At 45.5% G+C, this 288,358-nt stretch overlaps 2 protein-coding genes across 8 annotated transcripts in view; both read right to left on the bottom strand.

The window, feature by feature from the left end:
• The window catches only part of MTM1 (myotubularin 1), a 102,825-nt gene extending 65,766 nt beyond the window's left edge, over positions 1 to 37,059 (bottom strand). For both annotated transcript variants that reach the window (XM_003271839.4, XM_030807027.1), the window contains exons 1-4: positions 36,998 to 37,059; positions 14,011 to 14,083; positions 10,110 to 10,182; positions 7,991 to 8,085 (exon numbers count right to left, since the gene is read on the bottom strand). In XM_003271839.4, coding sequence (XP_003271887.2) covers positions 7,991 to 8,085; positions 10,110 to 10,182; positions 14,011 to 14,073 — 231 coding nt within the window. In that variant the 5' untranslated portion in view covers positions 14,074 to 14,083; positions 36,998 to 37,059. The remainder of the gene's footprint in view (positions 1 to 7,990; positions 8,086 to 10,109; positions 10,183 to 14,010; positions 14,084 to 36,997) is intronic.
• Positions 37,060 to 90,428: 53,369 nt separating this feature from the next.
• Positions 90,429 to 232,727, bottom strand: MAMLD1 (mastermind like domain containing 1). 6 transcript variants are annotated; one of them, XM_030807056.1, is made up of 9 exons: positions 232,597 to 232,727; positions 231,256 to 231,325; positions 156,573 to 156,731; positions 139,259 to 139,333; positions 130,631 to 132,373; positions 128,321 to 128,443; positions 101,190 to 101,433; positions 94,627 to 94,711; positions 92,159 to 92,659 (listed from the first exon to the last, which is right to left on the bottom strand). In XM_030807056.1, exons 3-8 carry the CDS (start codon positions 156,666 to 156,668, stop codon positions 94,671 to 94,673), a joined length of 2,322 nt encoding a protein of 773 aa, XP_030662916.1. In that variant the 5' UTR covers positions 156,669 to 156,731; positions 231,256 to 231,325; positions 232,597 to 232,727; the 3' UTR covers positions 92,159 to 92,659; positions 94,627 to 94,670. The 6 variants fall into 6 exon arrangements, with proteins under 6 accessions (XP_030662910.1, XP_030662912.1, XP_030662911.1 ...); XM_030807050.1 differs by lacking the exons at positions 101,190 to 101,433; positions 128,321 to 128,443 and having other exon boundaries at positions 90,429 to 92,659; XM_030807052.1 differs by lacking the exons at positions 101,190 to 101,433; positions 128,321 to 128,443; positions 156,573 to 156,731 and having other exon boundaries at positions 90,429 to 92,659.
• Positions 232,728 to 288,358: the final 55,631 nt, after the last annotated feature.

The following is a 288,358-nucleotide window of genomic DNA, read 5'->3' as shown; positions in this document are numbered from 1 at the left end:
GAGACTCCTTCTCAAAAAAAAAAAAAAAAAAGAATAGGATTCACTTTGGAAAATAAGATGTCTGATTCCTTCCTCTCAGATGGGAGGGAAGGAGGAAAAGATGGGTGAAGGTAGACCTCCTTAGGTGGTGACAAGGGGACTTTTCAACAGAACAAGCGATGAGGTCAGCTAAAGAGCATGAAAGGTTTGTCACTGTAGTGGTGGAAGGTGTAGTGAGAAGTCAATCTGAGACAGAAGGAATTGCCAAAGCAGCAATGAGACCCTTTCTAAAAGCCTGAACTTGTAGTGGAACTAATTAATTAAACCTGTTATGTGACTTTCAACATCAGGGCTTAGTAGCTTACAGACCCTAAAGTTTGGGGATTAGCATGGGGACAACGGACAAAGGAACCAAGGGTATGGGCAGGAATTAGGTTTTTTTTTTTTTTTTTTTTTTTTTAACGTGAAGAAAGCATTCATTTTGCAGCAGCAACATAAGAAGATGATTTAAGACTGGAAGTTTAAAATAATACCTATAGCATGGATCCTATGCTCCCACTGATGTTCTGATTTATGGACAGACTAGGGTGTTTTATTATAGTCTATTTAGCATTATTTCACCTGCTATAAAATGAAAAGAGGTGCCAAATCCACTAGAGAGAAGGACCTGAAAAGGACAGTCTTGAAAAGTTTCCAATGCTTTTTTTTTTTTTTTTTTTTTTCTTCAAGGAAAAAATACTACAGGAATCCTTTTTGGTTGTGCTTGTAATTAAGTGCACTGGCCTTCCCTCTGAAAAAGAATATAGGTCGGGCTTTGAAATGCTCACACTGAAAGGTAAACTCTGCCTCCCTTCCTGGTAGTATCCAAGGCTTACAGATCCAATGACAGCCACCAATAGAGATGAGGAAACCTGAGTACTGCCGCACTTGTTCCGTGCCCAGCTCTTAGATGGCACAACACCCAGCACCCATCTGAAAGCCATTTCACAACCAGGTATTTGAGACAGAGTTTGACAGACATGTAAACTGCCCACTCGTCTTGATTCTCCAAATATTACCTTTGCACTGGCAACTCATCAGAAAAAAAAGTAGGCCACATTATATAGTTCTTCACAGAAGCACCTTTACCAACTAAAAGTTAACACTGTATGCTCCATCTTTATAGAGAATCAACAAAAGAGCCATCAAATTGAAAAGGATTCAAGAATCTTTGGGTAATACACTGCCTGAAGAATTGAATCACTGTGTCACTATCTTTTAGAGAAAAGCCAAACAACAAATTTGTCCTTGACTTTAATCCAGGAAGAATGTGCTGTTTCTGACTTGTCTTCAGAAAATGAAAACTCTATATCCAACATGTTTCTCACCCTGCCAGCAGTCCTGAACCTAGAGCCAAATTATACTGCCCAAGGGTTATGATCTGCTCAACTGGAAGCCTTAAAAGCCCCCATTCCTTCAGCTTCCTCCACATTTCCTATATTCCATTCTATTTTAAAAAGGGATGTGTGAAATGACCAGGAGTGAGAAATACCAACTTTTGGATGGTGATTACCTCTGCTGTGAAGAGGGAGGAAAGGATGGGATTCCTTCAGCTGGGTGGTGGACCCACAAACATTTATGTTATTTTTATTAGCTTTCTATAGTGAATACTTCGGAATGATTTTTAAGAGGAATGGGGGGCAAATGGCAGAGATGGGGTGGGGATGAATGTATGTTCTAGAGGGACAAAATGGCTGCACGAGAAGTCCACAGGTGAGGAGGCAGAGGGCTTGTTTAGGAAGACCAAGCTGCTTATGGGAGCCAAAGCACGGGGTGTATACACAAGGGAGGGGGGAAAGAGCAATGCTGGGAAGATAAGATGGCAGCAGAGTGGTGAGGACTGTGAATACCTGGCTAGGGAATGTGCAATAAGGTAGGAAAGGAGAGTTTCTGAGTAAGGGAATGAGAAGATTGCAGGTATGTCTTAGGGAACAGACAGAATAGAAGGGAGAGCCGCTGAAGTCAGGGAGGCCTAGCTGAAGGAGATTGCCAGGGCCTAGGAGACAGACACCGGGGATGACGGTAGGGCAACATGACTAGAAAGGATGAGGCAGATGTGATGAAGTCTACAGAGAAGCGGTGATGGGTAGACAGAGGAGACTCCAGGGTGATGAGAAGAAAATGGCACCATTAAGAGAAACAAGAACACCAAAAGAAGGAACTGGGGGGAGGGAGGAAATTGAGTTGAACAATTTCAGCTTGACCATGAGTCTGAGATGCCAGGTGAAAATTCAAGGGATCTCCAGCAGGCAGTAAGGAATGAGAAACCGGGGCTCAAAAGAGAGGTAGCACTAGGGGAAAAAACATGGCCAGGGTAGCATCTGCTTTGCCTGTCAGCTGTTGTCATGCTCAGATGAAAGAGTCAATGGAAACTATACAATTTCATGTGCATGGAAGTGACTAAAGCCAAGGGGGTAGCTTAAAGCCACGGGGAGAAGAATAAATGCAGAGCAGCTTGCTGAGGCCTGGAAGCTGCAGAATCTTTACAGAAAGAGCAAGGTGGAAGAGGACTGCGAGAAAGACCCAAGGACTCACATCTCCATGGAATCTGTTATCACTGGGGCTCCTGTGAGCCTCCTCCTGGCCACACACTCCATGGCCTCTTTTCATTCTTTATCTTACTGAAACTTGCAACATTTCACACCATGGTCCGCTCCCTTCCTTCTTGAGATTCTTCTCTCCTACTGACTTCACTGACTTCCATCACAGCCCCTTATCCAAAGATTTTCTCCTGCTTTCACTGCTGCCACTTGGTTGTCTCCACAGGCTCTTCTCGCTCTCTGCACCATGGAAAAGTGTCCATGTCCCCTGGGGTCCTCTCCTTAGCCCATATCTTTTTATGTTACCTACTCTTCCCAGCTCATGAATGTCTGTGGTCTTTAGTGCTACCAATATGCTAATGACTTCAGCAGCTTCAGAGTCAGGTTTCCAACTGCTTCTGAGCCATTTCCACGTGGTAGTTGTAGAGTTGTAAGTCCATGCCTTCAGACTAACCATTGGGCTTACCTACAACATATTCCTTCTCCTATAATATAATGTCTATTCCGATGAATGGGAGCAGCTCCTATCTTTCAAGTGAAAGTTTGTTCAACTCTATCCTCCAAATGGCCACCCAAGCCCTCCAAATCTCTCATGGCTGTCCCCTCTTTTCTGTCTCCACTATGACTGTATTAAGGCCCTTATCACTTACCTGGAAAACTAAAATAACTTCCTAGTTGGGCTTCCTGACTTCAGTCTCTCCCGCCTCTAACCCATCACACACGCTGCAGCCAGAGTTCTCTTCCTGAAATCACATTGGATATGTCATTGTCTGTGTAACTTGCATACTGCCTAACTGTGACTTATGAGACTCTTAAGGCTGCTGGCTCTTCTTCCAGCCTCATCCTCTTCTGTTCCCCACTCCTCCGTCAACCCCCAGTGTTCCAGCTCCAACTGATCATTCAACCATCTTCATAACAAATGGTGCTTTTCCATATTGTTATACATGCGATACAGAAAAGTACCATATAGATATGGAAACTCTCCACCTGATATGCTCCTTTTTCCTTCCTGTCCAGAAAATTGTTACCATTCTTCAAGAGTTGGTTTAAGTATCATCTCCTCTATAAAGCATTCTATGACTTGCTACACTGGCATAATCGTCTTCTCCCTTGTACGTCTTCTTCCTTCTCACAGCACTATGCATACCACTGTAGGCTTTGTCATATTATACCACAATTACTCAAATCTATATCCTATGAGGCTGTGCAGGCCTCAAGGTATAGCATTGTGCACCTTGCACAGTATTAAATTCACCATGGTGCTCAGTGAATGTTTCTGGAATGAAGACATGAATGCCTGAATGAACGAGGGTTAAGGTATCTTTCTCATGCACTAGAGCACCTAAACACAAAGTGCTCCTGGAAGGAATCCTGAAAGCAGTCTTACTGACGGCAGTCTACCAGATTACAGGGTATCACCTACCTACAGTAGGCCCTACTATAGTCACAACATTAACCCAAAGCCAAATTCCTTAGTACCCTCGAGGCCAAAAGGTAGCTATGGGATTTCTCAAATCCAGAAGCAATGTTAGTATTCAAGATGCCACAATGTAGCAGGAGCCATACTGTGGTCAAATCACAGTGACTAGACCTTTGCCCTCTGAGCAGCACTAACAACTTAGGAGCCCATTTCCTCCCAAGTTCACGCAATACACTTTTACTGTGTATTACTGTCTACCAGGACACTGTACTAGCTAGGCATGAAGGACCAAACGGACTCAGCATTTGATAAGACCACAGACATAGCGGCAAATAAATATGACAGAATCCATTCATTCAACACACACTGACTTAGCATCTTCAATGTGCCAGACTCCTTCCCAAGAACTGACAGAACATCAGTGAATAGACAGACAAGCATCCTTGTCCTTAGACAACAAACAAGATGAATCAGTGAAATATATAACATAGGAGATAGTGACAAGCACTCAAGAGAAAAATTAAACACAGAAAAGAGGTATTAAAAGTTTAGCTAAAGGGCCAGGGAAGGTTTCATAGCCATGTGTTAACACAGAGGCATGAAGAAAAGGCTGCAGGGACACAAAGAAGGAACCATTCCTTCAAGAGAAGCTGGGGAAGACTCCAGAGAGGGTGTGGCTCTTGAGGTGGGTTCTGAAGGATGAACAGCAGCTTCTGAAAGGGGGGGAGAAAGGGCATCCAGGTTCCGTGAGAATGGCACATGCATGATGGGAGAAGGAAAGGCTCTGCATAGTTTGAGAACAGTGCACTTGGGAAGAAGTGATGTAAGTCAAGGTTGGAGAAGTCAGAAGGACTTTTATGCCATACCAAGAGAATGGGTTTCACTCTGTGGGCAACAGGGAACCGATGATAGTTTTGGAACTGAGAAGCAAGCTGGTCGGCCTCACTCTAAGGATGAACACGCTGGAGACGGGGCGCAGGCCAGAATGCGGGGGCAGACCAGGCAAGGAGGGCTAGGTAGAAGCGGGCCACTGTGGCAATCTCAGGACATGGACACTGTTCCTCTACTTCCCTGGGCAACAGGAGGCAGGGAATCTGCCCTTGACTCCTTACAAAATAGCAGAGCTGACTCCAGAATCAGACCACACACACCTGGACTCATCACTCCCACTGCAGTGTTTACATACCTGAAACAAACAGGTGTCCACTTCAAAATGCCAGTGAGATGACAGCTTTTGTCAAACATGCAACAAAATTTTTTTCAGTTTGCAGCAGAATCCACAATTAATGTTCTTGTTTAGGACTTTTAACTGAAGAAACACTATGATGACTATGTTTTTAGACTCCTGTATAACCATTTAAATGGCATTCTTTATATGATGTTTTCTGCTGTCAGCTGCTTGCTTTTATACTTGGACTAAATGTTGTGGCCAATTGCTTAAAATGTTTATGTAAAACTTAGTGGAAGAAGAAATAAGTTAGTAGTCAGTGTCAGACAGGCATTTTATTCACCCACTCAGCACTAACTCCATCCTCTAGGGCATCATATACAAACAAAAATAAAACTTGTTGAGAATTCTCCCAATTGTAAAAGTAATACATGTTCATTCTGGGTTTTTGAAAAATATTGACAAGTGAAAGGAAGAAGACAAGACATGCATAATCCCTTTCTTCAGATAGCCCAGATACTGAAACCTTTGGTGTATTTCTTTCCAGCCTCTTTTCTACAGATAATTTTTGTTTTTCGTAGTTGAGGTCACACTACATACACAACCTTGTCATATCATCAGTTTGAATAACTTCCCCAGTTCATCATCAGTGACAGCATAAGGTGGAACTGGGTACACAGAGTGAGTCAAAAAGCCAAGAGTACAAGCAGCAAAAGGGACTATAATGTTTAACTGCAACTTTTGATAATTCTCACATATATTAGCATAAAATCTTTCAATCTATCCTAATTTGACCCTTGGGAGCTATACAGAATAAATCGAATCCCTGCTCCACAGAATGGCACTTCAAATATTCAAAGATGGGTCCATCATGTCCCTTTTTAGTCATCTTTTCTTCAGACAAGATCAGCATTTATTTTGATCACTGCTCAAACTGCAGTCCCTTCACTAACCTAGTTATCTGTGTCTGAACTCTCTTCAGTTTGTTAATGTCCCTCTTAAAACTTGGAATCTGGCTTTGAACACAACACTTCAGATGGGGCTACTGTTACATTTTGTCTGGCAATTATGTTATACTTCTGTTAACTCAGCCTAGGGGAATATTAACTTTTTAATCAGTCATATCCAATTACTGGGTCAAATAAGCTTGGATCCGTTAAGACAGACCTCCTATCCTTTACTGATAACAACTGATAACAACTGATAATTGTTATCTGTATCAATTTTATATTATTAGTTTTGCTCCAATATCCTACCCAGTTAAGATCATTTCAAACCCTGATCCCATCACCTAGCACACATTGGCTAGTATGGGGTTTTTCATATATTGGAAATGCATGTCTTCTATGTGCTCCTCTGCATTGCATCAGAAATGCTGGAAAGGAAGGGTCCCACACAGCAAGATGTTAGTGACCACCCTTCCTAGCATTAAGCCTGAAATCCATAGGCTGTAACTCCACCTAAGTGTACTGCCACCATTCGGCCCAGGTGTCTTTACCAGGGTCTGTCATACGGCCTTGGTTCCATCAAGACAGTGTATCAATAACACTCCCAATGGTTGGTTTCTTTTCTAAGTACTTAAAAATCATCTGTTTAAAATGATTATTTGTAGAATTTTTGCCAATTGTTGCCAAGGGTGAACATCCAGCTCGCTGTTGTTAATTTTCAGAATCTTCTTTCCCATTCTGGAAAGCTAGAACATTCACTCATCTCCACTCTTACTTAAAAGTTTGAATAGAGTCACATAAATAAAATGCCCTGTGGCCTGATCCATGTACATGTCCCTACAAGCACTGTGCTAGAGGAGATTCCAGAAGCTGGGGCAGCTATAAAAGTGGGCTCCCACAGCTAAGGCAATGGGGATAATAAACAGCATTTTTTCTGAATTCAGACATAATAATGAACACCATAAAAGATTAAAAGATACAAACTAATCTAGATTAGAACTGTCCTAAAAAATGGTGGGGTAAAAGCAATAAAACAAAAGCTACATTTCCCTGACAGCCTCAAGGTCACCTGTGTAGAAGCTGCTGATGGGCTACTCTCTGTGAACCCTGGACCTCTTCCCCATTCACATCCTATCAAAATATACCTCCCCTTCAGGCTGACCTGGGCAATGACAACCCACCACATCCACTGGAAGTCCTTCGGTGACAGCCACAGCAGCTACTCACTCTCTCTTCCCTTTCTGGGGCATCTCTTTTCCATGTTATTGTCCTAGTGATGGAACGTTCCTCAAAATGCTGTGACAAACCTTTCATGGTCAGGGATTGAAAAGGTAGAGTGGCAGTAAGCCATACCACAGTCATCCTAGTTCTACACTGCTACCTGGTGCTTTATGATTGAACACTCGGAAAAGTTCTAGAATGGTGGGCTTTACCCAGAAATTCACATCAGTATCTTCTTCCGTGATATTTTAGAAAATATAACTGTGCTGGAACCACAGGCCTGGATATTCTGATGCAGTCTATCTAGGACATCTGTATTTTTTTATTTTTAACTTTTATGGATACTGTGTTGTTAAGCTCCACAAGTGGGTTTCATATGTGCTTCTGGCAAAGAACCACTGCTCTACACCTAACTTCTCCAAACTAGCAAATGGTTACAATTACTAACTCCTCCCCCACCATTATGAGGGGTAAGACTTTTTTTAATTGACCCTGTTCCTTACATATACAAGTGTTAGTGTTAAATGAGTTTTGCATAAGCAAAAAACTAAGAGTTGAGAAGCAAATATACTCCATGTTAATTTGACCCACAGTCAATCTTGCAAAGTAGAAGAGAAACAATTTAGCATTATCTTTAACAGTTAGGGTCATCTTTATGGTCTTATATTCTACTTACCGTTTCCAAACTTCTTAAATAAAGACGATAATTTGTGATGTAAACTCTTCCCTTAATGGGGCCATTGAAAGGACATATGTAAATAACTTCTTTGTCTATTAAGATAAAAAAAGTACCCTAAAATAATGGAAATAGATACCAAGATACACAACAAATGGCACTAATTTAATATAAACTATTCAGCTAAGAATAACTACAATTTTAAAAATTACTGAAAAGGCTGAAAGCAAGCACTGGCAATGTTTCTACATTACCGTGCTGGGTTGAGTTGGGGTAGTGGGAGAACCAGTGGGGCCACACCACCTCCAGGCACTAACAGTGCTTCCCTGAGCTTTCCCACAATGCTGTCACTACCTGGGGCAAGATGACAATAGAAGTGAATGAGAATACTGCTGCTGCTACCCTAAGGCGGTTGTAAAGGTAACTATTTGAGCTACTTCAGCCAGAGGACGGCAACTCACCTGGGACAGTCTCACGGACTAACCACTAGACTGAGAGATGAGGCTACCAATCTCTAACCACAGAAACATAATCATGTTTTTAATAAATAAATGTCAGCAGTAGAAATCTTTCCAGCTTATTCTGTCTTTTTTTCTTTTTTTTTTGAGATAAGGTCTTGCTCTATTGCCCAAGCTGGAGTTCAGTGGTGCAATCATGGCCCACTGCAGCCTCAACCTCTCAGGCTCAAGCAATCCTTCCACTTCAGCCTCCTGAGTAGCTGGGACTATGGGTATGCGCCACTGCACCCAGCTCATTTTTTAATTTTTAGTAAAGATGAGGTTTTGCTGTGTTGCCCAGGCTGGTCTCCAATTCCTGGCCTCAAGTGATCCTCCTGCTTCGGCCTCTCAAAGTGCTAGGATTACAGGTGTGAGCCACCGCACCAAACCTCCTTCTCTTTTTAATAGTCTAGAATAGAGTTTGGCTAGGTTCATTTCAAACACTGAAGTGACATAAAACAGGTGGCCAAAAGAATAGTACATCTTTGCTGGAATAAACATAAGGAGAAGCTAAATCAGAATAATTAATAGAAATATGCCTCTCTTATCTTTCGGGGATGTCCTTGAATGTGTTAATGACTCATAATGATTTTGAAATCCCTTTCTCCTCAAGTTCTAAATAAAAAATACTCAGGAAAGCTACTTCATGCTAGTTCCGTTAGTTACCACCTGGGTTAAGTTTCAGGCACTGATACCTACCACCAAAACTTCATACATGAAGACGATCAAAAGTAAAATATCTTCTTTGCTCTTATCCAGAAATTGGGATGAACACATCCCACTGGTCTCCATTTCAAGACTAGAATGTGTGCAAGTTTGTGGACTCACAAGAGAATTTCTCATGGTGTATGGCTAATTCCCAAAGGTACCTCGCTTAGGCCCGCCATCTAATTAGCACCAGGTTTTAGCCATTTAAGCTAAACAACCCAGATCTTAATTAATCAAAAGGTTCCCTGGAACAATGGTAATCACATCTGCTTCAAATACATTGAAGTCTGAAAGGAGGGTGTTAATCCACATATAAAATTTGCCCACAACATTAGCATTTGGCTTAGAAGCTGTCAGATGCTTCTATATTCTTAAGCCATAGTGATCTAGCCCTTCCAAAGTTGATCCCTTCCTTTTAGTATATGTTTATCATGAAAAATAACATCAAAATATTACCTAAATACTAACTTCCATTTTCTGACAAATGGAAGATATTTTAAAGCAATATGTTCTCCTGTATTTCAAAGAGGAGAATGCTTAAGCCTTCAAGCCTTTAAGTTTATCATTTTAAGGCATGCACCATTGACTGGAAATCATTTTGCTCTTAAAACCTTAAACCATGAGAGCTTATGGCTCCAATGAGAGACTTTCAAGAGATAATCCACATTTTTTTCCCCTAAATCATTCTCAGTCTTTGGTACAGACACAAGAAATCACTACTCTTGTGAGCATGAAGCTCTTGAAAGAACTCTTTAATCAAGAAAGGGATGCAGAGAGTTCTGTGCTAACGCTTCTAAACAAAGGCAGCCTATTTGTCTAAGCCTGACTGCTAAAGAGTAAGCAGGACTGAAGCCACCTGATCCTGCCAGACTTCTCCTCAAGTTATGCAAATCTTAATGTCAGCAGGTCCTTACCAGTGATTAGTGTTTCTCCTGGAAGTCGAGGAACAGCCTCAGTGAGATCCCGATTCACTCCATCTCGAGACGTCTAGAAACAAAACAGACGCATCAGAAGTAATGACGTTACATTTACACACTGTTTTTAAGCAACTAGGAATACAAGCCACTAGAAATATGTTTTTTAAAGAAAAAGCATTAGAGATTTAGCATTTGGGAAAACTGGCACAAAAATTCAAACAAAAAATACAATCTAGCACCAACATTAATTAGATATGTCAACTTCTAGTATTAAATAATGCTGGCATGCTTCTCAATAATATTAATTTTTAAACTATATTTCCAAGCACTTTAAAGTTAACAGCTTTCGGGAAAGTGATAAAAAGTAAATATTAAGTGTGTTCTATAGATACACATACACTGTAGCAGCTTTTTTTTCACATTCAGCCATCTTTTGGGAAGAGTAGGAAGGAAAACTTCAATTCCATAGAGGCTTAACTGAATAATACTACAGCCATTAGCCAGAATCCTATTACAATGCCCGAAAATCATTGTGATTACCTATTGCGTTTCCTATTTCACTAAGACCCTTCCTCTCTTTTTACTTCCTCACATTTACTAAGATCCCTGTCCTAGATAAGAGGAATGAGTGGTCCGTCAGAGAACTTTTGAGCTGGCAAAAGTCTTAGGAGCCATTTGTACAAATTCTTCACATCACTTTACTATTTCTCTAGGCTTCCTGGCTTTAGAGGTATTCCCAAGCATGTGCCTCATTCAATCACTTCCACAGCTCTGCTAGGCGGGCACAGTATTATTAACCACTGCAACCTGCAGGTGAGTTCTCAGAGCCTAATTTGCCATAGATACCCATTGTCTTTCAGGTTATTCAGCTGCTCTAGTGGATTAATACAAAGATGTGTTGCAGGTGCTAGTCTGATGACATTTGAGGCACATCACTAACATCTGTTTGGGCAAAAAGTTTTTTTTAGCAATATTTTATTTTTTTTCTATTTGTTGTCCAAAATCACACTGCAATCATTTCATAAGTGAAGTTACTCATGCTTCCGTCAGAGCAGTTTTGTGAGTATTAAGTGAAAAAATATATATACAAGCACACTTTTATTTTTTGAGACAGTCTTGCTCTGTTGCCAGGCAACAGTGGTGCAATCTTGGCTTACTGCAACGTCTGCCTCCCGGCTCCCAGGTTCAAGAGATTCTCATGCCTCGGTCTCCCGAGTACCTGGGACTACAGGTGTGTGCCACCACGCCCAGCTAATTTTTGCATTTTGAGTAGAGACGGGATTTCACCATGTTGGCCAGGCTGGTCTTGAACTCCTGGCCTCAAGTGATCTGCCTGCCTTGGCCTTCCAAAGTGCTGGGATTACAGGTGTGAGCCACTGTGCACACTTCTGTGAATTATCAGAGGCTATGCAAATGGGGAGAATTATTATGAAACAAGAGAAATGTGAATTGTATATTTAGGTGAGATAGAAGCTGTCAAAGAGGGATGTTATGCTGAATTTTTAATGTTTTTTTTTTTTTTATTCAGAGGCAGAATGAAAATTCCTAGCCAATTTAAAAAATTTTCTAGTACTTGCAAGCTAAGCATTTTAACCAGTTGGGCAAAACAAACTGTTCTCAGCCGGGAATGCCTTCCTCAGTGAGAAGCAAAACCACACACCTTATATAAATTGTAAGAGAGGAAAGAAATTATCATCCTTTAACACTACCTCTCACTAACTAAAAACAGGCATAACGAGCAAATGCAATACTCAGTATACCTTTTAAATACCACAGTTCTAGGTCAACCACAAAATAAGGGAAGTGAATGTCTGATTAAAACAGGATAACATGGGATTAACATAGGCTATACATTATATCAGAGCAGCATTACACAAAGGATTTATAGTTACATTCTTGAAATTACTCCTGTGTCTAGAACTGATTCTTGTACCATAAAAATACTTAAATACAATAAAAACATATAATCTTGGAGATGAGGATGGTCCTTGTAGGCACCCAAAACAGAAAATATAGATTGATATATGTGATTACATAAAAACTTTAAACTTCAGTATTTCAAAATCAAAATCAAAATACCATAAATACAATTAAAAGGCCAACAATAAACCAGGAAGAAGACTTGCAACATATTATAGAGCTGATTAGCAAAATATAAGGAACAAGCCAGGTGTGGTGGTCCATGCCTGTAATTCCAGCACTTTGGGAGGCTAAGGCAGGTGGACAGCTTGAGGCCAGGAGTTCAAGACCAGCATAGCCAACATGGTGAAACCCCAACTCTACTAAAAATACAAAAATTAGCCGGGCGTGATGGTGCACACCTGTAATCCCAGCTACTCGGGAGGCTGAGGCACGAGAATCACTTGAACCCAGGAGGCAGAGGTTGCAGTGAGCCAGGATTGCGCCACTGCACTCCAGCCTGAGGGACAGAGTTAGACTTTGTCTCAAAAAAAAATTATACAAACATACGCACACACACGGAACACATAATCAATAAGAACTCCCCTCAAAACCCCCAAAAGCCAAATAAAGGACATGAACAATCACTTCACAAAAGAAATACAAACTAATAACAAACACACTTTTATTTACTTATTTATTTTGAGACAGGATCTCACTCTGTAGCCCAGGCTGGAGTGCAGTGGTGAGATCTCGGTTCACTGCAACCTCTGCCTCCCAGGCTGAAACAATCTCCCACCTCAGCCTCCTGAGTAGCTGGAACTATGGGCGCATGCTACCACACCTGGCTAATTTTTTGTCTTTTTGGTAGAGACAGGGTTTCACTATGTTGCCTAGGCCAGTCTCGAACTCCTGAGCTCAAGTGATCCTCCCACCTTGGCCTCCTAAAGTGCTAGAATTACAAGCATGAGCCACCTCACCTGACCATAAACACACTTTTTTAAAAAAGGTTAACCTTATTAGTAATCAAGAAATACAAAAGAAAAGACCACCTTTTGCTCCCTTCTGATCGCTCAGGCATCTCTATCCACCTGGTGGGAGTATAAATTAGTCTTTCTGGTGGATAATCTTAGGGCCTTAAAGGGCCATGAAAAAAGCTTATTTTAAATTAATCCCTTCCTTTGAATGCACATTCCAAAATCTCCCTCTAATTACACAATCTCCCCCTGGATACCCTGAACCATTTTCTGTTAAAGTTGTATTTGTTTTGGTTATGCAACAATTTTATCATAATTAGAAAATAATGCCAATATTTAGGAAGGCGTAGCAGCCTGCTCAGCAGGACTTAGCCTTCCAGTATGTCCTTCAGCAACCTTTCCGGGTGGAGGATTGCCTAGTACCTTAAACATAAGCTCTAGCAGTAATTTCACGAGACAGAGGTTTTCAAAAATGAAGTTATGTGAAAGGATTTACAAATGTAAAACTCACTTAACACATATAAGGTATTCTATCTAAAAGCTTTTCTGGGCTGGGCATGGTAGCTCACGTCTGTAAATCCTAGCACTTTGGGAGGTCGAGGCGGGCAGATCACTTGAGGTCAGGAGTTCAAGACCAGCCTGGCCAACATGGTGAAACCCCGTCTCTACTAAAAATACAAAAATTAGCCGGGTGTGGTAGCACGCGCCTGTAATCCCAGCTACTCGGGAGGCTGAGGCAGGAGAATCACTTGAATCTGGGAGGCGGAGGTTGCAGTGAGCTAAGATCGCGTCACTGCACTTCAACCTGGGCTACAGAGAGAGACTCTGTCTCAAAAAAAAAAAAAAAAAAAAAAGCTTTTCTGGAACAAGGTGAGACAATAAAGAAATCACATGTATAAATGTATTTATATGTGAATGAATAATAAAATTCATAATTCAAAGGCCAGCCCAAAATGACCTAATATTCAAATATCAAAATAAATGCAAGGAAAGAGACAGATAAATCTGAAAATTCAACTTACCCTCTTAATAGACTCATTCTCCAAGGAGTGTGAATTATATTTAGAAGTTGATGCAGAAGCCATCCTGGAAACTCTACCAAGAAAGACAACATTCAATATCAACTGAATTTGTATGCAATTTCAAACATATGTGACATCTAAGACTTAAATATGGCAACTGAGAGCAAACGGTACTACTTTACAGGTTCTATTTCCATACTAGGCCCCAGTGGTAATGAGACATACAAACAATGAACCAGAGCACAGGCAGTATGTGAGAGCTCCAATAAAGGTGCAGGGGACTAGGGGAGAACAGAGAAGGGGAGCTAAATGCACAAGGGGGAGCTCAGCAGAAGATGCCACACACATTCCAGGAATTTTTATTCCTAGTGCTCTAATTGCCCTCTAAAAAAACTTAATGTTTATTAATTGTGCAACTGGCCTCAAATTTCCATACTCAATTTTTAAAGATAATTTAGAGGCAGCCAAGCAGAATGAAAAAAGAATGGACAATTTAACTCACACTATTTTCTCTTTTAAGAATTTTGTTTTCTCCAAATGATGGCAGTTTAGAGTGGCATGGATTTGACTGAAATCAAATTAGTAAGATTTGATTTAATCAGTATTTTCTAGGGAAAGTATATACTTCATTTACATTTAAATAATGCATATTCATCACAATTCAGGCATAAATGAAAGCATTATATTCAGAACATACACGAATACCATTTTAATGCAAGGATTTATTTAGACTTAAGAAGATTACAGCAACAACAGAAAACTAAGTAATGCTTTGGTTATTTTATCAAAGTTTAGGACACAGATAGATACACATAAAGTCAGTGGGAGGTAAACCACATCCAATTCAACAAGGTGACTGTGGATATTTATAAATATCTTTTCGCCAGGCTGTATTAAGAGCAACCAGACACAGTAACAAAATCCAGCAATGGAGAACATTAACCCATTTATGCCGGAGGTTGCAAATTATTTTTGTGAAAAATCAGACCTTGGTGATGACCTTGAGCAGTAGGATGTAAATAACTCCCACAAGCTTAGCATTCCAATAGTGGAACACTAGGCATAAATGGGTTAACATACCTTGGCACAAAACCTAGTGGGATTTAATAGCTTCACAGTGCTGGCCACTGTCCTTAAGAAATAGTCAAGAGAGGTGACGAAGTCACAGAAAAAGATAGCCACTAGGATGTGGAGGTGGGGAGATGGCCAGATAGGGGCCATCTTACAAGGTTAGGACTGTCAGGATTCCCCCATGAGAGTTCAACACTACAAGGCCAAGGCTTGTGTCTGTCTGGTTCGCGGCTGTATCCTGGCACACACTGGAACTCACAACTATCTGGTGAATGATTATGCGGCAAATATACAATACGGTGAAATGTCATGATGGGGCAAACATGTATACTAGTTCACCAAATCCCAGAACACTGGAACTAGGCAACTACCACTGACGCTTGAAAATTAACAATTAGAGCAAAATACGTCTTTATAGAAAGAGATACTCAACTTAGAAGAGCTGAAACTACCTGCAGGTAGCACAATGCAAAATTAAAAGTGACTTTTTAAAAAGATTAATGAATAACACTAAAATGAATTAAATTCAGACAAAATAGTAAAATATGCTTTGAAAAACCTTTCTAACCTTAAGTTCATGTCCAAGCAAAATAACCCATTATTCTCAGAGATAGCAGAATGGATGAGATGAACTATGGAGCAAGTCAGATGTATCTGCTCTGAAATTTTTCTATTGACAAAACAAGACTATGTATTAGGGGCAGATTTTCTTCAGTAACAGATATAAAATTACCTTTTAGTATAGATACTTTAATATTTAAAATGCTTCACTAATGTAAGTCAACATTTTAAAACAAAAAGTTAAATTCTTACTATCAAGTCAGTAGAAAAAAATCTAAAATCCTGGTTGTACAGTCAACTCAGTCAACGTCACCACCCTGTTTATTCGTGGGCCATAAAAGAATGATGAGTCTTCCTGCTGTTTCTGATTTTCATGAAAAAAATTTCAATTTAAAATATAAAGGAAGAAAGCCCTCATTTTCCCTTCATTTAGCTGTTTTACTACAACTCACATACCATACAGTTCACCCTTTTCAAGTATACAATTTAAAGGTTTTCAGTATATCCAAAGTTGTGCCACTCATCACCACAATCAATTTTAGAACACTTTTATCATCCCAAAGAGAAACCCCACCCCATACCCATTAGCAGTCACCCAGCACTCCCAATCCTCCAGCAACCACGAATTTGCTATCTCTATAAATTTGCCCACTTTGGGAATTTCATATAAATGAAACCGAACAATATGCAGTCTTTATGTCTAAAGCTCTAATTTTTAGAGTAACACCAGACACTACTACTACTGTTAATAGCTGGATCAAGTACACATCCGAGAAATCCAAAGGTCCAGATAACATGTGCCAGTTCCACAATGAGGCTTACTTTAAAATCTCATCAGTGAGCCTCTCTTTGTTGAATGGTTTTGATTGATCCCTGAAGTTTACAGAAGCTGGAACAGCATCATGCTGGTGTGCACAAATGTTGCAGCTGACTACATTCAAATTCCAACTCTGCAACTCACCATTTGACCTTGAGTAGGTTCTTTAACTTCTCTGGGCTTTGGTTGCTATTACCCCCATTTTACATCAACATTATTAGGTGAAACAAATGAATTAATACATTCATGAAGGGCTTGGAACCACACAGTGTATCTGTTAACAAATTACTAGCATTTTTAAAATTTTTAATTTTTGTGAGCACAAAAGGATAACCAGTGAATGTCAATGTCTTAGCCAATTCTACAAATTAGTCCTGACCTTGGAAATACTAGGAGAAAAGTTAACTAATACAGGGATAGCTCACGGCTAGCAGCCACTCAGTTATAAAGTGCTTTTTGCTTAAAAAACAAAACAAAACAAAAAAAAAAACATGACAATAATGGCTCTAATAGGAAAATGGGAAGCAGTGTAATACTTTGGAAAATGTACTAGACAGGTGTGTACAAGCCCTGGGCTGTCTCTAACTTACCAAGCAAAGAAAGCTCATCCATATCTTCGTGTATAAAATGACTATGTTAGCGTAAAGGCAGTTGGATGATAATTAGAAGCTACAGTGACGTCTACAAAAACCAGCTACTCTTTTGGTTACAGAGTATTTCATCCCAAAGCCCTAACAATCAAGTTTTTTATCCTTTTTATTTAAAAAACAAACAAAAAAATGTTGATTTTTGGCTACCTTGGCTTTAAAGCAAAAATTAAAAGTTGATTCCGTATATACATGTTAACTACAGCATTCTAACCAGAGGTAGACTTCTATCATTTCTGATTCCCCAAAATAACCTTTGAGATGATTTAAGCCCAACCCTCTCCTGTTACAGAGGAGATGAGGGGGGCCTAGAGGGTGTGTGACAAGGTCCTGGAGTGACTTACTGGCAGGGCCAACTCCAGCCTAGGTCTCCTTGCACTGCAGAGTCCCTTCTACCTACAGAAAAGTGCTTGTAAGTGGTCTCTGGAAGGAAACCAGGTTGCACATGACTGGTCCCAATCTCAGTAGAACAGCTTGAGACTAAGAAACATAGTTAACAGAACTCAACTCACCCAGCCAACCAACCTTTGGGGCCTCTAAGCCCCAAGAATTTTATCTGTTTTATTTATTTACAGTACCTGTAACAGTGCCTGGCACCCAAAAGATACTTAACAGGTATTTGTTAAATGAGTGAATGAACTGGGCAATTAAGGATTGGCCAAGGAACATAACAGTTGTTGGCAGTGTATATTTCACTTAAGCCAGAGGTTCATACAAACTTATGTTTGAAATGGTACGAACAAGGCCTTGGCTAATCAGGATGGTCCAGGCAGGGTGGTTCTGGGCAGCAGATTTAAGTGTATATACTGTTATGCAGTTAACTGCAGGGTTAACTTGTACCCCTTTGAAATGATTTGCACTGAAAATACTTTGAGTAATGCTATCTTCCCTTATAGACTTTTCCATGAAGCAGACGTTTCAGATTAAGGTACAGCCGTCCCAGTACAGGGGGCTGGGATTGGTCACTTGAATCTGTGGAGGCAGATATAAAACCTCTTTCACTGCACCCTTTTTCCAGACTTAGGAACTGTTTTTCCTTTTCTGTTGAATATGAAAAACAATACACAAACCTGAAGCACACATAACTAAAAACATTAAAAAATGCATGCCATTTTAACGCTTATGTTAAAAATCTAAAAGCAGCAGAACTAGAAAATAATTTTGATCTCTGCCTCATAGGGCCTTTGTAAGCAAAATGTAAACACCACGGAGAGCTCTATTTCCCATCCTCACCTAAGTTGAGATCAATGGCTCTGAGTTGTTTTTCTGAACTTTTGTGTATACAAACAAAACAGCGACAAAGGTATGCAGCCTTTGTCTTTTGATGAGCCTTAATGTGGTCTAGGACTCTGTGTTGGCATTTACGTCAAGTTCAATCATGCTCTTTCTCTGGAAAGATGCTGCTTATGGAAACATACTGAGACTTAAAACTTGACTTCTAAAGTTTGTCAGAGAACAAGCAGCCTCTCCGTTCAGAATTCCAGGTCTTTCTAAGGTAGTTGCCTTACTTAGAAGTCTGTTTTGAAAAAGATGCCAAATCTCTTTGGCAGTGGTGCTCAATACTAAAACTCCCTTTTTATAAAACAAATTTCTGTAAAGTCCCCTTTGCTAGGCTGAAATGAAAACCATGGATATCATCAATCTAAACATGATAAAAAATCAATATACTGTACTAACTCCAATATAAAGGAGAAATAAAAGGACAGTGATTTATAATAAAATAATGTATTTTTCAATGAATTACACCATAACCAAAACATACCCCCATTTCCAATTTGGCCTCTAGGGGGAGTGTCACCCCCCCCAATGAGAACCATTCACAGAGTTCTGTACCTGGAGTGCCAGTAAATGCAGGATTTACTATAAACTTATTCTGATTTTTTGCATTAAAGTAGCTTGGAGTGTAGGCCACCTAGGAGGCAAAAAAATGAAACATACCTTGAGACGTCCTCAACCAAATCACTGTGAACAAAGATAAATGTTCATATTCCAGCCATTTTGAGACCAGGTACACCATCGATTTAACACATATATTTGCTTACTGGGGGGAAGAAGTGCTCAACTCACATGAAAATAAACTATGGTCTGCAAAAGCAGAAGTTTGGTTCATTTTTATACATTTTCCTTTGAACAAGGGACTGACAAACTTTCCGTGTAAAGGGCCAGATACCCAGACATTTCTGTTGCAACTACTCAGTACTGCGTTGTAGCACTGAAGCAGCAATATGTAAATAAATGATGGGCTATATGCCAATAAAATTTTATTTACAAAAACAGGCTGTCACGCCCTGCATTAAGCTATTAAAATAATTCCCATGTGAACTGTCTTCAGCCAAAGTACATAATAATCATATTCTCTTGAACTAAAAAACAAGCTATTAACCCCACCATTGAGAGCTTGTCAAAATGCCACTATGCCCACCTACAAAACAGTGTGATACAGTTGAAAAAAAGGAAGGGATTCTGTATTCAGACCAATTTGTGTTTCAGATCCCAATTCTGTCACTTAATTACTGCAGTTTCCAGTCTGTGAAATGGGCGTGATACCAGCCCTCATGGTGCTGTCATGAGGAACAGGTAAAATTAGAGCACAGCAGATGGCACAACAAAGATGCTCAAATACCAGTTCCCTTCCTCCTACCAGAGATGCTTTATGCTTTTTTTTTTTTTTTGAGACAGAGTCTCACTCTGTCGCCCAGGCTGGAGTGCAGTGGCACCACCTCAGCTCACTGTAACCTCTGCCTCCTGGGTTTGAGTGATTCTCCTGCCTCAGCCTCCCGAGTAGCTGGGATTACAGATGTGCGCCACCATGCCCAGATAATTTTTGTATTTTTAGTAGCGACAGGATTTCATCATGTTGGCCAGGCTGGTCTCGAACCCCTGACCTCAAGTGATCCGCCCACATCGGCCTCCTCCCGTGGTGCTAGGATTACAGGCATGAGCCACCACACCCAGCCCAATGAACTCTTAAGTCACTCCCCAAACTGGTGTTAATATGTTAGGCTGGTTGTCCACAAAATATACCATATCCTTGATTGCCTAACCATTCTGCACACAGGTTTTCTAAGATGATCAATCTAATCTTGCCAAGACTCTAATCAGCCTTACAGTAGTTTACCTTCAAATATGCCTCCTTCCATTAAAAAAAGAAAACACTTGACTCCTAGCCCAGGGAAACTTTCTGTGAAATCCTTAACATACAGATCTTATCTCATTACTTTCTATTCAGGCTCAGGTATCTAAAAATAGGCTAGAAATCTAACTATATTTACTCCAAAAAAGGATCCCCCAAGTAAGTGGCTTACTGTCCACATAGACACATGTAACAGATACATTAGAGCTTCTCGATTTGTCTTGGTCACTTCAAATCTTAGGGCTACAGTATATTTGGTTTGATGATTCCTCTTTGAAAATTATAAGATGCTATATAGTATTTCATTTAAAATCTCACTTTCTGTATAATTTTGATATTTACAATTCATTTTAAACATGATGATATACCTACCCCTATTTCTTTAAATGTTGCAAAGACCTTTGGCTTAAAATAATATAATTCAGACCCAGTGGAGAATGCATTTTGAATCATTTTTTCCAGTGGCTAGTGATGGATTTGGGCTGATCTCTTCACCCTATTTCCTGGTCCCCTCACGACAAATGGCACACCTTCAAGACAGCTGATTGGCTTTAGTGGCATGAGCTGTGGCCATGGAACAGGGTAACTTTAGAAATTCTTCGTAAATTGAAAGTGATATGGTAAGTAAACTATTAGAAAAGTCAACTACTATCAGGTTATCTGTTTTTAATGTACAAAGGCTACACAGCAATACTGCACACATTTAAACAGATCATTAAACTCACCAATGGATTTTTTAACAAATACCTGCCAGTAAACAAAGTTTTAAAATAGGAACAAGATCAAGTTCCCGTGCATCTGCCAATTTCAAAACTCATGAACCCAGCTGATGTGCTCAATGAAAAAAACTGTATTTTACTGAACTATTTTCCCCTGTGAGAACTATTCACAAAAAGTACATTTTAAATTTATAAGTAAACAGTAACTTATTTAGCAAAAGTTAAAACAGTAATTGTTGAAGAATAAAAACGTATAAATAGTTATAACTATGATAGTAACAAAGGTGCCAGATCAAAACATTTCCTTACTTTCCAAGAACCTTCTCAGGTCTGGGCTAAAGGACCCCAAAGAAAAGCCCAGGCATCGGGCATTACTGATGAAGATTCTTCCGAGCAGAATCAGTAGTGGAGGAGGGGGGGAAAACGGAACTCTAGAGTGGATGTGCACGGTATCTAGAAAACTGAAGAGAGGAGAAAAGGTTGGAGAAAACCTGCCATTTGAAACAATTCCTCTAGGTACTCTCATTTGAAGGCAGAAGCAGGGGCTTCGTTGGCATCTGCTTTGTTGTCATTTACCTGCTTCAAAACATAGAAAGCTTTTCCTGACCTCCCCCCCCATATACACACGCACACACTCTCTCTCTTTTTCTCCCCACTTCTCTGTACACCATACATATTTCTAATATGGTCAGCCCTCCACATCCAAGAGTTCCACATCTAGGGATTCAACCAACTGCGGATCAAAAATATCTGGGAAGAAACACAAAAATAACAGTACGACAAAAAATAATACAAATACAAATAATACAAATAGAAAAATACTTCAAATACTAATTTTTATTTGTATTTACATAGCATTTCCATTGTATTAGGTATTATAAGTAATCTATAGAGGACTGCAAGTACACAGGAGGATATGCAAGGTTATATGCAAATACTATGCCATTTTATATCAAGGACTTGGGCATCCAAGGATTTTGGTATCCTCGGGGGTCCTGGAACCAGTTTCCCGCAAATACCAAGGGACGACCGTATTTCATTTCTCACCCTGTACTTATGCCTTGACATTGTGTGTCCCGTCTCTTAGATTTCTAGAACTTCCTAAGGCCAAGGACCATGCTTTCCATGCTGGAACCAGCACAAAGCACAGTTTGAGTACTCAGTATTCAGTGAAGAAACAAATGTAGTGTCACCCTCATAAACTTTCATGACTTTGGAGAAGTTAGTCATCAGCCATTAAAGGTACTCCAACCTACCTCCCTAGGGCTGATTTTTAGGTTTATAATTCCCTTGCATATCTTTAAAATTTTCCACATATGTATACATCCCTAAATAATATGATTTTCCATGTTTCTGAAGTTTTATGTAAATGGAATCATTATATATTCTTCTGTCACTTGCTTTTCTCACATAGTGTTATTGAGAGAGTCATAAATGTTGATGCATATAGTTGTGTTCCACTCATTTTCACAGCTGCATAGCAGTCCACTGCTTTGCACTTGGTCTTTCCATTCTCCTCCCAGTGATCATTTGAGCTGTTTCCAGGTTTCACTTATAAACAGTGCCGTTGTCTCCCATTCCCAGCATGCATGTAAGAACTGTATTTTTGTGCCAGATTTTCATATATATATATATATATATATATATATATTTGCTGCCAGATCAGGTATGGGAAATATATATTTACATATATAAATTATAAATTATATAAATTATATTTAAATATATATTTGTATTTATATATTTAAATCAAAGTATCTGGAGAGGATAGATAATAGATGAAAACATAGGCAAATCCACCGTTTGAAATGAAATCCCAAGCTTGTCAACACTCTAATTCAAGCAGATGGGCAGTGTATTGGTGTCCTGGGGCTGCTGTAAACAAGTCCCACAAACTGGATGGCCTAAAAGAACAGAAATAAATTCTCTCACAGTTCTGGAGGCCAAAGTCCAAAATCAAGGTGTCGGCTAGGCCATGTGCCGTGCCGTCTGGAGTCTCTAGGGGAGAATGCTTCCTTGCCTCTCCCTAGCTTCTGGTGGTGGCTGCAATCCTTGGCATTCCTTGGCTTGCAGCTTCACCACTCCAATCTCTGCTTGTTGTCACATGGCTTTCTCCCTGTGTGTCTGTGTTTTCACATGGTGCTTTCCTCTTGCATAAGGACCCCAGTCACGCTGGATGAGGAGTCCACCCTACTCCAGTGCTGCATGACCTCATCTTAACTAACTACAACTGCAATAACAAACAAGACCACAGTCTGAGGAAATAGGGACTAGGGCTTCAGTATATCTTTTTAGGGGACACAATTCAACCCATAATAGGCAGGAGGTTGGCTACAGAAATTAACAATCTACAAAATGGTCATGTCAACATATGGTTACATTCAGAACAATTTTATTTGTCAATCTACCCATAAGCATTCAATGAACACCTATTAAATTAACCAGTACTGAAATAATAATACGGTTTTTTAGAAGAAATAATGAAATGACAAGCCAATCATTCTGAGATACTCCTAACTCAGCATACATCATTATTTAATTTTGTTTCCAAAGAGTTCACAATCAGTAACTATATAGTGGGCAACTACTCTGGACCACAATGGAGATTTCCCCCTCCCCTCTACAAAAAAAATTGAGATATGTCTTCAAGGAGCTAAAAACTGAGTTGGGAAGATGACAAACAAATGTTTAGATAACAATAAAGACAATGAATATGTATAAAAAAGGTTAAATAGTAATAAAGACAATAACAGAGGTGATACAATTAAAGCAAAACAGAGTATCTGCTTATGCTAATGATCACTGCTTTCATTTACTGATCATCTACTACCTGTCAGACATGGTTCTAATCACAGATTAAGTCATTTAATCCCCACCAAAACCTTAAAAGGCAACTAGGTATTACTATCATCATATGACAACTGACAAACACAAGGAACAGGAAGGTTAAACAATTTGTCCGCTAATAACTGTCAAAGGTGGAACTGAAATCCAGGCAATCTGACCGGCCCTCTCATCCACTAACAGATAGATACCTGTTATTCTCATTCTGTCACAGATGATCATATTAAAATGAGGACATCATGCCTCCTGCTTGCACAGCTGGATAAAAAAATCTTTTCAGAATGTCATCCATGTGATAAAATCTGATGGTCACAAAGAAGAACCCTAGACTTCACTTCTTTAAAGATGAGTCAATAGGCTTTTTCCCCTGAAATCCATGTCTGTGAGTCACTGAAACAGTACAACCCTTGATTGTCTACTGAAATATTTATTTGTATCCACTTAGCCTTTATTAAAACTATCTTTTAAAAGGAGAAAGTTTTTATTACTAGTGCACAAAATACCCCATGAGGTGCAACTATGATGTAATGAGGCATTTGTTAAAAAGCCTGTCAGATCATATATAGCTGAGTTATTCTTCAAAGTAGTCCCCTTTGATGGTGTACACAAATTCCAGCAATGTGGCCACTGTTCAAAGTATTCTTTGAATTATTCTTTTGAAACTGCCTTTGGAATTTAAAGCTACATAAGGTACCATCTCATGAACTTTAACCATATCTCAATTTTTAAACCAAAACCAATGCTCCACACAGCACCGGTGCCCATTCTATATATTAATAGAGGTGATACAAAATGATTTCGGCCTAGAGCCTTTGAGGATATTTTTTTAAAGGTGCCATGGTCTCTGAAGTCAATCCAAAGAAGAGTTCCAAAATACATTGAATAATTTGGATTTGGAACTTCCTGACTTTCCTCTACATGGGGCTTTTGGAACGCTGCCTACATTTCTTTTGATTGTTGAAAATGTTGGGCTTTATACATCTTAATTAGTCCTAATTTGCAAGAGCAGGTTGACCTTAAAGGTTAGCAGAGATAAGCAGTAGGAGTGGTAGCTTGCCCAACAGGCAGTTTGCCATAGTAGAGAAGGAGTATGCAAAGGGAATCCCCAAAGATGGCTTAATTAGGATCCAGGGAGAATCAGAAGGAGAAAGACTTGCCATGACCTAGAGAGTATGGACAATAGTTATCTTCATACTTGGAGCAGTTACTTCTTCCAGCCACAAATACAAACAACCACCTATCCTTGTTACAGAAGAAGGTGAAAGGACTGAACGTACATATTTTTATAACTTGGCACTATTGGCAGAGAAGGTTTCACAGATGGGGAAGAAATAACCTTAAAAAAAAGGCAGAAATAAAAAAGACAAGAAGATGAAGAAGAACCAAAACCAGTGTTAAAAGAATGGCAAGGAAAGAGAGGATGAAGAAATTCCAGTTCTAAAATAATGATACATGTGAATCTCGCAGAGAAGTTCTATGTCTTTTGAAGGAGCAGTATAACGTTGCTCCACAAAGAATTCCCAAGCTCCAGATGGAAATTCTGTTATCGACACTAGGAGGAAAAGCTGGGTAGTGGTGGTTAAGAATGGGTATAAATGTGGTGATATGTATAGTCAGTAAGACTATTCACGAGGTGTGCTATCTCCCTGAAGATTGCATCTAAGACGTGGCTTCTATTAACGTAATTCAACATCTATCCATGATTTTTAAAAACACCCTCAGGAAATCAGGAATTGTCAAGGGCACCTATGAAAAACCTTCAGCTGACATCACACTTAGTGAGAAAGCGTTTCTTCTTTCACCAATAACAGTGGGAACAAGGCAAGGACGGTCACTCTTATCACTTGTATTTAACATCTTTTAGAGCTTCTAGCAAGTTCAAAACATATAACATATTGGAAAGAAGTAAAACTGTATTTACAGACAACATAATCATGTATGCAAAAAAATCCTAAGAATACACAAAAAAACTACTAGAATAAGTAAATTTAGTAAGGCTGCATAAAACACAAAGCCAATATAAAAATTAATTATATTTGTATTGTTAGCAATGAACATATGAACACTGAAATATAAAAATACTGGCCCAGTGCTGTGGTTCATGCCTGTAATCTCAGTACTTTGGGAGGCTGAGGCAGGAGGACTACTTGAGCCCAGGAATTTGAGACCAGCCTGGGCAATACAGCAAGACCCTATCTCTACAAAACATCAAAAAAAAAATTAGCTGGGCATGGGGGCATGCACCTGTAGTCTTCAGCTACTCGAGAGGCTGAGGAGGGAGGATCACTTTAGCCCAGGAGGTTGAGGCTACAGTGAGCCACCATCATGCCACTGCACTCCAGCTTAGGTAACAGAACAAGACCCTGTCTCAAAAAACTTTATTTTCAAAAAGTCATTTGCAATACCAAAAAAAAAAATGAAATATTTAGGGAAACACTGAACAAAATACGTACAAGAATCACACACTGAAAACTACAAAACACTGCTGAGAGAAATTAAAGACCTAAATACAAGGAGAAATACTGCATGCTTGGGCGGGCGTGGTGGCTCATGCCTGTAATCTCAGCACTTTGGGAGGCCGAGGTGGGCAGATCACCTGAGGTCAGGAGTTCAAGACCAGCCTGACCAACATGGAGAAACTCCGTCTCTACTAAAAATACAAAATTAGCTGGGTGTGGTGGCGGGTGCCTGTAATCCCAGCTACTCAGGAGGCTGAGGCGGGAGAATCACTTGAACCCAGGAGGCGGAGGTTGCAGTGAGCTGAGATCACACCGTTGCACTCCAGCCTGGGCAATAAAAGCGAAACTCCGTCTCAGAACAAAAATATATATATAGATAGATAGATAGACAGACAGACAGATATATAGATACATATCACATGCTCAAGGATCAAAGACTCCTAATTGTCATGATGTCAATATTGATCTACAAAGTCAATGAAATCCCTATCAAAATCCCAACAGGCTTGGACAAGATGATTCCAAAATTTGTACGGAAAGGCAAGCGACCAAGAATACTCAAAACAATCTTGAAAAGAAAAAAAAAAAGTTTCAGTATTTCCACTACCTGATCCCCAGACTTATTATAATGCCTCAGTAATCAAGACACTGTAGTACTGGTATAAGGATAGACATACAGATCAATGGAACAGAACAGAGACTATAATTAGGCCCTTCTTTTTGAGGTCCTAGCAATGGTCAATCGATTTTCAACAAAATTACCAAAATGTGTGGGCCTTTTCCCACAAATGCTGCTGGAACAGTTTGATGTCCATATGGAAAAATAAATGAATCTTTACCCTTACTTCACAAAATATACAAAATTAACTTGAAATGGAACATAGACATACTAGTTTTATATTGCTGAATAACAAACTTAGCAGCCATGAACAGCACACATTTATCATCTCACAGTTTCTGTGGGTCAGGTGTCCAGGCACAGCTTAGCTGGGTCCTGCTCAGGGTCTCACAAAGTTGCAATCAAGGTAATGGCCAGGCTGCATTCTCATCTGGAGGCTCAACTGGGGAAAATCTGCTTCCAAGCTCATTCAGAGTGTTGGCAGAACTCATTTCTTTTAGGCTGCATGGGTGAGGGCCCTGGCTTTTTCTAAGCAGCTTTTAGTTCCTAGAGACCACCTGCAGTTCCTTTCTATGTGGCCTTCCTCAGTGTGGCTGCTCACAGCAACAAGTCAGCAAAGAGAATCTCACCTCAGGGAGGACCCAGACCTTTTAAGGGTTTTGTGCTGATTAATTCAGGCCTACCCAGGATAACTTCTCTTTTGATTAATTCAAAATCTACTGGTTGTGGCCTTAATTATATCTGTAGAATCCCTATGCTTTTTCCATATTCTAGTCTATATTCTAGAAGCAAGTCACAGGTCCTGCTCACACTCAAGGGAAGGGGGATCACACAGGTATAAACACCAGGGGTTGGAAAGATCTGTCTGCCAAAACAGATCTAAACATAAGAGCAGGACTAAAAAAGTTCTGGAAGGAACACAGGGGAAAATTTGTGTGAACTTAGGTTAAGTAAAGATATCTTAAAACACAAAAGCTCAAACCATAAGAGGGGAAAAAGTAAATAGGACTTCATCAAAATTAAAAATCCTTGCTCTTGCACAGGCACAGTTAAGAAAATGAAAGGCAAACCACAGTTTGAGAGAACATGCTTGCAAATCACATATCTGATGAAGTACTTGTGTCCAGAATATAAAAAGAACCCTCACAACTTCAGACAGACAATCCAATTTAATAAGAAATGGGCACAAGATTTCAGCAAATACTTCACCAAAGAAGATAAACTTAATGGCCAACAAGCACATAAAGACATGCTCACTATTACTAGTCACTAGGAATTTGTAAGTTAAAAATACAACGAGACACCATTATATACCCAGTCAAATGGCTAACATTTTAAAGGCAGACAAAGCCAGCAGGAATGCAAAATGGCACAATGGCATGGCCACTTTGGAAAACAGTTTGACAGTTCCTTGTAAAGTTAAACATACACTAAACATATGGCCCAGCAATGCCACACCTAAGTATTTACACAAAGCAAATAAAAACATGAGTCCACACAAATACTTGTATGTGAATGTTCATGGCAGCTTTTTTTCAAAATGGCCAAAAACTGAATCAACTCAAATGATCAACTACTGAATGAATAAATTACATTATAACCATACTATGGAATACTACTCAGCAACAGAAAGTCAGGAACTGCTGATACATGCAACAACACAAAAATGAATATAAAAAGCAGTATGCTAAGTGAAAGAATCCAGCCACAAAAATACCACATAAGCCTATCCTTGACAAATTTCAAAGAACTACGAGTGTTCACATCATATTCTTTCACCATAATGCAGTTAAGTTGTAAATCAGTTTTGAAAATACATAGAAAATACATTTCTAAGTAAAAATGTACTTCTAAACAGCTCACAGGTGAATGAAATCATAATAGAAAATAGAACATATCACAACTCAATAATCATGAAAATACTATGTTTTGAAACATCCAAACAGCAGAATAAATCTAAAGAAAGGAGGAGAAAATGAAGAATGATTCCTGGTATATTCTTTAAGTGAAAAGGGCAAGAGGCTGAATAGTGTATGAAATATGTTTCTGTGCAAGAAAAGGGGAAAATACATGTACGTGCTTGCTCAAATTTGCAAAAGATATTTAGAAGAACAAACCAATAAAACTGATAATCTACGGGGGGAAAGGAAACAGAATACCTGGTCAGAGATAGGGGTGAAAGCAAGACTTTTCTGAATATACCTTGACATAAATTTGACTTTAAAATCATATAAAGTTTTTACTCGTTAAAAATTAATCAAAAAAGCGGGGGGAAAGCCCTAAAATGGAAACAAATGAACATAATTATATTATCAAGTTGGTGCCATAACCACAACTGACAAACCTCTGGTTAGACTAATGAAGAAAAACAGAGGGCACAAACAATAGTAGGATGCAGGAATGAAAAGACAAACACAGCTATAGATTTGGCAGACATTTGCTAGTAGTTTAAAATCTTCCAGGCCCAGGCAGCTGTATATCCAAGTTCTAGCAACATTCAGGGAACCAGTAACTCCAATCTTGTACAAACTTCCAGAGAACAGAAAAAGGGGATACCTCAACTCACTTTATAAGGCTAGCATGATACTCAACTAGACCAAGACAGCACAGGAAAACTAATACCAAATCTTATGTATATAAGATGTAAAAATCCTAAAGAAAGTATTAGGAATCAAACCCAGCAGTAAGAAAGAACTTGGCCCTGTTGAGTTTATCCCAGCAATACAAACTTAGTTAATGCTACAAAGTTATATTAGAAAATCCCTTAAAATAGCCTACCACATGAACAAGCTCAAGGAGGGAAAACACAGCTTCTCCCTCACGCCTGTAATCCTAAGCACTTTGGGAGGCTGAGGCGGGAGAACTGCTTGAGGCCAGGAGTTTGAGACCAGCCTGGGTAACACAGTAAGAAGCCCTCTCTACAAAAACACAAACCAAAAACCTATCTCCATAAAGGAAGAAAAGGGGTTTGATAAAACTCAACATCCACTTATGACCGAAAAAAATGTACACCAGAAGTGCCCCCACACAAAACCTAAAGTAAACATTAATACTTTATGGTGAAACACTGAAAGCAAGAGCCTTCTCAAGTAAAGCTCTTGGGCCCCACCCCAGACGTACTGAATCAGAAACTCCAGGCATGACGCCAGGAATTTGTAGTTTTGCAAAAACCCCTCAGGTGATTATGATGTGGCTGCTGCTCTGAGTGGGAGCCACGGAGCAACACTGTTGGCATCACCTGGGAGCTTGATGGAAATGAGAAGAAAAAGCTCTCCGAGCCCATCCCGGAACCACTGAGTCAGAATCTGTTTCAACTCGAAGTCCAGGTGATTCATAAGGCAATGAAGTTGAGAAGCGCTCCTGGTAGTGCTGCACGCTGAGACCACTTTTTACAAATGCAAATGTCAGAGTCTCAGCCCAGATCAATTAAGTTCGAATATCTGTGGGCGATGCCCAGGGCAGCAAGTATGCAAAACTCCCCAAGTGATTCTAAGGAGCAGCAGGAAAGGCAATCCCCTGGTCCGTGGTATTCCCTCTAAGGGGAAACTTCTGTTTAGGGACTCTGCACCCTCTCTGAACAAGCCAGAGAAGAAAGAGGCATTCCTGGAGTTCTTTGAAGTTCCCCCCAAGAAAGAAGACTGCATTTCATACATATACCAATGGTGCCTTTTTAATATGGCTTACAAAACTAAAAACTGAAACCGAGAAAAAACCCTGTAGTCATGAGAGCTGCAGGAAGTTGCAGCGGAGGCTGCAAACCCAGAAGTCAGACTTGTCTGGGTTCAAATCCTGATATTGCTGCTTCCTAAACGCTTCAGCTTAGACCTAACCTCTCTGAAACTCAGTGGGGATCTTACAGTTTTTACCCCAAAGCGATGCTGTGAGGATTCATATGAGACCTGATGTAAAAGCACTGAGCTAAGGACTTGGCAAAGATTACACCTAATGTTAATGTAAGTTATGACTGAGGCGGCTATTTAAGCATTGACAGTGAATCTGATGAAATCCTCAGCAAATCAAGACCAAATGTATCTCTCCAGAGCTGTAGCTCCTGAACACTTGAAATGTGGCTAATCCAAACTGAGATGGGCTATAATGTAAAATATACACCTGATTGACAATTTAGTACCAAAAAGGAAAAACGTGTCATTATGTCAATGACACATTGAAATATTTCGCATATGCTGTGTTAAATATATTAAAATTGATTTCACCTGCTTCTTTACTTGTTCATTGTGGCTACTAGAAAATTTTAAATTACACATTCTCTATTGGCTAGCGCTATCTTAAAGGACTGGGAAGCCAGGATATGAGCTGGTACTATTAGACTATTTCCGAACTTTAATTTACTGCAAAATCACCTGGGGGCCTCATTAAAATTCACATTCAGCTTAAGGAGTCGGTGGCAGGTCTCAGTGGGTGAGGATGGGGCTTGAAATTCTGCCTGTCTCACCAGCTCCCAGGGAGCAAGGGCAATCTCCATCAATAAGAAAAACCTGTTTCATGCCATAGGCGTAATGGGAATCTCTGGGGAGATTATTAGAGTTGATACGGTGAAGGAAGGACATGTCCAGCAGAGAGTTAGACTCAGCTTCAACTTTGAAAGAATCAGTTCTCTCTCCAAGCAAGGGATTCAAAGAGGTAGGGGCCAGCACCAACAGTCAGTCCTCCCTTTGTGAGGGCAGTAGGGACCTGTGCTTTCTCTCCCAGATCCAGAACCACTGACATGGGCAAGGAATACCTCAGAACCAGGAAACTCAAAATGGAATACTGGCTGGGGTTTCTCATATCCTCCTAGTCACATAACCCGTGTTAACCGCAGCGCCCTCCTGGGGTCTCACTGAAACCAAGTGCAAACTTTCCTTCTTACTGTTATCCACAAACAGTACTGACACGCAGGTATATTTCATGTCATGGCCAAGTGTCACTGCTGTGCAGGCAGGTACATTTCTTATTTCAGTAAAACAGCTTGGGCCAATTCCAGGCCTGCTGGATTCCAGCATAGTACCTATTCTCCTAAATCCCCACCTAAGTCATCTCAGGGCCATAAAGCAATTTAAAAGTCATACAAGGGAATTTAAAGCACCACCACCTGATGCTAAGAATCTACCTTATAACCCACCTCTGCCTCTACATCTCCCAAGAAGGGGAAAGGATAACTGATGTAGCAATCCATTACATTCCAAGCAAAAGGCTCTGGGAAATAAACAATGCTTCCTTTTCACAAAAAAGTTCAAGGACATGCTATCGAAATATAACAATTATCACATGCCAAAGAAAGGGCATCGCTGTGTGCTGTCAGGGTTTGGAGGCAAGGGGATAAGAGCTGAATGAGTTACAAACAACTTTTATTTTTACTTTCAATTATTCCCCCTTCAACTTCCCACCCCAAACATACTAGCAAGGAAAGCAAAAACTAATCTGTACTCAAACTGCTCATGCCAAGAGTTCAAAAATCAAGAAGCTGAGAAGAAAAGGGTGGCAAGACAATGACTGATTCAAAGAACTTTCTCATTTGCTATTTGACCACGGCAAGAAAGGTTAAGCATGAGCTCCATTTCATCTGACAGACAGGGAGCAAGATCTCTAGACATGCAACAGAATTGTTTACAATGATCATGTGTGAACAATTCTAAGCTGGCCCCCTTTGTCTAGTTCAAGTTAAATAATGTTTACTAAATGTCTACTGTGTGTATAGGACCATCTTAGCTTTCAGACAATCAGAAAAAGTATCTCCAACCTCAGCCCTTTTTATTACAAGCACAGAAAATGAAAAACATACTGAAATATGTAGGAGTTACCTATTAAGACAAACAGTCAAGGAACAGCAATGCTAAACTAATACAAGTACATGAAATTCATTGCAAAGTGCAACTTACAGAGACATTTCAAGATACTGAGAAACAACTTTAACGAGAAAAGGCCACTCAGGCGCCCGCCCTGCCACTTAGGTGCCCGCCCTGTTCCAGCAAGGAGGATGGTACAGACCTGGGGAGCTATCAACGATCTCTTCCCCAGAGCCTGGATCGCTTTTTATTCTAACCCCAGAAGCACAAGCATCCAGTCTAGTATGGACTCAGGAGCCGCGGTCAGGTCTCGGTTGGAAAAGAGAAAGTCTTCCGTTCTGAGACACTTGGGAGAGAGGCAAGCAACATTCCCTGAGGCTGAGCTTGCCTTGCTGTCACCCTGTGATTGTTGCTTATACACTACTACCATTTTAGGAATACATAAAACGAAAACTTGTTATGGTATACCAGTGACATCAGGCCCCTATGAAAGAGGCAATATAAATACCTGCATATTTTAATGATGACAGAAGAGGGAGATTGAGGCAGAGAGGCCACACCTACAGCCACAGGGAAGATAGTCCAAGAACAGGAAGGACAACTGCCCTCTTAGATCAGTTCTCCAAATAGCAACTGCTTATACAACACATTCATGCAATAATAATAATGCTGCACAGTTTACAAAGGGCTCTGATGCACATTTGATTCTCTGAAGAACTCTGGAAACTTGGCAGGGCAGCTTTTATTAGCTCTATCTTACACATGGAAGAGCCACTAGCAGCAAGGTTAAATGACTTGTCCAGTGACACAGAGTTAAGGAAGAGAACTGGGACCTGAACTCAGCTTCTGGAATCCAAATGCAGGAAGCTTTCTACCACCTCACACAAACAAAAGGCTCATTTACCATAGTTCCTCTGGTAGAAATAGAAAGCACTAGTAGTACACGATGCCAATTATCTAAAGAGATGCCTCCACATTCTTAAAAAGAAAAAGATGAGACTGTCGTGGTACTCACAGTGGAAAAATACACTGCAAAGATTTCCAATGAAAAACCTTCCCCCAACTACAGGATGACAACTGGACCTAACTCAGTAACTCCTACTGGGTCTCCTGATACACTCTCACTTTCACGGCAGATGAACTAGAAGGGCTCTCTTGCTCTATTATTGTTTGTAGCAACAAAATGTGGCCTCAAGAAATTTCCAAGTCCAAATGGTAAAGGGAATATAGCACTGCAAGAACTGAGGACACTGCTGCCAGCGTTGCCTGGAACCAAAAGCTCATGCCAACAAGGAAATGTAGAGAAATGTCGAGAAAAGCAAGCTACTGGATTCCAAAAGTTTATTAAGACATAGCTAGGATAATGTTTTTTCTTAAAAACAAAAGAGTTCCATATCATTCAAGTCAATAACAGCTTTTCTTTAGTGTCTACTAGATGCAAGACACTTTTCCAAGCACTTAACATAAGATTATTCACTCAGTCCCTCCAGCAACCCTTTGAGAAAGGTACTATTATTATTTTCATTTGACAGATAAGGAAACTAAAGCACAGAGGTAAGTACCTTGCCTGAAGTCACACAGATAATATTAGGTCCAGGATTCAAATTGGGGCAGGCTGCCCAATCCAGAGTCAAAATCTTGTAGGCAAATGACGGTCCCTATCCCCCCCATCTGCCAAAAAGGAAATAAAGAACTAGAAAACTAGAAAATAATGAAAGCAGAACTTCAAAGAGGTCGAAAACAGGAAAGGAAAATTACTAAAGAATGAAAACAATCTATTATTCTGTAACAAAATCGAATAAACTTTAGAAATGAGAAACTCCAGCCTTTGAAATCCTCTGGTTACCCCTTTCAAATGTCACCTATTAATCGTTGAAGAGTCTCCACTTTTCTCTTTATTTTGGAGCCCTCAATAAGAGCAAGAACCATGTGTTTTCAGTGGTTTCTAAGTAACTACATTTTGTTAATCTGCCTCTCATTTTGGAACAAAAAATATTAAAGCATTTTTTGTAACTTTAATTATTTTTCAGACCTGTAAAAGTTTAAAATTTTGCTTTGAAGCCATTGAACATACAGCATATGAGAGAACTTAGAAGGTATTAAACAGATGAACTTTTACAGTCAACTCTCATTAATGCCATTTTATTAGTGAGCACTCTTGTTCCTAAGAATTTGAGTGCTTCTTTTCTCTTGAGCTATTTCAAAATGAACTAGTTTCTTTACAAACCACACAACACAAGGACTGATGATCATTTCAGATAAGAGGTTCACAGTACAAACCATTGCACAGGAAGAGAAACCCTTGTGCAAGGTAGCCTGAGAGTCCAGCAGACACTGGCATGAAATCAACAACCAATACTGACCTCAGCAGAGTTTTCTGTAGCTACAGTGAGCTATCTAACTATGAAAACAGCAAAAGATTTGAAAAATACCTCTCTAGGTATTTGAAATCACTTACTGTCTGCATGTAAGAGGGGGGTAAACGTGAGTAAAAATGAGGCTGGGATGAGCTTACCATCTAAAAGACACTCATTGGAGAAATGATGACTCCAAAAAATCTCTTTGATTCAGAGATTTACTTTTGGATTTATTTCCTTTAATGGAGCAGCAGCTGGCAATCTAAAACTAGAAATTCAAAGTAGTGCCCAAGTCATTCTCAATCATGCCAGCCTGTTTTACTGTCATTGTAAGGTTTCAGAGCTCTATTTTTTCTCATAGCACTCATCTCTGCCAGAAAATATATCATTGTTTTTTTTTTTTATTGTGTGCCTCCCCACATATAAACTCTATAAGGCAGGGACCTCAGCAGTGGGGCTCTTTGCTGTCTTCCCAGTGCCCACCGTTGGCATTCTTGTGTTTGATGAATGAATGAAACCATCGGCAACTTAATAAATGTAGTTAGAACTTTAAGTTAAAGAGACCAATCATTTACTAACTACACTAGAATCTACAAGCCCCCGTGAATGTTATCCACCCTCAAGCACCCTGGGAGGCTACTATACACTGGTGCTGCAGGCAGCACCACTGGTTCAAATCTCCCCCATGGTGTGGAATCTCTGAAAAGTAGATTTGATTTTGTGAAGCAGCCAAAAGCCATTCAGAATCAAATCTGGTGAATACATGATCGTGCCCAACATATGTGTTAGATGAAGGCAAATGTGTCTGCAAAGTAACAGGCCTGATTGTCTTATTTGGTTGGTAAACCGATTTTGAAGGAAATTCAAAATGGTCTGCAGTCTAGCAAAATTGCTGGCTCAGTCTCAAGACTCTAAGGTGGTTATTTCACAAGGAATAATACTGAGCTGTGGTAAGAAGAATCCAGACTAGACAGACACCAAGATACCCCCAGAGAGCTGGCTTGTGATATTAGCTTTGCCATTAAGTTGCCCTGAAGCCCAGGACATATTAGTTACCCTCTCTGGGCCTCAGTTCCCCCACCCAGGAAACAAACGAACAATGTAAACTTCAGGGTGCCAGTCAATTCTAAAATGCTATAATTTTATTCTTGTGAAGATCTGGTGTATCTGTTTCAAAACCAGTCGCAACCCACTTCGCCTCAAACGATGCGTGCGTCTATAAAGCTCTAATATAATTTTTGCAGCAGATTCACTTCTTACTTGCTTAGGCAAATACTAAAATTAGTTTTCACTTCCTGAGCGCAGCAAAAGGCAGTTAAGGGAGGCAACCCGGCCACGGGCGCTTGCTCGTGCCTGTGCATACTTCCGACTGCGTATCAGGGAACTAACCGTTCCCTCTAAGATCTTCCCTCAACTGTTGCAAAAGCAGATAAACCTCTCGTGTATGACACAGAAACACTGGCCGAGAGCGGCCATCGAGGCTTCGCGGCCAGGGCCGGGCTGCGGCCGCTCCGCAGGGCCCACCGGGGATGCGGCGGACGCCCGCTCCGTGCGGAGGGCCAAGGCGAGGATCAGCCGCGGAGCGTCGCCGGGGAGGCAGGGCGGACGCCCGGCCCACTCACCGCCCCGGGACGGGGAAGCAAAGTCCAGGCAGTGGCTGAGACGTCCGCCCCCAGCTCCACGGCCAGCCAACTCCTACCCCCGTCCCGACCTTCGCCCGCCGCCGGCCGGCCACCTTGGGCGGCGAAAACGGGAGGAAGCCGGAGGTACCTGCCCGCTGCTCCCTGGCCTCAGCCCTGCCCCGCGGGGACAGCGACGGCGCTTGGGCGAAACCCCCACCCAACCCTGACGGTGCGGCAAGGCCCCGCGCGACCCGCTGGCCCAAGGAGTCCCAACTTCCTCCTCCCGATCCCCTCACCACGGGTCCCCGCAGTGCCCGGCTCCGAGCCAGGCCAGCCGTGAGCGCGCACCCACCTCGGGCTCCGGGCGCCACCGCCGTTGCCAGGCTGCTCGGCTCCCGGGCCCTGCTCCGCCCCCTCTGGGGTCCGCCCCCCCCGGCCTGCCCGCCCCCGGCCACCGCCCGCTGCCCTCCTCCCCGTGCCGGTTGGCAGGACTGCATCACGTGACGGGGCAGGGGGCAGGAAGAGTGCGCCAGGTCGACCCGGGGAGCAGCTCCGAAAGGCGGGGCTCTTCGCCCGAGAGGCTGCTGGGAAGCCCATTTTGAAGGGTCCGGCCCATGGAGGCAGCTGGGAATTGTAGTTCGCAATATGGTGCTGGGGATGGGCGGGGCCAAGATGCCAGGGGCCATCCCTGTAAGGGAAGTTGGACTGGGCGCCGGGCGGAGGCAGCTGGGAAGCGTAGTCCCGGGACCCTTGTGTGGGTCTCCCCGTTTTTCTTCAGTAAAGAGGAAATCCAGAGGGAAAACTTCTCTACATAAGACTTTAGCGGATGCCACTAAATTGAGCTATTATTGGGTACACAGGGTTGGCTGCCTAAAGTTGAGATAGTATAAGGGAAAAAGAAATTTCACTGACTCTGGAGCAGGATCTGCAATTCACAAACTCAGCTAACAGCTGGGGTGTCCCTCAGCTGTGCCAGCACCTTTCCAAGAACGCAATTGAGACTTAGTGAACGGAAACATTTCAGTCCAAAATTCCTTCTACTTGTTGAGGTTTGGGTCAGACAACTATTGATACAGTAAAAAGAAAGGGACAGGAAAAAGAGAAGGAAGGCAAACTTCAAGAAGAGAATTCATTGTGTAATCAAATAAAACAAACAATCTGGGCCGGGCGCGGTGGCTCACGCCTGTAATCCCAGCACTTTGGGAGGCCGAGGCAGGCGGATCACCTGAGGTCAGGAGTTCGAGACCAGCCTGGACAACATGGTGAAACCTCGTCTCTACTAAAAATACAAAAATTATCCAGGCGTGGTGGCAGGTGTCTGTAATCCCAGCTGCTCGGGAAGCTGAGGCAAGAGAATCGCTTGAACCCGGAAGGGAGAGGTTGCAGTGAGCTGAGATGGCACCACTGCACTCCAGCCTGTGTGACAAAGCGAGACTCCGTCTCAAAAAAATTAAAAAAAAAAAAAAGAAAAGACAACCTGGCACATAGGAAAATGAGCATAATATTCTTTGTACTGCATAATACTTATACATGAGCAGTTCGAGTAAATGGGATGACTTTATCATGACCTGTTTTTTTCTCTTGTATGTGTTAGTTCTCCAGCGTCTAAAAACAGTATTTTACCTGATACCAGTGTATATGTGTACGTGTGTTTCTACATAGTCACACACATATACACATATATTCATATATCATTATTTATATATACATATATATATTCTTTATTGAAGAGTCTAGACTTCTTAGATGAGTAACAAAGCCATCCAGAATCCAACCCAACCCGCTCTTTAGCCACTTCTCCCAGTGTGCCTCTTTTTGCTCTTCACCCCAAGCTCTGGCCTAGTCCCAGGGAACTTGATGCACCAGGTTTTTTCTTTCCTCCAGCCCTTTCCACTTGGTCCTCTCTCCTGGATTTGCCAAACTCCTGGAAATACAGCAGAACAGCAGCTGCTCCTGGGCCCCCGCACAATTAGAAGTCTCCCCCACCCAGCCCTTCTTGTTGTACTGATGTCATCATTTGCTTACACGTCTGCTCTGCCAACTCCCCTCCCCAGACTATGAACTCCTTTGAATCTCATTCACTTTTGTGCTGGATTTCAAAGCACGCTCAGTAAATTTGCATGCTAGAGAGGCTCCCTGGTGGGCTGCTGAATAACTCTGGATTCCTAGTATCTGTGAATCTTAGGCCAGAGGGATAGAGGAAAATGGGGATGGGTGGAGGGAGGGCAGCAGCTGCCTGGGATACCTTGCATATAATAGGCCTGGTTAAGTGTCCCAAGATGAGGCCAAAGCTTTTTGCTGGAGCTGGGAGGAGCTGGGGGTTGGGAGGTGGGGAAGGTTCAGAGCAGGGATGGTCTCAAACTAAGGAGGTAATTCCTGAAGATTTTTCCAGGGTCCAGCCCCAGCCCAGCCCCACCTCTAGAAAGATGCAATTCAACCAGAAAGGGCCAGTAGAGAAGACTAGCCTTTGGCCTGTGAAATGGAGAGAGTAACCCCTGCCATGCCTGTCTCACGGTGTAGGTGCAGAGATCGAATGAGGCAACAGATGAGGAAGCACTTTGAAAACTGTAAAGGTTGTACACTACGGGCTGGGCACGGTGGCTCAGGCCTGTAATCCCAGCACTTTGGGAGGCCAAGGCGGGCGGATCACTTGAGGTCAGGAGTTCGAAACCAGCCTGGCCAACATGGTGAAACACCGTCTCTACTAAAAATACAAAAAAAATTAGCCAGGCGTGGTGGTGGGCGCCTGTAATCCCAGCTACTCGGGAGGCTGAGGCAGGAGAATTACTTGAACCCGGGTGGTGAAGGTTGCAGTGAGCTGAGATTGCACCACTACACTCCAGCCCAGGTGACAGAGCGAGATTCCATCTCAAAAAAAAAAAAAACAAACAAGGTTGTACACTATGGAGGGGTTACCACCTTGCCCTTGGTGACATCGCTGTATTCTTGACCGAGCCTGCCTTCTTCCAGGCTGGGGCTGCACTCACATTTCAGTGTGTGTGTGTGTGTGTGTGTGTAGGAATCTTCAGGCTTCCCTGCATTTTGCACACACACACACACCCCACATGCAGGAGGCCTGTGAGAAGGTGGCTGGCCTCCCTCTCAGGGCTCCAGGACAATAGAGAGGAGGGGGCAATAGATGTGACCTGAGGCTGCTTCTTCCACAACCCTTCTGAGTAGTACATCCTACACCTATTCCCACCCCTCTCCCCCAAAGTCCTCCTGCTTTTGCTAAGGCACAGGCTGGAGGGCTGCAGGCACCTCCTACCCTCAGAGGCTTCATCCTGTTCTCTGCGGTTGGGGGAGGTGGGCTAGGCAGCACCAGGAGGAGCCTGCACTCTGGATCTGGCTGGCTTCGTCCCTTACCTCCACCTCTGGCCTCTCACCTCCTAGATAAGAAGCAGGCCTGAGCGAGGAAATGGCCTGTTTCCTGCTACTTCTCCTTTGGCCTCTATGCTTTGATCTCCCCAGTTCCCACTCCTGCCTCAACTTAATCCTACCAGGTTCAATGTATTGGGCCTGAGGCAGGGGAAGGTGGAGGAAAGGGAAGGGCATTCTTACTGAGGAAAGAGAAGGCTGAAGAAAAAGAAAATCAGGAATGAAAAACTTTAAATGTAGCTGTGGGGTACCACGCTCTAGCAGAAAGGACTTGGAACTAGGAAACCTGATTCAGGTCCCAGAAATTCTATAGGCAAGCTGTTGGCCTTGGGAAAGTCACTTCACCTCTCTGATCATTAACTGCTTCCTCTGAAAAAAAGGGGTTGAATGCCACCTCCCAGGGTCGTTGTGTCCCCTTGAGGATAGATGTAAATGTGGTGTATAGAGTGTCAAGGCAGCAGAATTCCCAAGTTGCCACGATGATCATTGGGGAGAGAGATGGGAGAGGATAGGGGGTAAGCCCCTGCGCACTGACACAAAAGTCCCAGGGTTTAAATCCTAGCTCTTCCATTTGTTAGGTGTGTGACTTTGGGCAAGTACATCTCTCCAAACCTCTACTTCCTCATCTGTGAAATGGGTTTTATTCATTAACTCTTTCATAAGTTTGTTGTGAAGCACATGAATGCCTAGGTCTAACTTCTGATTCTAGGAGAACTGCAAAGCAGCTCTGCCTACCTCCTCCTCCCCAACCCCAGTCTGTATTTAAAAAGCAGCCTCAGCAGGATAGTGCAGCCACTTTGGAAAATGGTTTGGCAGTGAATTATAAAGGTAAATGTACATATGGCCGAGCAATACCATTCCTAGGTATTTATCCAAGATATGTGGAAACATACGTTCACAAAAAGACTTGTATTCAAATATTCACAGCAGCCTTTCAAAAATAATAGTCAAAAGCTGGGCGCGGTGGTTCACGCCTGTAATCCCAGCACTTTGGGAGGCCGAGGTGGGTGGATCACGAGGTCAAGAGATCGAGACCATCCTGGCCAACATGGTGAAACCCCATCTCAACTAAAAATACAAAAAATAGCCGGGCTTGGTGGCGTGCACCTGTAATCCCAGCTACTCAGGAAGCTGAGGCAGGAGAATCGCTTGAACCCGGGAGGCGGAGGTTGCAGTGAGCCGAGATAGTGCCACTGCACTCCAGCCTGGCGACAGAGCGAGACTCCTCTCAAAAATAATAATAATAATAATAATAATAATAAATAGTAAAAAAAGTAAGCATCTCAAATCCCCACTGACTAAACCCATAGCTAAGCCAATGGTGATATATGCACCCAATGGAATATTACTCAGCAATAAAAAGGAAGAACTATTGATATATGCTACAACTTGAATGAATCTCAAAAATATCATGCTAAATGAAATAAACTGTATACAAAATATTATATACTGCATGATTCCATTTATATTACATTTTGGAAAAGGCAAAACAATAATGATAGAAAGCAGATTTATGGTTGACTGGGGCCAGAGGTCAGCCTAGAGATGGGTGGGGGATTGACTCCAAAGAGGCAAGAGGAAAGTTTTGGGGGTGATTGATAGAAATGTTCTATGTCTTGATTGTTGACATGATCATGAAACCGTATACAATTGCCCCAAATCATTATACTATAAACATGAGATGGGCGAATTTCATTGCAGATAAGTTATACTTCGGTAAAGCTGAGTTTGGTTTTTTTGTTTGTTTGTTTTGAGACAGAGTTTTACTCTGCCATCCAGGTTGGAGTGCAGTGGCACAATCTTGGCTCACTGCAACCTCTGCCTTCCAGGTTCAAGTGAGTCTCCTGCCTCAGCTTCCCGAGTAGCTGGGATTACAGGCGTGCACCACCACGCCCAGCTAATTTTTGTATTTTTAGTAGAGATGGGGTTTCACCATGTTGGCCAGGCTGGTCTTGAACTCCTGACCTCAGGTGATCCACCTGCCTCAGCCTCCCAAAGTGCTGGGATTACAGGTGTGAGCCATCGTGCCCGGCCCAATAAAGCTGAGATTTAATCCCAGCACTTTGGGAGGCCGAGGCGGGCAGATCTCAAGGTCAGGAGTTCAGGACCAGCCTGACCAACATGGTGAAACCCTGTCTCTACTAAAAATACAAAAATTAGCCAGGTATGGTGGCACGCGCCTGTAGTCCCAGCTACTCAGGAGGCTGAGTCAGGAGAATCACTTGAACCCGGAAGGCAGAGGTTGCAGTGAGCCAAGATCAATCCACTGCACTCCAGCCTGGGTGACAAAGCAAGACTCTGTCTCAAAAAAAAAAAAAAAAAAAAAAAGCTGCGATTTAAGCATGGGAAGAAGACAAGAAGACATAGCCTCACTTAAGATTCCTAAGGCTGCCCAGAATTGTCTGTCTCTTTTTGGTTGGTTGGTGGGTTGGTTGTTTTCTGAGAGGACTGGGGCCTTGAAGGGGAGACAGTGGTGATGCTTACCCTGAAAATAACAAGGCTGTGCTACCCAGTCTGTTCACCATCACAATCAAGATATAGAACATTTCTTTTTTTTTTTTTTTTTTTTGAGACGGAGTCTCGCTCTGTCGCCCAGGCTGGAGTGCAGTGGCGCAATCTCGGCTCACTGCAAGCTCTGCCTCCCGGGTTCACGCCATTCTCCTGCCTCAGCCTCTCCGAGTAGCTGGGACTACAGGTGCCCGCCACCACGCCCGGCTAATTTTTTTGTATTTTCAGTAGAGACGGGGTTTCACCGTGGTCTCGATCTCCTGACCTCGTGATCCGCCCGCCTCGGCCTCCCAAAGTGCTGGGATTACAAGCGTGAGCCACCGCGCCCGGCCAAGATATAGAACATTTCTATCATTCCCGAAGCAGGATAAGACAGAGCCCAGCCCCATGGGGGCAGGACAGAGAGAGCTTACCTGGATGCAGGAGGCCTGGGATCTACGTCCCAGACAGAGAGAGCATTACCCTTGTGGGCCCCAGGGATCAGAAGCTTCCCCCAGCTTCTCTCTGGGAGCTGCCAGTGATCTGCAGGCACATGTGCAGTGGGGCTCCAGGAGACCGTGAGAGCCAACCTGTACTCTCTGCTCCTGGGCAGACGAGACCGCTATTGCTTCTCACTGGTATTTTGCTTCCACTTTCTCACAGAACTCAATGTTAAGTTGGAGCCTCCTTGAGGAGGCCCCGCTGGTCAGCAGGTTCTATTTTGCCAGGTGCTAGATGGAAGTTTGAGACAAGTAATGGGACATGAAAACGCATACAGAGAGAAACCCAGGTTCTTTGTCTCAGGGCTTCTTGGACACAGGGGCCAGCACAAAGGGCTTATGGTCATGACATCACAATGTTTCCAAGTGCCAGTCCTGTTTGCTTCCGTCATCGTTAGGCACATATAGGGTATTCACCGAGGACTTTGAGGTCTAGTCCACAGGTAACACCATGACAAAATTGCCCCAGGCCCCAGCCAGATCACAAATAAAATTAAACCCAACTCACAAGATCCTCTCCTTCTACCCCCAATTACAAAGACTTAAATAAGATAAAAATAAAAATAAAAGAAACCTCAGTTGTTACACTAAATAACTTTTAAGAAAGTAAGCCCTAGGAGGAAATGTTTCACAATACAGTCAAGTGTGTTTTACTCAAAACAGGCTTTTTTTTTTTTTTTTTGAGACGGAGTCTCGCTCTGTCGCCCAGGCTGGAGTGCAGTGGCGCTCTCTCGGCTCACTGCAAGCTCCGCCTCCTGGGTTCATGCCATTCTCCTGCCTCAGCCTCTCCGAGTAGCTGGGACTACAGGCGCCCGCCACTACGCCCGGCTAATTTTTTTGTATTTTTAGTAGAGATGGGGTTTCACCGTGGTCTCGATCTCCTGACCTCGTGATCCGCCCGCCTCAGCCTCCCAAAGTGCTGGGATTACAAGCGTGAGCCACCGCGCCCGGCCAAAACAGGCTTTTTAAAAAGAGCTTTATCTTTTATTGGAAGGGCCTGATTCATGTGGAGGTATGTAGTATGCTACTTCTCAAACACAGATTTGGAGACCCAAGATTAAAACCAAGAGAGAATATATGAGAAGGGAAAAAATAAAAGATAAAAAAAACCTGAGGCCGGGTACGGTGGCTCATGCCTGTAATCGCAACACTTTAGGAGGCCATGGCAGGTGGATCAGTTGAGGTCCCACTTGAGGTTTGAGAGCAGTCTGGCCAACATGGTGAAACGTCATCTCCACTAAAAATACAAAAATTAGCCAGGTGTGGTGGCAGGTGCCTAATCCCAGCTACTTGGGAGGCTGAGGCAGGAGAATCGCTTCAGGAGGTAGAGGCTGCCGTGAGCCGAGATCGCACCACCGCACTCCAGCCTGGGTGACAGAGTGAGACTGCCTTAAAAAACAAAAACAAAACTGAATGTCAGCAAATATTTGCTGAACCTGAACGAAATTGTGTTATTTAAGATTAATTAAAATGAATAAAATAGGAATAAACTTAACCAAGGAGGCAAAAGACTTTTACAATGAAAACTGCAAAATATTGCTAAAATAAATTAGACACAAATAAATGGAAAGACAGCTGTGTTCAGGGATTAGAAGACTCAATATTGTTAACATTCCAAAGTGATCCACAAATTCAATGTAATCACTATCAAAATCTCAACGGCAGAGATATTTTATTTTTAGACTAGAAAAATACATCATAAAATTCATATGAAAATCAAGGGGCCCCAAATAGCCAAAACAATCTTGAAAAAGAGGAATGAAGTTGGAGATCTCACATTTCCTGATTTCAAAACATTACAAACCCATAGTAATCAAAATAGTGTGATACTGGCATAAAGACAGACATTTATACCAATGGGATAGAATAAAGAGACCAGACAGAAACCTTAAAATGATTTTTAGACAAAGGTGCCAAGACCATTCAATGGGGAGAGGACATCTTTTCAACAAATGGTGTTGGGAAAACCAGATATCCACTGCAAAAGAATGAAGTTATACCCTTACCATACACCATATACAAAAATTAACTGGCAATGGATGAAGGATCCAAATGTAAGAGCTAAAACTATAAAACTTTCAGCAGAAAACACAGGGGAAAGCTTCTTGACAGGATTTGGCAATGATTTTTTAGCCATGACACCAAAAGCACAGCAACAAATGTAAAGTAGATAAATGAAGTACATCAAAATTTAAAACTTCTGTGCATCAAAAGAAAGAAAAGAGAGAAAATGCAACCTAAAGAATGTAAGAAAATATTTGCAAATCACATATCTGATGAAGGATTAATATCCAGAATAGATAAAGAACCCTGGCCGGGTGTGGTGGCTCACGCCTGTAATCCCAGCACTTTGGGAGGCTGAGGAGGGCGGATCACCTGAGGTCAGGAGTCCAAGACCAGCCTGACCAATGTGATGAAACCCCATCTGTACTAAAATAACAACAAAAACAAAATTAGCTGGGCATGGTGGCGCACGCCTGTAATCCCAGCTACTTGGGAGGCTGAGGCCGGAGAATTGCTTGAACCCGGGAGGTGGAGGTTGCAGTGCACCAAGATTGCGCCACTGCACTCCAGCCTGGGCGACAGAGCGAGACTCCGTCTCAAAATTAAAAAAAAAAAAAAAGGCAAATACTGTAAGATATGAGGTCCCTAGAGTAGTCAAATTCATAGAGGCAGACAGTAGAATGATGGGGGCCAGGGGCTGGGGGAAGGGACAAAAAAGGAGTTATTGTTTAGTGGGTATAGCATTTCAGTTTTGCAGGATGAAAAGAGTTCTGGAGATTGGTTTCACAACAATGTGAATGTACCTAACACTATTGAACTGTACGCTCAAAAATGATTAAGATGGTAATTTTATCATGTTATCGTAATTTTTTCATAAAATTTTATGTCATGTTTATTTTACCACCATTGAAAAAAGTTAATTAAGCCCTCCCCCTAAGCTTGAGCTTAGGGGACCAAAAACTCAGACTCATCGGTAACATTCTCTGTGGCTCATCTCAGACGTGATTGTACCTTTCAAGGTCAGCTTCCACCCAGGACAGGAGGTCTCATGTCCTGCTTCAGAAACAAAGCCTCCCACAGGGAGCCAGAAGTAACTAAGAGCCCAAGTCCCAGGCGACTAAAAGGATGAGGAAGCCAGAAGATGTGTCCTTTCCAAAATAAATACTACCCCTCTTTGTTTCACTGCCAAAAACCCCTAAGAGTTGTGAAGGCGGTGGGAGGGGGATCTTTTCCCAGAATATCTTCCCAGACCCCTCCTCTCCACTCAGGAGAACAAACGCCAGAGAGAAGGCAGGCGGGGCTGTGTAGGAGAGCAGGACGCAATGGAATCGCCTTAGAAACTGCCTTCTAAGGATCCCACTCGACAGGAGGTGGGGAGGTGAGGTGCAGTTCTTTGACAGAATGCTTCAGACAGAGTCTAACAAAGGCACGCCCTTTCCAGTTAGAGCCTCCAGGGATCACCTTAAAAAGGTCATTGAGCAATGGGTGGGGGAAGTGCCCTCCCCCACTCCCCAGGAAGCCTGTTAACCCTGTTAATCTTCAGGTGAGGGCCTCCAGGGGTAGCTATTTGTGAACAGAATGGAGTCTCAGCCACCTCCCCAATCCCCTACCCCTACCCCTGTCAGGCCCCTAGGAAGTAAAAATGTAGCATTTCCAGCAGTATTTCTAGTGACAGCTGGAGACCACCCACCTGCCCTTCCTCACAGCATGAGGGCTCACGGGAACAAAGCCGAAGCGCTAAGGAGTGAGAGCATTGGCAACTTCCCAGACTGCTAAGAGCCTGGGCTCTCAGCGCTGCACATGGAAACCTACCTGTTTAGGCTAAGCGTCCCTCAAACCCCCAAGCCCTCATCCCCCAACACCTGCCCCCCAACATAGAACATTGTGCATGTTCTCGTTTAATAGCTTTATTGACATATGATTTACTCACTATAAAATTCACCCAGATAAAGTGTACAATTAAATGGTTTTTAGTATATTCAGAGCTCTACAACCATCACTGCTATCTATGTCCAGAATATTGCATCATCCCCAAGGAAAACCAAGAACCATTAGCAGTCGTTCACCATTTCTCTTTCTCCACTATCCCTTGGCAATCACTTTCTCTATGAATTTGCATACTCTGAAAACTTCATATAAGTGAAATCATAGAATATGTGGCCTTTTATGTCTGGCTTCTTTCACTTAGCATCATGTTTTTGAGGTTCGTCCATTTTGTAACATGAATAACTGCTTCATTCCTTTTTATGGCTGAATAATATTTCTTTTTTATGTTTACCAGTTTATTATAAAGGATATTACAAAGGCTACAGATGAAAAGATACATAGGGTGAGGTATGGGGGAAGGGACATGGAGCTTCTATGCCCTCCCTGGGAATGCCACCCTTCAGGAACCTCCACATGTTCAGCTATCTGGAAGCCCCCCGAACCCGGTCCTTTGGTTTTTATGGAAGGTTCATGATGTCAGCATTCCTTCCCCCAGGACCCTCTCTGGAGAGGATCTTAAAACACACAATTGGAAAGGCTAGGGAAGATTAGAGTCTTGCCTTGGAGCAGGTGAGAGGGGGGCAGGAGAAGGTCCCAGAGATTCTGTTTCCTGAGGCCTGCTCCTGAGGCCTAACAAACCCAACATTTTAATCAATGACCATTACAAGGGCTATGGGAGTCATGAGCCAGGAATCCTGGATGAAAATCAATAGATATCATAACACTACAAGCCATACCCTGGTTTTTGACCACGGATCCCTTACAAAAAACGAATATGCAGAATTATTAATAAGTAGTCGAGTCCATTATTGTATGAATGTCTCCCGGGGTAAGGACACTCAGGTTAGTAGAATTTCTTTCAGTCTTGTCAGGTTCCAAAACTGGTCTTAGCAAACATACAGCTTTACACTTTCAGGCACCTGGAATAATTGAGCTAAGAGACGATGTTGTCTCTTGCTCTGATATTCCTTTGAGTTGTTAGTGCAATACTGGATTTCCCACAATTTATAACCTGCTTACTCATTTATTTACCCTCGGCTATTATTCCTTCTTTTCTCCATTTGTCATTTATTTTTACCCAAACTTTTCCACCTTTGGAAGGGACACTAAGTTTGGCCACTGTGCTGGTCCAGATTGCTGGTAGCAATACTAGTCTAGTAGGTGGTTCCTCCTCCATCCATTTCCATACACACAGGATAGGGTTACATAGGTTCCAAACTAGCAAGTATGGTGGAATAATATTTCATTGGAATATTTCCTACCATCTTTTGTTTATCCATTCATCTGTTGATGGACATTTGGGTAGTTTCCACCTTTTGGCTCTTATGAATAATGCAGCTATGAACATTTCTGTATAACTTTTTGTGTAGACATAGGTTTTCATTTCTCTTGGGTACATCATAAGTAGTGGAATTACTAAGTCATAGCGTAGCTTCATGTTTAACATTTGGAGGAACTGCCAGACTGTTTTCCACAGAGGCTGAATAATTTTACATTTCCACCAGCAACGTATGAAGGTTCCACTGTCTACGTGTCCTCACCAACACTTGTTATTGTCCATCATTTGTATTATAGTGTGACATGGTACCTCATTATGGTTTTGATTTGCATCCCAATAAGTAATAACGTTGAACATATTTTTATTTGCTTACTGGTCATTTATTTGTATATAATCTTTGAAGAAATGTCTACTCAACTATTTTGCCTGTTTTTTTTTTTTAAACTGGGTAATTCGCTTTTCTGTTATTAAGTTGTAAGAATTCTTTTTTTTTTTTTTTTTTTTGAGACGGAGTTTTGCTCTCGTTGCCCAGGCTAGAGTGTAGTGGTGCAATCTCGGCTCACTGCAACCTCCGCCTTCCAGTTTCAAGAGATTCTCCTGCCTCAGCCTCCCAAGTAGCTGGGATTACAGGCGCCTGCCACCACGCCCAGCTAATTTTTTCGTATTTTTAGTAGAGACGGGGTTTCACCATGTTGGTCAGGCTGGTCTCGAACTCCTGACCTCGTGATCCACCTGCCTCGCCCTCCCAAAGTGCTGGGATTACAGGCGTGAGCCACCACGCCTGGCAAGAATTCTTTATCTATTTTGGATACAACTCCATTATCGACTATACACAATTTGCAAAAATTTTCTCCCATTCTGTGCACTCTATTTTCACTTTCTAGATAGGGTCTGTTGAAACATAAAAGTTTCTCATTTTGAGGAAGTCCAATTTATCTGTTTTCTTTCTTTCTTTTATTTTTGAGACGGAGTCTCGCTCTGTCGCCCAGGCTGGAGTGCAGTGGCGTGATCTCGGCTCACTGCAAGCTCTGCCTCCTGGGTTCACACCATTCTCCTGCCTCAGCCTCCCAAGTAGCTGGGACTACAGGCACCCACCACCACGCCCAGCTAATTTTTTTGTATTTTTAGTAGAGATGGGGGTTTGACTTGTTAGCCAGGATGGTCTCGATCTCCTGACCTCTTGATCCGCCTGCCTCGACCTCCCAAAGTGCTGGGATTACAGGCGTGAGCCACTGCACCCAGCCAATTTATCTGTTTCCTTATTTCATCGCTTGTGCTTTTGGTGCCATATCTTAAGAAACCATCATTAAATCCAAGGTCATGAAGATTTGCCACTATGTTTTCTTCTGGGAGTTTTGTAGTTTTAGTTAGCTCTTACCTATAGGTCTATAATCCACTTTGAATTAATGTTTTAATATGATGTGAGGTAGGGGTCCAACTTCATAATTCTGTACGTGGATACCCAATTGTTTCAGCACTAGTTTTTGAAAAAACTATTTTTTCTCCCATTGAATTGTCTTGGCACCTTTGTCAAAGTCTGACCGTAAATGTGAGGGTTTATTTCCAGACCCTCAATTCTATTCCATTGATCTGTCTATCCTAATGCCAGTACCACACTTCCCTCTCTCTCTCTTTTCTCTCCAGGTTCATTGGGAAGGCCACCTTGGGTGACTCCTAATACATCTAGTGCTTTCAAGGTCTTCAAGCACTCTAAATTCCTCTTCTTATCTGGCCCACAAAACAGCCTTAGAAGACAAATACATAGGTGACCATCCCTCTTTTACAGATGAGGAAACTGAGTCTCAGGTAGGCTGTGAGTATCTCAAGGTAATTGTGCTGGTAGGTGGTGGAATTGAGACCAGAATCCCAGCTTTCACCTGTAAAACTGAGCTCCTTCCTAGACAGCACACATTGCTCTTTAAAAGGTACGACTACATACATACACAATGGGATACCATTCAGCCTTAAAAAGGAAGGAAATTCTGTCATTTGCAACAACATGCATGAACCTGCAGAACATCATGTTAAGTGAAATAAGCCAGGCACAGACAGCCATATACTGCATGATCTCACTCGTATGTAGAATCTAAAAAAGTTGAACTCATAGAAGCAGAGAGTAGAATGGTGGTTACCAGGGACTGGGTGTAGAGGGCTGGGGAGATGTTGGTCAAAAAAAGTCACAAACCAAAAGTTTTTAAAAAGGTATGACTTTGAAGACATGCTATCTGACTTTTTAAATAAAAGTAGCTCCCAGGGCTTTTTTCCCGTACCCTAGCTAGTTCATAAAGGCATTGTGAGACTTAATGTAGCTCACATAAGCACAAATCTTTCATAGACTGTCAAGGATTAAATACACGTGAGGAGTTATCAGTTGTGCATTTCTATAACAACTCTTGCTTGAAATCATCTGGATCAGACGTGGAAGTGGCCCCTTTCCTATACCTCCACCCATACTGCAGCTATCACTGGACAGCAAACGACAGTGACTATATTGCTTTGCCATCCAGGTGGAAGAGTCACTATGAGACCCACTATTTTCCCAGTTGTGTTTATTGTTCAGGAAGCCCCAATATCACATGATATCCCTTCAGGGATGGAGGTAAATATAGTATCTTTTTTTCACTCATAGTATTGTTCGGCTAGTGTGTTACATGCTTAAATTAAATTAAACTAAATATTACCTCGATAAACTGGGTTTGAGTACCTCTGATGTTCTAGGCACAGGATTAAGCACTAGAGGGGACACAGAGAGGATTAAGACACAGCCAAGATAGGCAGGCAATGACAGCTTTACAGGGAAGATGTTTCTTCATTCAAATTTGGCAAGTTTTTATTGTGTGCCAGGACACAAACATGGTCCCCACTACCACTAGTTAGGAGCAATTAATGGATTACCATAATGGATACCAACTGCCACAAATAGCTAATCACAGCCTGGGCCACAGACCATGAAGGGTGTTATGAGAGCAGTGACCAGGGGACATCCCTGAAGAAGGTACATTGGAGTTCACATGGCATATAGTGATACGTGCTATAGGCTGGAGATGTGCAAATTGCCATGGTAGTTCAGGGGATGAACTGATGAAATGTTGGGTGAGGTAGGGTATGTTTCATAGCAACAGTGATGTTTGGAATGGGCTTTGATCAATGACCAGGTAGAACACGAAAGGAGGATCACTCTGAGCTGGAGTTAGCACAGACACAAGCTAGGGTGACCACAGAACACATGGTCCAAACCAGGAGACCTTTGAAAGGTGGCACTATTCACTATGATGCAGAAACAACAGGCATAAGCTGGGGCTGTCCTTGTAAACATGGACACGTGATCTCCCTAGCAAAAGCACACAGTGGTGAATGTGATGACACCCAAGCTGTTAGAATGCAGAATTGGGAGTGGGAGGGACTGGGATGGAAGGTGAGTACGTGAGTTTGCTAGAGCTGCCATAACAAGAACCACAAACTGAGTGGCTTAAGCCACAGAAATTAGTCCTCTTCTGGAGACTAGAAGTTGGAAATCATGATGTTGGCAAGGCCACGCTCCCTTTGAAGGCACTAGGCTAAGATGTGTACCCGGCCTCTCTCCTAGTTTCTGGTAGTTCCCTGGCTTGTGGCAGTATAACTCCTATCCTAACATGGTGGTCTCCTTATGTGGGTGTCTATCTCTGGGTTCAAATTTCCTCTTTTTATGAGGAAACCAGTCATATTGGATTAGGGTTCACCCCAGTGACTTCATCTGAACTTGATCATCTGAAAAGACCCTATTTCCAAATAAGGTCACATTCACAAACACTGGGGTTAGGACTTCAACATCTTTTGGGGGAACAAAATTCAACCCTTAATAGCGAGGCAGAAGACGATTATAGCTGTGAAAGAATGCCACGCTAGCGTAGTCTGTCCTGAAAATCATGGGGAACTGTGACCAGTTGGTGAGCTGGAGTACAGTTTAGTCTGTTTCAAAACAGTAACCCTGGCAGCCCAGTCCTTCAATTTGGTCCAATTGGAGATAGACAATGCTTTTTTGGCTTTTAAAATTCTCCCCTCAGTTATAAAAATACCTTCTTTAGTATTGCACTTCCTTTTGGGAATCAGAGAAGGTAAAATATGAATCCTGAAAACAATGGGATCCTTTTAATCGAAAGGTTATTTTCTCACTCTCAAATCATTTCTACTACCCCAGCTTGCAAGATAACAATTGCTTTCTCTATTAGAATACACAGTGTAGGATGACTTTCAGTACATGCTTGTGGGGTGGAATACAAAGTTGTTTAATCTTATGGGTTAACTTTAGGTATAGTTGTCAGTGCTTTGCTGTTGTGTGTGATGTATCATCAGCACACAAAAATCTCATTTGCCTCTGATTCCTGACCTCCAACAGGGGTTTCCACATGGCTTCATGGAACTCTAGGGTCCAATGGCGCTTCCAGAAGTGCCCTAGAACTGCCTGGAGGGTGGAGAGGGCAGACCAGAGAAGCTGAGCTTGGGCTGCTTTTACACTTGTCAGATTTGTCTGAAAACTGCCTTGCACTCTTTTTGTAAAAAGTTGGGAAAACCTGGGACTTTGTGCCCACAGCCAGCTTCTCTAGGCCTAAGGGCAAACCCATTTGGTCATTAAATGGAGTCCACGGTATTCCTTCATCCAGAAACTACTTATTGAGCACCTACTGCATATCTGACACTGTTCAAGAGAGATGACAGTGTATAGGCGTGTGTTTCAGTGGTTACCTCTTTGGAGGGGAATTTGGTGACAGTGGAAGCCATTATGGAGCACATTTTTCTCAACCAATGATATCCTAATAGGATCTAAGAAAGGCCATTTCTGAAATGCCTGCATAGGCACAGAATTTAGTTAGGAGCGTGTAGTGGGTTGAATAATGCCCACCCCCACCTCCCCCTGACCCAAATTGACGTCCACCGAGAACCTCAGGATGTGGCCTTATTTGGAAATAGGGTCTTTGCAGATGAAATGAGTTAAGGATCTCAAGGTGAAATCATCCTGGATTTAGGGTGGGCCCTGCATCCAAAGACGTGTGTGTGTGTGTGTGTGTGTGTGTGTGTTTTGTTTTTGAGACAGAATCTCTCTCTGTTGCCCAGGCCAGAGTGCAGTGGCACGATCTCAGCAGACTGCAACCTCTGCCTCGCGGGTTCAAGCAATTCTCCTGTCTCAGCCTTCCAAGTAGCTGGGACTACAAGCGCTTGCCACCATGCCCGGCTAATTTTTTTGCATTTTTAGTAGAGACGGAGTTTCACCGTGTTAGCCAGGATGGTCTCGATCTCCTGACCTCGTGATCCACCCACCTCAGCTTCCCAAAGTGCTGGGATTACAGGTGTGAGCCACTGTGCCCAGCCTGGTGTGTTCTTATAAGAAGCGGAGAGGACACAGAGACACAAAGAGAGCAGAGAGCCAGGTGAAGATGGAGGCAGAGGTTGAAGTGATGTGGCCACAGATCAAGGAACACCTGGGGCTACCAGAAGCTGGAAGCAGCAAGGAAGGATCTTCCCCTAGGGCCCTCGGAGAGCACGGCCCTGCCATCACCATGATTTCAGACTTCCAAGCCTCTAGACTTACGAGACAAAACATTTCTGATGTTTTAAGCCATGGAGTTTGTGGTACAATACTTTGTTCTGGCAGGAGAGGGAGAGACCACATCCATTTCCACACGCTTCCTCACAGTCTTGCTGGAGCTGGGACACTTGCTGCTTTCCTGCTTCCTCATCCTCGTCCTCTTTCTCACCAGCTCAGCAAGGGCTGGCTGTGAGCTCCAGAACGCTACTGGGAGAAGTCTAGACAAGGGAGGGCCAAGTCTGGACCACTTCTGCTCCCCTCACCTCTTTTCTCAAGGTCAACATGTCCCACGCACAGTGATTGCTGTAGCAGCCCTGGCCCTTCTGCATGGCCCAGCCTAACCAGCACAGGCTGGCCAGCACAACCCCTGTGGACAAACATTAACCAAAGAAAACCCTGCTACCCTCCCCGACATGCCATCCATCCTGTACCCTCTATCTATGGCCTCCCACAGGCTGATAGGAAGTGGGGCACAGTTAAGCCCATGCCGGCTGGGTCTTGGTTGTTTCAACTCTGGGAGCTGTTATCGGGAAACTCCTTTTGAGAAATCTGCCTCAGTGAAGGGTGAAGAGTGGCAATTGTGTGAACAAAACACCCCAAGCTTGACTCCCACACCTGGCTGTCTCAGGGCCATCTACTTACTCCCATCCTACCAAGAGTGCCTGTTTCTCGAGCATGGAACTTATCTTATTTTCCCATATCATGATGAATCCTCACAACTGCCCTTCGAGGGAAGGATGATTATTATGCCCACTTCGGAGAGGAGGATACAGAAGTTCACAGATGTTTAGAGATCTTCCCAAAGTCACATGTCTCTTAGGTGACCCAGAGATTTCAACCCAAGGTTGCTGGACTCCAGCTCCTCTGCGTTTGCTCCTTGCCCTGCTGCACCCCTTGTTTGCAGATGTGCTTTGCAGAGGGTGGGCTTCAGTCATAGCCACATTACCCCTAACCATATTCAGCAGCTGTCTCTTTTTTTTCATTCGTTGCCAGGACATGCTCATGGGCTGCCTGCTAAGCCCTCTTCTTCCTATAGTCAGTTTATGGAGCTAAAAAGAAGGCACTGGCTCAACCACCCTTGGGGGTGCCTGTTTCAGGAGAGATCTCTACCTTTTAAATAATTTCCCCAAATACCTCTAACTTATAAAAAAGCAAACAAAAGCATTGCTAGTTTGAAGTTTACTTCCTATTTACAGTGGTTAGCATATTTATTTTAGGCCAAATTAAGCTCTGATTTTACATATAACCTGCATCCACCATATATCATCCAATGATGAGCCCCGATGACCCCTTCTCTCCATTTTTGGTGATTTTGGGAGTTTAGATAGCTGTTGCGCCTGGCATACCCTCAAGTTGAGTATGGGAAAACGCAGGCAACTGTCTTCCAGACTTGGCTTCCCAGTTTGCACTACAATCCCACAAGGGCAGCTTGTAGGGAAAGCCTGCTAGGTTTCCCCAGGTATCCTCAGACAGAAAGGAATGTGTAATGAGGCACAAACCCTAAGAGTGCTACCCAGAGGGAACTTGGCCTCCTCTGACAGCAGTTCCTGGGGCTACACGTGCTCCCAGAGAGCCCTCAAGTTGCTCTCAGGACTGTACCAGTTCAGGCTCCCCCCTCCACTTGACCTCAAACCAGGCTTGAACTCCGCCCTTCCTGGCTCTCTCCCTTTGCACTCAAGGACTTCACTGCTCATCCCCGTGGGGAAGCAGACAGGCGGGCACCACCTTCCCAAGCCGGGGGAGAATGACAAACTCCACAACCTCCCTGAGCCCTCAGGGAATTGTCCTGAGAGGTGGGTAGGTCCTAAGCCCCTTTTAGAAGTCAACTTCAAGAAGCTTCTGGGCCTCCTGCGTTTATTCCTTGGGTAGGACACATCCTACTTCCTCTCTTCCTCCCCTCCTCTGCTGTAGGCTCCCCTCCTCTATCATGCAGGCCCACCCCTGCAGCAAGGTCAGCGAGCAATAGCCTGGACCCCAGTTCAAGGCTCCAGGGCTCCAGGACACGTTTTCATTCGAGGGGAGCACCAGACTGGGCCCCTGCTCTTCCTAGACAAGTTCACCTCGGCCCATTCCCACACCTCACCTTCAAAAGTTGCCAGAATTGGGAAATAAAAATACAGGTCACTCACTTACATTTGAATGTCATGTAAACAATGAATTTTGTTGTATATGTATGTCCCATGTAATATTTGAAATATACTTATATTAAAAATGATGTGTGTGTGTGGTGAGTGTGTGTGTCTGAAATTCAAATGTAATTGGCAATCCTCCTGCCACCCACCCAGCCTAATGAGTCACAACCACACTGGTGTTTTCACAGGACAGCAAGTCAAGCCGCCAGCCTAGGCTGGAGACAAATGATACCAACCGTGGTGTCAGAAAACAAGGTTGAGCTTTCCTACACTTCTCAGTTAAGTGGCTCCGCTCTTGCTCTCTGCAGAACGCCCAGCCATGCTCAGACTGCATTGTCCTCTGTGCCCAGAGTAATACCTTAGGCACAGCCCTTACTAGCTTCCAGTATAATTATAGGGTTTCACATCTACTGGGCTTTGAGCTTCTTGAGGGCTAGGACTGGTGCTGATGGATCTCCTCTCTCCCCTCCTTACAGTGCCCAGCAGAATTCAGGACCCAGGGTGGGGAGAGCTCAGAAATGACTTGGTGAAAGAACACTTGCATGAATGAATGAATGAATGCCCCTGATTGCATCTAAGCGGCGGTCTTGTGAAAGGCCACACCTGGGATGTCTGGCTTTATCCTCTAGAATGGTGGGTCTCTAAGTGCAGGGATCTTACCTGTTTTGTTCCCTGCTCCGTCTCTAGCACCTAACACCTTGCTGATACCCAGTAGGTGCTCAGTAAACACATATCGCATGAATCAGCAGCTGTGTTCACAGTTGACTGGGCCGATCGATCTCTCAACCTGTTTCCTAGCTTGGATCTCTTTCCCCACGTCCATTAACAGTTCAGAGATGGCTGCTCCTCCTCTTCCACAGAGGCATTGGGCTGAGTGGACAGTGACTAAGGTCAGGGAGGACAGCAGGTCTCACTGTCTGTCGAAGGAGACTTCAAGGCTGGCTGAGGGAAAAGAAAAAGAAGGCTCACTTAGAAGGGAAGCGTGCAGTGAGCAAGGCCAGGTCGTGCAAGGCAGGAAAGGGGCAATTGGAAGGGCGGACACGGGTGCTGGGGAAGTGGCCGAAGCCCGGGCCGGCTTTTCTGAGTCCGAGTCGTAAAGCGGAGAAGACTCGCACCAGAGCAGGCGGCTGGACGGCGGCGATTTGCAAGAACCCGGCACAGAAGCGGCTCTGTAGCCGGCTGGGACTGGCGGCCGAGCACGTGACCGGCCGGACCAATGGAGAGGCAGCGAGGTCCGCGGTCAGGGGCACGGAGTGGCGCGGAGACCCGTGCGCGGTCGGAACAGGCCGAGAGCTTAGAGGACCTCTGCCAACCCTCGGGTGCGGAGGAAGGGGCGTGGGGGCTGCCGAGCGAAGCACCCGGGCCCTGCCCCGCTACTGGAGCCTGCCTGGCACAAACTCCAGCCTGGGAGGGCCAGAGCTTTCCGTTGGTCGCTGCGTGGGTGGGACGCGGGAGGGTGGTGACTGCCAGGAACTCGGCTGGGGCTCCCCATCGAGCCAAGTCCGGAGGGAACAGGACACTCCCTCAGAAGCTGGCCTGCCCAGGGGAATTCTGGGATGGGAACCTGCTACCCTCAGGTTGCCACCGGCCAAGGCCCTGCATGTGCTCTCTTTTGCTGACCAGCCATAAGCTCCAAAGCCCACCCTCGCGTTGTGCTGGGGAAGAGGCAGCTTCTGAGCACCGCGTCTGCCCTGTCCCGCATCCCTAGAGCCCGAAAGAGTGGCGGGAGGGGTAGGGATGGTTAGTGAGGGGGCCCCAATACCGTTCACTATCACTACAGGGTCATTTCATCAACCTCACACTCACCCCATGCCCAGCATAGGACCTGGCAGCTAGCAGGTGCTTAGGAAGTGCTTGTGGCTGAAGAAACAAATGGATGAATGAATGAAATCTGGCAGCTGTGGCAGGGGGTGAAGACTTGCTTCTTGGGTGACACTTCCTAACTGTGATGTCTCCATCTGAGGAGCTGTGACAATTCTGCAGGGCAGGGCTATGCGAGAGAAAGCTGTTGTCTTCCGCTGCCAAGCCTAGCTGGGGCTCAAGCCAAATAACGACAGTGCCCACTTTGGGAGGATGTCATAAGTTTGAACAATGTAGTAAAACAAACCTCCTTTTTGTCCCAAAGTCCACTCCTTCACACCTCGCTGCCTTAGAGGGCCTCCAGCTCCGCAGAGCCAGCTGCGCATGCCTCCGCCTTTAAGAAGCCTCCCGCCCCCTTCCACCAAAGACAAGGGACCCCTCCTTCCCCAGGGTTATCCCCAGCACATTCACTGTGTTTTGGTTCCACCCTCTGAGCACTTCCTGTCTCCTTGAGTCTGAGAAACCTCAGTTGAAATCTGCCTCCCTTTTCCTAGCTTGTTTCTGAGCCTCTTTATCTGCATTTATAAAACAGAATGATCATAATAGCACTAGGATTATTATGAGGCCTGAACACAAGGACTCCTATAAAGTGTCTGGTACAGAAGCGGTCCTTGGCAAATAGCAGTTTTTGAGCTCCTGGAGGATAGGGGCAGTGCCTTCTTTGCTTACCACCATCTCTCTCTCTCTTTTTTTCTCTCTCTCTTTTTCTCTCTCTCTCTCTTTCTCTCGCCAAGCAGACAGCCTGGTGTGCAGTAGGTGCTCCAGAAAAATGTGTTGGGTGCAGACCGCTTGAAGCCGGGACATTGAGACCAGCCTGGCCAACATGGCAAAACACCATCTCTACCAAAAATACAAAAAGTAGCAGGGCACAGTGGCTCCCGCCTGTAGTCCCAGCTACTCAGGATGCTGAGGCAGGAGAATCACTTGAACCTGGGAGGCAGAAGTTGCAGTGATCCGAGATCATGCCCCTGCGCTCCAGCCTGCGCGACAGAGCAAGACCGTCACAAAATAAATAAATAAATAAATAAAAATAAAAAAAAGTGTTGAGTGAGCTCTTGCTGCACGGTCTTGCTTGGCCAGGAGTGGTTCCCAAACTGGGCACAGCTGAGCTTGCAGGCTGCTGCTGGGGCTGGGGGAGGGAAGCAGAGGCTGAGAGTCTGGGGTAGTGGTTCAAAAAGTACCCACCCCCGAGACCAGATGCTTTTAATTGGGTGTGCAGAGGGATCAACTCCCTCCGTAGCCCAGCACAGGTAGGATTCAGTGTACTTGGCTGCCTCCCAATTTCTGTGCCATCCACAAGATGGCTGCCTCTGCAGGCGTGGGCAGAGCCGGGGCTGGAGCTCAGGCAGGGTTTATGCCCCCTGCAATTTGCCTAGTAACCCAGATTTGTGGCCAGGGGCTGGTCTAACTCCTGCAGGGTTTGGCTGGAGCTAGGGTTTCCCAGTTTTAGTCAATACAGGAGGCCCAGTTAAATTTGAATGTCAGATAAACAACAAATCTTTTGTAGTAGAAGTATGTTCCATGCGATCTTTGGAACATACTTATACTATGAAATTATTCGTCGTTTGTCTGAAAAACAAATGTAACAGGGCTCCCTGCATTTTCTCTGGCAAGCGTAGCTGGAACTTGTCCAGCTGCTGTGGATTGTAAGGGAATCAACCTTGGAGGGTGGAGTGGGAGGGAACTGCTCCCACCACAAGTACTTTGAATTGATATCAGAACAATGGCATGGGCTGTTTTGTTTTTCTTTGCTTAGAAAAAGAGCATTCCATGTCACTCAAAAGCAAACAGAACGGTGAATTTCAGCTCTCTGCCTTGCTCCATTGATGTTGACCCAGAACATGCCTTGATTCTGAAAGGGATATTGACTATTAGACAAGTGGCTCTTTCATTTTCTCGGCAACTCTCCTTCTAGTGGTTGGTGCCCACTACCCTATGTCCCATTTGGAATACACTTGGGATAGGATGCAGGGTGGCCATTTGCCTCTCCAGAGGGTGCTGTTCTGCTGGGCTATTCAGATGCTCCAAGTACAAAGTGGCCTTAGCTGTGAACGAGGGAACAGATATATATAAATAAAGAAGAAGGGTTCTATTTCTCGATTTCATTTTTCCATGCTATACAACCTGTAATTCTCACAACGATTCTGACAAGTCATATTATTATTCCCATTTTACAGATGGGAAAACTGAGGCCCAGACAAGGAAAAGCTTTGTGCAAGGTCGTACAGCAAGTGAGCAGAGAGGCCATGGTTCAAAGTCCATTCTCTCTATTCTCTGAACTTAGTGCCTAGAAGTTGGCCTCAAATCCAGTTTGAAAGCACATAGGGAATAATCCATACACTAATTAACGTAACCTTCAATCACATCTCCTGATGCCAGAGAGATGTTTCTAAAGCGCAGATCTGAACATGTCCTGCCCCTGCTTAAAACTTTCCTGGGCCTCCCCATTGCCTTCTGGATGAAATTCAAGCTCCCTAGCTTGCATTTCAGAACATTTGCAGATCCCACGTCTCTTCCACTGCCTCTAGCCTCATCTTCCACCACTTGCCTAACACTTGCCCACCCTCCACACCTGTCTTCCATCACCTCACCAGCCAGGGCCTGTATTCTGGAGTGGAGAAGGGAGTGGGCCTCGGTGAGCCAGGCCCTGGAGTCCAGAGGGGCCAGGGAGACATGAGCCTGCTGCGAGACGCTATCAGTCACTCTGAGACATGGCCCAAGTCCCAGGACAACAGACCAAGTTCCTGAAGCCACAGCAGCTGTGCTCCAGGTCTGCCCTGAGCTGCTCTCGATGGGCTGGGTGGAAGCCTCCTGGTTTGGGCTTTACAGCATCTCAAAGTCGCCACCTAGGCCCTGTAAGATATCTGACAATCCAGTCCCGTGGAGCCTCTCTTGGCCCATTGTCTCAGCTTGCAATGCACCTATGCCTGCTTTCAAAATTTTAAACAATTAGAAAAGTTATTAGCTCATGAGACAGGAAGTCCAAAGATAGGGCTGGCCCAACTCTATCTCCAAGCACCCAGATTCTTTCTGCCTCTCTTCGTTGCCATCCATGGCGTTCATCTGAAGGCTGATTCCCCTTGTGTCCCTAACATGGCTGTCTATAGCGATTCTGGCTGTACAAGCTCCTTGTTGGAATTCACTGGGTGAGAGAGTCAGTAAAGGTCTTGATGGGTCTGCCTAGTTCACCTGCTCACCCATGGATCAGTGACTGTCCTGGAAGGAAATAGCACATGCTGTTTGGCTTAAAGCTAGGTTCCCAAGTTTCATCCGGAGCTGTGTGTCACCAGGCTCCATCCCGGCCCGCACCTCCAGGCTGAGTCAGGTAGTTCCTTCTCAAGGCTCCCTCAACCTCCGTGCTTCACTCTGTCACAGCATTGTGTGGCCACTGTGTGGTCATCGAGGTTTTTACTGTCAGTTCTGAGAGGACAGGGGTTGTCTTGGGTCTTCTGTAGCCCCGGCGATTGTCCCAGAAGGGCTACTTTGTGGCATTTGTTAAATGAAGGGGAGTGGAGGAGTGGTTGGTTGGCGCAACGTCTGAATGGTGTGGGCCTGGGGATGAGAATGACATGGGGTGTGGATGAGGAAGGCCATCAATACGCGTGGGTTCCCATGTGCAGGGGCCCATGGAAGTGGGTGTGCCTGTGTGTGAGCATCGAAGTAGCACAAAGCCTGAGCTGTCTCCCCACAGGGGAAAGCCCTGGCCAGTAGCCACAGGCAGCCTAGGCTGACCAGAGGCAGGCCTTTGTGGCTCCTTTAAGTAGCTGGGCCCGCTCGGGTCTGACCCATCCTCCCTCCTTCACACTGGCCTTTCTTAGCCACTGACTTCACTCCTCCTTTGCCTGCCTGTCCTTGTCTCACCTTCTGGGTTTGACACACACCGGTGCCCTCTGTCTGGTTATTAATAATGCTTGTGGGTCATCCTAATAGAGCCTGTTTCCAGAGCACTTTCCCAGCACCAGGCCTGGGATAGGGCTGCACCAGGCACTGGATCTCCTCTCAACCACACAGTGACATAGGAATCACCCCAGGTCCCAGAGGGGCACTGGTTGGGGGTTCAAACAGAGAGGTCTTGCCTAGGGGTTATGACTCCCTTGTTGTGTCAGGAGAGGCAGGATCTTAGTTATGGCCCAAGTCAGGGTGCAGTGCAGTGCAAAAGCAGCAGATCTTTCTTTCAGGGGAAATTTTACTGAAGTCCCTGTAGAAAAATGGATCAGAATGAACTTGCTCTGGTTAGGTGTTGGGGACAGGGGCCCTGCCTCCTCACTTCCCCGTCTGCTCAGGGGACTCTGAGGCTCAGCCTAAGTTTGAATGCCAGCTCTGCTACTTAGTAGCTTGGGGCCCGGACAAGTTACCTTAGCTTTCTAAGCCTCAGTTATCTCATCCGTAGTGGGGGCTGGGGAGGAGTGAGAGTCCTCACCTCAAAGGATTCTATTGAGCATTTCGTGGGATGCTGAGCGGTAGATGGGCCCATGCATATGAAGTGCTTGGCAGTTACCTGGCACCAGTTATCATTCACTAGGCTGCCCAGGTACAACTTCCTACCTCCCAAGGACCCCTCCAGAATGCAAGCCCACTCTTTCTATAAGTCTTCCTGTCATCTCCCAACCTGCCCTTTATCACCCAGATTTCCTCCCCATCCATCCATCCATCCATCCATCCGTCCATCCATCCATCCATCCACATACTCATTCATTTATTTGTGTGACAAATATCTGTTGGGCACCTACTATGTGCCAGGTGCTAAGCTAGCTGGGTACTGGAGACAAAGGCCAAGGTCTCTGCCCTCAGTGCAGCTATGACCTCTCAGTGTCAGGAGAGCTGACCTAGGGAAACATATCTCCCCATCACACCCACAAACCTCACCTCCAGTAGTACAGGATAAATCCATTCACATGTCCCCAGTGGCCCATTAAACAGAGGACTGGAACCCAGCTCCCATGGCCCCTACATTTCTGCAGGGGAGGGCCTGGGGGGTTTCCTGGTGCGGCTTGGAGAAGGCAAAGGATGTGATACCAGCATCCAGCCCCCAGCCTTTGCCAAACTTTTCCCAGGGTTCCACTGGAATCCTCAGCCATTCAGTCATGAAATGGGCACATATGTCAGACAGTCCGGAGCCCAGGAGACCCTCTTGGGGCCACTGTGGGTAAACTCTTTGGGGCTTGACTGAGCCAGCTGGAGAACACTTCCCTCTCCCATAAACCTAAAATTCCTCTGAAATCACAATCATTGTGGGAGAGGGGAAGAGAACATTTGCTTTACAGGATCCCATGTATACACAAGCTACTTTCTAGGGACACAGCCTGTGGCCTCAAGTGATTTTCTGGGCACTCGGTAATTTGCCACCCTTCTCTGCCATGGGCATGTGCAGGTGCATGGAGGTGAGGAGAATGCCCCACCAATGAGACAACCATGGATCACTCAGCCTGGGTCAATGGGGCCCTGCCTTGACAAGCGGGGCTGATGTGCTCTTGGGTGCTAACCCTAGTATACTAGGCCTGCCAGCCTTGTGGCGGTGCTTGGGGATCCTTAGCTAAAAAGGCTAGTGGCTTCTTGGATTGTTGAAAGGTCAGCCCATGGTAGGAGTGTGTGCTGCCACAGGCTTAGGTTGGAATGCTCTTCCTTCCCCCAGACTCATGGGGGTCTTCCAGGCTTATCACAGATACCACTTCCTCCAGGAGTGACACCTCTGTGCCCTCTCCTCTGGTTAGGCTTGTCTTCCTTCCTTGTGGTCATAGCCCCCTGAGTTTTCCTGGGCCACAGCACTTACCATCCTGTACTATAACATCTTTTCCTCCCACGACCCTGTGACCACTTCTTGTTGCCACTTACAAGTACCTGGCATACAGTAGATGCTCTCGAGAATGAGCAAGTGAGTGATCCTCTATCAAGAGATAAGGCCAGGAGAGATAAGTCATGCCAATCCCACCGAGTGCCTCTGGTCCCCAGGCACGGCTCTGGCATCCCAAGTGGTGGTAGGCAGGTAGGCAGGGCTCATTGCCAGGCATTGGAAACATGTGGCGGGGCTGGACCACTGCCTGGCAGAGGTTTGCAAGACCCCGGGCCCTCACGGGGGTAGGGAGCACACGCAGGGCCTGGTAAGGGTGGCGTAGGGCCTGCTGGATGAACAGGTGCCAGATGTAGGGCTGGGGGAGGGGGCAGTGAGCAGTGATGCTCTTGGCTTGAGTCCTAAGGGCAGTATACTGGAGACACTTCCTGCTCCCTTCGAATAGGGAAGTGACAGGACTTGTCAGTGTTCAATGGCAGCATGGTAGAATGCCAGGGGTCTCCAGCTGGGAGCCTTACAGCCTATGACCCATTCCCCTGGAGGGTCAATTTTGCTCTAAAATGTGGCAGGGCAGGGAGGGTTACTTTAACTGGTAAGTAACATAAATATTACTTTCTTATATTTAAACAAACATGGATGTATTATGTTTTGGAATGCAAACTTCACTGAATCTTGGAGCTATAGCATAAGGTGTCAAAATGGCAACTTTGGGCTGTGCCCCCAGGCTGCCCCCAGGTCCTGCATTTCATTTTCTTCAGTCGTTAGGGAGACCCAGCATGTTGGGGGTGGAAAAAGTTGTCCTTTATCATCAGATGGACTTAGATTCCCATCCCACTTCCTCCTGCAGCTTGACTTCACCACTGATGAGATCGCTGGGCCCTTGAATGGGTGATTCTAATTCTTAGGGATTGTGTGAGTCCATTCTTGCATTGCTATAAAGAAATATCTGAGGCTGGGTAATTTATAAAGAAAAGAGGTTTAATTGGCTAGAGGTTCTGCAGGCTTACAGGAAGCACAGTGCCAGCATCTGCCTCTGGTGAAGACCTCAGGAAGCCTACAATCATGGCAGAAGGCAAAAAGGGAGCAGGCACATCATATGATGATAGCAGGAGCAACAGGGAGAGCAGGGAGGTGCCATATACACTTAAACAACCAGATCTCCCCTGAACTCATTCATCACCAAGGGGAAGGCGCTAGCCATTCTTGAGGAATCCGCCTCCATGATCCAAACACCTTCCACTAGGTCCCACCTTCAATACTGGGGATTGATTACATTTCAACATGAGATTTGGAGGAGAAAAATATCGAAACTATATCAGGGATGATGACGCCTGTCTTAGAGATAGGCATGAGGACTAATGAAGGAAAGTAGGCCCTGTACAGTCCCCTGCCTGGGGTTACGAACCTGAAAACCTCGGCAAATGGAGAGACAGGGGAGTTGTTGTGACCCCACCCCGGACATGGGTGTGGAGTGGAAGTGCCTGCTGTTCTGGACCTGCCACCTCGAGTGCCTTGCCCTGGCTTCTTCCTTTGTAGGCTAGTGGGGGTGTGGGCATTCCCAAGCCTTGTGGATCCCTAAGTGGAATCATTAGCCTTTCCCACCACTCAGGAAAGGGAGACCAACTCCTACACTCTGTCTGCTCTGCCAGGCACTGGGCTGAGCACTTTACCACCATAATTTCCTTTCATTTTCCTTCCCAGAGAAGTCTGGGGGCCTCTGGGGTATTGGGGAGGAGAAAAGGCAAGGAGTTGAGAACCTAGGAAAGCTCTAGCTTGGCCACTGAGTGCCCTTGGAGAACCACCTTCCTCCTCTCCTCCATGGCCAGCTCAGCTTCTAGATCAGCCTTCCCTGGTCTGGCCTCTCCATGACCTCAAGAGATAGAGTGGCTCAGCCTCTCTATCCACTCTGTGCAGTTGGCCAAGCTATGGAGGGAGGGTGTCTTAGTTTGCTCCAGTTGCCTAACAAAGTACCACAAACAGAGGGACTCAAACAACAGAAATGGGCTGTTTCACACACAGTTCTGGAGGCTGGAAGTCTGAGATTAAGGTGTCAGCAGGGTGGGTTCCTTCTGAGTGTTGTGAGGCAGAATCTGTTCCAGGTCCCTCATTTAGTTTCTGGGAGTTTGCCAACAATCTTTGGCATTGTTCCTTGGCTTATAGAATCATCACCCTAATCTCTGCCTTCATCTTCACATGGTGTTCTCCCTGTGTCTCCGTCTCTGTGTCCAAATGTCCCCTTCTTTTTTTTCTTTTTTTGAGATGGAGTCTCACTCTGTCACCCAGGCTGGAGTGTAGTGGCATGATCTTGGCTCACTACAACCTCTGCCTCCTGGGTTCAAGCGATTCTCCTGCCTCAGCCTCCTGAGTAGCTGGGACTACAGATGCCCACCACCACACCAGGCTAATTTTTGTATTTTTAGTAGAGATGGGGTTTCACCATGTTGGCCAGGCTGGTCTCGAACTTCTGACCTCAGGTGATCTGCCCGCCTCGGCCTCCCAAAGTGCTGGGATTACAGGTGTGAGCCACCGTGCCTGGCCCAAATGTTCCCTTCATGTTACGACCCTAGTCAGATTGGAGTAGGACCTCCCCACTCTAGTATGACCTTATTCTAACAGAACTCATTCCATCTGCAACAACCCCATCTCCAAATGAGGTCACACTCTGAGGTACTGACAATGAGGACTTCAGCATATGAACTTTGTGGGGACATAATTCAACCCATAACAGAGGTGGAATGGAAATTCAAGTTCATCTGATGCCAAAGGCCACTTTTTATTCCAACATGCTGGTGCTTCTCAAATTTTGCCAGAGCCTGCCTAATAACAGAAGAGAACGAGATACAGTCTCCTACTTGCATGCAGTAGAGGTGATGGGGACAGGGATTTTGAGTGACTGTCTCCAGTACTACTCCCCCAGGACATGTTTGCTCAAGGCCACCTACGGCTGTTTCACATGCCTTGGTCCCCTGTTTCCTGTAAGCTTCCTGCCCCTATCCTGTGGCCAAGTCCAAGGTAGCTTCGAACTTCCAGATTTGTCCTAGAGTCCTGATCTTGCTATTCCGGGCTTTCTCGCAGCAGGAATCCTTGGAGCCCCCATGCAGAAAGGACCTTCATTTGTCCACTACCAAGAGCCCCAGAGTGCCTTTAGTAGCACACAGGTTCCCTTCTTATGGGCATCCTTACTGCACTTCATTGTCCCACCCATTTGTGGTTTTCCCTAGACTGAAGAAGATCTCATTCTGGGTTTGTTGGCAGCCTCCAGATTTCGTCTCGAAGAGTGATTGCTTTGGGACCATGTGGAGCCTCATTTGCAGTGGCCACATCAGTCAGAGCCTGGGGTTTCTTTTATTGCCATTTCTGCATGCTACCCACGTGCTTATTTTAGACTCCTCTCTGGAAAGTCTGCTCGCATTTAATTCCTTTCAGCCACACTTTCACACTGTTCTAACCTATTTATATTTAACAGTTTGAGCACTGAAGTGCCTTGATTAGAATAATCAGTTCTGTATCAGAAACAGCCTCCCCAGGAATGCAGAATCCAGCCAAGTGCCCAGATGCCAAGGAAACAGCCCTCTCTTTCCAGCGACACCCTCCTAGACCTCAGGAGAGCTGTGTGTGGTGGGTTCTCCAATCCCCAGGTCCTGCCATCATGAAAAATGAAATCAATCTTGATTGGATTATTCTCAAAGGAATTATGGAAAGGGGGATGCCCCTCCTTTACGACAGCTTCAAGATTTAAGTTTGGCAGCACTTGTAGTGATCTGTAGGCATTAGGTGCATTTCAGGACCAAGAGAGACTGTGTGCTAATAAAATGCTAATACCTAACACTCATTGAGAACTGACCACGTGGCAGGCACTGGGCCAGCTGCTTTCCCTATAGTAGAGTATTTCACTTGTTCCTTGCAGCCACCCCTCTGGGGCAGATCTTATTATTACGCCCAGTTTACCAATGAGTAGATTGGGGCTCAGTGGAAGTAAATCGCTTTGAGATCATGTAGTTGGTAAGTGGCAGCAGAAGGATTTGAATCCATAGAGTCTGGTTCCAGAACTCCAAAACAGAAGCATTCACTTGAACTAAGTGTTGCCACTAAGAACTTGAGAGTTTAATCCAACCTCTTCATCTCTAAGTGGGGAAACTGATGCATGGGGGCGTGGAGGAGGAAGGAACCTGCCCAAGTTCATAAAGCAAGCTGGTCATACAGGCCAGCACAATTTCACAAGTTACCATGGCCAGGGCTTAGGGGTGGGAGCAGTGAAGGGTCTTTGTGGCTAGTATGGTCAGGGACTCTACCTCTTTGGTGGACGTCCATCCTGCCAACTGGCTTCTCAGGCCTGTGGCAGTGAGGGAGGCCCTTGCTACTGCCCCTTCAAAGATACCTGCAGTGACATCAGTCAGATATGGTGGTGACAGAGTGGGGCGGGGGGGACAGCAAGAACGTGGCCTGTGGCAGAAGTCAGCTTCTGGCCAGCCTTGGCTAACTGTACCTTCTCCTCACCACCAGCAGGGGACCATCTGTCTCCTTCCTGCCATGGGCAAATCATCATCTTTCTCAAGTCCTCTCGGGTCTCATTTCCAACTGAAGCCTGATTTCCTTATGGTCACAGCAGGAGTTCTCAAGCTCCTGGGGCTCTAACTCAACGACAAGACACTGGGCCTTCTCTTCATACCCTGAGAAGCCTGGCCTGGGACAAGGGAAAGATGAGGGAGCCTCCTGAAATTTTCATACCAGGAGCCATCAGAGAGGGTACATGTGGTGAGCCTCTGCTCTTGCAGAACACAGGCTTTGAAAAAGACTTCACAGAGGATTCATGCTGCCCCTGCCCCTAGGAAGCCCCTCTTCAGCTCCTCTGCCAAGAGGCCATCTCTCCTTAATCTCCGTTTTATTGTGGTAAAGTATACATAACCAAAATCTACCATCATAACCATTTTAAGGTGTATAATTCAGTGACATTTAGGACATTCACAACATTGTGCAACCATCACCATGATCTAGTCCCAGAACATTTTTATTACCAAAAAAGAAGACCCTATACCCATTAGCAGTCACTTCCTATATCTTAGCTCCTAATCCCCTGGCAACTCTCTCTGTGGCTTTGTCTGTTCTGGGTATTTCTTATAAATGGAATCAAATAAATGTGGCCTTTTGTGACTGGCTTCCTTCACTTAGCAAAATGTTTTCATGATTCATCCACGTTGTAGCACATACTAGTACTTCATTCCCTTTTATGGCTAAATACTATTTGCCTGTGTGGATATAGCACATTTTGTTCATTCATTCATCTGTTGAACATTTGGGTTGTTTCTACCTTTTGGCTGTTGTGAATAATGCTGCTATGAACATTCATATACAATTTTTTGTTGATATACTTGTTTGTGATTCTATTGGGTATATACCTAAGAGTGGAATTATTAGGTCATAAGTTAATTCTGTTAAACTTATTGAGGAATCACCAAACTGTTTTCCTACAATGGCTGCACCATTTTGCATTCCTGCCAGGAATGTACAAGCATTCTAGTTCATGTACATCCTTGCCAACACTTGCTTTTCTTTTTCTTTTCTTTTTCTTTTCTTTTTTTTTTTTTAAATAAGTCATCCAAATGGGTGTGAAATGGTATCTCATTGTGGTTTTGAATTGCATTTCCCTAATGACTAATAGCATTGTACATCTTTTCATGTGCTTGTTGGCCATTTGTATATCCTCTTTGGAGCAACGTTTAATCAAATCCTTTGTCCAATTGCTAAGTGGGCTGGTTGTTTTTTGTTGTGGTGCTCTCTCTTCTCTTTTGAACCTTGTCTGGGAGCAGAAGCAGGGATTGCCATTTTCAGGAATCTCTTATCGTTAGGAAGTCCTCCTGGGAAAATATTCTCCACTGGTCCTACTTCTGCATGTTAGAGCCACACAAAGTCTGTACTTTCTGGGCCATGAAAGCCCCTCAGAGAGTTAAAGGAGAGGCCGTTTGCTTTCATAATCATCTCTACTTTAAGCATTTGTAAGTCTTTTAAATCATTTCTTGAATGTTTTGGTTTCTTTGTAAGGGAGGAACCCCAGAAAATTAATCATGTGCTTACTCAGGAATGGAGGTTGTGCCCAATTTTTACACCTGTGCATTGGTTCACCCCTAATATTATGTTTGTGAATCTACTATACGCCAGGAGCTGTTGTACATGCTGGGGAAGTATCAGGGATCAAGACCGACATAAGGCATCAGCCTTATGGGGTTTAGATGCTAGTGGGGAGACAACCATGAGCTGGGGGAAAATGTCCCAAATGAAGATGAACACGGTGTCATGTGGTGGAGAATACGTAGACTGGGGAGTCAGGAAAGGCCTCGATGAGGTGCCATGCAAACTGTCTTAATGCCAAGAGTTCAACAACGTGAGAATACAGAAAAGCATTCCAGGCAGAGAGACCAACAGGCTCAAAGATCCTGTGTGGAATCATCTCCAATCTAGTACTCAAATAGCTCATATTACATTTGTGTCATAAAGTCCAATGGACATTTGCAGTCCTCATCTTACTTAACCTCTGGAGAGCATTTGAATCCAATGTCCCCTTCCCTTTGTTTCCATAATATAGCACTCTCCTTATTTCCTCCTTTCCTCTCCAGCCACGTTTCTCCCTCTCCTCTGCTGGTTTCTTCTCTAGTGGGCCATTAGATGTTGGAAGTTCAAGGCTCCTTCCTAGACCCCATTTTCTTCTTACTTCCTCTCTAGGTAATCTCAACATCACTGGGATTTAAATACCACCTATATGCTGATGACTCCCATATTCCTATCTCCAGTCTGAACCATGCTTCTAGGAACAAGGCTGATGAATCAAACTGCTTCTCTGGTAACTCATCTGTGATTTTTCACAGGCACCTCAAACGCAATATGGCCAAAACCAAACTCATGATCTTCTCCCTCAAACCTGGTTCTATCTGGGTGAACAGGCACAAACACCTAGCCACTTTTACGAATGGAGCCATTATACATTTTCTTCTTCATCCACTTACACAACTCTTGACTACATTGTTCATTTCACTCATCGATTTCTGTCAAATCTATCCACTTCTCTTCATCTTCACCCTTCAAATCCAAGACACCAGTGTCTTTATCTAGGACTATACCAGAGCTCTTTAACTGAACTCTTCTTCAACTTTGGCCCCCTCCCTCTGTTTTTTTCATACTATAGAGATAATGCTGTTTTTCATAAGCAAATCTGATTATATAATCCCTTCTTGCTTAAAATCCTTCAGAGGCTTCCAGTTGCTCTTATGATAAAACCCGAACAACTTCCTACCATGGTCTGCAAGGCCATGCATGATCTAATCCTGGCTCACCTTGCACCATATTTAACCTCACTTTATCTGCTCCAGCCACACTTCTCCTCTTTCACTCACCTACACTTTCCACAGTCCTTCCCACCACAGGGCCTTTGCACATGCTGTTCCAGAAAGAGTTATGAAACACTTGTCCCTCTCATCTCCTAGATTATTCCTCCTTATCCTTTAGATTATATCTCAGATGGCCATCTCCCCAGGAAAATCTTCTCGGACCTCCCCCTGCCTACTGGCCAGGTATCTCTGTTGTATGCCGTCAGAATATCCTCATTTCAACTTTGCAGCACTGTTCAAACTTGTACTGTCAAACTCATTCTGGGAAGTGTTTCGTTTAATGCCTATCTCCCCAGCAGACTATCACCTCCATGAGGGCTGAGGCCGTGTTTGCTTGCCTACAATGTTACTCCAACACCTACTACATTTTGGTACTGACCTGGCTCAAAATAGGCACTCACTATTGTGTGTGGTTTTGTACAAAGTCCTGGAATTTTACATGTACACATAATCACACAGACCCAAGTACAGACACAGATGTATATGTGCACACACACTACCTAATACATATACATATATATATACATATACATATAGAAACGGAGTCTCGCCCTGCTGCCCAGGCTGGAGTGCAATGGTGCGATCTCAGCTCACTGCAACCTCCGCCTCCTGGGTTCATGCCATTCTCCTGCCTCAGCCTCCCGAGTAGCTGGGATTACAGGTACTGCCACCACACCCAGCTAATTTTGTGTGTGCGTGTGTGTGTGTGTGTGTCTATTTTTAGTAGAGACGGAGTTTCACCATGTTTGCCAGGCTGGTCTCGATCTCCTGACCTCAGGTGATCTGCCCTCCTCAGCCTCCCAAAGTGCTGGGATTACAGGCGTGAACCACCACGCCTGGCCCCCTAATACCTATATTTTAAACATCTGAGTCAATTGCCATCAAACTGAAAGAAAAGAAAGGTAAAGAAGAGCATCTTAGACAACTCAGCCTAAAGAAACGGGCTATACTCTACCCTTGAGAAGATTCTACCTGTTTTTCCTCATTTCTCTTGTTACTTTTTTTTTTTTTTTTTTTTTTTTTTGAGACGGAGTCTCGCTCTGTCGCCCAGGCTGGAGTGCAGTGGCGCGATCTCGGCTCACTGCAAGCTCCGCCTCCCGGGTTCACGCCATTCTCCTGCCTCAGCCTCTCCGAGTAGCTGGGACTACAGGCGCCCGCCACCGCGCCCGCCTAATTTTTTTGTATTTTTAGTAGAGACGGGGTTTCACCGTGGTCTCGATCTCCTGACCTGGTGATCCGCCCGCCTCGGCCTCCCAAAGTGCTGGGATTACAAGCGTGAGCCACCGCGCCCGGCCTTCTCTTGTTACTTTTGACCTGGGTCAGCTGTCTGGATTGCTCCCCTCTCTGTTAGAACTGTTAACTCTGGATGATGAGGCCAGGAAAGAGGGCCAGGAAGGTCTGATTATCCTGCTCTCCATGCAAAGCCTGATTCACAGAGCATTTCAGACAAGTCCTACCCCCGGGGCCCCATCCTAGCATCACAGACTTCATTTTTGAGTGGCTTAACGGTAGATTTATGAGGGATATTGGGTTTCTATTTTCCAAGGGGTTTGAGGATGGCCTTGCTGTCACTGCTATTAGCTTATTCTTTTTTTTTTTTTTTTTTTTTTTTTTTGAGACAGAGTCTTGCTCTGTCGCCCAGGCTGGAGTGCAGTGGCGCGATCTCGGCTCACTGCAAGCTCTGCCTCCCGGGTTCACGCCATTCTCCTGCCTCAGCCTCCCGAGTAGCTGGGACTACAGGCGCCCGCCAACACACCCGGCTAATTTTTTTGTATTTTTTTAGTAGAGACGGGGTTTCACTGTGTTAGCCAGGATGGTCTCGATCTCCTGACCTTGTGATCCGCCCGCCTCGGCCTCCCAAAGTGCTGGGATTACAGGCTTGAGCCACCGCGCCCGGCCTATTAGCTTATTCTTGAGGACTTGAGATCAGGAAGATAACAGTGCCCCAATATCACCAGCTTCTCTCTAGGCCTCTGCATTGCTCCCATAGAGAGAGGTCTGGCCAGCAATTTCTTGTCTTACAGAAATCTCTGAACCCCATCTCCCTGTTTCTGCCAAGGTATTGGTGGGATCACCTTCCCTTTTCTTTCCTCTTCTGTTTTGAGACCTCCAGGGGCCTGTTCTCTGCTCTTGGAGCAGAGTAGGCACTCACACTTTTTTGATTCCATAATCTCATTTTTCTGATGAGTGAATGAATAAACAAATGAACAAATGTTTGCTGAAACCTACAGCATGTATCTTCACCTCCTCTATCATTATTGCCTTATGGGCTCGAGAGCCAGATAGATCCAGTTTTGAGTTCAGGCTCTGCTCCTTCTCAGCTGTGTGACCTTGCCAAGTCGCCTAATATCTCTGTGCTCCAGTGTCTCCTCTGTAAAATGAGATCGTTGAGGGATTAAATGAGATAATACTGGCCAGATGAGGAGCCCAGACCTGGGCATGTAGTGTAAGAAGTGGTTCCTTCTCCACAGTTGGATACTGGACGTTCACAGCAGCCTGGTGTCACTGCTTGGCAATGTAGGATCATGGTTAAGAGCACTGGTTTCAAACATTTCCTTGTTGGATTGGTCCTTTCTAGTTGGAAAGCCTTGATCGAGTCACTTAAGTTGCCCAGGATCACATAGCCAGAAAGGGACTGAACTGTGATTGAAACCCAGTCTCTAGCCTTTCTACTGGACCACAGGGCCTCTGTTCACCAGAGAAGATGTAAAATATCAAGAAGTAGCCAAAACACTTCTGCCTTGAATATGTTGTTTTGAAAAATGTGACTTTGGGGCCCTGCAGTTGGCTGCATGCTTGTTTCTGGTTATTCCAGAGAGATTACGGAATGCTCCCTGGGCTGCCCCTGCTGGGTTCCCAGGCTCTACTTCTCTCCTCTCCCCAAGACTTGAGTGGCTTGTTCCTGGCACCTATGAGCCTCACTCTTGGGACCTGGAGCCCAGCCTAGCCCAGCTCAGCTTTGTGCATCGGGAGTTTTGAAGACAGGCAGCCTTTGTCAGACTCTGTGGGATTCTCCCCTTGCTTTCCCAGAACTAAGAAAGGCCAAGCCTGGGACTCCTCCATGATCAAAAAACTGCTCTGAGGATCTTCAAGAGGCTGGCAGAGGGGCAAGGCATTCTAAGTTCCCCCTCCCCCTTGCCAGGCACTTATTAAAAATGCGTGGCCCAGTGCCTGGTGTGCACACAGAAAACAGCAAGCACTAGGACTGGCATCAAGAGAAAATTCAGGGGAAAACATACTTTAGTCCAAAGACAAATCACTCAGAATTTCCAGGTGATAGTTTACATGCTTAAAAATGTTGGCAATGATTAAAATGAAAAATACAACATCAAGTGTTTGAGGCCTTTGTCCTCATCATAGCTTCATCCCAGCAGAACACGAATCTCTTTGGTGGTTTGGAGTATGTGGCCACCATATCTCCCAGGCATTCAGGAATGGGACCTGGAAGAATCGCAGAGGGGTCCAGTCCACTTTGTGGGCAAATCAGACATCTGCTTCTTAAAGAAGCATTTTTGGAGACTTTCCGGAGTGTTTCTGATGTTCTAGTGCTGCCTATCATTTGGGTTTGCAGCAGACCCTTTTGATTGACAGAATTCTGCTCTACTGTCATTTACGAGCACACTCCCCCCACTGCACTGTGATTGTGTGGGTGCGTGCCAGGCACCATCAGAATTGCCTGTTAGGGTTAGAACAGGAGTCAAAGAGCCACCAACACTGGTCATGCATACCAGCTTAGTTTCTGTCCAACTGGGATGTCCTTGAGCAAGGGCATTTAACAGTAAGGAGCCAGTAGGCCTGCTGGGGCTTGGTAAAGTCCCTGCTGCACTTTATCGTGTGTTCCACCTGTGGAGCCTCCTACGGGAATGCAGACAACTGGGGCTGTCCCACTGATAGGTCAAAGTTACTGAGGGCCTTCTGTGTAGCCCCCTTCCAATTGAGCCGGTGGCCCCACGCTAATGATCCCAGAAACGCTGTCCCTACAGTAGGCCTGGCAGGCTGTGGTGGGATCTGCACTGGCCTCTGAAGGTCCAGGCCTAGTGATGCTGCTCATTCATCTCAGGGTGGAGCAAGGCAGAGACTGACCTGGCCAAGGGCTGGCAGCAGCTCAGCGTGTTTGGTGGACCACTTGGCAGTGCTTCTGCCGACTCCCCATCTAGCACATCCTGGCAGAGAAGTTGCCCTCCCTTGGGGGGGCAGTCTCTGCCTGCCATGGATCATGTAAAGGTCCTCTTGCTGAGGCCCTGAATCTTCATTGTGCAGTTTCTTTATTGTTAAATGAGGGAGTGGTGGTCACCATTGTAGCTGTATCTCTTCTGCCTCTTGAGCAACACCCAGAGGTAGACATCCTGAGTGGCAGTGCCTATGCCTTGGGGAGCAGAGGATCTGGGTGTCGTTTTTGGCTATTCCACAGCTAAACTGCCCAGCGGTTAAGAGTTGGGGGATGGGGCCGGGCGCGGTGGCTCACGCTTGTAATCCCAGCACTTTAGGAGGCCGAGGCGGGCGGATCACGAGGTCAGGAGATCGAGACCACGGTGAAACCCCGTCTCTACTAAAAATACAAAAAATTAGCCGGGCGTGGTGGCGGGCACCTGTAGTCCCAGCCACTCGGAGAGGCTGAGGCAGGAGAATGGCATGAACCCGGGAGGCAGAGCTTGCAGTGAGCCGAGATTGCGCCACTGCACTCCAGCCTGGGCAACAGAGCGAGACTCTGTCTCAAAAAAAAAAAAAAGAGTTGGGGGATGGGAGCCTACTCCACCTTTATCAGTGATATGACCTTGGGCAAGCCAATCTGCATCCCTGAGTGCCAACTTCCTCCTGTGTAAAAAAGACACCATAGTTCTGCCCCTTGAATGTTAGCAAGAGAAGTAAAGAAGACCATATACTCATGAGGCTCTGAGTTTGGTAGCTGTGATATATCAAGCATCTAAGTGGGATTGTACATTTCCACCCATGAAACTCTTCACCTGTGCAAAGAAAAAATTTGCTTCAGTATGTCCCATGATGGCTGTCTTCTTGTTCAGGAGTCTCTACTCTGCTGGAGGAATCAAGCTGACTGACAATTCCATGGTATCCTTTGAAAAGTCTCACCATGGAATACTACGCAGTCATAAAAAAGAATGAGATTGTGTCCTCTGCAGGGACATGGATGGAGCTGGAGGCCATTATCCTCAGCAAACTAACACAGGAACAGAAAACCAAATATCTCATGTTCTCACTTATAAATGGGAGCTAAACGATGAGAAAACATGGACACATAGAGGGGAACCACAGACACCGGGATCTTTCAGAGGGTGGTGGGTAGGAGGAGAGAGAAGATCAGGAAAAATAACTAATGGGTACTAGGCTTAATACCTGGGTGATGAAATTATCTGTACAACAAACCCCCACAACACAAGTTTACCTATGTTACAAACTTGCACATGTACCCCTGAACTTAAAATAAGAGTTAAAAAAATGAAAATAAACAAAATATTTTTAAAAAAGTCATACCTGGATGCCATTGTGCCCCTTCCCTGCACTGCTTCCCCAGGGGGCTTCTCTCTGCACACCTAGTTCTGCAGTCCCTCCCCAGCCATTGCTGGGTGATATGGTTTGGCTCTGCGTCCCCATCCAAATCTCACGTTGAATTGTAATACCCAATGTTGGAGGTGGGGCCTGGTGGCAGGTGATTGGATCATGGGGGTGGAGTTCTCATGAATGTTTTGACACCTCCCCACACCTTGGTACTGTATAGTGAGTGAGTTCTCACAAGACCTGGTTGTTTAAAAGTGTATGGCACCTCCCTACCTCTCTCTTGCTCCTGCTCGAGTCATGTAAGATGTGCCTGCTTCCCCTTCACCTTCCGTCATGATTGTAAGTTTCCTGAGGTCTCCTCAGAAGCAGGAGCTGCTTCTGCTTCCTGCACAGCCTGCAGAACTATGAGCCAATTAGACCCGTTTTGTTTATAAATTACCCAGTCTCAGGTATTTCTTTGCAGCAGTGTGAGAATGGACCAATACACTGGGCCTTAACATCCTCACAGCCCTGGACATGGCACCAAGCCAAAAGCAGGGCTCTTCCCAGGTTTTCAGATGGAGGAAACCACTTTCCTGATGTGCACCTCATCCACATATAGCTCTCAGGGGACTTTTCCCTTTTGCTACTATTCCTTTGGCCTGAAGTGGCATGGGAGGGACGGGGAGAAAGGGAGTGCTTTCCACCTCGTTTTCATCATATTCTGAGTTTCTGCTACCCTCACATATAAATAAGTAGGCTTGGTTCTTGATGTGACAATGGGAAATGTACCAGTCAGGATTCTACCAGAGAAAAGCACACAGACACACAGAGACATATATATACACACATGCACACATATACACACATGTGTATGTGTATGCATATATGTGTGTGTATGTATGTGTTAAATATGTATAAAAACAAGAAATAGCTTATCTGGTTTTGCGTGATGTGGCTTATGTGATTGTGGCTTATGTGATTGCTAGCTAGGCAACTTCAATATTTGCAGGCAGGCAGGCTGGAAACTCAGCCTCAAGACCGAAGCATTAAATCCTATCTCATCAGTCAGAGTTCCCCAGAAGAAAAGAATAAAATCAATTGGAGATTAGATAGATAGATATTAATATAGAGATAGATGGGTAGATAGACAGATTCTAAGAAACCGGTTTATGTGACTGTGGGGCTGGCAAGTCTGAAATCTGGAGGGCAGGCTAGCAGGCCCAAGACTCAGGCAGGAGCTGACACTGCAGTCTTGGGATAGAATTGCCTCTTCTCTGGGAAACCTCAGTCTTTGCTGTTTAGGCCTCCCAGTTGATTGTGTGAGGCCCACCCACATCATCGAGGTTAAGTCTCTACTTTACTGCAAGTCCACAGCTACAAAATGCCTCCCCAGCAACACCTAGACAGGTGTTTGATGGAATCACCAGGGACTAGAGCCTGGCCCAGGTGACACATAAACCTGACCATTGCAGGAGCCAGTGCAATTTAGAAGAAAAATCTTTTATCTTTTATCTGTAGATAAAGCCTAGCTTTCAAGACTCTTTTCTGGTTGTGGACACAAATCCTATTTTAGGTATCAAAAGCTGATTCTATCTTTGTTGTTATGTTCTTCCTGTAACTGTTATTAGTCTTCTAGTTATTTCTGGAAGATTTCAGGGGATATTGCCTCTGGAATGTTGTGGACAGAATATCACCCACAAGGAAATGCAAATGAGAAAAACACATTAATAAATTTTTAGAGGAACGTTTTGCCCAAGGAAGGACATGTTGTTTTTACAATTACATATTATTCCAGTGAAGAAGAAAAAGAAGAGGCAACTAATGAAAGCAGTGAACTCATATTTGAAAACAGCATGCTGAAAACAGCATGAGGGTGGTGGGGCTTGTCCCTGGGCATGGTGGGGACAGACTATTGGAAAGGTGCCAGGAAGGCCATATCTGGAAGGCGAAAGCTGAGAAAGAGACAAGGGGAGTGGAAGATGAAGAGCAAGGGCCATGCTGTCAGCCCTGCTTGGCACTTGGTGACCCCAGAAGGAATGGACCTGTTGCTTAAGGAGGCAGGTTTCATATGACTGACAGCCAGAGTTGGGAGGAACTACTCAATTCCTATTTTGCTTCTTATCCAAGAGACGGTCTCATGCTGCAAAGGGTCCCGCTTGCATCACCAGGTGGACATGGTCACTGGGAAACAAAGTGGTGAGGCAGAGAGGGGTTGGCATTGGCCTCCAGCTTCTCCTGGGGAGTTCTGCTTCCAGGGTCAGACAAATCTCGGTGTGGTCCTAGAAAGCTGGAGAAGGAAGTAAGAGGAAAAGAGATCAATGTGGTCATCTATGCACAGAAAACTTGGTTTTGATGCTAGCCAATGTGGAGAAGGTTTTCTAAACCAGGTGCTCGGGTGAGTGAACCTCCCTTGACCCACGTTGCCCTCCCTTCCCTTGTGGGCCTCTGCCCCTCAAACCAGGGGCTCCCTCTGAGCTAAGATTCCCCTCTGATACCTTGTTCCTTGCAGCCCAGCCAGTGCCAGGCCATGCCCAGAGCTGGGGAACCAGGTGCCTGGGCTCTGCATTCACATCCTCCCATGGGTGAACTTGCACGCCATGCCCAACAGATAATGGTGAGTATTACAGGGGAGGAGAACAGCTAGTGTTATTGAACACTGTTCTTCAGGCTTTACACGTACTTATTCCTCTATTTAAAATATAATTCGATGGGAAAGGACATTGATTTTATTTTTTTGATGATCAGCTTATTTAAGGCAACATAACATTTTCAATTTTTTAGAAACAGTTTTGTTGAGACAGAAGTCACATAACATACAATTCACCCATTTGAAGTGTACAATTCAATGGTCTTTAGTATATTCACAGAGTTGTGCAACCACCGCCACAATCTTAGAACATTTTCGTAATCTTTAAAAGAAACCCTGTACACTTTAGCTGTCACTCCCTGTACCTCCAAGCCCCACAGCCCCTGGTAACCACTTATCTACTTTCTGTCTCTATGGATTTGCCTATTCTGGGCTTTCAAATGAATTAAACTGAAAATGTGTGGACTTTCATGTCTGGATTCTTTCACTTAACATAATGTTTTCAAGGTTCATCAAAGTTGTAGCATGTGTCAGATTTTCCTTCCTTTTAACGGCTGAATAATATTCCATTATATGCATAGACCACATTTTGTTCATTTAGCCACCTGTCAATGGACATTTGGGTGGTTTCCACCTTTTGGCTCTTATGAACGTTCTGCTGTGAACATTCCTGTACATGTTTCTGTGCAGACATTTATTTTCATTTCTCTTGGCTATATACTCAGGAACCTCCTGTGGTAATTCTATGCTTAATCCTTTGAAGAATGTATGTATTCTTTTACTCATCACAACAGCCCTATGAGATAATACTATTTTTATTTCCATTTGGCAGATGGAGAAACCGAGGCACAGAGAGGCTAAGTGGTTTGCTGACCTGCCAAAGGTCCCACAGCTAACAAGTGGTAGCTCCATAATGTGAACGCGGGGGACTCTGGTGCCAGAGCTTCAGTGCTTAACAGCTGCCCTGTGCTGTCCCTTGACTCACAGACTGCATCCAAGTCCCATGAGGCCCTGGGGCAGCTGGGTCTCTGCTGAGTCTTCCCATTGCTGTCTGCAGGCCAGAGTGGCCAGTGTGCCAAGTCTATTCCCTTTGTCCCCAAAGGAGTTTTGCAGCCACAGCCACTCAGAAGGAGGCAGGGCTCTGGGCAGGCAGCATGCAGGGCAGGCCAGCGCTCTGCATGACATTTTGAAAGGGCCACACATTTCCTCATTTGTTGCTGACCATGGGCCACGTTATTGAGTGTGGTGCTGCATTTCCACAGAAGGCTCTGTGCCACGTGCCTCACATCTTCAGTGGCCAGAAGATTTCAACTTACAGAAAACCAGCAGATGCTTCAGCAGTCATGGCAAGGCTCCCAGATCTTCTAATGGGAAAGCCTCCACCTGTGACCCTGCAGAGGAAGAGAGGTGGAGAGAGCAGAAAAATCCACTTCAGAAGGAAAGAAACGGAACTGGCCTGTGCTTGTGGAGGTGGCCTGTGGGCTGGAGCTGAAGCCAGGCATATGGGGTCAGGGTAGGTAAAAGCCTCCTGCAGTCTGGGATTCGGAAAGCCTTGTGTCTACATCAATAGCCTCATGAAGGCCCAGCCTGGGCTCCTTTCAGATGTAGGCCAGGTCGGGTAACTCTGGGACAAATGAAACCTTCTGGGTGCAGGTCTGGGGTGGGAAAGGGCACGGTGCCACAATTTCAGGAACGCACGACAGTAAATCGGGACCCCACTTCCCCCACCCAGGGACAACCTCTGGTAACAGCCTTGGGTACCCTCTTCCTGATGGGCAGACTGTGTTACCACAGATGGCAAGAACTCTTATAAAGATATCATTCTGTCTGTGTGTGTGTGTGTTTGTGTCTTGCCACATTATCTTCACCTCCAATTTCTTCTAGCAAGGAGCCTAGCCTGGCTTCTTCAGGCACCCTTGCCTCAGGGAAAGTTTACAGAACAAGCAATAGTGCCACTTTCCTTCTTATCACTGGAAAAGCACATTGAAGCCATGATGATGAGTGCTGGGGTGGGCAAGGCAGGAACCCTGGGCAGGGAGAAGCAACAAGGAAGAGGGGGCTTGCGCTTGGTGGGTCTCAGGTATGTGTACGGGGCTCCCGCCACTTTCTTTTTTTTAGCAAAACTGAACTTTAATGACACGTTGCTTTAAACACATCCATTTGGTACTGAAAATGGAAAGATGACTGGTGTGGAGCAGAAGATTTACCTTATTGCAATTGTGTGTCACCTAACGATACGATGTAAAATCACTAACATCCATTTCCACATCCCTTTGCCCCAACGATCTTCTGCTTCATACTCATAATACTGGGTCTCATCTCATTATTGAGTTTATGATCTGAAGATACACATGTGATGTGCCAAAGAATGGTCAATCCATGAAATGGAAAAAAGCACATTAAAATCCAAGAGGCATCCGAGCTCTGTAGATAACTTTAAATTGTAGATAACATGGAAGGGAGAAAGACAGATCTGAGGAGAGAAAAAGCTTCAATTTCAGAAACCTAGAAGCTTTCCCCATAGTGATCCTAAGATTGCTAGTGGAAAGTTTTGGTACTGGCACTGATATTGACTCAAATCTGCTGCCAGTAAGATTCCTTGACATAATTCTGCATCTTGTTGCTCCTTGCTGATTCTTCATCATTTTCAGTTCCTGGGAAGCTATTTTTGCAATGCGATATGGACACCCCTACCTGTATCCAGTCTCATCTCCATCTTATGAGCAAGACAAACCTTTAACTCCAAATCTCAGGCCCCCTCAGAGTTTCTCTTTTGGGGAGAAACAGCAAGTCCCATTTCTGCTGCCTTTTTCGTTGGGTCTTTTCTAAGTCCTGCTGTTGAAATAGCTCTTCTAGTACAGGGAAACCGTAGTTAGTTAGTAGTAGGCTGATGGTCAGTTTACTGAAGCCCTTAACTGGCATTCCTGAGGAGGAAGGATGAGAGGGTGGTTTCCTCACTCTAAGGTTCAAAGAACAATTCATAAAATGATGATATTCAAAATTAAATATCAATTTATTCTGATAATATAAATGCTGAGTAAGGATTCAAAGTAACAATGTTTCATCTAATGGCCTCTTTTGTTGGGTTTTATCTTCCCTGTCCTGCTCTGGGGACAGAGTTTCTGTTGATGGGTCAAGTTACTGAGGCCCTCTCTCAGCATTTCTGAGGAGGACGAATGAGGAGGTGTGGCGTTTTCCTGAAAGTTTTCTTTTGAGGGTATCTGGGAATGTTCAGGAGCCAAGATTGGGTTAAGCTTCCGTGGTACATCAGTGGAGACCCAGTCACAGCCTGAGACTCCTTTTGGATCTTTAGATGTGAACAGGAAGGTTGATGTGGTTTGGCTTTGTGTCCCCACCCAAATCGCATGTCGAATTGTAATTCCTGATATTGTAGGAGGGACCTGGTGGGAAGTGACTGGAATATGGGGGCAGATTTCTCCCTTGCTGTTCTCAAGATAGTGAGTTCTCACGAGATCTGGTTGTTTGAAAGTGTGTAGCACTGGGCCGGGCGTGGTGGCTCATGCCTATAATCCCAGCACTTTGGGAGGCCGAGGCAGGCGGATCACCTGAGGTCAGGGGTTTGAAACCAGCCTGGCCAACGTGGCAAAACCCCGTCTCTACTAAAAATACAAAATTAGCCGGGCATGGTGGCGCACGCCTATAATCCTAGCTACTCGGTAGGCTGAGGCAGGAGAATCACTTGAACCCGGGAGGCAGAGGTTGCAGTGAGCCGAGATCGGGGGCCATTGCACTCCAGCCTGAGCAGCAAGAGCGAGACTCCGTCTCAAAAAAAAAAAAAAAAAGAAAGAAAGTGTATAGCATTTCCCCCTTTGCTCTCTCTCTCCTACTCCACCATCATAAGACGTGCTTGCTTCCCCTTCACCTTCCACCATGATCGTAAGTTTTCTGAGGCCTCCCAGCCATGCTTCCTGTACAGCCTGTGGAATACTGTGAGTCAATTAAACCTTTTTTCTTCATAAATTACCCAGTCTCAGGTAGTTCTTTATAGCAATGTGAGAACAGACTCATACACAGGTGATGCTTGAGGCTCTCAAATTGGTACAGGTTGGCCTGGAAAGAATTCCAGCCTAGTTTGGGGAGTGGAAACCAGACTTCCAACACGTGGTAAGTCCTGCATGCTTTTTAACAGCTGCATAATACTCCATTGAATGGCATTAACCAGTCCCTGTTTCGGACATGGGAATTTTCTAATTTTTGGCTAGGTCAAACAATGCTGTAATCCACAACTTTGTGCATGCATCTTTGAAAGCCCATGCAAGTCTTCTCTATAACATATTTTTATCATGTCAAAAGCCAAACCAGTTTACCTCAATCCTGGAGCTTAAACTTATACTGCAATTATACAGGCAGTAGGAAAAAATAGATTCTCTTCGAGGTTAGGACCCAGGGCAGGTGTATTATCAAAAGCTCCACAGGTGACTCTGAGGCACAACCACCAAAGTTGTAGCTGTCCCAAGAATTACCAGACTGCCCCTACAACAGTTACATGTGTTTGCCCTCCAGATCAACAGCGAAGGGGAGGGAGGGCCTGTGTTCTCATGCTTCATCTACATTGACTATTATCAGTTGTTCCTTTGGGGACTAATCTGATAGAAATGACATGGCGGGGCATCATTGGTCTTACTGGCATTCTTCTCATTATGAGGGAGGTTTAAGGTCCTCTATGTGTTTGTTGGCAATTTGCATTTCTTCTGTTAAGTGACGGTTCATGTCATTTGTTCATTTCCTTCTTATTGGGTGATTTATCTTTTTCTTATTGTTCTGAAAGAGCTCTGCCTCCGTTTCTTATGTAGTACATACAAATGAGTAAATGTTTCTTGAGGTAATTTAACTAAGAAGATAAAAATGGAAACAATTTTAAACAGAACAATTTTGAAAATATGAAAAATACAGGGTTAATTCAGGTGAGCAAAACAGCTGAACAACGGGTTGAGTCAGTTTCTGCAAAATGTTGTCAGAATAGGTGAAATATTCTGTTTGGTTGTTTTATTTCATTTATTTATCTACCTATCCCTCTATCCATTCACAAGTAGCTGTTGAATTCTCCCCATGGTTTCATGCTAAGTTATACTGGCTTCAGAAAAGTGGTTGTAGGAAAATTAAATGCCATCCCTCTTTCTTCTCCCAAATACAAACTGTCTCTGGCTGTTTTCTTCCACCTCAAATTGCTGGATTTGTACTTGAAAAGTACCTCTGTATTTAAAAATTATCTTCCCCCAATATTTTATTACGAAAATCTCCAAATATTTAGAGATGGGGTTTCACCATGTTGGCCGGGATGGTCTCGAACTCCTCACCTCAGGTGATCTGCCCGCTTTGGCCTCACAAAGTACTGGGATTACAGGCGTGAGCCACCGTGCCCGGCCTATGGTTCCATTCTTTGTGTACATGTGTACTCAGTGTTTAGCTTCCACTTGTAAGTGAAAACATGCAGTATTTGGTTTTCCGAAATTCTTGTCTTCATCTTTTTGTAGACGATCCACTACTTTTATTTTTAAATATTAGGAACAATGGCCTCTGTGTGTCATGCATTGCAATGTTTTTTCTCTGATTTTGCTGTTCATCTTGTAACTTGTATGGTGTTTTTCTGTGTGCAAGCTTTTTACTTTATGTGGGCAATTTTATTCTTTTCTTTTATGGTTTCTGAGTTTCATGTCGTGATTGGAGAAGCTTGATCTACCCTGATACTATAAAAATATCCACCTTGGCTTTTTTTTGTTTTTTAGATGGATTTTCACTCTTGTTGCCCAGGCTGGTGGAGTGCAATGGCGTGATCTCGGCTCACCGCAACCTCTGCCTCCCAGGTTCAAGTGATTCTCCTGCCTCAGCCTCCTGAGTAGTGGGGATTACAGTCATGCGCCACCACGCTCAGCTAATTTTGTATTTTTAGTAGAGACAGGATTTCACCATGTTGGTCAGGCTGGTCTTGAAGTCCCCACCTCAGGTGATCTGTCTACCTCGGCCTCCCAAAGTGCTGGGATTACAGGCATGACTCACCGCACCTGGCCCACGTTGTTTTCTGATAGTGTTTTCACGTGTTATTTTTTTCTATCTTACTCTTTGAATCATCTAAATGTATCTTAATGTCAGGAGTGAGGTAGAGGACCTAGTTGTTTGGTTTAAATGACTAGCCAGTTTTCCCAACACCAGGTGTTGAACATCCCTCTCTGATGTGAGATGCTGCCTTTCTCACAGTCTCAATCCTCGTGTGCACTTCTATTTGTTTTCCTTCCACTTTATTCACATCTTTTTCAGTATCCACAACCATATTGTTTTAAATAGCTTCATGATATGTTTTAATATTTGGTAGCGCTAGAACCCTTTCTTGGTTCTTTTTCTTTTCTTTTCTTTTCTTCTTCTCCTCCTCCTCCTCCTTTTCCTCCTCCTTCTCCTCCTCCTTCTTTCTCCTCCTTCTCCTTCTTCTTTCTTTTTAGAAATTTCCTGGCTATTCTTGTTTTGTAGTCTTCCAGATAAATAACTTTGAATCACTTTGTCATGTTCCAGAAAATAATACTGCCAGAATTTTTATTGTGATCACGAAGTTTTACAGATTCATCTGGGGGAAAAAACCCATCTTCCCAGAATACGGAAGGGGTGAGGGAAAGACAAACATCAAGGACAAGTCCCAGGTTCTGGACTTGGAGACCAAGAGGATTTGGGGCATCCGGGAGCAGGGCAGGGAAGTGTGATGGCTGCCTTTCACTGAGTAGGAGGCTGCCCAGACTTGGGGGGAACTACGGAAAGTTTGGTTCAGACTTTCTGAGTTGGAGATGTCTATGCGCAGTCCACAGGGAGAAGCCCTGGAGGTAGAGGCCCTCTTTACTGCCTCCCTCATTCATTCTGAGGTCCATTCTCCACATGGACACTGAAGTGACCCAAGGCTTCCCTTGTTGGATCAGGATAGTCTCCAGGGCCCTGGGTGGTCTGGGCGTGCCCACCTCCCCATCCCCTCTCCTGCCTGCCCTTCTCTTGCTCACTGGACCCCACCCACCAGCCTCCTTCTATTCCTCCTGCCATTTGCACTTGCTGTTCCGTCTCTGCTTGGAACATCCTAGCTCTTTGCATGGCTTGCTCCTTCCCATCTTTTAATCTAAGCTCAAATATCACTCCTTCAGATACGTCTTTCCCAAACATCCTAGCTAAAGAGAACTGCTCCCCACTTCCCACAAGCCCTACCAAACTGGGACTCTCCTTCCTGCTTTCTTTCTCTCTGCCCCTTCTGTGTTTTTTTCCATAGACCTTAACACAACTTGTTACTGTTTTATTTGTTGGTGTGTTTACATCATTTGTCCCCCTGTGATGGTTAGTTTTATGTGTCAACTTGGCCAGGCTATAGTGGCTGTTCGTCAATCAAACACTGATCTGTGTGTAGCTGTGAAGGGATTTTGTAGCTGTGATTAATCAGTTGACTTTAAGTAAGGAAGATTATCCTGGAGAATGTGGGGGAAGGGGCAGACCTCAGCCAATCAGTTGAAAGGCCTTAAGAACAAAGCTGAGATTTCCCCGAGGAAGAAGAAATTCTGCCTGTGGACTGCAGCATCAGCTCCTGCTTGAGAGGTTCCAGGCTGCCCTTCCTGACAGCCTGTCCTATGGATTTTGGACTTGCCTTGCCAGGTTTTTCCTCTTCATTGACCCCCCAAAACCATATATATCTCCTGCTGGTTTGTTTCTCTGGTATAATCCTGAGGGATGAACACTCCTCCCTCCCAGTTCACTCCGGGAGAGGTTGGGGATCACGTCTGTCTATTTCCCCATGCCTGGCACATGCATGTTTATTGAATCACTGAACAACCACGCATTAGGAAGCCAGTCATATGTGCTTCTTCAGAACCTCATGTCCGTTGCCAGACCCCCCTGGCTTTTGTGGCTGGAGGACAAGTGGGAGATAGTAGCTTACCCACAGACCTTGGCCCTGGGGTCCCCAGGGGCCTGAGCCTGCTGTAAGAGGGGAGGGAGCCCCTGAGGTCTCACACACCTCCCTGGGGATCTGGCACTTTCCCCTGGGGTTGGCCTCAGAGCTGGGTGGGGGGCAGATTATGGAGTGGGTTGTAGAGGGAGCACATTCCCCCCTAGCAATCATGGTTTTTCTGCGCGTCTCATAGGGAGGCCTTCAGGCCTCCATCTTCAGCTCTTCAGGAGCCACAGGCAGCTGAGTGCCTTCTGCACCACAGTCTTCTCAGGGACAAGCTTGCAGTAAGAAAGAGGGGCCCGTGAGGGACCCCAGAGAAGGCTGTTGTCAAAGCAGGATGAGAGTGAACTCTTCCATGGGGGACAACCAGCAGTCTCCAAGCTCTTTTGTCCTGTCTTCAAGGGGTCTGGAGAGCTTCAGCCCAACGTGAGACCCAGTCCAGCAGCATTTCCCTGCGAAGTGAAAGTTAGGACCCCGACTAGATACACCACGCTGACCTCAGCCGGAATGTCAAGATGCTCAGGCGCTGAGATGCTGGGATGCTAAGGTGCTAAGGTGCTGGGGTGCTGGGGTGCTAGGATGCTGAGGTTTTGTGATACTGGGTCACTGAGATGCTGGGATATTGGGGTGCTGAAGTGCTGGGGTACTGGGGTGTTGCCATGCTGAAATGCTGGGGTGTTGGGATGCTGAGGTGCTGGGTTGCTGGGATGCTGGGATAGTCCTTGGATGCTGTGGTGCTGAGAAGCTGGGCTGCTGGGCTGCTGGGGTGTTGGGATGCTGGGATCTTGGGATGCTGGAGTGCTGGGGTGCTGGAATACTGTGGTACTGGCGTGCTGGAGTGTTGAGATGCTAGGGCACTGGGATGCTAAGGCGCTGAGACGCTGCAGTGCTGGGGTGTTGGGATGCCGAGGTGTTGGGATGCTGAAGTGCTGGGGTGTTGGGATGCTGGGATGCTGGAACACTATGGTGCTGGGGTGCTGGAGTGTTCAGATTAGTGGTGGGATGCTTAAGTGCTGGGGTACTGGGTGTTGGGATGCCTAGGTGCTGGGGTACTGAGATGCTGGAGTACTAGTGTGCTAGGATGCTGAAGTGCTGGGGTCCTGAGATGCTGCAGTGCTAGGGTGTTGAGATGCTGGGCTGCTGGGGTGTTGGGGTGCTGGGATGCTGGAGTGCTGAGATGTTGGGACAATGGGGTGCTGGAATACTGTGGTGCTGGGGTGCTGGGGTATTGAGATGCTAGGGTACTGGGATTCTGAAGTGCTGAGATCCTGGGGTGCTGGGGTATTGAGATGCTAGGGTACTGGGATGCTGAAGTGCTGAGATCCTGGAGTGCTGGGCTGCTGGGCCACAGGCTCTTGAACCCATTCGTCTGCCCAGGGGAAGAAACCAGAAGATAAAGAGCTAATGAAGGAGCCTTGGTTGAGAGGGAGGAAGTAATGGAAGGAGCAACATCTTGTAGAGGAGCAGGAGAGAATGGACCTCAGGTTGGGAGAGAGGGCCAGGCTACAGGCTAGAGAGGCAGAAGGATTCCAGCAGAGTGTGGGCTCCAGGAGCCAAGGGGAAACAGGTTTCTGGGAGGAGAGAGTCCAGTACTGCCGAAGTGGCAAGTCCGCTGAGGACCAGGAAGCTTCATTTGGCTTTATGACCAGGAGGAATTTGGAACTCTGACTAGAGTACTTAGGGGGAAGGAGGCAAGACTGGAGCCAGATTGCTCTGGGTTGAGGGGTGAGTGGGAGGTGAAGCAGGGCACTGTCACTCCTTTGAAGGGTGGCAGAGAGCTGGAATTGGTGCTGGATGGGCTGTGGGGTGACAGGGTCATGTGGAAAGCCCCTGGGGGGCACCTGGAAAAGGAGAGGCTGACAGTACAGTGAGAGGACAGCTAAGGGAAAGCAGACTGGCAGAACACGCACTGCCAGGAGGAACGAGGCTAGGGTCAGGACTGCCAGGGGCAGTGAGGCCAGCCTGGGGTCGGGTGGCAGGACGCGTCCAGGAAGCTGGTCTGCACTGCAGCCCACACTGGCTCAGCCTTGAGGTTCCCTGTGTGGTTGGGGTAGGAAGTTGAACCCTCTGGGAATGGAAGATGGAACCAGCTCTGCGAGCCAAGCTCAGCTTTTATCTGTGGGTCTCTGAGGGCTGGCAGAGCTGAGTGGGGACAACTGTGATCCATGAGGCTGTCAGGTTGAGGTGGCCCCTCCGGGAGGGCTTCCTTTTCCCAGCGGGTAGGTTCTAAGCAGCAGTGGCTGGGCGGGTGGGTCCAACACAGAGCCAGAGAAGGGTGAGTGGGCCTCCTGGCACCCCACCCCTGCTGCCCCTGAGCTCAGTGACAGAGGGGGACAGCACAGCTGAGCCCAAGTGCTTTGGTGTGGCCCTGAGGGAAAGCTGCAGCCTGCCTGGGGCCTGGCATGGATGGGACACTTGAGGCACAGGGACAATAGTGGGAGCTGCAGTGAGGCTGGCTCCTGGCGAGGCTTCCTGAGGAGTGCTGCCTGAGACGGGCAGGGAGAACAGAGACAAAGTTGGTGACAGGGAATGAAGGCTAAATGAAGGACTTTACCCAGACCTATGAGGATATCTCTCTCAGCAGGAAGCAGGAGGGGACTGTGTGAGGACTGGCCAAGAGCTGGAGGGTTGGGACAATGACTCTTTCTACAACCCCTCTGTCCCATCTCTGGCCCCTGGGCTGGGGAGGTCTGCTTCCACCACCATTGGTCGATCGTTGTCCCTTGTCACAGCCATTGAGAATTTTGGCAGGGAGCATGTTCTTAGAGCATTCTTAGGCTCTGTGGGACAAAACGGCTCTGCCTCAGAGCACATGCCTTTCTCAGCTCCTGAAAGCCACTGATCAAATTGGAACATTTTGTACCTTAGGGATGAGGATATCAACTCTCCCAGCCACCTAGAGGGATAAATGTGATGATGCATTCAATTGTGACTACCTCTGATCCCAACTGTTGCTTCAGCTGCTCTCCTATAGCAGATGGTGGGAGGCGTGCATCCCAATAGCTACCTCCCCACTTTTGGGGAGATGTGGTTCCATCCATGAAACCCGGGTACCCGCCTACCAGGTCCTGGCCTATCAGGTGGCAGGGTCTGGTCAAAGAAGGACATGTGTGGTCTTCAGCAAGGGAGACAGGACGGTGGTGCAGAGAGTCTAGACCCTCAGGGCAAGTCTCCCCCACCCCTGCTCCCGGGGCAGTTGTCTTTGTGGCCTCCCATCGCCCTGTTTCATCCTCTATAAAATGAAGGGCTGAGCCCCAAATAACAGGCTTCTTTGCCGTGATGCAAAACTACTGAATCTTTCTTTCTGACACACAAGGCATCGAGCAGCCTCTGAAAGAACCAAAGCCACCAGCAGGCTTCCTGACGTGGGTTTGGAGGTACTGAATACTCCCTTGAAAAATAAAAACATAGAGGCACTTTTCTCCTGGCTGTTTATTACAGAACGAAGAAAAAACACACTGGCTCGAAACAGACGCCAGATTTCAAATGTAGAGGCGAAATACGAGGTGGCAATTAAAATGTGATTACACAAAGTCTGGACACTGAGAAAAGTTTACAGGACAGTGGGTGTGGGTTTTCTATAACAGACACTTAAATATACATGACGATAATTGCAGATAGAAACCATCAAAGACAAACCCCAAATCAACTATTAATGTTTACAGATGTGCCCCCCCAAACCACAGAGCCTTACATCAAAACAAATACTGAAAGGCTTTAAACCAGGCACAGCTCGCCTTCACCCCACGAGGGTGCACACAAACTGGGCTTTTTCTCTCGGTCTGAATGGTAAAGGGAGGAGGATACTCTAGCTCCTCAAGGTGGATTGCTGAGACAGTGCTCGGCTCACACGCTCTCTCTGCGCCTCTCCCAGATCTGGAGAACTCTCTCAGCCTCCTGGTAGAGTGTCTCTGTGGGGCACTTAACGATAAAACGGCTTCTGCTGTAAATGCTCATTAGGAAAGAGCTAGCGGAGACTGAAAGGTTTGCGAAAGAGATCAAGAATCACACAAGGCAATAGGATTTTTAGTGAACATAGAAATAAATGGCCAAGTGGTTTTCTATTTGGCATTTGTCAACTTGCACAACAACTCTTGGTCACATCCACATTGCTCATTGCATTAAAACCATAAGCGACTCAGCCACCTAGCTTAACAAGGTATCACTGGAGCAAACAACACAGTCTGCGTATTTGTAACATTGTATAATAAACACGAAACAATGCATAGTAAACACAAGTCTACTGAAACAAAAGCCGCCGCTTTATTTACAAAGTCACAAAATGAAGTATAAATACTTCTGTCATTAATGTTTAGGAAAACCATTTACAAAATTTTCAAATATGTACACGTAGCTTGAAAAATCACCAGCTTTCCATTTTGTCACAGGTAGAGAGAGGGATAAGCATGGGCTGACGACACCACTCAAATTGTAACGGGAGACAACTGCGGGTATGGATTGACACCACTTCCTAGAGTGATGTCACCATGGGGGTTTCTGTGGGCATCCCGCTCAGATTTAAAGTGCCCCAGCATCCTGGGTGACTTGTCCAGCATTCTGGGCTGTGGCATTTTGAGCAGCAGCATGCTGTTCCAAAATGTCATCGATCAGCCTCAAGTTGCACACCCAGTCTTCATCTGGGCTCACACAGGAGCCTTTCAAGAGAGCTTCAGTGAAATCTACCTCATTGCAGCCAGGTGACGAAATCAGATCATTTAGTGGGGGTTGGGGCTGGCGCAAAAAGTCGGCAGGTGGCAGCTCAGGGGGAATACCCGTTCTGTCGAACGGACCTGGGAACTGGCTGGCGGCAACGGCAGAAGCAGCAGCAGCGGTGGCAGCAGCAGCCACATAGCTTGGTGGCTCGATGGCCTGTATGGGGCTCAGGGGACTAAAGCTGGCCATACCCTGCTGGAGGAACTTGGTGGTGTTCGCTACAGGCACCGGGCCCCGCACCGGGCTCTGCCTGAGGCTCTGGCTGCCCAGCAGGCTGAAGCTGGGGTTGTTGGCCAGAGCGGCACTCACCTTCTGGCCAGGCCTGCCTTCAGAGGCCATCTGATTGGGAGGCGCAAGTGCCCGCTGCGATGGGAACGCTGGGGCCACCAGGGGCACTCTCACAGGCGCCTTGGCAAAGACGGAGTTGCTATGAAAATGCTGCTGAACGCTATTATCCACTTGGCTGAGGGGTGCTTTCCCCGAAACTGCTGTGGTCACAGCTGCTGCCGCCGTGACCCATGCAGCATTGTTGAACGCAGTGGGCATTCTTGGCACACTAGGCTGTCTGAGCTGGTGGGGACTCAAGGACTGGGTGCCCAGGGAGCTGGGACAGAACCCAGGCAGGGGCACTTCTGGTGGGGTGGCCTTGGGACTCTGTGTATGCTGGCAGACAGGGCCAAGACTGCCCAGGGGAGTCTGGCCTGAGTGTGAGAGGATGGGGAACTGGGGGCTGGAGGTGAAAATTCCTTGCCGCTTCCCCAGAGTTGGTGAGATCACTCCCATGCCCTCGCAGCTCTGGTGCCTGGTAAGTGGGATCATTCCTGGACTCTGATTGTTCTGAAGGAGCCCAGTTCTGGGTGGCATCAAGTGCTTGCTAGATGGGGGGCTTGCCTTGATCCGGCTACACTTGGAGGTGACTTGTTCTTGGACGGCTACGTACAGAAAGAGAGAAGTGGGGATGAGTTCCAAAGGCATCCTCGACTCGGGCTGTGGCCACCGGAGGGGAGCTCCCGGCCCAGCACGGACTTCTCATCTCCCGCCCTTGGCTCTCTACTGAGCTCCCCCCTGCTCCCCAATTCCTCACAATTCCCCTCATTTCTCTGCCCTCAGCCTGGACTGCAGTTCTTCTGGGAAGCTGCCCCAACTCCCTAGGTCTGTGCTCACCAAGAGCAGATCACACTGGACTGAAATGCCAGCTGATTTGTCTCTTCAAGAAAACTGGAAGCTCCCGGAGGCCAGGGTCCATGTCCGCCTTTACACTCAGTGCTCTGTATGCAGGGCCTGGCACTGCCCACCCTTTGACAGGTGGTGCATATTTTGTAGAAGGAAGGAAGGGGCCAGGTGGGGTGGGGTGGGCTGGGCTGGTGGCGGGAGCTAGCTCAGCCTCTTAGATTCTCTACCTGATGGATGTGACCTGGGACAGCAAGTGAGTGTGGTGAGGGAGTGCAGACGGTGCTTTCTTCCCCTCTGTTCTCCTCATAGCCTAGATGGCCTCTGAGCCCAGATGTGGGGCTCAGACAACATTTGTTCAACTGAACTGTAATGGGTTTCCTTTCTGAAGGCTGAAATCTGGGAGCTGGGATTCCGGACTCCCTGAGTTCTGAAGAGCCTGGGGACGGAGAGACACGGAGCAGAAGATGGAAGGTAGAGTCCCAGGTGCCTAAGATGGGGAATGCATCTCCCCTCATTGTCATGAGAGTCCACTCTAGCTGATATCTACTGTGGCCAATATCTACAGGTACTTTTTTGGAGTGGACACTAAGTCATGTAGCAGTCATATGGTTAACCCAAGGTCAAGTACGGGAGACGGTGCAGTCAGGGCACAAGCCCAGTGTGTCTGACCCACCCAAGAGTCCATGTTCGTGTCTACAAAAATGATTTTTTCTCTTGTAATGGTGCCTAGGTTCTTTTATTATCATGGCATGTGTATGTTTTTCAACTAGGTTACAATGTAGCCTTATAAGGTTAACCTCCTGGAGGCCACCAGCCTTCCTGAAACTTGTCTGTGCTGTCCCTGCAACTGGAGTGTGCCTGATGTGGCACTCCAGCCTGGACAAGTGGGACACAGACTCCGCTGGTATTAGGCCCAAAGAGGTCTTCCATAAGACCAGAAGAGCAATGGTGTAGGGGTGTCATGGGCTACAATAAAGATGCTGACCTCCTGTCTGAGGGCAAGCAGCCTCATCTGACCCTCAGACAAATGCTGAGTGTTCCCAAGACTACCCTTGGCCTGGTCCAATCTCATCCCACTGGTGCATAAGGGTTGCTGAACTCATGACTTCTTGGCTAGCCTGCAAGCTCCATGGAGTGGGAACTACATCAGGCTTTTTGCTAACTGCTGTATCCTAGGTCAATAAATGGTGATCACATTTATAGCTGCCACGGTAGGGTGGGGACACCTGCTATCTATCTGTGGAGGCTCTGGGAGCCCCTGACACAAACTTTCTGAAGCAGAGCCTCCCCAACCCCTTTTCCATTCCCTATACCTGACAGATGGCCCAGGAACCCATTAGAAATGGAAGGTCACTGCAGCAGTGTGTGAATGTGTGTGTGGGAGAAGGGCAGGATCAGAGTCCTGGGGGTGTGGCAGCCCCCAAGTGATTCTAATCCAGATCCTAGGCGGTGTTTCCCTGTCCCATTGAAATAGCTGCTTTAAGGGGCCTGACTCAGGGAAATCAGTCTCTTGAATTAAATGGTGATTTTGGAGTCATTTAGACCAGGCCTTCGATTGGGATCCTGCTCTTAGAGTTGGATGAATTATTTAACTGATTTTCAGATCTCCTCTCTCTCAATGCTTTCAGAAACACAGTAACTGCTTACTCTGAAATGAATTCTCACCCCACTTCCACATATGCACCCCTTGCCCACCCCTTTGGGAACACTGGCCTTAACTGCTTACCTTGAAATGGACTCATCTGTTGGGAGATATATGCATTCTGCCGTTCAGGGGTCATTGCCATAAGACCTGATCTCTGTTCCTCTTGCTAAACAGAAGATGAAAAAGACAAATTAGATTACAGCTACCAATAAATAATTAGCCTTAGGATCGCTGCGTGGGGACCTAGGACTTGGCGTTGGTGCAGCAGAAAGCATGAATGAACACACCAACATACACTCGCATGCATGCCCCACCCTCTCGAGCAAAATTCCACAGGTATAAATCAAGTAAGATTCTGCACCTGGGTTAAAAACACCAACTGCAACAGCATAGAATGGGGCAGGAGAGACAGAACTTAATAGCAAGAGCACACAGAAAAAAGATTTAGGCATTTTGGATGTCCATCTGCTCAGGATGGGTCAGCAGTGAGATGCGGTCACCAAAAGAACAAATGTAACATTAGGCTGCATTAATAGAAGCAGAGTATGTAGAAGGAGGGAGGTGACAGTCCTATGCTAACTCTGCCTTGGCCAGACTATACCCACAGGAGTCTGGGCATGCCAATCTCAGGGAGACCCAGACAGACTGGCTGCATTCAGAGGATGGTAAGTAATGAGAGTGGGGATTGGACTTCAAGCTACCCAGACAAAGAATGGCTGAGCAAGCCGAGGATGCTGTGGCTGGGGCAGAGCAGACTGTGGGCTATGTAGTGGTGGATACCTAGCCTCCGCAGGGCTCTCATAGGGAAAGGACATCGGGAAGAGGACTGAGGCTTGTTCCTGGTGGTCCTGGCATGAACGGCCAGATGATCACATGGTCAGGTGGACACAGTCTCCAACACTGGGAGTAGCCAAACACTTACTGCCAACCTCCCGCCCTTCTCCTGACTAGTTGCAGCATAGGCAATTGGGAGGAGCTTCCTGTCTCCATCTGAAAGCTGGCTGGGTGGGCAGGGGGAGGAGCGAGCCAAGTTTCAAGGCCGCAGTTTCAGCACTCAGTCTGGGAGCGGCTCAAGGAGCAAAGGGGAAGAACATAGCCAGGAGGGAATAACATGAAGGCCCCCAGACCCAGAAAAGGCATGACTTGCTTTGAGACCCTCGGCCAGTTGGTGTCAGGTCGTGACTCGAATCCAGGTCTGACTCCCAGTCCAGTGCTTGAAGCCTCACCCCACACAGTGAGGGGAGCCCGGCCATCTCTGCTCAACTGCTGCCATCTCTCTCCGCTTCTCAACCACCAAGGCAGCTCTGTCTGGGAGCACACGCTCCAAGTCCACTTTCTGCTCTGTGTCCCCCCAGATGCCAGAGGACTTGACTCTACAACACGGGCTGCCCGTGCAGTGCCTGTTTTTCCAGCAAAGGGCTTCTGGGAACCCTTCTCTGCACTCAGTGGGGCTGGCGGGAGTGGGGCGGGGTAGAGACCCAGTGCTTGGGACTGTGCCCGGCTCTCAGGCCTGGCAGCAGTTCCTGGCCTTGGTTCCTGCCAAGGCAGAGAGGACAAACACATGGCACCGGGAAGACTACACCAGAAGCGATTCCACCAGACTGGGGTTTGCTTTTCTCTCCCGCCCCTAGCTCGCTTCCTGTCCTGGTCCCTGCCTCCCCCTCCACTGGAGCTGCCGTGTGGGCAGTGAGGGGCTGTGTCTCAGCTGCCCTATGGAGCTGCCCTCTCCCTGCCGAAGCATTGGCAAGGTGGCAAGGGGTGGCGGTGGGGGTGGGGGTGGGATCTGCCTTCTCAAGCTCTCATTATACTGAGCACGTCTCACCCATTATTTTATGTCATCTAGCAACACCCCATGTGGACACTGAGGAGCACGGGGGTCACAGGACCACTGCCCAAGGCCGCACCATCCGGATCTGCCTGAGATGGTCAGGGTTGGCGGCCATTTCTGAAGGCAGCCCTTTCGCTTTGGCTCTTCTTGTACCAGTCTCAGGACATCAGGGCAGAAGATCTACAGTCCCCAGCTTACTGATGTGACAGCAGAGGCTCAGAGAGGTTAAATGACTTGCCCAAGGTGACATGGCTAAGAAGTACAGTATCTCCTAATTGCAGACCAGGTGCTTCCGCTGCTTCTGGGGACAGATTCCTGCATGGCTGGCTAGGTCTAAACGGACCTTAACTCCATCCCCACCGGTTGCTGCATTGGTTTCATCAAATAACATAGTTGTACAGAGGTAGGGGTTCAGGGGCAGGGGCAGATGGAGGCTGGAGAGTGTGACTAAGGAAACAGCAGGGGAAGTGTGGTAAAAAGTCCAAAGGGAGGGACGGAAAGAGAAAGCCAAGCCCAGGGGCGTGCCGGACAAAAGGAAAGGCCGCGCCGGGGCAGGGCAGGCTTCAGTGGGTGCTGGGGCTTCTTCATCCCGGGAAGCACACATTCCAGAGGACCCCGGAGTCTAATGGAAAAGCTGGCCAGCCTATCACTATGGAAACTGCCAAGGCCACACAACGCTGCTGACACCCAGCCTGGGTGCCGGTGGCCAGCTCTGCAGGACCTTCAAGTCTGGGGTGCCACCAGCAAGCAACAGCCCTCCACGGGCTCTTCACCTTACGGCAGTGTCCAGAGGCACCGCCAGCCCTCTGCTCCTGTGCTGGTCCTGCTGTCCCTGGCAAAAGGAGCCAGAGCATTCTCTCCAGGCCTCCCGAGGAGGCTGCTTCCTTTGTTTTGCAGATGGAGGCTCCCATCCTTTGTTCTGAATCAATGTGCTCCAAAGATAAGCCCCAAGAAAACAGTTGTTGCCTTTTGACACTGACAATTAGAATCGTTGGAAAATGGAGAAAACAGGAAATGACAAATGGTTTCAGTGACCAGGAGGAAACGGTGCCTGAAAGTTGCTGCTTAGTGACTGGGACACTCGCTTTCTGCTCTCTTATGAAGCACAGCCTAGGCCGTGTGGCCTTTTATAAACAAAGCTATGAAGGGGTCGTCAAATTTTCTAGGGCTGCAACTGTGGCACTAGGTCCTATTGTGCCAGGTGACACTGACAAGCAGCACTGAGTTCTGTGCAAGCCCAGGTGTGCTTCTCATGGTGACCCCCAGAGAACTAAGGCCCAGCTCTTCCTCTGTCACACCCCCTCCCAGCCCCCACTCTCAGACAAGGGACCACATTCACAGTCTCAGCCAAGATGGCAACCTTGGAAGTGCTGGGGATGCCTTTCTAGAAGCTTCAGGCTGATGCCAGGAAGCTGTAAGGCCCCCACCTGTCTCTGGGGGTTGTGTGCTGGGCAGGAGAGAGGGGAAAAAGCCCAAACTCCACCACTGCCTGCTGGCACAACTGAGCCCATGCCAGGCACTGCACCGGCTTCACTCACCAGCCACCACATGCTAATGTCTCCTGTTTACCCAGGTGCCATCACCTGAGTGCTGCTTGCTCACCACTGCATGGGAAAAATGATCTCACTACCAATTCAACCACTTAAGCGGGCAAAAGGACTCCAACGGGGGAAAGGCAGAGGACAAACCATCAGGGGGACTGAGACAGATGCCCACAAAACGTTCCTGGATTTTAGCCGGATTCGGGCTGCAGTTCCTTGCCCCATGAGCCCTTGGAGGAGAGCATCCTGACTTGGACAAGAATTCAAATGACATAGCTTCTGGGGGATGGCAGTGAATGGATCCAAAGCCGTGTTTTATAAAGAATGTGGAGGAAGGGGGGAAGGAAGGGGGGAAGGGGAGAGGGAGAGGGAGAGAGAAGAAAGGAGAGGAAGAGAAGGAAGAGGAGGAGGAGGAAGGGGAGGGGAGAGGAGGAAGGGGAGGGGAGAGGAGGAGGGAGAAGGGGAAGGGAGGACAGAAGAGGGGAGGGAGCGGGGAGATTATCTACCCCTCCATGCTAGGGAACTCCTGCCTCCTTTCCCAGCAGACACTGCTCCATGAGTGCCCCCACAGAGAGCCAGCCTGCCACACAGCAGAAGGTGCTCAGCTATCTGTCCTAAAGGTTGAGCACTAGTGTACTCCACAAGGAAACAAACCTTCTTTTGTACTTTTCGGAAGCCAGAATTAGAAACAACTCATTCACCCTTCTGACTTTTCCTTTGGAATGACAGGAAGATAGTATACTGCATGGGACCACCACACATTCAAGATCTGAGTTGTGGGGACCCCCACCCCCACATGGGTGGGGCCCCTGAGACCCGTGGGCTCTGACTGGCCATGGCCCATAGATAGTGACAGCGTAGACACTATTGTCTGAAGCCTAGTTGGAGGATGGATGGATGCTTTCAGGAAAAAATTCCCTTCGGTCGCCCTTCAGAAACGACAGCGGTTTCCTACAATGAATGGCAGGCAAGCTTTGATTGTTTCCTAAGTTCCTCCCAACTCTCAGAGCCTGTGACTCAGCTTCTCCAGAATGCCTGCAGGGAGGCAGGACCATTGGGAGTAATGAGCACGAATTGGGCCACTTCTCCCAGTGGACTGTTAATGCCAAGATCTGGGGTGGAACCCACTGAACACCTGCCCTTTTGCGTTTCCTTGGCTCTGTGCCTTTCCTTGCCCAGAATGCAGCCAGAGGGATACGGGCCACAGTAACTCTGGGGCCCCTGAACCTACCTTCCCAAGGCCCTGACGGGAAGGTATTGCTTACATGACAGTCCAGTCAGTCGCTCTGTCCCTCAGTTGACAAACATTGATCATGGGTCTACTATGGGCCAGGCTCTGTTCCGGGCATGGGGATAACACCGTGTGTCTCTACTCTTGTGGACACAAGTAAATCAATCAAAGCAGATAATGCTCTAATGACCACCCAGTAGGGTGAAGGGATGGAGTGTGGGCAGGTGCTGGCAGGAACCTAAGGTCAAGTCATGGGACCCCACCGGGGAACTGGAACCTGCCACACCATTTTCTATGTTAGGGGTCTTTCCTTGCCCTTCTGGGGACCTCACCCATGGTAATGGTGCTGCCCTCAGGTTTGAACTGGTCTGAAGCTGTCACTGGGGGCTTCACAAAATGAATGCCATTGAAAGCAAACGGCAGAGATCTGTATATGAAATTCTTTTTACCCTTTGTTTTCTGTCTTCCCACATGATCTATGACTGCTGCAAACTCTATTCTGACTCCTCCTCAGTCTTGGCGGATCTGGGAAGAACTTGGTTTAGATGCTGGGAATGATCCCGGGCAAAGGAAACAAATATATTTCCAGCTTGCCTTTCTTCTTCCCCTGTGGTGCCTGCATCCTCTCCCTCGTACTGACTCACAGGCTGGACTGACAAAGTGGCTGTGTTGAGGGGGAGGATTTAGTGAATGCCAGGCCTGACCCCCAAAAGCCCTCAGGTGGGGCCAATTACCAAGGTTCTTAGAGAAGATTTGGGGCCACAAATCTGCTCTGCCACTTCACTGCTGGGTGAAAGCTCTTGGCTTGAGAAGAGAGAGAATAGGCGAGGGACAAGAATTCTCAAGGCAAGCTAGCTGAGATCATTTCATTTGTGGCTTCCAAAGACAGGGAAAGGCAAGGCAGACCAGGGTGGAAACAGCGACATCCTGAGGGGACGACGTCCGTTTTGCTAATTCTGTTTCCCTGGCAGCTTTGTGCTGGACAAGATTTCTCTGGTTTCAGCTGAAGAGTGAACAGCTGAGGAGCTCTGTGACTCTGAGAGAGAGAGAGAGAAATCAATAGCCCTTGAAAGGAAAGCACTGCTTGTTCTTCCAGGCCAGGGCAGGCAGGATAAAAAGAACAAGGCTGCACATACCAAAGCCGAATTTCCATTAAAGGCCAGAATCCTGGGAGGCCCTTTCAGCTTAATGACCGTCTTCTGATCACTATCACTTAGAAAATGTTCATGTCTCCAGTTTTGTCTGCAGATAGGGCAGACATCCTGTGCACATCGATATTTTATGCACCAGATGCAATTCTCTGCAAAGGTCCCCTCTGGCTGGTGTCCATCCGCTTGCTCTCATGGCCACTGATGCGACTCTGGGGGCAAGTCAAGCCATTCCTTCTAGACTCTAGAATCTAGAGGGTGATCCCAACTCACAGCCCTCTTGGACAAGCTTGGTTTGGATTCCTTCTGCCTGTACTGCCCGGACTGCCAGTCCTCCAGTAGGGCAATCCAACTTCCTGCCTCTAGGGTGTGGGAGTCCTGGGCGGGGTTTGGAATCCACAGCAGACGGCTGGCAGGAGAGGCAGTTCCTGAGCACCCACTAGGTGCCAAGCAGGCAGGTATCAGGTGCAGGGCTTCGGAGGTGCAGGGCTTCGGAGGTGCAGAAGCACAGCCCCTGTCCTCCTCAGGTTCCCAGTCTGGCCTCAGGGACAGACAGGCAGGTATGGAAACGGGGTACTGGAAGGCATACAGCTGAGGGAGAGAGCAGCTGCACCCTGGACAATCCCCCACTCATTTCCCTGGAGGTGGGGCTGAGGCTCCTGGAGCACTCTGCTTGCTTGGGTTGTCCCTTTGCCAAAGAATGCCGGGCAGAAAGTAGGGAACAAGCAGGCCCAGGAAGCACTAGAGGTCCCTCATGGGCGGACAGAGCTTTACCTTCGGAGCTGTCACCTCCTGTGTTCCTCCCAACAACCCTGTGAGGCAGGCGGGCAGGCTGAGCAGGGGACTGTGCCCCGTTGACAGATGAGGAAAGCGAGGCTCAGGGGGAAGTGACTTACCTGCGGCGTCGCAGCTAGGCAGTAGTGGAGCGGGCACCTGCCTCCAGGCCTTCGGATCCCAGCCGCCCCAGGGCGCTGCCTCTGAGGTGCTGTACGAGGAGGTGACTCGGGCCAGCTCATGAGCAAAGGAGCTGCCGGGCAGGAAGGACTCACTCCCCAGGGCCTGGCAGGACGGGGGCTGTCGCCCGAGGCTGACCTGGGGGGGCCTGGCTTCCCCAAGCTTGCAGGCTTTGTCTACATGAGTCTACAACAACCGATTGAACAATCCATCAGCTGCTTGGCCACAAAATGGTTCTGACTGATCTTGTCACTGCCCTGAGTGCCTAGCTGGGTCATCTGGGTGTTGTGGTTATACCCACCAACTGGTTTGGTGGAACGAAACCAAACAGCTTTGTGATCTTAGCTTGTCTTGGGTCATAGACTTCTTTGAGAACCAGTTATAAGCTATGGTTTCTCTCCACAGAAAAAGCACTTATGGTGTCTCCCCCTTTCCAGCCCACCAACATTTTACATCTAATTCGGGAGTGTTTTCTGGACCACTTAATACCCATCCGTGGATCTCATGTGAAGACTCCCTTGGCTTGAGAAATCACTGTCTTGTTGAAAATGGGAACAAAGCTAAGTCAGATAGCTGATGCATCAGCAATGACTTTGACCAAGCCTGATCCCACCCTACCCCACCCCACTGACCACCCCCCACAACGGAGCACACAACTCTAAACCGGTTTGTAGGTATGTGTGTGTAAACACGCTGAGGAATCTGCAAAACCAAATGGTGAGTGCAAAACCAAACAGTCACGAGTAAATCTCACAACAACCATGTCCTGAACTGCAGCCCTTGTTGAACTCTACCCCACTAGGGCCCCAAGATTTTAGGACTTGTGTGTGGGTGGGACCTCCCCTTTCTATCATGCTTTAGAAGACAGGGATTTCAGCAGAATTGAACATATTGAACATATGACCCATTTTTTTCAGCCAAAGGCAATTAAAATAACTTCATACTTGATATCCATGTCAGCAAAAGCTGCAAAACGCAAATGGGTGGCTGCTAAGAGCCCTGGCACCCTGACGAGCACACCAAGTGCTTAGCAACAGTGGTGTCCAAACGACCAGCTGGAAGCCTGCCTTGATGAGAAGTTGCTCTTCTTTCTACATGAAGCAGCACCGCTACTCTCCTGCTTTTAATACCTGAGCTGTGAGTGATCATCTATGTCCATTAGCAAACATCCCAGTGGAGAAGGAAACGCTCATACCCGAAATCTAAGCTACATAGTTAGAATCACTTCAGTTTATTGCAATAAACACTTACTAAGCACCTATTGTGGGCAAGTCTTTGCAATGGGTAATAGTTCAGTAGATAATTTGATGTAATATTTGAAATAACAATAAAAATTGCCACCACTGAATTTATTGAGCATTTGCTGTGCTTTAGGCACTAACCCAGGTTCTTTAAATATTTGGTCTTATTCGATCTGTATAAACAGCCATCCATGAGAAAGGGACTATTATTGCCCTTATTTTACAAATGAGGCCACTGAGGCCCAGAGAGGTTAACTAAATTGCCCAAAATCATACAGCCCACTAGTAGCAGAGCAGGATGCAAACCCAGGCTTGCCTCGTTCCCAAGCCCACATGTCGTTTGCATTGGTGTGGATGTGTGCATGTGTTTAGTCATTAGCGTGTTACATGATAAGCAAGTTTTGGAACATAGAAACTTAGAATGTGCCATTAAGAAAAGTACAGGCAAGGTTTTCCAAGGGGAGGTGTGGACCTCCAGACAAATTCTTAAGAACAAATTATAAATACTTAAAAATAGGAATAAGAAGACAACCTAACTACCTGAACAGTTTTAGAGATGACTCATGCCCACCCTCTAAAACCCAAACAAAAACAACAAAGTCAAGAAAACCCATGAAATCGTAGCAAGTGATTTCTATGTACTTGTGAAAAGGATTTCTTTACCATTCTAATGGGATTTATGCCAACCATAGAGGGCTCAGTGCCCCTCCCATGGGGTGGTTAGTGAGTACAGAGCTGAGCTCACCGGCCATCTGCAGCTTCATGTCATCAAGCTCCAGTTTGTCCTTGGAGCAAGGTTATCTGGGACATGAGCAGAGACATTGCTTTCTACAGTGGACAGTTCTCTCTGCCTGCATACCTAGCTCCTTGATAACTTTAAACACCATTTTATAGCCACACTGGAGTTTTGAAGACCTCAATATGCAAATATTACTCAGGTCCTGATTACTTGTCTGCTCCATGATAACACACTCTAAAAGCAATGAATGGGGCTTATTTGTAGAGAACTGAAGCGTTTTAAGCTTTTGCTCAGGAATCCCTGGTAGCTTCGTGTGACTTGCAAGATATTAGTGATGGGTCAAGAAACAGGACCCCCCATCAGCATTAACATACGCTTGCAGTGCCTCAGTAGCCCATCAGGCAGAAAAAGCTGCAGATGGTACATGGAAATGACCAGCGGCGGAAGATACCCCGACAGTGTGGGCAGTTCTATTTCAGCAGCAATCAAGACGGGGCCTGGAGCCACTCAATCAAGTGGAGCAGGATGGGAGCAAGCACTGTGCAGACCAATGCAATCCCCAGTTAACACAAAAAATAAATAAAAGAGATGAGATTCAGTCTCTTGACTGTGACTGACTGGGAGCTTTACAGCTGATGCTTGTGTCTTTTCTCCACTTTATTTAATTAGGAAAAGAAACTGCTTATCACACACTCTAAGTGTGAGGTACAACCTCCACAGAAAAGGTTAGGAACACTTCAACTTCTAGAAGTTTCTAAACATAAGGTAAATCCATCTTTGTCCTTGGGATCACTGCACATCTCAGAAAGGCAAATAAATCAGTAATTGGTGGGCATAATTACTAGCTCATGGACTGACAAGGTCTACACTATTTCGAATCTCACAGAAGTAAGCCATGGGACAGATAGTCTGATAGTGGTGCCCCATTTCCTGGAGGTCACACCTACTCATCCCCCTGGACCCTGGGCTTCCCATGATTGTCAGAGAGCTTGCTGGAACCAGGTCAGCCCAGTTTCCCTTCCCTTGAAAAATCCTCCAATGGCTCGCACCAGACTAGAGATGCAAGTGCAAGCACATCCACCCTCTCAGCAGCCAGGTTTTGCGTTCCATAATGTCACGTACCCCCAGTCATACCAATCTCCTTGGAGCTCTCCAGACAGGCTGCCATGTGTGGTCGGCCCTCTGTGCTTGTGCTCCTTGGTTTGCCAAGCCTGGAATGCCCTTTCTCCATGACTGTACTCTGGGAATTCTGTGTGTCTTTCGAGATGAAGCTCCTCCACCCTGGAAATTCTGCCTCTGTTTCCAGGTCCAGCTCCTGTGGCTGAATACCCTTGGCTGACTGAACATTCTTGCTGGGCCAAGTTTTAATCATCTCTAAATCTCTCTGGTGCCCCGACAGTATCTAGCCCAGGCAAAGGGCTCAGCAAATACTTGCAAAATTCAATAGACTTTACTATGTTACTAGCCTGGCATGATGTTCTAGGCACTGGGGAGATTATAATCTGGTGAGCATTGTGCTAGTCTTTTTTTTGGGATAAACACCAATGATAAACTGAGCCTTTACTCTCATTTTAGCACATCTACTCATCTCTTTTCAATGCTGGTGGGTTTATAAAACCCATCAGTGGAGCCGGGCGTGGTGGCTCACGCTTGTAATCCCAGCACTTTGGGAGGCCGAGGCGGGCGGATCACGAGGTTAGGAGATCAAGACCACGGTGAAACCCCGTCTCTACTAAAAAATACAAAAAAAAAAAAAAAAAAAATTAGCCGGGCGTGGTGGCGAGTGCCTGTAGTCCCAGCTACTCGGAGAGGCTGAGGCAGGAGAATGGCGTGAACCCGGGAGGTAGAGCTTGCAGTGAGCCGAGGTTGCGCCACTGCACTCCAGCCTGAGCGACAGAGCGAGACTCCGTCTCAAAAAAAAAAAAAACCCATCAGTAGAATAGAGAGTGATCATAATCATATGGTGAAAATAACATCAGCTAACACATTTACTGAACATGCTTTAGTGTGCTGGGCACTGAACTCTGTGCACACAAGAATTTGAGATAGATTGTTCCTAGCTAATAAGATGAGGAAGTGGAGATGGGCTTACTCAAGTCACACAATAGCAAGATGGGGTACAGACAGAAACCAAGCAACCCCTGGGTCTGGAAACGCATGGGTTCCTTCTCTGCACATGGCGAGGAGCAGTCAGGTGCTCCTCCTTCTTTCATACTGAAATAACTCTGCATTTTTGGCTATTCTGTGACACTCTGTGCTATTCTGTAGCTCAAATGGCTCTGGTGCAAGGAGCTCAGATTATGACTAACCCCCATAGATATTCAGCTGCTTTGCAAGAAGTGGATGAATGCTCTGGCTTTATAAATTATTGACTAGATTGGATATTGGCCCAATCTTCACTCTGGTGATTCAGAAGGAGGCACATGCACATTTGCAAGGTTATAGTAGTGCACCCTAATTCCACTGGCTTCTGAGAGCTTGTAGGTTTCTTGACTTAATCATTCTGGAATTAAGGTAATGGATCCTCAACACCTTTTCTTTCTCTGGCCTTTACTAACCATGTAACAGAAATGAGCTGAGAAAACCCAAGAAAGCGAACTGGAGACTTGATGAGTGTGCCAAAGATGCTCAGAGAAGCAATATTCAAAACATAACCCTCACCCCAACCCCCACCTCCCTTCCCAGCCTCAAATTCTCTCAGTATCTCCTTGATGGGTACAGTAAGCACTGCTGATAGGCCTTGGGTTTCCAAGGGAGCCATTCAACTAACCGTCACGTTCGGGCAACCGAAGAAGGGAGTGGCAGGATTTCCTTTGGAGACTTCCAGAATTAGACAGCAGATTTAATGCATGCATCTAAATTCTCTCCCTCCCAGAGCCTCATTAAAACTCAGTAAGAGTTTATGTTTTGTTTTGTTTTTAAAGACAAAATCCCACCAGGATAGAGAGAATAGGAGAGGAGATAACAGCACCATAATTTATGAAACTAAAATGTAGATAGACCAGGATTAACTGACTACACAGCACAAAGGAAGCTGAATCACAAGACAGCAGAGGAGAAAAGTGGAAAGGTTCGTGGTCTATGTGGCAGAATCTTCCCCAGGCTCAGGAAGAGGAGCTCTAGATGTTCCCAGATCTGGGAGGTAAAGTGGAATGGGGGGACATGGCCAGCTTAATGGGGTTGGGCTGGAAGCTGGTTAAGGAGCAGGCAGATCTCTGAATTCCCTCTCTGACTCTGTGCCCCCAGGCATCTGCCTGTCCCCCACCCTGGAAGAGGTCTGGCTTGACCCTTGTCTGGTGAATTTCCTGCTCTGCTTTCCTGGTCCTGCTGGCCGGATCAGCGGAGGCCACTCACTTCACCCCACAGGGATGTTCTGTGTTGCCCCACACCTGGGAACTGGAGGTACTGGAGGCAGGCTGCAGTGAGCTTGAAAGCAAAACACAGAGGGCAGTCCAATCTCTTTGGCCACATTTCTCCTGCATATCCAATACCATGTCCACAACTCTGCTAGCGTCCTGATGGTGGTGGGCTCTACACATTCCCGGGAAGCTGAAGGCAGATAATGACCAGGGACAGGTCAGCCTCTCTACTTCTGAAAGCCTTCATCTACTAATGGCCTGGGACTCTTCCCTTAAATGCTTAGATTGTGTTTTCCACTAAGGTTTTTTTTTTGTTGTTGTTGTTTGTTTGTTTGTTTGTTTTGGGATGGAATCTCGCTCTGTCGCCCAGGCTGGAGTGTAGTGGCACGATCTCAACTCACCACAACCTTCGCCTCCTAGGTTGAAGGGATTCTCCTGCCTCAGCCTCCTGAGTAGCTAGGATTACAGGCACATGCCACCACGCCCGGCTAATTTTTGTATTTTTAGTAGAGACGGGATTTCGCCATATTGGCCAGGCTGGTCTCGAACTCCTGACCTCAGGTGATCCGCCCACCTTGGCCTCCCAAAGTGCTGGGGTTACAGGTGTGAGCCACTGCACCTGGCCAAGGTTTTTGTTTGTTTGTTTGTTTTGTATTGAGGCAGGGTCTCACTCTGTTCACCTAGGCTGGAGTGCAGTAGCACAATCACGGCTCACTGAAACCTCCACCTCCCTGGTGGGCTCAAGTGATCCTCCCACCTCAGCTTCCCAGGTAGCTGGGACTACAGGCATGTACCACCACTCCCAGCTAATTTTTGTATTTTTAGTAGAGACAGGGTTTCCCCATGTTGCCCAGGTTGGTCTCAAACTCTGGGCTCAAGCGATCTGCCTGCCTCAGCCTCCCAAAGTGCTGGGATTACAGGTGTAAGCCACCGTACTCGGCCCCGCCACTAAGGTTTTGAAAATGAAGCAATTACAAGTTTAAGTCTATTAATAAGTGATGAAGCTATGTAGAAAAGCAGAATAATTATCTTGGATCAGGAAGGTTACATGGGGATCTACTTGGGGGTTATCAATATTCTATTTCTTGACCTGATCAGTGTTGACAGCAGGTTTTAATTTTTTGCTTCTTTTTGTTTGTTTGTTTCTGAGATGGAGTCTTGCTCTGTCTCCCAGGCTGGAGTGCAGTAGTGTGGTCTCGGCTCACTGCAACCTCTGCCTTCTGGGTTCAAGCCATTCTCCTGCCTCAGCCTCCCCAGTAGCTGGGATTACAGGCAGGCACCACCACGCTCAGCTAATTTTTGTATTTTTAGTAGAGACGGGGTTTCACCATCTTGGCCAGGCTTGTCTCGAACTCCTGACCTCGTGATTCACCCGCCTGGGTCTCCCAAAGTGCTGGGATTACAGGCTTGAGCCACTGTGCCTGGCCCATTTTTTACTTCTTTATTAAACTGTACATATAGGCCTTGCACACTTTTCTGCATCAATGTTATATTCCACAATAAAGGGAAAAGCTATATACACAACTTGATATCAGTAATGTGAAACATATATTTCTACATAGAAAAAAAATGACTGAAATACTGCACTCCAACATGTTCACACAGTAGTTGTTTCTGGATTATTTATACATTAAATGTTTATATATTGTATTATGCCATGAGGTTTGTGTTTTCTCTCCACTTTTCTGCATTTTCCAAGTTTACTACAAAAAGCACATATTACTCTTATAATCAGAAAGTCATAAAATATGTTTAAAAAGACAAAATTGAAACTAATAAGGATCAACAAAAAATAGATGAGCCATCTGTGGAAATCTGCACAGAATACTACCTAAAGAGATTGGTGACGTGCATGATCTCACTAGGATGAGCGCAAAGCGTGCCAGAGCCTAGGGTCTATTTCTAGGGTTGGCTCTTGGAAGCCAGGATAGTTGTTATCTCTGGGAAGAGGGAGGGGCACACAAGGGGCTTCTAAAACATTCTGAATGTTCTATTTCTGAACCTGGTTGGTGGGTACATGACTGTTGGTTTTATTATTATATGTTTTATATACTCTTCCGTATGTATGGTGTGGATTCCAAAAAAAGCTTTCCTTTAGAGAAAACCAGAATCATATAAGTAGAAAATATGGTGCTATGTTGAAGGAACAACTCAAGTTTATATAAAATCATCATCATTTATAGGCTTAAAAAGTTGCTTTGGAATTTTGGCCTGACTGACTTGTCTTTTCTGCAGCAAACCACGCTCCTTCTGGACCTGCTCCAGGCAGAGGGGATTAGGGTGGGTTCAAGGCTGCAAGTACCTGGCTCAGAACACTCTCTTCATGGGACTTAGAGTTTGTCTGGTGTTGGCTCTCTGAGCTCTTGTCAGGAATGCCGACCCTTCCGAGGTTCAGGATTTGAAGCCTGCCTTCCTACCCCAGATTTTGTCCACATAGACACTCAAGTATGTATTTCAACTACAAATGACCTGTGCTTTCCTATTACTCCTCTCTTTCACGGTAACCTTTCTGGTATCCTTCCTTCCCTACATTTATGGGCGGCGGACATCATTCTCTGCTCTCCTGTCACCGAAGGCTCCACCTTCTGTCTTCTTCTGACCCATCTGGTTTTCCTGGGGCCACCTCCTCTCCTTACCACCCTAACACTTTTGTAACTTGAGGAGAAATGAGAGATCACCTAGTCAGGTCATCATTCTCTGTAGATGAAGAGGCCCAATGGTTTGCTCAAGAATTGCCAAGCAAGTTAAAGACAGAGAGTATGAGAGTCAGCAAGACCTACAGAAAGCATCTATCCACACTGTTTTGCAGGGACTTAGTCTTTGTGTGTGGACCCCTGGAATGCCACCCACTAAGAAACATTGTCTGACACCAACTCCCCACTTGGTAGGTGGGGACACTGAGACTCATAGCAGGAAAGGGCCTTGCCCCAAGCCAGGGCAGAGTGGAACTCATCACTCTCAATTTTCAGTCCAGGGCACCTTGTTGCGACTATCCCAAAGGCAGCCACTTTCCCTGGTCTGAAAGACCTGAAGAGAGAAGAGAAGAGAAGGATGGAAGGCAGAGTCTGCGGCTTTGATGCATTTCCTGGTGAAAACAGATCTAAATGAGAAGCAAATTTCACGAAAGGGAAGAGAAGAAAGTGTCCCATACGTTGCTGGCCTGTTTCAACCTTGCTTTGATTCTTCCCGAAAAGGGTACCCTGTATTTCTGATTTCAACATGCAGACCAGTGTTAGGAAAGCCACTGCACCTCTACTTTAGCCTCCAGGGCTATGCCCTGCAAATGGCCTGCAGCCTTGGTGCCTCGCTCTCCAGACTGCATTTTGGAAGATGGGACAGAGGCTTACGGAAGCCCACATTAGAACAGGGGAGCAGAATGGGTGAGATGAGGGATCCTTGATAGTGAACCAGATGAAGGAATGGTAGCCAAATGCCAGACCTCCTTTGTGGCTTCAATCCAAAGGCTCTGGAGCCCTTCCAGGGCAGAACATCAGGCATGTTTACCCCCACTGTCCCCAACAGTGACAGAGGTGCAATCTTGGGCAGTTGGCCATTTTGAATGCAACCTCCTTAATCTCAACTGGGAAGGCTCCCTAGCAGGACCCGTGTGATGCACACCTGGAGGAAGCTAGACTAACCAGAACCTCAGCACAGTTCCATCTGGGATGCCCAGGTCTAAGATGAAAAAGGTAACTTTCTTTTCTGGGTCCTGGCCCAGTTGTGTCTCTCTCCACCTCATTCTCTGAGATGCCTGTCTCCCCTTTTTTGTCCCACCAAGAGGCAAGAGCTATCACTGGGTCAGACTCTGCCAGAAGCCAAGCCAGCTTGTTACCCAGCTTCTCAAGGAGCAAAGAACAGCCTTGTTTCTATCTTATCCCCACTGTCCCCTGCCCCTGTCCCACCTCCCAGCCATTCAGCTTCTGGCTTCCCCAGAGCTGCCTGCTTCTTTGTGGTCCTCCATTCCTTGAAAAGACCTTCTAGTCATTAGTGTATATAAATGGCCACTTAGCCCAATTACAGTGAGGCCAGCAGCTGGGGCTCTGAGAGTTGTCACACACTGGCACAGGAGAGGAGGCTATTCCTCCAGAGAATTTTGAGGGCACTCTCATCCACTTACAACAAAAAGCCCATCCACTGTGCTTGGCAGTAGGTGATCTAAGAACCAATGGAATCAGGTTAACCCTGTGGCACTATTCAGTGAGGAGAGCAGTGATGGGCACTGGAAAATATCAGAGACAAGGCAGGAGACCTGAAATCTAGGCTTAGCTCCTCATATACTTGGCAGCTGTGTGACCTCAGACAACCAGTGTTACCTCTCTAAGCCTCAGTTTCCTCATGCAAAAGGAGGGGGAATAACAACAGAGCCCACTGCTTGGGGGTATTGTGAGGACAGGATGAAAAAACAAACAGAAATCCCTCAGTACAGGATTCAGTGCAGTGGACACTCTTGCAAGGTCTGGTTCAGCCCTCCACCCCTACCCTTACCAGTATAAAGAACTCTGGCCTAGAAGTCAGATGACCTGAGTTTTAATTTCAGCTTTGCCATTAGCTGTGTGAACTTGAGAAAGTCCCTTTCCTTTTTACATCTATTGAGATGATCATGTATTTTTTGTCCTTTATTCTGTTAATATAGTGTATTACATTGATTGATTTTCATAGATTGAACCAGCCTTGCATTCCAGGGATAAATCTCACTTGGTCATGGTGTATAATCCTTTATACATATGTTGCTGGATTGAGTTTGCTAGTATTTTGTTGAAGATTTTTATATCTTGATTCATAAGGAATATTGGTGTACCTTCCCCTTTTACGGCCACAGTTTCCCTACAATGATGTAGTCGAACTAGACAACCTCCAAGATCTTTCAGTATTCATGTCCTCTGATTCTGTGAAACTAAGAAAATTAAGAAATAGTGATTCATAGGTATCAGGCAGGCAAAACTTAGACTCTTTGTAGAATAATTAGGAGGCCAAATATTCAGTTTGCTTATTTCTCAAATAACTTTAGTTTCTCCAGTCTGCCCCAACTCTGAGGCCTGAATATCTTTAGATGCTTATGATGGCAACTAAAGCCTACAAGCTAATTCACTTTAAAGTTCTTCCAAATGCATAGGGTTTTATTTTTCTAGACCTGGGTTCAGATGGGGAATTCAACAAACAATGGAAAGGGGGAAAAAACAACAATCTAAACACTGAGTGAGAAAGTAACAAAGAAATAGTCTAGCTATCAGCCAGTCAAGCCAGCCTTGGCTTTGTTATCCAAAGTAGTCAGTCTAATCCTACCACCTGTTTCTGTTCCTGTAGCTGTCTACTGCCTGCCAGGGACTCTGCCTTCCCAGCCACAACTACCAATGGAAGGATGTAGTGACCATACCAGTGGCTGCTGACATCTCCTGCCACGGGAAGCATAATTGCCTCCAGCAGCCACCCCCTTAGATCCATCATTTTTGCTGCACTTGGCCTGGGCGGTACTCCCGGCCAATGACTGAACATGGTGAGCATAGTAATGCAGGCCCATTTCTGTGAGGAGCAGGACTCCTCCAGTAGGTGACTTTGGCTCAAGGACTCTCTATTGGCCTGGTTGAACTTTTCCTGAACTGTGTTACTGTCTGAGACTCTTCTTACCCAATCCTCCTTCTGGCCCCAGTTGTCACAGACCACCTGCATTGTGGTCTGAGTCTCTGCCCACCTTCTCTTGCTCTTCCCTGTTTATCTTTCACAGGCATTTCCCCCAATACATTCCGTCAATGTCTAACCCGATACGGGTGCCTGACTTCTGGCAGACCTAAGCAGACACAAAGGAGTACTTGGTTATCTAGCTCTTCTTTCTGCCACAAACATCAAGGGAACCCTTTTTCCCTCATCCCTCTGCCACACCCCCCACTGCCTCAGTGAACAACCACAGAGAGAGCTGTGGTATATATTAGCCTGGTGCAAAAGTAATTGCGGTTTTGGCCATGGCAAAAACCGCAATTACTTTTGCACCTACCTAGTATTTGTGTTCCCCCAAATTCATATGTTGACACCTAACCCACAATATGATGTCATTAGGAGGCAAGGTCTTGAGGAGGTGATTAGATGATGGGGTGGAGCTCTCCTGAATGAGATTAGTGCTCTTATAAGAAGAAGCCCAAGGAAGCTACCTTGACTCTTCCATCATACGAGAATGCAGCAAGAAGGCACCATCTACTAATCAGGAAGAGAACCCTCACCAGACACCGAATCTGCCAATGTCTTGATCTTGAAGTTCCCAGCCTCCAGAACTATGCACAATGCATTTCCATTGTCTCTAAGCCACCCAGTCTATGGTATTTTGTCATAGCAGCCCGAACTGACTAAGACAGTGAGCCACATGAGAAGTGCCCCAGCCCCTCCCTGAAGCACTTGGCTCACAGATCAGTGGGTTCATTGCTGCCTGAGTTTTATTGTTATTCTGTAGATTCCTTGGGCTAGATATATTTTTCTGTTATTTTCCTTCTTCACCTCAGTCATGAACTAGTTGTTTTAAAAAAGACAATGTAAGTCATGGGGAAACTCCTGACAACTCTACTCTCCTAGGGTTCCTGATAAAAGGGGATTCAGTTGAGTCCTCTGATGGTCTCTATCTGCCAAAGTCCGGCAGCCCTTAGCAAACATGCTGCTCATTTCTGTAGAGAAGGTTCTGGTGTCCCACCATACTTCTCTCTCCCTCATGAAGGGCTTGCAACCTAGCAAATGGGTGGTTTATATGGGTCTGTTTCAAAGGAAGAGCCAGCTCTGGGAAGAAAAATGATGAGCATAAGCATAATCTACCACTGTGCCTGGGAAAGCAGACAACTTTTTTGATGTGTGAATATCTAATGAGAATGGAATCCATCAATTACCTTAAACTTAGGCACAGTTTTCAAATTCAACATATGTGGGATGTACTTTTAGTCAGTTTGTAGACGTTATTTGTAATAAATAATCTGGCTTCTCTAAAGAAATTATTTTAAGTGTTTGGTTTGGTTTGATTTAATGGTAAAATTATATTTAGTGGCAGAGAATTATAGCAATGGTGATAAACTATAGAGTGTCATAAGTTCATATCTTATTCCCACATTTGAAGCTGCCTGCAGATGCATTCAAGATGCAGCCAGAAGTCAGGAGACTCAGGCTGTTATTTGGAGCTCATCATTTTACAGCCTTGCTGGACTCCCACTTTCTCAGGGGAAAAATGTGGTGTTGACCCAGATTAGCTCTCTAGGCCCTGCTGAGTTGGGCACTCTGTAAGCTGGAGGGTCTTCTATTGTCTTCACCTAAGTATCTATCAATAACCCAAATGGGCATGGGGGAAGAGGGAGCTGGGCGTTGACTCAAGGGGCTGTTGTCTGAAGAAGGGAGGCCCAGGGTGCCTGGTAGAGAGATACCTTGGGCACTGGAAGGCACCAGCTTCCCAGAGAGAAGGAGGAGGGCCATGAAAAAGTTGGCTGTAGATGCCAGGGACACTGGGACTCTTCAGCTGTGTGTTTGTGTCTTCTGAAGACTTGTGTTTCATTCCTTTGGAGCATGCATAATCATACACTGTGGGATGTGTTATATAGATTGCTTGATAGTTCACCACTGTAATAAAATACTGTGACTGGAATCTGCTCCCAGTCTGCCTTTGATAGCACTTGTGCAACACACATTTACTGAGCATTTACAGTGATCCAGGACCTGTGTTGTGAGAACATTGATGGACAAGGCAGATGGTGGAGCACGTCAGTGAGGATTTTTAATAAACGCTGTTAAGTGCTATAAAGGAACATTGTAGGACACTAGAGAACAAATAACAGGAGAACCTGACCTAGGCTGGGGTGAGGCGTTGGTTAGAGGAGGCTTCTTGGAGGAAATGAGGTTTAAGCTGTGACCTGAGGATGAATAGATGTTGGCCAGGTGAGGGGCCCTGGGGAAGAAAGTTGGCAAAGTTCCCAAACCAACTTGATCTATGTCACAGCTTCACCCAGTGCCACTCCTATTCTAAGACCCAATGAACACCCAGGTCACATAGGGAGAATGCTTGCAAAATGTGGCCTAATGATCCAGGATGTCCTTGGGAAAAGAGCTGCTTTCTGCAGTCACGTGGAATCATCCCACAGACCGCTGTGCTGTAGTAGATGGGGTTGGGGAGGATGGGAAAGCCTTTACCTTTCTGTTTCTAATTTCTTCAATTCCAGAAAATTTACTTTCCTGAAGCGCTAAGGTGTCCTTCACTTTCAGCCTCAATTGTTGAAAATTAGATTACAAACCAAAGCAGGAACTCCATGATATGTTTTTAAGTTGTTCACACAGTAGAGTTGGGTGTGTCCCATTTATAAAACAATCCATCATAAGTCAGTATAGTGCAGAAGAGATAGCTAAGAAAAATCCCTGAGTCCTAAATGTCAGAATCAGAAGGGCCCGTAAGGATAATCTAAATCAGAGGTTCTCAAAGTGGAGGGGCAGCGGTGTCCTTGTACTAGCAGCAGCAGCAGCAGCAGCAGTAGCAGCAGCAGCAGCAGCAGCAGTAGCAGCAGCAGCAGCAGCCCCTGGAAATCTATTACTTGAAATGCAAATTCCAGGGCCCCACCTGTATCTATGGAGTCAGAAACTCTGGGGATGGAACCCCGTAATCTGCATTTTAACAAGCTCTCCAGGCCACATTCCAATGTGAGAACCACTAGTTTAATCTAATCCTCTCATTATACAGAATAGAAAACTGAGTCTCAGAGATGCATGGACCACCTGACCCCTGGTCAAGCCTTGCTACTGCTGTCCAGCAGGATGTGATATGGATGATGGATCAGTGACTACCGTGTGCTGCTTTCCAACTTCCTCTTTCCCAATTGAAATTTTTTTCTTTTTATTGCACTCTTACTTTCTATGCCAAGGTAAGCATGGTGACCAGTGGTCCCTGAAACATGAAGAGCTATATACTGACCAAATTCAGAGGATGACACATCACTTAGGGTTTCCGGATTGGAGTTGGATCCCTTTGGGAAAGGGGTAAATAGGTTTTCCCTAAGAGTGCGCATTTTGGGAGGTGTATGCATGGGAAGGAAGGTGTGTATGAATGAGGATGGCCAAGAGATTGATTGCAACAAATACTGTTGGTTGCCAGCACTACGTCTTCCTTCTCTTGACACCTTTCCCCGTTTTCATTTAGGCAGCTTCATTTGGCCCATACCACCTCTATGCTTAGGGGGATCCTGGCTCCATACAAGATTCTAGTGGGGGACACAGCTGACATGAAGCAGCATAGTAGGCTAGTAGGCATCGGATCCATTCAGACTAAAAAGCATGAAATTTGGGGGGCTTCTGGGAAAGAAGCTTCCTGGCTCTTCTGACAGAGATTCTAGAAGCCATTCTCCTGCTCTCTGAATGGGGCAGGAGGAAATTTGTAGCCTCTGGAGTTGCTGGCGCTATCGTGTGCCCACAAGGGGGAGCCAGCCTTAGGATGAGGCTCATGCCACGGAAGGCAGAGTAGACAGCCAGAAAGAAACAGCATCTTTGATGACACTGAGAAACTGTTGATTCAAACCAACCTTGAAGTCCGCCCAACCGCTGGACTTTAACTTTGAGGAATCAGTAAGTCCCCTTTATTGTTGAAGCCAGTGTGAACTGTGCTGTCTGCTAATTGGGACTGAATACATCCCAACTGATAATCTGGCCTGGCCTCTCAGACCCCTGAGTTCATGAGGTCTGCTTTACACAGCCAGCCTCATATTAAAAAACACCCCATTTTTAATGATGAAGCTTGGGGCCTGCTGAACCCTGTTCAGCCTTGAGTCGTGTTCTTTTATCTACTGACCAATTCATTTACAGAGAGAAATCTAACACACCTGAACCATCTGTACAATGCACTCTAGCAAATACATTCAGTATGGATCAAATATCACAATCCTGGGCTCTTCATTCAGATCTCAAGTGTGGTACTCAAGATCTTCAATATGCATTAGTTGGATGTGTACACATTTTAGATACAATAGTCTAGCTTAATAACATTAAGAATTTCTGGGTCATATTCAATTCTGATGCAAACTAGAATATGTACTTTGTGGGTTTCTGTGAAGAAAATAATTGAGTATTTAAAATGGGATTCATCTATAGAAAATAAGCAATGCTAGCTCATAAAAGCAATTATTGGCATCAAACTCCTGAATTTTTAAATCCCTTAGAAAGTCCAAGAGCATACCAGAAAGTCAAGATTTGGTTTCAAAGGTAATAACTGTAAACAAAAAAATTAAAAGCCCGTAAAAGACGTTGCTGGATAGGATTGTGATGGCTCTAGAAACAATTGTGAGAGCTCATTCTCTTTCTCAATTCCTAGTCTAATATTATTTGAAAATCTTTATATAATGAGAGAGTGAGAAATAGACATAAATCTAGTTCAGGGTTACAGAGCAAGGCTTAGCCTTCAGGAACCTCTTCTCTGGGGGAAATTTCTGAGTTGGAGTTGGCTTGGACAATGAGCTTGGGCAGGACAGATGGGGGACGTGGCTGCTACCCTTGCAAGTGGGATGTAGGGGAGCAGGAATAAAGTAGATTGTTTGGAAAAGAGGAGCTTTCCTCTCTACAGGGACAAATGTACCTGGAGCATTCGATCAGTTTAGCAGAGCCTTACTTACCCAGAGGCCCTCACTCCAGTGCTCTGTGATGAGTTCAGAGGCCAGCGGCCAAGATAGGGGCAAAGAATTGGGGGAAGAAGGGAGAGTTAGTGGGAACATCACAGTTGTCTTCAAATCTCTAAAGGGCTCTTAAACCTTGGGGGGTCATATTGTACTAGAATGTTGATGAACCTCAAGATTTGTAATTTGTCTCAAAAGTGGGGTATGGAGAAAGATTCTAAACTCTAAACTGGATGTCAGTCTAGCTCTGACAAATCACAATGCAGACTTTTTGTTTGCAGCAGGGACTTGGTGAAGTCTTTTAAGTTCCTGAGACCACACTGTCATTCAGAAAGCCAACTTAAACAATTTTATTAATGAATGAGTCCTCGGTTGTAATCTTGCCTCTTGCAGTGCAGAATAACTACAGGGCTTGGAAGAGTGGTTCTGCCCACCAGCTGCTGTGGAACAAGCTGGGCAGAATAGATCTATATGATTCCAGATCTATATGAATGCACAGGGAATTGACATGGTCAAGGCCATTGCTAGAGGCTGCTCTTTCAACCCCATTCTGCTTCTTTGATCTGTATCAATCTTGAACTAGGGCAATTCATAGAACATAACGGAGTCAGGAGACCTTTCTGGGTAGGTGGGTGGGGGAAAGGGCCTCCTTGTGATGTAATTATTCTGCCAAAGCAGACATTTCCAAATTAAAAGTCAACAAAGCAAACAAAAGAATAAAAGAAATGATTAATATGGCTATCAAAATGATAAGAACAAATAAAAACAAAAACCTAAAAAGATAATTCTCACAAAGAATGTAGAATCTGTGCTCATGAACTAGTAAAATAAACCTCTTTTTTTCTTGGTTTAAACCAGCAGTGGGAGCTTATTCGTATACTATCAAGTATTTTTATGTCACATTTAATCCTACCAGGAGAACATACGCTTAACAGCCTTCCAAAAACGTTCACCTTATACTGTGCTAGTCATAAAGAAATAGCAGAGTTACAAACACACTGTGTATAAGTGAAGACCACTCACTGCTCTCAGGACTGACCAAAATCAATTGGCTTATGTTAGGAATATCAGCACCACCCCAAAGTGGTATGAACGAATCTTAACCGGGGAAAAGTAATAAAATGAGTGGCTTGAATTTCGAAACTAGCTGTTTTTGGCTTTTCTTACCATGTGCAGCTGTCACGGTGGTATGTGAAATGGCAGCCAGAAGTTTTGTTTTGTCCTTGTAAATTGCATTAAATGACGACAACAACAACAGCAGAAACAACAGAACAACCAGGGCAAATTACCACTGGCGGTATAAAATTGTGTACTTGTTGGAAGTTGAAGAAATCACATGTTTTCAGACATTGCACAAGTGCTATAGAAGGATAAGAAGCTTAACTGGACCAGAGAAATGCATCATGGTCAGTGGGTAAATGGGCCCTACATGCAGATGCAAAGTTCTCCCTTCTGCCCAGTGCCAGAATATGGGTTCATCGGCCTCCAAGCCTTGAAGACTGAGAGTGTCTATCAATAGTTTCTCTAAAATGCTCAAAACAGTTTCCAAAATTTAGCATTCTGCAATGGCTAGCAGATACAGCTTATTCATTGGTTCATTCCCCTCTATGTTCTACTCATTCATTCCAAGGATCATTCAGCTTACATTTACAGAGCTAGAGAAGACATCTTCCTATGCCTGAGGAGTTTACTACCAAGTGGAGAAGCAGACAAGTCACAAAGAACTCTGAGGAAGAAGTGGACATCACCACACCCTGAAAGGCAGAAACCAGAGATCTTGTGAGCTGGAGCATGAGCAGGGACACAATGACCGGGTGTGAACTTTCTAAAAGTCATTTTGGCATTGGTCAGAGGTGTCCTACTTTGTGTACCAGTGTCAAGGCCCTAGGAGCTGGTTCTCCCTGTAGTAGAGAACCGTAACCTTTTTCAGAACTCTACTCCAAGGCCTAGCACTTGCTCTAGAGGGACAGTTTGCACAGAAAGCCAGTCAGAGATGGCGAGTCACTAGCATCATTCTGTTGGCTCCTGTATTACTCAGCAAACTGTGAGTCATGCCGGTGTTTCCAGACTTGCAGATATACCAGAGAGCTAATGAAGCAAGTGGGTTTCTTATCCCATTCAGAAGCAGAGATAATGTCCGTTCTTGTTTACAGTCACTTCTTTGTTTCCCCCACCTACGTATTATCATTTCTCCAAAATGTCAAGAGAGGGACAGCCATTGTGCTCAATTTTCCAGGAAAGTTATTTCTGGTTATGCCTGTGCATTTAACAAACATGCACCTCAGTAAGACATACAAAAAACCCAGATGGCCTATACAACACGATGAGTGGACATGCAGCAAATACTGCTCTTACCAGGGATGGAAAATGAGCAGTTCAGCTTGCTGCTTCTTTTAGATTGTACACTAATATTATTGCAAAAGAAAAGACTGCTTTTGATTAGGAGAGGACCAGCAAGTGTTTTAAAACTGCAGCCTTTACTTTTTCATTGTGGTAAAAATATGTATAAAATGTACCATTTTAACAATTTTTAAGTGTGCAATTCAGTGGCATTAAGCACACTCACAGTGTTGTGCAACTATCACCGCCATCCATCTCCAGAACTTTTTCATTTTCCTGTACTGAAACTCTGTCCCCATTAAACATGCACTCCTAATTTCCTCCCTCCACTAGCCTCTGTCACTCACAGTTCTATTGCCTTTCTCCATGAATTGGACTACTCTAGGGACCTCACATGAGTGGAATGATACAATATTTGTCCTTTGGTGGCTGGCTTATTTCACTTAGCTTAATGCCTTCAAGGATCATCCATGTTATAGCACATGTCAGAATTTCCTTCCTTTTTAAGGCTGAATAATATTCTATTGTATGGGCATGCTGCCCATACAATAGAATTTTTTATTTATTTACCAGCTGATGGACATTTGGGTTGTTTCTCTCTTTTGACTATTGTGAACAAAACTGCTATGAACAGACAACTGGTTGAGCCCCTGCTTTCAATTCTTTCTTTCTTTCTTTCTCTCTTTCTTTCTTCTTTCTTTCTTTCTTTCTTTCTTTCTTTCTTTCTTTCTTTCTTTCTTTCTTTTTTCTTTCTTTCTTTCTTTCTCTTTCTTTCTCTCTCTCTCTCTTTCTTTATTATTCTTTTTTAATTTTTTTCAGATGGGGTCTCACTATGTCACCCAGGCTGGAGTGCAGGGCAGTGATCACGGCTCACTGCAGCTTCGACCTCCTGGTCTCAAGCAATCCTCCCACCTCAGCCTCCAGAGTAGCTGAAACTGCAGGCATGCGCCACCATGCCTGGTTAATTTTTGTAATTTTTTGTAGAGGTGGGATCTCACTATGTTGCCCAGGCTGGCATTGAACTCCTGGCCTCAAGCAATCCTCCCACCTCGGCTTCTCAAAGTGCTGCGATTACAGGTGTGAGCCACTGTGTCCAGCCTTGCTTTCAATTCTTTTAGGCATATACCCAGAAGTGGAATCACCGGATCATACGGTATTTCTATGTGTAATTTTTTGAGGAACTGCCATACTTTTTTCCACAGTGGCTGCACTATTTCACATTCCCACCAACAATGCACAAGGGTTCCAACTGCTCCACATCCTCACCATCGCTTGTTATTTTCTCTCTCTGTGTATGTGCTTATAGTAACCATCCCAATGGGTGTCAAAATTTTGGTGTTTGAAGATGTGAAACTGGAAAGCTATAGTGGAGTGCATTGTCTGTTCACATTTTCCAGAGCTCATCTTTGAAAGCACTGCCAGATAAAGGGAAAGGGTCATGGAATCATTCCCAGTTATTCCCACTCAGGGATGGGTGAGGGCCTCCCACATCGTTCAAAGCTTTGTCACATGGAAACAAATGATCATTAATCACAATTGCAAATGAGGAGTCCACCTTCATCTGTTGGTCTGCTGAGCCAGCTGGCTTTGGCAAATTCTCTTCATGGGCCACCCCGACATGGGCCTGCAGAAGAATATGCGTCTCCACAGCTACGCTCACCTCCTCTGCTCAAAACTGGAAGATGGCTGGATTTGGTAGCATGCTACAGGGGAAAAAGCTGGCCAGAACCTGAGCCTTTAGCTGCAAATTGAAAGCTCCCACAAGCAAAGCAAGAGTTGGGATAATTTCTGGTGAAGTAGAGCTATCCATCTCTCAGGCCCTGAAGGCCACCTTTAGCCCAGGACTATATATATATAATGTCCTGGAGCGCCCACTTTTATTTTTCCTGTGCACCTAGCTCCAATAACCCAGCCAAGGCCTGTGGCTCTGTGCTTTTCGTCTGTGTAAGTCCTAGCTGCACATTACCAAGAAACTTGGTTCACATGGGGTAAAGGAGAAAACATCGAAGAAATGGATGAATGCTGACTCTTTATTCCACTCTCTATCTTAAAAGCTGTTGCTGAGATGAGAGTTAAGAGTCAGCTGTCTGAAGACACCTGCAGAGGTGAGCCTGTGGGTGAGGTGGGGTGATCTCTTTGGGCCTTTCTGCTGCTTTTGGCTTTCAACAACCTTACTGCTTTGGATGGGTACAGCCGGCATGAGAAACACTCACCTAGCAAAAAACACAACATGATAAAACAAACAAAAGCAGTGTTTGTCATTGTAGGCCAAATAACAAAAGCAGATAAAATCCCAGACTGTTTCAACTCCTTAGGAAAAAGCAGAAACTTTCTTTCGGATCTGGGAGCAGGGTGCTTTAAATGTAACCAGCATTCTACCCTCTGCTATGCCCTTCAAGCTAAAAAGCAGCCAGGTCAGGCCCCACATAGTTGTCCTACAGGGCAGGCCCAGATCGTGGGATTTGTCAATCCCTAAGGGACAGAACAGGCTAAAAGTACAAATAGACTCAGGAAGGGATTCCATAAATCCACGATATGGGACCATGAGTGGATCTGAGAGTCGGAAGCTGGGGAAGGCACAGGATGGGGAGGGGAGGGTGCAGTCCAGCCCTCTGAGTACTCATCCTTTGCTCACCTGGATGGAAGGGTCACATCTTTGATTCCTCTTGTCGCTCTGCACCATCTACTCCTGCACTCAGTGACAGTGCGGCCTGTAGGTGTTAGGGCCACAGCTGAATGGAGCAAGTCTACTGTGAGTTTCATCTGCTCTAGATCTTGTTTACATTTTGCGAACTTTTCACCTGGGGACATAGTAGTAGTAGAGCGACAGCACTTCTCTTTCATGTTTGTTGTGTGCACAAAACTGGACTGCTCGCTCCATATGGTGTTCTGTGTTTTGGGTTTGTAGGTATTCATAAGGAGATACAGCTTAAAGCAGCACGACACAATGTTTTATTTCTGTCCTCTTAACATTCTTTGAAAAGCGCAATGAGATTCCTTGCCTTGCTTTACAGTGACAAATAAGTAGGTTGTCTTAATGAACTTAGCATAAAATAATTTGTACACTTCGTTTTTAAAAGGGCTCATTTTGGGTATCCCAACTTCAGCAAGTTTCCTTGTTTCTCTTCAGATAATGTTAAGACAAAACAAACAAAAAACAAAACAAAAAACTTGACAGGAGGTTTCTGAAAATGATTGCCTCTTCAGCTTTCATAAGCCAGTTACTAAGCAATGAAAAAATTGTATCTATTGATCTCTATTACTGATGCATCTTAAGTAGGCGGCTTTGTGCATCCCCATAAGTTTTGGGGTTGACCACACTAACTGATGGCTCATTCCTCCAGGGAAGCAATGTAAAGTCGCCTTCATTTGAAAGTGTCGTCTCACTTATTCTTCGACTTTTAATAGAAAAAAAAGTTGACATTTAAAAGGTTAGCATTTAACAAGCAGCTCATTTTAAATTTCCGCTTTTTGAAAAAGAAAAATAGCTTTGAGGTGGAGGATCACTAATGGCTCTTAGAAACCGAAAAAGAAACTGAAAAAAAAATTTTTTTTTGATTCTTGGTAAGATTAATACCAAGCTCTAAGCCTGTGTTTCCCAAATTCAACAGCCCATGTGGTTTCATTTCCTGGCAATTTAGAGTGGTTAAAACAAAACATTTTCAACACTGAGATATCCGTCCCCGAATTTTCAAAATTCATGTTACATGGTGTCTAATCATAGTTCCACACAAAGCAGCTAAGAAAAAGTTCCCCGAAACCAAACAGCTCCTTGCAGCTTAATTTAGAAAGAATGGTAAAACTAAGCTTGTATGTACCGTCATGTTTAAACACAAAATAAGAATGCTCATTCAGGAAAACATTTCCTCGTCTGCCAGAGAATATGCACAGGGCGGGCCCCGGCTCTGACCCACGGGCTCTTTGAAATCTGTCTGGTCCCCAATCCTTTATCTGGCAAGTGGAGGCCACTCCTTACTTATCATTTGCCTGGGGGACAACACAGAGCTTCCTCTAGAGGCTTCTGTTCTTGCATTTTAGCAGGACTAACCTTTGAAATAAAATCTGTGATGTTTCTTGCCAGAATTAGTAAAAGACAAAATTTCTCTGAGAACACAGCCAGCAGTATTACTCTCCCCCAAGCCTTACTCTCAAAACGAGAGAGGAATGCAGGGAAGTGAGGGAGAAGACCTGTACATCCAAGGTGACAGGCCCTTCCTTGAAAATATGCAGTGGATCTGATTTTGGGGTGGAGGTCACGTATTTTAGTAATATAATAATTACTTTTTGAAAATGTTAATGAGTGATTCTGAGACTAGGAAAAGGCTCACTTGCTGTCTCTGCCTCTCCCGACTCTAGTTGTAAATGGAGCAGATGTAACTTTGATCAGAATAGGAAATTCTCTTGGCCTCACTAACCTGGTTTGTTCCTCTTTGTTTTCAATGAAAAGTCACGGTTCAAATATAAATAATTTAATTTGCAGAGCTAATTGAGACAGCAGTAATTAAGGGTTATGCCCTACTGAGTGGGCTAGTGTAGCCTTGGAAGTTCAAACCAAAAGGAATCTTGGGTTTCTGCAAAGATTCTTTTTGGAGGCTTTGGGAGTGAGAGTCAGTGGTGGAGAAGAAGGACGGAAACGAGAGGAGAGAGGGGAGGTATCCCCTCAGGATGCGTGTTCTGTGCGCCATGACTATGCAGGACCAGCTTTCCTTCCTGGCCACTCATGTACACGCTTTCCACCCTGTTCATTGTCACTGTGTATCAGTAAGCCCTCTGCCTGAGTCTTGAAATGTCAGGCACCCCTGAGCCTGCTGCAAGCAGCTGGGGTCAGATCCAAGCTGGCTGCAGGTGGAACTTAGCTCCTCCTTCCCCCTCCTCTCTGCCCACCTAAAGTCGTCCTGTGGTTGCATTTGTTATTCAGCATCCACGTAACTCCTAGAAGTTCAGCTGGCTGTGCTTAGAGGGAAGAGAAGACAACATTCTCCCCTACCCACGGTCAGGGGCACGCAGGAAACCACAGCCTGGCTTGGCGGCTCTACTTCCTTCTGGAGTCACCAACCTGTGTCTGCTGCCTTGGCTGCTCCTTAGCCACCTGGCAAACGTCTTCCTTAGTGCCCCTACCCTGGAGCTGTCCGTGAGCACGCAGCCCCAGAGGGACCGAACTCTCCCCTGCCCCTTCTCTCCAAGTCACCGTCCACGCCTGGGGATGAGAGAGGAGCCTGGATGCTGAGCCGAGGCTGACTAAATTCATTCCATTGGGTTACTGGTGTTCTGAGTTTCAGGAACTTTCCTGAGAGTGACAGCTAATATCAATGGAGCATAATTGTGTACCAGGCCCTATGCCAAGCGCTGTTACCTCATCTCATTTAATCCTCACGGCAGCCCCATGAGATAGGTATACTAGTATCTCCATTTTACAGACTGAAGCCTGGAGAGGGTAAATCGCTTGCCCCATGGAAAAGGTGGCAGAACTGGGATTTGGACCCAAGTGATTCAAAGTCTGAGCTTTCTTGAACTTGGCCTTGAGCCCAGCCCCAGGGCCTGTCTCCTGCCAAGGCCCCAGGGTAAGGCCCCTGTGTCCCCCGCCCTGTGCCGTCTATCTTCAGGCCCTGGGTGCTGGAAGTACTGCACTTCGGAGGGTTCAGTCTACCAGGGGTGAGAGAGGCCACAGGTGGGGATAGTGGGGGCTTCCCCAAGGCCCCACTTTAGAGGGAGCTGCCCAGATCCTCTTCACAGGCCCAACCCCTCAGAAAGGGAAGAGGGGTGAGTTCGCTGCTTCTGCAATTGCCTGGTGTTCACGACTGCCTAAGCTAAAGCTTATCCTTAAGATAGAAAGCATATCAGACCCAGCAGGGGCTTGATCCAGCCCTCTCTAAGGCAGGTTTGATTCCCCCTTCTCTACCCTCTCCATATTTGTCAAAACAACATCATGTGCCTCCTTGGTCTATTTCTCCACAGCTGCCCTCTTCCCCCTGTGCTGCACAGCCTGCCTCAAGGATCAGATTCCAGGCTTTTTTTTTGTTCTTATTCCAACTGGCCTCCATCCACATCCCTCCTCCCCATGAAACCACACTCCCAGCTCTGCAGATCTGAGCGGGGCTCGAATGCACGTGCACTGAGGGCACTCTGGCCAGAGGCTGCCTCTTGCTATACCCAGTCTTCCACAGTTCAACTCCCATCTCCTTGACAGACTTGTTTTCGTCTTTGAGTAAATGTAAGATCTGTTCTGCAGTCGTGAATAGTGAAACTGAAGTAAGTCCTAACCCCGATTTTTGCAACACACCAAGGTATCTCCAGTAATCTTCAGGGAGAAGGGACATCAGATGATGCAAACAAAATTCATTTTGCCTCAGTCTGATTAAACATCAAGATATGTCACCCAGCCTGGAGGGAGGGTGGGGAATTCAGTGACGCAATTTGGGGTCATTAAAATCTGACAAACCAGCGCTGGGTGTTGCAACTCCATAAAGAGTTAAAGATCCCTCCCTTAATAATTCCAGGTCCACATCCCTTATCTGTAATTTCGAGTCCAAGAAGCTCTGAAAGCCAATTTTACTTTTGTAAATTTGGTGCCAAATTTTATGTGGGGGCAAAAGTTGACTCTGGACTTCCTTAAATATTCATATTTCTCTGCAAAAGTAATGAAATACTGCTTCAGATTACACTGGAGGGTTGTGTGACATTTGGTATTTATACCACATTACCTTCCCAAAGTCCCAAATGTTCTGAATTTGGAAATTCATCAGGCCCCGGAGGTTTCAGGTCCAAGCCCACAAGGCTGGGCACCGTTCTAAGCAGTTTCAGGTTAGCATCTCCTTTGCCTTCCCAGTGTCCTATATGAAGGGGACTATTCCTTTCCCCATTTTCAGCTGAGGCTCAGGAGTTGAGTAACATTGCTCATGGGACCTGAATCAGTGAGCATCTGCAGCCAGACTTGAGCTTCAGTTCTGTCTGCCTCCAGTGCCCTTGCTTGCTCAACCTCCCATGCTAAACAGCTGCCCCAAAGTCACGTGGCATTTGCCTTTTACCTTACATGGACATGAATGGTGCATTGAAATTGAATAGTTCACTCAACTGGTAAAGCAAAATCCCCCAAACAGAGAGATGCTGGTCTGTACATAAAAATGAGCTCCTATATAGAAGGCTGGATTTGGCTTTTCAGCTTACCCAAGCGTTTGTGTCTCATCTCACATTTAGAAATAACTCCTTTAGAAAACTAAGATCTAGGCCAGGTGCGGTGGTTCGTGCCTGTAATCCCAATGTTTTGGGAGGCTGAGGTGGGAGGATCACTTGAGCCCAGGAGTTTGAGACCAGACTGGGCAATATAGTGGGACCCTGCCTCTAAAGAAACGAACAAACGGACAAAACCCAAAAAAGCCCCCACCCCCTGCACAAAACCTCAAAGATCCAGATTCAAATGAACGTCCAGTTTTCCCATGGTAACCATTATCGTCCACGGCAAATGCAACAGGTTAGTAAATGCCATATCATAGGTAATTAGTGTTCCTGAGGCTCAGCTTGGCCATCAGGAAAACTTGGGAGGTTTGCTTAGCCTGTGGGAAGTGAGAAACATGTTCTTCCCCACCACTGGGGCCACCATCTGTCCTTCTACAGCGGTCCCAGCTCTTGCCTCAAACACTCGCTTTTTTCTTTATTTTTTTCTCTCCCCTGGAAGAATGACCAGGGCTGAGTTCTTAGGTCTTAGAGTTAATGGGGAGAGGCCATAAGAAGAAACAGAAGGACTGTTGAGATTCCCCCAGCTTGGAGGCCTGGAAGAATACCGGGTAGAGAACAGAGCGCTAGGGAGAGGAGCAGAGTGCCAGAGAGCTCAAGAAAGAGCAAAGTGAGATCCCCAGTCTGCAAAGCAGGGATGGACCTTTCCCCTTTCCCCTTTCCCATCAGGCTGGGAGTTGTCCAGGAGAGGCAGGGCCTAGAGCACAAGGAGCCCACAAGGCTCAGAGGCTGCACAACTCCTATCAATCTCATGGTGGATACAGGGTCTGGAGAGAGCGTGGCTTGTGTCCGTCCTGCCACAGCTACCGGCTTTTAGAACCACATCTTAGTCCCATGAAACAGATCTGGGAGTGCAGGGTCAGGAGGTAGAGTCATCATGACAGCAAATCCCTCGTCAGCACATACTTTATGCCAGGCCCTGTTCAAAGTGCTTTAGATGTATTAACACACTTAATCCTCAGACAACCTATCATCAACTTGATTTGTAGAGGAGGAAGCAGTTAAGAGGTGACAGTGGAAACAGAAGGCTCCAGAGGCAGTGCCCCATGCATGGGAGTATGAGTGTGGGCTCTGTAGCCAGATTGTCTGCTCTAGCCCCAACTTGCTGTGTGACTGTGGGCAACTTTGGTCACTTCTCTGTGCCTTTCCCCCCAACTCTCAAGAGAATGGTAACAGCCCCTGCCTCTGAGGATTAAAATGAGAAGGGGCAGGTGAAGCATCAGGTCCCATGCCTGGCCCCTGGGCACAGGCCAGCATGGGCTGGAAAGGCAGCTCTTGGTGGCAATAGCATTTCCAATTTGGGGACCCAGCTTCTCGCCTCTGCTGGCAAAGGTCGCTTGCCCCCTTTATTGTGCTCCTAGCCCTAGGGAGCTTGACTGCTCGGTCTTTCTCCTGAACACTTTCTCCAACCCCACCTAAGTAATTGGTTGGGTATGATTTGCGTGACCCCAATAATTAAGAATTCTCCCTCTGAGCCAGCTGATCCAGCTCTGGGACAACACAATCAGTCTACAAAAATGTACCCAATTGAAGACAAAACAAAACAGAAAGGCTCACAATGTTAGATGGTGACACGTCTCCAGGCTGAGGATCTTGCCTGCTAGTGAAAGAGTTCCCGTGTTGATGCTGGGGCTTCACCGAGCTAGCTGCAGAAGTCCATGCAAACAGATGGCAACAGCCCTATAATAAAATCAAACCAAAGTGCTCCTGAACTGCAGACCAGGGCCCAAGCCCCGGGTGGCCTGCCATGTCCTATGTGCTTTGCCTGTCTCCACACCGCTCCCCCGGCCACCCCCATGGGAGCTCTGCTTGCCGTATGGTCTATCAAACGACCAACTCCCTGGTGTCAAGCAGTCTGCATGGTTATGCTCCAGGAAACCTGGATGGAAAAGACACAACCTCTGTACTCTAGGGGTTGCCACAGGCGTGCTCATACAGAGCTCTTAAATAAGAGGTCAGCCCCTGACAGGTGCTTCCCTTGGGCCAGGTCTCTGGCCAAGCACTTTATGATATCTCCTCCTTGACCACTCTCCAGAAGAGGGAGGCACAGTGGGAAATGGAAGTACTGAGGACAGTCACGGAAAAGCTTCCTGGAGGGATGGTGCCTGAGCCCTAAGGAGCTGCAGGTGTTGGACAGGAGAGAAAATGTGGGAAGGGATGACCAGGCCCAGGGAATGGCCAGAGTAAAGGCTGAGACCAGACAGCGTGGGCCAAGTGCTGCAGGCACCTCTGGGTACTATAAACAAAGTGCAAGGCAGGGCCTGATGGATGCTGAAGGGCCCAGGAGGCTGGTGGGGCCAGCTTATGGGCCTCTGGGGACTTCTGAGCAAGTGTAAAACATGATCAGGTCACTGTTTTAGCAAGACGACTCATAGAGCAATGGATGGTTTATTGGGAGAGACCAGTTAAGGGTCAACTGTATGGGTTCAGATAAAGAATCGAGAGGACCTGAACTTGGGCAAGGATGAGAGGAATGGGAAGGACAGATGGTAGATGGTGACTGAGTATTCTGTGTAGGCACACGTGTGACCTGGCCCCACTGAACCCTGCCTCCTGGTATTTACACCCTCATGCAATCTCCTCTGGCTTACGTCTAATGAATAGAATACAGCAAAAGTGGTGGGATGTTACGTTCTAGACTAGGTCATAGAGACTGACTTCTGACTTGCTGGCACTATCCTTCCTCCCTCTCCCCCCATTACCCTGCTTCACTGGCACACGCTCTCATGCTCACTCAGATGAAGCCAGCTGCCATGTTGTGAGATGCTCTGTGAAGAGGCCATGTGGCAAGGAACCGAGGGAGGCCTCTGGCCAATAGCTCATGAGAAACTGAGGCCTCAGTCCAACAACCTGCAAGGAACTGCTTCCTGCCAGCAACCACATGAGTGGGCTTGGAAGCAGATTTTTCCCCACTGAGCCTTGAGATGACTGCAGCCTTAGGAGATACTCAGCCAGAAGACTCAGTTAAACCATGCCAGGATTCCTAACGCCCAGAAATCAGGATGTGGGGGTAACGTATGCATATGGTTCGAAGCTGGTGCTTGGGGTAATTTGTTATGCAGCCACAGATAACTAATACAGGCAGGGGTCACAGCAATGAAAACTGGGAACTGTGATAGACACGACCCAGGTGGAATCAGCTGCATTTCATGACTGAAAAGCCTGGAGGAGATGAGGGAGGGTAAGAAGTCAAAAGCAATTTCAAGAAGAGCCCAGGCTCTGGAGTGAGACCACCTGGCTTCAAGGTCCTGCCCTGTCCCTTGCGAACTATGAGACTCTGGGCAAGTCTTTCAACTCTCTGAGCCTCAGTTTCTTCATTTGTAAAATGGAGATGATGAGAGTGACTACCTTACAAATACCTTTTTCCTTTCACGACCTGCCTGAGTATCCAGCACAGTGACAAATGGCATGCTGAGGTTGCTCAGCCAAAGTTTGCTGTGGCATTTCTAGAAGGCTCAGCGTTTGTCCTTCTGCCAGCAGGGATAAGATTTAAATGCTTCAGTGCAATTTCCTTACTCTTAAGACGGATTCACTAGTCTTTCTACATGGCCCAGTGCAGGGAAGGCATTTCTGTATTCCGACTTGTCCCACCTGGCTCCTTCCACCGGGAGCACCTCGTGGGTGCAGCTTTCCTTCTAGGGAAGTTGGGTGACTTGAACAGGCACTGAAACCGTAATCTTGGCCTTGTTAACACTGTGCTTTTAACCACACAGGATTAGCTGACTTCAGTAGACTTTTTCAGCGTCTTTTCCAGTCTCAGAGAGAACTACAGCCTGGATTTACCCTCCAGAGCCAGATATTGGCAACATGAAACACAGTTGTTATTTCCAAAACAAAAGAACACAGCCAGATAGGAGATTGTCTTACCTGTCTGGGCAGAGCAGGCATGGAATCTGAGGCCACTGATCGCTGAAAACGCTGGGGTTGCTGCATCATCTGCTGCAGAAGGAATGAAGAATGGTCAGGCTGCTGCTGCTGTTGCTGCTGCTGCTGCTGCAAGGTGGCAGTGGCCGTGGAGGAGGCAGTGGCTGAAGAGGCCTGCGTTGGTGTCGGCTGCTGCAGATAGTGGAGCAGGGAAGGCTGCCTAGAGGTGGCAGGTATGGAGGGCATCTTCTGGGGACCAGGCTCAGAAACAAAATGGGACAAGGGCTTGGTGTTGCCAAAAGTAAATGGCTCCGTGGCTCCTGGGCTGGAGCTTGCCATCCCCTGCTGCATGATCATGCTCAGGGTTTTGGATGAGTTGCTGCTCATGGGCTTAAAGATCGCATTTGCTTGCTGCTGCTGCTGCTGCTGCTGCTGCTGCTGCTGCTGCTGCTGCTGCTGCTGGCTTAGAAGATTACTGGTGGGAGTGAGGCTTCGGATCAGGGAGCACTGTGGGGTGAAGGACTGCTGTGGCAAGCCTGGGCTGGAGAGCTTCTCTGGGCGATAGGGTGGGGACGGCCCAGGGTTGCTGGCAGGCAGAGCAGACATCAGGTGTCCTTGAGGGGCTTTGATGGTAGAGGACATGAGATTGGCAAGAATGGAGCTCTGAGGGCCGAACTGCGGCTGTTGAGTGAGAGCAGGGCTGGGGAGCTTCTCAGGAGCATAGGGCATGGCGGGCCCCAGGGCAGCATTGCTGCTGGACGTCATGCTTGACAGTAAGGCATTGGGAGAGCCTCGGAGAGTGCTGCCCGACATGCAGGACACCATGAGGCTCTGGGGGCTGAATGGGGGTGGTGGTGGCAGCGGCAGCGGTGGTGGGTGTGGTGATGGCACCGGGCGGTAAGGTGGAGAGAGTCCTGGAGGAGGCAGACCAGACCAACTGGGGGTGGGCCCTTGCTGCTTTGTAGCAGACCCCTGCTTGCTGGCTGCCAATGCCTTCAGCTGGTGGGCGTGATGCCACTGAGGCACTGGTAAGGGGGGCAGAGCGACAGGGAGCATGGCCTGGACCTGGCTCTTGGACTGTGCCATTGAAGAACTCGGTGACACTATCTGCTTACTGGTGGAAGGAATCGAATAGCTGATCCCTGTGGAGGAGGACGGGATCTGAAGTGACATGCCAGTAACTTGGCTGCAACTAGAAGCAAACTCCTTGTTGGAAGCCAGGCTCTCCAAGTGTGACATCTGAACCGAAGGCTTGGGAGTTGTGCTTAGGGTTGCCTGGGGATGATCTAAAACCAGTGGCTCTTCTGGCTTCGTCCCCAGTATCTTCTCAAGATCTAGCTCATTTGGAGAAGGGTCTTGAATTTTGGTGAGCTCCTCTAGCAGCTCTTGAAGCTCCTGGTCTACAGCCGGCACGCTGTTGATTTTCTCATAGTAAGGAACAGTGGGCCCTTTCAGTCCCACTTCTGTAGTCTGTGGTACCACAAATGGTGAGCCCATGATGTTGCCATTCATAGGGTTATTCTCCAGCAGTAACGACTGGCCAGCCACTCCCATAGCCGCAGGGCTAGGATTCATCGTCAATGGAGGGACCTGCAGTTCTGCACAGGCAGTACTAGGATGAGCGCCTGGGCCCATCGCAAGGGTGACATCTTCAAGGCAAGGCCTCTTAATTTTATTAGGGTAGCCCCCATCAGCCATGTCTGGAAACTGGAAGTGGTCTTCTTCTTGTCTCCTCTTAACAGTTCCCTGTGAATGGAAGAGAAGAGAAGAGAAGAGGAGAAGGGAAGAGAGGTGACACACACACACACACACACACACACACACACAGAACAGAAGAAGAGAGAGAGAGAGAGAGAGAGAGGAATTTTTATAAAGTCTTGGCACATTAAAGCTAATGAACAGGAAACGTGCATGATAAAACACACTTCTCAGTTTAAAGACTTATAGTTGTGAAAACTATAAAATACAGCCTGTCTTTGGAACCATAGTGCTTATTTCTTCATTATTATGTTTCATCTAAACGGTCTAATTACATTTCAAATAAGGCATTATGTTGTCTGTATACTAAAACGGGATAGAATATTATGCAAAGGGTAATCTGCCCACTTCAAGGAGAGTTCAACAAAGCTATGCAGAAGTCACTAAATGAACCATGCTGCCAAAGGCAGGCATTGGAGAGAAAACTAGAAGTAGCTAAATAGTTTTAATTCTTTCCTGTCTACAGACACATAGATTTTAACAAAGGAATACCATAGTATAGACTTGAACTTTTAGGCTGCCTTCTTGTCTTGGTTAAATGCATCAGGCTGCAGTGGTAAAATTGAATACAGGAAAGAAGTAGATCTGGATGTGTTTTCTTGGGGAGCTGTTTAAAATACTGTTTTGGGGAAAGCACAAGTTTCAGAACAGTCATTGTAGGCATCGTATTCATTGTTCCATTTATTTTTACACACACACACACACACACACATTGCTATGTGTACACAAAAACAATTTGGAAGAACCTATACCCAACAATTTGGAGTGGTCATTTATTTGGGATGACTGGCAATTCCCTTTCTATTCTCTTCATTTCTGCTTGTTTGTCTTTAACGAGAAGGACTCATAATCCAAAAATTTTAAAAAGTATAAAGTTATCTAAATAAGAAATTTTTCTCTGAAGATGCATCCTCGGGTTGGGGAGATATCAAACAATGAGAAAAGGCCCCAGTCTGGGTTCTGAACCTCGGGAGAGCTGCCCACCATTTATAGAAGCACGGCCTTTGGGAACAAAGCAAAGTCACTAGCAATGTGAGACTTCCTACTCTTCATGGCTTCAAACAGTCATCCATCGCTGTTGTGTTAAAGACCATGACCTGTATGTTAGCAGGTAAATGGGAAAGGAAGTGGGGGCAAAGGAGTATGTGCGGGAATGATCAAAATAAGGAAAGGAAGAGAGGGATCTGGAAATCACTTGAATGCCGATAGGTGAACAGGTAGAATTCTTTTAAAGCTCCCCCCCCGCTCCCCGCCAAAATAACCCCTTTTCAGCTTTGGAAGTTTCACTAGGACATACAGTGCTCATCCTCTGATGTCACCTTAAGTTTGGTTCTTCTGGTTCGATGAGCTTGTAGCCCACTAGGGGCTCAAGGCATGCATGGGGCCACTTGCCAGCACGATGGGGGGCATGACTGTCGTGGCCAAGTGAACATCAAAGTAGATCCCTAGGGCTGTATGTCTCAGGCCTTGCTGCACATCAGAATCATTTAGAAACATCCACATTCCCGGGCCCTCCCACCACAAACTGACAGCTTCATCCAGGGTGTGGCCCAGGCATCGGGAGTTTTTCCAACAGCTCCATGGCTGATTCTCAACAGAAAACCACTGGCCCAGAGCAAGGGTGGAGGCAGCGTGGCAGAGGGCTCCGATCTTGGCCTTGCCACTGAACCTCTCAGAGCCCCAGTTTCTTTATGTGTAAAATGAGTGTAATTATAGTTCTTTTCTCATGAAGGTGCTCTGACTATTAAGTGAAACGGGGCACATTGTGTGACACCTAATAGCTCCTCACTAACAGGTACCTGGCATTATAAAGGGCAGGTATGGAAGGGTTCTGGGAGTCTAATACCCTTCTTAAAGACAGGGAGGTCTCTGAGACCCAGAGAGGGGCAGGCCTTATCCAGAGTTGCTCAGCCAGAGGGCAACAAGGCCCAGGTCAGATGCAGGGTTCCTCCGCCACCACTCAGCTGCCTCCAGACCCCCTGCCTTCGCCATGTTGGTGGTAGGACACTGCATCGCCCCCACAGAAGGGGCTTGCCAACTTGAGTGAGAGGACTTGCACACTTCTTTGACTTTTCTTTTGAGATGCCCACAATCTGAACAAGGGCACTTCAAGGGACAGCTCTGTCACCAAGCTCATCTGAGGCCTGAATACCACGGGTCAGGCAGGAATGGGTTGGAGAGGTGTAGAGCAGGCACAATAAGAGGGCTGAGGCCCATGCAGTCATCAGTGCCCACTTTCCCAGGAGCCTGACTGGGCACAGCACCCATAGTGTCCCTGCACTGGTCCATGGAGCAGCTTCACTAACTGTTTGGCCCACAGCAGGTGCTCAGTAAATGGCAGTTGAACGAATCAATGGACAAAGGAACATAAATGACCCAACACACAGGGAGCTCAGCCATTTACTCAACCCATTATGGAGTAACCTACAAACAAGTAACCTACAAACAAGCCACGGGGTCCCAAACTGAAATTGTGTCTCTTCTACGTTCTCCCAAAGAATCCAATAGGTTAAAAATAGAAATGTTTGAAATAGATCAATCAGGGATGATTGCATGTGGGTTTGACATAAGGATCCCCCGCAGGGAGTCTGAGCTGGCAACAGTCAGGCCCAAAGTGCTGTTCACGATGTCTCGAACTGCAAGACAGTTGTGACAATGGCGAAGCAATGCAGAACCAGGCAGGCCAAGGAGGGGGTGGGAGTTGGGGAAAGGAAGGGAGGGCAGGGGCTGTGAGGGGCAATGGTCTGGCATCCCTGCCACGTGAGCCTCTGAAATTTGCTGGCAGCTTCTATGGGCTCCCAGAGTTTTCACTTAATTGTTGGTCTGCCATTAACCTGCTGGGAGTAAGGTGCAGGGATGGAGGAGGCAGGGCATGACCACCAGATACTAAAGATACCAGCTGGGGCCACTGGCAAAGGAAAGGAGGCTGCACCTCTCCTACATGAGAGCCTGTGTACACACACCTTTTCCAGCACTCATCAACTGCATCCCAAGCAAATGGTCCCCGATCAATTCCAATTCTAGAAACCAACTGACTACTCAATAACAAAGTAGATCCCAGCAGGCCGCCGCTGCTGGAGTGGATGCCACTTTTGCTATGCCAAGTCTGTGGCTGGACAGCTGCTGGCATGTACACTCACTGACTGTTTCATGAGGATGCCTAATTAAGCGGGCAGGCTCACCTGGCTTTTCTCAGGGGTGGGGTTGGGGGGTGCTGATTGAGGCTGCTGTTTTGGCAGAGTGGCAGGCTGCAAGCCTCTTCTGAGCTTTCATTTTTCTATGGACTTCAATGAGACTTTACTTTGTCAGAGGCCATGCAGCTCCATGTTTTGGATTTCATGGAACGAGCTTTCAACAGTGAGCCTGAAGTGCCCTGGCTGAACAGCAAGAACACCAGCCAACCCTAAACAAGGCCGAGGAGAGGCGGCTGTGTTTACACGGAAGTGCTCAGCCTCGCTGTAATAGCATCTGCCTTCACCAGACATCAGTGAGGCGTGGAAATCTATTATCCAGCTAATTTTGCCCCTAGATAAAGGCTTGCTTTCGTGTCTTCTCTTTCACAGTCCCATGATCTGTTACTCATCTCAACTGCGAGAAGTTGGCTGGGCTTTCCCCTGTGCCCAGTGCCACACTCCTGCCTTCTCTGGGTCACCTGTGCCTGTGGCTGATGCCGCTGAGGTTTTGCCTGCCCAGACTGGGTGTTTCTGACTAAATCCCACAGCCACCATTTTAGATCAAGGGCAGGAGATAGCTCACTGCTCCGGAATGACCTCCCCTCCCAGCATCCTGGTGGGGGCGGAAGGTCCCCAACCAAGCTCCCAGCCCTTCCCAAATGAATCTCCCTGCTTCACCCATGTGCTTTTCTCCAGTCTCTGTGGTCTTGAAGACGGCAGGGGATTAGTCCTAGCTATCCCACAGCTCCTACTTCCTTCAGGCCTCTCCCTGTGACAATCAGTAGCCACTGGCAGGATTTCCTCAGAGCATATCTCGAGCTTGTCTTCTTAGAGAAAACAGAATGGGATATGATTTGTTTTCAGACAATTAGTTAAGGGATAAAGACACTGGACCCCAGACGTCCCAACTCCCAGCCAGAGCCCTCACAGGCTCTGCCTTTGGTGGCGAGGAAGGGGGAGGTAGTGAGTGACAGTGCCCTGGCATCTTTTAGAAACGAATTCCTTTCTCTCCATACATAAATGCCTGCAGAGTCCCATTTCGGAATCCGGCAGACAAAGCCACCAATGTGATCCCCATGACCTTATAAACATTCATTAAAATGCATTTCAAGGCATGTGATGGCCTCCCCACCCCCTAAATAATGAGAAAACAAAGGTTTCTCTTCTGATAGAGACAAGTTCAGCTCTGAAGTCAACATTATTTCTGGTTCTATCTGAACAATGACATATGGCAACTCTTCCCTTTCTATATTTCTAGTCCAGAATGACAAAAAAGGGGAAAAATTTCTTAGAGAAGGTAGAGATTATAAGAATACAGTCCATGTTCATAAAATGAGCATAAGGAGAATAAAGAATATAACTTATCCAAAGAAGTCTGGGGCTGTTATAAATGCTTAATTTTGGACACTGTAGCTGGAGGTTTAACATGGACACCAATAAAAAGGTCAGCAAAGGTTATGCACTGTTCCTATTGGGCAAGAAGATAGGAGGTCAAAGGTAACCAGGAAGGATAAACTCAGGGAGCCTCATTTTCCCTCCAGAGGGCACTGGGCATGTGGGCACTGGGCATGTCGGCCCTGGGCAAAATTGTCAAAAAGGTGAAAATCGCCTGTGGCTTATTTAGTCTGCTCTTTCTTCACTAGCACCTCACCAGTTCAGCTCAGGCCAGTTTGCTAGCCGGTTCTCCTAGTCTCTTCCCTTACATCCATACTCCAGGAACAACTTTATTCAATATTGTTACATTTTCCCCTTATGAATTTTGAGGCACCTGATGTTGGCCAACTAAATAAGACTTCAAGCCCTCTGAGGACAAGATGGTCCCCAGTAGACTATCTCAGAAGAAAGTAACGAAGATGGCATGGGGCATGATGGGGGTAGCTGTAGAATAGATAAGAAAATAATGTCTCAGGAATGGGTTTGAAGAGACAAAGAGATGGGGGATGGGGAGAAAGAGAGAGAGTGAGAGCGAGGGGGAGAGAGAGACAGAATGAATATGTTTGCATTTGCACATGGGATCAAATGAATATCCGTGTGTATAGTATCAATGCCTGTATTTGGGGATGTGTTATTTACATGTTTATTTTCAGCAGAATGTCCCAGCAAACTGAAACTGACCTTTCTGTAGAACAAACAGGATTTTGAGCATTTCCAGAATTGCAAGGCATGAGGCTCTGGAGAATACCAGGGTGGTTGGGAATGGCAGGGAACCCTGAATGCTAATGCTGATTGGCTTCAAGAGGAGTCAGTTATGTCTCAGGAGCAAATCTCTGATAATGGGTGGTTTGGAGCAAGAACCTCGACCTACAAATCGGAGATGTATTGGTGTCCCTGATTCGCCCTGAACCAGCACTCGATGCAGGCAGATGCAGGCTGCGGTGGAGGAAGGGGCCCTGGAATGCGCATGAGAAGACCTGCAGTTAAGTCCTAGCTCCCCCGTTTGTTGTGTGGCCGTGGGCAAGCCACTCCTCTCCCTGAAGCTCAATTTCTTCTTCTGTAAAATGGGTACTTGGCCCACCATGTGTGCCTCACAGTATTAGTGAAAGGTTCCATTGTACTCACTGAGGAGAGCACTTGGGGAGCAGTAATCACTACTGATGTCATTCTCAAGGCCCTGTGTCCTCGCGTTGGGCCTCTGTTGCTTTCTTACAAATAAGGATGCATTCACTAGGATAGGCGGATGGAGTGGAAGTAGGGGGAGGCAAGCAGCTTAGTCCTGACAGCACTGACCTGACAGCCAGGGATGCTGTCTTGGTGGCTGAGCCTGGAAACTCCTGCCTCCTGCTGCTTGCCACCACCTGCCACTCTGAAGGCTGCCACAGTCATCAGCCTTTAGCCACCCTGATCTGAGGGCTGGGGCTTCAACAGGCTCCTGCCAGAACTATCTGAGCAGCAGCCTGGAGTGGCTGGAAGAGCACCGACGAAGGCAGAGATGAGCAGACCTGGGTGGGCAGTGTTCTAGAACTACTTTCTCCTTTTCTGTAGTGTAGACATGCCAGTTGGAAGAATTGACAGCTCTAAGGATGATCCTCAACCTATAGATGTATATGAATTTAATGAGCTCAGAATTCGTATTGTACCATCTCTGAGAAGAATCAAGGTATTCTGCCATTGAACAAGCATTTGTTGAGAGCCAGCCTCTATCTCCTAGACTATCAGAACTGCTGGGCCCTTCAAGACGGGCTGCTCCCACCCACTCATGTTAAGCCTGGTGAGGCCTGTAGTCTGTTTTCACAGGAAGAAACCCTCACCCAGTCTTCTCCAAACACATTCCCAGGTTCTGTCATTAGTGGGCTAGAGATGATTACTGTGGGGAGAAGAGAAACATCTGGATGGATTTGTTGAGGTTGACCTATAGAGGTGCTGCCTGAGGGAGCTGTAATAGAAGCTAAGGGTCAAAGGAGAGGGCCCTGTCCCAATCCAGATGACTCCATTTCTGCTGGACCCAGGTTCACAAGCTTAATCTGCATTTCACCTAAATTTGGCTAACAAGCCCAAAATCACACACGCAAACGGAGAAGTGGAGGCAGAACCGAGGTTGGAGGCCACCAAGGCCACCGGGAAGAGGTCATTTAAGCCCAACCTGGGCTCTGCCTCTAAAGGACCTTGTGGTGTGACCTCTTGTAGGTCCCTTTCACACTCGGGGCCTCAGTTTCCCCACTGTAAAGTGAATGGGTCCCAGCTTTGGTAAGCTTATGCTTACCTGATGCTTTCTTCCTGGGCTGCTCTTGTAGAGAAAAGATAAATCTTCTTCCTCCATCCACGAGGGCTTCTTTCCCTGGGGGTGAGAGTAGGCTGAGGAGAGCCACTTGCACACACTCTTAAAGAAAGTATTACCTGTACCAGCTCAGTGAGAGGAACAGATCAGACTGTTACTTGAATCAAATTATGAGCCTCCCCAAATATATCCATGACATTTAAATATGGAATTACTTGAACATAGACTGTGGGGTCTGGTGTGGGGTGCGGGAGACTAGCAATGTGAATCCTGAGAGTAGCAGGTCTGCACTTGTTGGATCAAGAAAGGCGGCCTAGAATTCTGGTCAAATGAGCTGTGCTTATTGACATATTCTATTAGAGAGTACTACCAAGTCACCCGTCACCAGAAAGGCTGCCAGCTCTCCAACCACCTCCAGGGAAGTATCCTGAATGGGGCCTTAACAAGCCTAAGAGAGGGTTGGTTTGAGTCCCAAGCCAATATTTGCTCTGCTGTATGTCAGTCATATGGGACCCAAACCAACCCTCTCCTAGGTGCCTCACCAGTCGCTGCAGGGATCACAATTTCAAGTTTGTTTTTTTATGGTCAAAGTCCAGCATAGATTAAATGAAGGGGTGGTGATGATTGTGTTAAAAGAGAACTCCAAACCAGTTTAACTCTTGGACACACATCCCATCTCACCATGGTGCTTCTAACCTTCTAGAGATGATGGGCTCCTATTTTCCGATGACAAAGCTCCCCACAGGATTGCTGCCTGGCCGTCAGGGAGTGCCTCTGTAACTGAGGCTGAGATCCCACTTTCAGTCCTCCAGCTGTGGCCCACCCCTGCTCCACCCACCAGGTATGGCCTGTCCTAGGCTCTTAGGTATGGCTGCATTGTGAAATGATGGCTACAGAGCTGGCATCTCCTGTAGTCTAGTTCATCTAGCGCACTACCTCATAGTTAAAAGAAATCTGTTTAAGCCACTGAGGGTGGCTCCTAGTGCCAACTCCAAGAACAGGAAGCTTCCCTTTCTTGGGAGGAGGGGCAGATGGTAAGGTGGATGGTCCAGGTGAATGGGAGCAGGGCAACCACAGTAAGTACTGGACAACAACACAAAGACTCCATGTGTGGCTTCCATCGAGTCCCTCTCCAATTGGTTTGGCCTTCTCTGTCCCATGCAGCACTTCAGCAAGGGGCCTGGCTGAAGGCTATGAATTGTGTGGAGCCTCCTCATTGCAGTCTCCAACCATCTGATGCTGGGAAAATGTCACCAGGATGCAGCCATGCCATGTGGCCAATGAACCGAGAAAACACCCCTTTTCTAGAATGCTCTAAAGAGGCAGAATAATTCAGAGGTGAGGAAGGAAATACTCCACCAGAGACCCGGGCAGTTCCTACAAAAGCCAGACTTTCCTTCACCTTGGGAGTGACAAGACCGGTGGAAAACCCTCTCAAGCAGTAACCCCCAAATGCTCTGCAAGCCGGTGGGGTCCAGATACCGCACAGGCGAGTGGGCTGTCAAATCCCATCATCGTGATGTAAATATCTCTAGGCTGCCCTCGGCTGTGCCTGACCATGTCCTCAGCTTTCCACACCTCCACCTACAGCCCATGCACAGAAGGACCACCCAGGAATGCTGCAAGTGTAGACTCACCTCCAGGGCCACCCAGGGAGAAGGAGGGCAGCTACGCTGGTGGCTCCAGGCCCATTTGGTGGGTGGTACCTTCACACCACAAAGCCCAAACTGAGGCCCTAGATTTGGCTGATGAGGGCATATTGGACAGGGGGCGCTGATACTCTTCCCCATTGCCACCTGGCCTCTGGCTACCTGGACTTGGCTACCTGTGGATCCTCTCACAGGTGCCACCATCTTGGCTGAGTCTCCAGATGCGAGGTCCCTGAGGCAGTGGCAGGCTTCTCGCTAATGCTGATGGGATTAGGAACGGGATAGGTGGGGAGGGCCCTGGACTGGGCCCTGATGAGCCAAGTGGGTTTTTAGAGGGGCTACTGGTACATTTCAGGGACAGGACACCTGGTAGAGCTAAGCTGGGGCAATAAGGAGCCACGGCTAATCTGAGAGCTAGAAACAATCAGGTTCTGGGTCATTATTAATGAGGGTAGTTTGGGCTGTGTGGAAATCACGTACTATATGGGGTAGCCACAGCTCTCCCTCCAGATAATCTCTAAGACTTCTGATTGGGACTGTGTGAATGCAGTAGCAAGATCTCTTCTTACTGCCAGGCCCTGCCAGTCCTGCCTCCACGCCCTGGCTGGCCCCCCTTATGATCTGACTCATGCCAGGCTGCCATAGTATGTTACTTCTGCATTAGCACTGCTTGGGACCTGCCTCTCCACTGTCCCTCAGACTTTAAAGAACTATACAAATCCAAGTGGCTCTTCCCAAGAGAATTGATGTGACTTGAGGTGATTCCATTTCTGGAAGTAGTCACTCCATTTTCTGCCTCACTCTTTCAGTGCTTCACAGAGCAGGATGACCCAGGTGCTCTTGTGGTGAGGATCTTTGTTCGGGGGAATGTGACTTTCATCAGGGTGGCCCAGATAAACCCAGTGGTTTTGTGGTTCAGAGTGGGAATGCCTTCCTAAGAGCAGGACATGGGATTGGACATGGAAGCCTGTTTCTGGGCTCCATGCCTGTTGGATTGGCCCCATCAGATGAGTGGCAACCTTGCCTGTGGGCACCCTGACCAGGGCACACAATCCTCTGCCCAAAACTCCTGGAATCACAAGACACAAATGACTATTGTGGTACTAAGCACTTTGTATGCATTCACATAGTTATCTTTACAACTCTGTGAGAAAGATATTCCCATTATCATCCTCATCTTAGAAATGAAGGATAGAGATGTCTGCAGTTTAGAGGTTTATCAGGGAATCATCTCCAAATTGGTGGGGGCTGTAACTTGAGTGTGAGTGGCTAGAGAGAACAAGGAGCAAAGATTGAAGAGTCTTGCCTGCCTGTCTTCCTTCCTTCCTCCCTCCCTCCCTCCCTCTCTTCCTTTCTTATTCCCATCTTTCTCCTTTCTTCTCTTTCTCCATTTCCTTTTGTTTTAGTAAGGGAGACCTGATTTATGAGTAGACTTCAAGAATGACTTTGGAATACTTACTAAGTTACAGGCACAGTCCCAAATGCATTTTAGGCTTTACCTTAATGCTCCCAGCGACTCAAGGAAGTCAGTACTAATATGATCACCCCCACCCTCATTGTACAGATGAGGGTGCCCAGTTGAAGAGAGGGAGTGTCACTTGCTTAAGGGCATTTGGCTGGCTAAAAAGTGGTGGAACCAGGGAGTGAACTTGGGTTTGTCAGCCTCCAGAGCCCTGTCCTCAAGCAGAAGTGGCGCTTGGAGGACATGGGCCAAGGTGGCATTCAGAAGATAGGGAAATCGTTGAAGGAGAGCCAGAGCTAGAGAAAGAGAGAGAGAGAGAGACTATACCAACTTCCTCTACAAGCAGAGGAAATAACAAGAGCAACCAGTTACCAAGCCTCTGCTTCAGCCCTGTTAACTACATCGATTCCTTTCATCTTCAGCGTAACCTTATGAGGTTAGAAATTGGGGTACTAAGATGAAAAGGCCTTTGGTCCAAGGCCTCCTGGGGGAACACACAGTGACAGACTGCCTGGAAGGTGCAGTCAGGAGACACCCCTGCTGGACCCACGCAGCCTCCCCCTCCTTTCCTGGCATGATAAAAACTGACCCCATTTGGATTTCAGTGGCAAGGTCAGGAAACAAGGTGACAGTCCTCCTCATTGCCAGGACACCAACTAGAGTAGTTTAAATGGGGCAAATAGAAAAATAGTTGCTATGAGAACATTTAAGATCTGCTCTCACAGCAAATTTCAAATATGCAATACAGTATTATTAAATATAGCCAAAGTGCTGTATATTAGATTGCCCAAATTTATGCATCCTATAACTGATAATTTGTACCCATTGACTGACGTCTCCCCATTTCACACCCCAACCCCTGCAACTCTTGGTAACCAGCCTTCTACTCTATGATTTTAAAAAAGTTCTATGAGTTCAGAAACAAATATAACTAGATGAAGTTATGGATGGATGCATTGACTAACTTGATTGTAGTAATCATTTCACAATATATATATGTATATCAAATCATCATGCTGTACACCTTAAATATTATACATTTTTAATTTGTCAATTATACCTCAATAGAGCTGGAAAGAATAAAGAGAAAGAAAAAAAAAAAACAGTTGCTGGTTAATCAGAGCCTTCTTTCCTGTAGTGAGGTATTTGGGTCTCTGGTTTTGGGACTGAAGCTTATATAATCTGGGGCCCTCTTTATGAAACAGAATATAAAATTAAAACAAAATTAGGTACCGGGTCTTAGAAGGCTTGAGGGATGAACTTTGAAGCTTAGGCCAAAGGTGACCTTACCTCTCTCTGTGCCCCAACAGTAGGCTAAATAAAATGGCAACAAGCTTCAGACCATGCAGAAAATTTCCCTGCTTGAGAAATCCAACTGCTGTGTAGGTGGGAGAAGATTCCAGAGACACCTGATTAGTTCAGAACCTTCTAGAGGGGCATCCTGTCTATGACCTCTTCCTGCTAGGACACACCAAAGAGAGATGCTGCTATCAATGGCCACATTTAAAACAATTTATGTCCAGAACATGCCTCTGTAGCTTAGCAGAGGGGTCACATGCTTACTGAATAAGCACATTTTAGCTCCTGAGTGCCAACTTTTAGCCTGCAGAGATATCGACCCCACTTAGTAGATTTAGAGCCAGGCTGGTGAGCTCTGATGCCATGAGAGTCTTGGCATCAGAGCAGCTGAAACTTGGAGGGAACATGGGATAAGGAGTCGGTCCAAAGACTCTTCCCATGGCCTAGGTCCTCTCTTTTTAAATTGAGGTGAAATTGACATAGCATGAAATTAACTTTTTAAAAAAGCGTACAATTTGGTATCATTAAGGATATTCACAACGTTGTGCAACTATCACCACTATCCAGTTCCAGAAATTTTTCATCATCCCAAATGGAAATCCCCCTCCCCCAGCTCTTGGCAACACATTTATCTACCTTCTGTCTCTATGAATTTGCTTATTCTGAATATTTCATATAAATGGGATCATACAATATGTGGCTTTTTGTGCCTGGCTTCTTTCACCCAGCGTCATGATTTCTGGGCTCATCCATGTTGTGGCATGCCTCAGTACTCCATTCCTTTTGTGGCCAAATAATATTCCATTGTGTGGACGTGCCACACTTTGTCGGTCCATGCATCTGATGGACATTTGGGTTGTTTCTGTCTTTTGGCTATTGTGAATAGTGGTGCTGTGAATATCTGTGTACAAGTTTTTGTTGAACACTTGTTTTCACTTCTTTTGGGTGTATACCAAGGAGTGGAATTGCTAGGTCATGGTGTAATTTTGTGTTGAACTAACTTCTTGAGGAACAACCACACTTTTTCACAGCCTTGGTCTTCTTGGAAACTTGCATCATTGGAAGTATATGGAAGAGTAGCAGGGAGAGCTAGGACCCAAAGCTGATCTCCAGACTGGCAGAGAAATCTCTGCAGCTTCCTTAGAGAAGCACCTTTCTGTTCCTGCTGCTGGTCTGCACCACACTGCACCATGGCCTTTGCTAGTACCAGAGGCAGATGTAGGCAACACTTTTCCTATCTCCAGGCCAAATGATGGCATCCAGAGGCTGACGGCCAAGGGAAAAAGCACGAGCAAATGCGGTGACCAGGGAGTTGGCTTCTGTACCTTCTCAAGGCCAAGTGCCCTTTCCCATCTAAAACTGCAACCTGGACAGTGCTTGGTAAAGCCCTAATGTCCTATGGCAGAGTTTGAGGAGACCCACTGGTCACTGCCATTTGAGTTGGAGAGGACGTTGCACTCTCTTCCTGGCTGAGAATGTGCCATCTAGCATGGACCGCATTTGCCTCGGGCAAGAAGCTTTTCTGAAGGCTTTGTCTTCCACAAGCCTACTCTGCTGCACCCACCCTTCTGCCTCCCAGCCCCCTCCGGCCCAGCTCTATATCTGGAAGCCTGAAAAGGTGAGCTCATCGTATGCTCCCCATCTATTCAGCCATGCAGGAAATCCCTCTAGAGCCATCTCTGGGAACAACATGGCCAGACGCAGCAAGAGACGTGTCTGCACGACGACTCAGCAGAGACTGCCTGTGCAAGGGGTGTGTACCTGGGAGGTTGGTTCTGCATTTTTATACACATACAGGATGCGGCTTCTAGTAGCAAAGACTTTTTAGGGCTGTATGGGGGGTATATCATGTTCATGACATGACATAAGCACTCACAGTAGGCTAAAGGGATCCATATAGACTCTCAGGATGTTGCGCTTTTCTAGACCTTCAGATCCAAGTCTTGGTGTTACCAACTACAGGCCTTTATAAAATCCCAGGCCCTTTCAGTGGACAGTGTACTTTCTCATTCATCATCCTTTGATTCCAACAAGAATCCTAGGAGGTAGGCAGGGCTTTGCTTGGGGTCCCTGATTTACACATGGGTAAACTGAGGCAAAGGAGTTGCAGGTGGCTTACTAAAAGTCATATAGATAGTGGCAGAGCAGAGCTTGGCACTCAGGACTCCAGAGTTCATCCCAGGTAACAGAACCCCAAGAACCCCAGGTGTGTATAGTGGCGGATGTGTGGACACCTCAGCAGTAAGCCAGCCTTCCCCAAATGAACCCAGAGGTAATTCTGGGGTGCTAAAGGAAAGACAGATCATTTCAGCTCTTCACACTTAGACTGAGGATAAAAAAATCACTTTTAGTTTCAGCCATGACATTTTGACTTGCCTGTAGGGACTGTTGTATTTGACCCAAGGTTTTCCAAACCATACATCACAGGATAGTGTCAGATAGCAGTGACCTCAGAGAAGAAATCTCCTATTGTAGTTTCTATGATATACATTAGGGTAGCTTGGCTGCTAAGAATTTGCTGATTCTCCTGGGCTGTTAATGAGCTCTCAAGTGCCAGGGTACACTGACTGGACCACTACACACTCCTTGCACACTGTAGGCTTTGTAGGCAAATGGATAATCTGATTATACAAAGAGGAAGAAGAAGAAGAAGAAGAAGAAGAAGAAGAAGAAGAAGAAGAAGAAGAAGAAGAAGAAGAAGAAGAAGAAGAAGAAGAAGAAGAAGAAGAAGAGGAAGAAGAAGAAGAAGAGGAAGAGGAAGAAGAAGGAGAAGAAGAAGAAGAAAACCTTCTGCACAACAAATTCTAATAGAAGAACTTCGCAGTGTAGGGTGATTAGAGGGCTTGAGGTAGGCCCTGAGCCCTCATGGTCTGTTTAAACCTTGTCTCTAATTGGTGGTCACCTTGGGCAAGTCATTTTTCCCTCTGTGAGCCTGTTTTCTTACCTACAAAATGGGGAAAGTAAAGCCTTCGTAAATTTGTTGTAAGGATTACATGAGCTTAGAAATGTAATTAGCATAGTGTGTGGCATAGTGTAGATACCAAATAAATATGATCTCTCTTTCTACTCTTGAAAATGCAAACACATTCTTGGTGGTCCTAAAATAGCCTGTAACATGGTTTACTCAGCAGCATTTGCTATTCAAGGCAGATCTGCCTTTAGTCATTGGCTGTGCTCCTGAACAGCTGTGTGAAAGGCTAACTTTTGTAAACCAAATCATAATAAAATGCAGCAAAAATTTGTCACTGAAAGGAAATCCTCAGTATATCCTTTTATGAAATGAAAGATCCCTCATCCAAACTTATCTTTTTTTTTTTTTTTTGGAGACGGAGTCTCGCTCTGTCGCCCAGGCTGGAGTGCAGTGGCGCTATCTTGGCTCACTGCAAGCTCCGCCTCCCGGGTTCACGCCATTCTCCTGCCTCACCCTCTCCGAGTAGCTGGGACTACAGGCGCCCGCCACCACACCCGGCTAATTTTTTGTATTTTTTTTTAGTAGAGACGGGGTTTCACCGTGGTCTCGATCTCTTGACCTCGTGATCCGCCCGCCTCGGCCTCCCAAAGTGCTGGGATTACAAGCGTGAGCCACCGCGCCCGGCCAAAACTTATCTTTTTTAAAAGTGCGCATTTGGAGATACAGCCCTTTCTTATGAATCCTAATTCAATTTTGGCCATAAACACATGTTGACGTTCCACAGCCCCAAAGCGCATAACAACAAAAGGAGGTTCTACATTGAAAACAATGACAATTTAAAAACATGTACTTATTTCACTGTTTGTGGACAGTGTCTATGATTGCATCATGAAAAGTGTCAGATAACCATGTGCATGTACATGAGAGATAGAGAGAGAAGTGGTAGGGTGGTGGTGGTAGAGGGGATGGTGATAGTAATCACGGTAATGGTAAGGGTGATGGAGGTGGTAATGACGGAGGTAATGGTGGTAGTGACGATGGTGGTGGTGGTAATGGTGGTGGATGTGGTGGTGGCAATTGGGATGGTGGGATGGTGGTAGCAATGGTGATGGTGGTAATGGTGTTGATTTAAAGGGTGGTGGTAGTGAAGGTGAGGGTAGTGGTGGTGGAGGTGGTGGTGCTGGTAGCAATAGTGATGGTGGTGATGGTATTGATGAGGGTGTTGGGATCAGGGTGAGTTCCCACAGTATATTTCATTCTTGTTGTACCACTCTGTCAACAGCACCACTGACTGGGACAGAGGAAGAAGGCACACTCTGAATGTGTTATTAACGGAAACCTCAAAACAGTCTGTCTCCTCATAGTCATTCATAATTATCTTTTTCTTACCTGGAAAACTGAAATTGAATTACCGGGAAAAACACAGGAGATTTTTGTTTGTTAATATGCTGCCAATAAAGTAATTTTATGTCAAATTTAACTACAGGAAAGGGCAAGGCATTTTCTAAGTTCCTTAGATGTCATGTGGCTAAAAAAAACAAAAGGATGGACAGCAGTTAGATACTGTACACTTAGCTGTTTGAAGCCATATATTCAGAAAGCAGATGTTGGGAGTTGGTGTTTGAGGACTGACTTCCTGGAGGTATTTTACATAGGCCAAGTTCATTGTTCTAAACTCTAAGGGCTTGACTGGAGGGAGGAAAAGAGGCAAGAAAATGTTTAGTTTTGCTGACAGCATCACATGGGCAGCCCTAATGCTAGACAACTTTAGGGCCTGAAGCTTATTCTAGGAAAAGAAGCACCTACAGAGTGGCACTGGGCTCCCCTCCACTACAGAGATGAAGTCATCTGACAGTAAAGGGCAGGCAGGGCTGCCTAGGGGGCCCAGAACAGACACCTCCATGAGAATGAGCACAGGCCAGGGAGAGAAGTGGGGAAGCAGAGAGAAGGAGCTGGAATTTTAGTAGGACAAACGGTAAGTGAACAACAAGAACAAGATAAGAGTGTGTGCAGTATTCTTTCAAAGACTGAAAAAATAGTGATGTGATAGAATGGCAGGTGGCTCCGAGCAGGCCAGGAAAAGGACTGGGGGCAGAGCATCCCAGGCAGGAGGGCAGCAAGTGGGAAGGCCCTGGGGTGGGGCTTTTGGACTGTTCCAGTGACGGGCAGGCAGCCAGTGTGCCTGTCACACAATGCACCAGGGAAGTAGTCGTGAATTTGCAGAGGGTCTTGCAGGCTATGGGAAGGGGGTGGGATTGTATTTTGTTTGTAGGGAAGCCATCGGGGGACTTAAGCAGAGGAAGGATTGGCTTCATCTCTTTGAAAAAGATCTCTCTGGATGCTGATGGGAGGAGAAATGGAAGGAAAAGAAACAGTTTTAGGGGCAAGAACTTTTGAGAAGTGTGGAATTGGGAGTGTGGAGTTGGGGCCAGCTTTGGCACAGGAGGGGAAGCTAAACACGTGGCCGCATGAGGGCCTGTAATTCTACCTGAAATGGGTACCATTTGTTAGGGTAAACAAATGAACCAAATGCCCAGTGATACAGACCAAGTGTTGGCAAACTTCTTCTGTGATGGCCCAGGTAGTAAATATCTTAGGCTTTGCAGGCCATGTGGTCTCTGTTGAAGCTCCGTGTAGTAGACAGTATGTGAATAACTGGACGTGACTGTGTGCTAATAAAAGTTTATTTACAAAAACAGCCTGTGGGCTGGATTTAGCTCACAGGCTGCAGTTTGCCAACCTGACCCAGAGCATGAACTGAGCATCTTCTTGGAAGGAAATAAGTTCTTTCGAAGTTGCCCTCCTCACACTGCAGGGGGCCATGTAGGCCCATTATTCACAGAAGAGTGGGTGGGCAACCTTTCTGGAGCAGAAAAACGTAAAGATTTCTTCCACAGTGCAAGTAAGGTGACCATTTCTAAACGTGCAAGTGATCCAGCAGTCCCCAAAGTTGTTTCACTTCTCATTGTGCACCTGTTCTCAGGTGCTCCGAAGCTTCCAGTGAGACGAGAGAAACATCATCCCCTCCAGGATTCCCTTGGGCCTTGCTCTCACAGTCCTGTACATTGTTGAACAATTTGCATGGGCTAGTGGATTAAAGCACACCCTCCACCCTCAGGCCCTCAAGGGTCTCTATGATAATACAGTCTCACCTTCTACCCCTTCCATCCCCATCCTAGGTGCTATGGCCAACCTTGAGGCTGCCATGTTAGGTCTATGCATTTCCCATCTCCACCACATAACTCTCTGAAGGCCAGGTAGTTTCCTATTCGTCTTGGTAACCCCAAAGCCTCGTGACAGGGCTCAGCTGGCATCTGCAGATGTGAGTGAACCATTGGAGAAAATGGTACTCTGCAAATAACTCTGTTCTCTTCCCATTTCCTGTGTAAGGCCTAGAGACAATGACTTTTTAGATGCACCCCTTCCCCTCTTCATGACACTGGCCTTCTCTTGTGTCCAGCAATGTGGGTGGCCGAGATGATTTCTAAGGGACTTCTGGCCAAGATGAACAGCAGCTGCATCTTACTGATCATTTGCTATGTGCCATATACTGAGCCACAGGTCTAGGGGCATAGAAGCAGGAGCTCTCAGGGTCAGGGCAGTGAGTGAGCAAGTGAGCACCTATGCCAGCCCTGCCTCTGGATGGGGACTTGAGAAGGTGATGGAAGCCTGCAGCACTGGAGGGAGGCAGACAAAGACAGGCCTGTGCTGAGGGGGGCCAAAGCAAGAGAGAGGGAGGCAATGACAGCAGAGACATGCCTGCTCCTTGGGTTTGAGTGCCCAGTGGTCAAATCCACTTCCCTGTGGCTGATGCTTGCCTTTCTAACTTTGGAATTTAGGAGTTGGAGATCTGGCGAGAAGGGAGGAGGGAGATGAGGAGGAGAAGGGAAAGGCAGGAAGGAAGGGGAGGGAAAGGAAAAGCAAAAGGGGAGGAGGAAGGTTTCCAACAAATTATTCTATATCAACTGCGGAAATCAAAATTTGTTGCCCAAATCTTAGAAGCTCATGTCCCTCCTCCCCAGAAATCTGGAATGCAGCACTCCAGGGGTAGCTTATAACCCAAATATCTATCCGTAAAAAGAGAAACACTGGGCTTTCCAGCTGTGGATTCTCAGTAAAAGCAAGAGGCCTCAGCCTACACAGGCCAGCCCAGAGTTTGAGGAACCCCAGGCCCACACCCGTAGGGCTGGCCCCTGGGTCTGCATACTCCCTAGAAATGTGCACACTTCCGAGCCTCAGCTGTGCCCTGGAGTCCAGCAGCATCCCTCCCCTTCCTGGGGGCAGTTCCACCTACAGAAACCTGTTACCTTGGGCCTTCTGTCAAGGAAACTGTGGGAAAGAGCTAGGCAGGAATGCAGACGAGGCCAGCAGGGGCTCCTAAAAGTTCAGAAACAGGCAGTGTCATGCTCCCAGGTGCCTGCATAAGCCAGCTGAAAAATGGAGCTCCCCTCACCAGCACCCTCCCTTCAAACAGACTGTGATTTGCAGGTCACTGGTTTACCAAGCCAGGCTACCCAGGCGGGACCCAGATGCTAAGCCCAGTGGTGTCCTGCAAGCTGAGCAGTGCTCAGTTCTTGCGAAAAAAAGGTCTGTGTGAAGGCAAGGCCTCTGCCTGGCTTCTTACCCCAGTTGGGTGTCTGGAACAGGAAAGAGCCCTTACTGCAGAAGAAGGAGGAGGGAGCAAAGGGAGCGAACAGCTGCGTGCTCCACGGGGAGGATCCCCAAAGTAGAAAGGCGCATACACACTGCAGCCCTTGACCCAGAATGCTCACAGCTACATTACAGATTCAGGTCTCCTCAGTGCACTGGGGCTGCTGATGAGACTATGCGATCCTCAGGGGTCAGGACACACATTTTCCATCACCCTTCTGATGGCAAAAAACCTCTGAGCCAATGCCAACCTCTGATCATTAAAGAAAAAGTGCTCACAGCAGTGTGTGGTTTAGGATCATGCCCGGTGTGGTTTGGAACACGTGCACAACCACACCTTGTTCATCACCATCCCAGAAACCCTGACGCAGGCGAAGAGCAAAGTTATTAACCCTACTTTACTGATGTGGACACTGAGGCCCAGAGGCTCATGCAAGTTATCAGTAAGTGGCAGGGAGAGTTGCCTCTAGATTAACTGGCCCCTAGGATCACCTAGGTCTTGGAAGGGGACCCATACACATGAGCTCCCCTCTCTTGGGGCCAGATTTGCACCTGTGCCGTGCCTTCAGCCTGCACGAAGCAGGGGATGCTGGCAAAGACTCAAAGCTGTGAATCTGGGTTTTCTCTTGAGGCTTCTAAGGGAGCTGTTTCGACCACTCGCTCTGTCCCCAGCTGGCTGCCCCTGCATGGGGTTTTCGAGCAGCCTAGCTTTCCGCCAGGCTTGGCAGTGGACAACGCTGGTCAGAAGGTCCCAGAGAGCTACCAGAGTGAAGTAAATTTGCTTCTACTCTTTACCTGTTTATGGGCTGTCTCTGCCACTGGAATGAAAGGCACTGAGAACAGTGCCTGGCCTGCAGAGGGCCCCGGAAATACCTGAGCTTCTAATCTGGGAATGGGAGTAGGAAGGGCTTTGGACGCAGGGCACCTGAGTTTGAGATCTGAATTTACAACTTCCTGCCTGTGTGACATTGGGAAAGTCTCCATCCTTTCTGAGCCTCAGTCTCCACCCTGGGGAAGTGGAAATATCAATCTCTGTGACACAGAAACAAATGAGCTAATGTGCACAAAGTACCTTGCACAAGAGAGACACTCAACCACTTGCCTCCAGGTTTCACCAAGAACTACAGAGTAAGATAGATTTGTTCCCAGTGGAGGAAGCCTGGGAATAATGTGCCCCTAGACTATGAATTCCTGGGGCTCAAGATCGAGCACAGGGCCAGACACACGGAAGGGACCCTGGAAATGTGGCAGGAGGCCAGAGATAGACAGGCCCTTAGAGCTCATACCCATGCCCTCTGACCTCAAGAAGAAAGAAACCTGCTCAAAATCTCACAAAGAGCTTGTTCCAACCCTGGATCGAGTCTGAGGACTCCTTCCTGAGTCCAGCACTTTTTTTGCAAGAAGTATATGCCTTGAAAGCTGATGGGCACAAATCTTGAACCCCATCACATACACACCAAGGGAGGAGGTTACTGGAAGTCCTCCTACTGGGTATGTCTAAGGTCACCAGTCTAAAGAAAAGGGATGGATAGGATGGGGCCAGTATTTTTGTAGCCATCCAAATGTCCACATACCCTGTTACACTGAGGGCTCCTCTCTCCCCCTTCTTCAGCCCTACTTGCATTTAGAGGTGAGAAAGATGTGGGCTGAGGGGTTGTTTTTCATCGTATTATAGATGGAAAGCACACTGCACTTGGGGCCATCCAAATGAAGACCCTTGATATAGCGCGCCCCACCTTCTGGATGGCCATCCTTCCAAAAGTCACTGAATTTCTCAGACTTTATTCTCTTTATCCATAAAGAAGGAGAATAATTATAATCCCCCACCCTGCCCAACCACTGACTGGTTGGGAAGCTCAGAAGAAATACTGGGCATGGCATCCCATTGTAATCTATAGAGTGAGTCGCTTCTTCACATTAAACGGCTGAACACAGAAAATGTGCAAAAAGCACTGTGTCCCCTTCCTCCTCCAACTGAACATTTCATGCCCTTCGCACCCCCATTTTGTCTAGGAGCTGCCTTATGAAGGGAATAGGTGCCTGCTCCGAGCTGAAGGAATCTTTGCCACTTATGGTGGGGTATGGACTGAGACAGAGATGGCATGTGACATGCACACTGAGTCTCAACTCCATGCAGGCTCTGGAGCACTCTCAAATTGGAGTGCTAATGCCTTTTAAATTCTCACACTAGCAATCCTTCGACCTACTGATCTAGGGATCTAGGGAAAGAATCACCATCTTAACTTCAAAGGGAAGGACCAAATGTTCTGCCTCCTGTTAAAACTCCATACACTAACTGCAGAGACTGGATGCCTTATTAACCTTGGGTAGATGCCCAAATATTCAAAAGGTCAAACTCTTCTGTTCCCCAGATAGCCAGAGTCATTAAGCAGTCACACTATTAAATGAATGAACAGATGCTGAAAAGGTACTTGCATTACTGAGATTTCTTATGGTGATGGCCCCTGCCTGATATGTATTCAGCATTTTGTAGTTTTCAATGTGCATTAGAGTATAGTGGTGATGACATTGGCCTCTGAGTTTGCCACTTCTTATATCTGTGACTTTGGTCAAATTGCTTAATCTCTCTGAGTCTCAGTTTCCTGGAGATAATAATAGCTTCTTCTTCCCAGGGTTATCATGAGGATTACAGGAGATAATGCCCCACAAATGCTTAGTAAAGTGCCTAGTACCTAGTCAATGCTGAATTAAAGGTGGTTATTCTTACTTTTGGTTCATTTGAACTTTGTTCTCAGGGAGAGCAAAGGATAGACAAAGCCCCATAGCTAGTGAGGAGTAGCTGCAAGACTAGAACCCAGGTGTTCTGATCCCTAGTCTTAGGCCAAAAACAACTGTTACAGGAGATGAACATTTTCCTTCAAGGGAGCTCACAATTATTTCCATGTAAATTCAAGGACTCCTTAAAGAGAACTCTCCTCTGGGGCTGATAGCATTTTTTTTTCAAGATTGATTTGAAACATGTTTTTTGTTTGTTTGTTTGTTTTCTGGGAAAGAACAAGAGAAGCAGTTAAGCTGAATGCCTGAAGCAAATCTCTGTTAGCAATGCTTTCAGGATGAGGGAGAGTGGTGCAAGAAACTTGCTTCCAGATGCACATGGTTTCCTGGGACTAGGGTTCAGGGTGTCATCCCTGAGTGTTATTAAGTGTCAGAAGGAGAACAAACAAGGGAAACATCTGAGATCCAGCTAAGGCTACACCCTGGAAATGCAAGCCCAGCTCTTGCAAAGGAGCTCCTTTGGCCACTCACCTTCCAGGCCTTACAATAACTTGTTTGGACAGCAGGTTTCTTGGTGGACTCACAGGCCATTCTGCTTTTATTTGGTCAACCTCAGTTCACAAGCACCAAGATGCTGAGATCCTCAGAGTGTGCAGCAGTTTCATATTAGCACTGGGTACCTTTCTGAGGCTACAGGGATACCGTACAGTAGCACCTGTCACGTCCAGCCAAAGGAGTGGGCTCTCTCAATGTCATCCAATGCTGTTTCAACTGTGAAGAAGACCATCTGAGAGAGTTGCTTTTGGAGGCTGAGGCAAATTTTTAAAATTCTTTGATCTCCTCAACTGGGGTGAATTCTTGGTCTTCTAGGACAGCTTGAAGTTTTAGAAAGAGTCAAGCCACTCAGAGCCCAACAGAGAACTCTTTCAGAGAATGAGGTGTGGCACAGAAGAGGCAGAGGGCTGATTTTGATCAAGTCCAAAGTGTGACTCTAAAGCAATGAATGTGAATTTTTGGCAAAGCTTACAAAGGGCTCTAAAGGCCATCTGCAAAGAGAAGCCAAGACTGGAAATGACGTAAGCAATGACAACTTCTCCAGAGTAAACGCACAGATGGCCACTCCAAGGACCTGTTCTAAGGACAACCCCCACTGGAATCTGTGCATTCAACTGTACACTGATCAAAACCAAAGCAGTTACTTACTGGCCACACTTTTTAAGAGTGTTGGTGGAGTTGGGGAGAAAGGGAAGAGGACCCCTGCATCCACAGTCCATCAACCCTTTCTCTTACAATTTGGCCCAAGTGAATGGAAACAAGTGGGAAATAAAAGAAAAATTTAAAGTCATGCTAAAACTGATCACGGACTCTGGGAGCATTATCAGGTTTTTCTTTACTGACTCAATTGTTGATCATAAAAGAGACGCATGAAATATAAAGGGCAATTAGGATGGAGCTTAGAGATTTCTCTCTAGAAGAGGCCTAAGGCCTGGTAATTTGGACAGGCTGCTGGCCAAGTAATGTCTCCATCTCTGCCATCCCACCTGACTGCAATCTCTATGAGAGCTGGGGACTGCAGTAAACAGTTTTGTAAATGTCTACATGCTCAACTTGATAGCACATTCTCAATACACTGTTGGTGGTTGACAATGAGGAAACGAAGAGAAAACAAGATTTCAATCACCTCCTTCTACATCTGTGCACATATCAGAATTTTAAAATAAATCAAAAGCTGACTGGCTGAAAGTGGATTGCCCTGGGAATTGGAGAAGACAGGCCCTCTAGTTATGTGAAATGGCATTACCTCAGAGCCTAGGGCTTCCAGTTCTATGAAAAGGAAGGAAGCCGACCCACGGCTCTATAAGAGCCATTTCCTCTCTGCTCTATTAATTCCAGAGATTAAGCAAGCCACTCCTCTGTGGCCCTAATACCCCGAGATAACAGCTATTGTGTTTGCTGCAATTCCTGCTAACAGAGCTAATCTTGGTAGATTGGTGGTGTTGCAGGGTTTTATTGTCAAATTAAACTAGTCAATGGCTCTCATAGTCCCTTCTATCATCATCCTGCTCCTAGAACTACCACTGGAATCCCTAATCCTGAGTTTCAGAACACTTGGATGATGTCTGAGTTGTGTCAGATGAGTTTTTAAAAGGATAACAGGGCCAGAAAGTTGAATGGGAAGACCTCTCTGTGCCCTACCCACTAGATCTTGTTCTCAGTCATACTAGGAAGCTCATGCAATATATCTAGTGCTTGCCATTCTGACTGGCTTCTATTAAGAGAAAAAGTAAGCTCGTCTTCCCTCTCTCATCCTTTCTCATTTTTCTTATTGAATGGGTGCAATGCAGTGATCACTACTAGACTGGGAGTCCATATGGAACCTTAGACTATATTTCCAGCTCTTCTAGAAACCCACAAGGGGTGGGATCAGCTCATCTCCTAGATCTCTTCTAGATCACATTTGAGTTCCTTATATTTTGAGTTGGATCCCTGCCACCAAGTTTGCACAGAAAATTTCAATAGCACATCTTATGTTCAAGTTTGAGATTAGAAGCATTCAACATCCCCCCCTCCCCCCATGGCCCATTGTCTGACCGATTCCTGGAGCTTTCTGGGCTCCTGACGATTTCCCACCATGGCGAAATGGGGAAGCATGCTCTTGATTACAAGCCGACTTTTCCAGTCATCCATTGTTTGACCTGCAATTTTATTCTTGACTCTCCAAGGCGTTTCCCAAACGACCTAGATACAGGGCTTAGGGAGACAAAAAGTACACTGTCTTTCAGATATGAAGATGAGACCACTGACCCCGTGAATCACAGACTTTCACTCTGAAGACAGGTTTGTGTGGAGTCAGCCACATTCCTTTTCCCTTCTTCCCACCCACCACCCTCATTGAGCACCCCCACCCCCAAGGATGAGGGGCGTTTTCGTGAGACAGTTGGCTGGGATAAAATGACAGTCCTTGACCAGAGCAAAGAACAAAGTTCACTGGAAGGCAGAGGAGTGGATGGAGGAGCAGCTTCATGTGACTAAAATAACACTAGGCCTACAGGCATGATATCTGGGTCCTAGGTCTGGATTTGCTTTTGTGTGATATGCAGTGAGATCCAGGAAAAGCTTCCTCTGTTCTCTGAGATGCAATTTCCTTATATGAAAACATGGTGGCTAAATTAGGTGATGGCTTAGGGCCTCTTCAGCTCTACTAGAGTAAGCCTTATGGTTCATAGAAGAAGCAACCACCAATTGTGGCACTGTTAGGATACAGCCAAGTGAGCTAACAGTTCAAAGACTGACAGACACAGGAAGGGAGCAATAGATATTGAAAGGGGCTCATGAAACCCTGGTGCACTGATTTACAGGAAACTGACTGAGCAGGTTATGATCATGGCTACTCCTCCATGACGGATAAGCAGACATATGCAAACCCAGGTAAAGTTTCATTTCTTTTTGTTTTTCATGATGTAGACATGAAATAAGAGCTCCGCTAAGACATTATTATATAAGGACAGCTCTATTTCCCATAAACCTCCTTGGCAGTACAGCATCAGCTTCTAAAATCTCAAGTCTAAACCTCTGCCTCTGGAAAGATGGAGAAGTACTTTTCCCCATTCTCTCACTGAGTATCATTAAAACCTCTGGGCATTATATATAAAACAAACATAATAAGACATTAAAAGGTGGAAAGAAAAAAGTATACCAGTTAGGGACCTTGGGACCTGAGCAATGATGCAGTGGCGAGTTCTCTGGATTTTGTTTCTGCCTCATATATACCAGACTTGGAGCTGAAGAAGCCAGAAACCCAGAATGCCAAACGGCACTAACAAAGAAGCCCCAACAAAAGCCTGCTCTTCCTAGCCAAAAGACTGTGAAAGAGGTAACCTAGCAAGACAGAAAACTTTTAGACAATAACTGCTCTACTCAAGCCAAACACCATAGGAGAAAATGCAGTCCCATTATATTCCATCAGCAAAAGCCAAATGAGGAGCCTAGACTCCACCCCCACATAGCAGTAATGAGGTGCCCTTCCCTATCCGCACTAGAGTAGTATCAGTAAAAGCCTAGTGGGGAGTTGGAATCCTCACCCCTGTCCAGCAGTAATGAGGAGCTCCATCCTCCCTGATGTCAATGAAGAAAAAGATGGTGCCCCCTTCCCTGCCAGAGCAGTGTCAGAGGAAGTCAGCTAAAACAGAAAATTTAAATAAGATCCAGTCTTATAATGCAATATCCAAAATGCCCAAGTTTCAGTAGCAAGGCACTTGTCATACCAAGAACCGGTAAGATATCAAACGGAATGGAAAATATTATCAGCAGATGCCAACAGCAAGATGACACAGATGTCAGAACTGCCTGAAAAGGATTTTAAAGCAGTAATCATTAAAGTGCTTCAACCAACAATTACAACCATGCTTGGAAGCAAATGAAAAAAATATAGAAAGTCTCAGCAAAGTAATCAGATTTCTCAGCAGAGAAACAGAACATATAAAAAAGAACCAAATGGAAATTTTAGAAATGAAAAATGCAATAATGGAAATAAATTCAGTGAATCAAATCAAGAGGAGAATGGTAAGAACAGAGGAAAGAATTAAGATAGGACAATAGAAATGACCAATCTGAACAACAGAGAGAAGATATCCTGGAAAAAAAAAATAAACATAGACTCAGGGACATGTAGAATTACAAACAAAAGATCTACCTTTCATGTCACTGGAATTCCAGAAGGAGATGAGAAAGAGAATGAAACCAAAAAAAAAAAAAAGTATCCAAAGAAATAATTGCTGAAAACTCCCCAAATTTGACAAAAGACATACATCTGGAAATTTAAGAAGCTGAGTGAACCTCAAACAGTATAAATATAAAGAAATCCACTCCAAGACCTGTAATAACGAAACTTCTGAAACATGAAGAGAAAAGCTTCGAATGCAGTGAAAGAGAAATGATACCTATAGAAGAAAAATAATTTGAATGAGAGTGAATTTTTGGTCATAAACCATGGATTCCAGAAGGAAGTAGCATAATATTTTTCAAGTGCTGAATAAAGAGAACTGGCAACCCAGAACCCTATACTCAGTGAAATTATGCTTCAGATATGAAAGGGAGATCAAGACATTCTCAGATCAAGAGACACTAACAAAATTAGTCAACAACATGCCTCTACTAAGAGAATATCTAAAGAAAATTCTCTAAGTGGAAAGGGAATGATAAAAGAAAGAATATTGAACATTAAAAAGGAATAAAGACCAATGGAAAGAGAAAAAATTATGGGTAAATATAATGAACTTTCCTTCCCCTCTTGAGTTTTCCAAATTATGTTTGAAGGTTAAATCTTCAATTATAACATTGTCTGATGTGTCTGTAAATGTATGTGGAAGGAATATTTAACACAATTACATTATAAATAGAGGAGAGTAAAGGGGTGAAAGGAGAGGTAGGGTTTCTACACTTCACTGAAACTGGCAAAAGTTGACACCAGTAGATTATTATAAGTTACGCATATATATATATATATATATATATATATATATAATGTAATACCTAGAGTGATCCCTAAAAATGCTGTACAAAAAGATAGATTCAAAAATGCTATACATGAACCAAATGGAATTCTAAACATTGTTTGAGTAACCCACCGGAAGTCAGAAAAAAGAAAATAGAAAAACAAAAAACCAGAGAACAAACAGAAAACAAAAATAAATTGGCAGAGCTAAGCGCTAATTTATCAATAAATACAATAAATGAAAATGGTCTAAACATACCAATTAAAAGACAGAGATTGGCAAAGAAGATAACATGATCCAATGATATGCTGTTGCAAGATGCTCACCTCAGATATAATGATTTAGAAAGGCTGAAAGTAAAATGATGGAAAAAGATACACCATGCAAATATTAATTTTACAAAGTAACAGAGGTGGCTCTAGTGATATTAGATAAAGTAGACTTCAGAGCAAAAAAAAAAAAAATACCAGGGACAGATACGGACATTACATAATGCTGAAACTGTCAATCCACCAATAAGACATAGTACTCCTAAATGTGTATGCTTTAAACAGAAGACCTGCAAATATAGGAAGCAAACAGTTTTAGAACTGAACGGAGAAATAGAAAAATTCACATTTATAGATGGGGACTTCAACACCTTATCTCAACAACTGATAGAACAACTACACAGAAAATCAGCAAGATGTAGAAGAGCCCGACAACAGGTTTCAGTAAGGCCTAAATAAAATGTATAGAGTGCTCCACCTGAAAAGAATATAACTTACATTACTTCAAACACCCAAGAAATATATACCAATATAGACATATTTTCGGTCATAAAACAATCCACAAAATATTAAAAGAATTCAAATAATAAATGATGTTTTCTCTGTGATGGAATCAAATTGGAAAACAATAACAGAGAGACAACATGAAAATCTACAAACACTTAGAAATTAAAAAGCATACTTTAAAACAAATTCATGGGTTAACGAGGTCTTAAAAGAAATAAAAATTACATTGAACTGAATTAAAGTGAAAATACAGTGTATCAAAATTTGTGGGACACAGGTAAAGCTGTGCTGAGATGATAATGTATAAAACTAAATTTTTGTGTTAGAAATGAGGGAAATTCTAAAATTAATAATATAAGCTTCCACTTAAGGAACCTACAAGAAAAAGAATAAAATAAACCCAAAGCAAGCAGAAGGAAGAAAATAATAATCAAACTCAATAATACTGAAAACAGTTTGATAGCAGAGTATATGGTGACCATAGCTAATAACAGTGTACTGTATATTTCAAAATAGCTAGGAGAGAGGACTTGCAATGTTCCCAACACATAGAAATGATAAATATTAGCGATAATGGACACCCCAAGTACCCTAACTTGATACTTTCACAGTCTATGCATTTAACAAAATATCATATGTACCGCATAAAGATGTACAAATATTTGTATCAACAAACATAATATTAAAGAGAGAAAAACAATAGAGAAACCCAATACAAATCTAGTTCTTTCATAAAATTAATAAAATGTACAAATCTCTAGCAAGACTGACAAAGGAAAAAGGGAAGATGCAAATTACCAATACTCTGAATGAAAAGGGAGATGTTACTCTAGACTGCAGGCATGAAAAGGATAATAAGGGACTACTACTATGAATACACATATAAATTTGAAAACTTAGATGAAATGGACCAGTCGTTATAAAAGTGCAAACTGCCAAAATTTACCCAATATGAAATAATCTGAATGGCTATATAATTATGAAAGAAATCAAATTCATAATTTAAAAATCTGAAATGAAAACTTTAAGCCCAGATGACCTCACTAAAAAATTATATTAGTTGTTTAAAGAAGAATTAGCACCAATTCTACATAATATCCTACAGAAAAGAGAAGAGGGAACACCTCCCAACTCATTGCATTACCTTGACAGCAAAGACAAACACTGTACAAGCAAGAAAAAAAAAAACACTGCAGACCAATATTTCCCATGAATATAGACACAAAAATCCTTAAGAAAGTTTCAGTAGTTTATAAAAAAGATTTATATACCATGTTCAAGTTGAGTTTATTCTTGGTGTGCAAGGGTAGTTCAATATGTAAAAGTCAATCCATGTTAATCATACATACCACCACATTACCATAATATGCTATGTTAACAGGCAAAGACTAAAAATCATGTGATCCCCTCAAAACAATATTGAAAAACAAGAAGACTCACGTCCTGACTTTAAGACTTATCACAAAGCAATAATAATCAAAACAATGTAGCACTGGTATAAGTATAGACATATAGACCAATGGAATAGACTTGAGAATTCAGAAATAAATCCATTTTTTTTTTTTAAGACTGAGTCTTGCTCTGTCACCCAGGCTGGAGCGCAGTGGTTCGATCTCAGCTTACTGCAACCTCCACCTCCCAGGTCAAGCGATTCTCCTGCCTCAGCTTCCCGGGTAGCTGGGATTACAGGCGCCCAGGTAGCTGAGATTACACCACACCCAGCTAATTTTTGTGTTTTTGGTAGAGATGGGGTTTTGCCACATTGGCCAGGTTGGTCTGGAACTCCTGACCTCAAGTGATTCGCTAGCCTCAGCCTCCCAAAGTGCTGGGATTACAGGCGTGAGCCACCATGCCCAGCTCCTACCTAAACCCATAAATCTATGGCCAATTGATTTTCAACAAGGGTGCCAACACCACTCAATGGGGCAAAGAATGGTCTTCAACAAATTGTCGTGTGACAACTGGATATCCACATAGAAAAGAATGAAGTTGGACTCCTACCTTATATCATACACAAAATTCAGCTCAAAATTGATCAACAACCTAAACATAGGAGTTAAAACTGTAAAACTCTTAGAAGAAAACATAGAAGTAAATCTTCATGACCTTGAATTTCACAATGGAACTTTATGACACTAAGAACATGAACGACAACAACAAAATAGATAAATTGGACTTCATAAAAACTTTTGGGCATCAAAGGACGTTATCAAGAAAATGAAAAGACCTATGGAATGGGAGAAAACATTTGCAAATAATATGGCTAATTAAAACCTAGCATCTAGAATATACACATAACACCTAAAATGCAACAATAAAAAAGACAACACAATAAAAAACAGGCAAAGGACTTAAATAGATTTATTCCCAAAGAAGATATATGAATGGCCAACAAGCATATGTAATGATGTTCAACATTATTAGTCATCAGAAAAATGACAACCGAAACCACAGCATACCACTTCCCATCCACTAGAATGGCTATAATTTAAAAAAAAAAAGAAAATAACAAGTGTTGGTGAGAAGGTGAAGAAATTGGAACCCTCATACATTGCTGGTGGGAATTTAAAATGTTGCACCTGCTATCAAAAACAGTTTGGCGGTTTCTCAAAAAGTTAAACAGAATTACCATTTGACCCCACAATTCCACTCCTCGGTATATACCCAAAGGAATTGAAAATAAGGACTCAAACAAATACTTCTGCACAAATGTTCTTAGCAGCACCAAAAGTGGAAACATACCAAATGTACATCAAGTAATAAACGGCTAAACAAAATTTTGGTACATCCACAGTGGAATATTATTCAGCCATAAAGGGAACGAAGTACTGATAACATGCTGAAACATGAATGAATCTTGAAAACATTAAGCTAACTGAAAGAAGCCAATCATAATAGGTTACATATTGTATGATTCCATTTATATAAAGTGTCTGGAATAGGTAAATCCATAGAGACAGAAAGCAGATTGGTGGTTGCCACGAACTGAGGGGAGGGGAAGAATGAGGACTAACTGCCGAATGAGTATGAGGTTTTATTTTACGGTGATGCAAATGTTTAGAAATTAGATAGAGGTGATGGTTGCATAACATTGTGAATGTACTAAATATCACTAGATTGTTACGTGAATTTCATCTTTGTAAAAACATAGAGACAACACCAAATGCTGGTAAGAATGTGGAGAAACTGAATCACTCATAACATTGCTGGTGGGAATGTAAAATGGTATGGCCACGTTGAAAAACAGTTTGGCAGTTTCCTTAAAAACTAAATATCCAGCAACTATATGACCCAGTAATTGCACTCGTGGGCATTTATCCCAGAGGAATAAAGACTTGTATTGACATAAAACTTGCACATAAGTGTTTGTGGTAGTACTATTCATAATAGTAAAAAACTAGAAACAACTCAGCAATGCTTCAATGATGGTACATGTATACTATGGAAGACTACTCAGCGATACAAAGAAATACACAGTTGATACAAGCAACGGCCTGGATGAATCTGTAGAGAATGATTGTAAGTGAAAAAAAAAAAAAGACCATCCCCAAAGGTTCCATACTATACTATTCTATTTATGTAACATTCTTAAAATAACAAAACTATAGAAATGGAGAACTGATTAGTGGTTTCCAGGGATTAAGGAGAGAGTGGGTATGGAAGGGAAGTAGGTACGTCTATATATGAGCAAAATGAGAGATACCCATGGTGATTGAAATGTTCTGTATTTTGACTGTGTCAATGTTAATATCCCATTTGTGATATTGTATAATCATTTCACAAGATGTTATCATTAGGGGAATATGGCTGAAGAGTACATAGCATCTATCTGTGTTAGTTCTTACAACTTCATGTGAATCTACATCATCTCAAAAAAATAATTAAAATCATAGAATCCTATCATGTGATGCAGAAAAAGCCTTCAACAAAATTCAATACTCATTCATGATAAAAACCAGGCATAGAGGGGAATGTCCTTAACTTGATAAAGAATATCTACAGTAAATCTACAGTTAACATCACACTTAATGGTTAAAGACTGACTGCTTTCCCTCTAAGAGTGGCAACAAGGCAAGGCTATCTGCTCGTGACACTGATATTCAACATAATACCGGAAGCTCTAGCTAGTCCAATAAGGCAAGAAAATGAAATAAAATACACACATTTTAAAAAAGAAGTAGCTGCCCCATGCCACACTGCCATTGCTGACACTGTGAACATCTGCATGGAGGTTGGCAACCCCTGCACCTGCCAGCACCCACCCCAACTAAAGAAAGTGCACCCTGCCATTCTGCTACTGTTGCTGGCACATGTGAATGAGCACGGATCCTGCTGCTACTGTCCGATGAAGTGCTTTGGCTGGCACCATCCATTGGAGTGTTGTGACCAGCAGTCCGGGAACAGCTCAGCCCCTTCAGCACAGCAGGTTTCTAACCTTGAAGGGCCAGAGAACAAAACTGATGACTTGATACCAGCCCCCCAGAGTTAGAACACACAGCCCAGAAGTCCTGAGCTGAGCTTTGCCCCACTAAAATCTCCCAGAAACAAAACCAGCCAACTGAACCCACCTTATATCACAATCAAACCCCCAAGGACATCAAAAAAGAAAAAAAAAACATGCAAAGGAATGCAACTTCAAAGACTGAAAGAATTTCAGCCCACAAAGATGAGAAAGAACCAGGCCAAGAACTCTGGCAACTCAAAAAGCCAGACTGTCTTGTTACCTCCAAATGACCACACTACTTCCCCATAATGGTTCTTTACCAGGTTGAAATGGCTGAAATGACAGAAATAGAATTCAGAATATGGATAGAAATGATGATCATCAAGATTCAGGAGAAAGTCAAAACCCAATCCAAGGATTCTGAGGAATACAATAAAACAATACAGGAAATGAGAGACGAAATGGCCATCTTAAGCAAGAGCCAAACTGATCTGAGAGAGCTGAAAAACTCACTTAATGAATTTCAGGATACAACTGAATGTATTAACAGCAGGACTGACCAAGCTCAGGAAAGAATCTCAGAGCCTGAAGACTGGCTCTTTGAAATAACTCAGACAAAAATAAAGAAAAAGCAATAAAGAAGAATGACCAATACCTCTGAGAAATATAGGATTATGCAAAAAGATCACATCTATGACTCATTGGCATCCCCGAAAGAGAAGGAGAGAAAGCAAACAACTTGGAAAACATATTTCAGGATATTGTCCACAAGAATTTCCCCAACCTACCTAGACAGGCCAGCATTCAAATTCAGGAAATACAGAGAACCCCTGAAAATACTACACAAGAAGACCATCCCCAAGATGCACAGTCATCACATTCTCCAAGATCGAAATTAAAAAAAAAAAAAAAATCATGTTAAAGGCAGATAGACAGAAGGGGCACGTCACCTACAAAGGAAACCCCATCAGGCTAACAGCAGACCATTCAGCAGAAACCCTACATGCTAAAAAAGATTGGGGGCCTATATTCAGCATTCTTAAAGAAAATAATTTACAACCAATAATTTTATTTATAGCCAAACTAAGCTTCATAAGTGAAGAAGAAATAAGATCCTTTCCAGACTAGCAAATGTGAAGGGAATTCATTAACAGCAGACTTGCCTTACAAGAGATCCTGAAGGGAGTGCTAAATATGGAAAGGAAAGGCTGTTACCATCCATTACAAAAGCACACTTAAGTACATAGACCAGTGACACTATAAAGCAATCACACAAAAAAACCTGTATAATAACCAGTAAACAACATGATGACAGGATCAAATGCACACATATCAATACTAGCCTTGAATGTAAATAGGCTACATGCCCCAACTGAAAGGCACAGAGTGCCAAGTTGAGTAAAGAAGTGAGACCCAATGGTATGCTGTCTTCATGAGACCCATATCACATGCAACAACACCCATAGGCTCAAAGTAAAGTGATAGAGAAAAATCTACCAAGCAAACAAAAAACACAAAAAAGCAAGGGTTGCTATTCTTTTATTTTTTTTGAGACAGAGTCTGGCTCTGTTGCCCAGGCTGGAGTGAAGTAGCACAACCTCAGCTCACTGCAACCTCCACCTCCCAGGTTCAAGCAATTCTTTGCCTCAGCCTCCCGAGTAGCTGGGATTACAGGTGCTTGCCACCATGCCCAGCTAATTTTTTGTATTTTTAGTAGAGATGGGGTTTCACCATCTTGGCCAGGCTGGTCTTGAACTCCTGACCTCATGATCCACCCACCTTGGCCTCCCAAAGTGCTGGGATTACAGGTGTGAGCCACTGTGCCTGGCCAGGGGTTGCTATTCTTATTTCAGACAAAACAGACTTTAAACCAACAAAGATAAGAAAAGACAAGAAGAGCATTACATAATGGTAAAGGGCTCAATTCAACAAGAAGACCTAACTATCCTAAATACATATGCATCCAACACAGGAGCATCAGATTCATAAAGCAAGTTCTTAGGGACCTCCAAAGAGACTTAGATAACCACACAATAATAGTGGGAGACTTCAACTCTCCACAGGCAGTATTAGACAGATCATCGAGGCAGAAAACTAACAAAGATATTTAGGACCTGAACTCAGAACTTGACCAAATGGACCTAACAGATATGCACAGAACTCTCCACCCCAAAACAACAGAATATACATTCCTCTCATCTGCAAATGGCACATACTCTAAAATCCACCACACAATCAGACATAAAACAATCCTCAGCACATTCAAAAAAACCGAAATCATGCCAACCATATTCTTGGATCACAGTGCAATAAAAAAAGAAATCAATGCTAAAAATTTCTCAAAATCATACAATTACATGGAAATTAAACAATGTCCTCCTGAATGACATCTGAGTAAATAATGAAATTAAGGGAGAAATCAAGAAATTATTTGAAACTAAGGAGAACAAAGATACAACATACCAGAATCCCTGGGACACAGCTAAAGCAGTGTTAAGAGGGAATTTCATAGCACTAAGTGTCCACATCAAAAAGTTAGAAAGATCTTAAATTAACAACCTAACATCACCACTACAGGAGATGTAGAGTAACTAGAGAAACAAGAGCAAACGAGCCCCAAAACCAGCAGAAGACAAGAAATAACCAAAATCAAAGCTGAATTGAGGGAAAAGATGTGAAAAACATATAAAAGATTGAAAAATCCGGAAGTTGGTTATTTCAAAGAATTAATAAGATAGATAGACCACTAGCTAGACTAATAAAGAAAAAAAGAGAGAGGCTCCAAATAAATATAATAAAAAATGACAAAAGGCATGTTATCACTGACCCAACAGAAATACAAAAAATCCCCTGAGACTACACCAACACCTCTATGCACAAAAGCTAGTAAACCTAGAAGAAATGGATAAATTGCTGATAACATACAACCTCCCAAGATTGAACCAGGAAGAAATTGAATCCCTGAACAGACCAATAATGAGTTCTGAAATACAATCAGTAATAAAAATCCTACCAACCAGAAAAAAGCCCAGGACCAGATGGATTCACAGTCAAATTCCACCAGATGTGTAATTCCTGGTACCATTCCTTCTGAAATCATTTAAAAAAACTGTGGAGGAAAGACTCCTCTATAACTCATTCTGTGAGGCCAACATCATCCTGATACCAAAACCTGGCAGAGACACAACAAAAAAGAAAACTTACAGCCAATATACTTGATGAATATAGATACAAAAATCTTCAACAAAATACTAGCAAACTGAATCCGGCAGCACATCAAAAAGCTCATTCATCATGATCAAGTAGGCTTTATCCTTGTGATGCAAGGTCGGTTCAACATATGCAAATCAATAAATGTGATTCATCCCATAAACAGAACTAAAAACAAAACTCACATGATTATCTCAATAGATATAAAAAGGCTTTCAATAAAATTCAATATCCTTTCATGTTAAAAACCCTCAACAAACTAGGCATTGAAAGGACATACTTCAAAATAATAAGAGCCATCTATGATAAGCCTACAGCCAACATCATACTAAATGGGCAGAAGCTGGAAGTATTCCCCTTGAAAACTGGGACAAGACAAAGATGCTCTCTCTTACCACTCCTATTCAACATAGTATTGGAAGTCCTATCTGGAGCAATCAGGCAAGAGAAATACATAAAGGGCATCCAAATAGGAAAAGAGGAAGCCAAACTATCCATTTGCAGACGATATTATTCTATTCCTAGAAAATGCCATATTCTTGCCTAAAAGTTACCTGATCTGATAAACAACTTCAGCAAAGTTTCAGAATATAAAATCAATGTTCAAAAATCAGTAGCATTCCTATACAGCAACAATATCCAAGCTGAGAGCCAATTAAGGACGTAATCCCATTCACAATAGCTACAAAAAGAGAAAAATTCCTGGGAATATGGCTAACCAAGGAGGTGAAAGATCTCTAGAACAAGAGTTAAAAAAAAAACTGCTCAAATAAATCAGAAATGACACAAACAAATGGAAAAACATTCCATACTCATGGATAGAAAGAATCAATATTGTTAAAATGGCCATACTGCCTGAAACAATTTACAGATTCAATGTTATTCCTATCAAACTAACAATGACATTCTTCACAGAATTAGAAAAAAAATTAAAATTCATATGGAACCTAAAAGAAGCTGAAATAGTCAAGGCAATCCTAAGGAAAAAGAACAAAGCTGGAGGCATCACGTTACCAAACTTCAACCTATACTACAATGCTACAGTACCCAAAACAGCATGGTGCTGGTACAATAGCAGGCACATAGACCAGTGGAACAGAATAGAGAGCCCAGAAATAATGTTGCACACTTACAACCATCTGATCTTCAACAAAGTTGACAACAAGTAATGAAGAAACAACTCCATATTCAGTAAATGGTGCTGGGATAACTGGCTAGCCATATGCAGAAGATTGAAACTTGACCCCTTCCTTACACCATATAGAAAAATAAACTCCAGGAGGTTTAAAGACTTAAATGTAATACTTCAAACTATAAAAATCCTGGAAGATAACTTAGGAAATATCATTCTGGATATAGGCTCTGGCAAAGATTTTATGACAAAGATGCCAAAAGCAATTGCAAAAAAACCCCAAAATTGACAAATAAGACCTATTTAAACTAAGGAACTTCTGCACAGCAAAAGAAACTATCAACAGTGTGAACAGATAACCTACGAAATGGGACAAAGTATTCTCAAACTATGCATCCAACAAAGGTCTAATATCTAGAATCTATAAGGAACTTAAATCAACAAGCAAAAAATAACCCCATTAAAAAGTGGCAAAGCACACGAATAGATACTTTTTAAAAGAAGTCACACATGTGGCAAACAAGCATATGAGAAAATGCTCAACATCACTAATCATTAGAGAAATGCAAATCAAAATCTCAATGAGATACCATCTCACCCCAGACATTTAATGGCTATTACTAAAACAAACAAAAAAAAAAAACAGAGGTTGTGGAGAAAGGGGATAGTTATACACTACTAGTGGGAATATATAACTAACTGAACTAATAGACATCTACAGAACAAAAGCAGTTTAGTGATTTCTCAAAGAACTCAAAGCAGAATTAACACTTGACCCAGCCATCCCATTATTGTGTATATACCCAAGGGAATATAAATCATTCTACCATAAAGACACACACATGCATGTGTTCATCACAGCACTATTCACAATAGCATATACATGGAATCAACCTAAATGCCCATCAACAGTAGACTGGATAAAGAAAATGTTATATATATACACCGTGAAATACCATGCAGCTGTTAAAAAAAAAAAAAAAAAAAAAGGAGATCATGTCCTTTGGTCCTTTGCATAAATGTGGATGGAGCTGGTGGGCATTATCCTAAGTGAAAAAGAATAAAAGTCCCAAAATTGCATGTTCTCACTTACAAGTCAGAGGTAAACAACAGACACTGAGGCCTACTTGAGGGTGGAGGGAGGGAAGAGGGTGAGGATCAAAAAACTACCTATCAGGTACTATGCTTATTACGTGGGTGGCAAAATAACCTGTACGCCAGACCCCTGTGACATGCAATTTACCTATATTTCAAACCCGCACATGTACCCCTGGACCTAATTTTTTTTTAAAGTAGAAAAAAAAAGAAGAAAAAGAAGTAAAACGATTGCAGTTGACATGATTGTCTATCTGAAAAATCTCAAAGTATCTACAGAGAAACTGCTAGAACTCATATATGAGTTCAGCAAATTCTCAGGATACAAGATCAACATATAAAAATTAATTGCATTCCTATATACTAGCAATGAACACACAGACATCAGAATGAAAACACAATACCATATACTATTGCTCAGAAAACACTTACGTGTAAATCAAGGAAAACATGTACAGGATGTATAAACTGAAAATTACACAACACTGATGAAAGAAATCAAAGAATTAAAGAAATGGAGTAATATATCATGTTCATAGATTGGAAAACTCAACATAGTAAAGACATTGATTTCTCCCAAATAGATATCCAGGTTTAACCAATTCTTATCAAAATTCCAGCAAGATTTTTTGTAGATATAAAAAATATTTTTCCAAAATTTTATGGAAAGGAAGTAGAGGAGCTGAAACAACTGTGAAAAAGTAGAATACCCAGTGTACCTGATTTAAAGACTTATTATATGGCTGCATTAATCAAGACTGTGCAGGAATGGCAGAGGGACAGACAGATAATTGGAACTGGACAGAGAACCTAGAAATAGACTCACATAGATACGCCAAACTGATTTTTGACAAAAGTGCAAAAGCAATTCAGTGAAGGAATAATATCCTTTTCAACACATGGTTCTGGAACATCTATAGGCAAAACATGAACTTCAATCTATACCTTATACCTTACACAAAAATTCACTCAAAGTGATCATTGAGCTACAATTAAAACATAAAATTGTAAAAGTTTTAGGAAAAATAGGAGAAAATCTTCTGGATTTAGAGCTAGGCAAAGAGTTCTTTCTTAGACGTGACACCAAAAGCATAACCCATAAAAGGAAAAATTCATAAGCTAGACTTCATCAAAAATAAAATCTTTCGCTCTGTGAAAGACCCTGTGAATAGGATGAAAAGTCACGCTGTAGACTGGGAAAAAATATTTGCAAACCTTATGTTTAATGAAGGACTTGTATCTAGAATGTATAAAGAATATCAAAACTTAACAGTAAGAAGACAAACCATCCAATTAGAAAACGGGCAGAAGCCATTTTGGGGGCCGAGGCGAGTGGATCACCTGAGGTCAGGAGTTCGAGACCAGCCTGGCCAACATGGCGAAACCCCATCTCTATTAAAAATACAAAAATTAGCCAGGTGTGGTGGTGTGTGCCTGTAATTCCAGCTACTCATGAGGCAGGAGAATCGCTTGAACCCATGAGGTGGAGGTTGCAGTGGGCCAAGGTCATACCACTGCACTCCAGCCTGGGCAAGGAGTGAGACTGTCAAAAAAAAAAAAGAAAGAAAGAAAAGAAAATGGGCAAAAGATATGAAGAGGCATTTCACTGAATTTCACTGAAGAGGATATGCAGATGGCAAGTAAACACATGCAAAGACGTTCAACATCATTAGCTATTAGGGAAATGCAATTTAAAGCCACAATGAGATACCACTACCTACTTAACAGAATGGCTAAGCTAAAAAACAATGACAACATCAAATGCTGGTGAGGAAGTGGAGAAACTGGCTCACTCATTTACTGCTGGTGGAAATCAGTTTGAAGTGTCTTACACAACTCAACATGCAACTCCCATATGACTCAGCAATTGTACTCCTGGGCATTTATCCCAGAGACATGAAAGTTTATATCAAAAATTTATATACAAAAATTTATATTTTAGAATAGAAAATGTTTCTTATAAATTTTTAAAATTTTTATACGGAAACCTGTACCAATATCAATTTCCAGGTTTTGATAATGTGCTATTGTTATATGAGTTGTAACCACTGGGGAAAACTAGATGTAAGGTACAGGGGGGGCCTCTTTACTATGTTTGCAACTTCCTGTGAATCTAATTTTTCCCAAATAAGAAACTAACTGCTATTCCAAAAAGACTTCAGGGTCCAGATGCAGGGGGACATCAATTCTTCTTACTGCTTTTGGGACCTTTCCTACATAGCACTATTTTTTTCAATCAACTTTTGATGTTTGTACAGACTTTCTTATTTAAAAAAAAAAAACAATTACCACCCAAATATTTCTTGGGTGCTTCAGGGGCCAAGCCTGAGGCCTCAGGAGTGACCGCATACAAATGTGAGGGTCTAGAGACATCCCAGTAAAGACAAAATGGCATGATATGCAGTGCACCCAAATGAAGAAGAAAAAAAAGAGGCCTCTGATACTGCTAAGGCCATCACTAACTCCCTCATCCAGATGGGCCCAGCATCTCCAGCTTCTCTGCAGGATGGAAGCTCAGATCTCATTACAGGACTGGCAACACAAAACCTATCAACTTCAAGCAAGCTGCCCATTCAGCCCTAAAGAAAAAAGGTTTAAAATGCTGCTTTGGCTTTCAAAGACTCCACTCTATTGATTTTATGCCTTCCCCCTTTGTGACACCCGGAGCCAATGTAAAGGGGACTGGTGAGGTAGTGGCCAAAACTTCCTACACAAAGGCCCAGTTCTCTGGTGTGCAGTAGCTGCCTACTCCCTCACCACCACAATCTTCATCAGGTACTGGCTGGACCCAGGAAGCAGGGCCAATGGAGGGGACACTGGAGAGGGATCACTGCCTGTACATTGACTTTGGTCCAAGTTGAAAGGTATCTCACAACCTCAGCACATTAGCCTGTGGACATAGCTTTGTTTCTTCTTTCCCTCTAGATGAATCCAAGCCTATGAAATAGCCCTTAAGCAGACCTTTCTGTCCAAAGCAGGAGTAAGCCACCTTTTGCATCCAAATGCCTGGCTGTGTACCATCTTCCCATGGCAATGTTTATGAGCACCTGCCCAGGAAGCCTATGCCTCTCATAAAAAGAAACCAAATCCTCAGCAATGTTTCTCACTCATGCACAATCCAGGGATAAAGAGGAACTCCAAAGTCATCTGCCACATGCAATTTGGAGTTTAGTCAAATAAATCTGTGGGTCTTCAACTTTCGATTTTATATTACATCCACGTTTGCTCTAATACAGGAAAAAATGCCTGCATCCTCAAGTAAATGGTTGTTCCAGGGAGATGTGTTGCTCTGTGGCTTTGTTACTTGTGGACCCAGGAAGTGGAGTGGAGTGAGTAGTGTACTCACACATTAGTCACAGAAACAGAGGCCTGTGGGCAGTCTCTTTTCCCACCTCAGGCTCTAAGTACACACCTGGGAGCCCTTAGCCACCTATACCCAGAAGAAGATATGAAAGAGAGCAAAGACCCTCTGTGCTGGGCTCTGAAGCCACCCCAGTAACCCCAGAGTTATCACTGTTTTACCCCTCCTTACATTATCTATGACCTCTTGCTTTTCTGGGACCTTTAGCTCCCAGACCATGGACCCTGCTGGATCCCTAATGCCCATCTCAAAGTGCCAGTTGGAGCTAGATCTACCTTGTTGCCACCTGGCTCTAGGCATGACAGGAAGGAAATGAGGAACCAAATCAAAGGCACCTGGCAAGAAAGGAAGAGGAGTATGTGGATATTGATGGAGCAACCCCAAAAGGCTGAAATCTTTAGAAGCTCAAAGGTGTCTGAGTCCCACAACCCTCATCAAATCAGAGGAAAAATGAACTAAGGGGCAGAAACAACTTTGGGCTTCAGCCTGGAACGTCCAAAGGTGAGCTGCATTGTGAAGCCAAGCTCTGTGCTCTGTGCCTGCTTCTGAGCTGTACCCTTAGTGACTCCAGGTAAGTTGCTGGACATGCCTGAGTCTGTCCCTCATTCTAATAGCTTCTTCCTCTGTTCCCTGGATGGGGTGAGGATGAGGAGACAGGTGTGGTTCAGGCATTCCCAAGAAAAGTTCTGAGGCGAGGCCATCATGTCCTACCTGGAGTCTCCAGACTATTGGGCAGATTTGGGGTTAAGGCAGAAGACATTCAATATTAGAGCCATAATTTTTCAAGGGTGAAATTTGGCCCTCAAAGAAAAGAAAAGCCAAAAGAACTCCTGCTTTCAAATGAGCTTGCAGAAGAACGGAACACATCTACTTGAGTGAAGATAATGTTGATGGCAGAGTAATTCAAGTCTATTTTCAAACATGCATGTTGATGTTATGGATTGAATTATGTCCCCCAAATTAATATGTTGACATCCTAACTCCCAGTACTTCATAATGTGATCTTATTTGGAAATAGGGCCATTGCAGATGTAATGAGCTAAGATGAAGTCTTACTGGAGTAGGGTGGGCCCTTAATCCAATATGATTGGTGTCTTTATAAAAAGGGGAAATTTAGACACAGAAACATGCACACAGAGAGAACACTATGTAAAGATTGGAGCTCTGCTGCCTCAAGCCAAGGGAAGAGGCCTGGAACAGGTCTTTCCCTAGAGCTGTCAGAGGAAGTGTGGCCCTGCTGACACACCTTGATCTTGGACTTCCGGCCTCCAGAACTGTGAGACAATCAATTCTGTTGCTTAAGTCATCTAGTTTTTCATATTTTGTTATGGCAGCCCTAGCAAACTAATACATTGGGGATGAAAATGTTTCTGCAGGCAAGGTGAAGATGCCAGTGGAGACTGGCCCATTTCCATAGCAGACCATACTTGCTGGTTACTTTGAGCTTCTGGGCCTGCTTAGTCTTCCGTGGTGAGGGACTGACCATCTCTCATTATGATGAATAAGAGCTGGAACATCCTGAGCCCAGAGCAGTCCTTGGCTCTTGGCACTCAGAGAACACCTAGCTCTGGATTCTTATTATTCTGCTATCCCTGTGAGCCTGAAACCAGGGATCATTTATCTCAGGTGGCTCTCAACCAGAAAACCCAACAAAATACTTTGCTCATGGCAAATGCTTATAAACTTCTGTAGACAAAACTGTGGTACAGGGGCCATATGGGAATGGAGAAGAAGCAATCGGAAGGCAGCATCTTCATGGAAATTTTGCATGGCTTGATGGCCAGCTGAATACAGACCAGGAGGCTAAGGCCATTCCTACTTTCCAGACTTCCGGCCTGGATGGTGGGAAGAAATGTGGGGCTGCTGATAGGCAGAGAATGCTGCACCAGCAATAGACTCCTCAAGCCACTGTCATCAGTCATGACCATTTCTGGCTGCAATTAGAGCAGATCACCCTGCTGTACTAGGGACTAGCTAACTGTTACTAGTTACTATATACCACTAACAATCTTAGTGTTATACTAGGACGTGAATAAAGTAGGATGCCTTGATCCAGGAAACCAGACCTGGGAGAAGCAGAAGAGCCCAGGCTGGAGACAGGCAGGGCAAAGGTTAATAAGGCCGGCCTCCTAGATGTCAGTATAGCCAAGGCTTTGGAGCCCAACAAGGAGGACCTGAAACAGAAAGGTTGGCTTCTCAGTCATGAGTTATGGGGCTCTGGGAAAGCCGTTTAAACTTTAGGACTCAGTTTCCTCATATGTAAAATGCAAAGTTCCATACAGGAATCTAACAGCTACCTTTGGGTGCCTGCTATGAGCCAGACACTGGGCTTGACAATTTACACAGAGCATTTCACTGGCTCGCTCCAACAACCCCACAAGGTACATAGGAAGAGCCTTCTGTACAGATGCTCCCTCTGTGTTCCCCAGGTCCTTGGCAGGAAGTATTTGTCTAGCATTTGATTCCTCCTCTAGACTGTAAATTCTTGTGAGAGAAGGAAACATGTCTTATATGTGGCTGTAGCCCCAGAGTGTTCAGAGCATAGTAGGGTCTCAGGAATGATCTCCTGAATGGATCTGCAGGGTGGATTCAAGCTTGGGAAGAGGGCTGGACTAGAACTCTCTGAAGGCATCACCCAACCTAGAGCCTGGATGACTTGGTGTGCTGGAGCACAAGTGAGCTTAGCAATGCATAACACATTGCTTAATATTTCTGTGAATTTTCGAGGACTGTTTCGACACTATGCTAGAGCTGTGAGGCATATAATTACAGCCTTGTGCTAATAGATATATCAATATTCTAAAACATCAATTTTAGTTTTGAAAAGTTGACTTTAAAAAGCTCAAAGTGATGTGAAGAAATTGGAGCCCTCATACATTGTTGGTGGGAATGCAAAACAGTGAAGTTGTTATGAAAAACTAGCATAGAGTAGCTATATGATCCTACAGTTCCACTCCTAGATATATGCCCAAGAGGATTGAAAACACAGATTCATACAAAATCTTGAACAGGAATGTTCATAGAAACACTACTCATAGTAGTAGCCCAAAGTAGAAACAACCCAAATGTCTATCAACAGGTAAGTGGATAAATAAAATGTGGTCTAGCCATACAGTATAATATTATCATCCATAACAAAGAATGAAGTACTGATCCATGTTATAACATGGATGAACTGTTTAAACATCGTGCTAAGTGAAAGAAGCCAGATACAGAAAACTACATATTGTATGATTCAATTTATATGAAATGTCCAGAATAGGCAAGTCTATAGAGGCTGAAAGTAGCTTAGTGGTTGCCTAGGGCTAGGGGAAGGAAGGGAGACTGTGGACCGACTATTAATGGGTACGGAGTTTCTTTTGAGGGTGATGAAAATGTTCTTGAATTAATTGTGGTGATGGTTGCACATCTCTGTGAAAACACTAAAACACGTTGAATTGTATACTTTCAATGGATTAATTGAATGGTATATGAATTATATCTTAATGAGGCTGCTTTTTGTAAGTCCAAATTGTTATCACTCTTTGCTCTAATTTGACATTTTAGAAAGATGTTTCTTTTAGAGAAAAGATACAACAAAATCTTTTAAGTTTTGAAGGAGAAAAACGTTTACACCCTCTACCATTAGCAAGACTGGTTCCCTTTGAAATGGGCCATCAACACACCTTTTTTTCCCTGTTTTTATGCTGACCCAGCAGTGCTGGAAACTTTCTTCCAGCAACCCACATATTAATGAACAACTTGCAAAGTTGGTGTAGGAATATTCTAAGCCTTGGTTGATCCTACTTTTGACATTGCTGCTGCTGCTGCTCCCCAGGAACTCCCAATCTCTGCCCTTTTGATTTCAGGAAATTTTCATGCCATTGAGGTTAAAAATGCCCCCCTCTCATTTGGGTGTCATGTGCTACCCAGTGATGAATCAGCTTGAGGCCAGGAATTCCTGGCAAGTACAAGTATCCCATAATCCCACAGAGTGGGCTCAGATGGCAGAACCCTGCTTGAAGGAGCCAAGAATTGTACAAACCAATAAGCCAATTTAGGGCAAACTGTCTCTCAAGCTGACCATGTGCTGAAAACTTATTTGACTCTAAAATCAAACAGCACACAGTGACCTCCCATTATGGCAGAGAACAGAGTTTTCTGAAACTTGGGGACATCAAGAAACGAGGGCAGACCAAGACTATCTTACACCAACAATAGCAATGCTCATCTTGTCACGTGATTGACTGCAGAACTAGCCTTCAAAGTAATGTGAGTCCAAGTTTTTTCAAGTCCTTATTTCTTGAAAAAGAAAAGTTGAACTTGTTTAGCATCATCTTTTCCTATGCTATAAACATCAGACACTTTGAGAATTCAAAGATACCTTGGATTTGAAGTGGCAGTCCAAACTGAAAATTCAAGTGATCTCCGTGCTAGTTTTCTCACGAGCTAAATGCCTGTGGGCTTAATTCCCTTAAGCTTTTCCATAGTTGACCATCAAAGTTGGTGTGTGTTGGAGGGTGCTGTTCCAGTGTCCATTGCAGGGACACAACATACCACTCATTAGTTGGTATACTCTCTCTCTCTCTCTCTCTCTCTCGTTCTCTCACTCTCTCTTTCTCTCTCTTATGGAAAGCACTAAGGCACTAGAAGCCCTGGAGGAAAAGGGCCCCCTCTTTAAGCTTGGGGTTATCCCCATCAGTACTGGTAGGCATAGATTCCTCTATCTTCCTCTCAAATTGCTGCTCCGGTGGTTCTGCAGCTGACTAGCAAAGGAAACAGGGGCAGCAGCTGGTCTTTTCCTTTTCTGCCCTTATGGACTGCTCAATCGTAGCCCCAAAGGCGCACACACACACACACACACACACAGTATAATGTTTTTCCCCCCTGGAAATGATTTTAAAAACAATGTGTCCCTAGACTTACCCTACAGGAACAACTGGAAATGTTGCACTAGGCAGGAGGAAAATGTTGGAAATTGTTTGATTTTGTAGTAACTTCAGCAGGCAGTTGCCTCAGAGTGTAGAAACAGTTTGCAAACATGTTACACTTGGGCCCAGGTACCAGTCATACCAGCTGGCCCAACAAAGGTTTGCAAAGCATTTTTAGCTGGCGGTCTAGGAGAAATAATGAACCGAACATGGGGTTGAGGACCAGGAGACCTGAGTTCCACTTCCATACACAGGTCATTTGACCTCTTTGAGTCTCAGGTTCCTGATCGACAAAATGGGGCTGATCCTCTTTACTCTCCTCCCCTCCTATGGTGCACATAAGGATCAAATGAGACCTTGAACCAGAAAGCCTCTTGGACAGGGTGGTGCTGTGTGCGCTAAAGGCACAAGGGAAGGGCAGCCCTTTTTTTTCAATGCAGGCAACGGAGACAGCAACTGAGCTGAAGGACAGCAATCCCTTTTTGTTCTCCTCCTCTTTTATAGTAAAGCTTGGTTAGAATCCTAGAATGTTAATATCAGGAGGGAAAACGAGAGATTATAAGGTCCAGGCTAGGCACAGTGGCTCACGTCTGTAATCCCAGCACCTTGTGAGGCCGAGGCAGGCAGATCACTTGAGGTCAGGAGTTCGAGACCAGCCTGGCCAACATGGTGAAATCCTATCTCTACTAAAAATACACACACACAAAATTAACTGGGCATGGTGGTGCTCACCTCTAATCCCAGCTATTCGGGAGGCTGAGGCAGGAGAATTGCTTGAACCCAGGAGGTGGAGGTTGCAGTGAGCGCAGATCACATTATTGCACTCCAGCTTGGGAGACACAGCGAGACTCTGTCACGCACACAAAAAAGGTCCAATCCCCTTCTTGTACAGATAGGGAAACTGAGGAAGAGACTCGCCCAGGAACATATGCTAGCAAAAGATGGTGAGAGATGACTCTAGAAGCCAGGCTCCCTGAATCCCAAGCCAGGGCACGAGCCCAGCAGACCGGACTTAAAGACAGATGCTCTATGTAATATTTCCTTGGGTCCACATTCTGAAAGATCCTGGACAGAAGAAGCCTCATAAATCTGCAAGGCAGCCTCCCAGGCTGTCCAGTGACCGCCTCTCCTTAAAGAAGTGCCGACATCATTGAGGTTTCAACCTCTCCCTGGCAAGCTGACAGACGAGTTGCTTCACCTCTCTGAGTTGCACTTTCTTTCAATGTACTAAAGAGCTTGGCCAGGACTCTACAAGGCTTGCCAGCTGGCATCATCCCTGTGTTGGTGACTAGCTTTCCTCTATGGTCATCCACCGATTACAATTCCCAAGCCAGAGGAGGGTACAAACAGACTTCCCTTCAGTGGCCTCTGGAAAGATCTTAGACCGCCTCCAGATTCCCAGTGGGGTTGGGTGGAGCTTGGGGTCCCTTCTTTCCACATTAAACCAAAGACTAGTGAGGCACCCCTCTTCCCCCAGATTTCAAGCAAAGCAATCTGGGGAACTGAAGCCCTGAATCATTAATTGGGACAATGCTCAAGAATTATTCAGCAACCTCAGAGCCCAACACGTTCTAAAAAGAGTCAGAAAACAAACTCACAGCTAAGAAAGAGATGTGGGCAGTTGTCACTCGGCATTTTGAGGGGGGGATGTCCCTATAGGTTTGCACACATGTCTAGCCTCTGTCTCCAATTATACTGGTGGCAAGTCCAACAGAGAAAACTACCTAAGAAGGTGGGTAGGGAGAGAAAGAGTGCTTAACAAGTGGCCAAAAGTAGCAGTGAGTTAAGAGAAGAACCAGAGTAGCCATTAAAGAAAGAAAGAAAGAATAAAGACTATTGTGAGGCAAGAAAAGATTTGTGAAGAGTTCACATTTAAGTTGTCTTCCTTAATACATTCCACTCTTTAGATGGATTTAGAATAATAGGAAAAAAACCCTAGTGTTGCACTTAGAGACTTCATGTGAAATCCCATCTGATGTGAAGAAAATGTGCTTTCATTACTTATAATGATGAAATAAATTATCTCCATTCTTGGAACCACTTCTTTGCAAATATTTTAGATATTATTTCACAAATGAAAGAAAACAGTGAAGGCTGCTACCACCAGCTTTGGAGGGAACAATCTAATTTTCAAGATATTTATCTATTGTGAGTTGGCAACAATGGCTCTGGTTTCCGAAGAAAGTGGGAAAATTGCTGTGCGTTTCGGAAATGGTTCCCAGACACTTCCCTTCGAAAACATAAGCAACCAAACGCATACAAGCAGGTATTAAAGACAAACGCAATTTTATAGGCAGCCATTCTGTTGCATGGCATGATAGACAAGACGAGTGTTTTGCAGCCAGCCAGCTTTTGGCTTCTAAGAGAGCTGGAAGGGAAAACTGACATGAACACTTTGAACAGGCTACCCTGGTTGAAATCAGGAAGAGTTTATTTCCACAGTTAAAACAATATGAGTCTATTTCTATTGCCTGCGTTACGTCGAGTTCCCCTATTTATCAAACACAAAGTTTGATTGTTGTGATCTATGGTGAGCAAAGGACAACCTGCCGAGTCCCAAGCAGATCTTAGATGTAAATCATTTGATCCGTGGCTCAAAACTATTCCATCCCATAAGCCCAAGAGCTCATATCAGGGTGAACAAGACATTTGAAAAAACCCAAAACTCTCCTCCTGGAGTCAACAGGAAAACATGTCCCTGGCTGAAGCTCATAACTGTTGAGGCCACATGTGCAATGTGCTAGTTAACTAGGAGGAGGAAGTTCCAGGAAAATGACCAACATCTGGTTTCAGGTTTATTCCATTCTTCTCAGGGGCCCCCAGTCAACTGTGCTCACCTGAAGAGACATCTTGAGCCAGCCAGAGAGTAAGCAGCTCTAGTTTCTCCTGAGCTTGACTTTGTCCATTGTATTTATTTCTTCTGAACTGATTTCTCCAAAATCGAAATCTGTAGCACCTCCACAACTTTGATAGCCTTTTTTGCTCCAATTCCTTCAAGGATAAATATTTAACTCCATTTTGGGTCAAATACAAACATATTTCTGGGGCTTAAGGATTCACACAGCTAGAGCTTGAAAGGCATGTTACCTTAACATGTTTCAGACCCACAGAGCGGTCCAATGGAATGCCCTCCACTACCATTCCTCCACTGTAAGCACAGTTGATATCAATTCAGAAACACTCCGAATAAATGATTGTGTGCCAAGACTTTGAAGTTCATTCATCCAATTAGCCATTTGTTTATTCATCTAATCAAGCTGCCTATGTCATACTGATTCCAGTACTCATCCTTCCTCTTTTTGCTTATACAAAGCAAGTATGAGAGAATTGTAGAAAAGGTATAGAAAAGAGACAAACTTGTCATTCTGTATTGTATTCTGTATTCAAAGTTAAGGTACAGTAAAGTCCTGTTAACGATGTAACCTTAATGCATCTGAAAGGTATTGTTTTAATGACGCTTACCTTTTAAATGATTAAGATGCCTCTGGTGGTTTATGGAATTCATTTTATATTCGTTTAAGAAATTGCTTTTTACGAGAGAGTATTTCTGCTGAGTTTCTCTTGGGCATTGGAAGTTAGAGGGGGTAGCCCACACATCTACAAAGGTCAATAGGGTCTTTGCTTTCCATTAAAATGTTTTCCAATTCTCAAAGCATTTGTCAATATACCCAGAAGAATCAGAATAAAATGAATCCATGGCTTGGTATCCAGTATGCAGCAGACATGCTGCCTACAGAGTCTTGCACAGGTGTTCTCTAAAAAGCGCTGAAGTTGGAACCGGGAGCCCTGGGTTCAAGTCTCAACCCAGGGAGATCATTCACTGGCTGCATACATGCATGCAGTTATAAGCCTCCTCATCACCCTGGTGTCTCAAGAGCCTGGATACATCTACTTGTCTATATGACTGATACGAACTGAGCTCCATGCTTAAGGGTTGTCAAAAAGCAGCACCTTCACCCTGATGCCTACAGGTCACAGTTTGTAGAGCAGCCTGAGATGACGGTACTGGATTGCTGGCAGGCCCAGCTCACTGCTGAATCATACCAAGATGACTGCGATTAACAGTCCCTAGTTTTTTTCTCAAGCCACATTTCCTCCACACTATACTTCGGCAGATAACCCAAATGTAGAACTTGCCATTTATCCCTGTTAAATTTCCCATGACCATCTTGAGCTCGTCAAGATCTTTTTGGATCTCAATTTCATGCTACAGAGAACTCATCACCTTCTGGCACTATCTCAGGGGCAAATCTGGTAAGAGTGAATTCTCAATCCTCCTCCAGATCATTGAGAAAAAGTGAAGCAAGCCAGGAGGCAGCCCTGGGACTTGCCTCCAGGTCCCTCTCTGTAAGGGAGGGTGTTAATCCATTATCCATGGCCTTTGGATTCAGTCTTTTAATTGGTTACGCAATCACATACTGGGCTGTAAATGAAGATTTTACAACAGATGCTGCCTAGTGCTTTGCTGAGTTTCAGAAACACTTGCCTGCTTTTCTGTGATCCACCTGCCTGGTGAGCTCTTCCAACAAAAAAGGTAAGCTATTCTAACACAGCAAGCTACTCCTAATGAGCTCTTTTTTGCTTTTGTCTTAAACACACTTTGCACTGGCTTCCTTTTCTAAGCACTCACTCACTATTCTTTTAATAGTATGTTCCTGAATTTTTCCAGGGGGGGGCACATCAAGCAAACCATAGCTACATTAAGATATTCAGTTAAAGGAATTTTCCTTCGGAAATTTGGAAGTACATGCCCATCTAGTAGTTTATGGTTTTTTTTTTTTTTTTTTTTTTTTTTTTTTGCAGTTTTCTGCGGTTCCTTAATGCTCCATAATAAAAGCTCACAGTCTTGTTAGCAAGTGCTCTCTCTCTCTCTCTCTCTCTCCCTCAGCACCCTAGGCTGTCATTTGCCCTGGCCATCGATGACCAGGCAGTTCTCTCACAAGCACTTCCTCCATCACAGACTTCAAGTCCAACCGAGGAGTTCTATCCTTTGTACATTAAAGATCATTCTCCTAGTCTATGAAGAAGCCTGAAACTTTTCTCCAAAGACTCTGGTTTCTCCTTCTGTGGGGTGTGACAGTCTCTTTGCTCTTCAGGGACTCCAGGGGTGTGGTGTCTCTTCATCTCTTTTCTCTTTCAGGGGTACATTCTTGTAGCTCCTCCCACCCCTTCCCCCTTTCCTCCTGACTCTGGTTGTGATGCATATAGATAGGTTGCATTCATCAGGTGCTGCTGCCTCTCCTGAAGCAGCTGCTACCTCTCCCCTTTCCTCCTCTTGGTGTAATGAGCCTTCAACTGTTTATTTCTTGTTAGTGGAACAGGGTTTCTTCTCTTCTCCCCTGCCTCATGCTTCTCTTTGCATTCTTGATTCAGTCTTTTGTTCTCAAACAATGTCCCTGGGTAGCGTGGAAAGGGAGAAGCTGCACCTCTGTAGCAAACTCATCAATGTCCAGGCTCATGAATTGCCCCGGGCCCACAGACTTCCAGTGATGGCTGAGCTTCCATCATTGCATTTCCAAAACAGCGACCATATGACACTTACACAGAAGGGAAGGATTCAAGAAATACTGTGGAAGAGAAGTCAAGTAAGGGCAACTGAGTAGTCTGTAAGCAAAAAGTCATCTCAGATGATCTTTCAAGATCCATGAATAAGTAGGAGCGGTGAACTGATCACCCACAGTAACAAGAAATATAGATACCAGCAAGTGAACACCCCAAAAATGTCCAAGTCAGGTTTGCAATGCCTCAGGTAGCTAAAGGAGAGTTGTGATAGGAATAAAATTAATAGTATTTACCTTAACTTAAAAGCAGGCCAGGCACAGTGGTCCAGGCATGTAATCCCAGCCCTTTAGGAGGCTGAGGCAGGCAGATGACTTGAGCCCAGGGGTTCCAAGACCAGCCTGGGCAACATAGGGAAATCCCACCTCTACAAAAAATACACAAAAAACATATTAGCTGGGCATGGTGGCGGGTGCCTCTAGTCCCAGCTACGTGGGAGGCTGAGGTGGGAGGATCACCTGAGCCCAGGAGGTCGAGTTTGCACCGAGCTGCGAGTGTGCCACTGCACTCCAGCCTGAGTGACAGAATGAGACCCTGTTTCATTAAAAAAAAAAAAAAAAAAAAAAAAAAAAAAACTCGTAAGGCTGTTTATGGGTGGGTGGGGAAGAGAGGGAGAGAAAATAAAGGGTAGCTGTGAAATCAAATTAGTGGGGGAAGTTGTCACAACTCTGTAAGGGCTTGAGGCAAAGTCCATCAGTCCACATGGAGTCTATGGGGTTGAGCTTGAGATACCAGTGAGAAATATGGCTGGACCAGTGGAAGAACTGGCAAAAAGCACCTAAAAGGTTTCAGCTGGTGGAGAGCCAGCTAAGATGTAGAGTCCATCTTGAGGGATGCAAGAAGGGAAAGAGCCTGATGATGGAGCTGAAGAGGTAGATTTGCAGGGAGTGCAGGTGGTTTCTCCATCTGTGTCACTGGTTGAAGCTTAGGGGAAGCCTGGAGGGGTGGGGGTACAATGCAAGGAAGATTGGGGACAGCTTCATATGTTGTTCCCAGTTAGTTAGGTATGAGATTTCAGTGAGAACAGAAATCTTTCCCTCTCGCACTCCTAATTGTTTTGATGTGTTTGGATGTCAGGTCACGAGTCTCAGAGCCTCCACATTGTTGCTTGTAGCCAAAAGTACGAACTAGAATCCCAGTATTGTCAACATGCTGACACATGGACTTCTCTCTTCTTAATGAGTATTTGATTATGTTTCCTTCTATGAAAATCTGTATCCCCACACAAACACCATTTTAGTTTTAGAACATTTTGTGGGGGCACTTTAAAATCCTTGACTTTTAAAAATATGGTTCTAGATCATATGGTTTTAATTATTAAATTTTTATTCCCTAAATTTGACTAAAAATCATGTGATTTGCACAGCAAACGGGCCAGTTAAATGAAGTGAATTCCATTCACTGGCAGCCTGCCTGCTATTCTATCAATAAGTAAGTTTAGTTTCTGCTTCTGGGGCTTACAACTCCTGACAGGTGGCTTGCTGGGACCGGGGAAGCAAGGAAATCAACCAGAGAAAGTGTCCTTGGCAGCAAAGGGTCTCACTGGGCAGGTTTTTAGGGAAATCTTGAGATTGGGGCAATGTGGGATGTGGTGGCAGCATCCTAGACATGACAGACAGCCTCTGAGCAACCTCTGGTCCTGCTTGTACATATCTCCTCTGCTCATTAAAGTGGACTTGGCTAGAGCTTTTCCAGCCGGTTTGGAGGCCAAGAGGCATTGTGCATGCCAAAGGCTGAACTGGATTTGCTGCTGGCAAGACTGCTCCAAAGCACAGGGGGCAGTGGCAAAGAACTCATCCAGCAAGGCAACAATCTATCGTCCTCTGCTAAACCTGATGTCCCAGCTTGGAATCCAGAGTTGGGGTGGGGGGCCATCAGTGCTGACAAACTTGTGGGGGACAGGGGCTGGTGTAATTGGAGCCAGCTCCCTGGAGCCTCACAACCATCCTGTGAAGCAAATGGGGCTGTGGTTCCTATCCCAGAGGAAGGCACTTTGGCTGAGGAAGGGGAACGGAGCACTGGTCAGGCCTGGCGATACCTAGCTAGTACATGGCTGCCTCTGACTTCCTTCCAGAGTGAAGGTGCTTACCCTTAGTAGGGAGGACCCTGGCCTGGCTGGTATGCCTCCTTGGACTTAGCGGGGTCTGGGACTGCAGGAGAGGCTTTAGACTCTAAGCCAGGGGTGTCCAAGTTTTTACTTCCCTGGGCCACAGTGGAAGAAGAAGAATTGTCTTGGGCCATACATAAAATACACTAAAACTAACAATAACTGATGAGCTACAAAAATCACAAAAAAACTTCATAATGTTTTAACAAACTTTACAAATTTGTGTCGGGCCGCATCCAAAGCCATCCTGGGCTCCACACAGCCCACCGGCCATGGATTGGACAAGCTTGTTCTAAGCCATCCTGACAGGCAGTGTAGTCAGGTGGTTAAAGCATGAACTCTGGCACCCAGTGGTCTGTGTTTGAATATTAGCTCTGCCACTGATTAGCTGTGTGGCCTTGCAGGAAGATATTCAACCTCTCTGTGTTTATCTATTTCCTCATCTGTAAAAGAGAGATGATAATAATAGCATCTGCCTTGTAAGGATGTGGTGAGGATCAAAGGCACATCTGTAATATGCTTAGAACTGTTGTTGACATGTGGTAAGCCCTACCAATGTTAGCTAGTGGCACTGTCTTCCTCCAAGCCTCCATTCCAGTCCTAGCAGAGGGAAACCTGGTCACTGTGATGACAGCTGCTGAATGGAGTGAACCATTGTCATGGTGCAGAAAACAATGTTGATTGTTTTTCTGTCTGTCTCTCCCCTCCAAAATTGGAGACTCATGCCGAATGTCCAGTCCGTAGAAGACAGCCGGGCATGTGGCAGGTGCACAGTGATAAATTAATGGGTGAGTGCAAGAATTCCCCCTTGTGGCAAATAGCTCTGGAAAGAGCCAACATTAAAAAATTACTAACTTCAATGCAAATGCAGTTGGGTAACAGAGAACAAAGGGACCTATAAAGGTACCAGACATTCTACTGGGGTAGACTTAAGAGCTGGCCTAGGAGTCAAGAGGCTGGCTTTTGAGAGGCTTTGCTGCTTTCTCGCTGTGGAGCCTTGAGCCAGCTCCTGACTTCTTCTGAGCTTCAGTGTCCTCTCTGAATGACAAACAATGTAAGGTGGGACCAAGGTCTGCGCCCTCCAGGGAGTTCCTTTCCTATCAGGGCCCAGAACAAACAAGAGATCAAGGAACACACCCAGTTCCTAGGCCTGGGCTCACTACTATGAGGTTCAAGGTCTGGCTCAATTTCTGACAGCAATATCCACATACCATTTCTATGTCAATTATAGGAGCCAGTTTCTCCAGCTTACTTTATAAAATGTTAATTACTTCCCCCACCTCCCCACAAATGTGAAACTTGGATTTAAAAAGACATTTTGGAAAACAGGTACATTTTGACAGGAACAATCTGAAATTGCCACAGGCATAAACACATACAAGTGGATACTGTTTGGTTTGCTTCTGAGAGCCCCGTTCAGTGGAGAGCTGGCTGAGCCAGTGACTATCTGAATGAAGTGTACCAGCCATGCCATTATCAGAGGAAAGGATGAGTGTGGACTAGTCAAGTGGCTGGATGCTAATTTTATCACCTTTGCTTTCAGAAACCAGATCCCATCCTGGCAGCAATGGTTCACATCCCTGGCTCCTTATTGTCTTTGGGTAATCATAATATTAATGTCCCAGTGCACCCTTAAGCCCTTTGCATCTCTCTTCAAAGCCTTTTTCAGACATGAAATACTTATCTGGGGCGAGGGGTTGAACTTCCCACTGAGAGACCAGAACTGATCAGATGAGCGGGCCTCCAATCGCGAGCTTGGCTTTAGGCTTGTAGTCCTCACTTTTCTCAAGTTCAGCCACGGCAGCCTGCCAGCCCTGCCTGCCACAGGCTGTCTTATTCAATTGAATAGGGTCTTAACAAGGGGAAAAGCCAGAGACATGAACTGGCGCATGGAGCACAATGATGCTGACTACCCAGCAGAGGTAAGCTTGAGACACTCTGAAGCACCACACTGACTGTACCCACATTACATAAAACCCAACACAATCCAAGAGAAATGGAATCCTGGTGGGGAAAGCATTGGGCCAATAGCTCAACAGCCACCCAAAGTCTCCATGGAACACCTCAAGGCCAGAGCAAATTTAGTGACATGCCTTCCCTGTTGGAGCACCTGTATAGCAGCCCCGCAAAAGAGGTCGTCTAGTCCCTTCCAGGACCCGTGGCAGCCCACAACTCTATAGCCATTCTTCTTTGCCAGATTCCACATCTTCATAGCTTTAAGTTTTTTCCTTTGCCACTCCCTATCTTATTTCCTTTCTCCATTGTGTGTTAGCATACTTAACAGATGGAGAACAGCATATACAAGTGGCTTACAGGACTGTCAAGGTAGCAGAGGCACATTTGAAAACAGCTCATGCAACCAAATGCCAATGATTGAGCAAACCACCACTCAGGACTGACTCCCCCGCATTGGCCCTGAAAATCTAGCTACTCAGTGCTTCCATTTGCAGACATAAACATCCACTTAGGAGTTCTGAAAACACCATCTAAGCCAACATTTGGACTCAAATAACACCAACAGGGCTGCATAATCAGTAAACTCACTTTTCTGCTCTGTGCCTTTGCAATACTCTCTGGGAAAAATGCAGTAGACTCTTACAGATAAAAGTTGACATGGAGGCAAGTTACTAATATATAGAAATGTTGGATTTTAAGTAAAATATATTTCACTCTGCAGATAAAGGGAACAGAGATTCTTTTTTTCTTATCTCAAAACAGACTCTTTTTGTAGAATTGATGAAATGGAAGTAATTATCAAGAACTGAGAGCATTAATCAAGAAAAAGATGAAAAAAAAACAATGGAGAGCAAATTAAATTAACTTGGACCGCAAAGAATATTTAATTTTTTTGCCCCTGAAATCCATTTGATGTTTCATTTTCCCCAGAATAGTACAGGTTGCCTCACCGTCATTTTGATAAGAGTGGCGCCCCTAGTCACCCTCTCCCGGTGATGTGCTGTTAAGTGTTTAACAAGTGGCTCTCTAGGAGGAAAAAAAAGCTCTGATTAAAGTGATAGCACTGACTGCTGTGTTGTAAATACTCTTGTTGTGGCCGATTTCTAGCTACCAACATGATGGCACCCACCTTGCAAAATTCCTGAAAACATAACAGTTGGGTTTTGGGAGCCCGTTTGAGATAGCTCTAGCCCACCACTGTCCCCTCCTCTGCCTGTATGTTTCCTATGCTCTCCACTCTGGGATCATAGAGCTAGCAAAGACAGAAATCACATAAGAATAAGACAGATTGTTATAATGATCAACACACACATGCTACCTTTTGGTTTATAAACTCTTTCCCTAACATTAATTATTGTGGCTAACCTCTATGTGCTACCAGAGTGCCAGAATGTTTTACAAGCATTTCATTTAATCAATACCAAGAGGTAGGCACTATTAGTATCCCCATTTCACAGAGGAGAAAACTGATGTTCAAACAGATTCAGCAACTCATTCAAAGTCACACAGCTTGTAAGTGGGTGAGCTAGGACTAGAACCTAAGCTCCTTGGTTGTGCTTTGGCAGTAAGAAGAAAACACAGTATCAGAAAAAGTGGTAAGGACAACAGTTTGGCTTAGCTGAGGAATCAGGAAAAAAAGCCTAACTAATCAAATAGGTTTCAGTGTTTCTTTAGCAGGTGATGTTATCCTAGGATTCAAGGATAGAATTCAGGGAGTCCGTAAACTTGAATGAGGAAAAAATTGTATTTCTGTTTTCACTAACCTCTAATTGAAATTTAGCCTTTCTTCAATTATGCATGTTGGCAACAAACCACAGTAGTAGTTACATAATCTGTGACTTTGTCACCAAGAGAAATCATAGATATTTTAATTTCACATTACAGTCATAGCAGGCATCTTCAAATATCACTACCTTGAAATTACCGTAATTATGAGACTTACTGCTAGATCTTATTTAATGAGTTAAGAAGCACATAAATTAATATATCACAAATTTGTTTTGTTAATATGTTAATAACTATTTTGATCCCATTGTTTTATTTTATGCTTTTAAAAACATTTATTTATTATTATTTTTTTTCCTGAAATGGGGTCATTAAGTTTCACCAGAAAACCGAGGGCATCCATGAATCTACAGCCTCCCTGCTTCCTCTTCAGGTATAATGAAACTTCTTATGGCCAGTTAGAGAGGTTCTCCTGAGAGCTTGATGTTTGATTTCCGGAATGGCTGGGCCCATTTGGACAGAGGACATAGCCGTCGCCTGTAATAGTCGATGGGCACTCCACCATTTTTCCCCACTGAGAGAGTTTGGGAGCCATGAGTCAGTCCTTCCTGGGAAATGGCTGAGAAGAAGCTTTCAGAGATGAAAATGAAGTGGAGAGCGCAAATGAAGGAGGGGCAGGGGAGAAGCTGAGTCAGACCCTCGACCACTCTTCTAGGGGCACTGTCTCATCCTCTTGGGGCTGAATCATGCCAGGGTGGCTCTGCTCTTCTGCCTCTGCCTGAATTTCCCTTGGTAGGGCTCCAGGCCTTCATTTGAGGCCAAAATGAAGGGCCCCAAACCCAGCCAATGTCTGCCAAAGAGAAATTCTAGAACATGTGTGTTGCTATCTTGATGGAAAAATATCAATGGTGCGGGTCTTCCAAGGACTATGGGACCCACGTCTTCTTGACTTGACCATCAGGGATCATGAGCCCAGGGACACCTGTATTTTAACAGACTAACAAGCTGAAGCTGCAGCTTGGGATGTGGAATTACTTGGTTTTGGTCATTTCTACCTCACAATGAAGGCTCTTTGAGGTGATGGGGTCTGGGGCAGTGTGCCTTTCCTTTCTGACTTGTACTTTTAGATTGCATCTATCTGGGAAAGATTTCCTTTCTTTTTTTTTTCCAGCTCTTCCATTACCTGGCTATGTGATGGGGGTGAGGCTTTTACCCTTTCTGTGCCTTAGTGTCCTCCTTTGTAAAATGGAGGCAATAATAGCATCTACCCATCAGATGCTGTGAGGGTTAAAGAGAGACACTATAAGGTCCTAAGCACCATGTTCAATCCAGAGGGAGAACTCAGTAAAGATCAGCTGTTGTCATAGTTCTTAGCATGATATGAATGACACACAGCACATATGCCTGGCCAAGAGGGTAGGCTGAATAAATGTTCAAGACCTTTCTCTTCCTCCTCATCCCACCCTCTCACCCCATCACTTTAAATCCAAAGATGGTCAGAGTCTGCTCTCAGGAGCAGAGGAGCTGAAAATGGCCGGGCTGGGGAGGGTTGGTGACTTTAGAGTAGAAGTCTCCTGACTCCCGGTCTGGCATTCTTTTTGCTCCCCCACTTTGACAGTCCCCAGGCACCTTCTGACACACCTCCAGAGCCTCAGAATGCCCAGCACAAAGGCCTCTGTCCAGCAGGGGGCCTCTGTAAGGTGAGGAATTTGCTGATATTAAGCCTCATCTACTCCCCACTTTGCCTCTCTCCAATTGACCTCTAAAGAGATGATAAGAAAAGAGAAGAAGGGCTGTAAAAAACAGTAAGTGCTGAAAGGGTGGAAAACATATAACATCACAACCACCCTCTCTTTCTAGCTTATTCCAAGTTATAGGCCAAGTATATCCTGTTCCGTTGCAATGGGTTCCCAGATCCAGGCAATAACATGGCTGCACAGGTGGGCTCCAGGATCTGGAACTGGGTGCCCAGAAAAACTGCCCATTCATTCTTCAGGGAGTTCCAATTCCTTAGGCAGGCAATCAGGGGCTCTGAACACTTGGCTGTCCCCTCCCTTCCTTCATCCACCTGCAGCTCTCAGCCTTCCCCTCAAAGGAGCTAGCTTGACTCCTTTTGATGGCCCCCTATTCCCAATGCAGCCCTATTCCCCACATCCAGTTTTTCCTTCACCACTTGACCCTCCTCCCAATCGTGTGTAATAATATAGCCTCCAGAATCAGGTCACAGGTTATTTCTGGATCCAGCCCAATGTCTAATTTGCTGCAGAACATGTGTGAAAAATCATGAACCTCTGCCAACTCCATAGAGAGCCATGGATTTTTAAACAATTACACCAGTGCTGGAATGTAATATTGTACAACTACTTTGAAAGAAACAATTTGGGCATTTCTTTAAAAGTTAAACGTACACCATATAACCCAAGCATTCTACTGCTGGGTATTTGCCAAAGACAAATGAAAGTGTATGTCCATACAAACACCTGTACAGCTACGTTGATAGCAACTGTATTTGTCTTCACCCCAAACCAGAAAACAATCCAAATGCCCATCAACAGGTAAATAGATAAATAAATTGTGGTATAATTCAGATACTAGAATACTACTCAGTAATTTGTAGAAAGGAATGAATGATGAATATGCATGCAACAACCTGAATGGGTCTCAGTCATTATGCTGAATGAAAGAAGCCAGGCATAAAGGATTCCCTATTCTATGGTTGCATTTATACAAAACTCTAGAAAATGCAAACTACAGATCAGTGGTTGCCTGCAGATGATGGAGAGGGGCCAGAGGGAGGGACTACAAAGGGCCACAAGGAAACTTTGGGGACTGATGAATATATTCATATTGACTGTGGTGATGGTGTACACATATGCAAAACTGATCAAATTGTACTTTAGATATTTTCAGTTTACTGTACATCAATTACACCTCAACAAAGCTGTAGAATAATCACACCAGCAGCTCATCTTGCAGTTGTTGGTGATATCCCTGAGCCTCAGAAAATGGGAATGTGTGCAATGTTTTCATATATGACGTACCAACATGCTTTGTTCATTGCTCTGATGGCCCTGTGCTTTCTTAGCTTTCTGGATGAGAATCTCCAATATATTTTCACTTGTACTTTCTGAAGGGCTCTCAAGAAGCCACAGCCTAGAGAGAAGCTGTTTATGAAGGAAATTGTTCTTTAAAATAACAATCATTTGTGATACCTTTAGTAGAGATCCAATGAATACAGTGGACCTTGCCTCCTTACCCTTCAGTTTTTACCTTTTTCCATTACAGGGTGCAGTTGATCCATTCAGAAGTAAGATGTCCTGTGAAATGTCTTGCCATGTGGGCTGCCTGGGGTGGCTCTCAGAAGGGCTGATCTGCCTTGCCCTTCCTACCTTTTCCTCCCTCCCTCCCTCCCTCCTTCCTTCCTTCCTTCCTTCCTTCCTTCCTTCCTTCCTTCCTCCTTCCTTCCTCCCTTCCTCCCTTCCTCCTCCCTTCCTCCCTTCTCCCTCCCTTCTTCTCCTTCTTCCTTCCTTTCTTCTTTCTTTCTTTTTCTTTCTTTCTCTTTCTTTCTTTTTTCTTTCTTTTTCTTTCTTCTTTCTTTCTTTCTTTCTTTCTTTCTTTCTTTCTTTCTTTCTTTCTCTCTTTTTCTCTCTCTCTCTCTCTCTCTCTCTCTCTCTCTCAGTCTGTCACCCCAGGCTGGAGTGCAGTGGCACTATCACAACTCACTGCAACCTCAAACTCCTGGGTTCAAGCGATCCTCCTGCCTCCACCTCCCAAAGTGCTGGGACTACAGGCATGAGCCACAGTGACTGGCCTTGCTCATCTTTCCATGTTGGCAAATGGGAGTTAATGTTGGCACACTTGGGCTGTCTGTGCTGCCCACTGCTTAGCTGAAAGTGAGAAGACTGCCCTGCCCTCCTTAGGGCCACAAATTTGACGTTCAATTTCCATAAACTGAGTACAAAAATATGATTTAAAGCCTGCAATGACTTTTTTTGTTGAGGTAAAATCTACATAACATAAAATTGGCCATTTTAATGTGTACAATTCAGTGCCATTTAGTACATTCACACTGCTGTGCAACTATACTTTCTAGCTAGTTCCAAAACATTTATGTCACCCCAAAAGAAAACTCTCTAGTTACTACCAGTCACTCATGATCCCCCACACCCCACCTCAGTCGCTGGCAACTACTAACTTGTTTTTTGTTCTTATGATTTACTGATTTGCCACATTCCATGCAAATGGAATCATACAGTATGTGACTTCTTGTGTCTGGGTTCTTAAACTCAGTATCGTGTTTTGGGGATTCCTCCATGATGTAGCATGGATCAGTACTTTATTTCCTTTTGGGGCTGAATCATATTTCAGTGTATGGACCACAGTGACTTTTAACATCTTTGCCTTTTCTCCACTTTCTAGATCAAAATCCTCTGACTATAACTCAAACTAGTTGAAGTCTCTGTAGCTGTCACAATAAGAGATGAGATAAGGGATGCTGAGATAGAGCAAGAAGTACATTCCCCTGGAAGGTCTGAGTTCTGACCTCCCCAGGGAACTTCCATTCTGCACAAAAGAGTGCTGAACCCTTCCAGTCTGTGACCAGGAGGGAGCTACTTCAGCCCTAGAGCAGAGTGAATTTGTAGACCTCTTAGGCCGCCGTCTTGTTTCTCTGACAACAGCATGTGACAACTTTTTATTCTAATGAGTGAACCTCCCTGCAAGAAAACAGGACAAGCTGAGTCCTAAATATAAGATGATTGAGTACCACCAATGCCAGAGTTTTACAAAATGAATGTCTCCTCATCAGCCCCTCAATAGCCCCTGAAAGCCTGCTCAATTGTTCGTTGGCACCATTTGTATGCATTTGCTGGGGCTGCCATAACAAATGACCATAAGCTGCGGGGCTCAAAACAATAGCAATTCATTCTTTCACAGTTCTGGAAGCCAGAAGTCTGAAATCCAGATGTTAGCAGGGCTGATTCCTTCTGGAGGCTCCGAGGCCTCCAGGCCCCATTGCCCTCTCCTAGCTTCTTGTGGCTTCCAAGAGTTCTTGGTGTTCCTTAAAGATGCATCACTCCTATCTCTCCCTCTGTCTTCATATGGCCTTCTCTTCCCTGTATGTCTCTGTGTCCTTCTCTGTCTCCAAATTTCCCTCTTTTTATAAATACACTAGTCACATTGGATTAAGGTTTACCCTAATGGCCTCTTCTTAACTTGATTACATCTGCAAAGATCCTATTTCCCAGTAAACTCACATTCACGGGTTCTAAGGGTTAAGATTTCAATGTATCCTTTTGGGGGACACAATTCAACTCACAGCCCCGTTCAAGTCCTTGTGTTGAATACCATCCACAGTTGTCGATGATAATACTTCTATCACAGATTCCAGCCCGCATCTCTGTATGAGTGACACATCATTCAAATGTGTCTTTGGAGTAATAGCCATCTGTTGATTCTGCCTCTCAACCGTCTGCCAGGTCTGTCTCCTTCCACTGCCCCGGTTTATCCTCATCATCTCTTCCCTGGACTCCTGCCACAGCCACCTCCCAGGGGGCTTCCCCTGCCTTCAGTCTTGGCTTTCCCATTTGTCCTCCATACTGTGGTAGAGAAACCTTTCCACAACATTGCTCTGACCATCTTCCTTGCTTGAAAATATGGTGGCTTCCCACTTTCTCCAGGGAAAGTTCCAAAGGTTTACCAGCATGTCATACTCAGTGCTTAGCACAGTACCTAGCACAGAGAGGGTGCTTAGGGAAGTGTTTGTGGACTGAATTCTGGCTAAAGAGACAAGAGAAAGATTTCCAGCAGAAGTGACATCTGAGTGGGACCCTAAAGAGTGCATGAGATTCTGATCAGGGAAGAAGACAGAGTGGGAAATGCAGACATGGATAAAAAAGAACTGCCCTACAGGAACTAACCTTCTATAAATAATTACACCATAAGGCTGCAAGCACTCTGTACCTTCAGAAAATAGAAATGTCCTGTGAGAGTTCACGGAGGAGGTAGTAATCTATAGTCTGCTTTGTATTTATAGTCATTGGTGTTATATTTAGTTATTGGTCTGATAGCAATATATGTATATCTCTATATCCTAATTGTGTCAAGTGCTTTAGTAGCATCCATTATTGAGTCCACACTGAAAGTACCCCAGGGTAATTACTATCACTGACAGCCTTCCTACTGAAAATACCAGTGCTCCCAGTTCCCTTCAACCTCCACTGATACAGCAGGAAAGAAGGAGTATCCACAACTAATGTTCATATGGACCTTTGGAAAGCTAGTGTATTTTTGCTCCTTCATTCCCTGCCTTCTCCTTCTTCTTCTTTTCTTCTTCTTCTTCTTCTTCTTCTTCTTCTTCTTCTTCTTTTCTTCTCTTCTTCTTCTTCTTCTTCTTCTTCTTCTTCTTCTTCTTCTTCTTCTTCTTTCTCTTCTTCTTCCTCTTCTTCTTCCTCTTCCCCTTTCTTCTTCTTCTTCTTCTTCTTCTTCTTCTTCTTCTTCTTCTTCTTCTTCTTCTTCTTCTTCTTCTTCTTCTTCTTCTTCTTCTTCTTCTTCTTCTTCTCTCTTCCTCTTCCTCTTCTCCTTCTCCTTCTCCTTCTTCTTCTCCTCTCTGTGGTCAGAGATGAAGTGGTAGATGTAGGCTGGGGCCAACATCACAAAATGCGATGGATATTAGGTGAAAAATTTTACCCTTCAGTCTGTGTGTGCTGGAACCTGGCAGAACTGTCGCAGAAGGGTCACTGTGGGTGGAGTGGGTGCTGAGCAAGCACAGGGTGATAATTTTAGAAAGAAGGGGATGGATTTGACTGACATATATATGGAAAAGTATGTGATGATCAGAAATGGCCAGAAATAAAATGGGCTGCCTCATAAGGTAGTAAGTTACCTGTCCCTGGAAATATATGTCCAAGCATATGCCACAAAACTTCTTAATGGGGACACTGAATAGTGAATTTAGGCATCAGAAATGAGGTTATGACAGATGACTTGATGGTTCCATCTAACACATAGATTTCATAACCATAGCTTCCAGAATGCTAGAGAATTATTAGGACTGAATGACCAATTAGCTGGAAACGGGGTGTAGAGGGATGAGTCAGAAATAAATTCACAGTGTCTGGTGAATGTCCAAGTGAGGGTTGGAGTGATCAGGGAAGAACACAAGTTGACCTTTGCACACATTGAGTTGAAGGTATGAGAGGGCTAGCTAAATGGGTAGGTGGGATGAACTGTCACAAATCTGGGTCTGGTGCTCAGGTGATAGGGCTAAGATCCAGATTTGAAAGTCACTAGTTTATTCCATATTCCCAAACAACCATGAAGGGGGAATACACAGTAGGAAATAAAACCCTATCTACAAAAAAAAAAATCATCCTTAGAAATAAACATGACATGCAGTGTACAAAACCTCTACAAAGGACATTCTAAAACACTCCTGAAAGACGCAAAAGTAGACATGAATGAATGGAAAGACACTCTTTGCTCCTGAATAGGAGGACTCAACATCATAAAGATGTCACTTCTCTTTAATAATTTATACATATAAGATGAAATCTCAATTTTTAAAACACCAACAAGTTTTTTAATTTTGCTAGACAATTTGACACTAAATTCCATATGAAAAAAGATAAAACATACAAGAAGAGCTAGGAAAACATACTATAGGTCACTTCTGGTTCTGACCAATATGAAGTAGCCTTACTTCTCCCTTGTCTCTCTCTTTACAACTAAACAAACCTGGAGACATCGCACGACAATGTGAATATACTTAATAATACTGAACTATACACTTGCAATTGATTAAGATAGTAAATTTTATGTCATATGTATTTTACCACAATTTAAAGTGTTTTAAAAAGCAAACTACAGAAACAAACAAAAATCCGGGCACAACATAACAAAAAAGCATAAAAAGCCTCAAGAAAGTAGAAAGAAAAGGTGACCAACCTAGAGTCCTAGACTTGGGAAATAACACAGCAATGAGTTCCATGGGTTTCCATATTGACTCCCATATATTCTGGACAGGACACTACGGAAGCTTCCAACATGGAACTGTCAACAGGCACAGGCAAAAGAAAAACAACAAAAAACAAAACAAAGAAATAAAAACCCCTCACAGGTAGGACATAGCTGAGCTCAACACCAACACCATCGACTGGATATAACTGACATTTACCAAACAAAAGTAGATACACATACTTCTTAAGCTCATATGGAACATTCACCAAGATGGATCTCATTCTGGGCCATAAAATAAACCTTTCCAAATTTAGAAGAACAGAAGTCATACAATGTCTGCTCTCAGACCACAGTGGAATTAAACTAGAGATCAAGAATATAAAGATAATGGGAAAACGCCAAAACTCATGGAGATTAAACAACACACTTCTAAACAACACATGGGTCAAAAATCTCAGGAGAAGTTGAAAATATATTTTGAAGAAAATGAAAACACAACTTATCAAACTTTGTGTACTGCAGCAAAATCAGCGATAAAGAAGAAATTTATAGCTTTGAATGTAAATATTAGCAAAGAGGAGGCTAGGTAGGCATGGTGGCTCACACCTGTAATCCCATCACTTTGGGAGGTTGAGCTGGGAAGATCACTTGCGGTCAGGAGTTCAAACCAGTGTGGGCAGCACAGCAAGACAAGCCTCCACAAAAAAAAAAAAAAAAAAAAAAAAAAAAATTAGCCAGGTATGGTGGTGCATGCCTATAGTCCCAACTACTCAGGAGGCTGAGGTGGGAGGATTGCTTGAGTGCACAAGTTTGAGATTACAGTGAGCTATGATCGCACCATTGCACTCCAGCCTGGGCAACAAACTGAGACCTAGTCTCAAAAAAGAAAAAAAAAAAAGAGCAAATTAAACCCTAAGTAAGCAGAAGAAAATATATAATACAAATTAGAGCAGAAATTAAAAACAGGAAATCAATAGAGAAAAATCATTGAAACCAAAAGCTAGTTTATTAAAAAGATCAATAAAGTTGATAAGCCTCTAGCCAAAGCTAAGGAAAAAAAGAGAACAGAACTTATTAATATTATAAATGAAAGTGGGGACATCATTACAGATCCCATGGACATTCAAAGTATAATAAAATAATACTATGAACAACCCTAGGCTCACCAGTTTGATAACCTAGATAAAATGAGTCAATTTCTTGAAAGACACAATCTGCCAAACCTCACACAAGAAGAAATATACAATCTGAATAAACCTCTATCTATTAAAGAAATTGAATCAATAGTTAATAACCTTTCCAAACAGAAGGCACCAGGCCTGGATGGGTTCACTGGTGAGCTCTACATAACACTTAAGGAAGAAATGACACGAATTCTCTACATTATCTTGCAGAGAATAGAAGCAGAGAGAATATTTTATAACTCAATTTAATGAGGCCAGCAACACCCTAATACAAAAGCCAGACAAAGACATTACAAGGAAAGAAAACTACAGATTCCTATCTGTCATGAACATAGATGGAAAAATGTTCAATAAAATATTGACGAGTCAAATCCAATAACGTATAAAAACAACTATATACTATGACCGAATGGAATTTATCCCAGGTATGCAAGACTGATTATACATTTAAAAACCAATTAACGTTATCCATCACATCAGCAGGCTATAGAGGAAAAATCACAAGATCATATCAATAGATGCAGAAAAGCCATTTAACAAAATCCAACACCCATTCATGATAAAAACTCTCAGTAAACTCAGAATTGAGAACTTCCTCAACTTGAAAAAGAATATTTACAAAAAAAAACTGCTACTATCATACTTAATGGTAAGAGACTAGAAGCTTTCCTACTAAGATTGGGAACCAGGCAAGTATGTCCACTCTCATCATTTCTTTTCAACATTGTTCTGGAAGTCTTAGCTAAAGCAATAAGACAAAAAAAGGAAACAAAAGTACATCCATTGGGAAGGCAGAAATAAAACTACCTTTGTTTGCAGATGACATGATCATCTATGTAGAAAATCTAAAAGAATCAACAACAACAGCAACAAAACCGCTGGAACCAAAAAGTCATTATAGCAAGGTTACAGGACACAAGGTCAATCACATTCTTACATACCAGCAATGAACAAGTGGAATTTAAAATTAAAAAAACCACATTACTCTTTATATCAGCACCCCCAAAATGAAATACTTACATGTAAATCTAAGAAAATACGCACAAGATCTATATAAGGAAAACAAAAAATCTGATGAAAAAAAAAAAATAAATAAATAAATAAATAAATAAATGGAAAGAGATTCCATGTTCATGAATAGGAAGACTCAATATTGTTAAGATGCCAGTTTTTCCCAATTTGATCTATAGATTCAATGCAATCCCAATCAATACTCTAGCACATTCTTTTCTGGATACCAACAAACTTATTTTAAAGTTTATGTGGACAGGCAAAAGATCCAGAATAGTTAGTAAAATATTGACAGAGAAGAACAAAGTCAAAAGACTGACACTACCTGACCTCAAGACTTACCATAAAGATAGAATAATCAAGACAGTATGCTACTGGTAAAAGAATATACAAATAGATGAATGCAGCAGAATGGAGAACCCAGAAATAGACCCACAGAAATATACTCAACTGTTCTTTGACAAAGGAGCAAAGGCAATAAAATGGAGCAAAGATAGTCTGTTCAACAAATAGTGCTAGAACAACTGGACATTGATAAGCAAAAAAAAAAAAAAAAAAAAAAAAAAGGATGTAGATATAGACCTTACACCCCTCACAAAAATTAACTCAAAATGAATCATAGACATAAATGTAAAAGACAAAATTATAAAACTCCTGGAAGATAACATAAGAAAAAACTTAAGTCACCCCAGGTGTGGCAATGACTTTTAGATACAACACTAACGGCACAAACCATGAAAGAAAGAATTAACAACCTGGACTTCATTAAAATGGAAAACTTCAGCTCTGCAAAGAGAATGAAAAGACAAACCATAGAGTGGGAGAAGACATTTACAAAAGACACATCAGATAAGGGATTGCTATCCAAAATAGACAAAGAACTCTTAAAACTCAACAATATAAGAAAACAAACAACCTGGTTAAACAATGGGCCAAAGGCTTGAACAGACACCTCATCAAAGAAGATACACAAATGGCAAATTAGAATATGAGAAGATGCTCCACATCTTATTTCTTTAAGGAAATGCAAATTAAAACAACAATGAGATAACTCCTACACACCTATTAGAATCTGGAAAACTGGCAACAACAAATACTGGTGAAGATGTGGAGCAGTAGGGGCTCTCATTCATTGCTGGTGGGAATGCGAAGCGCTACAGACACTTGGAAGACAGTTTGGGAGTTTCTTATAAAACGAAACATACTCTTACCATATGATCTGACAATCCTGCTCCTTGACATTTATCCAAAGGAGTTGAAAACCTATGTCAGCACAAAAGCCTGCACATGGATATTTATAGTAGCTTTATTTATAATTGCCAAAACTTGGAAGCAACCAAGATGTTCTTCAGTAGGTGAATGGATAAACTGTGACACATCCAGGTAATGGAATATTATTCAGCACTAAAAATAAACGAGTTATTGAGCCATGAAAAGACACAGAGGAATTTTACATGTATATTGCTAAGTGAAAGATGCCAATCTGAAAAGGCTACATACCGTATGATTCTGACTATACGACATTCTGGAAAAGGAAAACTATGAAGGTAGTAAAAGATCAGTGGTTGCCAGGGATTGGAAGGGAGGGATAAATAGGCAGAGCACAGAGGATTTTTAAGGCAACGAAAGTGCTCTGTGTATTATAATGATGGATACATGTCATCATACATTTGTTCAAACTTATAGAATGTACAGCATCAAAAGTGAACCCTAATGTAGACTATGGACTTTGGGTGACAATGATGTGTCCATGTAGGTTCACCAATTGTAGCAAATGTGTTATTCTGATATGGGATGCAGGTAATGGGGGAGGCTGTGCACATGAAGGGGCAAGAGGTACATTGGAACTCTGTATCTTTCTTTTAATTTTGCTGTAATATTAAAGCTGCTGTTAAAAAAAGTATTTTTTTAATTAAAAAACTCCTCCAGGAAAAGCCTTTTCCCCTAGTAAAAGGACTGTGGAAAAGGTGGCTTAAATAACAGAAAACCTTTCTGAAATTACCCACCCTACTTTAGTCAACACCAACAGGAAAGCCATCCCTCTCCTGTGGTTTCAGCCTAGCAAAGTGGGAAGTTGATATTCCACTCCACCCCATCCCCAATTCTCATGTAAGCAGATGTCGGTCCTCTGATTTCCCTGCCCAGAGGTGTCAGGGGCCCAAGCATGCTCCCACTTCCCCATCAGGGTAGTATAAGGAAGGTCAGGAGGGGAGTTGAGCCTCCACTCCCACCTGGCAGACTTAATGAGGTGGTACGAGATGGGGCTAAATCAGCACTAGACTTTACCAAGTAACCCCCACCTCAGGTATTAGTGAGGTGGATTGGAAACCTTTACTTCCACCCCTACTCAGTCCTGCAAGTCAGGGATGGCCAGCAGTCCATCTTCCACCCAATCACTGGTATCAGCAAAGACTAGTGGGGAGCTGAACTTCCATACCCTCACCTAGCAGCGACGAGACCGAATAAGGAAGAATAGGCAGCTCTAGATTGCATTTTTGTTCCTCCCTTTCAACTTGGTATCAGATGGACCCACCAGGGATTTGAGATTTCTCTTTCACCTTGCAGCAAAAAGGCAATATGGATCAGTCTCTACTTCCCTCTTCCCTAGCATGGGCTGGTGGGAAGCTGGGCTTACATCCTACTCAGCGGCAACAGGCAGGGCAATTTAGTACCCCACTTTCCCCAGGAAGGTGTCAGCAGGGCCCAGGGTAAGCTGAACTTCCACTCCATCTATCAGCAATAAGGCTTTGTCAGTCAGCGCTACATTTTGCCAGAGTGGTGTTAGTGGGGCCCAGCAAGAAAATGAACAATATGTCCACCTGGCCCTTACATTACACTTTAACACAAAGACTGCCTGCTAAAAAGTAAAATTGAATACCAACCAAAGTCTCAAAATATAATATGCAAATTGTCTAGGGTATGATAATAAAATCATTCATCATACCCAGAACCAAGAAAATCACAACAATGAATGAGTAATGATGATCAACAGATGTCAACACCAAGGTGATTCAGATATTAGAATTATTTAACAAGAATGTTAAATAAATCATCATAAAAATGCTCAACCAGCAATCACAAACACACTTAAAACAAATTAATGAAATAGAAAATCTCAGCAAAGAAATTGAGATTATAAAAAAGAAACAAATGGATATTAAAGAACTGAAAAATACAGTAACAAAAATAAAATAACTCACTGGATGGGTTAATTAGTAGTGTAAAGATGAAAGAAGGTAGAGTTAATGAGCTTGAGGACACATCAGTATAATTCACCCAACCTGAACAACAAAGAGAAAGTAATCTAAACAAAACAAAACAAAACAAAAAGAAGAAGAAGAAGAAGAAGAAGAGGGGGCTCAGGGATCTGTGGGGCAATAACAAAAGATCCAAACGTTTCTATCATTGGAAACCCAGAAAGAGAGGAAGAGAGGAGAGAGTAAGAAAAATTAGTCAAAGAAATAATGGCTGAAAATTTTCAAAATTTATGAAAAACATAAACCTACAGATTAAAGAATCTGAGGGATCTAAACATAATAAACCCAAAGAAATCCATGCCAAGGCACATTGCATTTAACATTCTGAAAACTAAAAGAAGCAGAAAAAACCCTTATGAGCAATCAGAGAATAATGGCACGTTACTTAAAGAGGAACACCAATTCAAATGACAGTGGATTTTTCTTCAGGAACCATGGAGTACAGAAGGAAGTGGTACAACATTTTTCAAGTGCTGAAAGAAAAGAACTGTCAACCCCAAATTATATATCTGGCGAAAATATCCTTCAATAATGAAGGGGAAATCAAGATATTTTCAGATGAAGAAAAACTAAAAGATGTTGTTGCCAATAATCCCACCCTTAACGAATGCCTAAAGGAAGTTCTCAAACAGACAGGAAATGATAACAGAAAAAGGCTTGAAACTTCATAAAGAAAAGAAGAAATTCAGAATAGGCAAACATAGTGATAAGTATAATAAACTGTTTTTCTCACGAGTTTATTAAATCATCTTTGATGAATGAAGCAAAAGTTATAATGCCATCTTATTTGATACTGAATGTGTATAGAGGAAATATTTAAGATAAGTACATTTTAAAAGTAGGAAGGGTAGAAGGACCTAAGTGGAAGTAAAATTTCCACACTTCACTCGAACTTATAAAATGTGGACTGTAAACTATGATAAATTAATAAATATTCTGTAATATCTAAATACTAAGAAAACTATAGAATGTAATATGCTAAAAACCATAAAACATAAACCAAGATGGAATCCTAAAATAGATTTAAGTAAAGCATGAGAATACAAAGAAGAAACAAATGGAGGACAAGAACCAGAGGAAGCAAAGGGTAAACAAATAATAAAATAGCAGACTGAAGCCAGAACATGTCAACGATATCTCTTATTTATATGGTCTAAAACACTAATTAAAGACAGAGGTTGGCAGAGTACAAAACATACGAAAATTAACCGGGCATGGTGGCGCATGTCTGTAGTCCCAGATACTTGGGAGACTGAGGTGGGAGGATCACTTGAGCCCAGGAGTTTAAGGATACAGTGAGCAATGATTGCACCACTGCACTCCAGCCTGGTAACAGAGCAAAACTTGTCTCAAAAAACAAAAACAAAAACAGACAAACAAACAAAAACATGGCCAAACTCTATTCTATTACTCTAAATACAACAGCATAGGTAAGTTGATAGTAAAACAATGGAGAAAACATACCATGCAAATACTAATTTTACAAAAGCATTAGTGGCTACATTATCATCAAAAAAAGACTTCAGAGCAAAGAAAATTATTGGAGACAGGCAGACATTACATAATGATAAAATAATAATACACTAGGAAAACATAATGGTCCTAGATGTGTATATACCAAACAATGGAGTCTCAAAACACATGAAGCAGAAACTGAGAGAGCTAAAAGGAGAAATTGACAAATCTACAGTTATAGCTGGGTACTTCAGCACTCCACTCTCAACAATAGATACAACTGCTAGACAGAATCAGCAAAGATGAAGAACTCAACAATACATCATCAACTGAAAGGTTCTAGATGACATTTACGGAACACTCCATCCAACAACAGTATATTACGCATTTGTTTCAAGTGTTCATAGAACCTATACTGAGATAGGCCACATCCTGGGCCCTAAAACACACCTCAACAAATGTAAAATAATTGAAATCACAGCATTCTCTAATGTGATCAATGGAATCAAACTAGAAATCAATAACAGAAAGAAATCAAGAAAATCGCCAAATACTTGGAAATTAAACAACACACTTCTTAATAAACCATCAGTCAAAGAGGAAGTCTCCAAGAAAATTTAAAAATGCATTGAAGTGGGCCGAGTACAGTGGTTCACGCCTGTAATCCTAGCACTTTGGGAGGCCAAGGTGGGCAGATTGCCTGAGCTCAGGAGTTCGAGACCAGCCTGGGCAACATGACGAAACCCATCTTTACTAAAAATACAAAAAATTAGCCAGGCGTGGCGGTGCATGCCTGTAATCCCAGCTACTCAGGAGGCTGAAGCATGAGAATCACTTGAACCCTGGAGGCAGAGGTTGCAGTGAGCCGAGATCATGCCATTGCACTTCAGCCTGGGCAACAGAGTGAGATTCTGTCTCAAAAAAAAAAAAAAATGCATTGAAACGAATGAAAATGAAAACAGGAATTATAAAGACATGTGGGACACGGCTAACGCAGAGTTGGGAGGGAAATGTATAGCACTAAATGCATATGTACATTTGGAAAAAGGAAAGGTATCAAATTAATATCTAAGCTAAATCAATCATGTAAGCTTATACTTCAAGAATCTAAGAAGTGCGAAATATACTCAGAGCAGCAGAAGGTAAGAAATAATAAAGATAAGATAAAAATCAATGGAATTGAAAATAGAAAAGTAAGAGAAAATCAATGAAGCAAAAAGCTAGTTTTCTTAAAAGGTCAATACAATTGACCTCTAGCAAGATTGAAAAGAGAGAAGATACAAATCACTACTATCAGAAATGAAGCAGGGAATATCACAGATCTGACAGAAATCAAAAGAATAATAGGGGAATATTACCAAAAGCTCTACACAGAAATTTGACAACTTAGATAAAATGGACCAATTCCTTGCACAGCACAAACTACCAAAATAAACAATTTGAATAGCACTATCATTGTTAAGGAAGTTGAATTCATAATTGTAAAACTCCCTCCAAAAATCTCCAGACCCAGATGGCTTCACTGGAGAATTTTATTAAACACTGAAAAAGTAAAACCAAATCAATTCTGCACATTCTCTTCTGAAAAACAGAAGAGCAGGGAACACTTCCCAATCCATTTTATGAAGTTAGTATTACCCTGATATGAAAATCAAAAAGAGTACAAAAAAGAAAACTGCAGACCAAAACCCCTCATGAATATAGATGCAAAAATTTATAAGAAATTATTAGCTAACTGCCACAACTTAAACAACATGAAATATCTAATCTAAATTGCCCTATACACCTTAAGGAAATGAATTTGTAGTTAAACACCCTTGAAAAGGAAATATCCACGCCTAGATGGTTTCACTGGAGAATTTTCCCGGATGTTTAAAGAAGAATTAGTGCCACTTTTACATAATGTCTTCTAGAAAGTAGAAGAGGAAGGAAGAATTCCCAACTCATTTTATAACTCTGATACCAAAACGAGACAAAGACAGTACAGAAAAAGAAAATTATAAATAAATATCTTTTATGAACTTAAATTTTAAAAATCAGCAAAAGATTTATAAATAAAATTCAGGAATATATAAAAAGAATAATACACCATGACCAAGTGGAGTTTATCTCGGGATTGCAAGGCTGGTTCACCATTTGGAAACACTCCATGTTATCCACAATATTAACAGTTTAAAAAAGAAAAATCACAGGATCATATCAGTTGATGCAGAAAAAGCATTTAGCAAATTTAACATCCATTTATAATAATAAAAATAACTCAGAAAGCTAGCAACAAAAGAGAACATCCTCAACTTGATAACGAGTATCTACAAAAACTTTACAGATAATATTTTATAATCCTCCCTTGGTATATATGAAGGGTTGGTTCCAGGACCCCACTCATATATCAAAATCCACACATGCTACAGTCCTACAGTCAGCCCTTCAGAACCTATGTGTAAGCAAAGTCAGCCCTCTGTATAGGCATCCTGCAAATACTGTATTTTCACAAATTTTAGAAAGCAGTTTGGCTTAAAAAATATCAAGATAACAGGAGAAGCAGCTTCTGTTGACTAAGAGGTAGCAGAGATGTTCCCAGACACCATTTCTTTGGCTTTCTTACTGCTTGTTATTACTATGTAAAAACTGGGTGGCAGTTTAGGAGGAAGACTGTTGTAAAAGAAGAGTGACAACCAAGAATTTTTCGATCATTAAATCAGATTTTATAAACAGTGGAAGGAGTATGGACTTAAAACAAGGCATGTTTATTCAGTTTTGTCAAAATTTTACCAAAATATGTGATACGTATTTATACTAAAACTATATAATCCTTAGATTGAAAAAAGCAATCAGTTAATGTCTTACCTATTAAACACAGGTACAAGTTGGAAATTGTAGAAAATTGAAAGAAAACAAAAGACAAAATTAATGTTTATATTAGGGAATAAAAGAGTTTAAGATATTTTAAAATTATGTGTATTTTCTTCTCTTTTACATAAATTATTTTTGAAAAGTATGCTGAAAATTTTTATGAGTAATATTAATTATGATTTATTTTTCAATATAATTTGGAGATCCTTTGTCATCCAAAAAAAAAAGAGAGAAAGAAAGAAAAAAGAAAATCATTGATAAGAAAGGATATCTGCCTGAACAGGAGTTAATGCAGACGAAAATGCCTTATGCTGGAAAAAAAAAAATGTCATAAAGGACATTTAGTAGTAAGGAAGAGAAGCGAGCACCAGGATTTAAGGGAGGAAGGGATAGTCTAACTTTACAATTTCGGGCAAAGGCAGTCAGGTTCATGATCAGGGCTGCCCTTATCTATAAAGGTGCTAACCCCTGAGCCTTGAAGGGAAAAGATAAACACCAGCTGCCGATCTTTTTGTTGCACAGCAAGAAGGCCTGGTCCATAAAAAAATTTTTTTCTGGATTGGTTCCATCGATCCTTTGTCCCTGAAGACAGGAAGTACCTTGTCAGTAAGAGACTGCCTTTTAAAGTTCTTTTGATATTGGACAATGCTCCTGGCCACCCAGAATTCCGTGGGTTCAACACTGAAGGTGTTGAAGTGGTCTACTTGCCCCCAGACACAGTTCTAATTCAACCTTAGATGAGGGGGTCATAAGGACTTCTAAGACTCACCATACAGGGTACTCTATAGAAAGATTGTCAATGTTTCGGAAGAGAACCTCAATAGAAAGAACATCATGAAAGTCTGGAAATATTACACTATTGAATGTGCCATAATTGTTTAGAAAAACCTGTGAAAGCCATCAAGCCTGAAACAGTAAATTACTGCTGGAAAAAACAACTGTGTCCAGATGTTGTGCATGACTTTACAGAATTTATGACAATAAACAGGGAAATCATGAAAGAGGTTGTGGACATGGCAAAAAAAAAAAGATGGGTGTTGAAGGATTTCAAGATATGGATCTTGGAGAAATTATAGAGCTAATAGACACCATGCCAGAGGAAATAACAGAAGACAACTTTATGGAGATGAGTGCTTCCGAACCAGTGCTGGACCATGAGGACAAAGACATAAAAGAAGCAGTGCCAGGAAACAAATTGACATTAGACAATTGAGCAGAAGGGTTCTGATTACTCAAGACAGCTTCTGACTTCCTTTACAGCAAGAACCCTTCTATGATACAGGACCTGAAGCTAAAGCAAATGGTGGAAGAAGGATTGGTATTATATAGAAACATTTTTTAGAGAAATAAAAAAGCAAAAAGTTAGAGAGCAACTATGATGTACTTCCACAAAGTTGCACTGGGTGTGCCTGCCTCTCCTGCCTCCTTTTCCAACTCCTTCACTTCTGCCTCTGTCATCCCCAAGACAGCAAGAGCAACCCCTCCTCTTCCTCCTTCTCCTCAGTCTACTCAATATGAAAATAACAAGGATGAAGACCTTTATGATGATTCCATTTCATTTAGTGAATAGTAAATATGTTTACTCTTCCATATGATTTACTTAATAACCTTTTCTCTAACTTAATTGTAAGAACAGAGTATATAATACATATAACATACAAAATATGTGTTGTTTATGTTATTGGTAAGGCTTCCAGGCAACAGTAGGCTATTGGTAGTTAAGTTTTTGGGAAGTCAAAAGTTATAAGTGGATTTGTGCCTGTGCAGGGGGTTGGTACCCCGAACCAGACAAAGAAGACAAATAATATATGGTCTCACTTATATGTAGAAATTTAAAATGCTGAACTCCTAGAAGCAGAGAGTAGAATAGTGGTTGTTAAGGTCTTAGAGGTGGGGGAAATGGGAAGATCTTGGTGAAAGTGTACAAACCTTCAGTTATAAGATGAATAAGTTCGGGGAATCTAATGTACAGCATGGTGACTATAGTTAGTAGTACTGCATTGTTTCCTTGAAACTTGCTAAGAGGGCAGATTTTAAGTGTCCTCACCACACACATATATACACAAAAAAATGGTAACTATGAGAGGTAATGGATGCGTTAATTGATTTGATTGTGGTAATCATTACACAATATATACATATATCGAATCATGTACACCTTGAATATACACAATTTTTATTAATTAAACATTTTAAAATTTAAAAACTCAAAATGGAAGATAGATCTAAATGTAAGAACTAAAACTATAAAACTCTTGGAAGAAACATAGAAATATATCTTTGACTTTGGGTTAAGAAATAGTTTCTTAGATATGATACAAAAAGCACAAGTGAGAAAAGAAAAACTAAATACATTAGCTTTCATCAAAATTAAAATTTTTGTGCTGCGAATAATACCATCAAGGAAGTGTAAACATGACCCACAGAATGGGAGCAAATATTTGCAACTCTTATATCTGATGAAGGTCTAGGATTCAGAATATATAAACAATGCTTACAGTTCAATAATAGACAAATAATCCAATATAAAAATGGGCAAAGGCTCTGCATAAACACTTCTCCAAAGAAGATATACAAATGGCCAATAAAGCACGTGAAAAGATGCTCAAAATCATAGCCAACAGGGAAATGCAAATCACAATCACAATGAAATACCACTTTATGCTCACTAGAACAGCCATAATAAAAAAGACAGAAATTTACAAGTGTTGGCAAGGATGTGGAGAAACTGGAACTCTTATATATTGTTGGTGAGATTGTTAAATGGCACAACTGCTTCGGAACAGTTTGGCAGTTCCTCAAAATGCTAAACATAGAGTTACCGTACATTGCAAAAATTCCATTCCTAGGTATATGCCCAAGAGAAATGAAAGCATATGTCCACACAAAAACTTGTACATGAATGTTCACAACAGCATTATTCATAAGAATCAAAAAGTGATAACAGCTCAAATTTCTATCAACTGATGAATGGAGAAACAACATCTGGTGTATCACAAGTAATATGTGGAATATTATTTGGCAAAGAAAAGGAATGAAGTACTAATACAAGCTACAACATGGATGAAGCTTGAAAACATTATGCTAAGGGAAAGAAGTCAGTCACAAAAGGCTATTTATCTTATGGTTTTATTCATAGGAAATACCTAGAATAAGCAAATCCATATAGACAGAAAGCAGATTAATAGTTACTACGGGCTTGGGCAGGGGGTAATTGAGGATGTTTGCTAATGGATATGTGGTTCCTTTTCAGGGTAACTAAAATATTCTGAAATTAGATACTGGTGATGATGGTACAACTATGAATACACTAAAAGCCACCGAACTGAATCCTTTAGATGGGTGAATCCGGTGGTATGTGAATGGTATCAACAAAACTGTGTTTAAGAGAACACATACCATTTACAACTGCTGCATAGAAAATGCAATACTTAGATATTAAATATAATATAATGTGTATAGGATCTGCATCCAGAAAGTTACAAAATGCCTTTGTAAGAAATAAAGACTCCTGCACATGTATCCTGGAACTTAAAATAAAATAAAATATAAAAAATGAAAGAGGAGCACAATGAGATTTCCTGTGACCTATTAAAATCCATAAAATTTATCAAAGAAATTTACATACAAAGTAAATCTTGATAGTAGTTCCAATCACAATAAATTATACTTGCAACTGACATCTATAAGCAATTTCTTTTCTCTCTTTAAAAACATTCTGTATTTTCTTTATGAAAATAGTGATTTTTTAAAACTACTCTAAAATGGGACAAAATATTTGTAATCTGAAGTGTTTCAAATTTTGTACTCTATTGCTTCAGTCTTTTTTTATTTTTTATTTTTTATTTTTTTTATTTTTTTAGCTTCAGTCTTATACTACATCAACAGGTATGAATACATTTATAAGAATATATTTAAAATATTTTCACTTATTGTATTTCCCTTGAAAATATTGACATTTTTGAATTTTAATAAAAACAACTCAGAAAAAAAGAGTTGAACATCAAATAGAAATGATAATAAACACCTTTTTTGTGCTCATAAAAAAATAAAGACCTAAATAAATGAGGAGACATACTATGTTTACTGCCTCGAAGACTCAACGTAGTAAAGATGTCAATTCTTGAATTGACCTATAGGTTTAATGCAGTTCTCATCAAAATCCCAGCGAAGTTTTTTGTAGACGTAGACAAGGTTATTCTAAAATATATGGAAAGGCACAAGTCCTAGGTTAAAACAATTTTGAGAAACAATTATACAATGGGAGGAGTACCTTTACCCAGTATTAACATTTTTATATGGCTACATTAGTCAAGACTGTGTGGTATTGGCAGAGGGATAGACACATAGATCAGTGGAGCAGAATAAGGAGCCCAGAAATAGACCCATAAAAATATTTCCCACGAATTTTTGACAAAGGTGTAAAAGCAATTCGGTGAGGTAGGGATAGCCTTTTCAACAAATGCTACTAGAGCCATTGAGCATCCACAGGCAAAAAAATAATAAACATCAACCCAAGCCTCACACCTTATACAAAAATCAACTCAAAATCGATTATGGCCTTAAATGTGTAACCATCAAACTTGAAAAATATTAGAGAAAATTTTCAGGACCTAAGACTTGGTGTAGAGTTCTTAGACTCAACCACAAAAATCTGACCCCCCAAAATAGTCTTTTTGTGAAAGAACCTATTAAAAGGAGGGAAAGATAAGATACAGACTGAGAGAAAGTATTTTCAAATTACATATTGGACAAAATACAAGTATCTAGAATATATAAAGAACTTGCAAAACTCAACAGTCAACAGAAAAAAAGAGAAAAAATGCAAATAATCCAACTAGAAAATGGGCCAAAGTCATAACAGACATTCCACGAAGTTATATGGATGAAAAATAAACTCCAGAAAATATGTTCAATCTCATTAGGCATTAGGGAAATGCAAATTAATATGACAATGAGATATCTCTACACACCTGTGAGAACGGACTACTCCTGTATTGCACTACACCACTATCAGAATTATGCTGAGGGAAAAAAGCCAATCTCAAGAGATCACATGCTATATGATTGAATTTACATAACATCCTTGAAATAACAAAACTATAGGAATGGAGAACAGATTACTGGTTAGTTGCCATGGGTTCAGAACTTGGGGTGGAGCAGATCAGGAGGGAAGCGGGTTTGGTATAAAACAGCAACACAAAGGATTGCATATCCTTGTGGTGATGGCACTATTTCTTTTTCTTGACTGTGGTCACATGACTCTACGCATCTGATAAAACTGCTTTGAATTAAATACTCACACATGTACACAAGTAAGTGCATGTATAACTGGTAAACTCAGAATAAGGTGGATGGAGTGTATCAATGTGACTGTCCTGGTTGTGAACTGGGTGAAGGGTAAATAGGATCTTTCTAGTATTGTTTCCTAAAACTGTATGTGACTCTACAATTATCTCAAAATAAAAGGCTGTTAAAAATCACAATAAAGCCTCTATAATTAAAACAGTGTGGTACTGGAAGAAGAATAGGCAAATTGACCAGTGGAATAAAATATGCATCTAGAAATAGACCCAAGTATATGTGGAGACTGAATATATAATAATGGTGACTTTTCAAATCACTGGAGCAAGATGAACATTTGTAAAATGGGGCTGCGATAGCTGGGTAGTCTCTTGAAAAAAAGGGAAGGGGTTGGGTGCAGTGGCTCATACCTATAATCCCAGCATTTTGGGAGGCTGAGACAGGAGGAACGCCTACGCCCAGGAGTTTGAGACCAGCCTGAGCAACACAGCAATACCCACTCTCTACAAAGCATAAAAAAAAAAAAAAAAAAAATTCAGCTAAGTGTGGTTGTGGCACGCCACCCCGCCACTGACTATGCCACTGCACTCCGGCCTGGGTGACAGAGTGAGACCCTGTCTCTAAAAAAGAAAAAACAAGCGAAACAAACAGAAAGAAAAAAGGAAAGAGGTAAAGTAAGATCCTTCCCATATACCATTCATAAGAATAAACTCCAAATGGATTAGGAATCTAAATGTAAAACATGAAACCATACAAATACTGGAAGAAAATTTGGTGAATTTCTCTTTAAACTGAATGTGAGGAAAGGCTTTCTAACTGTGATTCAAATCCAGATATGATAAAAGAAAAGACTGATACTTGACGACATAAAAAATTTTCTTGCATGGCAAAGCAAAACAAACATTGAAAAAAACCACAAACCAATTAAGTGAAATTACTTGCAACATATATCACAAATAAAAAAAGCTAATATACGTAACACAGAAAAATACTCTTAAAATTGAGGGTAAAAGACCGAAAACCCAATAGAAAAAGGGAGGAAAGACATGAACAGATAATTCACACACATAAAAATATCAAAAGGGCTCTTAAGCATATGAAAAGATGTTCCAAGCCACTCCTAATTAGAAAAATGCTAATTAAACTACACTGAGATACCATTTCTCACCTATCAGATTTGTAAAAATTAAAAAGTAAAGCAAATACTTTGTTGGTGAGGCTTTGGGGAAAAAAACACTCTCATACATTGCTAATGGGAATGCAAATTGGTACAATCTTTCTGGAGGGGAATTTGGCAATACCTAACAAAACTACATTTGTTTTTACATTTTGACACATTAATCCCACTTCTAGAAATTTACTCTTTAAGATATACCTCTAACAATATGAAAATACATATGTACTGGGTTGTTCGTTTTATTTTTAATTGCAAAATATTGGAAACAATCTAAATGGCCACACATAGGAGATTGGTTGAATAATCTACGGTACATCTACACAATGCAGTACTATGCAGCTGTAATGAAAGAATGAAGAAGATCTCTATATGGAGTGATTTCTAGGACATGCGTTTGAGTGAATAAGCAAAGCTCAAAAGAGTATCTCTATTAAGCCACCCTTATGTAAGGAAGGGGTATAGGAAAATACACAGATATCTGTTCATTTGTGCAAAAAGAAACAGAAAAACTAACGAAGTTGGTTACTTACAGGAAATGAGTGGAATGAGGTGGAAAGGACAGAAGTAATGGGAGATGTCACTTTTCTGAGGATTTCTTTTTGTACAGTTCTAACTTTTGAAACTATGTTATTATTTCACATGCTCACAGAAAAATAATTAAAATTAACAAAGAAAGATGGTGGTGGGGGTGGGGTGGGCGGCAGACAAAAAGGAATCTAAACAGAAACAAGTGAACTAAACCATATTCAAATGACCTCAGCGGGGCCCGGGAGATGAACTAGCCCAGGTAACTTTTTAACAGTGCTCGAAAGATACACTCTTACGCAGACAAAAATAATTCTAAACAAATATTGTACTCTGTTCATTGGCTTCTTCATAGAGTCATGGGTTAGCAACTCTGAAACTAGCTTCTATATATTCTACGATTAAGTGAGTAAATATATTATGGTAATGGCAGAGAGATTTCTCACTGTTTTGCAAGGAAACTACAAATACGGGAAGGGGGAAGATAGAATGAACTTTGCTATTGTATTGGAATTTGGAGGTATCAGTGTGAACTCATGGTTTATGGGTAAGTAGGTAGGCAGGCAGATAGATAGAGAAATAGATACTACCAAAATAATAAATAAAAAGGAATAGATATAGATGTGAGTTAATTATTTTCCTAGCTTTGTGGACTGAGAGGGTTTAGTAACAATGACACATCTGTAGAAATGCGCATGCTTTTAGTACCCAGATCTTAGTTTCCAAATACCATTCTTCACTAAAAGAAGTTAAGATTCCATGGGAAAAGGCTGATTTTAAGGCTAAGGCAGGGAAAGTACAAGGTGAGCCTGGAGCAGATGTGCCAGAAATTAAGGGCATGCTCAGAGGATGATTAGGGGCATGTCAGAAAGACATAGTAACTAGTTTGAAGGAGTTCCCACTGGACAAACCTCAGACAATTTGAGCATCAAAATAAATAATGATAGGAAAGGATTATAACTCAAAGTAAAAATGCACAAGTCCACCTAATATAAATAAAAGCATAAGTAAATAAATGGGAGTGAAAGAAAAGTTCTTTTTGATAGTAGAAAGTCAACTAATAAATGTAGAATGGATGATGGAATCAGAAATTCATTATTTGGCAACCAGCATAATCATCTTGCCTCAGGCACAGAACATCAATAAATGCTAAACTAGTGAGTGAAAGTTTGAGGTGTAGTAGGATACTAACAGCCTCAAAATATATTTATTTCCCCAAGATACTCATTAATTGCGAGGGGAAGAAATAGGAACTGGACAGTGGAGATATCTGGCAGACATCGCCTTAACCAAGTGATCAAAGTGACAATCACCAGGAATAGGATGAATGGAACTAACATCGTGGACCTCCTGATATGATACACTGATGGACAACATCACTTCTGTGGTATTTCTGCCAATGGTACATAACCCTGATCTAACTATGAGGAAACATCAGGCAACGAACTCAAACTGAGGGACTTTATGCAAAATAACTGGCATGTACTCTTCAGAAATGTCAATGCTACAAAACACTAAGACAGATTGAGGAACCATTCAACATTTAGGGACACTAAAGAGACATAACGACTGAAAGCACTGCATGATCCTGGATTTTCTTTTGCTATAAAGGACATTATTAGGACAATTGGCAAAATCTGAATAAAGCCTTTAGATTAAAGTCTTTAGATAGATTAGTACCACTATTAGCTTCCTGATTTTGATCAATATGTGCTTATGCAGGAGAATGTTTTAGGAAATGTTAGGAAATATATATCGCAGTATTTGGAGATTAAAGAGCATCATACCTACAATTTGTTCTCATAAAGTTCAGAATAAAATTGTGTGTGTGTGTGTGGGGGGGGGTGGTAGATAAAACATAGAATGTGGTAAAATGTTAACATTTGGGGAATCGAGTGAAAGGTATTTAAACATTATTTGTATTATTCTTGCAAATATTCTGAGAGTCTGAATTTACGTCAAGTGAAAAATTAAATTAAAAAAAGGGTTAGAAGTGATCAATTAATCTCCTAGGGAGAAGGTATTGAGATCAAAGATTAAAGGCCTGAGGGGAAACCATTAGAAAATGCTCACAGCTGATGGGTGAGCTTCTAAGAAGCAGCAGGACAGGAGTCTCCAGGCACAGTGGGCATTCAAAAAATGGTAACTGTTGTTTTCATAAATTTCAGAAAGTACTAGTTCATCTCAGAGATATATACCTCCTAACTCAGAAACATCACTAAATATTGCTTCTAGAAAGGATTTAAAGGTCATGTACTGTACTGGTCAAGTCACATCTTCCAAATACAACAATCTAACATAATAAGAGGAAAATTCCACAAAGCCCCTTTAGGTCAGCCTCCTCATTGTAACAGTGGGAACCGTGAGGCCCAGAGAGGGGAAGGGACCTGCCCAAGGTCACACAGCAAGGCAGTAGAGCTGGGCCAGGCACCAGGGTGCTTCCCTCCCAGGCCAAGGCCACTCTGACTCTGCACCTCCATACAGTCTGGCTTCAGGCCAGAGGAGTGGATGGCTGGGAACCAGACGAGAGGTAGCTGGGCTGGAGCTGAGAGATACAGTCCCAAAGTCGGTGGCTGTTTGGGAATGAGTGGGGTGCATTTTGTGAACATCCCATAAGCTATAGGTGGCCAACACATTTATGTGATTAAAAATACAAAATAAGGCTGAATACGCTGGGTGCAAACAGTTGAGAAAATAAAAGCTTCTTTTAGACAAGACAAACTGTTACTCACTACAAAAATAAGGGTGGGGTGGCTTGGGATTGTGTTTTTTTTTCCATAATGAAAATTAGCAAATATGAAGTCAAACCTAAAACAGCCCATCTGTTTGAAATGAAAGAAATCCAAATAACCAGCCCCTAAGGACCACCCCCCAATATTCAGAAAATCTGTTTTATTTTAAATTAGGCATTGGTACAAGACCAAAAAAATTAAATATTTACTGTTAACAGAGAACTCTTGGATGTTGGGGGCAGGGGTGGAGAATAAAAATTCCTTTCTGATAAGCTAGTATCTGACAGCTAGAAATCAGAATCACTCAGCCCTATATTCTGCTGACTGCAGGTCCCATATGGAGTTGAGGGCCTGGAGGCTTCTTCTGTAAGATCCTAGGAAGTGCGGTGTGCGGCAAGCAGTGGGCTGCAAGCTGGGCCTCCTGGGTCCTGGACCACCTCAGCTCCTAGCAGCTTGCCAGGGAAGCCTGGGCAAGCATGATATTTTTCTTCAGCTGCAGCATCCTCATGCATAAAACAAGGGGTCTCTAAAGGAATTTTGTTCTATTATTTGGCCCTACATAAATACATTTCAACTCTTTGTCTTTAGCTAAAACTTCTAAAACTGTTATCACTTATATAACAGTCACAGTCCCCACCTACCCAAACAAAAATACAACCCAATGCTTTCAAGTCTCTGGTAATTTCAAAAAGAACAAATTATTACTTATCCTTTTCGAATATTTTAAGTAACTTAGAGTTTAACTTGCTACTGGAGAATTAAGAAATGCCAGAGCTGGAGGAGCCCTTTGGATGCCCCTACACCATTCCTTCATTGTACAGATGGAGAAAATGATGCCCAGTCTGAGGAAATAGCTTGCCCCAAGTGCCATGGCTAGTTGGTATCAAAGCTGAAGCCAGACCACATGCCGGTGGCCATCAGGTGGGTATTCTTCCCACTGTAGCACCAGGGACTCCTCCCAGACTCAGAAAGCTGGTCTGAAACAGTGAATCTTCCAAAGGGCAACCACCCACCGCCAAACTTTTCAATTTACAAATGACTCTCATTTTGTTTGATGACTTGATGGACCTAAAATTCCTAGGTGGCATCTGCTTTCAACTGACTTGCACGATTCCTCTCCCTCCAGATTAATAATGAAATTAAGGGTGAGATACTCTGGCCAAGGATGGGAACGGGAGCCACTCTGCATAGTGACCCTGTACTAAGCACTCATTTTCAGCATGATCGCCACTTAACTACCCCTGGCAAATCGGGTTGGTTTAACGAAAGAAAGAATGGGTAGGGAGACACCTCAACCTGTTTGCAAGGCAATTCAATGCAAAAACAGTTCTCTCTTTCTAAAGGAGAGGGAGAGCCCAAGCTCCTAGCAACACATTTCTTTCCAAAAGGTTCCTAAAATCCACATGGGGTGGGGGAAGGGACTAAAAAGCTCTGCAAATGTGTGGCTGCCTCCACTTTGGAACTGCATAGCAACAGGCCGAGCAAGGCCAGGATCTCCCTCTGAGGGTTCAAAGGGCTTTCCAAACCTGCTATTTACTTTCTAGGGCTGACTTTGAGGACCTGAGCATTCATTAGGGCCAGGTTAATATGATGATAGGCTTGTGTTTCTAGGAGAATTGAAAATACACTATTGTGAGGAGCCAGACAGAGAACTTGGAAGGTGCCCAGGATCAACAAGGGCCAAGGAAATGTGTTCATGACTTGTCATGAGACCCAAGGCCAGCACCTGCGCCTCTCTGGGCCTCAGTTTCCCCATCTTTGATATACAAGCCCTCGTGGCCTTGCCATGAGAAGACTTTCCACACTTCCAGGGTTAGACGGGGAAGGTTGTGGAAGGCTATTTGAATGGAGTCCAGCCATCCTCTTCCCTCCTAAGCAGACCCCCCACACACCAGCAGGCCCAACCTGAGGCTCCTCTCCAAAAGGACACAACTCCACTTCCTCAGGATGGGGCCCTGGACAGATCCTGGGGTGAGACTACTTCCCAGTTTTCATGAGGGTCTGGCTAGGCCCTTTCAGTGACTATGAGAGAGACACACAGGATCCACTTTACCTTCTCATGCCCGGTGTGACCGTACTGAAGTGTGAAAAACCAAACAACTGTCTGCCTCCTCAAATCCCATTTTCTCACTTCTGCAGCAGGCAAATGTGGAACCTCCTCAAGGCACTGGACTGGCTACACACATCCTTGGCCCATTCTGGAACTGCCGAGGGCTGGGTAATTGGGATCTCTAAAACTGTCTAGATCCTGGACACACTGCATGCTCTTTGAGGTCCCTCCCAAGCCAGAGTCTCTTTAATGCCGGTTTGCCTGGGCGTAACTTATGCAGTATCAAAGAAAGGGACAAAATGACTTTTCAAGTCAAAAGAAGCCTGATTTTCTTTTGTTAAATTTCTCACATCAAATGGAAATGCAAAATAAATAGTAAACACTGATACTAAAGAGAGCAACCCATGAGTGTGCCCTGAGCCTGATATTTACAAGACCATCTCACCAACACCATCTCTTTTGAATCTCCCACAATGCTCCAAACTTGGTGGAACTGACATTCTGATATTTCCATCTGACAACTGAGGGCACTGAGACTTGGCAGGTTCACAGACCTGCCTAAAATCCCACAGTTCTTCAATGTCTCCTGCCGAAAGCTCATATTGAGGCTTTCTTAACCTGTAACAAAAGATCCCCGAGAGAACCATGAGTGGGCTTAAGGCCTAGCAGTACCTTAAATTAGATGCAACATTGCATGTTATTTTTCAATTGTCTAAGGAGAAGACCCAGAGCTTTCATCAGATTCACAAAGAAGTCCGTCATCCCTAACAGGCAAACAGCCACCCCTGCTTCAGAGGACAGGGAGTCGTTTTCGTTATGATTTGAGGTTCAAGAGACCAATTGGGGTTAGCTTCCCTGAGGGCAAGCTCAGAAAAACCTTGGCAACCAGATAGTTTTCTAACTCATAAATAGGACCAGCTTTATGCCAGGCACGGTACCATTTGGTGGGGTGGAGGGTGGGGTGTGGATTAGAGGGCTTCCCTAAGCCCTGAACACCTCCTTACCTGTGCCCTAAACAGCAGATTCTCTCCAAGGCATGGTAACTCTTGCATCTTTTAATTCAAGTTAGAGGCTCCAGATTCTCCAGAGAAAGGGAATCCCACTAAGGTACAGCGGGCTGAGGATGGCATCTTTCTAGGTAAGGTGGAGAGGGGGTGTGAGAAGCAGGAGGCAGGTCTAGAAACCAGTAAGGAAAATGTGGGGGTACTGAACCTAAACTGGATTTGCTTGGGATTTGGCAGCCAAAGGCATGGCTGAAAAGGCCAGTGAGCCTGTCCCCAGCCATATGCAGAACAGGGCTTCAGACCTAGCCTTTGCTATCTTGGCAAAGTTCTACTCCTGAGAGGGTGAGTGTGTGAGTGTGTCTGTGTGTGTATGTGTGTGTGTGTGAGAGAGAGAGAGAGGCAGAGAGAGAGAGAGATAGAGAGAGAGAGAGAGAGAGAGAGAGAGGCAGCTCTTCACAACCGCCTGAGCAAGGAGATGAGAACTCAAACGGCTAACCTGGTCATCTCTCAAGTTCCACAAATCAGCTTCAGTGGACCCAAACTAGGCAACCAACAATGCTGCTAAGTCTCCCCAACCAGGGCCTGAGAATGCAGTCTTCTCAAGCACCCAGAATGGGGAATGGGCCTCCCACCCTGGGATCCACTGCTGCTGTTTGGGAAGGTGGGGATAAAAGAGGTATGTAGGACTGCCAAAGGGCTGTTACTCTTGGGGAGTGCTGGTGCGGGACTCCCAGGAAGAGCAGGCAGAAGGAGGGAGAAAAGCCTGCCTGGAGAATCCCCATTAACTTCATCTTGTGATTTCATTGTCACAGCCACTCAGAACAGGTTTAGCCCCAGGGGCAGGCTCTTGGGAGCCTCCGATTTGATAATGTGCTCACCTCGTGCTGTGGGACAAGACCTCACCACGAGCCCTATTAGTGGGTGAGAAAGGACTCCCTGGCTGCCTTACTGCACAGGGCATCAGTCATACTCCAAAACTAACACCCCGGCCATGTGCTCGGGTGTTACCTTTGTGTCCAGTGCTCCCCTGGTGGGATTAGTGCAGTGACACTCCTTGATATTTTCAGGGCTCATTTTGAGAACTGTCATGGCAACTAACATGATAATGCTCTTTACCCCGTGGCTCGGGGATCGCTAGAAACAACCAGATTGTTCACTTTAACTCGAATGTCAGCACAATTATTTTAACACCAAGTGTGTCAGGTTTGACTCCATATTCCGGAAATTAATTTTAGAGCGGCAGGGAAATAAAATGGCATACTTCTTTGAGCTTTGTTACAACATGTTCATGCAGCAAACTGCGAAGAAAATGTAGTAATTAGAGGTTAAATTAATCCTTGACAGACAAGCGGCTTAGAAACGCTGTGCCCTCCTCCCGAAGCCTAGCATAATGCATGCCAGTCTTTCAGAATTAGACACGCAAACCATGTGACGTTGGCAACTGCACCAAAACTACTGTCCCACTTAAAATTCCGAGGCTGGTGCTGGAACTTCCAGAGGCAGATATTAACACTGAGATCTCATTAAGAGCCAAACCCAAACAACCTCCCACCATTGCCAGAGGAGCCCACCCAGCCAAGCCCTCCACAGGGCTGGCTGCCTGACTCTCTGACAGCAACTCGAAAACGAGACACACACTCCCTTCTAATTCTTAATTTACAAGCTCCATTCTCCAGCTACTTCCAGACTTCGAGTTCAGATTCTAATATGCCCCTTTGCTGTCCTAACAATGCTGAGCAAAGCACACATTGACACAGGGCAGATTATATTACACCACAGTTACAAGCGCTCCCCCTCCGTTGGCTGCATTTCTTTTGACCACATTTGCTCTGCCTCAAAAGGAAAGCCTGTCTGTCCACACATGGGTGCAAAATGGATGTTCTACACTTGACTGAGAACTAGAGACCAGGGTTCTGTCAACTTTGGGCTCCCTTTACTATGGCCCCATAGGAAAGTCAGATGCTTCTCTGGGCCTCAGTTTCCTCTTCTGTAAAATCATGGGGTTTTACTCTTCCAGCTGTAAGATTCTCCATCTTTCAACACCTGAGTTTGCAGGTGAGGTGGTGTGCCTGTACTAACTATGTACAGGTGCAATGGGCAACCGACTAGCAGAGCCACAGTAAGGAAGGCAGAGCTGGGTCCTGTCTTCCTCCCCCCAACTCTGTCACAGCACGCTGCCGAAGCTGAGAGTGGAATTTCGGATTCAAATGCAGGAAAAAATAGAAATGCATTACTTGTGGGGTGAGGGTGGAGCTGGGACAATTGGACCAAGAACTTGGAATTCCTCAATGTGTTCAGAATTACTTGACTTTGTTTTTGTCCTGTCTTTATGCTCCAAAGACCCACACTTTCCTCTCACAGGTGAATACAAGCTGGGGCCATCAGGCCCTTTTGACCTGGATGCCATTAACTAGCTCAGGTGCTGTGGCCTCCAATGATCTCTTCCAAAATCAGCAGAAAACTGTCCCTATGGTCTAGTGTCTAGATACTCGCACAGGTGGAAGAAAGGGGAAAAAATCAATGGCTGGCCTGCTAGGCCCTCTTCCAACAACATGATATCCCCTGGTCCGCTCCATCCTTCTCTGAACCTCAGGGAACAATTCTCAGCCTTAAGAAAATGGCATTTCCCAAAATCCACTTACTGGTTATTTACTTGGCAGAACAAGCAGCAGGGCACATGGGAGGGTAAGGTAGCTTCCCCCACCCGCCCACCAAGGAAATGGGGGTCTGGGAGGCTCCAACTGGGCTGTGCAGAAAGGGGCACTGGCTGTGTCGCGGTCAGAGGGCAGCCGGGCAGGACTGAGTTGCCATGGTGGGTGGGTGGGGGGGGTCCTCCTCCAGGGGCAGAAAGAGCCCACCCTCTTGCAGGCCAAGGAAGGGAGGGAGTAGTCTGAAGCTGGGGCCCCCCAGGATAGCCAATCTGGGCAAGGAAAGCTCTCCTAAACTTTGCAAAGAGCTTTTTGCTTCTTGCTCCCAAACCCTCCTTAGGCCCCGTCTCTGGAAGCCTTTATTCTGGGAGCTCAGTGCCTACAGCCAGGGAGGCCCCTTGCTATTCCCTCCCCCGGGGGGAATATTTTTGAACTGTTTCATATCTGATTGCTTTGGATGTTATAAAGACGTCAGATTTTAGGAGAAAACTCGAGGTTTGAAGGAAACCAGGGAGGCTCTGTGAAGGGGAGAAAGAAAGCAACCAGAGTGGGGGGGTGGAGGCAGGGAAATGAGGTAACCCAACTCTTTTGCTTCTGTCTCCTCCTCTGGAAGAAAATGCTCTTGGGGCTTCAGCAGCCCTGGGCTGGTAATTTGGGAGCAGGACCCCACAGGACTATGCACCTCCAATCTTGGCATGTAAATATCCTATAACACAAGCTACTGTTTCTTACCTCCATGGGGAACCCCCTGACTAACTGTCCTGACAGCTCCATGGGGCCTTTTCTTCTTCCTTTGACACCTTTACAGACTAAAGAACAACAATGACACAACAAAAATAAGAAGTAATAAGCATTTGCAACACAGTCTCTTCAGGTTCATTCGGATTTATGAAATTTTCCTCCTCAAAGTACTGAAGATGTTTAAGGACCCAATGCCTACAAAACGAGGCCGGTTCCAATTGAGCTTTGCAATGCTTTTTTCCTGCCATACAGTTGACTGGTGCTGCCTAGGTTACCCCTCGGTGGCGTTGTGAGAGGTGTATGATGGGAATTGGTTTACTGTGCTGATCCATAGTAACTGGCTCCTGTTCCTCCATCATTTATCTCCCTCCCCAGTGACATCTGGGTTGGTCTATTCACACTCTCAGCATTCTATCTGCTCCAACAAACACTCAGCCTTTTCTGCTTGGATAAGGAGTTTTTTAGTTACATCCATTATATGTGTATCAACATTTATGGCAGCAAGATAATTGCCAAAGAACTCAGAGGATAAAGAGTCCTTCTTCATAATGTTCACCCCTGCCCCTTTAAAAAATCAATATTAACATCAAGTACGACAGCAGCAGGTTCTTACATGGCTGCTGTATCCTCAAAGTTGGAAATGTGATTAAAACAAACAAACAAAAAAACAGCTAGATTAGGAAGAAAAGAAAAGGTTCAACAATGGGTTCAGAACCCACACCCCAGTGGTGCACGTGTGTGCGGATGGAAGGCCTTTTTGTCTTTGAAACCTTTGCTAAATAACTGCAAAGCAGCAAATCTGCAAAGCAGCAAATCTACATTAGATGAGTCCTTTGGAAATATGCCAGTCTACTCTAAAGAGTTTAGATCCCGTTATCTGTATACCAACCCAATGATTAGGAGGCCTGCCATCAACAGGAGTATTGGACAAGAGAAACTTTGGGTTGATTTCTGATGTCCACTGTCTCTGATTCTGGGTTAGAAGTTCACGCTTGCAAAAGACACAAAAAGGGGAACACTTCACACTTTTGTATTGTTTTGATTGGCCTTCTGCCATTTTTTAACTCCTCCTTTTTATCCTTGCCCTTCAAAATATGAGCCCCTTTTCATTATCTGTCTAGCTGTTTCCCAATGACAAGGTTGAACTTGATGTTTCACTTTCCCAGAAAATGACTATTTCATTCACAAACCATAGTGTTTTAGAACTGGAAGGGACTCAGACTCAGAGGTCATGGGATTCGGGGAGAGAAAGGATGGACTTGTCCAAGATCACTCTGCTAATTAGTGGGCAGAACTTTCTAGAACACAAGTTTCCCAGCTCCTAGGCTAATGATCTGTGCAATGCACTGTTGCAGAAAAAATAATCAGAATCTTAAAAAAAAGGGGTTTATTCAATGCCATCCCCATCAAGCTACCAATGACTTTCTTCACAGAATTGGAAAAAACTACTTTAAAGTTCATATGGAACCAAAAAAGAGCACACGTTGCCAAGACAATCCTAAGCCAAAAGAACAAAGCTGGAGGCATCATGCTACCTGACTTCAAACTATACTACAAGGCTACGGTAACCAAAACAGCATGGTACTGGTACCAAAAAAGAGATATAGACCAATGGAACCGAACAGAGCCCTCAGAAATAATACTACACATCTACAACCATCTGATCTTTGACAAACCTGACAAAAACAAGAAATGGGGAAAGGATTGCCTATTTAATAAAAGGTGCTGGGAAAACTGGCTAGCCATATGCAGAAAGCTGAAACTGGATCCCTTCCTTATACCTTATACAAAAATTGATTCAAGATGGATTAAAGACTTAAATGTTAGACCTAAAACCATAAAAACCCTAGAAGAAAACCTAGACAATGCCATTCAGGACATAGGCATGGCCAAGGACTTCATGTCTAAAACACCCAAAGCAATGGCAACAAAAGCCAAAATTGACAAATGGGATCTAATTAAACTAAAGAGCTTCTGCACAGCAAAAGAAACTACCATCAGAGTGAACAGGCAACCTACAGAATGGGAGAAAATTTTTGCAACCTACTCATCTGATAAAGGGCTAATATCCAGAGTCTACAAAGAACTCAAACAAATTTACAAGAAAAAAACCAAACAACCCCATCAAAAAGTGGGCAAAGGATATGAACAGGCACTTCTCAAAAGAAGACATTTATGCAGCCAACAGACACATGAAAAAATGCTCATCATCACTGGCCATCAGAGAAATGCAAATCAAAACCACAATGTGATACCATCTCACACCTGTTAGAATGGCGATCATTAAAAAGTCAGGAAACAACAGGTGCTGGAGAGGATGTGGAGAAATAGGAACACTTTTACACTGTTGGTGGGAATGTAAACTAGTTCAACCATTGTGGAAGACAGTGTGGTGATTCCTCAGGGATCTAGAACTAGAAATACCATTTGACCCAGCCATCCCATTACTGGGTATATACCCAAAGGATTATAAATCATGCTGCTATAAAGACACATGCACACGTATGTTAATTATGGCACTATTCACAATAGGAAAGACTTGGAACCAACCCAAATGTCCATCAATGATAGACTGGATTAAGAAAATATGGCACATATACACTATGGAATACTATGCAGCCATAAAAAAGGATGAGTTCATGTCCTTTGTAGGGACATAGATGAAACTGGAAACCATCATTCTCAGCAAACTATCGCAAGGACAAAAAACCAAACACCGCATGTTCTCACTCATAGGTGGGAATTGAACAATGAGAACACTTGGACACAGGAAGGGGAACATCACACACCGGAGCCTGTCGTGGGGTGGGAGGAGGGGGGAGGGATAGCATTAGGAGATATACCTAATGTAAATGACGAATTAATGGGCGCAGCACACCAACATGGCACATGTATACACATGTAACAAACCTGCACGTTGTGCACATGTACCCTAGAACTTAAAGCATAATAACAAAAAAAGGGTTTACTGTATATTGAGGCTCCTTTAAAGAAGAGGCATAGTCCAGCTATTTTCAGAAGAGCCACTTGTCTGAGACCAGTTTCTCCCCTTTCATAACCCCAAATAGTAATTGAGTTTCCTAGGGACCATCCATTAACAGGTGCATTTTGTGCCTTTAGGTGATCAATTTAAAAGGGAAGAAAATATATTAAACATGCTGGCTAAGCTAAAAAAATCCCTTTCCTTAGTAAAAAGGATTGACAATAGTGAATCTGCTACCTTAAGACGCAGTGAATCTGTAGCCCCCACCCCCACCCCAGAAACAGGGTATTTCCTGGTGGAGTGTAAAAATTCAATGACGTTCCTATTTCAACCCACACATCTGTGTCACTGTCAGCGTCAGTGGCAGGAAAACAGACGAAGTCACCCTTTGCTAATGATTTCCTAACATGGAATTTCCTTGTATCTCCTAAAGGCTTTCTTCTTCCAACGCCAAACTGTTCCCCACCCCCCACCCCAACACATTGTACTGAAGAAAAACTGAAAATGGTCACAGCCGGAAGAGGATGATTTTTAAGGAGATCTTGTAAGGAAAAGCTTCAGCTCTTTGTGATATTTTTAAAGGGGGAAAGGGGGGAAAGACTGCTAGTTTTTTCCGAAGCTGAACAAAACAGAGAGATTTCCTCTCAGGCATCTGGAAATCGCTCAGCCCCACCTCTTTCTTCCTTTTTTCCTGCCTCTTCTGTCCCAAGTTCCACTTTGAGCAACATTCTTACTTCAGTACTGAAAGAAACACCCACACATCGCAGGCAGGCACCGGGAGAGGACAGGGCGGCCCCCAGAGCAGGGAGCAGGCATTGGAGAACCACCAAGCACAAAGCAGTATAGGAGCCCATCACTTTTCCCCTCTGGAGAATATCCTATTTAATATGCAAACTGGTCATGAAGTGAAAAGAGGGCTGTTACTTTAAGGGGAAGAAGCTGATTAGCTGCTCTGGCTGGCAGCAAACAGCTGGTCTGTCCGGCAGGTTCAAGGCCATTTCAGCTTCTCTCTTATGGAGGCACCATATGTTCCATCTCGCACATCAGCAGCTTTATTTTCCAATGATCTTGCTCCAGAAGAGAAGCACAAAGGGGGGAGGAGAAGGCAGAACCAGTAGTTTACCCTTTGATTACTTTCTGGTGGTTTTAGATGCAGTTGCGATGTGTGTGTGCGCGTTGGGGGTGTTAACGCTTCATCTTCTACTCCAAAGACCAGAGGACAAATGTTTGACCAGCACTTATCAATAACCTCCAGAGATGGGAGGGGAGTAGGAGAAAGATATGCAAAAAGGCACAAATAAAACGTCGACATCAGATTAAATGGAAGTAGGAGGGGCGGAGGCGGCCAGAGAGCGGGTGGAATCTGACTTCGCTTGGGAGACCCACCAGCCTGAGCTTGGGCCCCGCCCACTTTCCTTATTTGTCACTTTTTTCTTTTCAGTATTCCCTTCCCGAACAAACTCCATGAGAGACACCGACCACTTTGGGGCACAGGGGCGGAGCAGGCCAACAGAATGGCGAAAGGTTACTTCTAACATTATATTTGACATTCCTCAGTGCAAGCCCTGGTTCTCGAAAGTTTTAGGGGGGCAGTTATAAGGGACAAGGACCCGCTAAGTCGTCAATCCAACTAAAGCTGGCAGCTTTAGTGTCAGGCGCTAGGTTAGGTGCAGAGGGAGCAGGCCAGCGCGCGGTCACAGTAGCACGCTCATCCTCACTGCCCGCCTAGGCTACACGAACCCCGGAGGTGGCGGCTCCCACTGCCTCCGCGCCTCCAAACAAAGGGCGCTCGGAGAGTTTGAGCCCTTGTGTGTGGAGGGGCGGAGGGTGTGGCAGGAGGGCGCGGGAAGAAATGAGGCGTGTAGCCAGACGCGGGTGGCCTAAGCCTCCGAGCTGCCGCCTCCGTCTTAGCCACCGGCGGGCGCGACAGCTGCCCTGAGCTCCGGCGGCGAGGGGCGCCCGCTGCAAAGCGAAACCAAGGAAAGGGCGCCCCCTATGCCGGAGCCCGGCGAGCGCATCGGCGAGTCGCGTCTGCCCACCCCGCGGAGCGCTTGCAGCCTAGGGCCTCTGCGCGCGCCCGCCAGCTCGCAGTGCAGTCCACTGGGCCGTCCCGGCCGCCGGGATTTAGGGTGTCCAGGGCTGGCAGGCCGGGCGTGCAGCGAGGGCCGGGGCTGGGGCTCCGTGCGCCTTCGTGGGTTCCCGCAGAGGGTCCTCGAAACACAGCCCCCTCCCCCATCGCCTACACTTGCCCTCCTGTCCCGAGCGGCTCGAAACCACTTGGAGACAGCCGCCCCCGCCCCCTGCCTCTGCGTCCCTTTTCCCCTTCCCTCTCTCCAGCCTCCTGGGAAACAAAGGGGCTTTTTAGAAAGCGGATTGTTGGCGGCGGCGGCGGCGCGGGTGGGAGGGAGGGGGGATCTATAAAGACAAGAAGAGGTGGGAGGGAGGGAAGGAAAGAAGCTGCGCGGCCTCCAGGGGCCCAGAGCTGCGGTGGCGGCCGGGAAGCCCCGGCGGGTGCACGGTCGACCCCGCCCGGCCGGTGGGCACTCGGGCGGCAACCCACGCCTGCCAAGAGCTGGGCCGCGCCGCTGCGATGTCGCTCGCCGGCTCACCGCAACCGGGGAACACAATTCCCCAGCCGCGGTCCGGGGCCGCTGGGGGCGGCGCAATTCCCGCGGGGGTCTACCCCGGGAGACCCAGGCCCTCTCCCCAGCCAACTCTTTCAAAATTGCTCGGTCTCAGGGAGACTTTGCGCCTTTGTTCCAGCGCAGCCGCCTCTAGTAAGCTCGGCTCGCTCGCCCTCGCAGACAATGTCCTGGAGCCGGCCTCGGTTTGCTTACCCGTGAACAGCACGTTCACCGTGGGGACCGCGCCCCCGGGGGGCACCGTGCTGCCAAACAACAACGACAAGCCACCCCAGCAAAAGGAGCCCCTTCTCCCCACGTCCCCCAGCCACGCTGTGCTCCCGCCCGCTCACACACACCCACACTCGGGGTGCCCAGGTCAGCCGCACCCAGCTGCAGGAGCGCGGCGGGAGTGAATGCCCCAGCCCAAGGCGTGTGTTTGCACAGGTTCCGATGGCTTCAGGGCCGAGCTTTCTGGCAGGCTAATCCTATTAGTGTCTGCTCAGTCCGAATTTAATCACGGATCAGAATCAGACGACATCTCCAGCTTTCCAGGAGGCTTCGGACACACTGCATTGGGACGGAGCCTGGCCAAGTCAACTGGCCGAGAAAAGTATTTGGCGGCGCTCCGGGGGGCTTCCCGCCCGCGCTAGCCGGCGCCGGGCGCCCAGCTCTGTCGTCGCGCGGATGCTGGGGAACCTGAAGCGCGGACTCTGACGCAGGGGTGCCGGGGCTGCTCCGCAGGAACCCAGTCCGGGCTGCCCTGAACACCAGCTCACCTCCGGGCTGCTCTTCCCAGGAGCTGGCAGGGGAGGGAGTGCAGGGCAGCGGGTTCGGCGCGCACACTCCACACTCTCGCTCAGAGGCGGCAAACAGCGTTGGGGTGGGGGAATCCTTCACCCAGCGCCCACTGCCTACTGGCCTGGGCTCAGGGAGCTGGCATGTGAAGGCACCGTCGCCGGTGACACCCAGGCTGCAAGCGACCCGGGGGTGCTGGGACAGAGTGGGAGCCTCCCGGTAGCCCAGCGTAGCCCGAGGAGCCCGGGCAGCTTGCGCCCTTCTACCTTTCCTCCCCGGTACGTGGCTGCTCCCGCCGGATTTCAGACGCCCGATGGGCGCGGAGCCAAAGGCCGTGGTCTCCGGCGTTTCGAGCTGCGCCCAGCCCAGTCGGGCTGGTTCGAGAAGGGGGCGGCCGCCCGCAGCGCCAGGTGGGCCGTGTGCTCAGAGCAAACTTTAGGGTCTACCGACTCGAAGCACCCCGGGACCCCGATCCTCAGCGATGGGGACCATAACTGGGGGCTACAGTGTACCCCGGAATCCCCAGAACAGTCGGACCTCCTGCGCCCGCCCTCAGCCTTACCGTGCTGCAGAGCTCCGGCGGCGGCGGGGGCAGTGTCCGAGGGGCGGGCGGCCGCCGGCGCGGGCAGCCTGGCCTCAGGCGGCCGCCAAGGAACCCAACCCTGTTGCAGATCACCCCCTGGCTAGCGGCCGGTGCCCCCGCGCCCGCCCGCCGCCGGCCGCTTCAGCTCGCGGCCAAGTTCATGCTGGCGGCGCTGCAGTGGCGGCCTCAATCTGCTCGCTCCATTCCCACCGCCCGGCTCCGCGCCGCGCGCCCGGAAGGTGGAGTTTCGGGGGTTTAAGTTACTGATAGGCATTTCTCACTGCTGTGTCACTCGGGGAGGAGGAGACACGCACGCCGCACACTCACACACCCTCACACTCACGGCGACGAGCGGCTCCGGCCTTAAAGGGGAAGCCGCGCTGCCCTGCCCGCGACCCCGCCAGCCCGAAGCCTGGAAACTCAGGGTTTCCACTCCGGGATGGGGCGGCGGGCAGCCAAAGCGCTGCGGCAGCCCAAAGGGCCTCCCGGGCCCTCCCACCAGTCTTTAGAGGAGAAAGCGGCCGCAAGCTGGCTTCGCTGTTGCTGCCTCATTTCTCCAGTCGGCTCGAACCAGGGCAGCTGGGGAGGGATCGGAGGGGCGGAAGGGGCATCGGTGCACTCACTTTGGCTGCTCCGCACTCAGTGGAGGGTGGTCTGTGCCCCCGGCGTCAGCTGGCTTGCCTAGGCGGTGCGCTGGTGGAAAGAGGCGACAGCAGGGTTACCGGAGCGCCTCCAGCAGACAGAGCCCGCCGGAGGGCCGCAGGCGGGGCCCGGCGCGCTTGGGAAACCCGCACGCCGAAGGTAGACTTTCCGCGTCTGGGGAAAGCGAGCTGGTGAGCCGTGCGTGGCCGGGACACACGAAGAGCGAGCACGGAGAGCCGAAAGCCAGCGGTCATCAGTGACAGGGAGAGAGAGCGCTCAGGACCGAGAGACCAAGAGAGACAGGAGACCGTACGAGACACAGAGAAGGCAGAGACTGAGAGACAGATACCGAGAGAGGCACCGGCAGAGATAGAGGTAGAGACACGATGGAAGGAGAGGAGAGGAGAGGAGAGGAGAGGAGAGGAGAGGAGAAGCGAGGAGAGGAGAGGAGAGGAGAGGAGAAGCGAGGAGAGGAGAGGAGGAAAGAAGGAGAGGAGGAGAGGAGGAGAGGAGGAGAGGAGGAGAGAAGGAGAGGAGGAGAGGAGGAAAGAAGGAGAGGAGGAGAGGAGGAGAGGAGAGGAGGAGAGGAGGAGAGGAGGAGAGGAGGAGAGGGACCAGAGAACAAGAGAGCTTGCAAGAGGAATGACAGATACCCGGAGGACCCTGAAGTGTCACAGGGACGGGAGTCTCATCACAAAGTAGCCTATTCAGCCCCCATCCCCCTTCCCATTTTCACCAGAGCCTGACCCTAGGGCTGGCGGCCAGGCCCTTCTCCTCCCCTCGCCGTGGGAGGGGCACTCACCTGCAGTGGGTGGCTGCTGGGTGGGTAGCGCCAGTCCCTCCGCCCACGCATCCGCTCACCAGCTCGCGCCCTGACTGCCAAACAGACCCGCTGTGGCGGCAGCGGGGACCAGGGCTCTCAGGTGGCAGTTAGTGAACTGCGCCCGCTCCATCCCGGCCGAGTGCCCCACTCCCCACTTCCCAGTCCCCCCCCCTCAGCGCGGACGCCGTCGGCGTCGCCCGCCAGTACGCTTAGCTCAGAGTCCAGGCTCGCTGGCCAGTCTCCCGTTCCACTGGACCAGGCCACGCGATGCTCCCGCCCAAGCTGGGCTGGATTGGCTCCCTCCGCAGTCATCCCAAGACGGACACCTGAGGCTTCTGCAGGAACACAGGTTCCTTGGGAACTGCCGGGCGGGCCAGCGCGCCCTGTCCACCATCTGCCCTGGCGCCGAGGCCAGCGACTCCCCTCCCACCTATCCCACCTCCCGGGTATTTGGCTGCACCCCTTCTCCAGGATCCCCTCCCCGGGTGCGTTTCCTAACCTGGACTTCTCCAGCCGATGGCAGCTGCAGGGGCTGAGCACAACCCGGGAACGCCGCGTCTGCTCCGACAGCAGCAGCGCTCAGCTCCTGTCCGCACCTCTGAGTAGCAACCTGTCACCAACACATCTGGTCACGCTCAGCGGAGCTGCAGGCCACGAATAAAGGGGTGGGCCCGCCGCCCACTAGGCCCCTCCTTCCCTCCACGCCCACGCTCTCGGCCCTCGGAAAGCGCTGGGGCCACCTCCGAGAACCCAGCGAGATCCCTTCGTGGGCTACGTAGGCGCAGTGAGGTTGGGCGATTGCCTCCTAGCGTTTCACGAAGTTACCTGGAGGAAGAGCGGTGTCCAGGCCCAACCACGAGACACACGCAGGGGCTGTGGCTTCGCAGCCCCAGCTCTGCCAGGATGCGCCCAGCCCAACGGGGCGAGGCTGGGGGTACACAGTTCGGCAGGGCAATTGTGAAGGAATCTGCCTTGTCTGGGTCCAGTCCTGTCTGCTCTGCAAAGGGCAAGCAGCCAGAAGAGGTTATTGCTCTCTGGTGACTGAACCTTACCTTCAAGGCCCTCCAGGGAGAGCTAGAGTCATCTCAGGGTTGCCAGTGCCCCGGTAGAACAGAACTGCGAGAGTGCGGGAGTCCCTTGAAGGAAATCTGATTAAACAAAGCCGAATGGGAGATGGCCATGCCTATCACACAGCATTGGCAGGATGCTTTTAAAATTCTATCTGCAACCTCAAAGTGCACTAGCCAAGGAGATGGAAGGTGGGTTTCTGTTCCCAGAACCTCCATTCAACCCTCGGATCACTTGCTCTCATCTTCCTCAGTGGGACAAATGATGCCCATTCCCCTAGAGCATCGTAAGAAGCCTGTAATATCACAGCCACACGTCTGCGAGATGGCTAACTGCCTGCTTGGCACCAGCACCTGGATGGCCACTAGAAATCGCAAACTCCACATAACCTGACTGAACCGAGTTCCTGATCATCCCCCAAGTGTGCCCAGCCCACAGTCTGCTACCTCAGTTCATGGCTACTCCATCCTTCATGTTGCCCAGGCAGAAAGCCCTGGAATCCTCCCTGATTCTTCTCCCTTGCTCACACCTCACAGCCAGTCCGGTAGACAATTCTGCCGTCTGCATCATCAAAATGTATCCGCAATGTCAGTCTGCTCATCCATTGCTCCCCCCGAGTACCAGCCAGCAGCCTCTCCCCCCAGGATTACTCCAGTAGCTGCCGCACAGACTGCCCTCATTCCTCCTTCCCTTCAACCCTCTCCTTGCAGTCTATTCCCCGATCTCTGTGCCAAACCCCACAGTGACTCCCCATTGCACTCAAAGTAGAACTGAAGTGCTTCTAGTGGCCTCTGGGGCCCTTCAGGCATGTCCCTCCTCTATCTCAATAACGTCATCTTCCCTCCACTCACTCTGCTCCAGCCACACAGACCTCCCAACTCTTCCTCAACACATAGATACATTCCTGCTTTACTTAGGACTTTTGCTTTAGCTGTTCCCTTGGGCTGGAACTCACTTCCCCCAGATATCTCTGGGCTGGCTCCCTCATTTCCTTTAGTCTTGACACAAATGTCACCTGGCCACCCTATGTAACATTTCAAAGCCCTACGCCCATCTCTGGCACTTCCTCTCTCCTTCCCAGCTTTGTTTTCTCTTTAGCGCTTACCGCTAGCTGACCTCCTCTATAGGTTAGATCCCAAGAGGGTAGCGGTCAGCGTCTGTTTTGTTCGCTGCTGTCTTCCCAGCTCCCAGCACAGTGCCTGGCATGGAGTATCTGTTCAATGAATGTTAGTAGATTCTGCTTTCCTGAAACTTTTCAGGAAACTCTGGGGGCCACCACACTATACACACCCACTGGAAAAGGGGCCCATAGATGTCATCACATTTGAAGGTGGTTCATTACCTAAACAAAGGTTAAGAAGGCTGGAGGGCAGGCAAAGAGCTTTGTGTTAATGACACGAAACCAGCTTCGGGTCATGTCACCAAGGGGCAGTGTGGCACACATGCACTGGTGGCAGTCTTACAGGCAGTCACCAAGGTACAGAGAGTGATTCCTTCAGTTACTGGTGGAAAGAGGTTTCCTTGTGGTTGTCACCTAGGGTATCCCAAGGTTGATGGACAAATGGGAGAGAAGGACGGAGACAGAGGCTGGGTGAGGACTTTCTCTTCACTGAGTAGACTGGCTCTGAGAGCCAGGGTCCTTTTTTCACCCAAAATGCAAGACCAAGTCTGGAGCTCAGCAGCACATCTTCCGCCATTAACGTAGAACTAGCCTGTGCTTTACCTGCAGGGTCCGCGTCCCCAGTGAGGTGTTGATCATCATCTCCATGTTCTAAATGAGGAAATCAGACACTCAGAGAGGTGGAGGCACGCATCCAGGGGCACACAACCCATGAGTGGTAAAGCAGTAAAGCAATTGGGCCTCAAAGCTTGGGCCATTTCCACTTGCTATGTGGCCACCCATGTTTAGTGTGTGCAGTCCTGGCCTGTGGGTCCAGGCAAGGAAAAGAATACCATGGGGTTTCAAGGAGCTGTCCTTCTCCTAGGGGAACTCCTGGTCCTTTTGCTGAGTGGTTGCTAAACAAAAAAGCTGGGCTTAGGCTACTGGGGTCCAGAGATACCATGCCGGGGCCAATATGAGCCCTGTCTTTGCTCTGACCCAAACCTGGAGCTCAATGGATTTGAAAAATAAAATCACCAGCCACCTGTCATTTATAGTCATATTCCTGTGAACAGATGGCAAGTTTTCCCAAGTTCATCTGACAAATGCTGGGACTTAACTGGGCAGCCTCTGGAATTCTGGGTGTGGCCTGCACAGGTAGGGGCCCATGGAGAACACACATGTTGACTGGAAAGACGAAACACACATCCAGTGGCTCTATTTCTCATTACTCCCATGCTCAAAAGCCTCCTGCGGCTTTCTACTGCTGACAGCACTAAATCCCAACATCTCAGCTTGACATGCAAGGCCCTCCATAGTGAGCACCAGTCTCTATTTACTTCTAGATTCTTCTCTTGGTACTTTCACACATGCACCTGGGTCTCCTGCTTGGCTGGACTGCTGACTGGACACCTAACAATTCCTGGTTCTTCCCACTTCTGCCCCTTTGCTCATATATTTCCCATGCCAGCTCTCCTTTCAAAATCTTGCTTGGGTTGAGCACAGTGTATCACGCCTGTAATCCCAGCACTTTGGGAAGCCAAGGATGGAGAATCGTTTGAGCCCAGGAGTTCGAAGCCAGCCTGGGCAAGAAAGTGAGATCCCATCTCTGTTAAAAAAAAAAAATCCTGCCTGGCCTTCAAGGCTCATCTCAAAGGCCTTCTGCTCAATGAAGCTTGTCCTGAGTCCCATCGCAGCACAGGTGCCCTCTCTCCCTTGGACATCCTCGGCCCTAGCTGTCCTTTTCTGACACCGTAGGCCTTTGTCCTCAGTTCTTCCTTGTTTCACAGTTTAACAGTGCCATGGACTCATGGCTAATCCTCAGCTGCAGTGGGTGTGTGTGTTGGGGGGTGTTCAGGGTACCCTCTGGATGGCAGAGTATGAATCCAGAGAGAGGAAGTGAGATGATGGATGTGGCCAGCACCTTCTGGCATCCACCGCTTCACCTCTAATGCTCAGAGGCCATTGGCTGTGCCCAACTGGAGGCCACCACGTCCACCTGCTCCCTTGGCTCCCAGCCCCCTACAGCCATGCCTCACTCAGCCAGGCAGACGCCACACCCAAGTCCCTCAGCAAAGCCAGAGACCCCCAACCCCCAGGCTCTTGAGCTCTAGGCTCCTGGGGCATTGGCTCAGGGCTTGTGGACTCCTCATCTGCATAGAGTCCTAGCCCCAGGGAACCTGAGTTCTCTGACAACAGCTTGCTGGAAGCCACAACCAACAGGAACACAGGAATGAGGACGGACAAGTGCCCTTGGGAAGGCCTAGGGTGATGACTACCCCATGCAGAGGAAGTGCAGGGAACTTGATCTGGGAGGCAAAAGGCCCTGGTGTACATCCAGATTCTGCTGTCTCCCAGCTGTACAACCTCCTGAGCCTCACAGGTCTCATTTGCAAAATGGAGTCACAGTAGTAACGGCCTTATTGGTGTGTAGTCAGGGTTTTAGTTCTGTCATGGACAGGACCACCCTAGTCAAGATGTCTACCCCATCAGTCATTAGCCCTCAGAGAAGAGGATGCTATTGTGATTGTTATCCTACATGCCCTAAAAGACAAGAGGCAGCCAGCCTTGAACCTAACCAAATGAAAAGTATTCGGACAAAAGCTCAGGTCTTGCATGTACGTTCAAAACATCTTGTGATATTGAACACTCTGCAAGTGCTTGATATGTCTGGCAAAAAAAAAAAAAAAAAAAAGATGAGTCTGTGCCAGGTAAGGAAACAGATTGGGGCACTCACAGAGGACACATCGGCATTTTGCCCCAGTGGGGCAGAGGAGAGCCACTGGGAAACAAGTTGACTTATTTCTTTTTGCTGTGTTCTTAAACAATTTTAATATTCTTGGGGATGTTGAAGAAACACAATAGAAACAAATGGGAAATTGTTAAAATATTGATTGTAATTTCCTGGCGACTTCACTGATTTAAAATACAGGAACCTTTAAGAAAAAAAAAAGCCCTCATTAGCAAGCAAGCAGTTAATTAAGGGCCTGTAGAATGGTTTGCATCGATTTCACCATGAAACCAGAAAACTGTGGCTACAAGTCAATTTTTCCCTCCGTAGCTGCTTACTTACCATAAATGCTGTTTCCAAAATGCCATAGGTAATGCTACCAAAGCCTGGATAAGGATGGGAAATGGTCATTTAAACAGAGATGGATAAACAATTTAGGGAATTAACGTAAATCCAGATGGCTGCCAGTTTCCCACTTGCACCATGCATAGGACTGAAAGACATTGTCAAAGCTCTTATATAGAAAAAAGTATGCAGATGGCATGCTAATTATTACTCTTCATGCAATGACATTATTTTCCAAGAGAAAAGGCACAACTCAGGACCCACATGGGAAGAGGCTCTACCCACTGTTCTAGGACCCTTCAGACCATTTGCAATTTTGTGACTTAAAAAGCGAAAACAACACAACTCTGGCCTATGCCTGTCCTAGCAACCATCTAGGCTGCTGCTGCACCATCACCACAATCATTCTCAAGGTTAATATGACCTAACGCCAGGAAACCAGCTGGGCCCACCGTCGGGCAGGCACACTTTCCAGGACGTCTGGAGAAAACCAGACAATGTGCTCCAGGTGACCTGGGTTTGGAAAGCACAATCATATAAGCAATAAAAGCAGCTAAAGCTTGAGGGCACACCTATTATGTGACAGGCCCTGTTCTTAACATCTATGAGCCCAATGACGCCTTGTAAAAACACATTTCAGGGCTAAGCGAACTGAGGCTCAGAGAGGTTAAGCAATTTTTCTGAGATCACACAGTTACTCACTGTGGAACCATGATTTGGATGTCTTAGGCAGTCTGGAACTGAGTGGCCTCAAGAGTAGCCTATTAACATAAAGCTCATCAGGGAGGAGGGAAGTAACATGTACTTCACACATGGCTAGTTCTGTGCCTGGTGCTTCGCTAGCTGGCTTGCATCACCTTGTGAGAAAGGATGGTTACATTTTCAGAAATCTTGTCAACCCGTTGATGACACATTGGTAGCCTGAAATTGGCAATAGTGGGAATAGGCACACCACCAAAATGGGCAAATGCTACAAATCAGGACTGGTTGTTAAATATTTACCAACATACCATTGCACCACACGTGTTAGAGTCAGACTGCCTGGTTCAACTCCTGGCCCCAGCACTTACTGGGTGGCCTGGGGCAAGTTTCCTAATTTGTGAAATGGAGATAACAATAGTGCCCACCTCATCAGGTTGTTGCAATCATTAATTGATCCATGTAAATTACCTGGCACAGCATAAGTAAGCAATTCACGTTAGTTGTAAACATAAGTATACTACAACTACTACTACTACTTATTATTATTATCATCTTCGTTATTATATTTAGGCAGTCATTCACTTTCATCTAGAGTACAGCAACCATGTCCTAACTAGTCTCCTTTCCTCCAGTCTTGTCCTCTCCAATACATTCTCCTGACAGCCACTAGCGTAAATTTCCCAAATACAGATCCTTCCTTGCTTAAACTATTTCCTTGGCTCCCTCTAACCCTGAGGGCTAAAGTCCCACCACCTCCTTTGCTTAGGATATGCGGTCTACCTGACCTGCCTCTACTCCAAAATACCAAAATCTGTCATAGTTTGTTAGGGCTGCCATAACAAAGTGCCACAACCTAGGGGGCTTAAACAACAGATATTTCTTGTCTCACAGTTCTAGAAGCCAGAAGTCTGAAATCAAGGTGTGTCAGCAGGGTTTCTTCTGAGAGCTGTGAGGGAAGGATCTGTCTTAGGCCTTTCTCCCTGGCTTTAGATGGCCATCTTCTCCTTGTGTCTCTTTGCATTGTCTTCCTTTAATGCATACCTCTATGTCCAAATTTCTCTCTTTCATAAAGAACACCTGTCATATTGAATTAGGGCCCCCATCCTACTCCAGTATAACCGCATCTTAACTAATTTCATCTGCAATGACCCTATTTCCAAATAAGGTCACATTTTGAGATACTGGAGGTTGAGACTTCAACATACAACTTCAACTTGGTACTTCGAGATATTGGAGGTTGGGACTTCAACATACAAATTTGGTGGGAGGACACAATTCAGCCAGTAACAGTGTGCCCTCTGGTCCCCAAAAGTGCACGTTTTTCTCATGCAAAAGACAGTCACTCCATCTCCACACCCCCTAAAGCCTTAGCCCATTCCAGCACCAACTCTCAGTCCATAATCTTATCTTAACATCATTTAAATTAGATATGGGTGAGACTGGGGGTATAATTCATCTTGGAGCAATGTTTCTCTCCATCTGTGTACCTGTGAAACCAGGCAACAAGTTCTCTGCTTCCAAAATGTCATGGTGGGACAGGCATAAGACAGACATTCCCATTCCAAGAAGGAGGAATTGGAAGGGAAAAAGGAGTCATGGATCCTGAGGAAGTCTGAAAACTAGCAGCACAAATTCCATTTGATTCATTTGATTTTAAGGCTTGAGGATAATCCTCTTTGGCTTGATGGGTTTGCCCCCGAGCCCCTACAAAGGTAGCTCATGCTCATGTGGTGGACAGAGCGAACAAGTCATTGTTCTGAAAAACACTGTTCTTTCACACCTCCATGCTGTGTCCCCGTTGTTCCCTTCAGGCAGCAGGAGGCCCTCCTTTCCCCTGGTCAGTTGGGGTACTCCTCTGAAGTCATTAAGCCTCAGCTGAAGCCTAAGGTCCTTGCTTGTGAGGCCCTCTTTGACTCCCTCCTCCCTGAGGCCCAGGAAACGGAGCTGCCCCATTTGTGAAAAGCACCTCTAGCATCTGAGCTGACTCTACTGCAGCTGTTACTACCTTGCCTTGTAACTGTTGATTTACCTGTTTTCCCGGTAGACTATGAACTACTTGATATTAAGCACAAGTTCTCATTTTTGTCATGACTTTGCAAAATGGGATTGGGCACAGAGCTGGTGTGCAATATATAAATGCCTGTTTCTGTGATATCAAATGCACAAAGGAGCCTTTTCTGAATACCTACTGTGTGCAGAGCGTTGGACTTGGGCTGGACACTCTTGGAGACAGCAGAGGCAAGGACAAACTCTCTCACATTCATCATTAGAGACAACATATATGCCATACTTGAGAGCTGGAAGGGCCTTAGCAGCAGGTGCTGGCACCTGACTTATTAACTCATTGATTGGATCATTACATCAACTCTGTGAGATATAACATAGGATAGTGTAAAGGCAAGCAATCAGGAGCCAGCCTGCTTTGAATCCAGGCTTTGCCTCTTACCAGCTATGTGACCTTGGGCAGCTTACTTAACCCCCTCTGTGTTTTGGTTTCCTTATCTGTAAAATGGGACTAGCAGTGGCACTTACCTCATAGGTTGGCATGAGGATTCAGTCAGTTAACATCTTTCAGATGTTAGCTATTATTCAGATATAGCCAGGGTCTAACTAGGTATCCTAGAACCTGCTGCTGCTCCTGCTGAAAAATGCTTGCTGAGAGCAAAACATGCTTAACTGCTGAGCGTCAGGGCTGGGCAAAATAAGTCCTAAGGGCCCCTCCAGTTCTCCTGTGAAGTGCTCCTGTCCTGTATGTGAAATGACTTCAGTGCACCAACAAGCAACAGGTAAGTACAAATAAATATGTGCATGTGGGAAGAGAGTAGGCCCCTAAAGAGCTAGTGATGCCCCATGTCAGGTGGTGGCAGCCCCATGAACAACATCCTGGGTTCTTGGCCCCATCCTGCAAGTGGCCCACTGTGGGACCTGGGACAAGCTCTTTTCCCTTTCTGGGCTTGAGTTTCTGGCTCTCTCACAAGCGTGGACTTCCCATTTCTAGCATTTTCCAGGGAGCTCCCCTCACCTGCCCTGCTAGCCAGGAGACTAGTCCTGGACTGTGGGTGGTCGCCAGTTGTGTTGGCACCATAGCTATGCCTCCAGTACCCTGCCTCACAGCCCCATAGCATATCTGCCAGCAAGGAAACCCTGCTCCCTTAAGGACTGAGTGTAGATGCCACTCAGTGAAATTAGAGTAACAAAACCAAAGGAAGGAAGGCAAGGAAGTGGCTTGCTGCTTTTCTCTGTAAGCTAGGGTGTTTGTCTCCCAGGCCCTTTCTCCTGAACTCGGAAGCAGGTGAGGCTAGGGATGCCTTCCTCCCTGAGTGCATTCTGTCTGGGTACTTCATTAAGCCCTTAATGCCTCAGGGCATGGCATGTAGAGTGGCCCTCTTGCTGCTGGGATGCTGCTCAAGGCACTTCCAAGGTGGTACTATATGGGGAATTACGGTATTAGGCAGTTGCCAGGAGGAAGAGAGTGTGTGCCTTACAAGGAACTGAAATGTCCCTGCTGTTCAGAGAAAGGAGATTCACAGAATAAGGCAAAATCGATGCCTTTTGCAGCAGCCAAATTTCCATCTCATTGCTGTGTGCTGGAAACGTGATGCCCAGAGCTGGATCACACAGGCTGGTGTCACGTTGCATCAGTGGCAAAACAAACGGCTTTAGTAATGAAATCCCCTGGACCTAGTGGCAGATGCCTCGCTGGCTAGGAGGGCCATGGTGCCTGGCTTTAGAACTGCGGAGGTCCAAGAAAGATAGACATGGTGTCACACTGACCCTTGCAGTGGGCATCTAGAAGCTTCCTACAGGTAGCCATGCAGTGCTCAACATCCTTCCTGTCAGTAGCCCTGCCCCACAGGAGCCATCCTTCCCAGAACACGTCATTGCCCATGTCATTGCCCTGGTCTATCTGTGAAAACACAGTCCCATACTGGCTTCACATTCCTGAAGAGTGAATGTGGCAGTGTGCCACCCTATAGGCTCCACTCTACCATGCCACTCTGTAGGCCCAGTGACTCTAGGAGAATCAGAGAAGAAGACTCAAGAAGCTTTTGCAACCCTTAGCAGAGGCTGGGAAAATCAGAGCAGAAGCCTCGCGAAGCTTCTGTAACCCTAAGCAGCTGAGAACACCAGGGGCCACGTTTTTCTATAGTAGGGTAAACGGCAAGCAGAACATTTCCTACCCTTGATGGAGGCCAGAACTAGCTGTCCCCTGTCAAACTCCATGCCAACTCCTGCTCTCTGCTCAGGGCTTGTTCCTGCTAATGAAATGGCTATTCTGCCAGTGTAACATTACTTAGCGATTTATTCGTGATTATTGATTTTCAATTGTGGTTTCCAGGGGCTGTGGGATAGAGCAAATCGAAGGCATCCTGCCTGTAGATCTACATCCATTTGCCTGAGGCCATGGGCTCAGATGCAAGTAGCTCATCCATTGCCGAAAACACCAGGAAAGGAAACCATCGCTACTTCCTGCTCCTAAGTTTCCACTCACTGTTCCCTGAAAAGCCCTCCATCCCACTTCCCCCAAAGCCCCAGCTGCAGATGGGAGCACACAGGGTTTTAAGTGAATGCTTTTATGATTTTTTATAAACGGCCCTGACTGGATCCTCTTCCCACCTCCTAGGACTCACCCTGCCTCTTTGCGCCCTGGAGGCCTCTCTCCTTTTATCTCTCTTAAAGGATTCCCATTTCTTCCTAATGGTCCATTGTCCCTCAGCATGGAAAATGGTGACCTCCCTACCCTGGCAGGAAGCAGGAGCTTTTGGGCCAGTTTTTTGTATTATCTTGTGGCCTTGGGCCTTGGGCCTTCTTTATCACCAGGCTCCTGGGCCTGGAAGGAATCTTAAAGTCAGGTTGTTCAACTCCTTTCCCAGCCCCGTCTGTGACTCCCAGATCCAGCCTCCAATGTGAGAAAGAATGGGCACTCATACATTCTCTCCTAAGTGTCCCCTGAGAACCTTCCTCCAGCACCATACTAGTTGCAGAAGAAAGATCTATACAAAAAAAGGAAGGTCTACCAGAAACCTCTTATATATTATATGACATCTGCTTAGTCTGTCTGTCTCTTATTCCTGCCACCTCTGAAGTACCCAGCTCTTTCCGTGTGGTCTCCAGCAAACTTCATGCAGGTACAGTTTGATAGCACGTCACTTCAGGCTTACACCCCATGCCTCTACCTGACCTTCTTTTTTGACATTGGCATAGAATGTCAGGGAAACTTGCTTTGCATATGTACACACTATGGAGTGAAACTTTGGCCAATGAGGAAAAGAGGTGATGGATAACTGATTCCCTTATTTTCCCTCAGTTCTGAGACACAGTTCATTTGGCTTCTCAGGGGGTTACATGGCATCAAGCAATCAGTCACAAATTATGGTGGGCAATTAGATATAATATCCTTGTTTTGGCTCTTCTTCCTTTCCTATTTCCCACCTCATCCCTCACTCCTGTTCTTGGGGTCACATTTCCCAATAAAAGTACTCACATATAAGCTGATGTCTTAGGCTCTGCTTTCCAGGGAACTAGATAGTTGCTAGTAGGAAGGGTTTTACAAATCCTAAGGATGGAATTATAGAACTGGATCTCTTACCAGTAAGATGAGAATAAGAACCCCATTTCTGGTGAAAAGAGGGGGCTGTGATGAGCCCTGGCATGCAGTGGCATCACAGTTATTTGCTTTTACCTGTGAAACATGTGGTTATGTGGTAATTGTGACCCTTGACTAGCACAGGGACAATGGTAATTGTAAGGATTTGAGAGTTGCTTGGCTTTTGTTACTTTGGGAAGTTTGCACTAAAGAAAATGACAGGCTTGGGTCAGCCAACCGCTAATTTAAAACACTCTGTGAAAGCTAGAGGGCCTCTATGGATGTATATAAAAGGATCCTTATCCCCTGCCGTGGCAGGGCAGGCCATGCTGAAAATCAGACCCAGCACCAAATTGTAAGATTAGCATGCCACAAAGAAGATTGAATGGCAGCCTCAATAGTTTTCTATATCAAGGCCCTGACAGAAAAACAGTGGGACATTGACACCTAGGATGTAAATATTTGGGTAGATAACTGTGAGAACTTGAACTCTCATATTTTCCAGAAGCCTCCATGCTGGTAGCCCTTTTCTTTTTGTTAGAGAAAAGCAGCTTGTTCTTGTGTGGAGATCCTGTGATGATGTCACCTGATGCAGGTGTCTTACGATACAATGCTTTTCCTCCTCAAGACCTGACTCCACTGTCCTTTATTGCCTCCAGGCTGATATCTGTGGCACCAGAGACCATCAATTTCTTCATTAACCCTCTTGAATTAACTCTTTGCAAAAATTGCAGTTGGCCACCACCTTGAAGGGGCCTCTGAGACAGATTGATCTGAGATCTCACCTGTCTCAAGGAAGAAGTGAGAGCATTTTGTTTCCCAAAACATGGAGGCTCCATATTGCAACATGGGAGCTGAGTATAATGGAGGATACAAGCAAACCTGAGTGGTACAAGGGATGGACTGTATCAAACACCATTTATGTCCCGCTTTAAGTCCTCTTGGCCTCACTTGACCCTTAGTTCAGCCACTGCTGTGACAACTGGTTCTGTGAAGATTCTGAACACCTCCATGCCAATGCAACCTGCCAGTGCCTTGCAATGCCTGCTTCTCCTCTCCTTCCCTTGGGCATCTCTGATGCCAGCATGGGAACTCTCACAGCACCCACTTATGTGTACCCTGGCATTTGGGGGCTTTTACATCCCATCAGATGACTGCCTCTCTTTTTCTTCCCCCATGGATGATCCCAAGATGCATTTCGTATGGTTTCTTAGGTAGCCCTGGAAATTCAAGCAGCCAGTTGCCTTTCATGGAGGGCAACTCGATAAACACATTCTTATATTGGCTTGTTCTCCTATGCATTGCTCCCCTGCCTCTCACTTCTGCTTTCTGGGGTCATCTTCCTCCCAAAACATTCACACATAAGTCTTTGTCTCCAATTCTACCCTCTGAGGAGTGCAGGCTAAGAGAGTAGGCACATGCCTACCCTCACTGAGTTTCCAGTCTGGTTGGGGAAACAAACACAGGGTATTTATAAACCTGGTATAATGTGCACCATACAGGACTGTGCCCAGTGCAGCAGGAGTGAAGGAGATCATAGGAACTCTAAGTAATCTAGACTAGACGGAGGGTTCCCTTAAGTTGTGACAGTTTTGCTGATACGTGAAGCATAGGTAGAAGGTTAGTCAGGAGAAAGGAGTGTGGACCAGTGTTTTTGTGGGGCAGGTATTTTTACAGGGTGAAGAGAAGAAGGGGATGCACCAAAAATTGCTGGATGCTTCAGCGTTGGAAGCAGGGGTTGGGATGCTTTGAGGTTACATGGGAAGTGAAGGCAGCCAGAGCAGAGCACTCTTTCTAGATGAAGTGAGGTCCTGGAGGAAATAAGGCAGGATGGGGTCCAGGACCAGAGGAAGAGATCAGTCTTCCACAGAGGAAGGAGTAATCCTTCTTCTTTTGAGATTGAAGTGGAAGAAGAAAGAGGGAAGGGAGGTGTGTGGGCATTTTGAGGTGGGGAGGACACTGAAAGCCTCTTCTCCGCAAAGGCTGAGCTGAGCCTGTTGCTGGCAGAGTAAGGGTGGGGCTGAGGCTGGAGGAGGCTTGCGGGGAAGGCACAGGACAGCTGCTAGGCGGGGGTGGGCGGGGGGAATTCCAGAGCGATTGAGTTGGCTGAGTGAGCTCTGTCTGCCCTACCTGCCTGCAGGCTTTGCATGGAGGAGAGCCTGGGGCAGCTTGTTGAAAGGAGAGCTGGTTTGCTAATCGCACCTGAATTGCTGTGAGTTCACACTTACCCTCCACTTGACCCACACTTGCCTTTCCTTCTTACTGCCTTCTCCACTCTCTCAAATGAACCCACTTTCCCATCCCCAAACCTTTAGCCCCCTCTGCAAGGAACAACTGGTCTTAGATCCCCCCCAAGCCACAACCCACATTCTTCAAATCGCAACTCAAAGCCCCACCTCGAAGAAGCTATCTTTGTGGTTAATACCGACCATTCTCGAACCCCTCAGCAGAAGCCCCAAACTTGCCCTCTTGTCCAATGCACTCCTATAATTGCTTTTGCCTTCTGAATTTAGCCAGGTCTGGGAGACAACTAGTGCCTGTCTCACGGCCCTGTGAGAATGGCAGCTCTGAAGGGCAGGAAGGGACGGAGCCCACCTTCCACTCCTGCCCCTGCTTGCGCTAGACAAGTAGGAAGTCTCCAGACATTTTTGGCACTCAAAGGAGGTCAGAGGTAAGCCCCTCCCAGGAGTCCGAAGACCATTCCAGGGATTCTTGAGTCAAGTTCAGATGCCTGCTCCTAGGAAGCCCATGGAGGCTTCAATTTATCTATGAGACCCTTGGATTTGGGTGCAGAATATTGTATGTGCATATGTACGCATGTGTGCAGATGCACTTCTGTGTACTTTTCTGGGTAGAAGTTCCTTAACTTTTATCTGCTTTTTAAAATACATCTATAATCTTCAAATAACCCAGATCCTCTGCTGCAAACCTTTCTTGGTGGACAGCAGCCTGCGGTTGGCCTACACTCTCTATTCTGGGTGCAGTACTGGGAGGAATCACTGCTTAGCTCATCTGCCATCAGAGTGTCAAATTCAGACATTCAAATGGTTGCTACACCAAAGTCCCTGGGCTACTGGCAAGGGTGTTGTGGCTATTTGTACTCAGCCAGAATCCAGTCTGTGAGCCACAGCATCCCTCAACATCCCAGTGAATGGATGACAATTAAGAGCCATCCACGTTTATGAATCTTGTGGAAATTAATAAGCCTGTTGGTTCCGGAAGGCCTTTTAAAGTCCATCGAGTTCAGTATTTGCAGAAATGTGTTATGTGGAACATGAGTTTTGCCAGATGTGGAAAAAAGATTCTAAGAAAAAAGATTCAGAGGTCAAAAATAACTTGGGAGCTTTAGGGCTAAACAACACTTAAGTAGTTCTCTTTCTAGTAGGACTTATCGGAGCCTTTATTATGTTACATGCTTTGAATTTTCAGGAAGAAGATAAAATGAACAGTGTTTCCCAACTCTATTTCAAGAGCTATGAAATTCATTCACAGAGTATCTGGGCAGAAGCAGAGTTCCAAAGAGTGCTCTAATCCACAGGTCTAATTTGACCCCCTCCTTTTACAAAGGAAAAAATGAAGCCCCGGAGAAGTAAAAGGTCTTGCAGCCCAAGGTCATCTACAAAACTATTCCGTTATTAAAGGCAGCTGTAAGGTTGTTGGCTGGGGTGGGGTGGGAGGATGCAGACCAAGGAACAAATAGGCTGCCTTAGTTGGTAGCGAGTTCCCTGTGTAGCTCTGGAGGATTGAATGAGGGCCAAGTATCCCTCAGCAGGGGTGTCGTCTAGGATCTTGCTACCAAAACGGTGGTCTAGGGACCAACCATGTCACCATTCCCTGTGAGCTTGTCAGAATCTGGGAATCTCAGACTCCTCCCCTGACCTATCAACTCAGAATATGCACTCGAACAAGCTCGCCAGGGGATTCGGTGGCATATTCAAGTGAGAGATGAGGGGGCCCTGTGGGTCACTTATTTGTAGTCTTCTGTTGGCCAGATTTGGACTGGAAACCATTTCCTGAGATTCAGGAAGTTCTTTTCACCCCCCACCTAAGCAGCGAACTCTCTGGATACATGAGCACCCTTGGGGATAAGTGGAGAGTGGGGGCACTATCACTCTTTCCTAACTCCCTGCCCTGCCCAAGCTGCTAGTTTATTTGACGGTTACTTGTGTAATGCTTACTTAGGTGCCTGATGCCATCCAAAGCACTTTACACTTGCTCACTGCATCAGGCAGGGTTCTCCAGATAACTGAGCCAGTAGGAAATATATATAGTTGAGCCTTGAACAACGCATGGGCTAGGGGTGCCAATCCTTGTGCAGTCAGAAATCCATGTACAACTGTTGACTCCCCTGCATACTTAACTACTAATAGCCTACCGTGGACTGGAAGCCTTACTGATAATGTAAACAGTTAATTAATAACACGTTTTGTGTATTATATGTATTATATACTCCATTCTTACAGTATAGTAAGCTAGAGAAAAGAAAAGATCATTAAGAAAACCATAAGCAAGAGAAAATATATTTACTAGTCATTAAGTGGAAGTGGATCATCATAAAGGTCTTCATTCTCATCATCTTCACATTGAGTAAGATAAGAAGGAGAAGAAAGAGGGGGATCTTGCTGTCTCGGGGTGGCAGAAGTGGAAGAAACTCCACGTATAAGTGGACAGTGCAGTTCAAACCTGTTCAAGGGTCAACTGGACATATATGTGTGATGGAACTGGCTTGTGCAATTGTGAGACTGACAATTCTGAAATGTGCAGGGCAGACCAGCAAGCTGGAGACTCAGGCAGGGGTTGACACTGCAGTCCTGGGGTAGAATTTCCTCTTCTCTGGGAAACCTAGGTCTTTGCTCTTCAAGCCTCTGAGCTGATTGTGTGAGGCCCACCCACATCATCCAGGATTGGTCATCTTCTTTACTTCAAGTCCACTGGTTGTAGATTGTCAACGACAACTACAAAATGCCTCTAGACTGGTGTTTGATGGAGTCACTAGGGGCTAGAGCCTAGACCAGGTGACACATAAACCTGACCATCACACTCATTTTGGCCTTACAAAAATTCTACAATTAGCTCCATTTTGCTTTTGAGGAAACTGAGATGCCCAGAGAATAAGCAACACGCCCAAGAGCAGCCAGGCAGTCAGTGACAGAGGCAGGATCTGAACACAGGAAGCCTAACTCCAGACTCCATTAGAGTCTCCACTGCCTCTCAGAGCAGCCTGCCCACAGTGTCACAGGTCTCAGGGTGGCAGCTCACTGGCTCCTAGGTCTGGCTTTGGAGCTGGTACATACTCCGACCACAAGGTCTGCCACTGACAGGAGATGTTCCCACAAAGACAGCAGAAGCTTGGCACCTGTCTGGGCCAGGCTTGCAGGGCTTTATTTGCCTGTGATTTTGAAAATGTCTCTGGGTTGTGTTTTTCTGGGCATGTGTGCTCAGGCCTGCAGGGGTAGGGGATGCCCACTCATAGCCTGGTTGTGAGATGGAGCCTTGATATCCTTGTGCTTCCAGCACAGCCCATGAGCCATCCCAAAGTCTAAAACTCCAAGCTTATGTCCCAGTGCATGCCCAGCTCAGACCCCAAGCCAGGACCATGGGCTATAAATTTCCCATATGGGCAAATTCCCATATGGGCATGCTCCTGTGAAATGTCCAGAAGTGCCTTCCATGCTGGCCGTAGGGCTATACTGCAGGCCCCGTATTCTAATGGGGGTCTGAGCTCAGAGGAAGCTGTAATGGGGGCTGATGATATGGCAGTCTTTTTGGTTGGACCTCACATGGAAATCTCAGGAGAGGCCTACCCTGCCCCCCTCTCTAGCCTCAGTGTTCCCATCTTTATGATGAGAGGGAAAGACTAGAATGATCTTTAGGGTGCTCTTCGTCTTAAAACTGGTCTTAAAACAGCAGTGTTTGAAGGTACAGCCCTCCTTTTTCTAGGGCACCAAGAAAGGCATTCCAGAGGGCTTGGTTGGGGACTCTTTTTCTGGAATTGGGTGTTGGGAGTCAGTTACTGACAGCTAATGGTTAGGCATTGCTTGTTTTCACACTTGTGTAAAACAAACAAACAAACACGAAAAACTTCTAGTAGAACACAGCATTCTAAAGGCAAGAGATGGTGATCTTGAGACAAATCTTGAGGGGAATTAAGACATTTAGAAGATGCAGTCTCTAAGATTCCCTTCCTCGGCTGGGCGTGGTGGCTCATGCCTGTAATCCCAGCACTTTGGGAGGCCAAGGCGGGCGGATCACGAGGTCAGGAGATTGAGACTATCCTGGTTAACACGGTGAAACCCTGTCTCTACTAAAAATACAAAAAATTAGCCGGGTGTGGTGGCAGGCACCTGTAGTCCCAGCTACTCGGGAGGCTGAGGCAGGAGAATGGCATGAACCTGGGAGGCGGAGCTTGCAGTGAGCCGAGATCGCGCCACTGCACTCCAGCCTGGGAGACAGAGAGAGTCCGTCTCAAAAAAAAAAAAAAAAAAAAAAGATTCCCTTCCTCTCTCCCTTCTTCCCTCCCTCGCTCCCTCCCTTCCTTCCTCCCTCCCTCCTTCCTTCCTTCCTTCCTTCCTTCCTTCCTTCCTTCCTTCCTTTCTTTCAGTTTTTCTGTCTCCCTCTCTCCCTCCCTCTCTTCCTTACTTGCTGTCTGTTATCTTACCCCAGGCACAGGTCAGCTCAAACAGCTGAACAAGGACAGGCATGCTGTCTTGGCCCGTCTGGGGAGGGGCTGAACGGTAGCATTCTTCTCCTGCCTCCTCCTCACATTTAACACACACTCTCCCATTATTCTAAAAGAAAAATGCCAGGATTCCAGGAAGCAGTACAAATGTGTGTTGACCTTGGAGCCCTAGATCCATAGTGGCAGCTCGTCCTCAAAGCATACGACTGTAGATGGGGGTGCGACAGGCTGCAGCCTCTCCTTCCTTCTGGGCCCCACTGTGGCTGACTCTTGGACCTGAACTCTGATCACAGGGAATGCAGGTGACTCCCTTGAAGACAGCACTGACCAACACTAAGTTCAGAAGTAAGAGCTGGCCTGGCCAAGGCACTCTGAGTAGACTGTCTCTGCTTGGCTGTCTCAAGAAGAAGAGCCTAGGAGCCTGACTTCTTGATCCTGCCTTTGGTCCACTACACTTCCATAAGAGGGCTCCCTTGGGTGTGCACAGTTCTTTGCAAATTACCAAACGTGTTCCTGTTCCTTCCTCTCATGTATTCATCTGTTGATTCTCTTGTTCGCTGCATATTTATCAAATGCTGATTGTGTGTACTTGGCATTGGAGGTGGAACAGTGACTGAGATCAAGCTTATTGCTGCCCTTCTGATATTTGCCATTTTACAGGGAAGTGAGACAAGGAACAAAGAATTCCAAGAGAGGTACATATTTCAAAGACTTTGAGACTCTACTGTAGCCCAAAAAGGCAGTGAAGAGTGCCATGCTCAAGACTAAGTGGGGTGGGGTTGTTTGATCTCAGGTGTCCTACCTCCCAGCTCAGGGCTTTCTCCACCTCTCTTCGCTGCCCTCCCCTTATTTTTCCACCTACCCCCAGCTGCTGCCAATTGCATTGTCATTCACTGTCATTCATTCAATGAGCTTGGCCGATGATAAGATCCTGTGCTGACTTCCTGTTGCCAAACCAGGGGACAAAACTGAAGCTCGGCAATCTTGAGAGAAGGCCAAGCCATGGATAACTACAACAGCTTATCAACCTTCCTTAGCCTCCCACTCTAGCTGGCAAAGTCAGGCTCCACCCTGAGGCTCCTGACACCTGGGGTGAGGCCAGGTTAAAGGGACCTGAAGGTGGAGTGCTGTAGGCTGGGGCTGGGGAGGGAATTACCTGCCTTGAAGAGGAAAGCTGTGGGTATAACTGTGTTTAGGATGTCGAGGGAACCAATCAACTTTGGACCCCTCCTGTGTGCAATAAGCCTGCATTTTATAGGTAAGAAAACTGATGCTCAGAATGGGTAGAAATGTGACTTACTCAATATCACTTGATTTCAGAGGGTTTTGAAGGGAGAGGGACCTGGCATTGACTGTTCCTAGCATAAGGGAGTCCAGAATGCAACAAAGAGGGTCAGAAAAGAGCAAGGACAATGCTGCCTGGGGGCTGGGTGGCCTTCCGGCCTTGAGTTAGGTAGTTGTGTATTGAGGGATTCACTGGACGGTACTCCAGGTGTGAAGGCCAGTGCTGCTATGCCTGTAGAGGTCAAAGGTGATATGCCACACCTATGTCCTCTTTTCTTGCTTTGTCCTTGCTTTACATTCTCCTTAGGCATTTCTGTATGGTAGTCAAGGCCCTTCAAGAGTTAGCCTTGCCTCCATCCAGCTCTGCTAAGCATTTGCCCGATTGTCTCAAGTAATCCCCACTCGTGCATTGCGTGGGATGTTCAGTTGGCAGTCTCACTTTACAATAGCAAACCTGGAGGCTGAGAATGGAACCCACATGCCTGAGGCCACCTAGCTCCCAGCCATGTTCTCAAGTCTCTCTGCCCTGTGTTGAGTTGTCCATACCTGTGCCTTAGCTCACAGCAGCTGAGCCATATTCCTTGGAATTGACGAAAGAATCTATAACTCTGGACAGCTCTTTCACACTAGAGCACTGGCTCCCTTAGCTGCTGCGTGGACTCCATTCTTCCAGGAGCTCCACCAGGGGCAGGAAGCTCTGACTCCAGCCCCATGACTAGACCCATCAGCCTCTTTCTCCCTTAGAGTGGGGCTAACAGGCAGTTCTTAGACCCTGGCACTGAGGCCTAACTTAGCTGTGACAAACCCAATGATTTCCGACCAGGAGACCAGTCCCTACAGGAAGTGATGACCCATTGTCATGACCCAGAAAATCTCAGCAGCTCCACCATGCGTTGCCCGGACCATTCCAGGGCTAAATTTGGCAGGGGAGGAATCCTAGGAATCCTTCAGGCTCTCAGATTCCACTTTCTTATTTTGGGGTCTAGGGAAGAAGGGGTGGACTCTATGAAACTGTATCCTCAGCCCCAGCTCTGGAGCTCAGGGAGAGGCAGTGCTTGGAGCCCCAGGGAGTGGCGGTCCCCTCCCGGAACCCCACTCCCTCCTCTGGCACCAGGGTCACCAGGGCCACATGGTAGTTTCTGGTTTCACCAAACTCTTCTCAATCCCTGGAGCTCTATGCTGGGGGCTTCTGGGCTTCCCTGGGGGGCTTTTCTGAGGACCTCTAGCCACTTGCCCTTAGTGGGGACTGGGGGACCCCGACAGGTCAGACTCTGCTGATGTGTCCTCATTCTCTGGCTCCATTCTAGTCTTGTGGAGGTGTCACTCTCCAAGGCCCACCCTCACCCCAGCCGACCTCTGCCTCCCCAGTGGCTCCCGCTCCTCTTGGCCCTCTATGGCAATGATGACAGTGATGGCCCTCCATGGCACCTGACGGCAATGGCGAGCTCGGCGGTGGGGAGGGGACAGCCTGGACTGCATGCCGTGTCTCTGCAGTGCATCCCCACTATGTTGGGGACACAGAACCAGCCACGTCTGTGCTGTGGCAGGGCAGCGTTCTGCCCCCAGAGCCCAGTGTCATATCAGTCCCGTGTATGTCTTAGCCAGGCCAGGGATGTGCCTATGGGTCTGTGACTGATCTCTCACCTGCTCTCTTTAGAGAGTGGCCCCGCAAGAGGAGCAGCTGAGAAAGCCACCAGCCTGCAAATGGCAGAGCCCTCCAGCTTGTGGGGAAGAGCCCACTCCTTCGAAGGGCTATGGGAGACAGATAGACATTCAGGCAGGAGTCCCAAAGGAACCCAGAGCCCAGGCCCCATCCCTGCATCTCCCTGGCAGCCTGGGAAGGAGGGAGGGAGGGAGAAAGAGAGGGAAGGAGGGAGGGAGAGAAGGAGGGAGAGAGGGATGGAAAGAAAGGGGAAGAGAGGGAGGGGGATGGAGGGAGGGGGAGGGAGGGGGAAGGAGGGAAGGAGGTCCATGGTTCCCCTGGACATGCACTGGGAAAGCCCCATCAGCCACCGCTGGGGCTGAGGCCGCTGTTTCTGAGATGTGTCTTGTGCTCCCGGGGACAGTGTGCACCGACTGGGCAGACGCCACCTTCACCAGGTGAACTTTGGAGAAGGACTCAGAGTCACCCAAACCAGGTGGGACATTTTCCCACTCTGGCCCCAGCATTATACTGGTTCCTTCTGAGGATCTTGGACGGGGCTGCTGGGTCCTCCAGAGCCCAGGGCACCTGGGGAGGCGCTGCTGAGAGCCCCAGCTGAGGACTCAGGGACCGCCCCCGCCCCGGGGCCCTGACTTGCAAGGGACCTCGGGCACAGCCAGGACCCCTGTGGGCCTGGGTCTCCCCACGTGTCAGCACTTTGTGCTGGGGGCCTGCCTGACCCGAGAGGCCCTGCCTGTCTTTCCCACAGGCTCCCAGAGACTGACCGGCTTAAGGCTCAAGGCGTGCCAGGGCCCCCGGAGTCACCCTACATCAGCTCTGCTGCCTGCTGCCTGGGCACGGGAGACCACACTGGTGGAAGGGATGAGACAGGGCAGGCCCAGCCTTGGGTCACCCCTGTCCCCACAGCTCCAGTGACTGGGTGCTCCCCCCAGCCCTGCAGAGCAGCCTGCCCCACTGCAGACAGTGCTGGTCCAGGGAGGTCCTCGCAGGACAGCCAGAGTTGTGACGGGGGTGATGACCAGAAGCTGTGAGTGTGGAGGAGGCAGGTTCTCTCTGTCTAGCCATTGTACAGATGAGGAAACAGTGGCCCAACGCCACACGGTGCCCAGCAGGGGTGGCCCCAGGAGCCAGTATTCCAGTTCAGGCTTGACTGACCTCAGAGCCCCCAAACTGACTCATGCTGCCTCCCGGCTATGCTCTAAGATCCCCAAAGTGGAGGCCCTCACTAGACCCCCATCCTGTCCGATGCCCAGCACTGTGCCAGGCAGAAAAGTGACAAACAGTTGGCACCTCTTAAAGGGTGGTCCAGCCGAAGGAGCTGCCCATCCAGCTAGAGAGGGAGCAGCACCCTGTCCAGGCCTGTCCTGACGAATGGGGCCTGTATGAGGGAGGCCTGTTTCTGCAAAGAGGCTGTCCTTTGCCAGCCCTGCACACCCTCCCACTCAAACCTGTTGCTCTCGGCAGCAGTGGCTGACTTGAGACTCGGTGTTCTCTGTTCTTTCAGGGCCAATAAAGCTGACGTGTTGGCCTCCAGCTCTGTGAGGGAGGGAAGAGGTACCTTGGGCTCCCAGCTCCTGCCCACACACAGTAGACCTGGGGGCTGGGCTCCCTCCCCAGAGGAACACTGGTCCCCACTGAACCACACGTGAAACCTTGGCATTGTTGACTATATTATGGCAGAGGGATAGGGCAGTTTGGGTCGGGTGGGAGAGGAGCTGGGGAGATAGGGAGGAGTGTTCGTGGGGGTGGGGTGGGGAGAGGTGGAGGGGGTGCCTTCCATGTCTTCTAAGGAATTACACTTCTAGAAAGCAGCATAAGTTACAATCAATTTCCAGATAATACATGCCTTGAAAGACAGATTGGTGGCTTGCATGTTCATTGTACCCAAACTTTAATTAAACCCTTTAAAACGAAAACCAGCCCTTGCATTATTCTGCTAATTGACCGGACCTGTTGAAAGAAGGCCCTGTCTGGGGCTGCAGTGATTGTGTGCTAATAAAATTTATTTCTGCAGGCTCGCCCAATTCCCTATTATGTATTCAAGAACTGTGTGGGCTCCAAGCCAGTCATCACAAAGCAAAAAGTAATAAAACCTCCAAAGATTCCTCCTCCCTGCCCCTGGCCTGCCATTCCTGGTCATGCTCTGTCTTGGCCCGGCTCTTGTGCCATGAGTTCAGTTGGGACCATTTGGGGTTTTGCCCCTTTTCAGCAATGGGGATTTGGAAGTGCCTGCGTTTATTTAAGTGGGCACTTTGAAGGCTCCCCAAGTTCATAGGGCACGGGGCTGGTGATGAGCAGAGATGTTACTTCCCAGTGCTGGCAGCATGGCACATAGAGGTGGGAGTGACAGCCATAGCCTCATTCTTTCCAATTCCATTCAGAGAAATCAGGGGCTGTGGCCAGCTCGGCTCCTTAGCCTCATCTCCTTGGCAGGCTGCAGTGCCCTGAGCTGCCATGGTGCTTCTCAGGGTCTTGGACTTGGCTTCCATCTGCTGCTCACATGTCTGCAGGAAAGGAGAGCCTGGAGCCTCTACTTCCCTGAGGCAGGGTGGGGCTTCTTATGGCACACAGGGGAATGGCTGAACCCAGCTCTGTGACTGCTCTGCTGAGAGACCCTGGTTAGATGCTGTCCCTCTAGGCTTTGGTGTCCCTATCAGTCTGGGAAAGGGGCAGCCAGTCTTCGGGTCTGTGATCACTCCAATGCTTATGGAGGCTTCCCAGTGTCAAGAGAAGCAGGCCTCCTGGCTAGGGTGGGGAGGGGCTCTGTTTGGGAGGACACAGAGCTTTGCACCTCCTCTGTGACCTGTGCTGCTTGCCAGGGGTGGAGGAAGATGGGAACTGACCTTGATGGAGAGAGAAACTGCAGCACGATGTTTCCTGACTGTCCTTGCCTCCTATGGTGCAATCTTGTCAGAAATTCATCACCAGTGAAAAGACCTAGTCAGGTGTTCCCCCTGGGCACTGCCCTTGAATCTTCATGAGACAATAGTAGGCATCTTTCAGTCACTCGACAAACAGGTGCTGGGTACAACAGAATGAACCAGCGCCAGGCTCTCACTTGGTAGCTGTGGAGACAGACGTACCTAAAGTACCACCTGGCAAGAGCTGTAAAAGTGCTGCATGCAAGGCACTGTGGGAGCCCAGGCAAGGGAGTGAGTGACTAAGCCTCCTGGGGTGCAAGCTGCCAGGCTTCCTGGGGAGTAGTGTTGGAACCGGGCTTTAAAGGAGTAATAGGGATCTTCTGGGGGAGAAGCAGAGAGAACGATGGAAGCATATGGAAGCTTCGAGTGGGCTCTGGGGTCAGGCCCTGAGGTCATGGTGCTTCCCTGGCTGTGAAGGCAGCCAGGGACGTCTGGCTTTGTTCATGTTCTCAGTGCTGATACCCACACTGAGAGAGGTGATTGCAGGGTTGTGATGGAGACTGGCCAAGTCCAGAGATCCAAGTGCTTAGATCTGGAGAAGGCAGAAGATAACCTCATTCAGGAAATCCAGAGGGGACAATGGTGGCAGCAGCATGGTAGAGCTGCTGATTGTTTGACACACACACACACACACACGCACACACACATGGGCACTGCCATGAACTAAATGTGTCCACCTCAAAATTCATGTTAAAGTCCTGACCCCAATGTGATAGTATTTGGAGGTGGGGCCCTTGGGAGATAATTAAAGTTAGGTGAGACCATGAGGATGGGGACCCACAATGGGAATAGTGTCCTTACAAGAAAAGGAAGCGAGACTAGAGCTCACTGTCTCCTTCTGCCCTGTGAGGACACAGTGAAAAGGCAGCTGTCTGCAAGACAGAACGAGACCTCTCACCAGGAACTGGATCTGCTGGCACCTTGATCTTGGACTTCCCAGCTTCCAGAATTGTGAGGAATAAATGTGTTGTTTCAGCCACCCAGTCTATGGTACGTTGTTACAGCAGCCAAGCTGACTGAGACAGGCAATGTGCAGACACACATGCAGACACATACACACATGCACACACATATGCGTATGTACAGACATGCACACGTACCAACAGACAGGCATACACACACACACACACACATATTCATTTGTCAACACACAGATGTGCCCAAAGCCAGAAGCATGCCCAGGGGCACACTCACACATAAATGCACATGCCCACAAATGAATGCACACAGCATATGAACACTGAGCCCCACTTTCCGCAGCACCCCAGCCCTCTCTGCTCCTGGCAAACAGTCAAAAGCCTCCACTCCATGAACGGAAGCAAAGTCTAGAATAGATGCTTAGTGTCCTATTCACTGCACAGGCTGAGACTCTGAGTGGCACTTTCAGAAAGGCATGGAAAATCCTGTCCGGGGACTCCTAGACGGGACAGCCGTTCCTGATGAGGATGGATCAAAATCTGTACTTTCATTTCTGCTGGTGCTACCCCACCCCCACTGCCACGAGCCCGGGAGTGCCGGCAAAGGGGCACAATATGGGGGCAGAGGAGGCAGCTACTGCAATCCTGGGGAAAAGGGAGGGTAGGCAGCCTTGAATCTGCCCGTGTGTGTGTGTGGGAGGGGAAGTACATATGAGAGTGAGTGTGTGTGTGCATGTGTACACGTGTGAATGTACACATGCAAGTGTGTGTGTACACGTGCGAGTGTGTGCACACACGTGTGTATTTGTGTGTGAGTGAACTGCAGGTGGCAACCCTTGCTGTGCCCCTTTGGCAGTGCTGAGCCACTGCCACCTGCATGTCACCAGGGCCCATGCTAAGGTGGGGACTACAGGCTGTGAGCAGCCCAGGGAGAGTAATGATGTGCTGGGGCCTCAGAGCCTGTGAGAGGGGCTGGGGTCAGGGCAGACTCAGGGTGGTAGCCAGCAGGCAGCCTTCTCAGCCTTCTTTCTCCCAGATCAAGTTCCCTGCACTTCCTCTGCATGGGGTAGTCGCCAGCCTGAGCCTCCCCAAGGGCACTTGTCTGTCCTCATTCCTGTGTTCCTGTTGGTTGTGGCCTCTGGCATGCTGTGGTCAGAGAACTCAGGTTCTCTTGATCTGGGAGGCAAAAAGCACTGGTGTACACCCAGGTTCTGCTGCCTGTCAGCTGTACAACCTCCTGAAGCATGCAGGTCTCATTTACAAAATGAGTGTCAATGGGAAGCACAACTTGCTGTAGGATGGTGGAAGCCTGGGATGCATGCTAGTTCCTGTGGCTTTGGGCAAGTCCATTCCTCTCTCTGGGCCAGTTTCGCCATCCTGATAACTTTTTAAAAAGAAACAGATAAACCAGTTGCTACTCTTTTTAAAGGGTGGGGGATAGTGAATTTTGAGGATCAGGAGGCATCTATTTAGTGTCTTCAAGTTCATTCCACAACATGAAATTGGCACAGATGTACCAAGTGCTGACTCTGTCCAGTCTCTGCGCTGAGGTGGTGTGGAGGTGAGCATTAAGCAGTGAACAAGACTAGTTTGTGTCCTTGCATTCAGGGGCTGACAGTCTAGCCAGGGAGCTGGAATAGACAGAGCCAAACACAATAGGTGGCCTCTAAGGGCTCTTCTGGCTCTGAGCCCCCTGAGTTTGCTCCAAACTGGCCTGATCAGGAATAGGAACCCTAGAGAGAGGAGAGAAGATGTGGTCAGTAGAACAATGCCTCTCCCCACACCCCAGAGCCTGGGAGTATGTTACCTTCCAAGGCAAAGGGGACTCTGCAGATAGAATTAAATCAAGACTCTTGACATGGTGAGATCATCCTGGATTATCCGGATGAGTCCTAATGTAATCATAAGAGGGGCACAGTAGGGTCAGTGTCAGTAGTAGGAGATGTGAGGATGGAAGCAAGAGAGTGGAGTGATTTGAGGAAAGGCCACGAGCCAAGGACCACAGGTGGCCTCTAGAAGCTGGAAAAGGCGAGGAAACAGATTCTCCCTTAGAGCCTTCAGAAGGACACAGCCTGCTGGTGCCCTGATTTTAGCCCAGTGTGACCCATTTCAGACTTCTGATATCCAGAGCAGTAAGAGCATAAACATGTGTTGTTTTAAGCCACCAAGTTGGAGGTAATTTGTTACAGTAGCCCTAGGAAACCAATCCAGAAAGGAATTGGCTCTTAAGCTCTTACTGTGTGCCAGGGATTGTGCTCTGGGGTTGCCACTGATTGTCTCCCTTGATTCATAGAACAGTCTCCATGGTTTTGGAAAGCTCTTACTATAATGCCCATTTTACAGATAAGGATTATGCCTATGTTCACCCAAAGGAGATGTGATAGCACAAGGACTGGCTTCAGGCCTGCTGGACTCTGGGCTGTGTGCTCCCCAACTGCTGCTGAAGGGATGGAATTCCCCAGATTGGAGGACAGATTCCTCTGCAGCCATTCAGTGCTGGGGAAGGAAGGTGCTATTCTAGGTCAGGCTGGACTCACCTTCCATCACTGACTTCCATCACTGACTCCCCTGGGCCAACCTGGGTGTCAGCATCTTCCAGTGGCCTGCAGCTCCAGCAGTGATGCTTTTTCTAGCACCCCTGCCGGGGCATTGATCCCCAAATTTTGGCCAGAATGCCTCTGGGGCAGTGAGCTCACAGAACACACGGAACTGCTGTGGCTGAGCAGCCTCTCTGTCCCATCATATTCCTTGAAACCCAGGGAGTTTGCAACATCTGTGTCCCAAGGCCCCAGCAGACCTGGACACTGAAACTCAGCAAAGGATAGGGCTTTTGCCAAAGGTCACCTAACGGGGTCAATGTCAGATTAAGGTGGGGCCTGCAGCTCTTGCTTAGCAGCAGCTGGCTCTCCCTGTTGGCTGAGATTGTTGGCCCTGATTTATGAGTCGAACAGCCAAAGAGACCTGATTCAATAGCAGGCACAAGCAACACCCAATTAGCCTGCTGGCATGGCAGCAAGTGTGGCAAAGTGAATTTCTTCACTGGCCCCTGAAAGACCTGTTTGAATAACACAAAGTGTTAACATCGATCCAAGAAGTCTTATTTCCCAGCTACTTGGATTAGCACTGACAATTGCCAGCCTGTGACAAGGGCAGTGGCTGAGAGGCACCTCAGTTCACACGGATGGCCACGTCATCTTTGCCTTCGCATGATACCCCCACAGGGAAAACAGCCATAGCAGGCGAGGGAGGCACGTGCTTCCATCTCACTCGACTTGCATCTGGGAGGAGAAGGCCAGGGGTGGGGTGGGAGACAGATGCTTCCACATCTGTACCCTGTCCTTTCTTCTTGCTGCCAGGACCTCCTTTTGGGCAATGCCAGAGGTGTAATTCTAGCGCCTTTCAGAACAGTAACTCAAGAAGATGGGTGTGGTCCCCTTTTCCAAGCTCTGGCTCACTGGGAAGCCCACAGGCACTCCCAGGGCAGCTGGGGCCTTCCTGGGGGATTCTAACTGCAGGAGAGTCCTGGTGTTGTAGGAAGCAGTTTTATCACCACTGCCTCCCATCCAGGGTGCTAGCTTTACCCTCGGGAGCCTCTCAACAACCTTGCCCTCCAGCAGACCCCAGAAGGTCAGAGCAGGGGTCCCTGCTGTCAGCGAGAACTCAAGGTCTAGTGGAGAAGAGATGGGGGAGCTGGGGCTCCCCCAGGAGCCATGTGTCCCAAGGAATCACGAGTTAGGACTTCAAGGCCCTCAACTGTCACCCAAAACTCTGTGAGGCAGGTCTTGTTATCCCATTTCACAAGTGATGACAGACTGAGGGCAGCTTGCCCAGTGTTGCTCAATTGGAAAGGAGCTGACCAGAGATGGAAGCCCAAAGTGGTTGTGTCAAGACCAGTGCCAGGTTGCCATCCTCTGAGGGACCTATTATCACTGAACCACACTTCGGGATTTCTCATTGACTTGCATTCTCATTTGGGAGCCACCATGTTTTCATTTCTGATTGATCTTCAATACATTTTCTCTATTCCAAAGTAGTTAATGGTCTATAAATACATTCTTAAATGCACCTGGGAGCTATTTAGTCAGTGCAATCTTTTTTATTATTCTTATACCGTGGTTCTCAAAGTACGGTTCACAAACCAATAGTATTAGTATCACCTAGAGCATCTTAGAAATTCAAATTCTCATGCTTTGCCTCCAGATTATTGAAGCAGAGATTCTGGGTATAGGGCCCAGCCAAGACTGGCTACCATAACTTGTGGGGCTCGTGGCAAAATGAAAATGCAGTCTCTTGTTCAAAAATTATTAAGCATTTCAAGATGGTGACAGCAAAGCATCAAACCAAGCGTGGGGCCCGTCTGAGCAAGGGCCCCCTGTGACTGCACGGGGTGCACACTCATGAAGCCAGGCTTCTGCCCATCCACTGTGTTTTTACAACCACTCCACGTGATTCCGTGCCCACTCAAGTGTGAAAACTGCTTCATTAACTCTTTTTCATTTTAAAAGTAATACCTGTTTGTTAAAGAAACCAGGAAATATAGATATATGCAAAGAAGGAAATGAAAAGGAAAGAGAACCACAAATGATCTCACTACTTAGAGATAAATAAACTGTTAACTCTTCATCATATTTCCTTCCTGTCTGTTTTCTTTGCACACGTTTTAGGTTATTATGTACACATGTGATCCCACCAAACTTTCAAGGGTGTACCGTGTTCTCTTCCTTAACATATCATAAGTGTGTTCCACACAGTCAGGTCTTCTTCATAATGGCTGCATATCTGTGTCACCAGCTTTTATCCTCATACCCTCAGCTGCATCAGTGTGCCCATACTTTCTTCCCCAGAGTCATTTTACTGCGGCAGTCTGCTAAACCATTCTTGCCACATGTACAAACCTGGAAACATGAGAGTCGATATTCAAGGAGGCAAACTCTGATGAAAAGATAAATACTCTTTTCTTCCATGTCTTGGGCAAGCGATCCAAGGTGCATTCCATTGGATCCTCAGAGAATTCCCAGTGGATCTGAGCTTTACTTGCCCACAGCAGTGAGCAACTCAGTAATACACCTTAGATTGGCTTTTCCTCTTTTCCTCTTTCATTTTTTCCCAGTCCTTCCCTCCTATTCCCTGGGACCATTTCCCAAAAGAAACTTGTCTCAGACTCTACTTTTGGGGAGAATGCAAGCTAAGGCAATACTCTTCTAATCAAATGGGTGAAGCATCACTGTCTTAAGCAGTCCCACCTGTTGGAAACATAGTTGGCTGTTGCTTTTTCTCTGTCTTAAACTGATGTGGACCTTTCTTGGTATGAAGCTTTTCTGTATCTAGGCAAATTTCTCAGGACAGAATCTCAGAGATAGAATTAATGGGCCAAAATGTTGAGCATTTTTTTAGGGTTTTCATCTTGCACTGTCTAAAGCAGAGCAGGTCAGCTTCTGGCTGTCCAGGCTAGCTGCCACTTAATCGATTGAAAATCTCTTGGTCAAGCTTTCGTGGCCTGAAGGTGCAGGAAGCGTGGCCTGAAGGTGTAGGAAGCATGGCCTGCATACAGTCCTCATACCATCTACCAAGCATGTGTGGCAGGACCACGTGAGAGGTGGGGATAAGGACATGGCCATATGAGTTTGCTGTGGCTGCCATAACAAAATGCCACAAACTGAGTGGCTTCAACAACAGAAGTGTACTGCCTCCCAGTCCTGGAGGCTGCAAGTCTGAGATCAAGGTGTGTCAGCTGGGTTGATTCCTCCTAAGGGCTACGAAGGAGAGTCTGTTCCATGTCTCTCCCCTAGCTTCTGGGGGTTTGCTGGCCCTCTTTCATGTTTCTTGTCTTGTAGGAGCATCATTCAGACCTCTGCCTTTGTTTTCACACAGCATTTTCCCTGTGTGTGCTGGTTTCCAAATTTCCCCTTTATATGAGGACACCAGTCACATTGGATTATGGACCCACCCTATTCCTGTATGACCTCATCTGAACTGATTATATCTGCAATGACCCTATTTCCAAATAAGGTCACATTCTGAGGTACTGGGGCTTAGGATTTCAACATAGAAATTTTGGGAGGACATAATCCAACCCCTGAAAATGGGGTTGTAGCCCACGCAGGAAACTCTACCTTGGGCCCTGTCCCTTCATGGAATCAATGGGAACCAAAAGAGGGCTCTCCTTCGATCTAGCCCCTTAGAAAGTTACGGGGAGAAGGCCAGGTGTGCTGGCCCATGCCTGTAATCCCAGCACTCTGGGAGGGTGAGGCAGGCGGATCATGAGGTCAGGAGTTCAATACCAGCCTGGCCAACATAGTGAAACCCCGTTTCTACTAAAAATACAAAATTTAGCTGGGCACAGTGGCACACGCCTATAGTCCCAGCTACTTGGGAGGCTGAGGCAGGAGAATCACTTGAACCTGGGAGGCAGAGGCTGTGGTGAGCCAAGATTGGGCCACTTCACTCCAGCCTGGGCAACAGAGCAAGGCTCTGTCTCAAAAAAATAAAAGTCATGGGGAGAAAGAGCCACAGCTCCCTTCTGTAAGTGGATGTGGAGTGGAGCTTGTCTTGAACCAGTGCCCTGAACCAGGGTCTTAAGGCCACCAGGCCAGCACAGGTCCCTTCCAATGCATGATACCCCAGCGGGACCAGAGGAACCACAGAGTAGAGCCCATCTAGCTCAACTCCTCATTTCTCAGAGAGGAATCTGAGGCCTTGAGAGGGCAAAGAGCTCACCTATCACAGAACAAGAAAGTGACAGTCAGGCCTGGGACCAGGTACTCTGGACTCCCATGCATGCCCCACAGTTGACTTTCTCCTGCTTTTTCCTCTTAGCACAGACTCTCAGAGCCATGAGGCCCAACAGAAGCCCAGACAGGATTGGGATTTGCTCAAAGTTGCCCTAGTGAGTCAGTGATGGGGCTAGGATTGGAATCGAGGTATCTTGACTCCTAGCTCTATGCCCTTTCTGGAACCCCTACACATACTGTCCAGCCCTGTTTCCCACATCACATACCACGGACACTTTGTTAACAGGGGTGTCACAGCAAAATTTTCCAGTTGAAACTCACTTGCTAAATGCTAAATTCAACAAAGTTCAACTGCAGGACTTCTCAGGGCCTTTTCTTTGCCATGTACATTGGGATTCTCCAAGGCAACAGTGGAATCTGCAGGGTTTTCCCAGCTGCTTTGACCTCAGAAAACCTTTATCTGTGAACCCCTGTTGATTTTTCTCTAGACCGCCAGGATTGGCTTCTGAAGTCCGTGAGAGCCTGGAGGTCTCTTTGCAGGGCAGCAAGTGACGTGTGGCATGAAGCACAGGCGGGGTGAGAAGGCAAAGGCCATCAGACCCAGGCCTGCCTTTGGTGGACTCAAGAACTGGAACCATTGGTGGCCTCAGTAAGAATCATTCAAACCTTCTCTTAGCAACACCCCTTAAAAAGCTGCTAATGCATTCTGTGCTGAGGTCTTGTAGTTGTATTTACCTCATTACAAGAAACAACTAGTTTTCTTTTCTGTTCTCACCCATACCTACCCTAGTGCTTGGCAGCACCTGCACGCTTTAGCTTATAGCCAAGAAAAATGCAGGTCACTGATCAGGCCAATTTCTCCCCTCATGACAGAGCACAGTTTTCCCGAGAGAGACTGAGACTTTCCTCTAGCCAATGAAGGGGATTCAAATGGCCCCATGGGAAGGATGTGGGGGCCTCCATGCTAGCTCCTGGGGGAGGAGCCAGGCCTGGTCCTGCCCCTATGTACCTTCAGTCTGTTCCACTTGGCCAGGGTTGGCACGGACAGTGGTATTGCTGATCTTTGGTGTTGGACCCTTTGCAAAGAGGGGCTGATGGCTAGGAAAGGATGAGGACTTCTCTAGCAATTCCCAAAATGATTTCACCATGAGGTCCAACTTCGAGGGTTTTAGTGTAAATACGGCAAACACACAGAGATGAAATCTGCCTTCCAATCAACTTGTTTCCCAAGCTGAGGGAACGTGTGTTTGGCAAAGAAATTTAGCTAGAGCCCAAGCTTGGCAAACCCAGATGGATGTGGGTAATGACCCTGGAACTCCCAAGGTAGAAAACAACAAAGGCAGGAATCCCAACCATGGGCTGACCTTTGCATGAAAGAATATGATGTCATCTCATAATAAATATCTTCCAATGCAGCTGCTCATGTCTCAGCTCTCAAGGCAGCCTGAGTACAGCATATGGTCTATAGGAGACTTAAACAGGCATTATGAAGCATTTCAATTTGAAGACAAAAGGTGTGGATTGAGGTCCATGTGCCCAATGGAGTCTCATTGTTATTCTACAGAATCCAGTGAGGTAGGTATTTCTTCCCTTTCACAGATGAGCAAATGGAGGCAAGAGAGGTGAAGTGTTTTGTCCAAAGACCACACAACTCATTCGTGACAGAGCTATACTAGGCTTTGGAAGCATTGTATCTGTTATAAGGAAGAAGAGGCTCTGAATTGGCACCCTTGGCTGGCAAGGAGAAGGGAGAAGAGCCAGCCAGGGGCTCGGGGTACCACGCAAGAGCCCAGATCTCTGCTCCCTGCTCAGTGCCCAAGGAGAATGAGAGAAGGCTAGAAGCCAAGCAGGCAGGAAACTCCCATTATCAGCATTCAGGTCTCTTGTCATCGAAGGAAGTGTGTTCTCTGCCCTTGCTTCAGGGGAATTTAGGAGCCCCACACAAGTCGGCTAGCTCAGTGACTTCCTGCTCTCCACCCGCTGGGAGCTGGCATATTGCTGACTGGGGGGACTTGGGAGAGGATAGGCAAGTCAGCTGATCTCGCAGTGCATGATAACAGGTGTGTTCTGAAGTTGGCAGAATATCCTGTTTCATTCACCAAGCACCCAGCCGGAAATAGAGTGAGAGCTCTTACATGCGGACGCCCTGGCGAGCTTGGAAAGTGAGAAATAGAAATACTTCAGCCACAACATTTTCTATCCCAACTTCAAATGGGAGAGTTACGTAATTGTCACTTAGTCATACTACTAACGGGGCACAGGAAGGAGGGGCAGGGCTGGCTGTGGTGAAAGCCCCACTTCTCAGCTCCCCTGGAATCAGGTGACTGGCCATATCTGTGCTGCTCAGGGGCCTAGGAGCTAGAAATTGGGAGACAAGAGGAACCTGCTCCCCATGTCATCCAACTGACAACAGCTAGAAACAAGAAGCCCTGCTTGGACCCCCAAGATGAGCACTTCAGTTGCAAGCTGTGGAAGCAGCTTTTCCTGGAGCCCATTGGAAAAGCCAGCTCCAAGGCTGCCCTGGAAGGTGGATGGGGGCTTCCGGCTTGGGAAGCCTCCAAGCTTCTGGAGGGCGTCTGCTTAGGACAGAGGCTGCGGTTAGGGCCACCCCCTCCAAGGGGCCTCACCTAATGCCACAGCCACTGACAGCCTCAACTTGGCTTCTGGACCAGAATCCTGCTCACAGTGAAGGGCTAGTCAGGAGTGACAACACTCCAAACCTCAGAGCCCCCCCAAAATGGCATTAATTATGTTGATGGCCCTGAACTTGATTTAGTTGTTGATCTTAAAATTGAGGGAGAGAAGGAGAAATAGTCTACTGAGGAAATAAAAAATCCTGTGGAGGGTGGAGAAAAGCTTCCCAGAATACCTGAATACCCCCAGAATACCTGAGACTGGGTAATTTCTTTATAAGTTTTTATAAAGAATAAAATAGTATGCAAATGGACTAACACACCTCCCAATTAATAAATTGGGAAGCTGATGCTTACAGCCCGACAGATCTCTTCTGGGTCACACAGCCTGTGAGCAGTAGGTAGATGCAGGGATTGAAGTCATGGCTCCACCATACCATCACATTGCCAGTTGTGGCACAATATAATGCTCAGAGCATTTTCTGGAGACCTATAGAAAGTGGTAGAGGAAATTATAGGGTGGGGTGGAGGTGGAGGTGGAGGCAGAAGAGATGATGTTGGTAGAAGTAATGATGGTGGAAGGTAGTGGAGGTTGGGGTGGAGGTGATGGAAGTGATGGTGATGATGGATGGGGAGATAGTAATGATGGTGGTAGTGGAGTTGGTGGAAATGAGGGTGGTGATGGTGGAAGTGGAGGTTTTGATGCTGCAGGTATGGATGGTAGAGGTGCTGGTGATGGGAAAGGAGGCTCTTGCATAGTACCTGAGTCATGTGGCTGTCCTTGGGGCCCTTGGTAGGGGAGCTGAGGTTACTCAGGGGAGAAGGCAGAAGGAAGGGGATGGTTACTGGTAGGAAACAGAGAGAGAGGGAAAGGAGTTTACTGAACCCCACTGCATACATCTTGGGTAGGATGGGAGTGGCATTTGGCATTGGTAATCACCCTAAGCTGGGGAACACGTGAGCAACTGAAGGTTCAGGCTGCAGCATGGTTCTTATTTATCACTTAATTTTCCTCCTGGAAGTTCATCTCAGACAGACCAGCTGGGGCTGTGGAGGGCTATGGTCTGGTCCTCTCTCTCAGCCTAGCTAATGGGAATGTCACATGAAGTCCTTACACTGTGTTATGCCCTTCCATGAGCGGAGACCAAGATGGGATTATTATCCAAGGATTTTCTTTTATTTCTCTTTTTTTTTTTTTTTTTTGAGATGGAGTCTCGCTCTGTCACCAGTCTGGAGTGCAGTGGCGTGATCTTGGCTCACTGCAACCTCCGCCTCCTGGGTTCAAGCGATTCTCCTGCCTCAGCCTCCCGAGTAGCTAGGACTACAGGCGTGCACCACCACGCCTGGCTAATTTTTTTTTTTTTTTTTGTATTTTAGTAGAGATAGGGTTTCACCATGTTGGCCAGGATGGTCTTGATCTCCTGGACTTGTGATCCACCCGCCTCGGCCTCTCAAAGTTTTGGGATTACAGGTGTGAGCCACCGCGCCCAGCCAGGATTTTCTTTATAAGAAATTCCTGTGAGAAAAATGAGGAGGTAGCCCAGGAAGTCTGAAGAACCACCACACCACAGTACAAGGCTGACCCTGAGTGAAAGAGAGAGAAGGAAGGTTGTACTAAAGTGTCCAGAGCACCGTGCAGTCTAAGAAAGGCTTGGCAAGGCCATCAGGAAGTCCTCAACAACAGTCGATCACCGGAGGAGGCCCCTGTCTCCCAGGAATGACCTAATTTAGTACCCCTGCCAGCTCAGTCACTGGCCAGAAACAGTCCGTGGGAAGCATGGCCCCTGTGCAAACACAGAGATGGATTTCAGAGCACACTCGCTGGGGCCCTAGGTCAAGGCCTCCTCCTGCAGTTGAGCATCTGTGAGGTGCATTCTCATGGTCACCACACACTCCTTTGCTGCTCACCTGTCTCTACCAGCTTTCAGGTGGCTCAGAGCTAGCCAAAACTTGGAAGTGACAGATAACCTTCTGAACTGAATTTAAGAACTTTGGCTTCTAGCCCAGGCTCTGGCCCACTACTCATGTCCCCCCAAAGAGGAGGCTGTGGTTTATTCCTTGCAAAGCCAACTTAGGTTGAGTGACTTGCTTTGGAGTTTGCTTTCTGTTTTAGTGCAGAATGAGGCAGCCTTTTGCAAGGCACAGGAACTAGCCCAGCTGCACAGGAACCTCTCTTTTTAATGCACCATTAGAGATCCACTTACAAAAACCTCTACTAAAGAGACTTCTCACTTTCTTACAAGGGCAATGACACTGCTACCTTCCCTTTCATTTTGTTTCCAGAGTCCCGACTCTTTCTACTTTGTTGCTGGCCTGTTAGACGCCTTGGATGCTTTTAGTCTATTCTGACTCCCATTCACATCTTTATACTCACTCTGGTACCAGCATCCGGATCATCTCCAGAGCACTGAGACACACACATGGTGGAGAGAAACAGACAGAGACAGAGACACACACAGATAGAGAGAGAGAGAGAGAACTGTACAACTGCACACTGCTGGAGAGGTGAGTCTTATGTGAGCTAGTGACAACATATCTCAGTGGGAAAAAGAACGTGGTGGTGGAAGGAGGAGGGGAAATGTGTATTTGATTGTAGTGGAGGGGAGCAGATGGGGAAAACAATCAAGCTGTTTTTCCTACTCCCCCAGAGGGAAGCTACACTCTCAGAAGAGGAAGGAAGAAAGGAAGAAGGAAGTGTAGGAAGATACAGGAAGGACCTACCTCAGACTAGGACTAACCTTCCATGTTCTTTTGTGCACTGAAGCCTCCCAGTCTGCAGAAGTAACTAACACATGCTTTACCTTTTTATTCTGGGGCCCACCAAATACAGAAGGCCCCTTTGGGACCTCCCAGTAAATGTGGTGACTCACCTATGTCCTTCACAAGCCCTATAGGCTGGTCACACTGGATGACTCCATCCTTGTTGAATGTGTCCTCTGCTTTTTGACTTTTGTGATTTTTGTCACATTGTTTCTACAATTTGAAATGTCCTCCCCAGCTCTCTGCCCCCATCCATTCTTCTATGTGGCAAATCAAATGCCCCCTCTTCCATGAATAAGTCCTCTTGAATTACCTCAAGGATAATGACTCACTTCCCCCTCTTATCTCCAGGAGCAATTTGCTTTTAACTCATTTAACCCTTTATTGTTCTGCTGTGTACATCACTGTTTCTGATTATCCAAACATGCTGATGGAGACTATTCAGACAAAAACAGAAAAGCAGAAACAAAGAAGTCAAGGGGGAGAATCACCCATAATTCCCTCTTCCAGAAAGAACTCTGTTAACATTTTGGCATATTTCCATACATAGTTTCTTTACTATATATACACATTTGTATCCTTTTCTTTTTTCATGTATCCTCTCTTTGGGTGTCCTGGAAGCAGAGCCCAAGACAATATTTTGGTGCAGGTAGTTTATCTTGGAGATATGATAGTTAATTTTATATGTCAACTTGGCTGAGCCACAGTTCTCAGATATTTGGTCAAACATTACTCGGGATGTTTCTGTGAGGGTATTTTTTGGATGAGATTAGCATTTAAATAAGGGGGCTTTGAGCAAAGCAGGTTGCCCTACATTATGTAGGTGGGCCTCATCCAATCAGTTGAAGGTCTGAATAGAACGAAAACTGACCTCTCCTGAGCAAGAGAGAATTCTGCCAGCAGATGGCCTTCAGACTTCATCTGCAGCAGCAGTTCTTCCCCGAGTCTCCAGCCTGTCAGCCCACCCTGCACATTTTGGACTTGGCCATCTTGTAATCACATGAGCCAATTCCTCAAAATCAATCTCTTTCTTTCTCTTTCTCTGTTTTCTTTGAAGAACCCTGACTAACACAAGAGCTGATCCCAGGAAGCAGGTATGAAGGGGTGGGGAGCATGATACAGGGAAAGAGGGAGCATCAGTGTTAGTGTATGCTACTGAAGGAGCTGCTGTGGGCAATCAGAACTTGATTCCGTCAGGGCCTCCTGGGAAGCGCCTAGAAAGCGTTCCATAGTTGCCTACCCATCTGAAGGGTGGGAGGCTGGAGTATTTATCCATTGGCCCCTGGCTGCATCAGCCAAGGGTTGCTCCTGGAGCCATTAACAATCCTGCACTTCCAGATTCTGTTTCTAGGCCAGCTGGGAGGGCTCCCGTAGCTGCGAGTAAAGCTCTGGAGCTGACCATGCAAAGCCAGGAGGCCTGATCTCCAGGGCAGATGATGTCAGTGGTAGGTGAGTCATAGCTCCCATGGAAGTGTACGCTGCATTGTGACTGAAACCGGTGGGAATGTGATTTGGGGCGTCAGATATGTCTACTACCCCCATTGGAACAGACATATTGCCCCACATCATTTAAAATGCTTTAATATCATTCCTTTTGATGGATGCACAATGTTCCACTGCATGTGACACATGGATGTGCCAGTTAGGTTGTTTCTAATATTTTTATCTCATAAATAATGCTGCAATGAACACCCCTTATACTAGTCTGCTCAGGCTGTCATAACAAATACCATAGTCTGGGTGGCTTAAGCCACAGGAACTTATTTATTCACAGTTCTGGAAGCTGAAAGTCCAAGATCAAGGTGTGGGCAGGGTTCATTTCTCCTGAAGCCCCTCTCCTTGGCTTAGCAGATGACCATTTTCTCCCTGTGTCCTCACATGGTCTTCCCTGTGTGTCCCCCACTGTCCTAATCTCTTCTTATAGGGATACCAGTCAGATTAGATTAGAGCCCACTCTAATTCTCCACATACATTCTGGAGTACTTGGAGAGTTAGGGCTTTAATATATGAATTTTTTTGGGGGGGGGCGTGGGCACAATTCAGCCTCTGAGCACACTCAGTTGTTTCTGAGTCTGTTTCTCCCACTGAACTGTAATCTACTCAAGGGAGGTAACTGGGAGCCATTTAACTCAGCTTCCCCAGGGCTCAGCACTGAGCTACTGTTGTATAGTATTGTGGACATTAACAATATTACCACTGACTGCAAGTGATGTTGATGGAGCACTTGCCACGTGAAAGGCACTTCATGGACTTTCTCCCTCTCTTTTAATTAAAAGAGCACACTTTTTATACTCATAATTAATTGGTAGTCTGTTGTTGGTATCGACAACGTGTTTATGCCCCTTTACCCTCCCCCATTTATAATGTAATTGTCTTAACTATTTTCTCTGTGTACATAGAGAACTGCATCAGAGAATGTAATTAGTCTTTGTTTGTTTGTTTGTTTTGCTGCAAGTGCCAACATAATTCAGAAAACTCAAGAGGAGGAGGAAAGTCTAATGCATTTGCCCATATTTTTATTCTTTCTTCCTGCCTGATGTCCCAAGATTCCTTCTTTTATCATTCACTTTCCCTTTCTATTTAGAGAGCTCCCCTTGGCCATTCTTTTAAGGTAGGTCTTTGGGTGCCAAAGCCTTTTAGTTTTCTTTCAGAAGAATAGTTTTTCTGGATACTGGTTTCTGGATTGGCAGTTCTTAAAATATGTTGGGTCAATTCCTTCTGGCCTCCATGGTTTCTGATGAGATATCTGCTGTCATTCAAATTGTCTTTTCCCAATAGGGAAGATATCATTCTTCTGAACTCCAGTCATGATTTTTCCTTTGCCTTTCATTTTCAGGAGTTTGACTGCTATGTGTTGTGGCATTGATTTCTTTGAATTTCTCCTGTTTGGGATTCATTTAACCTCCCGAGGTTTCTGTTTTTTGCCAAATTTGAAAAAATTACAGTCATTATTTCTTCAAATACTTTTTCAGGCTCATGGTCTTTTTTTTTATTCTCTTTTTGGGACTCTGACAACATGAATATTGATCTTTCATTATAGTCTCACAGATCCCTTAGGCTCTGTTTATCTTTTTCCACTAAATTTTCTCTCTGTTTTTCAGCTTGAGTAAATTCTGTTGTTCCACCTTCAAGTTCACTGATTTTCCCTTTGTCATCTCCAATCTACTATTGAGTCTATCCAGAGAGATGTTGATTTCAGTTATTGCATTTTTCAGATATAAAATTTCCATTGGGTTCTTTTTTATATCTCCCATTTATTTGCTAAGATTGCTTGGATTTTTATTTGTTGCAAACATGTTTGTAATTGGTTTCTGAAGTATTTTGGTGACAGATGCTTTACAATTCTTGTCAGATAATTTCAACATCTGATTTGTCTCAATGTTGGTATCTGTTGATTGTCTTTTTTACTCAAGTTGTAATTTTCTTAGTTCTTGGTATGCCAAGTGATTTTGATTATATCTTGGACATTTTAGGTATTATGTTGTGAGACTTTGGATTTTGTTTAGGCCTTTTGTTATCACAGGCCTTATCTGATACCACTTGTTGGGTAAAGGAAAGTGCTGCCTTGTTATTGCTAGGTGGGGTTGGAAGTCTACGTTCTTCACTTAATCCCCTTTGACACCCTGGGAGGGGCTTGGGGAACCTTGTTACTGCTGTGTGGAGGTGGGATTTCAGGGTCCCCACTAAAGTCGCCAGTGATGCCTCACTGGCTGAAATGCAGAGAGATACTGCCTTACTGCTCCCTATGTGGCCTCCATGACGCTGTGGGTGGTGGTCTCCTTAGCGCTGGGTGGGAAAGAACATTCCAGCTCTCTGATTGGTCTTCTTGGATACCACCTGAAGGGGAGGTTGGAGTGCCTTGTTCTAGCCTGGTGAGGGTGGAAGCATACGCTTTCCACTCAGTCTTTGCTGTAGGGAAGGGGTGAGTACCGTAGTGTTTTCTGTGATGGTTGGCTGGAATAGAATCGTTATTTTGTAAAGGTTTTCTGTCTTGCTAGGCTGCCCCTTTCCTAGTCCTTTGGCTAGAGAGAGAAGGCTTTTCTTTGGGGCCTTTTTTGGTCTGCTCCTGCAGATGTTTCCGGGTTGCTGGTTTCCTCAGCTCTAAGTCTGGGATATGTAAGGTAAAAGGAAAACCCAGGGAAGGCACCCTTGTGTTATTCCCCGGGTCCTACAGTCTCTAACTTGTCTAATTTCTTCTCTTCGCCTTTCAGAATCTTGTATGTTTGTTTTATTTATCACGTCCAGGGATTTAGCTGCATTTAATGACAGAAATAGGGAGAAACATGTCTATTCCCTCTTGTTCCAGCTAGACTTTATCTCTTTTAACCCCCATAACAACCCTGTGAGACAGGTACTAATGTCCTCTCCATTTTTAAGATGAAGCAGTTGAAGCCAGGGGAGGTCAAACAGATTTGAAGTGCAGAGTCTGGGCTAGAACCCAGGACTCTTAACTCCTGGTGCAGAGTTTATTCAACGACATAAAACACATTTCCATGTGTCCCATATTTTTTGATACCCAATAAAACAGTGGCAGGACACAGCAAGAGGGGATCAGCTTGTCATCAGGTAGTTGAAAGGAAAGGTGTTTAAAAAAACTAATGGACTTGGTGTCAAAGAATGAACCCAGGATAGACAGCAGGTGTAGGGTTTCAAATCAAAGGTTTGTCCCATGCAACGGTGTTTCATGATAGGCAATGGCTCTGCTCACCCATGCCCTCTGAGGGCAAGGAATGGGATCCTCTCACATGCCAACCTTTCTGGCCAGCATGTCTCTTATCTGGATTTCTCAGCATAAGGTCCTGGTTCACAAGTTGGAAAGATAGATGGGCAGGCCATGAGAGCATCATGTTGAGAGCCAAGGCAAAGCCCTACAGGAATTTCCCAGCTACAGATCAGTGGCAGCAGGCCTACACACTTCTCTTGCTCCAGGGAGCACTGGTGGGCATGGTGAGAAATGTGCAGGGCTGATGTGTGACACTCACTGCCTCTTTATGTCTTTGGAAGCACTTACCTATTCTTTACCTCATTAGAGACTCCATTTCTGTTAGTATTATTATCCCCAGTTTACAGATGAGGACACTGAGGGCTAGAAAGGAAAAGTGGCTTGTTGAAAGTTCTGTAACTCCTAAATGTTTGTGTATCTGGCTTTCCTATTATTGATAAGCCCCTCGGGGGCTGATGGAGGGACCATACTTGATTCAGTTCCTAGTCACCAGCATTGAGCTCAGTGCCCGATACAGAGGTGAGGCAGTATTTCCTTCCTGCTTTCCTCCTATCCCTGGCTCACTTGTGGGTGGGATTCAGGTGGGGGCTGGAACCCACTAGAGAGTTTCAACTCTTGTTTGTGTGCAGGAAGCCAAGCCCCGGGTGCAGGCAGAAAGCAAAGATGAAGAGGGAGCCCACTACAACCAGCCCATCTGACCTTGGGGCTTTTGACACCTGCCCCACCTCCTACTTCCAGGAAGACCAAGGGATGGATGGCCTAAGGCTTGGCATTAACCAAGAGGGGCATCACTGGCATAGCAGCAGGGTCCATGGGCAATGGTAGGGTCTTTTGCTGCCTTCTCCCCAGTGTTTAGAAAATCTTCTTGTGTATAGGCCTTTAGCAACCATCCCCCTTCCTGCCCTACCTGGTGCTCTTTGAGTGGGACCAAGCTGGTGACTTCATGTTAATTACAAGTGTTCAATTACAGGGCCCCAGACTGTTACTGAGCAGACATCTCATGTCACATCTTTTTAGACCAGGCTGAGCTCTTATATGTGCTGCTAAATAGAAATATTGCTATCGGATAAGATTCATAATAAACTGCTACTTAGTCTGAGCTGGGAGCTGCGCAGGAGACTAGAGGAAGAGGATTCATCTCACTCCTCCACAGTGAGGCTCTTGGTAGCATCCAATAATCCCAGTAATTTGGTGCACTTGGCCACACACACACACAGGCACATACACACGAAGCAATTCTCTGGTGTTGTTTTTCTCCATGACCAGGCAAGAGAGAAACTATTTTACAGCATTATAGAATGACTGTGGGGTGATGGGGCCCGTTGTATTTCCATGGTAGCTTTGTTATGGTGGGCACTGCAGAAACTAGGAAAGGGGCTGCCTTCACTGAGTGGCCACTGGGCTTGTCTTGAGAGGGGCAGGCAGCAATATTTTTCCTGCTGACCAAGGTGAGTCAAACTCCTCTGGTCTGCTCACTTGGCCTGAACCCCACCTACCAGGGCCAGGATTCTACTAACACAGCCATGGAGGTGGTGTGTTGTGGGCTTGCCAGGCTGGTGGGATGGTATGGGAGACTGGACATGCCACCTGCCAAGTTGGCATAAACTGGTCAGGCCTACTGGATTACAGGTTTAGGGAACCCTTTCCTCTGGGAGCTTGTGTGATGGGAAGCCTGGGGAAGGGTAGATGCATCAGCTCCGTGTCTGCTGTTCCTGGGATAGTCACCCACCCCCAAAGACACTATATGTGATCCAACTACACAGCTATTACTATCTGAGCCCTGTGGCATTTTTAGATTCGGTGGCAGAAGGTGTACTTAGTAAGAAGAAAGTCTTCTACTTATGAATCAAATCAACTTTATGTTTTTCAATTCTCTTCAGAGACCAAGTGTTTGTATCCAACTAGGCCCAGGGAGGCTGGAAAGTTTGCAATTCTTTACTTTTAACTTATTTTTATTTTTAGAAACAGGGTCTCAACTATGTCGCCTGGAGTGCAGTGGCTATTCACAGGCACAATCATAGTGCGCTGCAGTCTTGAATGAAAGTTTGCAATTATTGATTGGACTTCTGATATGTAACTTTTTGGCCTAGCATCTTCCGTTAGTGCTCGGTTAAGTTACAATTCATTGAGCTCATACTACATGCTAGAGCCTGCATATAAATAAAGCATCTTCTTGAACCTTTACAATCAATCTGCCAGGATGTATGAGTTTTCTGTAACAAATTACCACAAACTTGGTGCCTTAAAATAACAGAAATTTATTGTCTCACAGTTCTGGAGTCCAGAAGTCCAAAATCAGTATCACTTCACTGAAACCAAGGTGTTGGCAGGGCCAAGCTATCTCTGGAGGCTCCAGGGGAGAATCCTTTCCTTGCTTTTTCCAGCTTCTGGTGGCTTCTGGCATTCCTTGGTGCAATGACGAGCTGCTTGTGTCCCCCTAAAATTCCTATGTTGAAATCCTAACCCCCAATGTGATGGTATTAGAAGATGGGGCCTTTGGGATGTAATTCTGTCATGATGGCAGAGCCCTCTTGATTGGCATTAGTGCCCTTGTAAAATGAACATGACAGAGCTCTTTGCCCTTTCTGTGGTGTGAGGATACTGGAAAAGTCAGCTGTCTGCAACCCAGAAGAGGGTTCTCACCAGAACCTGCCCATGCTGGCACCTTGATCTTAGACTTCCAGCCTCCAGAACTGTGAGAAATCACTTTCTGTTGTTTATAAACCACCCAATCTATGGCATTTTGTTATAGCAGCCTGAACTGACCAAGACACCTGGCTTTGTGTTTGCATCACTCCAATCTCTGTCTCTGTCTATTCTCCCTTTCATAAGGACACTTGTGATTAAATTTATGGCCCATCTAAATAATCCAGGATAATCTCCCCATCTCAAAATCCTAAAATTAATCACATTTTGTGCCATATAAGGTAATGTTCACAGGTTCTGGGGATTAGGGGCTGATATCTTTTGGGAAACATTTTCCAGCCTACCACACAGGGACTGTTGCTAGTTTTCCAGGGGGACAAGATGAAGAATGGCTTCCAAGCAGAGGCATGATGGAACTGTGAGCAGTTGGACATTGCCAAGATGGAGGGGGCCAGCTCAGGACAAGGGCGCAGTGAGTGAGTGCTTTGCTCTGAAGTCAGAGTCCGTGTGGGATTCCTCTGTGTTCCTCCCATAAAACAGCCTAGCCCAGGGCACAAGCCAGTACTAGGTCTCAGGCAGGCTTGGAAGGAGGCACAAAATGGAGGATGGATGGAAGAATGAGTGGATAGATGCACAAATGGAGGGCTGAGGAGACCCATGAACATGCCTGGAACCCCTCAGCCTATCCATCTGCATTTCTCCATAATCAAGATGGCTGCATCACTGCCTGGCGGCTTTTGCCCTTTATCCAGTATATCTCATTTGCTCTGTTCATTGATTTGGATTCAGAGCTGAAATGCCTTTGGAAGCTGAAATGCCAGGCTGCTGTAACAAAGATTCTTTGAAAGAAATACCTTTGGAAGAAACGGCTTCAACAGTCTGTATAGCTCCACTCACCAGCCCAGGAGCTCAGATACTGGCCAGGTGCCTGTATTCTCTCCCTGCGGCAACAGGGCCAGCTTCACAGGCACTCCTCTCTCCTTCCTAGGCAAGGCCTCTGTGTCTTTTCCTGCACAGAAGGCTGGAGCCATGGGGGTGAGGCCTCTCTCTCTGAGTCTCTTGAATTTTACTCCAGCATGGCCGCCATCCTGGCTGGAGCTGAATTCAGGCTTTTCTTCCTCCAAAGAGCCTGTCCTGGTCTCCACACCACCCCTATTGAAATCCAGTTCAATGGCAACACTGTCATTGGAAGAAAGTCTCTCTCATTCTTAGATGCTCAATTCTATTTAGACTCCCCCAACTTAGTCAGATGAGCCGTGGTAGTCTGTCATTCCTGCAAGCAGAATCCGCTTCTGAAGGGCTTTCTGTGTTTCGAGAGCCTCATGCTCCCTGCGGCTGTATCCTTCAGCCGCACATAGGTAACCGTTGCTGCTGAGTTACACCTCTCATGTCTGAGCTTGAGCCCCTGCGTGACCACGGAAGGCAGAGCACGTTTCTGGAGCAGCCTTGTTGTTAACCTGTGTCTACAGAGACTAGTAATCTTGGGTGGCGGACATGATAGAAAGAACACAGGCTCTAGAGTCACACAGACGGGCATTTGGCTCTTAGCAACTCCTGTGCTAGCTGCGTGACTTCAGGCAAGACATATACCCTCTCTGGGCCCCACAGTCCTCATCTGAAAAAGGGGGGTGTAATTAATGTTCCCTACCTTACAGGGTTAATGTGCATACTGAATAAGGCAATGACTGTCAGTGAATGCAAGGGCTCCTCTGTCCTCCTCTTGAACTCCAGCTCTTGGCAGTGAGCCCCTGGGAGGGTGACCTCTCCAGGGCTGCCCCACCCCCACCCCCGGGAGAGCTTTGGAGCTGGCTGTGGAGGAGTGTGTGTGGTGAGAGGGGTGGGTGGACAGGACAGATGCACTCAAAAGGCAGGGCCGAGTCAGGGGGCAGGTGGGATGCATAGGGGGTTGAGAGGGAAAAGGGCTGGGAAGGCACATGTCTGTGGCAGTCATGTCCCCTTCTTTTCCTACAGCATGGACTGGAGGTTGTGTTCAGGGCTTGCCCATTCCCTCCTCAGAACTCACACAGAAGCCTTATAGGACCACCCAGCATTGTGTTAGTTGGGATTCTCCAGAGAAACAGAGCCAATAGGAAATTCTCTATCTAACTGTCTATCTCTCTCTTTCTCTCTATCTATCGTGTGATTGTGGGAGCTGACAGGTCTGAAATCTGCAAGGCAGGCAGGCTGGAGATTCAGGTAACAGTTGATGCTGCAGGCTTGGATTCAAATACTGGAAACTGAGGCAGGGTTTATGCATTGCAGTCTAGCTTTGGGAAACTTCAGCCTTTGTTCTTAAGGTTTTCAACTGATTGGATGAGTCCCACTCACATTATCAAGGATTACTAATCTTCTTTACTTCAATCAACTGATTGTAAAAGTTAATGGCATCTAGACTGACAAAATTACTGAGTGCCACAGCCTAGCCAAGTTGACACATATAATTTTCTAAACTTGCGTAAATTTTTGAGGTAAGAGTGTAATTTCGTTACATGCATAAATTGTGAAGTCAGGGTTTTTAGTGTATCCACCACTTGAATAATGTACATTGTACCCATTTAGTAATTTCTCATCATCCACCCCCACCCCACCAGTGGGAGTTAAATAATGTGTACACATGGACATAAAGCGTGGAATGATAGATACATGTAACTAACCATCATGGGTACCTTAGCTGCCTGCTGTAGCCTTTTGTCAGGGTCAGTGTCTCATCAGACAAGCAAACCCCAGGAGCCTGGATGTTGCTCTTCAGATGTGAGATTGTAACAGTATTTTTGGTGACCTCCAAGTCATGTCACCACATGGTGGCCAGATACTGGGGGCTGAATTCCTGGTCACACTTTAAACTTCATCTTTCTGAGCACGTTCTCCCTAAATGGTGGGTGTGGGGCACAGGGGCCAGGCAAGGGAGTTGGGTGCTTAGGCTCTTAATATTTTCCCCTTTGGCAATTATCTTTTACCCTTGAACCTGGTGGATTATTTCCAATGTCTTTCTTGGTCTCCTGTCCTTGGTAATACACATATGGCTCGTTCATTCCCTTTGATGCAGCCCTTTACTGCAGATTGTCAGTGTTTGTTTCAGCCATATGATGTGGCATTGCTTGGCTTCAAAATCTAGGATGTGAAGGGCTTCTTGAAGATCAGGAGGTGGGTTGATGTACAGAACCTCAGGGTTCTCAAAATGTCTCTGCTCCCTACCCCAACCATACACACACACATGCACACACATGTGTGCACACACAAATGTGCGCACATGCAGACATGCTTAAGAAGCTCACCAAATGCGAGAAGGAATGTTTTGAGGCCTTCAAGGCGTTTGGACTTGGATTCTGTGACATGTCCAGAGGTGCAGTGAGCTGGGTTTCACTGGGTTAGGTCTGAAATGGGCCACAGGGGATTTTTGTTTTACTATACCAGGATATGGCAAAGTGTTGGATTTGGTGAGGGAGTTCTGGGTGTTTTTCCTCTTTTGACAGCTGAGAACAAGTGAATCTTGTGAAAACATTGGAGTCGATATAGGAGGGCTGTAGAAATACCAAGAAAGGCCCAAATAGTGGCGCAGCAAACCAAAAAAGTGTCTTCCAAAAGATATCCACATTGCAAACCATGGAACCTGTGAATGTCACCTTATAGGGCAAGAAAAAGGACTTTGTAGATGGGATTAAGAATCATGAGAGGAGAAGGTTACCCTGAGTTACTTAGGTGTTCCCTAAATACAATCACAAGTGTCCTTCTAAGAGAGAGGCAGAGGGAGACTTGCCATAGACACACAGAAGAGGCCTTGTGTCCACGAAAGCAGAGATTGGAATGGTGAAGCCATAATCCAAGGAATGCCAATAGCCACCAGAGGCAGGAAGAGGCAAAGAACAGAATCTCCGCTGGAGCCTCCAGAAGGAGTGGGGCTCTGCTAATACTGATCAGCCCAGTGATACTGATTTTGGACTCCTAGCCTCCAGAACGGTGTGAGAATAAATGTGTTGCTTTAAGCTCACCAGTTTACCGTACTTGGCTATAGCAGCCCTTGCAAACTGACACAGAGGGGCTGATGTGAGTACCCTTCTCTAGCAAAAGGAGGGGTGATCATGAACTGGCTACACTGGGAGGGCCCATGACAATGGTCTGCATCAGGCCTCTTGCTGATGGGGAAACTGAGGATCAGAGAAGGGAAAGGCCTCACTGAGAGTCCACAATGAGGCAGTGGCTGGCTGAGACCAACTCAAGTCCCCTGCCTCCTGGGGTGGGCAGGGGTGTAGCCTGCACACTTGTTCTTTCCAGGAGATTTGGCTTCCTGCCTTTTGTTTTGTTTTGTTCTGAGATGGAGTCTCGCTCTGTCACCCAGGCTGGAGTGCAGTGGTGCGATCTTGGTTCACTTCAACCTCCGCCTCCCAGATTCAAGCAATTCCCCTGCCTCAGCCTCCTGAGTAGCTGGGATTATAGGTGCACACCACCACGCCCGACTAATTTTTGTATTTTCAGTAGAGACAGGGTTTCACCATGTTGGTCAGGCTGGTCTCAAACTCCCGACCTTGTGATCCGCCCACCTCGGCCTCCCAAGGTGCTGGGATTACAGGCATGAGCCACTGCGCCTGGCTGTCTTCTCCTTATCTTACAAGCTCCTCTACCCAGGGATTCTCCCACTGCCTGTGGCTTCCCTGTCACCAGTGCTCACTAGGGGAAAATGGCTTTATACCTTTTCTCCCCTGAGTCTCAAGGCCTGAAGCTCTTCTGGACACTGTTCTGGTCTAGCTTCCTGTGGGCAGGACCGGGCCCACTCACTATCAGTCTTCGGACTTCTGCCTGACTGCCTATTTGTCTGGCTCCCCTGCTCAGCCCTCTCCCCACCAGATAACTCACCTTTTAGCTGGCTGCTCCTCTGTCACCCGCAGTCTCTCACTTGCCACAAGAACACACTTCAATACCATTAGCACTAACACCAAATACACAAAAGCTTGCTCCTGTGTGCAGCTTCAAAGGATCTATGTTCCTTAGCCAGCCATTCCAAGGCCAGTACCCCATTTGGTAGGCTGTCATCTTTCTAATACTGACCAGCCCAAACAGCAGGAGAAAAGACTGGCTGGCTGGCACTAGGCTCTCTCTCCCCATTGGCTGCTGACATCCAGCATGCCACAAAGTGGGGAGCCCAACCTTGACCTCGCCAGCACATTGTTTCACCTACACCACTGTCCCCAAGGCCGCCACCACACCAGCACCATGGCCGCCAGGAGCAGATGGAAAGGGCACTGCTACTCATTTGAAAACAAATGCCATTGCCTAAGAGAGACAATTCTGGGCCTTCGGTCCGAGGCCAGCCCTCTGAAGAGCTGAGGACATTGCTTGAGACTCCCACACCTGCCTCAGATGCTGTGGGCTTCGGTCCCCTCCCCATTTGGGGCCTGTCCTCCCCAGAAGACTGTTGTTTATACCTAGGCCTCTTACAGCATAGAACCCAGAGTAAACTGAGCCTTATGGGGATGGAGGGGTATCAGGACTCTCACCTCCTTCATTCTGGGGATTCTACCTCTGAATGCACACCATGGCATGTCTGGCTGCCACAGCTCCCTGCTGACTCCTTTCTCCAAGCTCACTTCCACTGCCACATTCTGGGACACTTGGTTTAGGCTCTCTCAGTGGAGGCTTTCACATTACTTCTTATAACTTTGTTCTGTTTGGCCCAGATTCCTTGGGGCTCCTGGGGCTGGAGTTAGATACACTGGCTGCTCCTCTCACCTCTGTGTCGTTCATAGTTCACACTCATGTCTTCTTTCTCCTCCTTTAGGGTAAGGTCCCATTTCCCTAAACAATTATATGAGTCCTGAACTCAAACTACAGACCTGCTAAGTTAGAACTCTGAAGGTAGGCCCGTTCAGGACTGGATGTATTTCAGCAAGCAAAGTTGCCTCTGAAGTGTATCTCTACAGGGCAATGTTGACTCATCAATTGCCATTGTGTTCTTCCTATAGGAAAAAAAAAATCTAGTTGTCTGAGACCAAAGCCTTTTGGTCAGAATTGGGCTAAGGTGGGGTCTTATCCAGGGAACTTTGTGCTGGGACTAAGGCCATATTTGTGTCCCCTTGGAACAACCTTTCCTCCTTTAATTCATTTATTGCAGTTGCTATAGCAAAGTACCACAGATTGGGTGGCTTAGAACGCCAGAAATTATTCTCTCACAGACACAGAGGACAGAAATCTGAGATCAAAGTGTTGTGGGGGTGTGCTCCTTCTGAAGGCTCTAGGAGAGAGTGCTTCCTTGCCTCCTCCAGCCTCTGGTGGCCCTAGGTGGTCCTTAGCTTGTGGCTGTATTGCTCCAGTCTCTACCTCCATCTTCACATGCCCTCCTTTATGTCTGTCTCATAACGATACCTGCGATTACATTTGGGACCCAACCAGATACTCCAGAATAATCTCTTAATCTCAAATCATTGGCTTAATCACACATTTTTGCCATATAAGGCAATATTCACAAGTTCTGAGAATTAGGACACGGATATATTTTAGGGGGCTACCATTCAATCCATGACACACCTTTGGGATCATTCAGTAGCCCCACCCTGGGCTACCACGCTAGGGGAGGCCATGAGTTCACCTTCCATGCTTCCACCTTCCAGGATGGGCATCTACTTTACATACTGAGACTCCAGCACGACGCTGCCACAGGCTGGTTGGCAGCTGCTGGGCTACCAGGTGGATGGGCCAGGAGGAGATGTGGTATTAATGGGCAGCACAGTCAATGAGGGGAAGGAAACACATTAGTGACGTTCCAGCTTGAAGTGACAGTGGACCTGGGGCTACAAAACAACATGGGTTTATTAATGGACATTTAGACCCTAAAAGCAAGAGAAAATGCACCAGAGTGCTGCAATGTGGTATAGCAGCAGAAGAGACAGGACAATTCTGAGGGCTGCCCCCAAAGCATCATATCCATATCCCAGAACTGGAGGCGAAAAGAATCCACACGGCACAGGAAGCTGTGCAACTCTTTGGTTCTAGATGGCATTGACCTTGGCCTATGTGGAGGGGCTGTCTCCTGTAGGACTGTCCGCCACATTATGCAGATGATGAAGCAAGGCTCTGTGGTTTTGTCTTTCCCTCCTTTTCCAAGCCAGCTACTCTGGACCTTCACTACCACTCGTCATCCTGAATCAATAGGAGGCTCTCCTGTCAGGCTTCCTGACCCCTCTCCAGTGCCAGCACACTCAGGCACTTCAGGTCCAAAAGTAGCCTCATTTCTTTGCTCTAAAAGCCTCCATCGTTCTTCACTGTGAAAAGTGGTCCTTCCTAGCCTTTTATGAGTCATAGACCACCTAAAAAATGATCGTTATCTGTGAGCAGATGAGGCTACTTTGACCTGGAGCAGTGACCTGGGTACCCATTATTCAAACTGGGCACTGGCTGGACCTGCTGACCATCAGCTCTGCCTGCAGCCACTCAGGGTAACCAGTGCAGAGGCACTGGGTGAAGGATGGCATCCAGAATCCTTGCAGGGGAACTGAAAACCCTTTGGGAGCCAGCCCTGCCTGCCTCAGTGAGGGAGTCTGGCTTTCCTTGATTCATAGACCCCCAGTTGTCCACATTGGCCAGACTGGCTGGTCAAAGCCTTCTGGACAGTGCCACATGCATCCCACATCTGGGCCCTTGTGTCTGTTGTCCTGTCACACAAGATACCTTCTGCTTCGCCGAGTCAAATCTTTCCCATCTTATTGGGCCAGGTTTGGGGGCTGCTTTGATGGGGAAGCCTTTCCTGGTTTCTTTAGAACCCGTTTTAATTTGTTTTGAGCCTCTAACAAAAGACCCCTGCATGGTTGTTTAGTTGTTGCATGTGTGTGTGTGTTGGTGTTGACTCTCCTGCAAGCTTGGAGAGCAGAGGCCAAGCCTGGTCCCTCACTGCATTCCCCTCAGGTCAGTTCAGGGCCTGGAATGCAACAGGTACTCAATAATGACAGCAAAATGGGCTTGAGTGAGGGACAGAGTGACCTTTCTCAAATCTAATTATGCTCTAATTAGCCACAGCTGCAGCTCTCTCCAAACGAAGACGAGGCTTGGAATCAGGCCCTGCCTAGCTTCCAGCCCCTGCTTCCGTCCTCTCCCAACTCCTGACCTGCAGGCCCAGCCCAAGGAACTTGTCAGTCCCCCATAGGGCCTGGAGCCATCTCTAAATCTCAGCCCAGCTCATTCCATCTTGGCCCAGGCATTGGAGCTCTTCCGCTACTGACTGATCTCCAGATCCTGGTGTGCTGTCTGCCATGAACTACTGCCTGCTTCTGTTTACCATCTGTTGCAATGAGCCCAGTTCTTGCTCCTGCCCTACTAGGCCTCCCTAAGGGCTGCTGCTGGTGTGCCTAGGGGCTGCTATGGAATGAATTGCGTCACCTGAAAATTCATATGTTGAAGCCTTAAGCTCTGGCATGATGGTGTTTGGAGATGGGGCCGTTGGGAGGTAATTGGGTTTATGTGAGGTTCTGAGGGTAGGACCCTTATGATGGGATTAGCCCCTATAAGAAGAAACACCGAGTGTTTCTCTCTGTCTCTCTCTCTCTCTCTCTCTCTCTCTCTCTATATATATATATATATATATATATATATATATATATCTCCCCAGTGTGAGGACACAGTGAGAAGGCAGCCCTCTATAATCCAGGAAGAGCACCCTCACTAGGGACCGATCATGCTGACACCTTAATCTTGGGCTTTTCACCTCCAGAACTGTGAGAAAATCAATGTCTGTTGTTTAAGCTCCTGCCCTATGGTATTTGTTACATAGCCTGAGCTGACTGAGACAGAGGCCTACCTGGTCTATGACCCCAGCCCCTCCCAGACTGGGATAGGCTGAATAATGCCCCTTTCTTCCAAAAATGGCCATAACTTCACTCCCTGGAATCTGTGAATGCTGCCTTATATGGCAAAAGGGACTTTGCAGATATGACTAAATTTGGGATCCTGAAATAAGGAGATTATCCTGAATTATCTAGTTTTTCACAAGGGTCCTTATAAGAGAAAGAAGGAGGCAGGAGGGTCAGATTCAGAAAGAGAAAGAGATTTGAAGACACTGTGCTTCTGGCTTTGAAGATGGAGGAAGGGGCCATAAGCCAAGAGGTGAGGCAGCTTCCAGAAGCTGGAAAAGGCAAGGAAGCAGACTCTCCCCTAGTCTGCAGAAGGAACCACCTCCACTTGGCACCTTGACTTTAGACTTCCTGACCTCCAGAACTGTAAGAGAATAAATGTATGTTGCTTTGAGCCACCAAGTTTGTGGTAACTCATGACAGCAGCCACAGGAAACTGAGACACAGCCCCATATTCCTGCTGTCCTCCAGCACTAGCCTGTCCTGTGCCTTCCTCCTGAGAATGTGTCTGACCCTGTTTCCTGCCAAGCATCTACCTCAGCCTCATCCTAAGCTCTCCCCAGATGGTGCAGGGAAGTCTTCCAGCCTTGTCTCAGCCCTACGACCCTGGCCTCCCTCTGTACTTGCAATGCCAGAGGCTAGGGAGGCAGGCCCCAACCACCAGCCCCCATAGCCAGCTCTGTTGAGAAGTTAACGACCTAGGAAAAGAGAAACACCCTCCCAAGAAGGGGAGATGCCACTGGGGGAGAAGGATTCACAGGAGGATTTCAAGAAGTTGATGAGGACTGATACTGAACACAGGTAATCGTTCCCAAGGGAAGGCAAGCCGACGTCACTCAGCAGGCAGCCCAAGGGTGCTCTCAACACCTCAGAGACACAGGGAACCAGTGGTCAGCCAGCCTGTGGTCCCGTAGCATCTGGCCATAATGACTCACCGAGAAGTGGCCCAGAAGCCACGGGTGCTTGACTTTCTGGCCCTGTCTGGGCATGTACAGGGTATGAGTGGTATTGTCAGTTGTGGGCCACCCAATCAGGGATAGAGGTGCCCAGGCCAACATGTCAGAGTCCCTGGCACAGAGCCTCTCAAGGTTGCGTCTTCCTCAGGGGAACTTTCCTGCATCTTGCCTTGGGCCTGGGCCCAGAAAGGATAGGATCCAATTCACCCTGCGGAGCTTCCACTTCTGGCAATGCTAAGTAAGCTCCTTTGGGACCAAGCCTCCTGCGGATGACAACTATGCATTTCAAACCAAACCAAAACAAAACACACACCTGAAGGCACCGGAGAGCTACCCAAAGCAGGCAGATTCTGGAAGAAAGTCAACGCTTGGGGGAAGGAAACAGCCCTGGATGAACTTCCTGCTTACACAGCTTCTAGCCTGGGGCAGCCCCACTCTGCACCTTGCAGGGTAACCCCAAGGCAAACTAACGGTCCTTCTGGTATGAACAACAATATGACTGCCTTCAGGGCAATCATCTCAGCTGCTACAAAGTGAAGGGGAATCCTATAGACGGGAGAGGCAGGGAGGAGTCCTAGGTCCTGTGTATAGACACTGCCCAAGTCTCTGGCTGACCCCTGAGTCATGCGTGCATGGGGACTCCAGGGTGACATTTCTGGAAGGTCACCTTTTTCATATACCTTACCTTTCCCTGGCATTCAGTGAGCACCTACCACATGCCAGGCTTTGTGCCTGATGCCAGGAAGCCTTAGTCTGGTTTTCCCCGAAAGCAGTCTCATAGCGACTAAGATTTTACCAGGCAGTGGGATGCCACAGTGGGCAAGAGTGAAGGAAAAGGGCAGTGATGCCACAGTGGAGGACCCATGTGAGATGCACTGCCAATCTGGTGGCTGCTGTTTGTGACTGACTGCTTGACCCTGCATAAACTTAGCCTCAAGGCATGTGACTGGAAGGAGAAGAAGAATGTAGCCACAGGCTCCCATCTCCCACTCATCAAGGGCTCGCCTCTTATTTCTGGGTTGCACATGAGTGGGTGCTAAGCAAGGTTGATCCCACAACACCCCATGCTTCTAGGCCAACAGAGCAACCTTGGTGGGTGGTGTGAGGTTCACATTATGGGCCTGAAGTGAACCCTCTTACTCACTGTGTGACTTTGGCACATGACTTCACCTTTTGAGCCTTATTTTGTCATCTATGACGAGGAGACAAGCATCACTTTTTCTGCCTACTTCCCAGGACCACTAGAATTGAACAATGCATGCTCTTCAAGTTAAGCCTGGGTTAGCACTTTCCTTAAAGACTCGGCTTCTCTGGAGTTTCTAACTTTTATATGAAAGGTAGTTCATAAAAAAGGCCTGAATTATATAACACTTGGAATTGGCTGCAAGTACCTTTTGAAAATAAACTAAAAAAAAAAAAAGTCTAAGTTCCACAAGTTCATCTGCATTAAAGTCCTCATGAGAGCATCTCAAACTTTTTAAAAAAAAAATAAGAAAGCTTTGATTTTCAAAAACAAAATTGGACAACCATGCATGCACAAGGTGACCTTGTTTCCTCCGGCAGTTTAAAAATCCAGATCCTATGCCCCAGACTCACACTAGAGCATCTGCTTTGGATTCAGTTTGTTTAGAACAAAGCAATCAGTCCTGCCCAGGCACACGCACAGCATTTTCCCCAGAGAGGTGCAGCCAGTGGTCCAGTAGATGGTGGGTGTTAAGCCACCTTCACTGCCTGTTGGCAACACTACACCAGCCCAGGGCTGTGGCCCAAGTGATCGGGACTTTCTGCAGCCCTCGAGGTTATCACTTTGGAGAATATCAGAGCTAGAACTAGCCTTAGAGATGATCCAGGCCAAGGCCCTAACCAAACAATGGGCACACTGAAGTCCACAGAGAGTGTGGACCTGGCCACGGCTATACCATTAGCCAGTGGCAGAATGTGACCTGGAAGCCAGGCCTCCCCCTCCTAGCCCAGGGCTTGCT

Source organism: Nomascus leucogenys, chromosome X (assembly GCF_006542625.1).
Source record: "Nomascus leucogenys isolate Asia chromosome X, Asia_NLE_v1, whole genome shotgun sequence".
Taxonomy (NCBI): Eukaryota; Metazoa; Chordata; class Mammalia; order Primates; family Hylobatidae; genus Nomascus; species Nomascus leucogenys.
The sequence above is the reverse complement of the archived record's forward strand: the minus strand, read 5'-3'. Positions and strand labels throughout refer to the sequence as shown.

What these genes read in the sequence shown, in the direction of transcription:
- MAMLD1 (XM_030807050.1), bottom strand. Translation starts at nt 156,668, where the DNA reads ATGGATGACTGGAAAAGTCGGCTTGTAATCAAGAGCATGCTTCCCCAT. An exon ending in CCAGAAAGCTCCAGGAATCG is followed by an intron (nt 139,334 to 156,572) that starts GTCAGACAATGG and finishes TCTCACCCCCAG; the next exon opens with GGAAAGAAGCCCTCGTGGAT. An exon ending in GCCCAGGAAGAAAGCATCAG is followed by an intron (nt 132,374 to 139,258) that starts GTAAGCATAAGC and finishes TTCCATTCACAG; the next exon opens with GGAACTGTTAAGAGGAGACA.